A 288,358-nucleotide genomic window follows, 5' to 3' on the forward strand; every position below is an offset into this window, starting at 1 on the left:
GGCGATGCAGTCCGTACAAGAACAAAGAAATTTTAAAGAGGAGGAGTTAAAGGAAGAGAAAAGTGATTCAGATGAACATGGAGAACAAGAGATATTGCCAAAAGACATTAAAGGAACTAAAACTATGACACTGATGACAGAGTTAATAAATAAAAGAGAAAACCCTTCCAGGATTAAACAACAGAAGAAGAAATTCTACAAGAAGAAATTTCAAAAAAGAGAACAGAAGAGGGTGGGGGAGAAGATGGGTGACTGGCAGATGGAAATAAAAAGGAAAGATCGGGAAAATTTAGAAAAGGGAAAGCTAAGTAAAACCAAGAGAAATGACAAGGCCAAGAGATTTAGAGACAAGGGTTAGATATAATATAAAAGGGGAATGCCACATGGGAATGTATTTGGGTACTTTTTATTAGGAATTTAGAATGGGGAGATTTGAAATTCAAAATGTATTGGGAATTACCCTAAGAGTATTATATAACTATATATGAGAAAAGTGAAGATGAATTAAGAGATGTTAAGAGGGTTTTATTATTATTAATCCGTTCTTTTATATATATATCCTAAATGAAATAGAAATTATAATTGTCTAAACAAAGGATATGAGAAAATAAAAAATGTGGATCATGTTGGAATTTTATAATGAGAATATTATATTATAATTAAAGTAGGGGAATGAAACTCTATTTAAATTATAAGGGTAAAATTTGGCTATGTGGAAATAAATGGTTATATGAATAGTGTTGGAATAAATATAAGATATATTGTTGATTGAGGAATATACCATGTGGAATGTATTTAATGTATTTAAATTAAATACATTAATATATATATATAAAATTTTAGCGGGTTTTTATATGTATGGAATTCAGCTTTGTTCGGGTATTTTCCCACGTCATTATAGTTGTGCTTTTAAACTTGTAGAGACGTTTCAGCAGAATCTCATCTGCCATCATCAGGCTTGTGTATTGTGTTCGTCTGTGAGTGACTATATAGTTTATTATATGTTGGTCTTGAGTTAATTAATGAAGATAATAATGTATAAGGCAAAATAAAATAGGTGTTAAGCTAAAAATAGAAATAATAGGGGATAAAGAATTGGAAATATATGTGAAGAAATGACTTTGATATTGAATTAATGAATTGAAATATGAAATGGAAATTTATTTAAAGTTTAGTGGAGTGGATAATAATTTGATGTGTTATTAAATAAGAAATTTGGAAGTGTAAGTATGACTATGTATAAATGTTGTAATCTGGAATTATGTTGCTCACGTGAAGAGATGTATAAAATATAATAATAAAAAACTAAAAAAATAATAATAAAAAGCTAATAAAAAATGAAATATGACAAAATTCTGGAAAGCAGATGTATGGTTATAGAGATGATGGCAGTACAAGAGCAGAGGTGCTATTCAGCTGGTTCGCACCTACCCGGGCGAACCGGTAGCAAGAATTTGGCATGGGTCGCCGAACCTGTAGCAACATCTAGCTGGCCACGCCCCCAACCTGGTCGCCCAGTTTCTGCTCACTCTCTTGCCCCGCCCACCCAATGCTCACTGCCCCAGTTTAAAGAACTGCTCCCCCACCCTAGCCATGCATTTTCAAGCAGCCACTTGAAAACACATGACTGTGGGCAGAGCAGCAGTCCGTTAACCTGCAAAACTGTTCCAAGGTTGGATTCTTCGTGGACACTAGAAGTACCACTTCCCCTTGTGAGTAAAGTGCCTGGAGCAAGAGGGAAAGAATGCTGGGGGAGGGGGGGAATCCAGCCATGGGGAAGTTTGCAGGAGCTTCCAATGCAAGTCCGTTTACCTGCAGAACTTTTCTAATGCTGGATTCACTTCCCCTTGTGAGTAAAGTGCCTGGAGTGAGAGGGAATGAAGGCTGACGTGTGTGTGTGTGTGTGTGAGAGAGAGAGAGAGAGAGAGAGAGAGAGAGAGAGAGAAAAGAAAGAAAGAAAAAGAAAGAAAGAGGAAGGGAGAGAAAGAAAGAGGAAGAAAGAAAGAAAAAGAAATAGGGAGAGAGAGAGTGTGGTGTGTGAGAGAGAGAAAAAAAAGGAAGGGAGAGAAAGACAGAAAGAGACAAAGAGAAAGAAAGAAAAAGAAATAGGAAGGGAGAGAGAGAGAGACAGAAAAAACTCTGTGCTATTATTTTTAATTGTTCCATTATTTATCATGTGTTAATATTTTACACTGTCCCTACACCTAGAGTGATTCTACCGCCTTTCTTTTGCCCAGAGCTACCACATATTTTTCAGGGTTTACATGCATTCAATGTCTATAGTCCAGAGCATAAATACATACGTGCTTAACAGAGTTGAAAGGGACTTTGAGGTCTTCTAGTCCAAGCCCCTGCTCAGGCAGGAAAACTGAGGATGCCAAACTCTGAGTAGATGTCCTGGGAAAGGTGTCAGAATAACGCTTAGAAGGGACTTTTTGGGGAACCCTATACTGTTTCAGAGAAATGGCTGTCCAGTCTTTTAAAAATTTCCAGTGATTGATCACCTAGAACTTCTGGAGACAAGCAGGTCCATTGGTTAATTGTTCTCACTGTCAGAAAGTTTCTCCTTAGTTTTAGGTTGCTTCTCTCTTTGTTCAGTTTCCATCCATTGCTTCTTGTTTGCCTCCTGGTGCTTTGGAAAATACATTCCCCACCTTTCTTTGTGGCAGCCCCTTAAAAGCCTGTTGCCTATATCACACTCTTGAGTAAAGCATGTGAGCCATTTCCTTCTTTCAGTGGTCCATGAAAGTACATCTATAATATGCAGATAATAAAGTCAAAAAAGGTGAACAACATTTTTACCGAACTATAGATAAGTTGAGGCTGGGTGACAAGGAATGGCTGGGAGGGGAGGGGCCAGGTGAGGCACCCCTTGATGTGAGTGACATTGAGTTGCCATGCCCACCCGGTCACATGACCACCAAGCCACGCCCATCAAATAAGCCATGCCCACAGAACCAGTAGTAAAAAAATTTGAATTCGACCACTGTACAAGAGGTACTACATTGGTTAGAATTGATTTGGTTCTGACGGCTATTGAATATAATCCAGAAAAGAGTGATTAGATAGCCTAAAATGATTTGGGTAGTTTTTGTACTATTAAAGGCTCATCTGTATCTGAGTAGATGAAGTCCACAAAGTATTTGAGGGTGAAACTCACAGAATAATTTCTGAAAAGGAAAACCACTTTGGAATCTAAGAATGAGGATGTGTCAGAAGACCAAGAGTTTATGTCTGATGGTTGTAAAGTAGTTCCACACTAATTCATTGCCTGTGAGATATAGAAAATTTCCACTAACTTAATGTAAATTCTTTTCTTAAATTTAGTTAAATAGAGAATTCCTAGTGGAGTATAAATATGTTAACATATCACATATGTTAAGCAAAGAGACTTGAACCTGGGAAGGTGAAACTGAAATTGCTTTTTAATGTCTGTTAAATTAATTTTTTAAAAGTATGAATAAATAAAGTTTTGACTCCTTTGTTTTCTTGGGAGGGTGCTCCCTTTTCAGAGCAGGGATTCCTTTACTTTCCTTGCCCCTGCCCTGGGATTTCTTTGACACAACTTTATCTTTTTCCCTCCTCTGGGCTTTTTAAAAAACTAACCTCCACTCTCTCTCTGTCTCTCACACACACACAGAGGTTGGATCTTTCTTTCCTCCTCGCCCATACACCCACAAATGACTTAGAGTTGGACACGCCCACCCAGTCATGTGACCAAGTCATGCCCAGCCAGTTATGTGATCACCAACCCATGCCTAGCCAGCAAGCCACACCCACCCAGTCACATGACCATCAAGCCACACCCACAAATTAAGCCATGCCCACAAAACCGGTTGTTAAGAAATTTGAATCCCACCCCTACTCCAAACCCACTTAACTATGGTGAAAACACATCAAGTGAATTCTATGCCAGATCAAGTATGGACCGGATCAAAAAGACTCATATTGAATACTACGGCTCCTGGATATTCAGCAAAAAGCATGCTCAGCTCCCTCTGCTAGGCAACCAAGGCATGGAGTTGATAGGCAATTGGAAGATAAATGTAAAAAGAGTAATATTTGAACAAAAGAAAAAAAAATCAATTGCAGAAACTAATTATTGATCTGAGCCAACAAAATATGGATTTCAAAGGCACATGTTCAAGATTTGAAATGAGAATCACCTGGATATGGAAATCAATGAACAAAGACTTATAACCAGAGGCATAAGTTATTTTGAAGCACAAGCTTCTCCAATGCAGAATTACAAGAAATTGCAAGCAGAACATTGCAAAATCAAGGCTCAAATGTAATTGATAATGAAGATATCTTCGAAGTGGAGGACAAGAAGGCGGAGCCTCCTCGCCGACGGATGGTAGATCGCAACTCTCTGGAGCTATCGTTCATGCTGTTTCGTCGGAGAGCCCCAATCATTCTGATTAGGGCTGAAACTGCCTTGGAGGGGCAGCGGAGTAAGAGGAAGCAGCAAGCCTGATTGTGGGGAGCCGCATCTCCTCCTGGGCTTGGTTTTTTCCTCCTCAAGACTCAACCACAGTGGTGGTCCAAAATGGCCATCCCAAGAGGATGACTCAGTTCGACTAAGATTTGTGCAGGAGGGAAGAAAGAGGTGGATAACATCTGAACTGGGACAACTGGGCAATATAACTAAACAAAAGTACCCCCGGATTAAGGTAACATAGAATTTTTAAGAAGAGAAAAGTGAGCAGCGAAATTACAAAGGGACAGAGAAAAAAAAAAAATATTTTGATAGCTAAATGGGGCTTCAAACCAGGAAAGGAAGAAGCTGGAATTAAAGATTTAATGAAATTGGACTAAAATAATTTGGGGAATAAACAAGGTAAAACTAAAGCTGGACTTAAAATTGTCAAAGAATAATAATAACAAAGTTTACAAATTGGAGACTGGATTGTGTTGGAATACTGAGGGTTAGAAAAACCTTAAATAAAAAAAAAATAGGGGAAAAGGTGAGGACTTTGTATAATGGAGAGTGTCACCTTTTGATAAAAATTTGGTTCAAATAAAAGGAAAAGCATCCTGTGTTTGAATGAACTGGTGTGATATAACATTACAGAAATATTGAAACAAAGTAAGAATTTTAGAAGGTGAAAGCAGAACCAGAATAAAGGAAAAAGCAAGGAAAGATTGTGGGACTGATTGATGTTTTTGGTATAAACCCTGGACTGGAATAACTGAGAACTTTAAAAAAACTGAAAGAAGAAAGAAGGAAAGTAAAAGTGGTTTCTTTTTGTGGACTTTAACGATCATAAAATATAAGAATGATGATATCTCTTCGGGAATTAAAAATGGAACTTAAAAATAGAGAGAATTACTACAGGAAAGAGGTGGAATCACTTTGCTCTGTGCTAGAAAAATGGAAATGGCGATCGAAGAACAAGAAGAAAGATTCTCAGAGGAGGAGGAATCGACTCAAGGAGAAGATGTTTTAAATAGACAATTAACACAAAGAACGCTACAAAGAAGTGGGGAAAGAAGGAAGGTTTAAAAGTTGAGTTTTAAGAAAGCAATTAAAAGAGGGAATACCCCTGTGAAGTCAGGAAAGACAGGAAGATTCAGCAGAAAAGGAAAGGAAGATATTAAGAAAGAGAGGGATATAATTTGGAATGAGAAAAGATATGGGGAAAAGAGGGGAGGAGAAGCAGCAAGAAACAGACATATGAAAGAAAGAAATACAGAAACAGTAAAAAGGTTGAAAGGAAATTGTTTCTTTACAACTAAAAGAAGGAATACTTGTGAAGTCAGGAAAGACAGAAAGACTCAGCAGAAAAGGGGAAAGGAAGATATTAAAGAGAGGGATACAAACTGGAATGAGAAAAGATATGGGGAAAAGAGGGGGAGGAGAAGCAGTAAGAAACAGGCATGCAAAAGAAAGAAACACAGAACTAGTAAATGTTGAAAAGAAATTGCTTTTTCAGAGATAATGGTTGATGAATTAAAAAGGGGATTCCACAGGGTGACAAGGGGTAATAAGAATATTTCTGCAATTAAAAATATTTAGAAAATAGGGTAATATAGAAACCAATAACTCTTATTAAAGGGGGAATATGCTGTGGAATCCAATTGAAAGATGTAATGATTAATGGTTTATTGGGAATTAAGATGAGGAATAAAAGTATATTCTAATCATTAAGGTATCACACTCAAAATAGTAAAAGAGGGGAAACTTGATATTTGTTCTTTTTTTCTTTTTGTGTGGGTGTGTTAAAATTTGTATTAGTTTAGAATTCACAAAAAAAATGTGTAATGGAAAGGGAATATGACAGACTAAAGAACCAGCTAAATTAATAAGTTTAATATAGATTATTAAAAGCAAGGAGAGACATTGGTAACTTCATTATTACTACTATTAGGCAACATATATTGTTTATTTTTATTTTTAAAATAAATATTAAGGATTATGTTTGAAATAATTGAAATGAAATAAAAGATGTTTAGATTGAGATTAATGAAAGAACTTAGAATTAAACTTTATTATTATTATTATTATTATTATTATTATTATTATTATGCAAACACATATTGTTTATCTTTATGTTTAAAAACAAATTCTAAAGGATTATATTTGAAATAATTGAAATAAAACAAAATCAATTGAGATTAATGAAAGAGGCCAGAATTAATGTGTTTGTTTCTCTCCTTACTGAAAATTTGGAATGGAAAAGGCAATAATAGAATTAAGTATGTATATATCAATGTATAATTGCTGTCATATTTGTATGTAAAGATGATGACCTGGAAATATGTTGTCCACTAAAAAGAGATTTTTGTTTTTAATGTGAAAACCTGAATAAAGTTTCTTTAAAAAAATATTTTAGAAGTGGAGCAACAAGTAGTGAAAAGAAGGAAGAAAATCAGAGAAGTGGATGAGGAACAAGAAGCAAGAGCTGGGTTAGATCTTGAAGAACCAACTGCTAGATATGTATTTAGATGAGAAGATTAAGACTCAGATAGAAAACATGGAAACAATTTGATTGACAAAACTCAATCAAGCTAGTGAGAGAAGTTTGGCTAAATCTTTGAAGAATGTGAAAGAGGCTATCCAGACTACTCCAGCAGAAACATTAGCTCCAACAAACCAGCTAATGTATGCAGCAGTTTATGTTATTAATGAAGAATTGGGCTTGAAATTTGGAAAGAATAAAGCAATGAAGAAAAGAAAGTCAAAGCAGAAAATCTGCCTGAAGTTTAAAAATAAAAAAATTGATTGGATTTAAATAATTTTAAAAAATGCAAGGTGAGGAAACCTGAAGAATAAACAAATCAAAATTAGCCTGACAACAAGATATGACCTGGAAAACAAGGACATTGCATTGTGGTTGAAGAGCTGAAACAAAGTTGTAGCTATTGCAGAGAAAATAAAACCATATGATAACCAAAAAAGTACAGTTTCAGAAAAATTTGCAATTTTGAGCAAACTAGTATAATTTGTATAAGACCCTTGAAAGTGTACATGGTGCTATCACAAGTGAAAACCCTGACACAGAAATATCCTGAAATTTTGGAACAAACTGTGATAAAACAACAGAAAGCACAATGAGAATGCAAAGTGGATCAAATAGATTGAACTAGAGTGGAAGATATTCATATAACAAAATAAATGGTGCAAAAACAGGCAAGGAAGATCAAAAATTGGAGTGGCCCCTGGTTTAGATGAGCTGCATGGCTTCTGGCTGAAACCACTAACAAGTTTTCATGCAAGATTAGCAAACCAGACGAATCAGGTTCTAGAAACATCAGAAGGTTAAAAATGGCTAACACCTGGGAGAACGTTTTTTATTCAAAAGGATGTAGAAAAAGGAAATAAACCTGAAAATAACTACTTTTTGCTGCAGCTAATCAAGAGGAGTGAGGCTTTCCCATTGGGAGTAGCTGACTGATCTTCTTTGTGCCTGCCTCTTTTCAGGCCTATGTGCTCTCAGACCTGGAGGAGGTAGTTTGTCTTTATCTCCACTGATCAGTTGCAGCTGTGTGCCCTCTCCACTAACCCAGGCATGGAACATCCTCCTGGAGTCCCACGGACCAGATTTTTTGGGGGGTATCAGCAGTGGAACAGACAAATCAACCAAGGGATGTGCACATCATCAGCCTTCTCCCAGGACAGCCTTCTCTCAGGACCATATCCCTTCAAGACTACAAGGTACTGGAAGTGCCATCTTTGGAAACAAGAGTCCACAATATGTTTGTTAGGATATGTGCAGAGTAACCCTTGTATCAAAAGGATATGCACATAGAAAACAGTTTATGAAAACAGTTATGAAGAAATATACAGCTATGCAGAGTTGAACAAATTGTATTAATGTTTACTTGAAGAAATAGCACAGTCCAATAAACAGTCCATATCATACACGTTTTTAACAGTTCAGAAATATCCAGTTATAAAGTCTTACATCTAGTTATAAAGTCTTCTTACCAGTTTCATGTCTTTTACAGCAGACAAATATCAAACCATAATACAACAAATAACTTTCAATATCAACAGAATATCAAAATAAACAGGATTAGCCATTATTGGTCCGTAGTCAGTATCAGTATCAATATCAAGAGAGATCATCAGTGAAAAAGAGAAAAAGAATTAAACCATGATTCATAGCTCCCTCTTATGGCAACTTGTAGCATAATTAACCAACCAGAACACAGCATAATACATTACAGTATTTTTCCTTAAAGCTATAAATATATATATTTCTAGTTTATATATTGTCAACCCAACTATGTTATTTACATAAACATAACAGTGTTCCACTTTGTATTGTCTGTCCCTGGACTAATATCAGCAAGCCAGTAATTCCACAGACCAGTGAGGACTGCATGACTGAGGAAAGACTGATAAAAGACTGGATGCACTCAAAAGTGGGCAGAAAATAGATGGAGGTGGGGCCAATCAGAAGTGGTATTTGCCAGTTCTCCAAACTACTCAAAATTTTTGCTACCGGTTCTCCAGAACTGGTCAGAACCTGCTGAATATCATCTCTGACCTGCTACTAGAAAATATAGGACAAATGTGCAAAGTTGGCATCAAATATAACAATGTGAAATCCTATGAAATTTTCAGATAAAATAAAGTAAAATAGAATAAAAAATACTTTAAATCTCAAGCATTGCATATACAGGTAATCTCCAAGTTACCAGTGTTCATTTAGCGCCCATTCAAAGTTATGAGATAAGCGCTCCCAGTGTTTATGAGCAAGTCCCAGAATTACAAATATTGCAGCACCATGTCAATTGTTCACCCTTATGAATGACTGCAGAGGTCTGCAACATTTGCCTTATTTTCCTGCTCCCCATAATTCCTTCCCCCTCCCATTCTGCCATGCTGGACTCACTTACCTTGCAAATAATGGTGTCTTCTGCCATGGTTTCTGTTGTGTCCCTGACAGTTTCTGTTATGTCTTTGGAACTGGTTGGAGTCCCCAACCAGGTCCGCTGTTTGAGCGGGAGCACCAGCCGCTCCCATTGGTTGGCTCCGTTTGACAGTCGGCTATAAAAGCCAGCTGTCGAGCAGAAGCCAGCGTTCGTTAATAAGCCCTCCGGGCTGCCAGCCCAGCCAGGGCAGCCGTGGCAACCTGTTATGCTTCAATAAAGAGATGTTAGCTTTCAGCTCCGTGTCTGCCTCGTGTGTCCTTCCGACTCACATAACACTGGCGACAAGGTGGGATCGCACAAAAGAAGAGGCAACCGGACTGAATCAGCTGAGCTTTAGTCACTGAGAGCGAAGCCACGTAGCGCTGAAGCCGCAGCCGCCCACGCTCACAGAGCGCGAAATCCAAAAGCCTCTGTATCTTTGAGCTGTAGTCGCTAGAGCGAAGTCACGGGCGCCCGGCCGCAGCCGGCGCTCACAAGAGCGCGAATTCAAAAGCCTCCTCAGCCGAGGAGACTGACACTGCCAGACAGGCGCAGCCGCAAAATGCTCTTCTCAGAGCGCGATTTTTAAAGTCACAACTACTGAGGTGACAGGCACTGCCGCTGGCACTCATGGGGAGCACGAAGCTCAGAGCCTCCATTGCCGAGGAAGCAAACGCCCGCCAGGCACTGCCGCTAGGCGCTACCGAGAGCACGACGCTCAAAGCCTCCGTTGCTGAGGAGAACGCCCGCCAGGCACTGCCGCTGGCACTACCGAGAGCACGACGCTCAAAGCCCCTCCGCTGCCGAGAGAGAAATGCCCCCGCCAGGCACTGCCGCTGGCACTACTGAAAGCGCGAAGTTCAAAGCCTCCCTCGCTGTGGAGACGGATGTCACCCACAGGCGCCACTGCCGCCATTTCCAAAGCCGCCGAGACGAGCCGGTCTACCTGTCAAACCTCGAGGAGCCGATCTATCTGCTGAAGGCAGAGACGAGCCGGTCTACCTCCTGAAGAGCCGATCTATCTGCTGAAGGCAGAGACGAGCCGGTCTACCTCCTGAAGAGCCGATCTATCCGCTGAAGGCAGAGACGAGCCGGTCTGCACTCCTGAAGAGCCGATCTATCTGCTGAAGGCAGAGACGAGCTGGTCTACCCTGAGAGCCAATCTATCTGCTGAAGGCAGAGACGAGCCGGTCTACCCCCTGAGAGCCGATCTATCTGCTGAAGGCAGAGACGAGCCGGTCTACCCCAGCGAGCCTGATCTACCTAACAGCCGTCGACAACGATCCCCAGCCAAAAGGGCCTGGTCTACCTGTCAAACCCAGCGAGCCCGATCTACCTAACAGCCGTCGACAACGATCCCCAGCCAAAAGGGCCTGGTCTACCTGTCAAATCCAGAGAGCCCGATCTACCTAGCAACTGAAAAGGGCCCGGTCCACCTGTCAAATCCAGAGAGCCCGATCTACCTAGCAGCCGAAAAGGGCCCGGTCTACCTGTCAGACCCCTGAGAGGCCAATCCACCCAGCAGCCATCGACAATCCCAGTCAAAAGGACCCGGTCTACCTGTCAGACCCCAAGAGCCTGGTCAACCCTGCCGAGGGTTCCCTGCAGGACCGAGCTGCCTCGCCGACGACGAGAGATCCCTGCAGGGCCGGGTCTACCCCGACGACGACGAGAGATCCCTGCGGGGCCCGACCTACTCAGCCAATGCATAGAGCCGGTCAACCAACAAAACGCACGGACTCCCGACCGAACAGCCTGGTCTACCCGTCAAACCCCGAGAGCCTGGTCTACCCCGTCAAGAGTTCCCTGCAGGACCCAATCTACCTCGAGAGCCTGGTCTACCCCGTCAAGAGCTCCCTGCAGGTTCCGGTCTACCCCGTCAAGAGTTCCCTGCAGGGCCCAATCTACCATGCCGACGTTGAGAGCTCCATGCAGGGCCCGGCCTGCCGAGCCAACGCCGAACGTTCCCTGAAAGGCCCCGGATCAACTCAGGAGACACTGAGCACTCCTCAGCCGGGCCCGGTCTACCGGCAAAGGACTCTACCCCAGCTGGGGATTCCCTGGGACTGGGGGTCTATTTGCGGGTCTACCATATCCCTAGCCAGGGGGAAGGGGTGTGTCCCTGCCTAACTACAGCCCCCAGTCTGGGTCCGCACTATCCCCTGGGACTAGGAGCCTATTTGCAGGTCTGCCATGTCCCTAGCTAGGGGGAAGGGGTGTTGTGTCCCTGACAACTACAGTTCCCAGTCTGGTCTGCCATGTCCCTAGCTAGGGGGAAGGGGTGTTGTGTCCCTGACAGTTTCTGTTATGTCTTTGGAACTGGTTGGAGTCCCCAACCAGGTCCGCTATTTGAGCGGGAGCACCAGCCGCTCCCATTGTTTGGCTCCGCTTGACAGTCGGCTATAAAAGCCGGCTGTCGAGCAGAGCCAGCGTTCGCTGTCGCCCTCCGGGCTGCCAGCCCAGCCAGGGCAGCCGCGGCAACCTGTTATGCTTCAATAAAGAGATGTTAGCTTTCAGCTCCGTGTCTGCCTCGTGTGTCCTTCCGACTACATAACAGTTTCTTTCCCTATGAGGGAGAGGAGAGTTGATGGAAACTCCTGGGTGCCATAATATCACACGAGTCCTGGCATCTATACCCTTTTGCAGAAACTGGGTTCCTGAACACTCACAAGAGTGGAAAGTTCCATTCTGGCTGTGAAAAGTGTTTGCAATGCCTTTCTCCTGCTCCTCCCACTCAACTCCTTTCTGCCTCACTGAAACACTTTTCACCTGGAAAAGTGAAAAGCCATCTGCTCTGTTTTTAAGACTTACTCTCACTCTCTCCACATCCCATTTCTCAATCCAAATCTTTCTGGATGCTCTCTTCCCTTGCAATCCACTCTCACTACCTTCTGCAATCCACCCTCACCGCCTTCTAGCCACCTCCTTTGAGACCTTCAGTCTCTCTCCATCCAAACCTCTTCACTTGCCTGCTGATCATAGAACTTTCTCTCCTCTTGTGCTGCTAAAGTTATGGCTCCTGGGATTTAACTTCGGTCCGATGCTACACTTTGCCAATCTTCTCCTTCCCAGTCTGGCAAGTGTCACAACTTCTGGTCAGCCATATTAGTATGACTGACACTTTCACCTAGGATTTGTGAGGTTCCCCTTCATTCCAGTGGGTGGTCGCCTACCACCATGAAGTTCCCTGAGCTTCCTTTCTTTATCGCGTCTCCCTCCAAGAGATCATGACCCTCAAATCAGGTTCCTAATGCAAAAGATCGAATCCAAGAGATGAAGTCTGATCTGTCTTCCCCAAATCACTGCCACATCACTGCCAGAGTTCTGGTTCATTAAATTTTGTTTAATTTCCGAAGTAACCCTACTTTTATGTATACCCAGTGATTGTGGATTTCCCTTTTTTCTCATGCTTGTAATATTCATTTCTAGAAGGAATGATTATATGATACCAGCTCAGTGCATGTTAACCTGTTTCTAAAATAACAACCAATGAAATAAAACAAATTTAGAAAACCTATAGTGCATCCAATATCACAAATTTTGTATCAGTGAATGTTAGGTGGGGAGAGAGGATGACGTTATTGTTGGCTCCTTATCTCCTCCATATAGAATAATTCAGAATTACCAATTATAATGAAGTCAAATGAGTCACCATAGGCTGTCTTCATTCTAAATGGATAAGGAAACAGAATAATTCTATTTAGCTAAAATAACTTGGCATCTGAGATCCTTAAACAAGTTATTGTTAACCTTCCTAACTCAGAAGGAACTGAACTGACAACTCCCCTAAAATGTTAAAAAGGGCCTTGCTTGTATGTGCTTTTCGTTTTGGGGATATAGTCAAAGCTGTCTTACTTTCCATCGTGTTAAATAAAAGATTGACACAAATGAGATCAGGGCACTCAAAATTCTGTCTATATTATGCACATCCAAGGATTCTTTCACAAACAATGGAAAGTACTATTTTTTAATATCTTTGTTCTATAATTACTTCTTTAATTGTATTAATCTTTTGCTGAATAATCTAAAAATGACTTAGGGGGAAAACAGCCAATTAGCAAGTTGTGGAGTCACAATTAGAAAGGAAGGAAATGGACAGTGAAGTGCCTTAATGTGAAATGAGAGGTTGATAAATCAAAAGAAACTGAATTTGATGGGAGATATTTCAACCTAATGCTGTAAATACTTTGCTTTCTTCATTACACAGTTCAGTCCCCTTTATTTGAAAAATAATGATTTACAGTGGTGAATAAATCATGATAAGAAATCTAATAAAAACTGAAATTGTTCTGTAAATGTTCTGTAAATGATAAAATAACAGATTTTTAAAACTATTAGATGTAGACATGAGCAGTATAAAGTGATTAAAATGAAGTTTGTAATGATAGGATTTCTTGACATTGATATAAATGAATAAAATGAGAATCATAATATATAAAACAAAATGGAGTTTGTATTGCTTCTAAAATGCTTAGCATAAAATGTTTCTAATTAGAAAAATTATAAGCTGTCTGTGTAACATTTTTTGGGTTTTGTTTTTATTATGCTTTTTCACATTTACATAGCTCATTCTCATCTTCAACACTGTGGCATCTTTGTTGCATATATAAATCTCCATACGTTTATATTCTTTTATATATATTTATATATTTTTTTCTTATCTCTACTTATCTCTACTATTTTTATTCCTACTATTCAACCATTCGTATCAATTATCCCATACTGCATAGTACTCTGGCTCTTTGCCATTTAGCTCTGGGATGAGTTTGTCCATCTCAGCACATTCTAATATCTTTTGGATTACTAATTCCTCCAGCAGTATGCTATCTCACTTCCAACATTGTGTGAATGCAATCCTCATCACATTTCCCCTTAATTATTCCTAAAAGAAACAGTTCAGGTTTGAAGTCTATTTGACATTTTGTTATTTCTTGCAACCAACTCTGTATTTTGACCCAATGTATTTTGGCTTTGGGGCATAGCCACCACATGTGGAAGAAGGTACCCTGGCTCTGTTTACATTTCCAATATCTTGGATTCATATTGGGATACAGCTTTGCCAATCTCATTGGTACCGAATGCCAATGGTAAAACATCTTATAAAGATTCTCTTATATGCTGCGGACCTTGTTAATGTATAATTCTTATTCCATAGTTTCCCCCAGTCTTCTAATTCTATGTTGTGTCCAACATTTTTTGCCCATACTATCATGGACCCTTTTACTATGTCCTCTTCCACATCAAACCTTAGTAAGTAATTACATATTCTTGTTATAAATTTCTCCTCTGGACCTACTAAAATCTTATCTAATTGTTGTAACTCAATACTGAATCCATATTTTTCTGTGTCTTTTTTATATCTCGCTTGCAGCTGAAGGTATGGCCACCAATCTATAATTATTCCTTGCTCTTTCAATTAGCAATAGTCCTCTAAAGCGGTTTACAGAGTCAGCATATTACCCCCAACAATCTGGGTCCTCATTTTACCCACTTCAGAAGGATGGAAGGCTGAGTCAACCTTGAGCCTGGTGGGATTCGATCTGCCAAATTGCAGTAAGAGTAGCTTGCAGTACTGCACACTAACCACTGTGCCACTGAGGCTCCTATTCCTGATTAGTTTTTTAATTTCCCCCAATTATCTAATATTTCATTATACCTAACCATTTTGCCTAAATCTAACATATAGGGTAGATCATTGTTAAGTAGGGTCCGTGAATAAAGAGGCAGGATGTGGCAAGAGCAGGTAAAAAGTCTTTATTGTGCAGTTTAAAATAAAAGCCACTCAGCCGTGGCAGGCGCCAGCTTTTGTAGCTGGCGCTGTCCAAAGCTTCAGCCATTGACGGGACTTTATTTCTTCCACCAGCGGCTGAGCCAATGAGTGGAGTCTGCTAGTCGACCCTACTCTATGGCCATATTTGGTAATACTTAACACCCCTCCCCTCCTAGTTAGTGTCCCTCTAATCAGCACTTGCGTATCTCACGTAAACATGTAGGTAGGCGGGGCTTCGAGGGGTGCGACTGGACCTGTGCACCTCACTTGTTCCTAGGATGGCAGCCCGAGCGGACGGGTCGACCGCTGCTCTGGTCCCTGCCTGTGGAACCATCTCAAAGTCATCTTGTGGCACAGCAGGAACTGTTGAGCCTGAGGCCTCAGAAGTACACCGCAGGACTTCCTCTTCGAAAGGTAAGTGTTCCCATGTCCTGTCTGGGTTTGAGGTTAGGCAGTTAGTTCTCTTGTTGAGTTCTGTAGGTAGGACCTCAGCCAGGGACCATTCTGCTGAAGCATGTCGGGTGTCTGGCTGGTTGTCTGTGATAGGGACCTGGCCTCTGATCTGGTCAATGTGCCTCTCCCACAGTTTCCGTTCTGTTTCTACTCGGTACAATCGGGACCCAGTGATCTTTGTGATCCTGGCTGGTATCCAGATGGGTCCCCCTGTATAATTGTGAGCGTAGACTGGGTCCCCTATGGTGAAGTGCCTGCACTTCCCCATGGAATCTATGGGTGTCTCGGTGCTGTAGTTAGGGTGGACCCTGTCTAGTGTTGATCATTGTCTTCGGTCCATCAATAGCTCTGCAGAGCTGTGATGTGTCACTGCATGGGGTGTGATGTGTTGGGTCAAAAGCATTTTGTCGATCCTTCCTTGCCAGTACCCTTGGTCCATCAATTTGATTGTTTCTTTGGCTGTTTGGACCATTCTTTCCGCTTGTCCGTTTGTCACCAGGTGTGCAGGTGTGGACAGTGTGTGTCTGATCCCTACCCAGCTAGGAACCCTTCGAACAGCTGCAAGGTGAACTATGGCCCATTGTCGGAGACAAGGATTTCCGGAAGCCCATGGGTGGAGAATAGTCATTGCAGGGTTCTTATGGTGGCCTCTGATGTGGTGGACTTCATTAGTATTACTTCCAAACACTTAGAATATGTGTCGACGACTATAAGGAAGGTTTGTCCTTGGCAGGACCCAGCGAAGTCGACGTGTACCCACACCCACGGAGCTGTGCGTGTCTCCCATTTTCTGGGGCTCACTGCCGAGGGGGCTGGTCTGGTTTTTTGACATGGGGTGCAGACGGTAACCCAGGTTTCTATCTCCTTGTCTAGCCCCAGCCACCACACATAGCTTCTCGCCAGGGCTTTCATTTGGACTATCCCTGGGTGGCTTTCATGTAGTAGTGTCAGTATTCTATTCCTTACTGGGAGAAGGATGATGACTTTCTCCCCCCAGAGTATGCAGCCTTTAAGCACTGACAGCTCAGCTTGTCTGTTGTTATATGGTTTGAATTCATCCCCTTCTATCGCTTCTGACCATCCCCTCCACACCCAGTTTGAAATCCGCGCCATTGTTTTGTCACAGGCTGTGAGTCCTGTGAACTCTGAGGATGTCATCAGTCCAGGCTGTAGCTCCTCTATCAGTAGTACTGTGGTGGATGGTGCCAGGTTTTTGGCCAGGTCTGGAAGGGGGCAGCAGCTCAGGGCATCTGCATGGGAGATGTCTTTTCCTGGCTGGTGGATTAGGCAATAGCTGCATGCGGCCAGGAACACAGTCCATCTTAACATCCTGGGTGATAGGATGTTTGGTGTGGGTCTCTCAAGGGTGCCCAGCAAGGGTTTGTGGTCGGTAATCAAGTCAAATTGTCTTCCGTATAGGTATTCATGGAAGCACTCCTGTGACTGCCGCAAGCGCTTCCTTGTCAGTTTGGCTATAGTTCCTTTGGGTTTTTGATAATGTCTTTGTTATGGGGGCTTCTTTCCCGTTGGGCAGTCGGTGGCTGAGGACTGCTCCAATTCCATGGGGGAATGTGAGTGTGATTGGTAGCATCTCGCTGTATTGCATGAGAACGCTGCTGGATGTATTTTATTTTCTTAAAAGTGTTGGCCTTGAGGAATGGCCAGGTGACATTTATTCCTCTTTAATTTCAGTCCGGCTTCTTGGAATCTCCCCAGTACTGCCCTCAGGCACTCTAGCAGTTGTTCTCTGTTTTTGGCCAAAATTATTACATCGTTGAAATATGGTATTACCCCAGGATGTTGTGCAATAGCCTTTCCATAATGCTCTGGAACAGGCTGAGGGTGATGCTTACTCCGAACTGCAGCCGCTTGCATTTAAAAGTGCCTCGGTGAATGACAATTGTCTGTGGTTCAGTGGTTGTCTCATTGATGGGCAGTTGCTGATAGGCCTGGGCCAGATCTAACTTGACGAATATAGTCCCTTGGCCCAGGGAGTGTAGGAGGTGCTGCACAACTGGCACGGGATAGGTGCTTTGTTGGAGGGCTTTATTCAGGGTCATCTTGTAATCAGCACAATTTCTGACTGACACATCTGGTTTAACTGGGATGATGATTGGGGTCTCCCATTTGACATGGTCAACTGGCTCAAGGACCCCTTGGGCAATTAATTTATCTAACTGTTTCTTGACTTTGGGCCAGACAGCAAACGGGACTCGCTGTGGCTTGAGTCAGATGGGGCTGTTTTGGGGTCTCAATTAAATGATATTGGGGTCCCCGTGTATTTATCCAGTTTGTCTTTGAAGATGTCACTGCATTCCTGTTCCAGTTCTGCGAGGTCTGCTGCCAGGCATGTGGTGGTGGTCTCTGCTGCATGAATGCCAGTGATGTGGATTTGAAGTGGCTTTAACCATTCTCTTCCTACTAGACTTGGCAGGTTCTGGTCTACTATGGTGAGTGGTAGGTTTCCTTGGAAACATCTGTATTCTATGTGGGCTATCTTCCTGCCCAGGATGGGTATGCAACAGCCCTGGTAATTTTTTAGTATGATCATCTGTGGATCCAGATGGTTGCGCCACTGTTTGGGTTGTAGTCATTTTAGGGTGTCCCATGAAATTATGGATATGTAGGACCCTGAGTCTACTTCCATCTGGCATGGCTTGCCCTAGATGGATACTGTGGCCATTATTTTGTTGGCCTCATAGGCATCGGTTTGCCTCACCTGGGTCTGGGCATAGCCGATGGATGGGAAATGTGCTTCTTCATCTCTGGTGACATCTCTCCTTTTGAATTTCCTGCCAGGGGTCTTCTGCCCCCTCCCCCTTGGTGGGCATTTTGTCTTGCTGGGGAGGACACTCATCTGTTTTGCTTGTTGGTCAGTTGGCTGGCTCGGCATACCTCTGCGATGTGGCCTCTGTGGTCACATCTCCGACAGATAGTCCTTGAAACAACATGCCGAACAATGCTTTTTTATGGGATGTAGGGAAAACTAGCCAGAAATATTTTCACAGACACCTAATCAGAGACTCATTATTAACTAATTGGAAGAAAATATGGAAAAAAACACTATTTAAAAATATCAATTTGGATTTCAACAATGGAGGCGATGATTCACCCAAATAATCTGGATATCACTAAAATGATTAAATATAAGGATCTATTGGATACGCAAGGAAATTTGAAATCACGGCAAGAACTTCAAGAGTGGGGACTAAAAATTGATCAGTGGGCATATCTTCAAATTCAAAGTAGATATAAACAGGACAAGAAAGAATTTGGAATTAACAATAAACTCCAGCAATTAGATAAAATTTTATTAGGATCAGGCAAAAAAAAATAACAAAATTTTATAATTATTTATTAGAAGTAGAATTAGAAGAAGAAATTGTAAAAGGAAACATGATAGCCTGGAGTAGGAATATAGGACGTAGCATCACCATAACAGAATGGGAAAAGATCTGGGGTAGAAATAATAAAATTACAAAATCAGTAGCATACAAAAAAAATGCCTATAAAATGTTTTATAGATGGCACCTTCCTCCTTCGAGATTAGCGAAGATGCACCCCAGTATGAGTCCGAATTGCTGGAAATGCAAATAAAAGAGGGAACTTTTTTCCATATGTGGTGGTCCTGTACAGAAGCTCAAAAATATTGGCAGAAAATTAGAAATTGGCTGGAAGAAATGACAAGAGAACAGATCGAATTCAAACCAGAGTCCTTTCTGTTAGGGATCTTTGATAAACAAATATAAAAAAAAGTGAAATAATAATAATACACATTTTGACAGCGGGCCAGATTGGCTTTTGCACAATGTTGGAAGCAGCTTCATGTTTCATCAGAGGAGACGATCATTAAAAAAATTTCAAGTTGTGCAGAAATGGACAAATTAATTTTGGAATTAAAAAATAAAGACACTTCAATATATTATAACAGCTGGAAATGCTGGTACAAATGGATAGACCAAAGATAGACTTCACACTAAAAGGCAAAAGAGGATAGGATAAATCCATGGTAGTGATACACAGATATATGTAAAGATTAGGTGTGTGTATATGGCATAAAATAAGGATAAAAAAGAGGTCTTACAAACTGTTGAAGATGAGAATGTTTTTAATTGTTTTCTATTTTTTTTCTTTCTATTTTTCTTCTTCTCCCTTTCTTCTTTTTCTCTTTTTCATTTATGTATGTATTGTTGGTTTGTTTTAATTGGAAAACCAATAAAAAAAATTTTTTAAAAAAAGAAACAGCATGCCAAACGGTGGTGGTTTCCTCCACACACCCCGCACTGTTTAGTCCCTTGCTTCCCTTCTGGATTACCAGGCTTCACCTTGTGCACCTCTCCATCATCTTCCTTGGTTGCTTCTGAGGCTGAGTCATTTCAGTTGGTGTGGTGGTTGATCTGGGTAGCATGTACTATTCCGGCCCCTTTGATTTGCACTGCAGAGTTATCCAAAGACTCCACGGCATGAGCCTCATGGATGGCTTCCTTGAAGGATACGTCTGCCCAAGACAAGAGTATTTTTGGGAGGGTTAGATCCTTCATTCCCAGGATGATTCAATCGTGGATCGTTGCCTCGGTGTCTGGAAACTTGCAGTTCTTGTATATTTTCCGAAGGGCAGCCACGAACATGTTTATCGTCTCCCCCTCCCTCTGGCTTCGTGTGTAAAATTTGTGTTGGCTTGCCAGGTAGGAGGGAGATGGATTGAAGTGTTCTTTGAGGGCCCAGTGGAGTTCATCCCAGGATACGCGGCACAAGTCATTTGTCACAAGGGCATCTGCCATCTCGTAGAGTTCGGAATCGCAGTAAGTCAGGAACAGGGCTTTCTTCATTGCATCGGGGGCTGCTTGGAGTCCATTTATCTCTAGATGAAGGTCAAATCAGCTCATATAAGAGGACCATTTTTCCTTCACTGGGTTGTAGGAGATGAACATCGGCTGGTGTGTCATGTTGGACGGCGGGGTCGTGATCGTCGGTGGGGTCATGATTGTTGCAGTGGCCAGGGAGTATAAATCCCCTGAGGTATCCTTTGTTCTCTCTTCAGCTCAGAATAACCAGTGTTAAGTGGGGTCTGCAGATAAAGAGGCAGGTCACAGCAGGAGCAGGTAAAATGTCTTAATTGTGCAGTTTAAAATAAAAGCTGCTCAGCTGTGGCAGGTGCCAGCTTTTGTAGCTGGTGCTGTCCAAAGCTTCAGACACTGACAGGACTTATTTCTCCCACCAGTGGCTGGGCCAATGAATGGAGTCTGCTAGTTGACTCCACTCTATGGTCATATTTGGTAATCATCGCTTCCATGGTGGATAGCCAGCCAGATATTTTCATATAGTGTTTTTTCCTGATCTTTTCCTAGATCTGTTGTCTGTGTAACATTTAACAGAAAAACCATGTGACAGGTACAGAGCTAAAATGTTAAACTACAAACAAGCAAGATGCCAGTAGGAAACCATAACCAAGGACAAAAAGAGCAAAAACTGTGAAAAAAGGAGAGGGGAGAGATTTAAACAGGGAAATGGGAGTGGGGATATAGAGCTAAGCTTAAAGCTACTTTTGGGGGCTTCAGGGAGAGAGATAAGCTGCATGATTTAAACAGGAAAAAGGGGAGGGAGAGGGGATGAGTTTGTGTGTCTAAGATAAAACACTGTTGTATGCTTTGATCTATGTTCACTTTGCTGGGCCTGTTTTTGCAAATACGATAATAAAAATATTTGCTATTTTCAAGTTATTGTCTCAAGTAGTTCCATATGTGACACTGAGCTGTTTACCAAACATGAAATCTAATACATTTCAACATAAGTATGCAGAGGAATGGATGAGTATATCAAGAATTATGAAATTGTGTTGTAAATGTTTTTCGAAAATGGCTGGCAGGTGAGGTGAAAATTTTGCAGTGATAATTATCTGCTCCCTTCTATTCTGCTGATTCCCCCACCCCACTTTGGATAGATGTGTATATTTAAAAACAATCTGGTTCCGTAGTATCAAGCTACTTAACCTAAGCATTGACATGTGAACTAAACTTGAGAATTAACAATAAGAAACACTTTTCTTGATTGGTTTAATTGATTGCCTAGTTTCAATGATATAATAAGGATTTTGTTTCTTTTTCAATCATATCTGATTCTAGGAGACTGCCTGGACAAATCCCTGCAGTTTTCTCATCAAGGTTTTTCAAAAGTGGTCATCCTCCATTGCTTTCTTTCTAGAACTGAGAGAATGTGACTGATTTAAGATCACTCAGTTGACTTTGTTCCTAAGGCAGAAATAAAACTTGTGATCTCCTGGTTTCTAAGCCTGATGCCTCAATGACTAGAGCAAACTGGCTTTAGTTTATCTAGTCTAATAATAAGGATATTCCATTCCTTTTCAGAGTCATTTAAAAATGCTGCTTATGATTTTGCAGAAGTTGCCAAGGCAACTACCAAAAGTCATATTATCTTCATCTATCTTTTCTTCCTTTTCCAGATTACTTGCCCAAATAGGGAGAAGGGACAAAATAAACTACTACCTTCTCTTAACTGAAGTCTCTATAGTTATTAGATAGAACTATGACCCCAAAATGTAATGAAGTATGCCTCTGATGTATAGTTATTACAAAAATATCATTGAGTACTGTGGTTGGAGTCTATCAGATTTTAGTAAATCATCCTAAATTTCTGGCATAAGAGACCAAGAGAGCCGCAAATTCAGAAAGTAGGAGTGAAGGTGTACTTCTGAACATAGCATTTCTCAGCTGTATGCAGAAGCAAGTTATATAGAGAAAAAGAGGAATATAACTAACTCTAATTAAAAAAAGAAAAAGTTGAAGATAACAAAATAAATGTGGTTGAAATCATTGGAACTGAACCTCAGAGGGAAAAACTTCTACTAGCACCTAGTTCAAGTAACAATGTTCAAGAAAACACACATTCAGACTCAAGTGTAACTGGTTTTAAGAAGAGATTGGATGCCATTTGTCTAAAATGGTATAGGGCCTCCTGTTTGAGCAGGGCATTGATCTAAATCAGAGGTCTTCAAACTTGACACCTTTAAGACTGGATGACTTCAACTCCCAGAATTCCTCCTCCAGTCATGTTAGCTCAGGAATTCTGAGAGCTGAAGTCCACAAGTCTTAAACTTGCCAAGTTTGAAGACTCTTGATCTAGATCCCTGACAGACCCCTTTTCTAACTGTTTTCTGTTATTCATATTCTAAAGGAGATTACAATGCTAAGAAAGAAATCCTCACAAGATAGGTTGAAAAATACTTATCCTTGGTTCTCTGGCTGTCCCCTGAACTTCTCAGAAGGGTGGGGTGATAAGAGGTCTCTCTTTAGCTGATCTAACTATTAAGGACTTTGAAAAGTAGAAATAGTAATACGATTAGTTTGTCCATCTCATAAAATTTTCAATACAAAAATTTTGTATTGAAAATTTTATAAGATAGACAAACTAATTATATGACTATTTTATGATTAATATTGATATGTCAATTATGATTATTATTATGATTAATGTTGTATCTCTGCTTAAAACTGACTGTGTCCAGACAACACATTTTTCAGATATGGAATTTTTTATTTGTATTTAAAATGTATATAAAAACAAAAAGTAGAGAAAAAATAGGATCTGTCATAAAATGCACTGCAAACAGCCTATAATTTGAATATTCTTCACCAGTACATTTATTGTAATCTGGCTGCTATTACTTACCAGGAATTTTAGAAAGCAAACATGTTCTACAGTTTAAAATAAGACTTGGCAAGAATGTTGGATATTCAATGTGTAGCATCCATTGTCAGGATATTTTCATTATGTAAACTTCAACCTCTCCGAACCTACAGATTTCAAGAAGCAATGGAGTGTAGACAGTTAAGGATTTATCTTTATCATTTAACATTCTCTTCAGTCTTTACCCATAAATGCTAATCTCAGGTTACTTCCTTCCAACAAGGTCAAAATTTGCAAAAAGATGGATCTAATATCCTGATTGATACCACTACCTCATCATATGCAGTAATATTCATGCATGTACAGGAAAGGTGGGCTTCAATGGAGTTATTATTACTGTTATTGTCATTATTATCTGTCTGTAGACTCTGATGCCTTCTTCTATCTTTGTTCCCAAGCACATATCCACAGAACACCTGCTTTCTGATTATTCCTCTGGCAGAATATAGTTATATACAATTGTGTGAGGTGTTTTCTTTTTCTTTTTTTTTAAACAAATTTTATTAATTTTCAAAGAGAGTACACAAACAAAACATAAGACATAAGAACATAAAACATCTTTTCTAACAACTACTTAACAAAACAAATAAGACATCTCATTTAAGTACAATATAGTTCTAAATTATCACGTTTCCACACACAATTTAATATGCATCTTATATATTCAACTTCATATCTTATTACTGTTATGTAACAGTAATAAGGTGTTTTCTTAAATATATCTTTATTCTGTTATGGTTATAAAATCTACTCAAGGCAGTTTTCTGCTTTGAAGAATGCTAATATGCACACATAAATGTTTTCTTTCTAATCATTAAATAGATATTTGTTGATGTAGTATCAATTATGATACTCATCTTCTTACAAAATAATGAGGTCAATCATGGAGTTTAGAATATAAATAAATATGAATATACTGCTACAGGTAGATTTTGAGTCAATTGAACTTTGAAAGATGGATCAACCAGGGACTTTTCACAAATGCTTTATATCTGAGTCTTTTCCAGAAACATGTGGCAGACATAGAATTGTGTCAGAATTTACGATGGAAAACTATAGGGGGCTTTATTCATTTAAAGTGTTTGTTCTCCCTTTAGCTCAGCTGTCATTTTAATAGGAGCTCTCATCTGGATCCAGAATGTTGTCATTATGAAAGGAAATTAATGGGAAATGGATGGTTATGACAGCTGTTATTTTAAAAAAATGCAATTGGCAACCATTTTGCCAATTAATCTATCAAAACAGAAACCATCTATAAATAAACAATCAGAAACAAGCTTTTTAATATTCTCTCTGTTTTGCCATTTGTTTTTTAGGGAAAGAGAAAGGAAAGGAAGGGAAAGGAAACTTAGTTGGGTTGTAAAAGGACATTTGCACCTGTAATTAATATTAAAATTGTCACTACAGCTAACCTACCACAAGTATAGTATTTATTAGTATCATTATTTGTAGTCCTCACTCTATGTAACACTATAGAGAGTTACTTAAGCAGATACAGTGGCAGCAAGAAACAGCTGCAAGCTGTTTTAATAGAACTTAAGATAAGAGGTCCATAAAAGGAGCAAAATAGTTGAGCTACAATCTTTTGAATCCATCTCATGGTCTTCAGTGAAATTAAAAAATTTCCCAGGGAAACTGAAATTAAAAAATTTCCCAGGGAAGCAGGAGGCCCAGAAATTCTGGAAGTTGCTTTCTCAATAAATCTGAAAATGGCAATTTGAAGTAGTGCTGTAATGACGAGGCAGTCGAAGTGTTTGATCATGATCAAATGAATCATGATGAACTTTATTGGAGTCTAGTCTTGCATTTATACACATTTTTAGTAATCCTCTAACATTGGTTAACTTTGGTTGTAGCTCAACTTTTGTTACTGTTTAGCATAGTAATTAACACAATTAATTATCTCTAGTTAAAGTCTAACATATGTTTACTTCCTCTCTCTAATCCTTTGCATTAGTGATTTTGTTTGCCTGAGTTGTATTTGCTTGATAAACATTCATTACCTAAGGTTTGCCATCAGATAGGAACATTCCTGCAATTACAACTCTACATATCCTCGTTTTTTATTTTAAATGGAGGATTCGAAGATTTATGAATGTATCTCAATTGTAGAGGTTTAAGAGAGAGGAAAGCAGGACAAAACAATGCGAATAAATTTAGAATACATTGAATAAAACAACAGCTTCTGGTGGCAGGACAGGGCGAATGGAGGTGAAGAAGACTGTTGCAGTCTTTGAACACCTTTTCTGGCACCAGGAGCAATCCCCCAGGGATACACGAACCCTGGAGAGGTTCGTGTCAATGTGGAGAACCTCGAGTGGTAGAGTGGGGAAGGCAACCCCCTGACAGCGAAGAGGGAAGCTCCCGAGCCCGGTGCAGAAGAGTAAGCTGTCATTCTATGGCGGCTTCAAGTCCGGTCTGCCACTTGGGTGAATAAACAAAGCAGTGACAGCCTGCGAGGTCGAGAGTAACAGGAACAGAGAAATGATTTATAACTTGGAACCTTTGAAGACTGAAGATAGCAGAATGACAGAAGAATGACAGTGTAAATTCTTCTCTCCTGGTTGTGATTAGCACCTTACAGAAGTCGGGCGGAAAGCGGCCAGAAAAGCAGTTGGTAAAATGAAAGGACTATAATGGAGAGCGGAAAAGCCTAAGCACAAAAGTGAAAGCGCAGATTTTACCCTGTGAAAGGGAAGCTCTGGGGAAAGAGGGAGATTGTTAAAACCAGGAGATCGGAGCTCTGGAATTGGTGAGGGGCTTCATCTGATTTTTGGACCTTTCTTTTTGACTTTACTTGAGAAAAGGGAGGCGACGGAGGTGAAAGAATACTGGCATTGATCGAGTCTGATGAATCCTCAAATCTGAGCACAACACGACTATCACATCTATTTAATATTGTGGAGAAGACAAACTGAGCATTATATTGAACTTTAGAAGATTTGTTTGTTGATTTAAAAGTTGGAAAGCAAAGAAAGAAGAAGAAGCAAGAGGAAGAAGGCAGAGACAAACAGAAGGCTGGGAAAGACGGTTTTGGGACTGCAGATTAGTCAGCACATTACACCATTTGCTGATTGGAATGCTGAAAAGAATCCTCTAGCTGGAAGATGGACTTTTAGCTCACCCAACTTGCTTCCTTTATTACGTGGTACTACTTAATATTACTAGTTTGGCACTACTTTCTCCTTAAGATGACTTCCTTGCTTTTTGTTTGTTGATTCTCTGAAGCTGTGGTAATCTCTCTCCTACCCTTTCTCTTATTGTTTTGCCCCCTGCCTCCCTATAGTATCTCCTAAATAGCTTACATAATTCTACTTATTTGGGGGGGAAAGAGGGGGTATACTATTATTATAGAGTTAAGAGATTACTGTTGTAAGTATTAATAGTAAAGAGGATAAACTCTGTTGATATAAAACTATTTATAAATTATTTAGACTATTTAAGACAGTTTAGATTAATTCCTTAAAGTGTTAATTGATGTACTATTGCTGACCAATTTTCTTATTACATAGACTAGAATACTGTAGTAGATATCTATTTATGATATAGGGGAAAAGACTGTAGAGTGAGATATTAAATTGAAATACGTGAATAGACTTTCAAATACAAGACCCAAACACTGAATGGTGATTTGGGATAATATATCTAAAATTGTGCATCAACAAAAACAAATACTTAGAGAGATGACATCCACGACAACTTTGGCCTTAAAAACAGGAAGGAAGGCTACCCGACCCTATCGACTACATTGACACCACCCCACCAACAACTCAAAAACTATTGAGTAGTCCTTAACAGGAAAAGCAGCCTAATGTCCCCAACATTAATATACAAACTTCCTTATTATCCTTGCAGGAAGCTATATCTAAAATGCAAGAAATGATGATTAAAAATCACAATGAAACTAGAGCAGATATAAGCGAATTGAAAGATGAGATGGGGAAATTGAAGGCTGAAATGAAAGCAGATATATTGAAGGTGGAGGGTAAGATAGGGTCTCTACAGCAGGCCATGGAGAAAAATGAAGTGAAAATAAAAGCAAAAAATGAAGAATTGGAACATTTGATGGCAGAAATATTGTCTAAATGGTTAGGAAAAGAAAAAGATGACCTAATTAAAGAGTTTGATGAGGTATATAGGGTTAGCACAAGCTACGCCAGACGCAACAACTGCCCAAGAGAAATCCATATCGGCTTCTCTAGGAGATGTCTGAGAGATTTAATTTTGAAAATGTCTAGGGAGGAAACGATATCATATAAAGGCAGAGAAATTACAATTTTAAAACAAATTCCAAAGAAAGTGAGGATGATAAGACAAGATTATAAATTTCTAGCTAATGATTTAAATAAAAAAGGAATCCAATTTAAATGGTTAATCCCAGAAGGGATGTTAATTACGTGGAAAGAGAGGAAAATCAAAATAGAATCGATAGAACAGGTCCAAGACTTTTATCAACAGCTCACGGATATGGATGGTCAATCCACTAAAGAAGAACTTAAAAGGAGACCACAGGAGGACCGATATTGTCGCAGAACCCAAAAGGAATGACTTTCTCCAATTTCAGGAAGTGATAAACCACAACCTGGGAGAGAAGAGCAAATCCCACAACAACAACAAGAAGAGAATCGAATCATTACTAAGCAAAAATCTAAGCAGACGTAGATAAATGGTGGAGGGGAAGAAGTTGCTCTCCATCAATATAAATGGATTAAATTCAATATCAAAAAGAAAAAGGATATTTTCAAAACTTATTCGACATAACGCAGATATAATATGTCTTCAAGAAACACATATTTCGAAAAATGATGAAAGACATCTAATTTGTCCAAAATTAGGGAAACTTTTTACGGCACCGGCTGATAAACACAAGAAAAAGGAATTGCAATTTACATAAAACAAGATGTAAAGGCAGAATTAACCTGGTCGGATCGAAGGAAGAACTCTGGTTATACAAGTTTGGATAAACCACATCACATTTTTACTTGTAGCAATCTATGCCCCAAATGAAGACCAAGGGAAATTTTTTAAACACCTCCATCAAAAAATAGTAGGCTTTGAAAAAAGGAACATTTGCTTGATTGGTGATTTTAACTCCATTGCAGATTACCAAAAAGACCATAGTAATATGGGAAAAAACAAGAAGGGGAAAAGGGAACTTTCTAGGGCATGTAAGGAAATGATGAAAGAGTTAAATTTAAAAGATTTATGGAGGGAACAGAACCTGGAAGAGAAACAATTTACATACTATTCCAATCCACATAAGACTTGGACTAGAATAGATATGGCTTGGATGGATTTGGATTTGGCTAATGAAATTAAAGAAATTAAAATCCTACCAAATGAATGGGCTGACCACAACCCAATACAGCTAATTTGGAGAGACAGGAGAGGAATAAAAAAAAGATGGACACTAAATACCCAAATAGTAAATGAAGAAGAGTATATCAATAAGCTGAAAGAGGAGCTAAACTATTTCCTAAAAGATAATAATAATGAAACAACTTCAAAACAGAATATTTGGGATACTATGAAAGCAATTATAAGAGGTACAACAATTTCCTATAATGCTATGAGAAACAAGAGAACTTATGCCCGACAAAACGTATTACAACAACAAATCAAAGACTTAGAAATACAATTGCAAAAAACCCCTAAGATCCAAGGAATACAAAACCAGTTAATATAAGCTGAATTTAATTGAACAAGATAAAATAGAAGTTAGTTTGAGAAGGTCCAAACAAAATTATTTTGAACACGCTAATAAACCAGGAAGATGGCTATCTTATAAACTTAAAAAAGAAAAAGAAAAGAGACTGATACACCAACTAATAGATGAGAAAGGCATACCATAACATGAGATTGAGAGGAAAAAAGATATTATATTAAACTATTTCCAAAGATTATATAAAAAAGAAGAAATCAATGAAGACAAAATAAGAACTTATCTGGAGAATACGAATGATAAAACAATAGGGGAAGGAGAGAAAGAATTATTAAATAAGGATATTACATGGTCTGAGTTGAAATCTGCAATGGAGAACCAAAGTAATAATAAATCCCCTGGTCCAGATGGGATTCCAGTAGAATTGTACAAAGCTACAATAGAGTTAGTAGGGCCACTGATGCTGGAAGTGTTTAATGAAGTACTTTTGGGAGCCAAAATGCCAGACTCATGGAGGGGGGCGTTGATTTCGTTAATTCCGAAGGAGGACGTAGATGCCAGATATATCAACAATTATAGACCAATTTCACTTTTAAACGCTGATTATAAATTATTTACCTCAATTATAGCGAATAGAGTAAAACAAGTTTTAAATTTATACATTCATGAAGATCAAAATGGTTTCCTTCCGTCCCGCCAAATCAAAAATAATCTAAGAACCATTATTGACGTCTTAGAATATTATGAAGTGCATCCAGAGAAACAATTTGCACTCATGTTTTTAGATGCTGAGAAAGCATTTGATAATCTACATTGGAACTTTTTAATACAAAAAATCTATAACATGAGTCTGGGCACTAAATTCAAGAACATTATCACAACAATTTACAACACCCAACAGGCCAACATACTAATTAATGGTGAACAAACAGGCCCATTAAACATTGAAAAGGGCGTCAGACACGGTTGCCCCCTCTCACCCCTCCTATTTATACTTGCTTTAGAATCACTGTTAACGCAGATAAGACAAAACTCTGAAATCCAAAGAGTAAGGGTCAAAGAAGAGGAGTATAAACTACAGGCTTTCGCAGACGATATGGTTTTCTTCCTAGATGAACCCATGGAAAAAGGACATAACCTAATAAAAGAACTAGAACAATTTGGTTCAGTAGCAGGATTAAAGATCAATAGAAATAAGACAAAATTAATGACTAAAAATCTAACAGAGAATCAGAGGAAAGAATTAGAAAAAACCATAGGGATACAGGCAACAAAAAAGGTCAAATATTTAGGCATATGGTTAAGACCACATAGTAAATCGCTCAAAGAGAATAATTATGATAAACTATTACAGCAAATTAAGAAAGACCTAGAATCCTGGAATAAGCTGCAGCTTTCTCTACTGGGCAGGATTGCCACGATCAAAATGAACATCCTACCAAAATTTCTTTACTTATTCCAGACAATCCCAATTAAATTACCAAAAAAATTTTTTGAAGATATAAATAAGGTAACACTTAAATTTATTTGGCAAGGAAAAAAAGCTAGAATCAATATTAAGGCTTTACAAGATGCAAAAAGTAGAGGGGGGTTAGCGCTCCCAAATTGGGAATTATATTATTGGGCAGCCAACTTATTATGTTTAAAAGACTGGGTTAATTTACTCAATAAAAGAACCTTAGCCTTAGAAGGGCACGATCTTCAGAGAGGTTGGCATGCATTTCTATGGGAAGTGGGGAAAACTAAACAGTCGTATTTTCATAGACACCTTATTAGAGATTCATTATTAACTAATTGGAAAAAAATATGCAAAAAACATTATTTAAAAATTCCGATTTGGCTTTCAACAATGGAGGCAATGGTTCATCCCAACAATTTGGATATAACCAAAACAACTAAATATAAAGATTTATTAGACCCTCTAGGAAAATTAAGAACTCGACAGGATTTACAGGAACAGGGTTTTAAAATTGACCAGTGGTTATATATACAAATCCATAGCAGATACAAACAAGATATCAAAGAGTTTGGAATCTATAGCAAATTACAACACTTAGATAAAATCTTATTAGGATCAAATAAAAAGAATATTTCCAAATTTTATAAATATTTATTGGAGGTAGAATTAGAGCAAGAGATAGTGAAAGGGAACATGATAACGTGGAGTAGGAATATTGGAAGAAGCATTACATTAACAGAATGGGAAAAGATCTGGAACAGAAACATCAAGATTATGAAATCGGTGGCGTACAAAGAAAATATGTATAAAATGTTATATAGATGGCACTTACCCTCTTCGAGGTTGGCGAAGATGAACCCTAACATGAGCTCAAGGTGTTGGAAATGCAAAAGCACTGAAGGAACATTTTTCCACATGTGGTGGTCTTGTAAAACTACCCAAAAATTTTGGCAAAAAATCAGAAAATGGTTGGAGGAGATAACTAAAGAACAAATAGACTATAAACCAGAGTTCTTCCTGTTAGGGATCTCCGATAGATATTTATCCAAAAACAAAATATGTAATAATCCATATTCTAACTGCAGCTAGATTAGCGTTTGCTCAATGTTGGAAATCACCTCATACACCTTCAGAGCAAATGGTTATTCAGAAAATTTGTGAGTGTGCTGAAATGGATAAACTAACGATAGCGTTAAAAAACAAAGAGTCCTCAACATTTTACGACAACTGGGACTCATGGTGTAATTGGCTTACACAGAGACAAATTATGTAAATGATAAAGAGTAACGTAAACATAATGGAAAAGAGGAGTAGATTGGATATGACGAAGAGAAATGATCCTTACAGACTGTCACAAAAAGATATCGTTCGTTTTTAATTCTACTTTCTACCATATTCTCCCTCCCCTTCCCTTCCCCTCTCTCCCTCTATATCTTTTCTCTTCCCCACAACCGGCCTTTATCCGGTGTGTTAGGCCGGCTGTTTTCTTTCTTTCCCCCTAGCCATTTTCTTTCTATTTTGTAAATGTATTGTCGATGTGTTTTTAAATTGTAAATTCAATAAAATCTATTTTTTTAAAAAAGAATAAAACAATAATTAGTACAATAATAATAATAATAGCATAAAAGAAAAATTGTCTGAACCAAGACCAATCAGGGAGCCAATTGGTTAACCACTCAAAAGTTGAATATTGAGCATGGATATTATTTTGAATGTATGATTGTAAATTGGCAAGCTCATCCTCAATAGTTTTATTCAAAGAATGAAAAATTCTGAGGATGAACATTGGTAGCATAGTTATAAAAAAAGAACCACATTAAAAATAGGAAAATTATCAGGATACATATCAGGAGCTATATTAAATCCATACAAAGCAGAATTAAAGGTACCTGACAACCAATAGTAGTTAGAACAATAACTATAATTCCCTAGTTTTTTTAATATGTGCTGAGTAGCATCATAATCAGACCAATTATGAAGCCAAGTGTGTTTAGCGTGACAACAGAAACACAGACCCCTTGTAAATTGACTAACTTTCAAGTAACGCCAACGGACAGAATTCAATTACATAGTGGGAGTGTGCCAGGAGTGTGAAATAGATTGTAGTTGTGAGAAAATAAATGTAGAAGACATGATCAAGTTAGGGGTAAAAGAAATTTGACCAAATGCCATTGGGGGCTCATAGTATAAAGTAATATTTGTGCCATGGGTCATAAACATATATTAGGCATGACAAACCCACAAATTAGGGTTAAGATGAACCACAGAAATGTCATTTTGAGCAGAAACACCATTAACCATAAACAAGAAAATACAAAGTAAAATAGTAACAGAATTAGCAGTAATAATAGCAAAAACAGCAGCAACAAGATTTTCAGGAGTCTGAGGTAATGAGGCCTGTTGCAGTTGTTGTTGAGCTTGATATGTAGTAGATTTAACCTGTCCCCAAGTGATGGGTTGCGGGCGCTTCAACCTTGGAAGCCGGACTTCTGTGTTCAGATGAAGATTGAAATCCAGAATCGGATTGTGAAGGCCCTGATGCCATGCCATGATATGGATGAACACAGCATGCTGGAACCCACACTACTTGTCCAGTAGAAGGATCTTCCATGGCAGTGTAACCACAACCCCAGGTGATCAATGGTGTAGGGCCTTTCCAAGTTGGATCTGGAGTTTGGCTATACTTTACCAAAGGCTAAAGATTCAGTAGTTCGAAAATGCAAATTAACAGGTGAGTCTGCAAGAGAATCTAAAAAGGTTAAATAATTCCAAGTATATAATGCTACAGCAATGAGATTTTGAATCTTTCGCAGATGGTAAGGGCCAGACTCAGTTTGTAATTGTTTTTGAAGCAATGCCTTAAAAGTACGATGAGCTCGCTCAACTATAGCTTGACCCTGAGAGTTGTAAGGAATTCCGTGTACTAAAGTAATATTCCATTTCTGACAAAAGGTTTGAAATTCCTTACTAATATAGCTGGGCCATTATCAGTTTTCAACTTAGAAAGCCGACCCATTACAGTAAAAGAGGATAGGCAATGAGAAATAACATCCTTTAAGGATTCATCTGCCTTCCAATTTCCTTCAGTCAAGGCATTACTAAAGGGAGTATGACTTCAAATGTGTTCTACATACAAGGAATACAAGCAAGTTTCCAAACTATTCTTTAAAGATAAAAACAAGGATAACAAATTCTTATCCAAAGAGAGAGCACAATAAGAAAAGAGAAGAGATTGCATAGCTAAATACACATATTAAGTATCAACAATCAAGTTAATAGGTTGGTCATTGAACAATTGTAAAGCCAAAATCACAGCAGCCAGCTCAGCACGTTGAGCTGAAGTCTGTGTGGCAGTAAATTTAGAATACCATTGTTGTTGAATCTGCCAGACAACCACACCCCTTGTAGGTGAGCCATCAGTAAAGACTGTAAGAGCTTTAGAAATAGGATTTCACACAAAAATGGAAGAAAAGGCCGGATTTAAAGTAGTAATAACCACTATTCTAGGATCCTTGGGTAAAGAATACAATAAGTTTCCCACATATTGAGAAAAGCCTATCTGATATGATTCTGAAATCATCACCAAATGCTCATGTTCAACTTTTGTATGAGTGAAAGCTATGCTAATGAGATCCTGTCCTGTAAGATGTAAGACTCTTTTACGACCTTTGATAATCAAATCCTCTAATTTTGATTTGATAAGGATAAATGTTTCTAGGCAGAGTAGCAGACAAATTAATCCATTCATGAATGTTGACTGCTTGTGGAGAGGCATTAAAATAAAGACATCCTGTGGGTAAGGGTGCAGTAGGAAGAATAGCTAAACAAAGTCCTATTGTTAAGGATGTTATCCTGTCCACATATCGATGCTTAAACTTATTCAATATTTCTTGAAGGCATGTTCTTTGAAGATCAGTTAATACAACTAGATCTCCTGGTGCTTGTGCCCCCTTCAAAGACTGAAATAAAGGCAACATATCACCAGTTGTAATGTAGAAGAATGAGCACGCCCAATTAATAATGCCAAGTAATTTTTGCCATTGTACTAAGGTATATGATTTCTGTACTTGAAATTCAGGAAGAATTGGAATGGAGCAATTATGCAACATTCTATGTCCTAAGTAGGTATAAGGATCTACCTTTTGAATTTTGTCTGAGGCTATCTACAATCCTTGTTGTGCCACAATATCCATTAACTCTTTTAACAATTTATATTCATCAAAATCTGGGGCTGCTATCAATATATCATCCATATAATGATAGACTAAATAGGAAGGAAATTTATTCCTAAAGGGTTGAAGAGCATTATCCACAAAATATTGACAAAGTGTAGGGGAATTAAGCATTCCCTGAGGCAACACTCACCAATGATATTGTTTTGTGGGCAAGTGATTGTTAAAAATTTCTCTTAAATCATGAAGGAAATGCCATTTCCCATTTTTCTTTTTTATAACAAAAACAGGAGTATTCCAAAGACTAGTAGAAAGTTCTATATGACCCGCAGCCAATTGTTCTTGAACCAATTGTTGTAAAGCAACAAGTTTTTCCCTTGATAATGGTCATTGTTCCACCCAAACCAGCGTAGAACAGAGCCATTTAAGAAGAAGAGTCCTCATCAAGAATCAAATGAGCATTGAGAAGAGAAAGGATATCACAGCCCCAAATATTAGTATGAATATCTAGAATGTATGGTTGTAGGAAAAAAGAACTTACCAGCAGATGTTGTAACATTAATTTCTTGAACATTCTGCCAAGCAGCTGTAGAACCTCCTATTCCCACAATGAAGAAACTGTCATTTTTGCCACTGTACTGGCCATTGTAAAGAGGAGATGACAGTAACATCTGCTCCAGTATCCAATAACCCTTGAAATGGTTGTTTGTTTAGGAAGAGAGAGGAGTTCAGCTGATGAAGTAAGCCTACAGATAAAAAAGTTGATCCAAATCCTGCATCCACACGATTACCTATACCAGGATATGGATTTTGAAACAATTGAACAACAGAAGAATTACAAGGAACAACTTGAGGAAGATTCACCCAAATCTGAATCATGAGGATACCAGTGTAATCTGAATCTATTACACCAGGCACAACAAAACAGCCCTTTTTGTGTGCAGAAGAACGAGGCAAAATTAAGCCAACTAATCCTGAAGGAAGAAAACCTTTAAATTGAGATGGAACTATTTTAACTTCTAAAGGAAATTTAAACTGAATTTCCTCTTGAGTGATTAAATTGATCCCAGTGCTACTGGCTGTGGCTGGGGAGGAGTGAGAGAGACTGCTGGAGGAGTCAAGTAGTATTTGCTTCCAATCTTCAGGAATCTTTGTATAACCATTTTTTATTCCTTCTACAAGTCCTCTTGTAAAATTTCCACTAATCCCATAGTCTGTACCTACCTTTTTAAACTCTCCTAAGATCTGATAAGGCAGACCCTCCCATTCTACTACTTGCAGTCCAAACTGTGGCCCCTGACCAGGATGATATTGTACTGGACAAACAGACACTAATTCTGCAAGTTCTGTTCCTGAGACAGGCATCATTTTCACAATTCTCAACCATTTTCTGAAAAGAAGACTGAACAATAGAGTCAGGAAGCTTTTGCCCTGTATCTGCAGAAGTTGAGTGAATTGAAGACATATATTCAGGTGAAGAAGGAGGATAAGTGACAACATTAGTATAAGGTGAAGGTGGAAGTGTTAAAAGAGAAAGTTCATTGTGACCAAATTTTTCAATTGCATGCCTACATAAATGCCACACCTGCAAAACTTCTATTTCTGCTCTAGGTTCAGTATGCAATGTTTTCCCTATATGTTCTCAATCAGTTAATTTTAAAGACCTCTCTTTTGGATACCATAAGCACTGAGCTGCAATCTCCTGGACCAGCCTTAAGAGATTTTTCTCTGGTACCTCAGTATTTTTTTTTTCAACGAATAGCCTAATTCATCTACATGCTTCCTTTGTTCCTCAGAAAGCGAAGACCCCATACTTACAGAAACCAAAAATGGTTGAAGAAACCACAAAGGGTTGAAGGTGCACCAAATCCTTGCTGGACCAAGTAAGAGGGTCCCTGTTCATGCGCCACTTGTAATGACGAGGCAGTCGAGGTGTTTGATCATGATCAAATGAATCATGATGAACTTTATTGGAGTCTAGTCTTGCATTTATACACATTTTTAGTAATCCTCTAACATTGGTTAACTTTGGTTGTAGCTCAACTTTTGTTACTGTTTAGCATAGTAATTAACACAATTAATTATCTCTAGTTAAAGTCTAACATATGTTTACTTCCTCTCTCTAATCCTTTGCATTAGTGGTTTTGTTTGCCTGAGTTGTATTTGCTTGATAAACATTCATTACTTGAGGTTTGCCATCAGATAGGAACATTCCTGCAATTACAACTCTACAAAGTAGATTGCCCTAAATGCCTTCATATAAAATAATGTTTTCAAAAGAGGACATATAATTCATTACCAAGGAACAATATGGAACAATTGGTAAGGGGTGAGGACAGCACATATGTGACCCTTCCTTTAAGTGATTTTTCTGAACCCCATATGAATGACTTTCAGTTACTTTGACAGCTGTTACCATTGGATCTATTTTTTTTATTCTTTTTGTTGCATGTATTAATCTCCCTGTATTACTTACTGTGATGCTATCAACATATTTTGAGATCTTTGTTTATTGTTTATTTTTGGATATGTAGAGAAGATGCATTGATATTATTTGGATTACCTTTTTTTCTCCCAAAGGATTACATTGTGGAAGAACATATTCCCTACACATCCAAAAATAAACAATGAGAAGGCCAAACACCTTCCTAGGAAAGATCAACCCCTCTTACAAGCACCTTATCTCTCTTGCACATTCATATAGATCAGGAATGTCAAACTCGTGGTCCATGGGCTGCATGCATCATGTCCTGGCCATGCCCACCCTGGTTTAGAGAAGTGGGGGGAGTTGCAATATATCACATGACAACAAAGTGATGCCACTAGTTTGACTCACCTGATATAGATAGTAACATTAATTTAATCTTTACTAAATTTGATGGAATTTTTGATTCATAAGGTACAGAATATAAAGTGTATAATTTCTCAAATAGTTATGAAATAGTAAATAGTAAAGCACTATGGAAAAAGGCTTATATACCTGGCTTCTGATTCAATTTTGTTTGAAGATAGTTCTGCAGATATGGTGGGGCCTCCTTCCAAGGAAGAAATTATGTGTTTAAAGTGATATTTTCTGTGAGCTCTTACTGTTCATTGAACTACACATGTAGTGGACAAAAAAAGCAAGGTCTCAGGTTGGGAACCCGAACAAGAAAGGAATGTCAGATAGATAGACAGACAGACAATGTTATTTCAATATACATCTGAATTAATCAAAATAGAATGCAAAGATAAATTGGAAATCTATAGCTCCAATAAAAGAAACAAAAAGGTGACAAAGAAACTCTAGGAAAAATGTAGCTTGTGACTCTTGTGAACTCACTGAAACAACCAGGAAGCTTTTCACCTGTTTTAGTGCTCCTCTTATTTCTGAGCAGTCAGATTGAGATTACCCCTGAGTAAACAGCTCAGGTATTTCAAACCAGATGTTTTACAACTTAATCCTTTCAGCTACGTTCACTGATGCACATTCCAGTGGCAAAGTCAATGGTTTTCTATGGAATACAACTTATTGTCCTGTGGCTATATTACATCAACTGGAAGCCAAACAATATGTAAGCTCTCTTTCTATAAAGGATAATCCAAAGCAGCTATACTTCTAAAATATACAGCAAAGGTTTAGCTCTACTTTCAGGTTTCATAGCTTTTCCTGTTTTTTTGACTACCAAAATTAACTTTCACTGCATATCCTCAGTCTATGTCTGAATCTCTGCTTTAAACAGATTTTGTAAAGTAAATCTCAGCAGTGAGGCTTTAACATGATCCCTTCCTATGAAGGGTGAATGTGAACTGGGCTGGAAATTCAATAGATGTGGATCAGATTGGCTATTAGTAAACACCACTGGTACATCTTCAGTTAAAAGATTGAATAAATTGGGCTTGTTAACTCATGAAACAGACATTCTAAGAACCCAATTTTAAAAGAGTGCCAAAGGTCAGGCCAAAGTCTTCAGGAAACATTATTTTGGATATATTAGACTTTATGCTTAAAGTGGATATGAAATAGAATTCAAACTGTCAATCCTAACCCATCACAAAATGCAAGGGCCTGGAAACTTAAAATCTACAGATAGATCATACAGTACTAGTTTTTAATTCAATACAAGTGCAGTATACAATGGAGAAACATTTTAATAAGATCTAGCAAATATAAGGTTCAAAAATCTGGACAACCTATAGGTAGCAACAAGGGCTCGTCTTTTTGCAGCTATATAAAGTTCTATTCAACTTTTGAATTTCAAACTAGATAGCTGTAATTTCAACCAAATGGTTATTAGTTATTACCTATAAAGTACTATATGGCATGAGTCCAGGTCTCCCGCTTGGGTGAGAGGTTGGACTAGATGACCTACAAGGTCCCTTTCAACTCTGATTATCTGTTAGCTGTTATCAAGTTACTTTAGGAGTTGCTTCATCCCTATGGAAAGACCTATCCCTCCTGTCAATCAATTCTGGCTGGTGGGGTCCAGGGAAGAGCCTTCTCTGTTGTCACTCCTAGTCTTTCAAGTATCTCCCCCCACCCCAGACTGAGGTCAGCTCCAACCTGAATAGAAGAGAAGGAAATGGAGAAGATCACAAAATACAAAATCTGCAAATAGAAAGAGAGAGACAGAGGCAAAAGAAAGCAAAGATAGTACCAACAGTCATAGGCACCTTGGATGCAAACACAAAATAACTAGAGCACCATTCACATTGCCATCATCAGTCAATTGCAAAAGGTAGCTTTACTCAGAACAGCTTACATCCTGTGATGATGTAACCCTAACCCTAACTTTTAACATTATAAAACATCAAGATTTGCTTATCTAAGGTCCCTGGGAAGAATTTGATGGGCAGACAAAAATGTCAAATCCAGTCTGAACTGAAGAACCATAATAATAAAACACTAGTCTTACTTTATTATCTGTGCCTGCATTGTGTTAAAATCTTTACTTTTTTCCAAACTTCCTATAATTTCCAATCTCATAACCATTTTGTTTCTATTAGTAAGAACTAAGTCCAGTATAGATGACTCTTTAATTCTGTTGCATTGTGGGAAAAGAGATTCGAGCCCCAGTTGACTTTTTTCCTTTTTATTTTCTTTCTAGTAATCGCATGTGGATTTTTTATAGCTGGCTGCTCACAGCTCGTGGCCAATGACGGCTCTTCAAATCTCCCACCAGCATGGACCAACCTATCCTAGGTAAGTATGCAAATATATAACAAATTCATTTCTCCACCTTTTGGAAGATAAAGTTGTCAATTAGCACTGATGGTGTTACCTGGTTGGGGTAATGAAATGTCTGCAAGAAAATAACCAAACTTAGAGAGCACCAAAGATCCCTTATTTCAACCCTGAGCTACAAATATTTTTCTTTATTGTTTAGTCCCCATTTAGTACAGTGGTGTTTTCTCTGTACATTTCAGTTAGCTGATTTGCAAAAAGTTTATTTATTTTCTCAACTTGGTTAGGTGACCATACTTATAGCGATGTTGCTTCCTACATCCAATATTTACCCAAATACTTTCCAGATGGCTTCCATCCTTGGTATTGTGTATTTCTGTAGAGATACAGTGGTTCTTTACATTCATTGCAATACTTTCCCCTCTTTTGTGAGGTCTATTTCTTTTGAATAATTTCCAGTTTATAAATTGGAACCCATGTTCCAATCATGGGTTTCACCCCACTAAGTTTCAGTAATAGCTACAATATCATACCTGTCTTCATGTATTGGACCTCAAATTCTCCCTGTTTATTGTCCATACTTTGAGCATTAGTGTATTTGAGGTCTTTATGGCTGATACTATGTTTTCTTCCTATATTTTCTATTATATATCCAAGTGCCCCTTCCTTCTCACCATCCATTCCTCATTGTTGTCTTGGTATTCACGTTTTGGCTCCAGTCCTAAACCCTTCTCCAGTCTTAATTTTAAAAACCCTTTGATGAGTCATGCCAGCTGTTTTGCAAACACATTCTTCTCAATCTTTGTGAAGTGCAGTCCATTGCTTGTTGGAAGCCCTTCATGTAGGTAATATAAACCATGGTCCAGAATTCCAAAGTCTTCTTGACAGGATCATCTCTTGAATCAATGGTTTATCTCTGAAATCTTCTGTTCTCTCACTGGGTGTTGACTTTATATCAGAAATACTGATGAAAACACAGGCTGTGGTCCTAACTCTTTTGCCTTCTTGTTAGCTGGTCTGTTTCTTTTTTGCTGTATTGTTCATCCCAATATGAAAGAGGAGAAAGGGAGAGGAGAAGAGGAGAAAAATAATCAGTGAGTTTGATTATTTTGGTAAGCTTCTCTGTCACATTGTTGATCTTTTCACATAGGAGACAACATATCTTGCTTGATATGTTGTCCAATCTATGAATTGCTGATTTTTTTCCCCTGAGAAATGAGTTCCCAATCACTACCACACGACTTTCTCTTTTTGAGCAATACAGCAGACACACTTTGTGACAGTATGAGCTATTTTTCTTCCTGTCACTGGAACACTTGAAGCCGTAACTCCAAGTTTCTGTTTTTTTCCAAGGGAATTATATGAAATTGATTGTTCAACTCCATTGACAGGGACATTCTTCTTGGTTGTTGTTGTTGTTTTTGCTTCTGAGAATCATGCTGCTATCAGTCTTCCTCTAAGACTTCATTTTTTCTTGTGGTTGCTTCTTCCCTGCTGTGTTTAATTTGAATACAGACTTCTGTCTTTCTGAGCCATTCCTCATTTTCATGGATGGGACATGCCTCTAGATCTTTCATTTTCTCCTCTAGCAATCTGAGGTACAATTTGAGTCCTCCATGGGCAGGAGTACAAAGATTGCAGGTCATCATAGCGTTAGCCTCTTTCTCATGGATTTGTTACTCTTCAGGATGTGTGAAAATGCAAATAGAAATTCTCTTGTAGACTTCCTTCTCTACACTTTTAGTTGTAAGATATTTTTTAGCTTCTTTTAGTCTGCCAGAAACCTCAGATGTTAAGCAGATGCTTCCAATGATTCCTGTACAGATGCTCCCAGTGACTCATCCTCTTCCTCTTTCCTTCCATTTTTTTCAGCATTAGGGACTTATCCAGAAAACTAAGTATGGACACTGTGTCTGTAATATGATTATCTGAGCCTTTGTTCTTCTAGCTTCACATGATATTCTTAGGAGTTGTTTTCAACACCAAAATCTAAACTATTCAATTTTCCTTTTACTGATTTTTTTTCAAAATCCAACTTTCATTTACTCACAGTGTCCCAGAGAAAAGTATAGTTTGCATAACTCTGATATCTGTATGGATAGACACATTCCAGCACCCAATAGCTTTCCCATGGCATTCACGGCTACTCTCCTAAGTGCTAGTTTGCAGCATATTTCCTGGCTGCTGGTTCCTTTATTTTGGATAGTTGATCCCAAAAGGCAAAAGCTACCCATTACTTGAATAGCTTCTTTGCCAATTCTAGCACTGGTTGCTGCACTTGCTATCATAATTTGTCATTCATTCCTTAAAGGAATATCTTGTAGACACATGCCATGGTTAGATAGTACAGTAAACATGATGGAAAATATTGGGTACTCAAATTAATAAAATTATGAACAGGGTCACAGGTATAAAATATTAACTTTTGTAGTGTAATTAGTATATAATTTTATTCAAGAGAGAAGAACCTGTTATAAAAATAATCCAATAAAACAGGAACACAGACAAACCACAAGCAATAAATCTTACTTTGAGATCAGAGGTTTATTTCATGAGCAATTTGGAACATGAAAAGCCATCATAACATAACAACATTTCAGTAAGATAGTACTTACTAACAACCCATTGTAATGAGATCTATAGACAGTAGCTAATTCCAGAAAGGATAGCTACTATCAGTGGCCCTGATTTGAGATTTATCCCCTTCTTTTATCCCCTTCTTCTCCTGAAGCCCATCCAGTGGTATGTAATCTTACTGGATGTACTTTCCTTTCTTTCATACTGCCCATCAATTAATACCCACTTGTAGGTACAACTCGCTTACCATCTGCTACTTTCAATTTCCCTTTTTCTCAATGTCCCAGACATTCATGATCCAAAATAGCTCTACTTTTGATTGTCCGGCAAATATGTGCTTTTTGCAGAAATAGCAGATAGCAAATATATTGCTGTGCCTGCAAAAATCAGCTCAGGAGATTGCAAATATTTCACCATCTTTGCAAAATCATCTCAGCCATATAATAAATTTAATTTAAGGCCGTCAATTAAGTAGAGGCCTATACTAATTTTAAAGCCTAGTTGCCCTTTTCTCACAGTCACAACTTTTTGTCCTTATAGGACAACACTACGTTGATAAAAACTAAGGCATATGCTGAAGCTTATAATCATTATGTGTGTTCAATGTGCATCCTTCAGTGTTTCTGTTGAAATACCTTGACCAGTACCCAGTCACCAGGCACTAAGGAATGACAAGGGTGGAGAGTCTCTTTGGGAAGAACAGCCACAACCTGTAAATGACAGGACTTAGGGGTGACAATGAGAGCACAACAATAGTCTAGTATGATACTATCCAAAACATGGATATCAGCCAACTGATCCATGGATGGAGGAGAAGCAGGCATCCACATGAGGCATCTCATTATTATTTCATGAGGGGAGAGACCTGTAGTTTTTTGAGGGTGTCATTCTCATAGACATCAAAGCTAGTGGAAGACAATCAGGCTATTTCAGGTTAGTTTCCTCACATATTTTTTTAATTATATGATTTGCAAAGTGAGTACTGCTATCACTTCCTAAATAGATAGGGATACCAAATTGGGGGGAGGGGGAATGTCCTTAAGAAGGTCAATATTATGTAGCTGGCAGACAATACAGGTAGAGGGAAAGTGTTTAGCCAGAACATCAACTCCAGGAGCAAAATATTTTGTTGCTGTTGATAGCAGAAGACACTCCCTCCTGGCCAACATGGACAGGCCCATGTTGGAGATGAACAAGATAGGGAAAAGGGAGCATGGGCAAACAGGGTGGCCATCCAAGTGATCCCCCTGTGGAATCAACAGTACTGTACAGTAACAGTTTCACCATACACGGTATTCAGAGGCAGGAGCAGAGGCATATAATGACAGCAACTTGGGAGGGCTACTGCAGCGCATCCAAAGGTCTCTGACACATTCAGCATTTACGATGGGAAGGAGATCCTTGATTTAATTTTTAAACATGTGCCCTCTATTCCCCTTATCAACTGCATCAAATGTATACCACATGCTATTATCCTTTGATTAAAATGTACAACTTTCTCAGGTAACAGAAGCATAATAGTATCTGTCATGCCCTGGTGAAAACTGACTCTGAGGGAGAGGAAGAACAGCCAACAGGAAGTGGAAGTGTGGCTCCAGAGGTTGTGGAGTAGGCTGGGGTAGGGCAGAGGCCGGCTGAGCAGTCAAAGGAAGACCCAGGCCCATTCCTTATCCATCATAGGGCACTCAGGGAGGAGAGGATAAAGGAGAGACATGGTCTTCTCGGGAGGAGAGGGCCTTGATCCTCTTCATGGGCTGCAGGTATGACAAATGAATAAGAGTTTAGACCTGCATACTAGCAAACAAAGCGTGTAGGTTTATAATTCCTCTCTGAGTTTGGCATCCTTCTCAGTGTGTGTTATCTGTGCACATCATCCAGCCTTTATCTTGCCTGGTTTGTGTTGCTATTTTCCTTCTTCGTATAACTGTTTGTGTGGGAGTTTTTTTGTCTTCTTTCAAAGATATTCTTCCTCTTTTTTTTGTAAAGCCCAGATTCCTTCAGTCGTATTTTACACAAGTTGAATTTGCAGCTGCTGTTTCTTTCCTCTTTTTTGTTTCTTTTAAACATTCTCCAAATACCCCCCTACACACACACAGACAAGACCTCCTCTTCATTGAGTCATATTCACAGCAAAGTCTATTAGAACAGTTCACAATGTAATATGTTTCCTGACAAAGATTGTGGGCTCACAGCTTGTAAATAAATTAGAAAGCAATTAAATCTTCTGTGTCAATTAAAAAAAATTTTTTTACACTGAAAGTTCCAAAGTCTGGCAAAAGGTGTCAAAATCTGGCTTGGTGACATCTAGGATGTCTTTACCAAATCATAGACATAACCATTCTGGACAGGGAGCCCCCCATCACAAAGTAAGAACATCCAACAGTAAATGGCAGTGGAGGCCTAGGCCAGCCCAGGAGTCAGGACTCAACCAGGGCTTGTGGCAGTAGTGGCAGCAAGGGCAGTGGTGGCAGCAGTAGCACAGTGGAGTCAGGACTCAATGGGGCTGGCGGCAGCAGCAGCATGTAGGCGACTGGGGCTTGCAGAGCCTCACTCACCTAGGCAGATCATGGTGGAAGGCAGACAGTGATGGCTGGCAGGTGGGTGAAGGAAGACTGCAGGCAGCAATGGCGCATGGCCGAGATAGGAGGGTTGGGGTGGGAGGGGTTAGAATGCAGTCAGCTTGTCATGCATGTGCGCAATGTTGCACATGCGCAATAAGTATTGACTGGGCAGGGAGCGGAAAAGTGGGTGGAGAGGGATGGGGCCAGCCAGGGGCCCATTTTACCAGTTGTCTGTACTATGGGGAACCATAATAACGGGTTCTATAGAACAGGACCAAACCGGTAGAATCCCACCCCTGAGCAGAGGCTATACTAACTTTAAAGCCTGGTTGCCCTTTTCTCACAAACCTGAGTAAGAAGAACTAATTCAGGCACAATTCAAAAAGATATGGATAAAGTTAAAATGGAAGATCATGTATATAGTATTTTGTGAATCATAGTGAGAAAAGTATAATAAGAATAAACCACATCCCCTTTATTTAGAGATGAATTGCCATTAGGAGATTTTCAGTTGCCATATAAACATTATCTCATAGACCAAAGGAAAACTAGCCCATACTGAATGTAAAAATTAAGGTATATCATTTTTTATAGCCAAACTAAAAAAAGGCCTGGTCCTGAATATTGTATGATTTGCAAATCTGATTATTTGGTTAGAGAGGGAAAAATTAGTCATCGATTCTGTCTCCCTTGTAACTGGCAAAGATAAGAGAAGCTCTTCCCCATCTTAAGATGCTGAACTGCACATTTCAAGGTTTAAACATTTCAGAACATTTCAATACTCACTCTGACTCTCACTTGCTGAGATGCTTTAAGCTTGCTGTCAAAATGGCAATTCATTTTCCAACCTAAAGACAGCAGTGAAGGGCAAAGCTGATGCAGGCTGGTAGTAGCTGGATCAGAGAGATATAGCTTTTATGTCGAAACAGGGCTTTGGACTAAGAAGTTTGGTTTAGAACAACTTTCGCAGAATACAACAGAAGGGCTAAATGAAGCAGTTAATGCACTTGTCTGAGCCCTCTGCCCTTGGTTTCAAAGGAGATCTTCTTCCTTTATTGTCAAGCATGTCACATGTCAGCATAGAAAAAGCCAAAGAATATTAGTACTAAAAAAAATCCTTATCAACCAAGTTAGCTCAAAAAATGGGGGAGAAATACTGCAGGGGCTAAATGCGTGTGTGGCGAGGGGGGACACTTTGATTCTGTATGGGCTACCATTTTTATATTTTATATTGTTGTGACCAAAGCATTTTATTCCCTTAGTAAGCAAGAGAAGAAAAATATAAAGGTGCCTTGCTTAAACTCTTCCCCTTCTTTTTGGGATGGGGATGAAAGAGAAATAAACATTTCCCACTAAAACTCTTTTATAGTGAATGAGAAAATATCAGCTTGAAATCACAATGGCATTACCAGCAATAATAGCAATAGGCAAAGGTTTTCAGGCAATGGATCTCCTTCCTGTACACAGTAGTGAAAGCTGTATATCACGTATTTAGGCCTTCTGTCAAGGAATCACGGTAAGCTATATTACTCACACTGCATCTTCTAATGCCTCCATAAACCAGGGGAGTAGGTAAAGGGGTGTGTGTGTGTGCAAAGAAGTTAAGCATTTCAAAGAGAACCAGAATAAAACTAGCATGACAAAATTCTCCCTCATGGTCCAATATTGTACAGTATATATAGGATTACACTTTGTTTTCCTATAACCCATTTACAGACTAGTGTGCTGCTCCACCATTAACTCTTTCACATAGTGCCACAATACATATAAAAAGAGGGAATGCTTGCATTGTGTTATTGTATCACTACTTTATCACTTTGATAACCTGAACTGCTCAACCCGCTGCAGATATGACTCCTGCTATGGTATAATTTTTAAAAACCAGTTCTTGCAGTTAATTTATATTTTGATGTTAGCTCCAAATGCTAATTTAGTGACTTGATAATTAGCTATTTACTTATATACAATGCCATCTATTTGAAAATATCACAATTTAGGATACGTAATGTTTTTAGACCTATCTTGCTTATTTGAAAGCTTTTCTAACATGCTACATGGAAATACAAAATTCATATTGCAGCATGTGATTGAAAATATAAGGTCAAAAGGGAAATCAGTTGAAGCTGCATTTCCATCACATTTATTATTAACATTTTGATATGCCAACTGTAAGATTAATCGTATCAAGATGTCAAAATAGGACAAATTTGCATTTGGGTGAGATTAACCACAACTATTTAAATGCCTTAAGTCAAAATGCTGGCTTTTATCCCCAGGAAACAAATATTCTCCAGAAAAAAAAGCTTTAGAATGAAGCTTCTTGAAAAATGTCTAATGGCCATTGCTAAAATGCTTAATTCCATGGCCTATTGGTACAAGCATCCTGTGTAGCCACTATATATCCACATTATCATCAACCAGACATCTGAATATCTTGAACATCTGTGAAGGCTTCTGCAATTTGGTTGCTTCATCTCTGCAGAGAAAAGATAATATATTTACTTGGTTCCTAACAGTTATGCCCTATCTTTCTTTCAAGAGTTTAGGTCAATTTACATAGGGAGATCTCTTGATCTTTACAACATTTAGGTTGGAAATAGGTTGGACTAAGAGAATAGGACTAATCAGCTATAGTCATCCAATGAGATTCCATGGCTGGAGTCGGACATTTGCCAGGGTTAATAGCAGTAACTATGAGAGGGATCTTGGAGTCTTAGTGGACAACCAGCTAAATATGAGCCAGCAGTGTGCAGAGCTAGCCAAAAAACCAATGTAATCATAAGTTGCATTAACAGAGGGATACAATCAAGATCAAGCAAAGTACTAATACCACTTTATAAACTAAAGCCTTGGTAAGACCACTCCTAGAGTACTGCATCCAGTTTTGGTCACCACACTATAAAAGATGTTGAGATTCTAGAAAAAGTGCAGAGGAGAGTAACCAGGATGATGGAGACTAAAACAAGTGAAGAGAAAGACCAGGATAGACATGATAGCAGTGTTCCAATATATTTTTTTAAAATAAAGTTTTATTGAGTTTTAACAAAACAAATAAAACATCTTATTTGAGCACAGCATTGTTCCGGGTTATCACATTTCCATACAGACACAATTTCATATGCATATTTATCTTATGTATTCAACTTCATATCTTATTACTCTTTTTCCAACTTCTCACTATTTCTCCCTTTACTTCTCTAAATTTTCTTTTATGGTTATCTCATTTTTTTTCTTATTCAATTGTATTTCTTTTACCTAAATTTCTATATCTTTTTATTCATTGTACTTATACTTTCTTCTGTCTTATTTACAATTTCATATGTTCTCTTCCAACATTCTTAAGAAGCAAAATTTAGCCAGCTGAGGAGGAAAGATGTGGCTTTCCTCAACCCAGCTGGGATCTCCCCCCTCTTCACCACCTCTACGGGGTGGCCTAGCCCCGAAGCCAGCTGGCTCGGAGTGCTCCAGTGGCAAGCCCAGGAAGAAACCGTGCACAATCTCGGATTCCTGTCTGCCGCTGAAGCCCTGCAAACCGGAAGTCTCCCAAAATGTTTTCTATGATATGCACACATAACACATAATTATTTTTTCTCTGTAAGAAAATAATAAATAAAATGATGTTTACAGTAATAAATGAATCTATTTTAAAAAATCAAACAGAAAACAAAATAGAAGAAAAAATAAAGAAAATGTTTTATGTTAAATAATAACTTAAACTTTGACTGCACAGAAATTATTTTAGTGGGATTTCTCATCTGCAGAAAGTAAATTCATATGTGGATAATATAAACATGTTTTCAAATATTATAAAGTGAGTGTGTTACATTCGTCCATTAGAATAAGATGATTTTTGTAGTTGCCAAAGTTTTATGGACTTCAATAGGCTCCAAATGTTCAGAACATAATTTGACATTGTATTCCTGACAGTGAGAATGATTAATTAATGGAGCAGCTTGCCTCCTGGAGTTATGGGTGTTCCATCTTTGGAGGTTTTCAAGAAAAGTTTGGACAACTATTTGTCTGAGATGGTATAAAGGCCTTGGGTAGGGGGTTGGACTAGGTGACCTTCCAGTCCTAAAAGTATAAGAAATATTCACATCTTTCACATTATTTCATTTCTCAGCAGCTTACTTACTATCTTATGTGCATTAAAATCAGTAATAGTATCAACCTATAGAAGACCCCCAAAATATCAACAAGAATCCCAAAATACTGCATTTTCAATAATGTTTGAAATGCAACATTTATTATACATCCTCTTTGGTTCACTGTATACATTGCAATTTTATATTGGGAAAAATAGATTTAATAACCCATATTTTCCAATTTAGCACTGAGCAGTAGGAATTTGAGAACTCTTAAAATAAGAAATTCTTACTAATACCTAACTTGAATAATTTTTTTCTGATGTTTCAACTTTGGACTACAGACTACAGTTTGGACTACAGAGAACATAGCCACTTACTCTCTATATCACAGCCCTTTAGAAGTGTAGGTATCTAACTTACTATTAATCTCAAATTTCATATGCTTAAAAGAATTACAGAGAGGAGGTGAGGTTAATAATACTGCATCATCCACATCCACAGATTTTTTTCATTTTTTTCTGCAAGTTAACTTTTTAAGGTCATTGATTTTAGCAGCAAAATGTGAGAGCTCCAAAAATCTTTGATGAGGGCATTTAGCATTGTTTTTTAACCAATTTTAATGACCGACATTCTAAGTATCAGAATGTGCTCGCTTACTGGAAATTCTTTTAGTCACTTTTTAAAGTAACTGGAATGTGTTATGAATGCTCCACACCGCCACAATTATCATTTTTGCTGTTTAGCTTTATAATATAGAGGAATTTTAAAAGGGCATTAAATGAGTACCACAGAAAATTGTTTTTTCTCCTTAAATTTATACCATGAATATTAATAAGCACTAGATTTAATAATGACTTATTAAAAATATTATTTATAGAATTAATGCAGCTTATTGATGTTCATGACTGTTAATAAGTCTCCCTTGTAACTCATGGAAAATGTTTTCTTATAAGAATGTATTTGATTTTAGAAAAAAAATGACAAATCTAGCAATGCTTTCTTCTATTACCTTCAGCTTTTTACTTAAAGAAAAATATTTCTATAGGGCTGAACGTTAGTTTTTTTAAACAAACTTTATTAATTCTACAATTAAAATAGACAACACATATACAAATGTAGAAAAGAAGAAAAGAAACAGAGTTGAGAAGTAAGAGAGGGAAGAGAGAAAAAGAAAAAAGAAGAGTAGAAGAAAAATCAAAAAGTGATTAAAAACAATTTCATCTTCAACAGTTTGTGGGTCATTATTTCTATCCTTATTTTATGCCATATTTACAAGTAATCCTTAATGCGAATATATAATTACTGCTACAATTATAGCTTATCCTCTTTTACAATATTATGGTAGCCTATCTTTTATCTAACCATTCATACCAGCAGTTCCAGCTCTCATAGTACATTGATGTTTCTTTCTCTTTTAATGCTAGGGTTAATTTATCCATTCTGCACAATTTAGTATTTTTTGAATAACCATTTCCTCTGGTGGAGTATGAGGCTATTTCTAACATTGTGCAAAGGCCAATCTAGCTGCCGTCAATATATGCAATATTATATACTTCACTTTTTTTGGAAATAGTTTATTAAAGATCCCTAATAGGAAGAACTCTGGTTTGAATTCAATCTGTTCTGTCATCATTTCCTCCAGCCATGTGTTAATTTTCTGCCAGTATCTTTGTGCTTCTGTACAGGACCACCACATGTGGAAATATGTTCCCTCCTTTTTTTTGCATTTCCAGCAGTTCAGACTCATATTGGGGTGCATCTTCGCCAATCTCGAGGGGGGGCGAGATAACACCTATAAAACATTTTGTAAGCATTTTACTTGTATGATGCCGATTTTGTGATTTTATTATTTCTATTCCAGATCCTCTCCCATTCTGTTAAGGTGATACTATGTCCTATGTTCCTACTCAAGGCTATCATGTTTCCTTTAATTATTTCTTCCTCTAATTCTGTCTCTAATAGATAATTATAAAATTTTGTTATTTTTTTTTGTCTGGGCCTAAGAGAATTTTGTCCAATTGCTGAGGTTTATTATAAATTCCAAATTCTTTCTTGTCCTGCCTAAATCTGTTTTGAACTTGAAGGTATGCCCAACAGTCAATTTGTAATCCTTGATCTTGGAAGTCCTGCCATGATTTCAAATTTCCTTGCAAATCCAATAAATCCTTATATTTAATCATCTTGGTAATATCCAAATTATTAGAGTGTATCATCGCCTCCATAGTTAAGATCCAGATCGGGATCTTTAAATAATATTTTTCCTTACTTTCTTCCAATTGGTCAGGAGGGCATCTCTAATTAGGTGTCTGTGAAAATATTTCTGACTAGTTTTCCCTATGTCCCATAAAAAGGCATGCCACCCCCTCTGTAAATCATGACCTTCTAGGACTAGAATTCTCTTGTTAGTTAAGTTCACCCATTTTTTCAACCATACTAAGGAGGCTGCACTATGATACAACTCCCAGTTTGGAAGAGCCATCCCTCCCCTGCTTTTCATATCCTGCATTGCCTTTAAATTTATTCTTGGTTTTTTCCCTTGCCAGATAAATTTTGAAATTATCCTATTGAGTTCCACAAATTATTTTTTATGAATTTTGATTGGTATCGTCTGAAATATATGGAGGAATTTTGGAAGAATAGTCATTTTAATGGCAGCAATCCTACCTAATAAAGGTAGAGGCAGTGGTAGCACCCACCCATCCATGGACAGGGAGGCAAGGCAATGGCCTGTGTCACATCCTCCTCTGAGCTGAGCCCTGCTGAGTGAGCGCCTCTACCCAATGCCCGTGCCGCTGCAGCATTTGCAGCTGCCAGTACATTTGGAGATTTGTGGGGATAGGGACGGGCTGGGCGAGGGGTGGAAAGGACGGGTGGCTTCAGGCTCTCTCCACCAGACATGCCGGCCAGGGAAGCAGTGCTGCCGTCACCTCCCCTCCCTGTCTGCGGATGTGTGGGCGCTATCACTGCCTTGGGCAGCCGCTCCCGGTGGCCCCTTCGGGTTGGGTTGGAGGGACTTGGGAAGCCAAGCTTGGGTCGGCCTGGCTCTTTTGCTTGGCAGGCAGGCATGCACCCGCGGCTCGCTTTCCTGGCTCTGCCCAGCCCGCCCAGCTCCGGTGCGGCCCTGGCAGGATGAGCAGAGGGCCTGGCGGGGAGGCACTCACTGCCTTGGCCAGAGCTCCACCGCCAGGCAGGAGGGCCCACCTGTCAGCTATGCTGGGCGCCCCAGGCAAAGCTCTTCATGCTCTGCACAGCGCCAGGCAGGGATGGCAGCTGGGCACTTCTCCCAGAGTGGGCCGATCCTGTGCTGTGGCCCCAGGAGATTCACCTCCCCATGTGGGGTTGGTGTCCTCTTGGGCAGGGGAGGCTTTGTTGTACTGGTAGTAGGTTGTCATTTTTAAAAGAATAGGCTTTGCCTTCAACGATGTCCAGGAAGGCGGCGACAGGAGCGCCAGAAGCTGAGTGTCTCCACCAGGCTCCAGTTACAGGGAGGAGCCCTGGCTGGCTCCATGTGTCTGCGCCAAATGCCGCATGGCTGCGCCAAATGCCACGGCATGGCTCCAAACGCCACCGCAGCACGGGGAGAAGGGAAAGCAATGGTGGCGGAAGGTCTCCCGATACGAAGTGCCCCACCGATGCCGAGGTGAACATCCAAGCCATCGCCACCCGCCTGCCTGAGGATGCAAGGGGGGGAATTAAATCACCCCAAAAAAGACGGCCTAGCCGTTTTTTCAGGGCTCAAAAACAATAAGACCCAGCCTTATTATATGAGAAACACAGTAGTATGATTTGATTGTTTATTATACCCTATGACTATTATTAAGTGTTGTACTTGATGATTCTTGATTCTTGACAAATGTATTTTTTCTTTAATGTACACTGAATACATTTGCACCAAGACAAATTCTTTGTGTGTCCAATCACACTTTGCCAATAAAGAATTCTAATGGAGGAAGTGTGCTACAACTTGTCAAAACTTGTACAACCACAGAAACATTTAAACTTGTTAGTTTTCTGCCTAAGTCTATCAGATAATCAGACTATAGAATTGATTAAAAGTCTGTGTTAAGTTTGGGTAATGAGAGGCTGAACCAGAGCATGAGTGCAACAAATACTTTATTATAACAATAAAGGACTGACCGTGCTTGCCAAGCCTGGAACTGGCTCGCAGCGATCAGCAACTGAGTTGGACCCCGCAGCCTGCTTTTATAGCTGGCTGCTGGGGAGAACTCAACCAATGAGCGAGGGGAAAACGCCCGCAATGTGAACGGACCTGAGTGGGAACTCCTAGAGTTCAAGGACATAACACCCTTCCCCCAGATGCGAACACGCATAGTCTTTGAGGTAGGCAGGAGGTTTATGCTGGCGCCCAGAATGGCGCAACTCTGGAGGGTTGTCTGTCAGTTCAGAGTCTGTGGGGGAAGGCAGTATCGGTAGGGAGTCACTAACGCGCCCCTCGGTTCGGGTTGGCTCGGGACTCGTAGGGCTGGTCACTGGGGACGTGCTCCCGTTGACTGGTTCGGACTGGTCAGCCATCTGGGTGTCGCTGTCCATGTTCGGATTCCCTGGATCGGCCGCTGGTGTAAGCAGGTCACCGGAACTGGTGCTGATGTGGGGTTGATGCTGTGGCCTCGCCCCGGTTTGTACTTCAGAGTCACTGCTGACGAGGGTGCTGTGACGCCTTCGCAGTTGGTCCAGGTGCCTTCTCCATACTCGGCCGTCCTCCAGTCTGACCCGATATGACCTGGGTCCGGTGATGGCCACGATCTCGCCCGGGATCCACAGAGGGTCTCCAGCGAAGTTCCTCGCGAATACGGGTTCCTGTAAGATAAAATGTCTAACCCCGATGTGGAAGCGAGGGAGAGTCAGGGCAGTAATGTGGGTGAAGTCTGTCCAATACAGTCCTTAGGCGTCTGCCCATTAGGAGCTCAGCTGGGGACTTGTTAGTGACTGAGCACGGAGTTGAGTGCTGGCTCATCAGGAAAGCGAGAGTTTGTGGTGCCAGTCATCCTTGCTGAACCTAGCTAGGGCTTCTTTAGTGGTCCTAACGGCTCTTTCAGCCAATCCGTTACTGGCAGGATGAAATGGGGCCGTGAAGATGTGGCGGATGCCCAGGTTGGCAGCGAAATGGCTGAACTCGGCTGATGCGAACTGTGGGCCATTGTCGGAAACAATGGAGTCAGGCAGCCCGTGTGTTACAAACAGGCGAGTTAATACCTTGGTAATCGCTAGCGTGGTGGTCGTGGATAGTTGTGCCACGTCAATCCATTTTGAGTAGGAGTCCACGACCACTAGGAACATTTTCCCGTGCAATGGGCCGGCTAGGTCGATGTGAATTCTGGACCACGGAGCGCTGGCGCTTTCCACTTAGTAGGGGTGGCAATAGGAGGAGCTGGACGGGATTCCTGGCAGGGATTGCAGGAGCTTACCCATCTGATGATGTCCTCGTCGAGGCCCGGCCACCATACGTAGCTGCGTGCTAGTGCCTTCATTCTGACGATGCCAGGGTGCCCTCGTGCAAGCGCCTTCAGAACTTCGGGTGCACGCAGTGAGGTCGGGATGACCACTCGAGTTCCCCACAGCAGACAGCCCTGCAAACTGGATAATTCCTGCAGGCGGGTCTTGAAAGGTGTAAATTTGTTTTCAACATCACCGCCCGGCCACCCCCTCCTCACCCAGTCCAGTACCTGGGCGATCGTTGTGTCAGTCTTGGATTGTTGGCCGCAATGTCAAGGGCAGTGATGGGGAGGTCCAATTGGGTGACCTCAAAGATAGCGTGGACCGGAGCAGGGTCTTCAGCTGGAGCCGGCAAGGGGCAGCGGCTGAGAGCGTCTGTGTGGGACAATGTTTTACCTGGGCGGTGTATGAGTCTATACGAGTATGCCACTAGGAAAAGGGTCCATCTCGTCATTCTAGGAGAGAGAACTTGAGGGGTCTGTTTGTCCCCAGCTAGTAGACCCAGGAGAGGCTTATGATCCGTGACCAGCTCGAAAAAGTGGCCAAAGAGAAATTCGTGAAATTTCTTCACTGCTGCAACAGCTGCTAGAGCTTCCTTATTTATCTGGCTATAATTGCGCTCTGTCGCAGAGAGCGTCCTGGAGAAAAAAAGCGATGGGAGCCTCGGAGCCATTGGGGAGCCTGTGGCTTAATACTGCCCCAATTCCAAAGGGGATGCGTCTGCTGCTAGCACTAATGGAAGGTTGGGTCGAACTGAATAAGGACCGCCTCTGACGTGAGTAGTGATTTGTGGCGCGAAAGAGGAGTCTTCCTTGTGACCCCAGTGCCAAGGCGACTTTTTATCCAACAGTCTGTGCAGGGGTTCTGCCACTGATGCTTTATGGGGCAGGAAGGACGCGTAAAAGTTCAATAGCCCCAAGAAGGCCTGCAGCTCAGTTTTGGAGGTTGGAGTGGGTGCCTCGTGAATTGCCTTAACCTTGGACTCCAGGGGTGAATGCCTGAGGCGTCAATTTTATAACCCAGAAAGTCCACCTGTCTAGTGGCAATGGAACATTTTTCTTTTTTAATTTGAGGCCATGCTGTCTGAACCTCTCTAACACTGCTCGAACTCTCTGGAAGAGTTGGGGTCTGTCCCTGGCCGAGACTAAGATGTCGTCAGTAGGGTACTACACCAGGAGGCCCTGCAAAATCCGCTCCATGAGGGATTGAAAAATGCCTGGGGCAACACTTACGCCAAATTGGAGACGCTTGCACCGAAAAGCACCCCTGTGGGTGACAATGGTCTGGAGTTCCGCTGTTTGGCTGTCAACAGGGAACTGTTGATACGCTTGAGACATGTCCAATTTGGCAAAATGCTGCCAGGTTCAAAAGTGTGTAATAAATGCTGAATGACGGGCACTGGGTAAGCGCTAACTTGTAAAAACTTATTAATTGTGGTCTTGTAGTCCGAGCAAATTCTCAGGCTACTGTCTTTTTGAGGGGTGTGACAATGGGCGTCTCCCATTTGGCGAAATCTGTTGGCTCAATGACCCCTTGTTTTAATAATTTATCCAATTCTGCATCTAGTTTTGGCGAATAGCGAATGGGACTCTTCGCGGTTTTAGCCTGATTGGGACTGCCTGGGGGTCGACTGAGAATGAGATAGGGTACCGTTATAACACCCCAGCTCATCGCTGAATACATCTGAGTAATCAACGAATAAGGAGTCAGTGTCAGAGGTTGAGACAGCATGGACTCCTGTTAGCCCTAGGCCGAGATGGGGAAACCAATCGAGCCCCAAGAGTGTGGGGAGATTGCCGTTAACTACCACTAGAGGTAGGTGACCTTTGAAAGCTTTAAAATTGACATGGAACTTGCCTCTGCCGATTACAGGAATGACCTTCCCCTGGTAGTCCTTCAGGCTAAACTGGCACTTCTGGAGCCGGCTTGTTGATAGACTGGGCTGTAGCCTCTTGAGGGTGCTCACGAGATAATTGAGAGCGCTGACCCTGTGTCAACCTCCATGCGACACGGTTTACCTTCTAACAAAACGGAGAGAGAGATTTTACTAATGGTATGACAAGTGTGCTTGGCATGGTGGTGAAGTGCGACAGTTCAATACTTGCCTCTGAGGTCCAGAATGTGAGAAGGGAGGGTGCCTTTGTGCGAGTTTTGAGAGGCTTGACAGACTCTCGCGATATGCCCCCTTTGTGGCAGATGTTGCAGGTGGCTCCTTTGAATTTGCAGGCGGCCCTCGGATGAGATCCACCACAGGATAGGCACAGGGTGATGTGCTTGGGTGGACTGATGTTTTCTTGCTTGGCTCCTACCTGCGGATGCCTGGCGTTGGTGAGACGGTGGATTTCGGTTTCATCACTAGGGGCTTCCTCTACTACCACCTCCTCGGAGTGGACTGGAACTGTCGTTAGCTTGGAAGTTGGACCATGGATTTCGGTGGCTGAGTGTGCTGCCAGTTCTGCTGCCAGGGCCTCCTCGGCGGCTTGTGCTGAGGTTGAGGTCCTTCTTAGCGAGTAGGCGCCTTTGGAGGTGGAGATCCTTGACCCGCAGACTAGTTGATCGAGGAGCATGTCCTCCAGGTAGGTTCCAAACCCACAATGGAGTGCTGAGGTCCTGAGGCGGCCATGTACTGGTTGATGGTCTCTTTGTCTGATTGCTTCCTCATGCGGAAGGTGAATCGCCTGGCAATCTGTGAAGGTCTGGGAGAATAGTGGTTAGTAAGGATTTCTAACAGTTCAGACCATGGAACGTTTTTTAACTCACGTGGAGCCACGAGTGCTGTGGCAGTGTCAAAAACGATGGCTCCACAGTAGATCAGGAAATATGATTTTTTCCGGTGTTCCCCTGCATCAGCCAGCCCAATTGCGTCGATGTAATGGTTAAAGCGGTTCTTGTATGACTCCCACTTCTCCTCATCGGTTTGAACGCTGGGAAGACTGGATTGGAATTCATAGTGAAGAAATCGGTTGTACAATCTTTGGAAAAAAATCTCTCTGGGGCAGCAGCAGTAGGTTTCTAGTGCTTGTGGCAGGCATGTGATTTCAGCTCTGGAGAGGCTTTTTCACAATCCTCTCTCTCTCTCTGGGCTAACACGTGGTTAGGCTGCCAGCCGTTGGCAGCGTTTTGAAATTTGCACCTGCGTGGGCGTCAGTGACTTGCTTTACAGCACCGCGCTGTACTTTTTAGGTTTGAAATTCAAATGACAGCCGTTTGAATTTCGCGCCTAAAGCAACGAGCGGCTGCGGCTCGCAGTGCTTCACTTTTCCTGTAGCTAGGCTAACAAGTGGCTACAGACGCTTCTCACTTTCGTTGCTGGCTGACCGCTTTCTCTGGCTGCGGATCAGCGTTCGCTTCTCGTTGCTTGCTGACCGCTTTCTCTGTCGGCGGATCAGCGTTCGCTCTCGTTGCTTGCTGACCGCTCTCTCTGGCTGCGGATCAGCGTTGCTCTTATCGCCGGCCGATCGCTCCCTCTGGCTGCGGATTGGCGGCTAGTGACTCAGCGGTTGCATTGTGCTTCTGGTAGCCATCCCATCCTCGTCGCCAGTGTTAAGTTTGGGTAATGAGAGGCTGAACCAGAGCATGAGTGCAACAAATACTTTATTATAACAATAAAGGACTGACCGTGCTTGCCAAGCCTGGAACTGGCTCACAGCGATCAGCAACTGGTTGGACCCCGCAGCCTGCTTTTATAGCTGGCTGCTGGGGAGAACCAACCAATGAGCGAGGGGAAAAACGCCCCCGCAATGTGAACGGACCTGAGTGGGAACTCCTAGAGTTCCAAGGACATAACAGTCTGCGCCACAAAATCAGACAAAACTCCTTAGGTCTCTATCCACAATAGCACTCAACTGATAGATACTTCGTTCTGGTCTCTTTTTTTCAAACAAGAATAGTCTTCATAAATACATGAATGCAAAGAGTGCTTTGTCTCTGTATGTTTCAGTGCTGAACAAATTTATAGGTTAACTTATTGTTGTACCTCCATCTTTCCAAATGTGTCAGGCCATATCTCCATAGGCATCTATATCACTTTCCCTTAAAAGCTAAGAACAATGCAGAATAATATGCCAGATGAGGAATAGATGATGTGACAGATTATAGAGACCATTAAATTCTCCTCTAGTATCTCTGATCTTTTAGTAAAATCGTGAGAGAAAACATAGTACTCAGCATATTTTTTTAAAAAATGCAAGAGAGAAAGAGAAATAAAATTAGCAATTCACAAGATTCAATGCTCACTCTTAAGGCTATTAACATAATATTTTATGTGAACTCAATCAGTTCGTTTCCTTTTAAAAGACCATTATAGAACATTAATAATGATTTCTGGCACTGAGCCAACGCAATTGTCTCATTTTCAAATTCCAGAATCTAGCACATACAAATGTTGATTGAAAAGAACATGAGAAAAAAGTAGAAATTATTAGTTACAGTCTAATAATTTGTTGATTATTTCTTGATAATAAACTTTCCATTTAGCACTACATCCCAGAACTAATTTAAACAAAATTTACATAATTCATATGGAATTATAAATTTCAACTTACCCATGAAAGAAACATTGTGAAATATATGTTTGCTTGTTTTCAGGTAAATTCATTTATAATCTATTACACATTCACACATGAAATAAAATAGGTGCATTAAAATAATGTTGAATACACAGTCTTAAATATATATATTAAAGTACACAGAGAAAACAGAACATAAAAACAAAACAAAATTACTTCCCTGAATTAAATTCTGGGAAGCTCTCTAAAAAAATAGGAACTGGGTAGACAATTAGAAAGTATAAGAGCTGTAAGAATATCTGGAGGACATAATTAGGGAAGATTAACATAGATAAACAGTACTTAAACAAACCCAAGGATGCTCTCTTGTTCCTGGAAAGTCTTCTAATATTAAAAAAAAACAACTGTTAGAAATGAAACTAGCAGAACAATGTCATACAATTCTCATTTGTTATATATGAGAACAGGCTCAATTATTTCAAAAGTTAATTAGTATTACATTTCTTCAAGTATATTTATTGTATTTTCTCCCCAAAATCTGGAGTTGAACTAGTATGTGATCACCTGAACAGTTTATTTGGTAAATTATTTAGAAACTCTTCTTCCCATTGGCTAGCCAAATACTAATGAATAAACACTGAAATACAGTCTATGGCAAATATTTTTTTTATTCCTGAATGATCAAGGGAAGTGCCAATCTAAAAATACACAAAGCTCTCTTTGTAGAACCACCAATATCTATTATATTTTATTTATTTTTATTTATTTGTCAAGCAAGTATTAGATAGCAGGTATAAGTATAAACATGATTGAATACATGAAATGGATACGAATAAAAAGAAACATTAGGACAGGGACGGTAGGCACATTGGTGCACTTATGTACACCCTCTACAGACCTCTAAGGAAAGGGGTTAGGTCAACAGTAGAAGTTTTTGGGGTTTATGGAAGAAACCACAGTCAGGTAGTGTATTCCAGACATTGACCACTCTGTTGCTGAAGTCGTATTTCCTGCAATTAAGTTTGTTGCGGTTTACCTTGAGTTTGTATCTCTTGTATTATAGCTCTTGTATTGTTGTGGTTGAAGCTGAAGTATTCATTGATGGGTAGGACATTGCAATAGACAATTTTATGTACTACACTTAAGTCAGAAAGTCGTGAAATATCTCTGGACTTTCTTGACTGTATTAATATCCAATATGTAGTGCAGGTTCCAGACTGATGAGTTGTATTCAAGTATCTAGCAAATGTTTTGTATGCTCTAGTTAGTAGTGAGATATTACCAGAGAAAAGGCTACACAGGATTAGGTTAATACCCCTTAATGCCTTTTTAGCTATGTAGTTACAGTGGGCTCTAGCACCTAGATCATTAGAGATGAGTACTCCAAGGTCCTTGACATAGTGTGGGTCATCAACAAGGTCTTGACTTTTATTTTCTGTGTTGTTGGTTCTTTTTGCCAATATGTAAGGCAGAGCATTTGTTTATACCTTATTAGAAAAAAATCAGGAAAAGTTGTCATGTTTTGTTTTGGTTTTTGGGTGGGTGATTTTTGTGTTGTTTTTTTTTTTGAGGCAGGAAGCAGACTCAATTCTTTCTTAATGGCCCCAGCAGATATTTTGTGCCCATTAAGAAAGATTGGACAGAAATCAGCTCCAGTCTTCCTGCCCCCAAGCAGAAACTGAAAAGGCCACCTTTTAGAACTGCAGATTTGGTAATCCATTCAAGACAGGATATTTTGAAACTGCCTGCAGCAAAGTCTGAACAAAGGCAGAATGGTGGGATTAGCCCTCTAATTCAAGATCCAAAACAGGAGGAAAACTATTAAGACACAATAGGAATTGCCCAACCCTTTCAGAACACAAGCCCCTTCATTGCACCATCCCCAAGCAGTCCAAACTTCAACCAAACTTGGGAGCTCAGATGAACACCTAAGATTTGCATTTCCTCTTTTGCCTATAGAGCCAGCTAAGATCCTTACAAAACCCCTACATGAGCCCATAGAAATCTGGCAATAGACAACTGAATACATGTTCTTTCATGGGAACAGGAAGCTTAAGTGCATAGCCCAAAGAAGGTATTAAACCCTACCGTGTCAACATCATGTCAGCTGCACCAGAACCATAAACGCTGGTGGTTCTGTTCATCATTAAACTATCTTTCTGATCAGCCTCCATGTTTCCAGTGTCTTCCTCCCAGGTTGGACCTGAACCAGATGGATATTTCTTCCAACAACACCTTCATATATTTATATACTTAATATGAACATGCACCCACAAATTAAATAAGTACTGTCTGAAATGAAGTCCAAATTAAGACATCTTGTGTTCTCTCTCTCTCTCTCTCTCTCTCTCTCTCTCTCTCTCTCTCTCTCTCTCTCTCTCTGTGTGTGTGTGTGTGTGTGTGTGTGTGTATGTGTACATATACACACTCATAGACACACACACAAACATACCTTTTTATTTTTCTTCATGCACCTATTCAAATGTCCATGCATATGGTCCAAAAGAAAATCTCTGAAAGTCTCAGCAAAGCAAGAACCAAGGTCTTACAGCTTCACTGGAATGAAGCAGTTTAGTCCAGCTGTCTCTATGAAACTGGGGTGCAGAATGAGGAAATGTTTCTAGGGATAGTAATCCATTTTTAAAAAAATATTTTTAACAAATATTTTTGAGGTTTTACATCTAGGTATTCATATTAAAATACAAAGAATATAGAAAAGGACAAATATTGAGATAGAAATCCCAAAGGTGCTTTTTCAGGAGGCAGCTGGATTTTTTTGTGTGTGAAGATGTTTTGCTTGTCATCCAAGTAGCTTCTTCAGTTCTGACAGGATAGTGGGAAATGGAAGTATTTATATTCCTTGCAGACAGCTGGTCATTTGCATCCTTCAAGAGGGTCATTGAGGCACTGGGAGGTTATATTTCCCACTATCCTGACAGAGCTCAAGAAGCTTTTTGGATGAGAAGCAAAACGTTTTCAAAGAAAATAAAAGTCCAGTTGCCTCCTGAAAAAGCACTTTTGGGGCAACCATGACTGAGAATCTCTAGAGATATTGGGATAGAAAGAAAAAGAGAAAGTACAAGATAATACAAAAATATGACTGTTTAAGTTAAAAAGTGGTAAGAAAAATAAATTGCACCCTTCCTTCCTATCCATTTATAACTCCAGCCTTAAGCTACCATTCAAGTATTTGTGCTTTATATCTAACTTCAGTCATCATTGCTAGTTTCTTATTGGAGTCCTAAAATTGCATTCTACATACATGCATGCAGACTTTGCAGAATCAATTCATTATTTGCTACTTTAATGAAAGACATTTCTACATAGGCCTTTGCACCTGCTTAGAATTAGCTGAAGCCTGATCTGATTTCATGTCATCAATTAAGTTCAGAAGTCCTGATTTATTTCTGACCCAACAGTGAAATGAATGAATTTCTTTATTATGGTAAATGACCAGAAAATGTCTAACAATTCTGGTTTGAAAATGCAATATAGATGGCCTTTTTGTTTGCCTTGTATGGATTATTGGTGAACAATTTTTCTACTCTCTGGTACAATTATCTCCCCTTCCAACCTCTATTTCCCAGTATCATTTTGGTGAAAAAAATGGCACTTTGGAAGCTTAAGGGATGCTTCTCATAGCAACTACTCACTAGCTTTGAGCCTCACTACAATACTGTAAAGCACATAAAGAACACTTCTCCTTTAGGTGGAAATGATTTTTTGCTACTCCAGGACCAGAAAGCAGCACAGATTGAGCACTGAATTATTTGAATGTTACTATTGCTCAGCTAGAAGGACCATTCTCAACAGTTCAAGATGGTGAACAAAGGTCATCTTTAAACTGTTAATGGAATTTTGGAAAATGATGGAATAAAGAAGTCCTTCGTTTAAAAAGAAGAAGATAGCTAAGTAAATAGGGGAATGTACTGCAAGGATGAGATGTTTAAAGGGGAAAATAATGTACCAACCATCTATTTAAAAACCTAGATTTAATATTGTAGCCTGACCCAAAAGACTCTTGATTATTTAAATTAAGATGCATAATTAAAACCATTAAAATGGGACAACTAAACCCTGCAGTCTGTTATTTAAAAAAAAACCCAAAGATAATAAAAAATAACAGAAGTTCACAAATGCACAAGGGCCATAACTGCGATCAAAGCTTTTCCAAAACACCATTGGAAAATCATTCAATTCAACTTAAACCTTCAATAGATTTTGTGCTTTGTAGTATCCACCAAGGAATTTAGTTTTGGTAAATGATCTATATAGTATTAAAAACTCTTATCATAACCATTACTTGGATGGGTGATATCAAGGTACCTTAAATGACATAACCTACAAAATATGTCAAAATGACCTTTCACTCCCAAAGGAATGAAATTTGAGAAAGTTGTGCCAGGCTTTATTTCAGCATTTAAAGGTTGCTGTGGCTTGCCGCTAACTTCAGGCAGCTGCTTTTATACTCAGCTGTCAAACAGAATCAGCAATCAGGGATGTTCCTGGCTCAAAGAACAGAGTGGAATGAAGACTTCAGCAGAATGCTACAGTTCTTTCCCCTGATTAGTATGTAGTTCTCAAGATAGGTGTGGCATTGCCTGATTCGCCCAGATCTTCTCAGTTCAGCCGGAGCAGTTGAAGGGAGAGGACCTGCTGTAGGACTGGAGGTTTCCACTGTGGGCGACACTGGAACTTTGCCTGGGAGTGCATCAGAAGACAGCAAGAAGTCTTCTAAAGACAGGCCTGCCTCGGCTTCCAGTGATGTCTCCCTTGCTGACAGACCAAAGGCCATGATCATCTGCGGCTTTGGTCTGTGGTCTCCTGTCAGAGGGCCCTGATCATTCTGATCTGGGGCTGGAGCCACCCTGTAGGGGTGGTGAAGAAAGAGGAGACCGCCAGCTCAAGGAGAGCCGCATCTCTCCTCCTTGACTTGGCAAACACTCCTCTCTGAAGATGGCTGTAGCAGTGGTCAATATGGCCACCCTGAAGAGGAAGAGCTAACCGGATAAGATTGTGCAGGAGTGGTGAAGAAGAAGATGGCAAGGAAACCAGGATAATTCTGTGCAACATTTAAATATAAGGTACCCCAGACTTAAAATTATAAGAATTTTTTAAGAAACACAATTAAAGTGGCAGACATAGAAAATGAAGAAAAAATGTTTTTGACAGCTGAGAGTGTCTTTGAACCGTAACAGGAAGAAGCTGGAAGAAGACATCTGTTTAAACTGGATAAATATACTTTTGACACTAAACAGCCATAACTAAAGCTAAATTTGGACATGTCAAAGGAAAAATAATTGATACTTGGATTTATTGGAATTTTGAATAGTAATTGATACTTGGATTTATTGGAATGCTGAAGTTTAAAAAGCCTTAAATAAAGAAAAAGTGAAGAAAAAAGGGTGAAATTTGAACATAAAGAGAGTGCCATCTAGTGGCCAAAGAACTTATTTATGATTTTTTTGAAAACCTGTTTTTCTTGAGAATTTGACTTGATACAAAGTAAGTGAAATCTTGATACAATAAAATAGAGAGCCTGGAAAGTGAAAGTGGAATTTTGAACATTAAAACAAAGAAAGAAGCAAGAAGAAATTATCTTGGGATTGTTTGATGATTTTGGTATAAACTTAAACTTATGGATGTTGGACTATTTGGTGAATCTGAAAAACGTAAAGATAAATTAACAAAAGCTGATCATTGGAAATAAACTTTACAGACATCAGTTGAATTAAACTACTGGACAGAAGTGTTTAAAAATGGCAGAATCTCTTTTGGAACTAAAAATGGAACTTAGAAATGTAAAAGAAACACTACAAGAAAGAGGCAAAATGTTTTGGTTTGCTTTAAAATTTTTGGAAATAGCAATTCTAGAATATGAAGAACAACGAGGAGTGCCAGAAGAGGAGGAGCTGCTTAAAGAAGAGACCATTTTTAATAAACAATCAGAACATATTAAAGCAAAGGGGGAAAAGAGTGGGAATTAAAAACTTGAGATTCAAGGAGGTAACTAAAAAGGGGAATATCTTAAACCAAACATTGTAAAAAGAAACAGCAGAAAAGTAAATTGTGGAAGGAAGCTTTAAAGAGGGAGGGGGATAAAAACTGGAAGATGAAAAGAAGGGGGAAAATGAAGGGAAAAGGATGGGATAAGAAACAGGACAAGGAAACAAAGAAATATGGAAATTGAATAAAAATGAAAAGAAATTGTTTATCTAAAAGACATAGATATTAATGGTTAAATAAGAATTAAGAAAGGGGATTCTGCAAAGTGATGAGGTGTAGTATAAATGTATTAGAAGTTATACACTATTTAGAAAATAGGGAAATATAGATTATTAAATGTTGGCTTTTTGTTAAACTATATATAGAGGTAAATGGAATAAATGTGAAAAGTAAAATTATGATAAGTTTATTAACTCTGTTTAATGAATGTATAGAATATAGTTGAAATGAATTATGAGGATTGTTGCAATGAGATTAATATCAGTGTTTATGATAAATTGAATAGATTAATTGTCCTTTTTGAAATTATAAATAACTTTTATGTAATTGAAGGGGAAAGTACCATGTGGCATCTGACCTAAAAGGTATATATGTTATGTAGTTGTTAGGAGATTATTATTATTAATGTTTTAGGAAATAATTAAAAGTTGAATGAATATTAGGATTTAAAGGAGAGTTAATTAAAAATATATATAATTTATAGGGATGGCACATTCAAATTAGTAATTGTGGGGGGGAAATCTTTTTGAAATGTTTGAATTGAATTAGAATTTGTGAAATGATGAAATAAGAATATGCAATGAAATTGCAAACCTGACAGAAAAAAGTATAATAATATAATGAATATTAAGGTTTAAGCTGGAGGAAAGTATTTGGAAAATAATAATAATAATGGAAAGTATATAAAATATTGGTAAGATATGAAACTAAATGTGAAAGATGAGTGTGTAATGATGGTCATGTTTGTACGGAAGTGTGAAAACCTGGAATCATGCTGTTCACTAAAAAGAGATGTTTTTAAAATGTAAAAAAATGAAATAAAATTTTATTTTTTTAAAATAAAATAAACATAGGCCTGCTTCAAGACGCCACTTGTCGGGATGCAGCTCCAGTTCATGTTCATTGCTCTCTAGTGCATCCACATCATTTTTTCCGGCCTCGGCTTCTTCCAGGGTTGGAACTGTACAGGACTCTAATGACTTCTCAGTTGGTCAACATGCTATTGCCAAATTCTCCCACTGGCCAATCTTATTCTATAAGATTTTGGGCCTGTAACTCCTTCTATCTACTCCGGTAGTCATAAAGGGTTTCCCGCATAATTCCTAGTGTAGACCGAGTCGTTTAAGCTAAAAGTTCTAATTTTACTGCTTGAATCTAATGGCCCTCTGGGGTGTATGCTGGGTGTAAATGGTCAAGGTTAGTCGTCAATTGCTTGTCCATTAGTAGTTCTGCTGGTGATAGGTTAGTTGCAGAACCGGGGGTAGTGTGCTGCATTAGAAGATATTGAGCAACCCTGCTAGGCCAATCCCCCTCAGTTATTCTCTCCTTAAAGCCTCTTTGGATGATCTAACAGCTCGTTCAGCCAAGCCATTCGAAGCTGGGTGGAATGGAGAGATAAGGGCATGTCTGATTCCCCTTTAGGCTGGAAACAGTTCAAAGGGGCTGGACGTGAACTGGGGACCATTATCAGATACCAGGTATCTGGGTACCCATAAGTCCCAAAAATATTGTCTAGGACCCTAGTCACAACTTCTGTTGTTGTAGACCAGTGGTTCCCAAAGTGGGTGGTACCACCCCTGGGTGGTGGTGGGATGCCTTAGGGGGATGCTAAGTGGTGGCAGGGGGGCACTGGAGGTGGGCAGCAGGGCACAATTCAGGGGTGAGAAAAACTCCCACCACTGCCGCGTTCAAGGAGAGGCCCCACAGGATCACCCCATTGATTTACACACTCCGGTGCAAGGAGCTCAATGGGATAAACCTGCAGGGCCTTGCCCTGAATGCAGCATTGGGAAAGGAGAGCAAACCAGAGTGGCTTTGTTCAAACATCCCACCACTGCTGCGTTTGGGGTGAGGCCCTGCAGGATCACCCCATTGACTTGCACACTCCAGTGCAAAGGGCTCAATGGAATGATCCTATGGGGCCTCGCCCCGAATGCAACATTGGGAAAGGAGAGCAAAGCCAGAGTGGTTTTGCTCTCCTTTTCAAACATCCCACCGCAGCCACATTCGGGGCGAGGCCCTGCAGGTCCACCCCATTGAGCCCCTTGTACTGGAGGCACCTGCCCAAGCAAGTCCAAATGGAGTGGTGCACGAAGTCAATGGGGTGATAGAGGAAAAGTGAGAAGGAAGAAGAGAAAGAGAAAAGAGAAAGATAGAAAAAGGGACAAAGAAAGAGGAGAGGATCGAAGGAAAGAACAGAAAGAAAAAGAAATAAAGAAGGAGGGAGGGAGGGAGGAGAAAAATAATGAGATAGCTCCAGCAGGGTTAGAAGGGAGAGTGTGTGTGTGTGTGTGTGTGTTCTCCTTGTAATTTACCAATACATTTTGGTTTTGCCTTCTTCAGAATTGGCACTGTAATACACTGGAGAAAAGTAATTTTTTAGGGTGGAGGTCTGGTCCAATGGATCCTGTTTAAAGCCTCAACAAAATGGGAGAGCTTCCTGATAGTCTTGGCCATGTTTCATCCACAAAACCTTTAATTAATAGAAGCCAAAGATGTTTCAATGTGCTGGCAAAGATGCTGGCAAAGATGTTTCAGTGTGGAAAGGGCTCTCTAAACTAGGCCTCATTTCAATCTGATGCATCAGGTCTCTCCCTCTCCCTCTCTCCCCTTCCCCCCCGTCCCTCCATCCCCCATCTTTCTTTGTCCTTTTTTCTTTCTTTCTTTCCCCTTTCTCTTTCTTTTCTTCCTTCTCTCTTTCTCTCTTCCTTTTCTCTCTCTCTCTTTCCTTCTCCCAGGCTCACTCATTGATTTGGTGCACCGCTATGCTCAGACTTGCTTGGGCAGGTCCCTCCAGTGCAGTGGGCTCAATGGGGTGGACCTGCGGGGCTGGCACCTAGAACGCGGCAGTGCCGGCATATTTAAATAGAGCAAAGCCAGAGGTAATTTTTGCTGCAAAGAATCACAAAAGCTTCTGGGCTGTCCATAAGAAGGGACACACATGTCAATGCAATTCAGCAACATAAAATAAAGAAATACAAATAAAACAAATCAAGAAGAATCGTCAAAGCATTTCTGATTAGATTTTATTCACTACTAGAATCTAATCAGAGATGCTTTGCCGATTCTAGTCCAATGACCTGCTCCAGCAGGGTTGGAAGGGAGTATGTGTCTATGTGTGTGCATGGCTGTCAAAACTCCAAAAACAGGTCAAGTAGTTCTGGGGAGGCCAGTTATAAATTAGACCACTTGCTAAGCAACTGGCTATTAAGTGAGGACCACTTGTACTTGGTTTACCAGTCACCAAACCATGCACATGACCAGCAAGCCACGCCTACCCAGTCATGTTACCAGCAAGCCACACCCTCAAATTAGGCCACACCCACAGAAAGTTGAATCCCACCCCTGGGTAAATAGCTTAGAAAAGGACACACTTAGAAAAGGAATCAACCCAAACTAAGAATGTTCTCCCTTGGAAAGGGCCTGTCAAATCAATATGGATATGAGACCAAGGGGTTTTAGTATTCTCCCACTCTCCTGGTGTGGCAGCAGGAGGCACTGGTCTTGAAAATTGACAGGCCTGACACCCCTGTACTTTCTTGGAAACTGCCTCATCTAACCCAGGCCCCCATACATAACTCTGGGCTAGATCCTTCATCCTGGTTATTCCAGGATGTCCTTCATGCAACCCATCCAGAATACAAGGCCTCAGTTGGTAAGAGATGACTATCCTGCTTTCCCATTGGAGGCACCCTTGTTGCATGCTCAGTTCCAATTGGTGTGCTGTAAAGGAACAGAATTCTACTGCTAAAGGCCCTCTAGGCCGCCCCCTTCGTACCCAGTCTAATACTGCACATTGTTGAGGTAATTCCCCGTTAGGAGAATGAGCGCACACCGGGAGATGTAGTGAGAGTGGTGAAGAATAACATACAACCAGCACACAAATGCACTGTATAGTAAAATGTAGGTTTTTACTTCCAATAAACATTTAAGCAAACAGTCCAAGTCATACACGGTTAAAGCAGTCAGTTTTTAGTCCAGGGATAATCCAAATCAAAGTCCAGTATCATAAACAGTTCAGTAAATAGACTCACATCAAATCCAAGAATAATGACGATCAGCAGCAGTCAATAGGGAAATGCAGGAATGGCAACACTCTCAGCAACAACAGAACAGAACAATCCAGGTTTCTGGCTCCATCTTATGGCCATTTGAGGAACCACACCCAATTACAATTTTAGCATTCCCTTAAAGGAACAGTATTAAAATGTCTATCCTGGTTTATATATTTCCAACCTAACTGTTAGGTGACTTACATTCCTAATACACATAACTGTTTGTCTTTGGCTGTAAACTGACCAATGTCAGCAGCAGTTAGTGACGATTACAGTTCTTCAATGAGGAAAATAGAAGTTGTTGGGGCTGGAACAGGTAAAGGACATCTTCTTAGTGCATCAGCGTGAGCTAGGTTCTTGCCAGGCCTGTAAATAAGGGTGTAACTATAGGCAGCCAAAAATAGAGTCCATCTGATCATACATGGGGATAGGATTGGTGGGCTTTGTTGGTTTCCAGCTAAAATGCCCAGCAAAATTTGGTGATCTGTAACCAGTTCAAAATGATGGCTGTAAAGTTATTCATGAAACTTTTTAACAGAAGCTACAACAGCCAAAGCCTCTTAATCAATTTGGCTATAGTTTCTCTATGTTTGCGACAGGGTGCGAGAGAAAAAAGCTGTAGGAGCCTCTTGGCCATTGGGAAGCTTATGGCCTAGAACAGCACCTATCCCAAAAAGTGAAGCATCACAAACTAAAATTAAAGGGAGAGTTTTGTTGAATTGAATCAAAACTTTCTGCGATGTCAATAAAGATTTAACAGCTTCAAAAGAGGATTGTTCCTTAGTGCCCCATTTCCCGGAAATCTTGGCATCCAAAGTCTAGGCAAAGGTTCTGCTATAGGAGCTTTATGGGGCAAAAATGAGCTGTAAAAGTTCAGTAGCCCCCAAAATGCTTGTAATTCTGTTTTGGTAGTAGGAGAAGGGGATACTTGAATGGCTCTCACTTTAGATTCGATTGGGTGAATGCCAGTAGAATCAATGTGGTATCCCAAAAAGTCAATTTGATCAGTAGCAATTTTGCACTTTTTTGTTGAGTTTAAGACCTGTATTTTTGAAACAAGTTAATATTCTTTCAATCAAATTAAATGGTCCTTGGTATTGTCAGTTGCAATAAGAATGTCATCAAAATAGGGGATGATGCCTGGTATATTGTATAATAAATGTTCCATTATGGATTGAAAAATGCCTTACGCCAAATTGGAAGTGCTTGCATTTAAAAGGCACCTCTGTGGGTTATTATAGTCTGAGCTTCTGCTGTTTGGTTGTCTACAGGGAACTGTTGGTATGCCTGGGTCATATCTAATTTTACAAAGATGGAACTTTTGCCCAATGAATGAAGCAATTGTTGTATGATGGGCACTGGGTAGGTGTTGGGCTGGAGCCCCTTATTAATTGTGGATTTGCAAATCCTGATTGAGCCATCCTGCTTTAAAGGAATGACTACTGGGGTCTCCCCCTTGCAAAATCTACAGGTTCACTCCTTGTACAATAAGCTTGTCCAACTGAGCATCTACTTTAAGATATTCTGTGTGGTTTGAATCTGATTGGAGCCATCTGGGGATCCAAGTTTATTGAGATGGGTGTGCCTTTATAGCAGCCAAGTTTGTCATCAAAAACCTCAGCAGAGGCAGAAAGTAGTTGGTCTAATTCTTGTTGGTGACTGAATTAATCCTAGTCACCTGTAAGCCCAGAGACGCAAACCAATCAAGTCCGAACAAACTTGGTAAACACCCATCCACTATAATAAGAGGGAGTTTTCCTTTGAAGTGTTCAAATTGGATGTTATATTTGCCTGTTCCAATGACTGGGATGGCTTGACCTTGGTAGTCTCACAGTGACAGCTTTCAAGGTGTCAGTTGTTTTCTGGTGATGTCAGGAACAAGGCATCTGAGGGTAACAGATAACAGATAATCAGAGTTGGAAGGGACCTTGTCACTCATCTAGTCCAACCCCCACCCAAGCAGGAGACCCTACACCATTTCTGACAAATGGCAGTCCAATCTCTTCTTTAAAGTCTCAACTGATGGTGCTCCCACAACTTCTGAGGGCAAACTTTGGTTGATTGTTCTTACTATCAGAAAGACTTAGACTTAGACCCATTAAGGACAACTTGTTGAGTATGGTTTGCCAGCAGTTGTGAATCCATCTAGTGGTGGTATTATCTATTTCACCTTTTTCTAGCTTACTAAGAAGTAAGGTTGTGGTTGAATGCCTTGCTGAAATCTAAATATATTATGTCCACAGTATTTTGCTGGTCTACTAATTTAGTCACTGTGTTGAAGAATGAAATAAGATTGGTTTGGCATGATCTGTTCTTAACAAACCCGTGCTGACTCCTAGTTATTACTTTACTTGTTTCTAGATGTTGGCAGATCTGTTTTTTTATTATCTTTTTCAGTATCTTCCTGGGTATTGATGCTAGTTTGATTGGTCTATAGTTTCCTGGGTCTGTTTTTTTTCCTTTTGTGAAGATGGGAACCACATCAGCTCTTTTCCAGTCCTCTGGTAGTTCCCTGGTGCTCCAGGATTTTTGAAAGATATGGTGCAATGGTTCTGAGATGACCTCTGCCAGCTCCTTTAAACTCTGGGATGTAATCCATTAGAGCCCGGTGATTTGTTTTCATCAAGATCAGACAGGTGTTCTCATACTATTTTTTTGCTTATTTTAATTTTTGTTTCTGGTCTGTCTTTTACAGTTATGTTTTTGGTGGGTTGAGCTATAGTTTCTTTTTGCGTGAAAACGGATGCAAAGAATGAGTTAAGCAGTTCTGCTTTCTCTCTGTTGCCTGTAACTTCCTTGCCATCTTCTCTCTTTAGTGGACTGACTGTTTCCTTGATTTTTTTTCTTGCTATATGTTGGAAGAAACTTTTTTTATTATCTTTGACTTTTGTTGCAAGTCTTTGTTCGTTCTGAGCCTTTGCTATCCTGACTTTGTCTTTGCAGATTCTGGCTATCTGCTGATATTCTGCCTTAGCTGCATGTCCTTCTTTCCATTTTTTGTACTTGTCCTTTTTATTCTTTCAATTTGCCAGAGAGATCTTTGTGCAGCCGTGCTGGTTTCTTCTTGGATTTCTTGTTTTTCTTTCTCAGTGGTATTGTGCTGGTCTGGGCTTCTATGATCATACTTTTTACAGTTTCCCAAGATTCTTGAGTTGTTTTCCCCTTCAGGATTTTCATCCATGGAATCTTTCCCAAGTTATTGAAATCAGCTCTTTTAAAATCCAAGAGTCTGGTGTTATTATGTTCTGTTGCTTGTGTTTGTGTTATGTTGAATTCTAGTACGACATGGTCACTCTCACCCAAGGTTCCTGCAGTTTCAACTCCCTCTATCACTTCTTCTCTGTTTGTAAGAATTAAGTCCAGTATGGCTGTCTCTCTAGTTTCACCCTCTACCTTTTGGACAACAAAGTTGTCAGCTAGGTTGTTTAGGAATTTATTTGATTTCTCACTTGGTGCAGAATTAGTTTTCCAATTGATATCAGGATAATTGAAGTGTCCCATTATTATTGTTGTGTGTTTCCTGCATATGTTTGTTAGTTGGCTGGCAAAAAGGACATCTGTATTTTCTGCTTGACTGGGTGGCCTATAATATACACCTATGGCCATGTCATTCTTTTTTTCTTTTATATTGACCCATATGCATTCTAGGAGGTTTTCATCTTTGGTTTCATGCATTTCTGTAGCAATATAGTGGTCCTTTACATTCAGTGCAACTCCACCTCCTCTTTTATGGGGTCTGGTTTTTTTGAATAGTTTGTGTCCTTCTACCAGTATGTTCCAGTCATGAGTCTCATCCCACCAAGTTTCTGTTATTCCAACTATAGTTTCTGCTATTCCAACTATATGTTGGTGTTCCATGATAGGATGGAAAGGGAAGAGCCAGTATCCACCTAGGTGGCCCTTCCTCTGACATTTGAGGCAGATGATGTTTATGAAGCGGCAGGTTGCTCTTGTATGGTTGCCTCCACAGCTCAGACAGATGATCTGTGGTGAGGTGAACTTTTTTCTGTTATGTTATTTCTTCTTTGGATCAGCTGTGGACTTTTAGACAGTAGACGTCTTCTTCTTCTTCTTCTTCTTCTTCTTCTTCTTCTTCTTCTTCTTCTTCTTCTTCTTCTTCTTCTTCTTCTTCTTCTTCTTCTTCTTCTTCTTCTTCTTCTTCTTCTTCTTCTTCTTCTTCTTCTTCTTCTTCTTCTTCTTTGTAAAACTCTGTGTTGATGGCTTCTTCTTAGTGAATGGCTGTGCTGGTTCTTCTGCTCGGGTAGCTGCTGGAGCCTTGAATTTCTGCCATGGAAAGCAATGACATTTCTGTGGCTTGAGCCTCTCCAATGGCTGCTTTTAGATTAAAGTCAGCTTTGGCTAGGAGATGCCTCTATAAGCAGAGGTCTCTAATGTCACAGACTAGCTGATCTAAAAGCATGACATCCAGGTCCCAGAAACCACAGTGAAGGGCAGCTGATCTGAGGCAGCCATGTACTCACTCATGGTTTCTCCCTCATCCCAGCTTCTTCTGAAAGCATGCTGGTGGGCTATGCTGGACAGTTTCGGTGCATAGTGGTTGTTCAAGACTTCTTGTAGTTCTTCCCATGTCATGGCTTTGACAGTCTGTGGAGCTAGTAGGGTAGTGGCGCTCTACAGAAGCTGAGGAAATATGCCTTTGTTGGCAGAATCTCTGTGAGGTTGTCAGCATCCATCACACATTCGAATCAGGTGACGTATGACATCCAGGTCTCAGTCATCGAGTGGAAAGATGGAAACGTTGGTGGTGCTGCCATTTGAATTGTTTAGTGACTTCAGTTTAGTGACTTTAGCTCAGTGAATTCAGCTCTCATTGCCTCAGTAAATGCCTCACTGTGCTGATCCCATCTTTGTCACCAGTTTGTACCAGTGTGCAGGAATAAGAGGCAAGAGTAATGGCTAACAGGCTTTATTTCAGCATTTATAGGTTGCCATGGCTTGCCGCTAACTTCAGACAGCCAACTGTCAGGGCAACAACTGATTCCATTTGACAGCTCCTTTTATACTCAGCTGTCAAATGGAATCAGCCAACCAGGGATGCTCCTGGCTCCTGCTCAAAGAGTGGACCGGAGTGAAGACTTCAGCAGAATGCTACAAAATATATAAAATGATGGGTGAATTGATAGAACCATTAATGCTAGAAGTGTACAATGATGTATTGATGGAAGCAAAATTACCGAACTCTTGGAGGGAGGCATATATCTCTTTAATACCAAAAGAGGGTACAGACAACAAACAAATCCAAAATTATAGACCAATATCATTATTGAATGTCAATTATAAAATATTTACAACTATAGTAGCAGAAGGATTGAAAAATTATTAAATGAATCTATACACCCAGACCAAAATGAATTCCTCCCAACAAGACAAATCAGGAACAACACAAGAATAGTAATAAATATAATACTATAAGGCTCCATCCAGAAATGCAAGCAGCACTTGTTTTTCTGGATGCACAAAAGGCAATCTTAATTGGCAGTTCATGACATAACAAATTAAAAATATGAATTTAGGAGACAAATTCAAGAAAATGATAGAGGCGATATATTCCACCCAAAAGGCAAGTATATTATTAAATTGGGAGAACACAGAGACTTTTAAAATAATGAAAGGGATAAGGCAAAGTTGTCCATTCTCACCTCTGTTTTTTATCCTGATACTAGAAATTTTGTTAATTTGAATCAGACAGAATCCAGATATGAAAGGAACTAGAATTTTTTTTAAAAATATAAATTTCAAGCTTTTGCAGATGACTTGGTATTCTTCATAGAAGACCCATTGGAGACAGAAAATACTTTAATTCGAGAGTTAGAAAAATATGGAGAAATATCAGGTCTTAAAATTAATAGAGAAAAGACTAAAATGTTAACTAAGAATTTAATGGAAAAACAGAAAAGAGAATTAGAAAGGGTAATGGGACTCCAAATTACAAAGAAAGTCAAATACTTAGGAATATGGCTAACTGCAAGATGTTCAATGCTAAAAGAAATTATATGAACTTGTTGCAACAAATAAAGAAAGATTTGGAATTATGGGGAAATTACAATTATTATTAGGGAGAGTTGCCGTGATTAAAATGAATATTTTACCCAAATTATTATACTTATTTCAAACAATCCCCACAAAATTAGATAATTTTTTAGAATAGAATAGAATAGAATAGAATAGAATAGAATAGAATAGAATACTTTATTGGCCAAGTGTGATTGGACACACAAGGAATTTGTCTTGGTGTAAATATTCTCAGGATACATAAAAGAAAAGATACATTTGTTAAGAATCAAGAATCATAACGTACAACACTTAATGATAGTCATAGGATACAATCAGCAATCAAATCATACTAGGAAACAGTCAATATAGATTTTTTTTAATGGAACTGAACAAAATTACGTTAAAATTTATATGGTTAGGAAAGAAAGCCTGAATAAAATTAATAGTTTACAGGACAGTAGAAGTAGAGGTGACTTTGGACTCCTAGAATGGGAACTCTATTATAATGTGGCAGCATTGATATGGATCAAGGAATGGGTCAGTCTGAGTAATAAAAGGATTTTAACTCTGGAGTATCGTGATTTACAGATGGGATGGCACACCTTTCTATAGGAAAAGAAAAGAAAGAAGCAAACATATTTTTATAGACATTATATGAGAGATTCATTGATACAGATTTGGAACAAGATTAGGAGAAAACATTATATGAAAATACCAGCCTGGTTATCCACCATGGAAGTGACGATATACCCCAACAAATTGGATTTAGGCAAAATGGTCAGATACAAAGAAATATTAGTTAATCAGGGAAAATTAAAAACAAATCAGGAATTAAAAGAACAGGGTATAATCATAGACTGGTGGCCATATCTTCAGTTATAAACCAGATATAAAAAAGATGTAAAAGAATTTAGAATTCATACTGAGCTGCACAATTAGATAAAATTTTAGAAGGCCCCAAAGAAAAATTCATAACAAGGATGTATAATTGCTTATTAAAAGTTGCTTTGGAAGAGGAAGTAGTAAAAGCCTGTATGATAGCATGGGCAAAAAATATTGCACATAATACAGACTTAGTAGGTTGGGGTGAAAAATTGGAACAAAAATTATACATTAACAAGATCAGTGGTTTATAAAGAAAATATGTATAAGATGTTTTATCGTTGGCATTTGCCACCAATGAGATTGGCTAAAATGTACCCAAACATGAATCTGAAATGCTGGAAATGCAAACAGAACCAAGGTACCTTCTATCATATGTGGTGGTCATGCCCGGAAGCCCAAAAATACTAGACTAAAATATGGAGTTGGATACAAGAAATAGTGAAAGATCAGATAGAGTTTAAACCAGAATTGTTCTTGTTGGGAATAATTACAGGGAAATATAGGAAAAATATATTAAATATATTTTACTATATATATTGATAATAACAAGGATAGCATTTGCACAATGCTGGAAACAAAATAATATGCCCTCGAGGAATTAGTAATTCAAAAAAGTTTAGATTCTGCTGAAATGGATAAACTGACATTAAAATTAAAAGATAAAGAAGAGTTGGAGTATTACAAAATTTGGGACAATTGGTATAAATAGAAATAAGGATAACGGCAGGGGTGGGATTCTACTGGTTCTATCTGATTCTATAGAACCCCTTGTTAACTTTCTAAGCAGTTTGGAGAACCTGTAGTTAGAAGCAATCTGCTTTTGTTTTTTTGCACCCTTATTACATTCTTGGCAGACAGCCTAGACTTCCTGTCTCTGGAGCTTCTGAAGCTTGGCTTTCTTTTAAAGGGGAAGGGTTGTTTTAAGATTTTTACACTGCTGTTGGGAGGGAATACTTCCAGAGGTGGGAATCCATTTTTTTAACAACCGGTTCTGTGGGCGCGGCTTAGTTGGTAGGCGTGGCTTGGTGGTCATGTGACTGAGTGGACGTAGCTTGGTCATGTTATTGGCTGGGCGTGGCCAATTCAATATCACTCACATTGAAGCACGTATCTCTTTGCCTGGCCTCTCATGACTGTGGGGATGCTGCAACAGTCGTAAGTGTGAAACATGGTCATAAGTCACTTTTTTCAGTGCCATTGTAACTGTGAATGGTCACTCCACACAAGCAAAGTACCAGCAAAGGAGGGGAAAAAAACTCCAGAAAAGTTCCAGAGACAGGAAGTCTAGTCCTATTACAAGAGTGTAATAAGGGTTAACGGAGAGGCAGTTTCTATAAGCAACACCAGAATGTTTCCTTCCTACCTTCCTTACAGGATTAGGCCAGTAATTTCTTCTAACAACTCTCTGAACTGCTTAGAATGTTAACAACCGGTTCTAGCAAATAGGTGCGAACCTGTAGAATTCCACCCCTGAATACTTCCCTGGACAATCAGCACTTTGAAGAAATAATTGAATAATGAAGCAAAGCTTCTAGTGACAGGGAACCAAGATGAGTGACATTCAGCAAGGCTTCTTGGCTAGCTAGAAAAATTGAAATTGAAACATGAGTTTACATATTCTTTCTGAGTTTTGGTCTAAAACAGTTTTTGGGTGAAGGTTAATTCTGTGCTTGGTGAAGTTTAATTCTGTGTTTATTGATGGGATAATTTTCTCTATTCAGCTCCAACAAGGAACAGCTACTGTTGTGATTAAATTATTTGTATTGTGTTTGAATTTTTTCCTGCCTCATGGTTTCTTTTTCTATCTGGGAAGGGGGTCTTCCTCACTGCTTTAGTACTATCTGGGACTGTCCTTTTGGAGTATACTTCCAAGAGGCAGGATGCAAGCTTGGCACTAATTTTTTTATTGCCTTTCTAGGGGCATGTGACCTTTCCTTAAATCTGGATGATTTCCTTAGGATATCTTGTGAGGTTAGTGAGACCAGCTTTAAGTGATGCAAATGGATCTAAGGATTGCTTTTCCTGGGTATGCTTTTCCTGGAGAGCTTAAATGACCTCTCTGCTAAAGGGTTTCACTTTATGAGCAAGAGTTGGATGCTTGATAGTTATCACTGCATTTTAACTATTTTCATTCCTCAAGTGCTCTGGCACCCTGCCTGATCTGTAACTCTGGCTTGCAGGTATTTTTAATCTAATGATTGGTATTTAGGGCAGCTTTTTGTATTTTTGTACAGGTAATTCTTGACTTACAACAGTTCATTTAGTGACCATTCAAAGTTACAATGGCACTGAAAAAAGTGACTTATGGCCATTTTTCACACTTATGACTGTTGCAGCATCCCCACTGTCATGAGAGGCCAGGCAAGGAGAAGCACCCCTTGACATGAGTGATGTCGAGCTGGCCATGCCCACTCAGTCACATGACCACCAAGCCATACCCACCAACTAGACCACGCCCAGAGAACCGGTTGTTTAAAAAACTGAATCCCACCCCGGATAATGGAGATAAGAAAATTATAGATAAAGGTATATGAATGTATATGAACGTATATAAATATAGATATTTTTATGAGATTGGTTTATATAATAATGATGGCACAGTACTGTTAATATTAAGGTTAAGATGTGTAAAAGGTGAAAAAAAAACATTAAAAATTATTGGAAAAAAAATCAGAATAACTTGCCTCCAGAAGTTGTGGGTGCTTCAATATAGGAAGGTTTTCAGAAGATATTGTACAACTATTGGCCTGAGATTCCTTCCAGGTTGGATCTCTCCTTGATTAGTTTCCATCCATTGCTTCTTGTTCTTCCTTCAATTACTTTGAAGAACAGGTTGACCCATTCTTCTCTGTGGCAAACCCATGGATATTGGAACGCTATAATCATGTCACAGGTAGTCCTTTTTTTCCATTAAACTAGACATACCAATTCCTAAAACTATATTCTTCATATATTTTACAATCCAGCCCCCTTACTATCTTTTTGTTCTTCAATGCTTTCTTTCTAGAGTCTCAACATATTTTTATATCATTGTGACCACTCAGAGGTGAGCTGCTGCTGGTTCACATCAGTTCTTGCAAACCAGTAGTTAAGATTAGCTGCAATTCAACAACCTGGTAAATCCCACCACTGGCTGACCCACCCCCACCTGTTTTGGGCCTGTTTTGAGGCCATTTTCAAACATTTTCTGGGCCATTTTCAAGCCATTTTCTGGGCTATTTTCAGGATGGTTTTTGGACCATTTTTAGGCTGGTTTTAGGCCATTTTCAGGCTGTTTTTCAAAATGCTTTCAAACAAGTTTGGGGACATTTTTGGCCCGTAAAAGGCCCAAGATGGCCTGAAAATGCCCCGCAAAACATCCTGAAAAAACAGTCCTGAAAACAACCAAGAATGTTCTGTTTTGGGGCCATTTTCAGGCCATTTTTGAGGCATTTTCAGGCTTTTGGCCTGAAAATGGCCTGAAAGCAGCCCCCCAAAAGACTTGAAAATGGTCCTAAAAACAGACCATTTGGGGGGCAATTTCAGGCCATTTTCCAGACCATTTTAGGCCATTTTTGGGGTGTTTCAGGCCAGGCCATTTTGGGGGCCAAAACCATCCTGAAAATGGCTTGAAAAACACCCTGAAAAACAGTCCCAAAAATGCCCCCCAAAACAGCCTGAAACCAGCTCACAAAATGGCCTGAGAATGTCCCCAAAATGGCCTGAAAACAGCCAAAAACAGGCCAAGAAACAGGCTGAAAAATTGGCGGGGGCAGGGCCAGTCAATGATGGGATTAGCCCCAACCAGCTAAATCCTACTTCTTCCTCGTTTTTTGAATATATGTTTTATTTTTATTCATAAACATTTTGAATATAGTGTATTGTCAGGGTGCTGTTGAATATAGTGTATTGTTATAAATGATATGATTTACAAAATATCAATATATACTGTTTTTTGGGCTATTTTCAGGCCATTTGGGGGCCATTTTGGGGTCATCTTCAGGCCATTTTGGGCCATTTTCTGGGCCAAAAGAGGCTTGAAAAACTCCCTGAAAACACCTGAAAAATGCCCTGAAAACCTGGCAACCTGAAAACAGCCCACAAAATGGCCTGAGTGTATTGTCATAAATGATATGATTTACAAAAAAGCAAATAAAAAAACAATCAGAAATATCAATATATACTAGTAACAATAATGATAGTATAACAAAATAATTTTGACTGAATTTCTTTATATTAACTTATTTATCGTTCTAATTATTATATCAATATGTTTATAATTGTCAACCCTCTTTGTATTTAATTCTTACATAACAATAATCTTCTTTCATCTAATTTCTACCTCTTATCTCTAACCACTCATAAAATTTATTCCATGGTAAGTAATATTCTGTGTCTTCTTTATCCTTTATTTTTAATGTCAATCTATTCATCTCTGCACAATCTATTATTTTCTGAATTACATCCTCATCTGGTGGGGTGTTCTCATTTTTCCAATATTGTACAAACACAATCCTTGCAGCTGTGAGTACATGCAAAATTAAATATACTGCCCCATTATCATATCCTTCTGGCATTATACCCAACAAAAATATTTCTGGTTTCAAATCTATGTGTTGCTTAATCATCTTTTCCAACCATGTATGTATTTTCATCCAATATTTTCTTGCTTTCATGCAGGTCCACCACATATGATAATAAGTACCCAGGGTCTGATTACACTTCCAACATTTGGTGGACATGTTGCTAAACATTTTGGCCAATCTTGCCAATGGCAGGTGCTACCTATAAAACATTTTATAAAGATTTTCCTTATATGGAGTAGCCATAGTCTGTATATAGCTCCTACCTCACAATTTTTGCCAATTGTGTAGTTCTATACTATAATCAAAAAAAAATTGCCCATACAATCATTGTTTCTTTGACTTATTCCTCTTCCATTTTATAACTTAATAATTATATATTTAATCAGTTTTTCATCTGTCCCCATTAGTATTTTATCAACTACTGTTGGTTCTGTATAGAAACCCCATATTTTTACATCTTTCTCATATCTTGTTTGTATTTGCAAATGTGGCCACCAGGCTAAACCTACCTCTTCCTTTGAGGCGAGTGGCCGGGAGATGGGGCTGGGTGTGATAAATGACCTGGGTGGTCATATGACAGGGTCATGCCTACCCAGCCAGAGAACCAGTTGTTAAAAACTCCATACCCACCACTGCCTAAACTGGTTGCAATATTCCAAATATGCTCTTACCAAGCCATTATAAAGTGGTATAATACTTCACGTCATCTTGATTTTACCCCTTAATTAATGCAGCTTAGGGTTGTAAGTTGGCTTTTTTGGCAGCTATACCACATTGCTGGACCATACTTAAGTGATTGTCCATTAGGATTCCAAGATCCCTCTTGCAGCTACTACTATTGAGTCAGGTATTATTTATTTATTTATTTATTTATATTTTTGCCAATTGCTTACAAGATAATAGGTATATGTAAAAACATAGTTATGAATACACAGATACATATAAGAAAAATAAAAAAATAAAAGAAACAATAGGACAGAGACTGTAGGCATATTGGTGCACTTATGCATGCCCCCTACAGACCTCTTAGGAAAGGGGTGAGGTCAATATTAGACAGTCTAAGGTTAAAGTTTTTGGGGTTTGGGGAAGAAACCATAGAGTCAGGTAGAGTATTCCAGACATTGATCACTCTGTTGCTGAAGTCATATTTCCTGCAATCAAAATTAGTGCGATAAACCTTGAGTTTGTATCTGTTGTGTGCTCTTGTGTTGTTATGGTTGAAGCTGAAGTATTCATTGACAGGTAGGACATTGCAATGTATGATTTTATATACTATACTTAGATCGGACCGAAGGCGGCATAGTTCTAGCTTTTCTAGGTCTAGGATTTCAAGTCTGGTGGCATAAGGTATTCTGCAATGAATAGAGGAGTGGAGAACTCTTCTTGTGAAATATTTCTGGACTTTCTGAATTATGTTAATATCAGATACGTAATGTGGGTTTCAGACTGATGAGCTGTATTCAAGTATTGGTCTAGCAAATGTTTTGTATACTCTAGTTAGTAGTGTAATATTACCAGAGAAAAAGCTACGTAAGTTTAGTTAATAACTCTTAACACCTTTTTGACTATGTAGTTACGTGGGCTCTAGCACTTAGATCATTTGAGATGAATACTCCAAGATCCTTGACAGAGTTTGGATCATCAACAAGGTCTTGACTATTCAGCTTGTATTTTATTTTCTCATTTTTTGCCAATATGTAGGACAGAGCATTTATTTGTTGAGATTTGAAGTTGCCATTTGTTTGACCATTTTGATACATAGTCAAGGTCTTTTTGAAGGGTAGCAGTATTGTCTGTGGTGTTGAATAGCTTTACATCATCAGCAAAGAGAATGCAGTTGCTCTTGATATGATCACAGAGGTCATTTATGTAGAGTATGAAAAGAGTTGGTCCTAGAACACTGCCTTGGGGGACACCACTGTTGACAGGTACAGAATTTGATAGGACGCTCCCAATTTTGACCATTTGTTGTCTGTTTGACAGGAATGCTTCTATCCAGTTATACAGGTGTCCAGAGATACCATAAGATTTTAGTTTTCGAAGTAGTTTGTCATGTACCACTGAATCAAAGGCTTTACAGAGGTCTATGTAGATTGCGTCTATTGCTTTGCCCTGATCGAATTGTGTAGTCCGTATGTTTTTGCAATGTAAGAGTTGTAGATTACATGATATTTTTTTTCCTGAAACCAAATTGTTTATCAGAGAGTAGGTTGTTTGTTTCTAAGTGGAGGATGATGGATTGGTTAATAATTGATTCCATGACGTTACAGGTGACACAGCATAAAGAGATTGGTCTGTAATTTTCTTTTCTTTTTTAAACAAATTTTATTGATTTTACAAAACAATACACAAACAAACAAAACATAAAGTATAATGACATAAGAAATCTTTTTCTAAAAAAAACCAATACAACATCTTATTTAAAGACAGAATTATTCCAAGTTATCACATTTCCAAACAAACACAATTTAATATATATATTTACCTTATCTATTCATCTTCATATCTTATCCCGAACTTCTCTTTATTACTTCCTTTCCTTCTATTTATTCAAATTATATCTCTTTAACTTTAGATTGTATACATTTTTTATATATCCATCAGTCTTATACATTTTCATTATTCTCTTCCAATACAAAAACAAACAAGACATAAAACATAAAAACATAAAACATCTTTTCTGAAAGTTGCTTGATCCCGGGTTAAAACTCATCGTACAGACACCACTTCAAAAATCATGTTCCTTTTATATATCATTCCATATCTTATTACCGTTTTCCATTTTCTATATAGCTTCTTCCTTTTTTTAACTCTCTTAGTTTTATTCTACTTATCTCAGTTCAAGTCATAATACTTATCATTCTTTGTCTGTTCTCAACTATCCATTCATTTTTTCTCTTTAAACAAAACCTCTCCTGTACACTAATTGGAGTATGACACCTTTAACTCTTTCCCCTAACCTAATAATACTTAATATCACACATAACTTGTATTGGGATTCTGTTTAGCACATCCTAAAGTCACACAATATATTATATAGAGAGAAAAAGAAAAAAGAAAGAACAACAATAACAAAAAACAAATTTATAAATATATAATATAGCTAGTACCCTGTCAAAACCATTTTAATCATACCTATTAATACTCATTTATATCTTAAACATTTTATTCTAAAAATGCCTATAATAACACAATCTTATGTACCTTACAGAATCCCTTTTTCAATTAGATTTACCCATTGTCTCTAAATAAATTTTGTTTCTTTAAATCTTGCTTCCCATCGTTGAGACTTCTCACCCTTCCTTTCTCCCTTGCTTATTCTTTTCCTTACCCTTTTTACCCCTTTGTCTCTCCACCTCCCTTTTCTTCTTCTGCTTTCCCCCTTCCTGTTGTTTTCTAACCTTATATCCACCTTTCAACTCATTTTTATCTTTTTGGTTGTTTTTTTAGGTTTTAAATCCCTTTTTCCTTTCCTCTTTCTTCTTCTCCCCCAATAGGATCACATGTTCATCAAAAATAGTTTCTTCTTTGTCCCAATTATCCTGCTGCGCAATCAATTCTCCATAGGAACGCACCGCCATTTCTAGAGATTGAAAAGAATGTCCAAAGTATCTTTCCAGTCTTGTTCTTCCTTTTATATTTTGGATATTCAGTTTTAGATTCATCCAAGGATGATGCCATTATAAAGAGGAAAAAATTTTCCCAAAACAACCACCGAGTGTTTTTAAACAAAGAAAATTTTTTTCCCAAAAGATCCAAAGTCACCAAACAATCCAGATAGACTATTTCTTTTAGCACTTTTTCCCTTCTTCCATTTCTTTTTCTGGGGTTGCTATTAAATCACAAAATTCCAATTAAAATATGTCTTTTTGAAGTCTTATTAATTTTCAAATAGCTCTTTAAAATTCTAGGCAGTCTGCTCCTTATTTTCAACTTCTACTTCAATTTTTTTCCTCTCCCTTCCCACTCACAGCAAAAGAAAAAAATTTCTTTAAATATTTAGAAATCCATATCCCTTTGGCATTAGCATAGTCTTTAGCATTTAGCATACCTTCAATGCGGGTTTTCCGATTTCTCAGAGCTGTTCCATTTGGAAGGAGAGTGAAAAGAAAAAAAGTTTTCCCTTTAATATCCATTCGCTGCTTACTCAGTCTGGGAACAATGTGTCTTTAGTAGGTGTTAAATACCAGGATACTTTCACTATTCCTTTGTCCCGGTCAGCAAAATCACTTTCACTTCTTCACAAGCTCCTCCAGCACTTTCTTTTTCCGGCTGAGCTCTTCTATGTGGTGGCCATTACAGACCACCGGTCAGCTGCCTTTGGAGAGGGAGATTTAGCCGGCTAGGGAAGAGAGATGCGATGTCTCTCGTCCCTGCCAGAACCCCCCAGTCTTCACCACCTTCTACAAAGGTGGCTTAGCCCCGAAGCCAAATGGCTCGGGGCACTCAGGCAGTGAACACAGGCAGAGACCGCGCACAGTCACGGATTCCTGCCTGCACCGAAGCACCACAAGCCGGAAGGTCTTTTTGAAGGATAGCAATATTGTCTGTGGTGTTGAATAGCTTTACATCATCAGCGAAGAGAATACAGTTGCTCTTGATATGATCACAGAGGTCATTTATGTAGAGTATGAAGAGAGTTGGTCCTAGAACACTGCCTTGGGGGACAGATACAGAATTTAATAAGATGCTCCCAATTTTGACCATTTGTTGTCTGTTTGACAGGAATGCTTCTATCCAGTTATGCAGTTGTCCAGAGATACCATGAGATTTTAGTTTTAGGAATAGTTTGTCATGTACCACTGAATCAAAGGCTTTACAGAAGTCTATGTAGATTGCATCTATTGCTTTGCCCCGATTGAGTTGTGTAGTCCGTATGTTTCTGCAGTGTAAGAGTTGCAGATTACAGGATAGTTTTTTCCTGAAACCAAATTGTTTATCAGAGAGTAGGTTGTTTGTCTCTAAGTGGAGGATAATGGATTGGTTAATCATTGATTCCATGACTTTACAGGTAACACAGCATAAAGAGATTGGTCTGTAATTTTCAACTAGGCTGGGGTCTCCCTTTTTGAAGATGGGGATGACCATGGCTTGTGACCATAGGTTTTGCAAGGAGCTGGTCCTGAAAGATTTTTCAAAGATTATGCTTAGAGGTTTGGCTATGCCAATGGATAGCTTTTTTAAGAAGTTCCATCTGGTCCAATAGATAGAGATGGCTTTAGATTGCATAGTGCTTTTTCAATATTGTCTTCTGTAAAATTGATATGTATTAGATCATTGTAGTTGTCTGTGGTTCAACTAGGAAATACTGGGCATGATCCAGTGCTGTTTACAAATACTGAGCCAAAGAGGTTGGCTTTAATAGTGTCGTTGTTGCAGTCTTTACCATTAGGTCCTTTCAGGGGTGGGATGGACCTTGAGTCTTTTAGTTTGTTGTTTACAAAATTGTAGAAAGCGCGGGTGGAATTGGTGCATAGAGGTTTTTTTCTTGTTTAATGTGATAATTGGTGCATTCAGTTTTTATCTGGTGGCATAGATTTTTGTATCGGCTTTTGAAGTTGGCAACGTGACCAGATTTGTTTTTCCGCCAAAGTGATTTCTTTTTGGATTGAAGCTTTCTTATTGTTATGGGTAATTTGTTTTTTCTGGTTTTGGGAGTTGTTAATGGTATATATAGTTTGTTGACTCTTTTGACTTCAAATAAAAATATGTTGTAATGGTCTTCTACAATATTGCATCCAGAGAATAGAAATTGTCAATCAAGGGATGAGAGATCGTTGTTTATAAGATCATAGTTGCCTTTTTTGAAGTTATAATTGGTGATTCCATGTTATGATGATTTTTGTGTGGACGTATGTTGAGACAAAAGTCAATTATGTTTTGGTCACTGTTGGAAAAGGGTTCTTTAATTTGTATTCTGTAAATTGAATTCAAACTATTGCAGGAGATGAGATCGAGGCAGTTGTTAAGTCTAGTGTTATTGGTTACTAGTTGTTCTAATCCCAGATTTGTTACTGCATTGTAGAAGGTTGCATGTGTGGGTTCAGTTGTACATTCATTAAGGGTCCAGTTAATATGAGGTAGATTGAAGTCACCAAGAAAGATAAAAGCATGTGGGCAGGATGCTGCCCATGTTAGTAGTGTATTTAGCTTATTTGCATGTTCGATGTCATAATCAGGGGCTCTGTAACATAGTAAGAAATGAAATGTGATATTTAATGACAGTTCACAGATGATGATCTCAGGGAGAACAAGCTCCTGGGTAACCTGGATGTTTTTTAAATGTAGGGACTTTTTATAGAAGATAGCAACACCACCTCCTCTATGGATTTCATGACCTGATCGGTTAACATGATAGTCTCTTACTGTGGTAATGGAGTCAGGGAGAAATGCATTGAGCCATGTTTCACAGACAAATATAATGTTGAGTTTAGCCATATTTAGTAAGAGGAGAAATTCAGGTTTTTTTTTTTACAAGGCTTCTTGCATTGAGTAGCTTGCATTTAAGGCCAGTTGTGATTGTAATAGAGGTAGTTAGGGGTGTGTGTGCCTAGTTTTGAGTGATGTTGGATAGGATGGGGTGGGGTTGGATGCAGAGTTGTGGGTTGTGTGACTTTCTTTTGATGCAATCAGCTCTGTAGTCAATGTATAGGTCCTTTTCTCCATTATCTAGATGGTTTTTGAGTTCTGTGCAGAGTTCACAGGAGCGGATTTTTTTCAGTATGCATAAGTCTGGTCTTGAGCGAAGTTTTTTGTGGTTGGGATTTCTTCTATATCTGTGCATATGGTTTTTCTAGCCTAAATGTAGAACCTAACTTTTCTCACCATTTAATTTTATTTTGCTAGATAGGACTCATTCTTCAAGTTTGTCGAGATCTTTCTGTATTGGGCTACTCTACTCCACATAGATGCAGTTTCCTTAAGGACTACACATTGAATGCAATTGGTCAGCCAGTTATAAATTGATGCTGTCTAACCAACATTTTTTAATCTTATCAAGTAGTAGGTTGTGGTCTATTTTATCAAATGCCTTACTGATGTCTAATTAAATTATATTCACAGCATTTCTCTAGTCCACAAATTTTGTCACAAAGTCAAAGAATGAAATAAGATTTATCTGACATGATCTGTTTTTGAAAAACCCATGTTGGCTTCTATTACAACTTTGTTTGCTTCTAGGTGTTCACTCCTTGATTATTTTTTTCTAGAATATTCTCACATATTGATATCAGATTGATAGATCTATAATTTTCTGGATCCATTTTTTTTGGAAGATGAGAACTACATCAGCCCTTTTCTGGTAGTTCCCTGGTGCTCCATGAACTTTGCAAGATATGGTTCAGTGGTTCTGAATAATAGAATAACAGAGTGACCTTGGGGATCTTCTAGTTCAATCCCCTTCTCAAGCAGAAGATCCCATACCTTTCCAGATAAGCAGCAGTACAATCTCTTCCTAATAGCTTCCAGTGATGGAGCACCCACAACTTCTGAAGGCAAGCCATTCCACTGATTAATTGTTCCAGTGTTAGGAAATTCCTCCTTAGTTCTAGGTTGCTTCTCTCCTTGATTCTAGGATCATGTTTGCCAGTTCTTTCAAACCTTGGGGTCCTGGTGATTTGAACTTGTCTAGAATGGATAAGGGTGCTCTTATAATTTTCTTGCCTATTTTGACTTGTATTCCAAATCTGTCTTTTGTGGTATTTTTGATAAGCTGTACTTTTTTTTCCTTTTTGTGTAAAGACAGATGCAAAAAATGAGTTAAGCAGTTCTGCTTTCTTCCAGTTGCTCATCACCTTCTTGCCGTTTTCTCCCATGGACCAATCACTTCCTTGACTTTTTTCTTGTTTACTTGTTTAAATAAGCTTTTTTGTTATTTTTTTATTTTTATTACAAGCCATAGTTTGCTTTGAGCCATAACTTTCTTGACTTCACATTTGCAGGCTCATGCTATTTGCTCATATTCTGCCTTAGTTATATCCACCTTTTCCCATTTTTTATACCTATCCATTTGTCATTCAGTTTATCAAAAGTTCTTTGTGCAGCCACATTGGTTTCTTGTTGGATCTCTTATTTTTCTTCTTTATTGGGATTGTGCTAGACTAGGCTTTTATAATCTTAGTTTTCAAAGTTTCTCAAGCTTCTTGGGCTGTTTTCCCCTTAAGGATTCTCATCCATGGAATCCTTCCCAAGTTCTCTCTAAGTTTATTGAAATCAGCTCTCTTAAAGTCCATGACTAGTTTGTTCTATTCCTTGTGCTTGCATAATGTTGAATTCTAATATTGCAATACTCCCCCCACAAGGTTCCTGTAACTTCAGTGCTTTCTAATGTTTCATCTCTATTAATAAGAATTAAATCCAGTACCCTTCTCCACTTTTTGGAAGAGAAAGTTGTCTACTAAGGTTAGTCAGGAATCTGTTTGATCTTCCACTAGGTTACCTTGTCTCCAAGTTGATATCAGGGTAGTTAAAGTCCTCCATTACTATTATCATTGTACTTCCAGTGGTGGGATTCAGCAAGTTCGCACCACTTTGGGAGAACTAGTTGTTAAGTTTCTGAGCAGTTTGGTGAACTAGTTGTTGGAAGAAATCATTAGGGCAGAGAACCAGTTCACTGTGTACCTCCTTGTACCTTAATTAGCTGACTAGGAAAAAGTTCATCTCTTTCCTCTGTTTGTTTTGATGGCCTGAAGTATACACCTGTAGCAATGTCATTCTTTTTTCCTTTTATATTGACTTTAATGTATTCAAGATGGTTTTCATCATTGTTCTGCTCTTCTTCTGTACATATGTAGTTATTTCATATAGAGAGAGCAATTCCACCTCCTCTTTTATTAGGTCTGTCTCTTTTAAACAATTTAAATCCTTTTAGCTCTATATGCAAATGCATCCAGTGACTCCACTTCCAGGTGCCTACATTCTTCCACTGGATTTTGTCTCAGTCCTCTTGAACTCACAATGAGCTGCTCTTCCCAGCAATCTTTTGTGCTATACAAATGCAACCAGTGACTCATCAATGCATTATATGAGTACTTTCTTTTCTTAGGAAATATCTTGCTATATAACTTTCCATTCCACTAAGAGAATCAAGATCACTTTCAATAATATCTTCTTTGTAGTTGCATATTTCTCAGTGTTGTATGATTTTTTCCTATCCTACCAATGTTAGAATATTTCTAAACACTCTGTAATAGAACAGTGACTTAGCCATAGGCTAGAGACATCTGTAAGTCTATTTCATTTTAAGGCAATCATTTAAATGGGCAGCATCTGGTTTTGCTTAATTACACTTGGGGAGGCTTTGAAAAGCTTTGTATTTGAACAACAGAGTTCTAGCAGATAACTTTCTGAATATTAACCATGTAACTTCTGCGGAAATATGTTTTTTTCCTAAAGGATAAGAAAGGGAGAAGAAAGGAATCCTGAATATAATAACATATTAGGAGAAAATGTATGTAAGACCAGGAAGAAATTTTCAAAAATTGGAATGGAATTTATCTATGCAATGACAAAAAACATCCCCAATCAACAGTTTTTGTAAAAAAAAATCAGAAAATTCATGTGTAATGGTTAAATATTTTGAGGATGGTAAGAAATAGTGAGTTCTTCAAATAATTTCAAGAACAGAATCCAGCAAATGCTTGTAATTTAGCCATCTTAATGGAGATTTCTATTCTAATCTAATATCTTGATGGGCATTGGTTGAAATTTAATAGCAACCAGTTCAATCCAGATGTTTCTTTCCTGCAACTGGAGAAGGATCAAGGGAGGTCAGTAACATTTGCACTGGAACTCTCATCTACAAAGGCAAGTGTTTAAATCTTAGGTGTTTGGGATCAAAAGATAGAATTACATTGCATTTCTTGAGTTGTACTTCCTTCAGTCTAGGAATGAAATTAATTTCAACAAAGACTTTCCAAAATGTTTTGTTAATTCCTATTGTGAAATAAATCTACAATGGAAAAATTCCATTAAATGACACACAGAAAAGGACAATTTATGACCTCCTGCTTATTTTTCAAATTGGTAAAACTTAATCCCAATTATCTGGCAATGTAAGAAAATAAACGGATAAGTAACCACATTATCATAGTTGGCACTATAAAATAATTTTAATTAGGTTTGCAAGCAATTTACACTTTTTCTGAAAGTCAGTTATATGTATGCAAGTGATACTTATTTGTTTTATTTAGATAAGAGGAATCCATCTCCCGTTCCAAATTAATCAAGCCATTGTTTGGATTTTAGGTCTGTGCCAAGGATTATTGTGACCTCAGAAAGCTATCATAGATCAAATTATCCAATGGAAACCAATGAAGAAGCCAGACATGTTTTCCTCCCTAGCAATTACTACTTTTAGTCAGAGGTCAAAATTGGTCAGCAACACCAAAAACACTACAGACTATGGGAACAAAACAGGAATAGACAAAGAAGAGGAAATATTTCATTCTATTACTTCCCTTTCTACCTCTCCACTTGGTTTCCTGAAATCTATTCCATAAATGTGCATAGCTCTTTACTAGGAACTGTTTGCCTTTTCTCATCCTTCTTGTTCAGTACATTATTTGTCATTTCTTTGGGGGAAAGATATAAAGATGTGATTAAGAGCTAAAGCTAAACCTACTGTACTTTAGGGATGCTGCCAGTCTATAAGACTAGCAAGCTGTCCCTTTCTTGATAGAATCCTCAGAAAGTAATTGTGGAAAAAAGGGCAGAATCAAAATATTTAGGCCCTGCCTTTTCTTAAGGCTAAGCTCATATACAAAATGTAATGAAAAGTGAAGGGCAAGAGAAGCTGAGGACAAACATGAAAAATAACAAAAATGGAAGAATTAATATATCTCTTCAGAGATGCATGGGAGGTTAGTTAATTATCTGCTTGGTGTTTTGAAGCCTCTGCAGGCATAGGCATACAACACTTAACACCAGTGAACAATCAGGCCCATTAGAGTGCTTGTTGTGCTAGAATAATTGCCTTCCTTGGGTATATTGTCAGCCAGTGATCATAAGGCCAAGTGCATTTTGTTACCTGATAAGTATGATAATGATTCAATGAGGCATGCCCTGTAGAGTCTTACTGCAATTATATAATCTATTGTTAGAAGCCTGGGGAAACGGGGGAAAGTGATACATTTAACAGGCTGTACAAGTTGAAGAAGTTATTCCTGCTGCTAGGATAGTTTACTAGCCAATCAGATTGCTCAAGTACTATATGAATAGTTACGCTCATGCAGCTTACCATTATGTTGGAAGAGCACAGAAAACAACTATGCTGGCTACCTGTTGGAAATGCTGGAGTATGAAATGTCAAAACACTTACTAAAATTTTTTTTTATAAAAACAAAAGAGAATAATGTGCAAGCCTACAGAGTGCCACAACCCTAACATAGTTATAAGATTGGAGTAATTGTCTCTCGTCTTCATGCTGAAAATGAAACAAAATTGGATTTTGAAAAAAATGAGACTGATATTAGCGACTGTAATGGATCCTGGGAGGAATAGAATAGAAATAGAAATAAATAGGAATAGGAATAGGAATAGGAATAGGAATAAGAATAGAATAGAATAGAATAGAATAGAATAGAATAGAATAGAATAGAATAGAATAGAATAGAATAGAATAGAATAGAATAGAATAGAATAGAATTCTTTATTGGCCAAGTGTGATTGGACACATAAGGAATTTGTCTTTGGTGCATATGCTCTCAGTGTACATAAAAGAAAAAAATACATTCATCAAGAATCATAAGATACAATACTTAGTAATAGTCTTAGGCTACTAATAAGCAATCAAATCATAAGGTAAAGTTAAAGGTTTCCCTCACACATATGTGCTAGTCATTTTTGGCTCTAGTGGGCTGTGCTCATCTCCGTTACAAAGCCAGCACTGTCCGAAGACGTCTCCCTAGTCATATGGTTGGCATGACTAAATGCCAAAGGCACACAGAACACTGTTACATCCCCATCAAAGATGGTCCCTATTTTTCTACTTGCATTTTTACATGCTTTCAAATTGCTAGGTTGGCAGAAGCTGGGACAAATAATGGGAATTCACTCTGTTACGTGGCGCTAGGGATTCAAACTGCCGAACTGCCGACTTTTCTGATCAACAAGCTCAGCGTTTTAGCCACTGAGCCACCATGTCCCTAATCAAAGTATACTAGCAAACAAATAAACAATATAAATTGTAAAGATACAAGCAACATGGTTATAAGATGGAAGAGATAGGTACTAGGAAGAATGAGAAGAATAATAGTAATACAGCCTTAGTAAATAAGTTGACAGTGTTGTGGGAACTAATTGTTTAGCAGAGTGATGGAAATCAGGAAAAAACTGCTCTTGTATCTAGTTGTTCTAATGTGCCCTATAGAGTCATTCTGAGGGTAGAAGTTGGAACAATTTATGTCCAGGATGTGAGGGGTCTGTAAATATTTTCACAGTCCTCTTTTTGACTCATCCAGCATACAAGTTCTCAATGGAAGGCAGGTTGGTAGCAATCGTTGTTGTTTTTTCTGCAGTTCTAATTATCCATTGAAATCTGTGTCTGTCTTGTTTGGTTGTAGAGCAAAACCAGACTATTATAGAGGTGCAGATGAGAAGACTCAATAATTCCTCTGTAGAATTGAATCAGCAGTTCTCTGGGCAGTTTGAGCTTTCTGAGTTGGCACAAAAAGAACATTCTTTGTTGTGCTTTTCTGATGATGTTTTTGATGTTAGATGTCCATTTTAAGTCTTGAGATATGATAGAACCCAGAAACTTGAAGGTCTCTACTGATGATACTGTGTTGTCTAGTATTGTAAAAGGTGGGTTTTGTAAAAGAATGGGAGGGTTTCTTCTAAAGTCCACCACCATTTCTACAGTTTTGAGTGTATTTAGTGCAAGATTGTTATGGTTGCACTACAAGGCTAGTTGTTCAACCTCCCATCTGTATGTAGATTCATCGTCTCAAATGAGACCAATCACTGTTGTATCATCTGCAAACTTCAATACTTTAGCAGAAGAATCTTTTGAGATGCAGTCATTGGTATAGAGAGAGAAGAGAAGTGAGAGAGCACACAGCCCTGAGGGGCTCCTGATGCGGGTATCTGATGCGATTTTGCCTAGCTTCACCTTCTGCTTCCTGTCTGTTTCCTTAAGAAGCTTATGCTAGAAGAATATATGGAATGATGGTATTGAATGCTGAGCTGAAGTCTACAAAGAAGACCCTTGCACAGGTCTTCGGAGATTCAAGATGTTGTAGAATGTAGTGCAGAATCGTATCGACAGCATCAACTGTTGATCTATTTGCTCAGTAGGCAAATTGCAAGGAGTCTAACAGCGGATCTGTGATGGTTTTCAGGGCCAGCACTACCTTTTCAAATGTCTTCATAACTACAGATGTTAGAGCAACCAGTCTGAAATCATTCAGTTCATTGATGGAAAGTTTCTTTGGCACTGGGATAATATTAGAGCATTTGAAGCAAGAAGGAACATACCAAATCTCTCGTGATTTATTAAAGATGTGGGTGAAGATGCAGGCCAGTTGGTCAGCACAAGCTTTTAAGTAAGAAATAGTTATCATCTGGGCCTGGTGCTTTTCCTGGCTTTTGTCTGTGAAATAGACCTTGCACCTCATTCTCTGTAATCACCAAAGGTGGTGGGCCCAATGGGATGAGGTAGGTTGTAGGAGGCTTGGCTGTTGTTGGTGTGTCTGAGATGGGGATTATGGTTGTTAGGGATATACCCTAGCAAGATCTGCACAGGGCAGGCAGGCAGGCAGGCAAAATATGTGAGATAAGTGTTGTGTAGCTTACACCCAGTAAACCATACACAGTGCCAATTAAATTAGTTTTATTCCAGCAATGGTTTAAGCATAGTCAAAAACAGTCCATATGTCATACACTTATTTCAGTCCGTCCAGGGATTATCAAGTTGCAAAATTCCAATGTCAGAAATGAGAGGTTGGTACACTTACAAAATAACAGTCCGGTAATTTATCTCCTCGCAGTAGAGAGAGATATGCAACAAACTCAGAAACTCCTGTCTTCCGTTGCGACTCCAGTAATTGCCAGCAAAGCGTCAGGGAATTGTCAGCTTCTCGTCATCCCTCTTATGGTGTTTTCACACCACACCCAAAATACATGCTTTGCATTTAAAGTAACACACACTTTAAACTAAGAATCATAGCTTATATATTATTTTATCTTACCCAAACTAGTTAGGTGACCAATGTTATACCTAACAATGGTGATGGGTGGTAGTAGTTTTCTCTCAAACTGCTACAGTAAAACACATTCAGGTCATCTGCCAGTTGTTGATTTCTTTCAGCATGGCAAGGAGGTTTGCTATAACCAGTGATATTTTTAAGAGTTTTCCACATGTTTGCTGGTTCATTTGTTGACAACTGATTCCTTAGCTTTTCCATGTAGTTTCTTTTTGTTGCTCTGATTTCCCTTGTTAATATATTTCTGGCCTGATTGTACAGTATTCTATCACCTTTTCTGTAGGCTTCCTCTTTGGTACGATATAGCTGCTTAAGTTTAGCTGTGAACCAAGGTTAATTGTTACTGTATATTCTCAAGTTTCTGGTTGGCACACATAGGTCTTCACAAAAACTGACATATTATGTTACAGTATTTGTGTGTATATCCAAGTCTGCAGGGGTATCTTCAAAATTCAAACACATTCCAATCAGTGCAGTCAAGGCAAGCCTGTAGCTTTAGCTTTGCCTCCTCAGTCCAAGTCATCACTGATTTAATTGTTGGTTTCATGGTTTTAAGTCTTTGTTTCTAAGCAGATACAAGATGAATCATACAATGATCAGAGTGCCCCACAGCTGCTCATGGTAAAGACTAGTAAGCATCTTTTAATATTGTGTAGCAATGGTCTAAAGTATTATTGCCTCTAGTGAGACAATTGACATGCTGAAAATATTTTGGTAGCTGTTTCCTTAAGTTTGCTTTATTGAAATCTCATAAAATAATTTGAAATGAATCTGGGTATTTAACTTCAGCCCCATAATCTGGTCAGCGAGAGTTCATAATGCATTGTTTACACAAGCTTGTGGAAGAACATACACAGCAATTAGGGGAAATGAAGAGAACTCTCGTGGAGAATAGAATGGTTTGCAACTGATAATTAATGTCTCTAAGTCCACATCACAGAATTTCTTTAGTGTAGTTATATCTCTGGACAGCAACTGTTAATATATAAACATAAGCCTCCTTCCTTCTTTTTACCTGATGTTTCTACAATTCTGTCTGCTCTTTGTAACTGAAAACCTGGGATAAGCAGACTACTATCATCAATTGACTCATTTAGCCAGGTTTCAGTGAAGCAGAGTTGTAAAAATCAGAATTGTAGCTATTTAAAAGAAGTATTTCATCTATCTTATTAGCGTGTGAACATAAATTAGTCAGAAAGAGTGAAGGGAGAGGGGGTTTTATGCCACTTTTCCTTAGTCTATTCAAAATTCCCACTTGCTTACCCCTTTTTCACCTACAGCATCTCCATTTGTTTTGTTTTTTATCCATTGTTCAGAGGAAGTTGCTTCTTCCAGTGTTGGAAACTCTTCTGCATTTGTAAAGACAGGGGGGTGAAGTCACAGAAAGCTGTCCATCAAAGAAACATTGCTTGATGCTTAGTAGTTGGTCTCTTGAGAAAGAAATCCGTAGAGAATCACAGAGAATAATAAAAAAAACAGAAAAGCTATCAGAGATCATTTCATCAAGGCTGCCTTCAGTGGCACCAGCTTGGCAATCATCTTGGCAATTCTAGAGCTAAAAATATATTTTAACTCTAAATAATCAGTGAAAACTAAAAGATAATATATGTTCTGACCTAGGCTTCATTAGAAAGCAATCTTAATCCCAGCAAAACCTCTTTTATTTCCACAGCTGTGAATTACGTTCATTTACAAGGCCTCGCATTCAGGGGAAGGTTGATAAACACCAGGGGTGGGAATCAAATTTTTAACAACTGGTTCTGTGCGCATGACTTAGGTGGTGGACATGGCTTGGTGGTCATGTTATTGGTTGGGTGTGGCCAACTCAACATCACTCACATTGAGGCACTCATCTCCTCACCTGGCCTCTCGTGACTGTGGGGATGCTGCAACAGTCAAAGTGTGAAAAATGGTCATAAGTCACTTTTTCAGTGCCATTGTAATTTTGAATAGTCACTCCCCACAAGCAAAGTACCAACAAAGGAGGGGGAAAAAACTCCAGAGAAGTTCCAGAGAACTTCCAGGAAGTCTAATCCTGCCAAGAATGTAATAAGGGTTAATGGAGAGGCAGTTCCTGTAAGCAACACCAGAATGTTTCCTTCCTGCCTTCCTTACAGGATTAAGTCAGTAATTTCTTCTAACAACTGGTTCTCCAAACTGCTTAGAATGTTAACAACTGGTTCTAGTGAATAGATGCAAACTGGTAGAATCCCACCCCTGATAAACACCCACCTTATCACACTTGGAATGAGGCCAGAGAATTAATTGCCAGATGCAGGGCAAAGCCAAAGTTGACACAGAGTCTAACAGGATTTTTTTTTCTTTTGTGTTCTGAGCAAACAAACTAATATATCTAATAGAGTCTGGAGCCAGAAACAACTGAGCTTTCCCTAAGTCTGCTTGCCTCTCGATGTCCTCTACCCTTTGTTGCAGGATTTGTCTTGCTAGGTTGTAATCCAACTTAAACATTGAGGCTGGGGAGAAGCCTAGATTGGCAAAGTTGAACTTGACAGCTTTGATTCATGATGAGGAGAATTTGTCTTGGAAGATTAATGGAGCAAGGCCTTGTGGGAAGAAATTAAGCTTTAGCCAAAGATTTAAAGAAGCTATACAGATTCTTGCTTCGACTTTTATCAATCCTGTCTCTTGCTGCAAAAGTTCATTTGAGACACAAAATGGCATCTGGAGAATTGCTCAAATAAATTTGGATTGAACTATTTCCTATGGTGGGAAACACAAAGCTGAGAGTCCAAACATAAAGAAGCTGTACTAGTGACTGGCCAGAAATATCTTAATAGCAGCATGAACATAGTATCCTCCCTTTGTGTGGAAAAATTTGAGAATGGGATTTGCCAGAGGCTGCATATTCCCCATGTGCTTTTTTTTTTTTGAGCCAATGGCATGAATGACCACTCCTAGGTACTTAAAGGTGACTACTTGCCCTACTACTTGACCATTAAGATACCATGTAACTCAGGGTTGAAATGAAAAGTTCTTGGTGCTCTCTGAGTTGTTTGTTTGGTTTTTTGCAGATGTTTCATTAGCAAACTAGGTAACATCTTCTGTGCTAGTGAGGTGTGCCGTTTGTTAGTGTTTGGGGATAAATCCCTGAGCTGAGTGCACAGCAGCAGTCAAGCCAGGCAGCCAAATGAGAGAGAGGCTGGGCCCAGGAGTATACACACACTTGAGACAAATACACTGTTTGTGGTTTAAATAGGTATTTAATTCATACAGAGATTAAGAATGGTCATTCAGTCCATATGTCAGTATCCAGTTTATCAATCCAGTTATCAAGTTCATTTACAGTAAATACAATGTCCTTATCTGCTTGTAATCTTCTCTCTATGATACCTTTCTCACCAAGACAATGCTGAATCCTCAGCTCACTAGGCAAACAGTCCTTGTGTTCAGGTGAAATGGTATCTGGCACAGTAGCCTCCAAGGTAAGTAGATAGACCAACACAGTAGGCAGCAGACCAGGAACAGTAACCAGGTGCATGCAGAAGCCGGACTCAGACAGTTGCATCCAGAAGCCGGGCTCATACAGTTGCATCCAGAAGCCGTGACTCAAGCAGTTGCATCCAGAAGCCGGGGCTATTACGTTTCCTCCTACCTATATGGCTGCCTGCAACCGCACCCACAATGACATTGCAGTTTCTTGTGCTTAAAGCTACATAGCACTTAATTCTAGGTTTACATATTTATTCGACCAAACCAGTTGGAGTATCCATATACCCAACATTCTCCCCTTTTGGGTGATATAAATATGTAATGCCTTTACATTCTAAACCCATATTTTCCACAACTCTGTAGATGCTTAATGGCACCTTGGGCTTTAGTAAAATGATCAGCTACATTGTCCTCCGACATACAGTATTCCAGCTGTATCAATTTACTCTGTACAGATTCTCTTACATTAAGATACCTCAAATCTGTATGTTTACTTCTTGTTTTAGCTGCAATATTAGTGGCCATTTGAATTGCTGCCTGATTATCTTCATGTACAACTATAGGGTAATTTACAGTTATACCCATATCCTTCAACATTTGTTTGTACATAATCAACTCAGTACACAATAAAGATAAACAGGAGAATTCTGCCTCCATAGTAGACAAACTTATATGCTGTTGCCTTATTGACTTCCAGCCTATTAATGTCTTACCCAGCATTATGGCTGTTCCTGAAGTCGACTTTCTAGTATCTCTTTCTGCTGCAAAACTAGCATCTGCATAAGCACTCAATATGAGATCACCTTCTGGTTCTAAATACAGTGCATGGTGTAATGTTCCTTTAAGATATCTTAGGATTCTTTTCAATGCTATCCAGTGACATTGAAGCGGGTCATTATTGTGTCGAGCCAGCTGATTAATACTAAAAGCAATATCTGGCCTTGACCAATTGCTAATATATGATAAGCTACCAATCAAAGATTGATACAGTTCCTTATCACTTTTGGGACTTTGTGTATCCATTTTGCAAATATCCTGACTCATTGGAGTCTTTGCAGGCTTACAAAGTTCCATTTTATAATCCATTAGCAATTTAGATATCTTATCTTCTTGAGATATCTTAAACCCTTTCTGTGTTCTCAGTATATTCAAACCTAGATATCTCTTTATCTCACCTAATTGCTTGATTTTTACTTTCTTGGCTAATGATGATATTATTTCATTTGCTTCATCATTAGTCTTAGTTATCAGAGCAATATCATCAGTAAACAACAATAATAATGATATCTTCCCATTCTTTTCTCTTTTAAATAGACATGGGTCAGCTAAACCAGCTTTAAATCCTATATTGGTCAGTTCCTTCACAATATACTGGTTCCATTCATAGCCCGATTGTTTAAGACCATAAAGGCTCTTCTTTAATAACCAACAATCATTATCATTATTATTGTCTCCTTTAAATCCATTAGGCCTTTTCATATAAACAGTATGTCTTAGTGGAGCATGCAAGTAAGCAGTTTCCACATCTAAATGGTTAACTATATATTGCTTGCTTGCTGCCCACACTAATGCTGCCCTTAAAGTTGCTGCTTTAAGACTAGGTGCAAATACTTCATCATAGTCTTTTGCACTTTGTCTAAAGCCTTGGGCTACTAACCTTGCCTTATGGATTGTGTTTCCATCTTTATCTGTTTTTATTTTAAAAATCCATTTGCAGCCAATGGGTTTTTCATTACTAGGTAATCTCACGTTTTCATATACCTTCATATCCTTCAAAGATTTCAATTCTTTATTAATTGCTGCATACCACTTTTCTTTCTCTTTAGAAGGATACCTTTTTATCTCATCCACAGTAGATGGAACTCTATTTACCTGGCACACTGTGTTAGCCTGGTATCTATCAGGCGGTCTAGATACACGTGTAGTCCTTCTGGGTATTACTGGGCTTGGTTGAGTTACTACCGGTTCCTCATCTTCAGCTATTTCTTCCTTTAGGGGCTCTAATTCTTCCTGTACTTCTTGCTTTACATTATTCTTAAAGTTACAGGGATACTTTATGGGATTTCTGTAGGATTCAATAACCACCTCTTTATTGTTATCCTGCTCTAACTTATCCCATCCTACGTGCTCTAGAAATTGGGCATTGGCACTACATAACACTTTAGATGTGCCTTTCTCCCAAAATCTATATGCCCTATGGTTAGCTTGGTAACCAACGAAGAAAAATTGTTTAGCTCTATGTTGCCCTTTACGCCTGAGTTGTGTAGGGATATGCACCCATGCTGGTGCACCAAATGTGTGCAGGTAACTCAGATCAGGCTTCCTGCCATGCCACATGGTGAATGGTATTTCACCAGTGGTTGAGTTAACCACATTATTTAATAAATGATTAGCACACATTGTTGCCTCCCCCCACAAAGAATCAGGTAATCCAGAATCAGTTAACATAGTACGGGTCATCGCCTGCAATGTTTGGCCTCGCCTTTCTATATATGCATTGTGCTGTGGTCTGTATGGTGCAGATGTCTTATGAGCTATGCCAGCTGCCTTTAACCTATTCTGGAATTTGCTGTTAACAAACTCCGTGCCATTATCTGTCACCAAGGTTATCAGTTGCCGTTTGCTTTTCCTTTCAGCAAACCTTAGCCAGTTGAAGAAATGTTGATATGTTTCAGTTTTGCTTTTCATTAGGTAGCAAAACCCATATCTAGAGTAATGGTCCATAATGCTCAGTATATATCGAGCACCCCCCCATACTGGGTTTCTTTGGACCTATAATGTCTGCAAATACTACTTCTAAAGGTTCTTTAGTTTTGAAACCATTTAGCCTATTTGCAGGCATTATTTTACTCTTATCTTCACAACAGACATTACAACGCAAATACTTATCACAGGGCTTTAACCTTATCCCTTCAGATAACTCTACTGTACGTTTTAGCATTTTAAAATTTACATGCCCCAAACGCCTATGCAATAAATGGATACATTCATCATGAGGCTTGGTATTATTAAATACAGTCTGTGCCTCCCCTTTCTTACTATCATGTAAGACATACAATGCTCCATTTAAAGCTGCAGTTACCTTTTTGTTATCCCTTTCCAGTGTGCACTTATTATTCTTAATATCACAATTGCTAAACATGGCCAGTTCAAAGGATTTCTTTGGCTTCTTTAAATTCTGGCGTTTTCCTTTTCTGCAGAATCTTGCCAAATGTCCTCTGCCTCCACAATTAAAACACTTTTTAATTGTGTATGCCGTTGAAGATAACTTCTCTTCTTCCGGGTGCTTTCGTTTACACAGCTGGTTTCTCTCAGGCTTTGAAGATAATTTCTCTTCGTTATGTTTATCTTCCCTCAGCTGTTCACGTTCACTCCTTCTCCTGGCTTCCTCTAATAGCCGGCCAGTTATCTCAGTTACTGATAAACTGTCTTTAGGCAATACTTCCAATGCAGTCACAAAATCATCATAGCTTCGATCCAAAGAAGACAATATGATGTATACTTGTTGCAACTCATTAAATATAAGCTCTCTTTCTTGCAGTTGTTGAAAAATGCTTTTCATACAGTTTAAATGAGTTAACATGTCTCCATTCATCTCAAGATGTGTTCTAAACAGCTTCCGTGTAAGATTGATATGAGCTCCTACACTGTCTCGAACATAAATCCTTTTAAGATTATCCCAGCAGTCTGCAGCATTTTCCACTCCTCGGATATGAATGAGTTGCTGGTCAGACAGGGTGAGACCTATGATGCACAAAGCCTGTTCATTCTTTCTTTCATAGTCCTGTATCAGTTTATAATCCTCTTCATCATTGGGATTTAAGTTTGATACATCTGGTGGGTTTGTAATTATGTCCCACAAACCTTCTCTTCGTAGAAGTAAACTACACTTCATTGACCATGAAACATAGTTTGTTCCATCTAGTCTGGCTATCATGGACAGACTTGGCAAATTTACTTGTGCCATTGCTCTGCAGAAAAATAACTATTTAACAAACAGTTTGTCTTTACAGCAATGTGTAACTCTTGACCAAAACTCTCACTGGTATATCCTGGTTAGCTAGACTGTGCACACTGCTGGGCCCATAACCAATGTTAGTGTTTGGGGATAAACCCCTGAGCTGAGTGCACAGCAGCAGTCAAGCCAGGCAGCCAAATGAGAGAGAGGCTGGGCCCAGGAGTATACACACACTTGAGACAAATACACTGTTTGTGGTTTAAATAGGTATTTAATTCATACAGAGATTAAGAATGGTCATTCAGTCCATATGTCAGTATCCAGTTTATCAATCCAGTTATCAAGTCCATTTACAGTAAATACAATGTCCTTATCTGCTTGTAATCTTCTCTCTATGATACCTTTCTCACCAAGACAATGCTGAATCCTCAGCTCACTAGGCAAACAGTCCTTGTGTTCAGGTGAAATGGTATCTGGCACAGTAGCCTCCAAGGTAAGTAGATAGACCAACACAGTAGGCAGCAGACCAGGAACAGTAACCAGGTGCATGCAGAAGCCGGACTCAGACAGTTGCATCCAGAAGCCGGGCTCATACAGTTGCATCCAGAAGCCGTGACTCAAGCAGTTGCATCCAGAAGCCGGGGCTATTACGTTTCCCCTCCTACCTATATGGCTGCCTGCAACCGCACCCACAATGACATTGCAGTTTCTTGTGCTTAAAGCTACATAGCACTTAATTCTAGGTTTACATATTTATTCGACCAAACCAGTTGGAGTATCCATATACCCAACACCGTTTGCTCTCAGTTTATAGATGTTAGTATAGATGAGAATGAGATCATGGCCTGCTTTGATGACACACCCTTGTTCACATCCATAGATCTGGAATTAGTCAAAGAATTTATGACCACAATGCTGCACAGCATGCCTGAGTAATCTACAACATAAAATGGAATGATTGCAACAACTACTACATAGGACAAGAAGGCAAAAGACTGGCAGAACATATGCGTGAACAACAATTAGAAGTCAGAACACATGATGATGAAAACTTTTTAATTTCATACCATATGGACAGATTTAACAATAGTTTTAATTGGGAAACTGACTATCATAGACCAAACCAAATCCAAAAACTCCAGGAAATTTCTAGAAGACTGGCAGTCCAACAAATTTGCCATCAATAGACCCATGGACATAAACAATATCTATAGATTATGCAAAAGAGACAACAAGCCAAAAAGGAAACAAAAAGACCTAAGCACCTCTCCACCAGCAATTAGCATCCAGATGAGCATACATTAACTCCAAGATTAACATCAGATCAATAATCAAGTAGACAACGCCCCAATCAAGAAACAACCAAATAAGCCAACAATAAAAAGCTAATGAAAGAACATCTAAGACCACCCCTACCAACACTGACCTGACAAATCATTAGAATATAAACACTGAGCAAACCCCACTCCTTACTAACACTGATATTGTCTACTTTGGGTAATGAAACACCTGCAAGAAAACCATCAAGCTCAAAGAGCAGCAAGGACCCCCTTGTATAATTTGTGATCTGTTCATGGTATGTATAGTGATTATTTCCCTGTTTTGCCAGTACAAACCTTCCAATATCCTGCATTCATTGCCAAAAGAAAATTTCATAGCAGATGTCTGTTTAACAATCTAAATCTCATTAGGGCTGTAAAGGAGCCAACCACTAATAGTAAAGGAATTTAAAGTATTCGGTACTCCTGCCAATTCCTTTAGGAACGGAATGCGACATGTGGACTAAGAAGGCTCTCTCACCTTAAATAGGAAACATAACTTCCTACAAACGATCGTGCATGATTTTTTAGATGAAACCTGAACCTCCTCAAAGTCTTTCTGGATAATCAGTGTCTTAAAAGGAAAGTTCATATAAAATGCCTGGGGTATTGCATACGCAAGTTCTTTCAAAATATGGCAGATGATAGAAGTCTATAGCACCCACATTTGGCCATGGAATCCAATAATTCATAATTTGCTCTAGAAGTGGCCTTTCTTAAAGATTGCATCAGATTCAATAACAGGTACTTTTCAGGTTGAAAAGTAATTTTACTTTCAGCCAACCAATTTAGGGATATGTTTTTACCCAATATCTGTTTGAACACTAATGTGTGGGATTTTCTGTTTAAAATTTTTCTTTGCTTAGGAGGCCATTGAGAGTAAATGTTAGGAGAAAACCCCATGTTGTGAAATAACTTTGAACAGAAATTGATCCATGAATTGGGCTGGACCATATATATCTGTTCTGTGAAGGTTATTTTGTAAAGTTAGCAAAGCATATATACAAAGGGGAAATGAATATGAAAGTTTAAACCCAAGTCTGTCTTCATAGACTTGATTTATTCATTAATGAAACATCATGCATGATGGATGAGAGATTTGTGCCTCCTAAAAAAATACCCAACAAATTAAAACAAATACAGGAAATGTCATCAAAGTAGCATTGTCATCCTAATTTATTTTTAAGCTAAATTACAAATAAACCCTTTCATGTTGGAGCTAGAAGGAATTCCATTTATCTAAAAGAGTCAGCAGTGAAGATTCAGATACCATTTTCTCCATATTTCATCTCAAACCTATCCACTTGGAAGATCAAGACAGTCCAGGATTGTCCTAGGAATTCTAATTTCTGATTCTTGCAGTAGTTTATTTATTTTTTATTTTATTTTATTTTGTTTGTCAATTGCTTACAAGAAATAGGTATAAGGATAAACATAGTTATGAATACAGGAAATGAATACATATAAGAAAAATAAAAGAAACAATAGGACAGGGATGGTAGGCACGTTGGTGCACTTATGCACACCCCATACAGACCTGTTAGGAAAGGGGTAAGGTCAATAGTAGAAAGTCTAAAGTTAAAGTTTTGGGGGTTTGGGGAAGAAACCACAGAATCAGGTAGAGTATTCCAGACATTGACCACTCTGTTGCTGATTGTATTTCCTGCAATCAAGCTTGGTGCAGTTAACCTTGAGTTTGTATCTATTGTGTGCTCTTGTGTTGTTATGGTTGAAGCTGAAGTATTCATTGACAGGTAGGACATTGCAATGTATGATATTATATACTATATTTAGATTATTTAGATATATTTAGACTGAAGACGGCATAGTTCTAGGTTTTCTAGCTCTAGAATTTCAAGTCTGGTGGCATAAGGTATTCTGCAATGAGTTAGAGGAGTGGAGAACTCTTCTTGTGAAATATTTCTGGACTTTCTCAACTGTGTTAATATCACATACATAATGTGGGTTCCAGACTGATGAGCTGTATTCAAGTATTGGTCTAGCAAATGTTTTGTATGCCCTAGTTAGTGTAATATTACTAGAGAAAAAGCTATGTAGGATTAGGTTAACAACTCTTAATGCCTTTTTGGCTATGTAGCTACAGTGGGCTCTAGCACTTAGATATTAAAGATGAGTATTCCAAGGTGGAATGGAGTTTGGATCATCAACAAGATCTTGACTATTCTGCTTGTATTTTATTTTCTGATGGGTTTTTTTGCCAATATGTAAGAGAGAGCATTTATTTGTTGAGATTTGAAGTTGCCATTGGTTTGACCATTCTGATACATAGTCAAGGTCTTTTTGAAGGATAGCAATATTGTCTGTGGTGTTGAATAGCTTTACATCATCAGCGAAGAGAATGCAGTTGCTCTTGATATGATCACAGAGGTCATTTATGTAGAATATGAAGAGAGTTGGTCCTAGAACACTGCCTTGGGGGACACCATTGTTGACAGATACAGAATTTAATAAGATGCTCCCAATTTTGACCATTTGTTGTCTGTTTGACAGGAATGCTTCTATCCAGTTATGCAGTTGTCCAGAGATACCATGAGATTTTAGTTTTAGGAATAGTTTGTCATGTACCACTGAATCAAAGGCTTTACAGAAGTCTATGTAGATTGCGTCTATTGCTTTGCCCCGATTGAGTTGTGTAGTCCATATGTTTCTGCAGTGTAAGAGTTGCAGATTACAGGATAGTTTTTTCCTGAAACCAAATTGTTTATCAGAGAGTAGGTTGTTTGTCTCTAAGTGGAGGATAATGGATTGGTTAATCATTGATTCCATGACTTTACAGGTAACGCAGCATAAAGAGATTGGTCTGTAATTTTCAACTAGGCTGGGGTCTCCCTTTTTGAAGATGGGGATGACCATGGCTTGTGACCATAGTTTTGGCAAGGAGCTGGTCCTGAAAGATTTTTCAAAGATTATGCTTAGAGGTTCGGCTATGCCAATGGATAGCTTTTTTAAGAAGTAGGCACATATTCCATCTGGTCCAATAGATAGAGATGGCTTTAGATTGCATAGTGCTTTTTCAACATTGTCTTCTGTAAAATTGATATGTATTAGATCATTGTAGTTGTCTGTGGTTCGACTAGGAAATACTGGGCATGATCCAGTGCTGTTTACAAATACCAAAGAATGTTTTAAAGAGGTTGGCTTTAATTCTGTCGTCGTTGCAGTCTTTACCATTAGGTCCTTTCAGGGGTGGGATGGATCTTGAGTCTTTTAGTTGGTTGTTTACAAAATTGTAGAAAGTGCGGGTGGAATTTGTGTGTAGAAGGTTTTCCTCTTTTTTAATGTGATAATTAGTGCATTCAGTTTTTACCTGGTGGCATAGATTTTTGTATTGGCTTTTGAAGTTGGCAACGTGACCAGATTTGTTTTTTTGCCAAAGTGATCTCTTTTTGGACTGAAGCTTCCTTATTGTTATGGGTAATCTGTTTTTCAGGTTTTGGGAGTTGTTATTGGTACATATAGTTTGATGACTCTTTTGACTTCAAGTAAAAATATTTTGTAATGGTCTTCAACAGTGTTGCATCCAGTGAATAGAAATTGCCAATCAAGAGATGAGAGATTGTTGTCTATAAGATCATAGTTGCCTTTTTTGAAGTTATAATCACATTGTTGTGATGATTTTTATGCAAACATATGTTGAGACAAAAGTCAATCATGTTGGTTAGTTAGAAATAACTAGCCATCTTCTTTTGATTCTCTAAATATCTGTTTTCAGCTTATCAGATGATTACAATTACAGACACCATAGTGACTACCGATTCAAATAAATGGATTCTAGGAAATGCTCACTTTTGTGAGTAGTGCAAATAGTATTAGTCATGGGGTAGAATATTAAAATCATTATTACTATTCATTGTATTAGGATTGTGTGATAACCACTGAACCCTAATACTGATCAGATGTTTGGCAATCCTATTTGCCTTTAAGGAGAATGTTCTACAAAAAGGAAGAATTTTTTCAATTATAAAGTAATATTGTGATTTTAATCGTAGCAATAATCTTTCCTAAAAGCTTTAGCTTCTCAAAACCATCAATGTCTTTTCTTCATCTACTTTTTAAAAAATCTTAAAAGTTTGCATTTTTATTACTTTTTGATCTTTGTCTTCCTTTTCAGCCACTGCATCTGCATTCATTTGTAGTTCTGGAAACAATGAATTGCTTGCCTCTGTAAAAGATTTCTAGAGCCCATCCTATTTCTTATAAAGATGGGTATCAATTAACTGCCATAGTGAAGATCAAATAAAAAAAAGCATTTAGCTGTTTTAAAGAGGCAGTGCTTTTGAAATATTGGATACTAATGGTGTATAGAATTTTTTTATTTGACCCTCAGAACTATTCAGTTACTAATTACTATTCAGAAAAAGCTTTCAAAATATGAAAGTGGTATTAAACAATCTTTATAAACTTTCACAAAACCAATAAAAAGACACTTTTTAACATTTGCATTTATAATTCCTTTCTGTAATGTTTTTCATATAATATTTAGTTATTTAAAGAGTTGATTCAGGAGAAGCCCTTTTTGTCATCAGCGGAGAGGCAGCCATTTAAGCTGCTGAAGCTGGGACAGCTTCAGAACGGAAGAGATTGGAAAAAAGTGTGTCAGTTTGGTGAGATGAATTTCTACTTTTTTTTTTTTTTTGAAAGAACACCCTAAAAGACTGAAAGTGAAATTAAAAGTGAAGATAAAAGTGGTTAAGCAGCGAGATTAAGAAAGTTTAAATTAAAGTGTTTTTTTTTCCTTTTTATTGGAACTTGGAATTTGGCAAAGCTTCTCAATTTCAAACTGGACTGGGCTTTTTAAATTTTTTATGTTCTTTTTTTTAAAGTTTTATTGTTTTTTAAAAACAAACATAGACAAACAAAACATAAAAACATCAAGCCATCTTCCATATATATACATACAGTGAGTCGGTTGGTTTACAAATTGTTTTGTACTTCCACTTCGTAGTCTTCAATTACAATTACATTGTATATATTCTCATATTGTCAATCAAATATTCCTAAAAAGATTAATATCATTATTAATCAATCATTTGACTATACTATTATTCATTCATGTTTTACAAGATAATCCATATTTTATTTAATTTGTTTTGTGGCAGTTTATTTTATCATCTCAGATCCATCCTACAATCATTTTGTAGTAAAATAAAATAAAAGTAAAAGTAAAATACATTTTTATATATTCATTATGTTCTAAAAATCTACATATTTCATTATCATGTTTTATTGTCTAACCACCAATAGAATAGATCCCAAATTTTATAAAATTGTTTATCATCTTGTTCTCTGATTTCAAATGTCAATCTACTCATTTCAGCACATTCCAATATTTTCTTAATAATTTCCTCCTGTGACGGTATTTTCTCATTTTTTCAATTTTTGGCAAATACAATCCTAGCCGCTGTTAATACATTTACAATCAGGTATTTCAATTCTTTATTATATATTTCAGGTAAAATTCCCAATCAAAATATCTCTGGTTTCAAGTCTATATGCTTTTTTGTCATTTTTTCCAACCATGTGTGGATTTTAGTCCAATATTTTTTGGCATCCGCACAAGTCCACTACATATGGTAATATGAGCCAGGTACTTGATGACATTTTCAACATTTTTCAGATTTGTTCTTGAACGTTCTTGCTATTCTTATTGGGGGGAAATGCCACCTGTAAAACATCTTATCCAAATTTTCTTTATATGCTGTTGACAATGTCATTTTATAATTTTGAGACCACAATTTTTGCCATTTCTCTAGATCAATCCCATATCTGAAATTCTTCCCCCAAGCAATCATAGTTTCTTTAACTGGTTCTTCTTCTAGTTTAATTTCTAATAAATATCCATACAATTTTTTAATCACCTTTTCATCAGTACCTGTCAAAATCTTATCTAAATCAGTCAGTTTATCATAGGAACCTTCTGTTTTAGAATCTTTGTCATACCTTGAATGTATTTGTGCATATGAAAACCAATTCATCTTTATACTCAGTTCTTCTAATTTTTACATAGATTTAAGTTCACCCTTTTCATTCAATATTTCACCATATCTAACTGTTTGTTCCTTTTTATATATTATAGGATAGGAAAAAGCTTCAATAGTCAATAGCGAGACTGGAATTTTCAAATAACATTGCCTTTTAATCTTCTCCCAGTTTAACCACAGAGACTCCTGTATATAATGTCTTCTAAAATACCCCTGTGTTTTAGTTCCTTTATACTGTAAAAAAAAGCATGCCACCTCAACAACAGATCATGTCCTTCTAATGTCAACAATCTAGCATTTCTTAATGTTATCCATTCCTTAACCCACATCAAATTTGTAGCTTGGTAGTACAACTCCCAATTAGGCAAACCAAATCCTCCTCTTATTCTAGCATCTTGCAAAAGTTTTAATTTTATTCTCACTTTCTTACCTTGCCATATATATTTCAACACAGTTTTATTTAAATCTTCAAAATAATCTTTTCCAAGCCTAATTGGAATTGTTTGGAACAATTATAAAATTCTGGGTAATATATTCATCTTGACTGTTGATATTCTCCCTGTTAATGACAGTTGTAAATTTTCCCATTTCATCAAATCTAGTGCTATCTGCTGCTTAAGTTTAATATAGTTATTCTCTTTTAGTGTACTACATCTTGCTGTCAAATATATCCCCAAGTACTTGATCTTATTCGTGACCTGGATTTTTAATACATCTGCCAGTTCTTCCTTTTGTCTTGATAACATATTCTTTGTCAAAATCTTTGTTTTGTCTTTATTTATTTTCAAACCAGCCACCTTTCCGTATGTCTCTAACTTTTCTATCAATTTTGATGCTGTTTCTAAAGGGTCTTCTAAAATGAAAACCAGATCATTCGCAATGCTTGTGGCTTAAATTCTTCCTTTTTGATTTTCATTCCTTTTATATTCTTTTCATCTCTAATATTTCTGTTTAACACTTCCAAAGTTAACACAAACAACAAAGGTGATAGTGGGCACCCTTGTCTTGTTCCTTTTCTTATATCAATAGAGTCTGTTAATTCTCCCTCTATCATTACCTTTGCTGTTTGCTTATGATATATAGCTTCTATTGCTTGGATGAATTTTTTACCAAAGCCCATTTGTTCCAGCTGTAATAACATGAATCGCCAATTCACATTGTCAATGCCTTCTGTGCATCTAGGAATACCAAAGTCATTTGTTTTTCAGGGTGTGCCTCGTAGTATTCCAAAGTGTCCAATAATTACTCTCATATTGTCTTTAATTTGTCTCTTTGGCAGAAATCCATTTTGGTCAGAATGAATAAAATTATTTAGGTATTTTTTAAGTCTTTCTGCCAATATTGAAGCAAAAATTTTATAATCTGCATTTAGCAGGGAAATAGGTCTGTAATTCTTGATTTGTAATGCGTCAGCCTCTTCTTTTGGGATAAGTGTAATATAAGCTTCTGACCATGATTTAGGTATCATCTTCTTTGACATAACTTCATTCATAACTTCTAGCAATGGAAGATTCAACGATTCTTGTAGTGTTTTATAAAATTCCGCTGGAAGTCCATCTGGGCCTGGTGCCTTTCCATTGTTTTGCTTCTTAAGTGCTTCAGTTAACTCCATCATCGTTATATTGCTTTCTAACATTATTTCAATCTCTTTAGGTATCTGGGGTAGGTTAGCATTCTGTAAGTACTGTTTAACTCTTTCATCATCAATATTCTCTTGTGTATATAGTTTCCCATAATAATCTCGTATAATTTCCTTCTTCTCTTTACTTCCATAGCAAATTTGGCGTTGATCATCTATTAATTGAATATTTTCCTTGATTCTTTCTCCTTTCTCAGTTTATATGCTAACCATCTACCTGGTTTATTTGCATCTTCAAAATAGTTCTGTTTTGTGCCTCTGATTTTCTGTGCTATTTCTTCTTTTTTCCATTAATCCCATTTTATGTTTAATTATATCCATTTTTAACTTAATGTCCTTTTTCTGTGGCATTTTCTATAACTCTTTTTCTAGTTCTTTATACTCATCCCCTAATGTTTTAGAGGCTAGTCTTTTCGTGATATTTCTTTTCCTTGTATGGTCTATTATCAAACCTCTGGCATATGCCTTCATTGTAATCCAATTAAAAAGTCTCAGGTATGAAAAAGTAAAGGAAGCCACACAAAAAAAGGAAGGAAGCCACAAAAAAAAAAAAAAAAAACCAATATGGAGGGTAGATAAAAAATGCAGGAGAGGGAAGGAAAAGAAAAAGCCTACTCCCTTTTAAAAAAAGAAGGAAAACATTAATACTAAGACTTTTCCTTTAAAATAAAATGCAAAAGTAAAAATTAGGCTCCAAAAGCAAAAAGAAAGACAAAAGCAGGTTCCAAAAGTCCAAAGATCCAAATAACTATTACAAATAATAAGCTGATAAGAAGGGGGTGTGAGGAATAGCCCAACTTAAAAAAGAGAAAAAGAACACACTGCATCTATTTAGTTATCCAAGGCTTTTGTTAAATTTTATAGCTCTCTTTTCTAGAATCTTATCATCTTTTTTCTGTATACTTCAACACCAGACTCCAGCTACTGATAGAAACCCAGAAGAGCACCTGCAATAATACTCTCCCATGCTCTTCCCTCTATCTTATCAGACAGGCTCAAAGTCATTGAAAAGAAGTAGGAATTCTCTCTCAGCTTTATCTGGTTCAAAGAGAAAAAAGAGAAGCAATATTTCTAAGCCTCCAGTTGGCAGTGTTACAAAGTTTCCTGTTTTCACTTTCCCCCTCCTTTTCCAAACAGATTATTATAAAAAAGTTAATTAAAAAGGAAAAAGGGTTTAGAAAAAAAAGGCTAAAAGGGGATCTCTAGCCTAAAATATTGTAAAGACAAAGAGAAGAAACAAAAATGAAAAATAAGAGAAAAAAAGACCAGTCCAGTTCAAAGTAAAAAATCGTATACAAAGAGTCCAGCAAAAAAAAGAAAAAATTAATTTGACTTCCCGTTTAAAATTGCCACTTAATTACTTCTGTCTGAAAATTTACAGATTCTTTCTTTTCCTCAGGGTGTCCTTTTAAGTCTTAAAGTAAAGAAGAACTTCTCACCAAACCGGCACACTTTCTCTTTCTATCCTCTTCTGTTTTGGAGCTGTCCCAACTTCAGCAGCTTTAATGGCTGCCTCTTTGCTGCTGGCAAAAAGAGCTTCTCCTGGATCTACCAGGGACTTTGCAGTATCCCTGGGATCTACAGGATGCACTCTTTACATCCACCATCTCTTCGGGGTGGTTTAGATCCGTTTGGACCATCCAGGAGCAAAGATATCGGCAGTGATCTCAGACCTCCAAGATCGCATACCGTATCATTGCGACGCCAGGTCCGCCTTCCTAAGCACCCTAAAAGTCTGAAAGTGAAATTAAAAGTGAAGATAAAAGTGGTTAAGCAGCGAGATTAACCAAGTATAAATTAAAGGTTTTTTTTTCCTTTTTATTGGAACTTGGAATTTGACAAAGCTTCTCAATTTCAAACTGGACTGGGCTTTTTTAATTTTTTATGTTCTTTAATAACCTTCTTGAAAGTCTGTTTTAATTAAGACTTCTATGTTATTTGAGATGTACTTTTTTACTTTTTTTAAAAGGATCTTGTTTCTCTTTTTTTCTCTCTTTTTTATTGCTAAGTACTACAAAATGAGTAGAAAGACAACAGCTCCAGTTTCTTCAATACCAACTGCTTCCTCTTCACCATCTGGAGGACAACGATCAATACAGATGATGTTACAACAGGAGAAGGAAGTGACACTATAGATGATTATTCAAGGAATCCAAAAAATTGAAAAGAGGATGGAGAATATTGAGCAAAGAACTGAAAAGACCGATGAGAAAGTTGAGAATATTTAACAGTTGATGATGAAATATGAGGACAGATTTGAAAAAATTGAAGAACAAGACATACAAAGAGATAAGAAAATTGGAGATATTGATACCCGTTTGAGTGAAGTTGAAAAGGGCAGGAGCGGTCCACTGGGATGGGAAATTGATTGGTCTGAATTCTATCTGAGATTCCATAATATAGAAGAAGAAAATGGTGGAAATCTTGCAGAAATAATGATAGAAATACTGGCAGAAGCATGAGAGATAACTAAAGAGAAGATGATGGATGGGATGGATGAAGTGCTTCATGTCTATAGAAGATATGCAATGAGAAATAAGTTACCAAGATCAGATTTACTAAGGAAACTATTAAACACAGATACTGCAAGTGACAAGAGAGAAAACATTAAAGTACAAAGATAAAGAAATTGTGGTGCTGAAACAGGTATCAAAAAGAGTAAGAGAGATGAGAAGAGAATACTTATTCTTGACCAAAGAGTTACTTAAAAGAGGAGTAAACTACAGATGGTTGGTACCAGAAGATCTCTTGTTCACCTGGCAGGAACAAAGACACAGAATTGATACAATTGAAAAAGCAGAGCTATTCTATCTAGAATATTTTAGAGGAAAGGAGGAAGATACAAGAAAAGAGTCGCTAATTGAGTTTCAAGAGGAGTGTATAGCAGTAATTGAAAAAAGGAAGGTGCAGTAGGTGGTGCACCCAGAGAGCAATGAGAAATAAGATCTACTAGAGTAACAAAACCCTCTTACAAAGTCTAATATGGATGAAAGAAAATTGGTTACGATTAACATAAATGGACTTAACTTAGCTACTAAAAGAAGAAAAGTATTTCATAAATTAGAGAAATTAAAGTTTGAAATAATTTGCCTACAAGAAGTACATATTAAAAAACAACATGAATATATATTGAAGCAAAAAAAATTAGGGAAATTATTCACGTCATTGAAGCAATGTAAAAAAAGAGGTGTGGTTTTATATACTAGAGATACAATTCCGACAGAACCAATCTATACAGACGATGATAGAAGGAATTTTTATGGTGGAAATAATGGACAATAGTGTAAAAACACTTTTAATAGCACTTTATGCTCCAAATGATAATCAAGAAGAATTCTACAGAAAATTACATATGAAAATAATTGAACTGGACTATGTTAATATCTGTATGATGGGAGATTTCAAAGGAATAATTAATAAGCAATTGGATTATAAAACACAGAAATCAACAAAGAAAATTAGAAAGACATTACCAAAATCCGTTTTTCGAGGAAACAAATTTAAAGATGTATATAGAGAGAGAAATGTGGAAAACAAGCAATATACTTTTTATTCAAATAGACATGCATTATGGTCTAGAATAGATATGATATGGATGTCAGCAGAATTACTTTCTGATATACGAGAAATTGAAATAGAAACAAGTACTTGGGAAGACCATAATCCAATGACAGTTACTTGGAAAGGACAAAAGAGGAGATCTAGATGGACTTAAATAATAAAGATATTAAAGGAAAAAGACTTTAAACAGAAAATTGAGAGAGAATTGGTTTTCTTTTTTAAAGAAAATAAAAAAGAGGATACATCTTTACAGAATCTCTGGGACACGATGAAGGCCTACACAAGCAGTTTGATAATAGAATACATGAAGAAAATTAATATAAAACAGAAAAGGATTTTCAAAATACTGGAAGATGACTATAAGAGACTGGAAAAAGAATTACAGAAATTTCCACAAAAAAAGACATTAAAATTAAAATGGGCATAACTAAGCATAAAATGGGACTAATGGAAAAAGAGGAATTAGCACACAAAAAATAAAAATGCTAAACAGAATTACATTGAAGATGCAAACAAACCAGGCAGACGGTTAGCTTATAAACTGAGAAAGGAAAGAGAATCAAGAAGGATTAGCCAATTCATAAATGAAGAAGGACAGGTTTGCTATGGAAGTAAGGAGAAGAAAAAAATTATACAAGACTATTATGGAAAACTGTATTATCAAGAGAATATTCAAGAAGAAGAAAATTAAGCAACATTTACAGAAAGCAAAATTACCACAGATACCCAAAGACATTGAAACAATTTTAGAATGGAACATAATGATGATGGAATTAACAGAAGCCTTAAAAAAATAAAATGTTGGAAAAGCACCAGGTCCAGATGGATTGCCAGGGGAATTTTATAAGAGTTTTCAGGAAATACTTAATTTTCAACTATTAGAAGTCATGTACAAAGTTATGTCAAATAAAAGAATACCTAAAACATGGTCAGAAGCATATATTACACTTATACAGAAGGAAGACATAGACCCACAGCAAGTTAAAAACTATAGACCTATTTCCCTATTAAACTGAAGACTATAAAATTTTTGCTTCAATTCTGGCAGAAAGATTGAAAAGATATTTAAATAACTTTATTCATGCTGATCAAAATGGATTTCTGCCAAAGAGAAAAATTAAAGATAATATGAGAATAATTCTGGATACTTTGGAATATTATGAGGCACACCCTGAAAAGCAAATGCCCTTGATGTTTCTAGATGCTCAAAAAGCCTTTGACAACGTGAGTTGGTGATTTATGTTATTGCAACTGGTACAAAAGGGCTTTGGTAAAAAAAAATTATTCAAGCCATTGAAAAGATATATCATAAACAAACTGCAAAGGTTATGATAAATGGAGATTTAACAGAATTTATAGATATAAGAAAAGGGACTAGACAAGGTTGTCCACTGTCACCTCTGCTGTTTGTGTTAACATTGGACTATTAGAGAAGAAAAAGAAATAAAAGGAATGAAAATTAAAAAGGAAGAGTATAAATTGCAAGCCTTTGCAGATGACCTGGTATTTATATTAGAGGACCCATTGGAAACAGCACCCAAATTAATAGAAAAGATAGAAGAGTATGAAAAAGTAGCAGGTTTGAAAATAAATAAGGATAAAACAAAGATATTAACAAAGAACATGTTAGCAAGACGAAAGAAGGAGTTGGAGGAAGTTTTAGAAATCCAGGTCACAAATAAGGTTAAGTATTTAGGGATATATATTACACCAAGATGTAGTACATTGAAGGAGGATAATTATCTTAAACTCAAACAACAGATTGCGACAGACGTGGCAAAATGGGAAAATTTACAATTATAATTGATTGGGAGAATATCTACAATTAAGATGAATGTATTGCCTAGAATTTTATACTTATTCCAGACAATTCCAATTAGGTTACGGAAAGAGTTTCATGAAGACTTAAATAAAACTATGTTGAAATACATCTGGCAGGGCAAGAAAGCGAGAATAAAACTTAACTGCTACAAGATGCAAGAATAAGGGGAGGGTTCGCTTTGCCCAACTGGGAATTATATTATAAGGCGACAAATCTGATGTGGGTAAAGGAATGAATAACATTAAGGAACAGTAGATTATTGACTTTAGAAGGACATGACTTGCTGTTGGGATGGCATGCTTTCCTCTGGTATAAGGAAACTAAAACACAGGGATATTTTAGACATTACATTTGAGAGGCACTATTTTTGAATTGGGAGAAGACAAAAAAGCAATATTATTTAAAGATTCCATTATGGATATCTACCATTGAAGCTTTTTCTTATCCAATAATATAAAAAAAGGAATAAACAGATATGGTGAGATATTGAATGAAAAGGGTGAACTTAAATCTGTGCAAGCATTGGAAGAAAAAGGTATAAAAATGAATTGGTTTTCATATTTGCAAATACCATCTAGATTTGATAAAGATGTTAAAGAAGGTATTTATGATAAGTTGACTGATTTAGATAAAATCTTGATAGGTACTTGTTAGGAATATAAGTCACCTAACAGGTATTTGGGTTAGAAATTTATAAACCAGGATAAACATTTTAAAAATGTATCGTTAAAAAAATGCAAAACTGTAATTAGGTGTGGTTTCTCAAACAGCCACAAGATGGAGCCAGAAACCTGGGTTGTTTAGTCTTAGTCTCAGAAGAGAGTGTGAGCGTATCTCTGTTTCCTTCTGTTGGAAAATATCCATTTCTTCTAATTGAGTGATATTACTGGTTTTGATCTAAGTTTGTTACTGAACTGTTTTTGACACTGGACTTTGATATTGGAATTATCCCTGAAATGAACACTGACTGATTTAACTGTGAATGACTTTGGATTGCTTGTTTGGACTTTGTTTAACATTTCTGGAAGCAAAAACCTACATTTACTGTACAGTATATCTGTGTGCTGTGTGTGTATTATTTAAACACTTCTCTCAAATACGTCTCCCTGTATGCGCTAATTCTCCTAACAGGGAATTGCCTCAACACTGGTTATGGGCCCAGACCATACCAGGCTCAGATAACTGAGAGTTAGTGTGAATGCACAGTACTGTAAAGAGACAGCTGTTTACTGTTTAATTGTGGGTTACTATCCTGGTAAAGATGTCACAAGTCACTTCAACAAGTCTATCACTGATAACCCGTTTGGATGGAACAAACTATGTTTCCTGGTCTATGAAGTGCAGTCTACTTCTGCGTAGAGAAGGCCTATGGAATGTAGTTCAAGACCCACCAGATATAAATGCTTGGGATCCAGAAAATGAGGACAATGCCAAGAAGATTGCTGACTTTAAATAGAACAAACAAGCTCTTTGTATAATTGGACTAACACTGAGTGACCAGCAGCTAGTCCATATTCGTGGAGAAGAGTCTGCTGCTAGGTGTTGGGAGAATTTGAAGAGGATTTATGTTTGTGACAGTGTAGGTGCACACATACATCTTACACATATAGAGCGTGTCTTCTGAAAGGTGGAGATATGTTAGCTCATTTGAACTTCATGAAAAGAACTTTTCAAGAGCTACATGAAAAGGAACTAATATTTTCAGAACTGCATCAAGTTTACATCATTCTTTCCTCATTGGATGAAAGTTATGATGATTATGTATCTTCACTGGAAGTCCTGACCAGAGATAAATTGACATTTACTGACATAACTGTCAGTAAATGTTAGAAGAAGCAAGAAGACAGCTGGATAGGGACCAACTGAGGAAGGAACAACCACAAGAAGAGAATTTGTGTTCAACTGCCTATACTGTTAGGAAATGTTTTTCTTGTGGGGCTTGGGAACATATAGCTAGATTCTGTAAGAAAAGAAAAGGACAAAATACTAGTAAACACCAGAAGGCCAAGAAGAATGTTAGTTTAGCTATGTCTAGCAATTCAACTGTAAAACATGATTTGTGGGTTGTTGATAGTGGAGCATCACAGTGCATTACTAAAGATAGAAAAAGATTTATAAAGATGTCCATGAGTAAACAACATATATCATTGGCAAATGGATGGAAGATTAAAGCATCAGGTGAAGGTATTGTATATTGTTCTTGTATTAATGAACATTTACCTATGTTATATGTGCCTAAACTAAAATTTAATTTATTATCAGTAAGGGCTTTAGTTAATCTTGATTATGTAGTTACCTTTAGGGGAGATAAATGTATAATAGAGAAAGAGGGTAAAAGTGTTACTGCCACTTTAAAGAATGAGTTATATGTGATACATGATGACCAGTTGCAGATGGCTAACTCAGTTTATAACAATGTTAAGCCACATGATGAATGTATACATTTACTGCATAGACTAGGGCACATTAATTTCAAAATGCTCAAACAAACTGTTGAATTGTCAGAGGGAGTAAAATTGAAACCCTGTAGCAAGTATTTAAACTGTATTGCCTGTAGCCAAGAAAAAGGTAAGGTTACTCCTGCAAACAGACTTAATGGGTTTAAGACAAAAGAACCTTTAGAGGTTGTGTTTGCTGACATAATTGGTCCTAAGAAACCAAGTTTAGGAGGTGCCTGTTATATTTTGAGTATTATGGACCATTATTCATGATACGGTTTCTGCTATCTTATGAAAACAAAACAGAAACATTCCAACGTTTCTTTAACTGGCTAAGGTTTGCTGAGAGAAAAATGAAAAGTAAAGTAATTACTTTACTTACTGATAATGGGACTGAGTTTGTTAACAAGAGATTCCAAACTATGGTAAAATTGGCTGGTGTTGAGCATAAACGATCTGCACCTTACAGACCACAACATAACTTGTTTATAGAATGAAGAGGGCAAACATTACAAGCTATGGCTCGCACTATGTTATCTGATTCAGGTTTACCTGAAACACTGTGGGGTGAAGCCATAATGTGTAGCAACCATGTTTTAAACAATGTAGTAAATACAACAACTGGAGAATTACCATTCACTCATTGGCATGGCAGAAAGCCAAATTTAAGTTACCTACACACATTTGGAGCTCCAGCATGGGTGCATATTCCCTCACAAGTAAGACTGAAAGGGCAACATAGAGCTAAGAAGTTATTTTTTGTGGGGACTTCCAGTTTGTGGCGCTTCGGTGCAGGCAGGAATCCGCGACTGTGCACAGTCCCTGCCTGTGTTCACTACCTGAGTGCCCCGAGCCATTTGGCTTCAGGGCTAAGCCACCTTTGTAAAAGGTGGTGAAGACTGGGGGGTTCTGGCAGGGACGAGAGACATCGCATCTCTCTTCCCTAGCCGGCTAAATCTCCCTCTCCAAAGGCAGCTGAGCGGCGGTCTGTAATGGCCGCCACATAGAAGAGCTCAACCGGAAAAAGAAAGTGCTGGAGGAGCTTGTGAAGAAGTGAAAGTGATTTTGCTGACCGGGACAAAGGAACAGTGAAAGTATCCTGGTATTTAACACCTATTAAAGACACATTGTTCCCAGACTGAGTAAGCAGCGAATGGATATTAGAGGGAAAACTTTTTTTCTTTTCACTCTCCTTCCAAACGGAGCAGCTTTGAGAGAAATCGGAAAACCTGCATTGAAGGTATGCTAAATACTAAAGACTATGCTAATGCCAAAGGGATATGGATTTCTAAATATTTAAAGAAAAAAATTTCTTTTGCTGTGAGTGGGAAGGGAGAGGAAAAAAATTGAAGTAGAAGTTGAAAATAAGGAGCAGACTGCCTAGAATTTTAAAGAGCCATTTGAACATTAATAAGACTTCAAAAAGATATATTTTAATTGGAATTTTGTGATTTAATAGCAACCCCAGAAAAAGAAATGGAAGAAGGGAAAAAGTGCTAAAAGAAATAGTCTATCTGGATTGTTTGGTGACTTTGGATCTTTTGGGAAATTTTTTTTTCTTTGTTTAAAAACACTCGGGTGGTTGTTTTGGGAAAAAAATTTTCCTCTTTATAATGGCATCATCCTTGGATGAATCTAAAACTGAATATCCAAAATATAAAAAGGAAGAACAAGACTGGGAAGATACTTTGGACATTCTTTTTCAATCTCTAGAAATGGCGGTGCATTCCTATGGAGAATTGATTGTGCAGCAGGATAATTGGGACAAAGAAGAAACCGTCTTTGATGAACATGTGATCCTATTGGGGGAGAAGAAGAAAGAGGAAAAGGAAAAAGGGATTTTAAAACCTAAAAAAACAACCAAAAAAGATAAAGATGAGTTGAAAGGTGGATATAAGGTTAGAAAACAACAGGAAGGGGGAAAGCAGAAGAAGAAAAGGGAGGTGGAGAGACAAAGGGGTAAAAAGGGTAAGGAAAAGAATAAGCAAGGGAGAAAGGAAGGGGTGAGAAGTCTCAACGATGGGAAGCAAGATTTAAAGAAACAAAATTTATTTAGAGACAATGGGTAAATCTAATTGAAAAAGGGATTCTGTAAGGTACATAAGATTGTGTTATTATAGGCATTTTTAGAATAAAATGTTTAAGATATAAATGAGTATTAATAGGTATGATTAAAATGGTTTTGACGGGTACTAGCTATATTATATATTTATAAATTTGTTTTTTTTGTTATTGTTGTTCTTTCTTTCTTTTTTCTTTTTCTCTCTATATAATATATTGTGTAACTTTAGGATGTGCTAAACAGAATCCCAATACAAGTTATGTGTGATATTAAGTATTATTAGGTTAGGGGAAAGAGTTAAAGGTGTCATACTCCAATTAGTGTACAGGAGAGGTTTTGTTTAAAGAGAAAAAATGAATGGATAGTTGAGAACAGACAAAGAATGATAAGTATTATGACTTGAACTGAGATGAGATAAGTAGAATAAAACTAAGAGAGTTAAAAAAAGGAAGAAGCTGTATAGAAAATGGAAAACGGTAATAAGATATGGAATGATATATAAAAGGAACATGATTTTTGAAGTGGTGTCTGTACGATGAGTTTTAACCCGGGATCAAGCAACTTTCAGAAAAGATGTTTTATGTTTTTATGTTTTATGTCTTGTTTGTTTTTGTATTGGAAGAGAATAATGAAAATGTATAAGACAGATGGATATAAAAAGTGTATACAATTTAAACTTTTTAAAGAGATATAAGTTGAATAAATAGAAGGAAAGGAAGTAATAAAGAGAAGTTCGGGATAAGATATGAAAATGAACAGATAAGGTAAATATATATACTAAATTGTGTTTGTTTGGAAATGTGATAACTTGGAATAATTCTGTCTTTAAATAAGATGTTGTATTGGTTTTTTTAGAAAAAGATTTCTTATGTCATTATATTTTATGTTTTATTTGTTTGTGTATTGTTTTGTAAAATCAATAAAATTTGTTTTAAAAAAAGAAGTTATTTTTTGTGGATTATGAGGCCAACCATAGATCATTTAGATTTTGGGATCAAGGCACAGCTCATGTTTATTGTAGTGCTAGTGCAAAATTTCTTGAGCACATTGGATGGGATAAACTGGAACAGGAATCCAGCAATGGTATTATTACTGACACCCAAATAGTCCCTAAAGATAAAATCAGTAAACCCCAAATAGACATTAAAGAGGAAGAACAGGAGGAAGTAGTAGAACAGGCAGAGGAGGACGTAGAAGAACAGGACCAGGTGGCACAGGAGAGTCTACCAGTAATCCCAGTATTACCAAGAGGTTCAACCCGAGTAACATGATTACCTGATAGATATCAGACTAGTGTTGTATGCCAAGTAAATACAGTTCCAAGTAATTATAGTGAATCGAAACTGTATCCTGCTAAGGATCAGGCTGTTTGCAGAAAGCAATGGATAAGGAACTGGACTCATTAAAAAAAGATGGAGGTATATGAAAATGTTAAGTTACCACTAGGTAAACATGCCATAGGATGTAAATGGATTTATAAACTGAAGACAGGCGTGGATGGGACTGTTACCCATAAAGTCAGGTTAGTAGCACAAGGGTTTAATCAGACAGCAAATGACTATGATGGGGTGTTTGTACCTAGTCTGAAGGCTACTACATTAAGGGCGGCATTAGTGTGGGCAGCTAAAGAGAAATATATTGTAAATCATTTGGATGTAGAGACAGCATATCTGCATGCACCATTGCAACACACTATATATTTAAAGAAACCTTTAGGTCTCAAAAATGGTAATACTGATAAAACAACTGATTGCTGGAGGTTGAAAAAGAGTCTTTACAGTTTGAAGCAAACAGGATATGAGTGGAACCAATGTATAGTTAAAGAATTAACTAAAATAGGTTTTGTAACTGGCATGGCTGATCCATGTTTGTTTAAAAGAGAAAGTAATGGTATGATTTTATTGTTGCTATTGTTTACTGATGACATAGCATTAATCACCAAAACTGAACAAGAAGCTACTGAGATAATTTCACTATTGGAAAAGAAATTTAAGAGTTAGGAGAAATCAAACAATATCTTGGTTTAAAGATAGATAGAACTAGGGGAGGATACAAGATCTCACAGGCAGATAAAATTAACCAATTACTAAAAAGTTTTAAAATGGAACTTTGTAAGCCGGCTAAAACACCAATGAGCCAGGAGTTTAGCCATAGTGATGTTCAAAGTCTTGTTTCTGATAAGAATATTTATCAGTCCTTGATTGGTAGTTTATCTTATCTCAGTAATTGGTCAAGGCCAGATATCACATACAGTGTTAATCAATTAGCGAGATTTAACACTGAGCCAAATGAAAGGCACTGGCAAGCTGCTAAATGTGTGTTAAGATAACTGAAACAAACAATGCATTATGCATTGTATTTGGAGCCTAAAGATGAACTGAATTTGACTGCATATGCTGATGCAAGTTTTACTACAGACATAAATACACGAAAATCTACATCGGGTACTGCTGTATTATTTGGGAAAGCATTAATTGGATGGAGGTCTATTAGAAAGAAACATCTAAGTTTGTCAACAATGGAGGCTGAATTCTCATGTTTGTCTTTATTATGTACAGATTTAGTTTTGTATAGGCAACTACTAATTGACATGGGAATTGATGTAACAGATTCTATTGTTGTTTATGAAGATAACCAATCAGCAATATAGTTGGCTTCAAATATTGCTGTTAAGACAAAAACAAAACACACAGATTTAAGATATTGAAATGTGAGACAATGTGTGCAAAGTAAGATGATTAAGCTAGAATACTGTATGTCAGAAAACAATATAGCAGATCATTTTACATAGGCCCAAGGCTCTACAAAGCATAAGGCTAGCTGTGGAGATTATGGACTTAGAATGTAAGGTTGTATATATTATCTTACCCAAAAGGGGAGAATGTTAGGAATATAAGTCACTTAACAGGTATTTGGGTCAGAAATTTATAAACCAGGATAAACATTTTAAAAATGTATCGTTAAAAAAATGCAAAACTGTAATTAAGTGTGGTTTCTCAAATGGCCATAAGATGGAGCCAGAAACCTGGGTTGTTTAGTCTTAGTCTCAGAAGAGAGTGTGAGTGTATCTCTGTTTCCTTCTGTTGGAAAGTATTGCCCTTCCTCCATTTCTTCTAATTGACTGCTATTACTGGATTTGATGTAAGTTTGTTACTGAACTGTTTTTGACACTGGACTTTGATATTGGAATTATCCCTGAAATGAACACTGACTGATTTAACTGTGAATGACTTCGAAATGCTTGTTTGGACTTTGCTTACCGTTTCTGGAAGTAAAAACCTACATTTACTGTACAGTGTATCTGTGTGCTGTGTATGTATTATTCAAAAACTTCTCTCAAATACGTCTCCCTGTATGCGCTCATTCTCCTAACAGGGAATTACTTCAACAGTACTGATGAAAATGTAATTAAAATTACTAGAATTTAAATTGGAGGAGGAACAAGTTAAAGAAACAATGATTGCTTGAGGGAAAATTTTTGGATATGGGATTGATTTAGAGAAATTGCAAAAATTACGGTCTCAAAATTATAAAATGACAATGTCAACTCCTTACAAAGAAAATTTGTATAAGATGTTTTACAGGTGGCACTTACCCCCAACGAGAATTGTGAGAATGTTTAAGGATAAATCGGATAAATGTTGGAAATGTCATCAGATACCTGGTTTGTATTATCATATATGGTGGATATGCTTGGATGCAAAAAGATATTGGACTAAAATCCACACATGGTTGGAAAAAATAATAAAACAACATACAGACTTTAAGCCAGAGATATTTTTATTGGGAATTATACTGGAAATGTACAATAAAGAATTGAAATATTTGATTGTAAATGTTTTGACAGCGGCTAAGATTGTATTTGCAAAGAATTGAAAAAATGAAAAAAAAACCTATGCAGGAGGAAGTTATTAAGAAAATTATGGACTGTGCTGAAATGAATAAATTGACATTTGAAATTAGAGAGCAAGAAGAGAAACGATTTTACATGATATGGGATTTGTTTTACCAATGGTTGGATAAAAAGACATGGTAATGTAATAGACTAGGAAATCTTGTAATAGAAGTTTAATAGATAGATATAAAAAATAATACAAATATATATAACCTTTGGATGAAAGTGTAATACAAATTTTATTATAAAATTTAGAACATCTTGTATAAATGGAGTAGTTTAGTCATGAATGATTAACAACTGATAAATATATAACCATATATTAGATTGACAATGTGAGAATTTATATAAATTGTGAGTGATGACTACGAATAATAACACAAAAGATTTGTAACCAACTGATACACTGTATTTATATAAAATGGAGGATGGTTTTATGTTTTTTATGTTTTGTTTGTACATATTTGTCTTAAAAAATAAAAATATTTTTTTAAAAAGAGTTGATTCAACAGTTCAGTCAAAATAGTTGCATTATACTTTAAAGCAGTGATTGCCAACTGGTGGGCCATGAAAAAAATATGGTGGTCTGCAGAAAAACGCCCCCCGAAAGCAATCGCTGAAGTGGTGTGGGAAACTTTGGCTGTGTTCTCGAGAAACAAGAGTAACTCTGGCTGCTTCTCTTCACTAACAGGTGGCCAAGCTATCTGCAAAATCATCTCTCTTGAGGAGTGTTCAACAGTTTGGTTGGAGGGGGAGCCTCTTTTGGTTCCCCTGCGGGCTCTGCGAGGTGGACAATGGGAAAGCGGTGCTTGGGAGGAGTATGTTATGATATGTACAGAATAACCCTTGAGTAACAAGGATATGCACATGGAAACGTTTATGAGAATACTTATGAATAATTATCCAGCCACACACAGATACACAAAATTGAGTTAAAGTTTACTTTAAGAAATAGCACAGTCCAATAAACAGTCCAGGTCATATATGTTTAACAGTCCAAAGAATATCCAATTACAAAATCTTCTTGCCGGTTGTCTTTTTCATTTACAGTAAACAAAGATATCCAAATATAAGCATAGCTTAGATAGCAACAGAATGTCAGAGATACAGAATGTCAGAGAGAACAAGCCATGATCTCTATTTCCCTCTTATGGCAATCTGCAATACAATCAACCAATTGGAACATAGTACAAATCAATATGGTAACTTTGTCTTGAAGCTACAAGCATACATTGTTGGTTTATATATTGCCAACACAACTAATTGGTGGACAGATTCCTAACATCTCCCCTTTGGGTAGGTCAATATATAATACATTACATCTTTAAACCATAATTTGCACAACATTCTTTATGCTTAATTGCACCTTGAGCTTTCGTGAAATGATCTGCAATATTATGTTCAGTCATGCAGTATTCTAACTGAATTAATTTATTTGAACACACTGTCTAACATTCAAATATCTTAAATCAGTATGTTTAGACCTTGTTTTAACAGCTAAATTAGTAGCCACACTAATTGCAGATTGATTGTCTTCATAAACAATAAACAGATCATGTACAGTAATTCCAATATCCTTCAACAATTGTTTATAATATATCAATTCTGTACACATTAAAGATAAACAAGAGAATTCCACTTCTATAGTGGATAAACTAATACGTTGTTGCCTAATAGACTTCCATTCTATTAAAGCATTACTCAACATTACCACTATACCTGATATTGACTTACAAGTCATTATATCAGTAGCAAAACTTGGATCAGCATATGCAGTTAACACTAATTCATTACTTGGTTCTAAATATAATGAATAATTGATTGTGTGTTTTAAATACCTAATTATTCGCTTAGCTGCTTGCCAATGCTTTTCATTTGGTTCAATGTTATACCTAGTCAATTGGTTTACACAGTAAGATATATCTGGTCTAGACCAATTACTCAGATATGATAGACTACTGATTAAGGATTGATATATTTCCTTATTAAACATAGGACTTTTGATATCACTATGTGTAAATTGCTTACTCACTGGTGTCTTAGCAGATTTACAATGCTCCATGTTATAGCATTTTAATAATTTGCTAATCTTCTATGCTTGCAAAATTTTAAAACCTTTGTTTATTTTCACTATATCAAGACCCAAATAATGCTTAATTTCTCCTAAATTTCTAATCCTGAACTTTTTCTGTAATCTATAAATATTATAATTTGCTTCTTGTTCAGTTTTAGTTATAATTGCTATGTCATTCATAAATAACAGAAATAGAGGAATTAAGCCATCTTTTTCTCTTAGAATAAACAAGGATCAGCTATACCAGCTTCAAAACCTATTGAAACTAATTCCTTTACAATACATTTATAACCGGATTGCTTTAGACCACGAAGACTTTTCTTTAATTTCCAATAATCAGTTTTTCCATCATCCTTTAAACCTAATGGCTTTTTCATATAGATGGTATGTTGTAAAGGTGCATGTATATATGCAGTTTCAACATCTACATGGTTTATTTTACATTTATTCTTAGCTGCCGAAACTAATGCTGCTCTCAATGTATTTGCTCTCAGACTAGGTGTAAACACTTCATCATAGGTGTAAACACTTCGTCACCTTATCTGACTGAGCAAATCCTTGAGCAACTAATCTTGCTTTATGGGTAATAGTCCCATCCATACCAGTCCTTATCTTATACACCCATTTGCAACTTATTGCACGCTCACCTGGTGGTAACTTTACATCCTCATACACCTCTAAATCCTTTAACGGTTTTAACTCCCTATTCATAGCTTCCTGCCAAGCTACCTGATCATTTGTAGGATATAGTTTTATTTCATTGATATTAGAAGGTTCTGTATTAACCTGACATACAATGCTTGCTTGAAATCTGTCAGGTGGACATCTTTCCCTAGTTGACCTCCTAGGCAACTCAGTACATGTTGTTGGCATGTCCTCTTCCTTTACCTCCCCTATCAAATCTTCATTTTCTACAGTCATAGAGGGTTCTTCTATTGATGATTCCTCCATTGAGGATTCCTCCACTATCTTATCATCAATATTATTATCATTAGAATTATTGGTAAACAATGGAGTCTCAACAACAACACTATCCTGTACCTTATAATATTCCAGTTCAAGCTTTCTCCAGCCAACATGCTCCAGAAATTTAGCACTTGAACTGCAATATACATTAGTAGTACCTGGCTCCCAAAATCTAAATGATATATGATTAGCTTCATAACCTACAAAATATAATGTTCTGCTCTATGTTGTCCCTTTTGCCTTACTTGCATGGGAATATGAACCCATAATGGGGTTCCAAATGTATGTAAATAACTGAGATCTGGCTTTTTTCCATTCCAATGAGTAAATGGTAATTCACCAGTCATTGAATTCACTATGTTATTCGAAACATGGTTAGTACACATTATTGCTTCACCCCAAAGTTTCTCTGATAAACCAGAATCTGAAATCATAGTCCTAGCCATAGTCTGTAATGTTTGTCCTCTACGTTCAATATATGAGTTATGTTGTGGTCTTTCAGGAGCAGAACGCTTATGTTCAATGCCAGCTTTCTGTAACATGGCTTCAAATTATCTATTGGTAAATTCAGTACCATTATCTCTTACTAAGTTAATAACTTTCTGTTTCTTTTTCCTTTCAGCAAATTTTAGCCAGTTTACAAAATGCTGGTATGTTTCTTTCTTTGTTTTAATTAAATAACAGAAACCATATCTGGAAAAATGATCAATTATGCTTAATATGTAACAAGCTCCACCTAAACTAGGTTTTTTAGGTCCAATAATATCAGCAAAAATAACCTCTAATGGTCCACTGTTTTGAATCCATTTACTCTATTTGCAGGAGTTACCTTGCTTTTTTCTTGATTGCAAGCATTGCAATTTAAATACTTTGTACAAGGTTTTAATTTTATACCATTAGATAACTCAACAGTTTTCTTTAGCATTTTGAAATTAAAATGTCCCATACATCTATGGAGCAGATGAATACATTCATCATGAGACTTTTTATTCTCATAAACTGAGTTAGCATTAATTAATGGATTATCATGTATAATAAACAAACCATTATCTAATCTTGCAGTAACTGTTTTACCCTGTTTTTCAATTAAACATTTATCTCCCTGAAAGTTTACAACAAATCCTTCTTTTACCATTGTTCTTACAGATAGCAAGTTAAATATCATTCTAGGTACATATAACATCAGTAAATGTTCATTAATACATGAACAATATGCAGTATCTTCTCCAGATGCTCTCAATTTCCATCCATTAGCTAATGATACATGCTGTTTACTCTTTCTCATGTTAACAAACCTCTCCTTAGTTTTAGTTATACACTGCGATGCTCCACTGTCAACTACCCATATATCATGGCTTACAGTTGTAGTTGTACTTGATATGGCTAAACTAATATCTTTATAAGCTCTCTGTATATAAATAGCATTCTGTTTCTTACCCTTTTTACAGTATCTTGCTATATGACCTTAAGCCCCACAAGAAAAACATTTCCTAACAATAGAGGCAGTTGAAGACAGTTTTTCTTCCTGTGGTTGTCTTTCTCTCAGTTGATTTCTATCTTGCCTTCTTTCTGACTCTTCTAATAGTCTTCCAGTTATGCCAGTCAATGTAAGTTCATCTCTGTTTAAAACTTCCAGTGGAGACACATAATCATCCTAAGTTTCATCCAAAGAAGAAAGAATGATGTAAACCTGATGCAACTCCAAGAAAATCAATTCCGTTTTTTGTAGCTCTTGTAAAGTCCTTTTCATAAACTCCAAATGAGCTAACATACCACCATCTTTTATAAGACGGGCTCTAAACCGTTTACATGTAAGATGTATGTGTGCACCCACGCTATCTCAAACATAAATCCTCTTCAAAATGTCCCAACACCTAGCAGAAGATTCTTCATCATGAATATGGACTAACTGCTGATCACTCAGTGTCACTCCAATTATACTAAGAGCCTTTTCATTATCCCAGTTAAAGTCAGCTATTTTCTTTTTATCTTCATCATTCAATGGGTCCCAAGCTGTTACATACAGTGGATAATTAACTACAGTCCATAATCCATCTTTATGCAGAAGCAGGATGCACTTTATAAACCAGGAAACATAGTATGTTCCATCCAACTGGGTTATCTTGGATATACTGGTTGACTGTTCTTGTGCCAAAGGTAGTTTAACAATAAACCACAACCAGCTGGCTGAATATGAAATTGTATATTCACACTGATTCTCAATATCTCTCTGGGCCCATAACCAATGTTATGATATGAGTAACAATGATATGCACATGGAAACATATGGTGGCCTGCAGAAAAACGCCCCCCAAAAGCAATCGCTGAAGTGGTGTGGGAAACTTTGGCTGTGCTCTCGAGAGACAAGAGTAACTCTGGCTGCTTCTCTTCATTAACAGGTGGCCAAGCTATCTGCAAAATCATCTCTCTTGAGGAGTGTTCAACAGTTTGGTTGGAGGGGGAGCCTCTTTTGGTTCCTCTGCGGGCTCTGCGAGGTGGACAATGGGAAAGCGGTGCTTGGGAGGAGTATGTTATATGTACAGAATAACCCTTGAGTAACAAGGATATGCACATGGAAACGTTTATGAGAATACTTATGAATAATTATCCAGCCACACACAGATACACAAAATTGAGTTAAAGTTTACTTTAAGAAATAGCACAGTCCAATAAACAGTCCAGGTCATATATGTTTAACAGTCCAAAGAATAACCAATTACAAAATCTTCTTGCCGGTTGTCTTTATCATTTACAGTAAACAAAGATATCCAAATATAAGCATAGCTTAGATAGCAACAGAATGTCAGAGATACAGAATGTCAGAGAGAACAAGCCATGATCTCTATCTCCCTCTTATGGCAATCTGCAATACAATCAACCAATCGGAACATAGTACAAATCAATATGGTAACTTTGTCTTGAAGCTACAAGCATACATTGTTGGTTTATATATTGCCAACACAACTAATTGGTGGACAGATTCCTAACAGAGTGGATAGGCCACTGCCAGGCTCTGGGTTTCTCTCCCGCCAATGGTGCAGCCATCACACGGGGAGGAAATGGTGCCCAACTCACCATCCAGGGCAGGAGAAGCAAGGAGCAACAGAAGCAGTGGTGCAAAGTTGGAGGCTGTTGGAGGAAAGAAACTCTTTTCTTGGGTGGGGTGTGGGGGATGAAGTATCAGCCTCCCTCCCTTTCTTTGTCTGCCTCCAGGTGAGGCTGGAAGAGCCCTGGCATTGCATGTAGCTTCTCCTCAGCCACAGATCTAAGCTTCCTCAAACCTCCCCCTGGGATCTTTTTCTTTTGTTTTTTTAAATTATTTTTTTAAAGAAAAATAACAAATAAAACCATCATCCAATTCTACAGTGCGTCAGTTGGATACATATATCTTTTGTGCACAATGATATTATCATACATTACTTATTCAATTATATTTATAGCCATTCTAATCAACATTTTATATCATATTGTTTGGTTATTATATTATCATTAACATTCTAGTTGTTATCTTTCAAAAATATAATACATCCTTACTAAGTTATATTCATTCTCTTATTCTTTCAAAATCAAACTATTATAAGATGTTATTGCTATTACCACATATTTCAATTTCTTATTCTTCTGTCTAACGATTCATAGAATGAATTCCAAATCTTATAATACTCTTTTTCTTCTTGTTCTTTGATTGCCATTGTTAATCTACGCATTTCCGCACATTCCATTATTTTCTTAATTGTTTCTCCTCTGTCGGAATTTTCTCATTTTTCCAATTTTGTGCAAATACAATTCTAGCTGCTGTTAATACATTGATAATCATATATGTTATCTCTCTGTTATAACTTTCAGGCAATATTCCCAATAAAAATATCTCTGATTTCAAATCTATTTGTTGTTTTATCATTTTTTCCAACCACATGTGTATTCTAGTCCAATATCTTTTAGCATCAATACATGTCCACCATATATGGTAATAAGAGCCAGGTGACATTTCCTATACTTCGCTGATTTATCTTTGAACATTTTTGCTATTCTTGCTGGTGGTAGATGCCAACATCTAATACAAATTCTCTTTATAGGCCGTTGACATGGTTAATTTATAATTTCTAGTCCATAGTTTCTGCCATTTATCCAGATCTATCCCATATCTAAAAAAATTTCCCCCATGCAATCATTGTATCTTTAACTTGCTCTTCTTCTAGTTTCACTCCTAGTAAATAACCATATAATTTTTTAATCATTTTCTCTTCAGTGCCTGTTAAAATTTTATCTAATTCAGTTAGATTTTTATAAAACCCAGCAATCTTAGTATCTTTTTCATACCTTGAATGTATTTACAAATATGAATACCAATCTAAATTTATCCCTTATTCTTCTAATTCTTGATTTGTTTTGAGTTTACCCTTTTCATTTAAAACTTCCTCATATCTAATAATATGTTTCATTTAACAAAACATTTGGATATGCAAATGCCTCTATTGTTGATAACCAGATTGGTATTTTCATGTAATGATATTCCCTTATTTTCTCCAATACTCTTAATAAAGCGTCCCTGACATAATGTCTCCTAAAATATCCATGTGCCCTACTTTCTGTTTGGAAGGTGGAGGTGGAGGAGGGATGGAAGCAGCCCGGCCCTCCTTCCCTCCCTCAACTCCAGGCAGCCACACCTGGCAAAGGAGGGAGATGTTTCCTCTGACTTGGGGGAGATATGAAAATGACAGGAGACCAGATGGGGAGGGTTCTGCTTTTCTTCCATTTAAGGGAGAGCCAGTTCCTCCCATCCAGACCTTCCCAGCCTCGAAGCACCATGTGGCTTCTTTTGAATCCCAGCAATATTAAATCCTCCCTCTTTTCCCCAAAGGATGAGAGAGGCACCTCCTTTCCCTTCGCTCTGCCCCACAGTTCTCAACCTGTGGGGGCAAACCACAGAACAGCACCCACTTGCCCCCGCCCCCCTTCATTTATCCAGAGCTGCCTCCCTCCCCAGATGGGCTGTCCCATATTCCAGAACTGTAATAGTCACAGGACTGACCCTTTGGAGCAGCTGCTCCAGGTTACAGCTCTGGAATATGGGACTAGCTTTCCCACCACCATCAGTCTGCCTGTCTTCATTTTCCTTCACTCAGATTGACCAAGCTTCTTGAGAGAAGGAACACAAAAGAGGTTCCTGGAAGTCTGTGTGCCTGGAGCAGGTGTTTTCTCTTGGGCCTCCTGCCTGGAGGCCAAAAGAAAGTGCCTGGTCCAGACACACAACGCCCCTGGTTCAAGCTAGGTTGATGTCCCCCTGTGTAGATCCAGCAGACAAAATCAGAAAAAGGAGAGAAATACTTAGTTGCCAAGGTACACCAGAGTGGGAGGCCAGCGGACTCAGAGCTTCTTCCCCATCTTCCTAGGAGCATGGGATTTGACTGGATCCTGAGATCCCTTGCAGTTTGTTCTGCTGCTGGAGGATGGGCTGCATCCTCCAGCAGCAGAACAAATATGATGTTTTTAAAAATTAATATGATTTTTTAATTAGTTCTTAAAAATTAATATGAATTTTTTAAAATATTCATAATAGTGGTCCACAGGATTTAAAATTATAAATTTGGTGGTCCCTGAGGTCCAAAAGGTTGGAGACCCCTGCTTTAAAGAATTCTTAATGTTCTGCTTAATCGTTTCTCTCTGTATATCTTCTTGAAATTGTCTCTTCTCCCTGTGCCAGTAAAATAAAGTGGAGGGAGAGAACCAATTGTTGCTAATGTGGGATCAGGCCAATATCAAAAGAAAGATTAAACTTTGCCACTCTAGACACAAATAGGATCTGTATTAGCCCCTCCCCCATACATAATGAACCAGAAAGAATTTCACAGTTCATCTTTTAAAATTTAAGATGGTGATGTTGAATTCCAAACTCTTAAATCATGTGTCAGCAATCTTTTCCAGTCTCTGACATTGTGGTATTCTCTCATATGGATAGCCAAGTTCTCATTCCAAAGTTGTTAAACTATCAGAAAATGTTGATGTTTTGGATAAGGTGTGTGTCAATGAACGAATCTTTTATGAGTAAGAGGGGAAGCCACATCTTTAAAGTATAAAAATAAAACAAATCTATTTCCCACATTCAAATTCTTTTTTTTTTGCAAAGTTTGATTGAGATTTATTATAATGTAAAATACAATGAAAATAAAGATTAAGGGGGGAAAAGGGAGTGCAGGGTTAAAAAAAAAGAAAGAGAAGAAAAATGGTGTTTATTTCTGACTCTTCTCAATACAGTGAAATACTAAAATATTATGATTTCAATTTTTACTTTACCTACATTATTATTAAATCTTCAAAATAAATTTATTTTTCTACTTAAAAATAAAAACTGGAAGCAATATAAAATAAGACCAAATAAAAACTTCCTTTAAAACAATTTACCTTTATCATCTTACCCAAATATTTTTCTTTTTTTTCCTCTTGTTGAAAGTGATATACATTCTATTTATACTTTTTAATCTGTCTAAACCATCATCAGTTATATTAACTAAAATCATTATACTCTTTAGTCTTAAAGGAGAAAGTCTTTAATATTCATTTTAAGATTCTAAACATTTCTTTAAAAAGTTCATCTTTTAGTGTAGATCGATTACTTTTAATACATCATTTATCATATTACTTTTAACATGCATACTTTCAAATTCATTTTCTTTTTTTTATATATATATAAATTTTATTGAATTTACAATTAAAAAATAACATAACAACATTACATATGCAACAGAGAGAGAAAAAGAAGAAAGAAAGAAGAGAAAGAGAGAAAAAAAAAACGCTCGGTCTTGCGGGACCGAAAAAGGAGAAAAAGAAGTATAAAAAGAGAGAAAAAAACAAAGAGACGGAAGAAAAAAGAAAATACGTTAAAACCAGACAGATATTCTTTTTGACAGTCTGCAAGATCCAATTCTACCTTACTTTAAATATACACATCTTATCACTATTTATGCTTAAATTACCCAATATTCATTGAACAGTTTATCTCTGATATAACCAATTATACCACGCATTCCAATTATCAAATGCTGAAGACTCTTTATTTTTAAGAGCTATGGTTAAATTGTCCATTTCTGCGCAGTCACATATTTTCTGAATGACCAATTGATGATCTGTAGGTAAACAGGATGATTTCCAGCACTGGGCAAATGCTAATCTGGCCGCGGTTAGAATATGAATTATTATATATTTCGCGTCTTTTTAGGAAAATGTTTATCAGAGATCCCTAGTAGGAAGAACTCTGGTTTGTATTCGATTTGTTCTTTGGTTATCTCCTCCAGCCATTTTCTAATTTTTTTGCCAGTATTTCTGGGCTTCTTTACAGTCCACCACATATGAAAGTAGGTTCCCTCTATGTTTTTACATTTCCAACATTTTGGACTAGAGTTTGGGTTTATTTTCGCTAACCTCGAAGGGGATAAGTGCCATCTATATAACATTTGCCACATATTTTTTCTTTGTATGCCGTAGATTTACGTAATCTTAATGATTCTATTCCAGATCTTTTCCCATTCTGTTAATGTAATGCTTCTTCCAATATTCCTACTCCACATTATCATGTTCCCTTCACTATCTCTTTGCTCTAATTCTTACCTCCAATAAACATTTATAAAAATTTAGAGATATTCTTTTTATTTGATCCTAATAAGATTTTATCTAAGTGTTGTAATTTGCTAGTAGATTCCAAACTTTCTTTGATATCTTGTTTGTATCTACTATGGATTTGTATGTATATAACCACTGATCAATTTAAATCCCTGTTCCTGTAAGTCCTGTCGAGTTCTTAATTTTCCTAAAGGGTCAATAAATCTTTATATTTAGTCATTTTTGTTATATCCAGAATTGTTGGGATGAACCATTGCCTCCATTGTTAAAAGTTAAATCGGAATTTTTAAATAATGTTTTAACATATTTTTTTCCAATTAGTTAATAGTGAATCTCCTAATAAGATGTCTATGAAAGTACGCCTGTTTAGTTTTCCCCACATCCCATAGAAATGCGTGCCATCCTCTCTGAAGGTCATGCCCTTCCAAGACTAGAGTTCTTTTGTTCAAAGTAAATTGACCCAGTCTTTTAACCATAATAAATTGGCTGCTGAATAATATAATTCCCAGTTTGGAAGCTAGCCCACCTCTACTTTTTGCATCTTGTAAGGCTTAATACTGGTTCTAGCTTTTTTTTCCCTTGCCAAATAAATTTAAGAGTTACCTTATTTATATCATCAAAAAAATTTTGGTAATTTTATTGGGATTGTCTGGAATAAGTAAAGGAGTTTTGGTAAGATGTTCATTTTGATTGTGGCAATCCTGCCCAGTAGAGAAGCTGCAACTTATTCCAAGATTCTAGATCTTTCTTAATTTGCTGTAACAGTTTATCATAATTATTCTCTTTGAGTGATTTACTATGTGGTGTTAACCATATGCCTAAATATTTGACCTTTTTGTTGCCTGTATCCCCTTGGTTTTTTCTAATTCTTTCCTCTGGTTCTCTGTTAGATTTTTAGTCAGTAATTCCGTCTTATTTCCTGTTAATCTTTTTAATCCTGCTACTGAGCCATATTGTTCTAGTTCTTTTATTAGATTATGTCCTTTTTCCATGGGATCCTCTAGGAACATACTTTTTCCTTTGCTGATACTTTCTTAAAGGGGAAGTGTTGTTTTAAGCTTTTTACACTGCTGTTGGGAAGAAATACTCCCGTTGGAGTTAGCACTTTGAAGAAATAATTGAATAATGAAGCAGAGCTGCCAGAAAGAAGCTTTTAATGACAAGGAATCAAGATGAGTGACATTCAGCAAGGCTTCTTGGCTAGCTAAAAAGATTGACATTCAAACATGAGTTTACATACCCTTTTTGAGTTTTGATCTAAAACTGGTGACCATTCAAAGTTACAATGGCACTGAAAAAAGTGACTTATGACCATTTTTCACACTTAGGACCATGCAGCATCCCCACTGTCATGAGAGACCAGGCGAGGAGCAGTGCCCCTTGAGTGACATCAAGTTGGCCATGCCTACCCAGTCACATGACTAGCAAGCCGTGCCCACCAACTAAGCCATGCCCACAGAACCAATTGTTAAAAAAATTGAATCCCACCTCTGAAAACCACCCATTTTCAAACCCACTTTCTAAGCACAAAACTGCTTGGGAATTTTTCTTTAATTACATATATCAAACAAATAGAAAATTCTTTCTAATTCTGTTTAACTTATTAAATTTAAATCATTCCCTCCAACTTCTCATAAAATGAAATATTTTTCTTCTTCTTTAGGATGTCTATTATAAAAACTTTTCTTTTTCTCAAGAGTTTCTCCAATATGATTTTTAAAACAAATATGTCAACATTATCAATTTCCATTTCCATTTTGAGATCCCAAATATGTTCCCTTGAGAACTGTAGATTTATTTGCAACTGTTTTCTTTTAATTGAGCGGGGACTTGTAATTAAACCATCTTCACAATATGCACTGTTGGTTTCAGATTATTTATCAAAATTAGAGTTAAGTCCATTTCATTGTCAAATACTTGTGCGATAGTCACAGTGATTTGATAACTTTGATTTTATACTAATTTCTTCCCCAATTACTTGAGTAATTTGTTCATCTTGTTTCTCTTTTGTGACATCTTTGGAACATAGTTGATCTATAAAGTGAATTGTTTTGTTTAACTACTCCTCTAAAATATTTTTTTGCAATTTCTGCCTGCTTAAATGCCTTCTATACCTTGTATGTTGCTTCATCTTCTATTCTTTATCTCCCTCTTGTGGTCATTTTTTTTTTAATTTTTGTATTCATTACTAATAAAACTTGACCTCAATTACTTATTAAATGTAATAACTGAAATGAGCTGATCAGGTGATGCAGGGTATTCAGAGTTTTAGTAATTGTACCTAGCTATTTCTGGTAAGCCAGCTGTGCCAATATTCACCAATTGCTTGCTTATTTTGCATGTAAAACATAAAGATGGACTTATAGTTTCTAATTGGAAAATGGAAATGAAATAATGTTTAAGAACATCTGCTAAATATATCAGTGAGACTTATTTATTATGGTATACTTAAAAGATTCCTCTCCCTGGCTCTAGGGACGAACAAAAACTTAAAAATCAAACTAAATTCAACATGGACTGACACAATGCAAGGACCTTTTTCTGCATGTCTAAACTCAAATTCTTCCAGCTTAGCTATTGTTACTTATTTATTTGCTTTAAAAAACAACAACTAAAAATACCTGAAGAAATCAATATATTGAGTTAGAAAATAGTCAGGCAAGCTGCAAACATTTCAATTATAGAAGTTACTAACAACTACAATAAATACCTGAAAGTCAACTATATGTGTTCTTCCTGGCTATAATTTTCTTGCCAATAAGCAAAATCTTGGACCTTATTTTTGCAGTTGTTATCTATCTTTTAAAAAGTTACTGATGGAAACTCCTCCTCTCCCTTCTCCTGTTGAGATCAAACTTTAAACTGCCAAAACAAAGCCATTTTCTTGAGTTTGTCATTGACCAAAAATAAGTCATTATCAGTACATGCTTCTGGTAGTAGCTGACATACTGGTAGTACGAAACTTGTCTCAGCCCACACAGATCCAACCAATTTCATTTTTACAACTACAAATTGCTAAGCTGCTGTCCTGCATAATTCTATGCCAGGATTAAAAATTGTCTCATCGTCAATCTTAATTTACTGACAACTCTTTTAGAATCCACTACCATCACTTATGTCTGCATTTCTCTTAGATTTGCTTTTCCTAATGCAAAGATGTATTAAAAAGAATAGATTCAGAAAACCACAGACCAATCAACCTGACATCACTACCTGGGAATATCATGGAAAACAAGAACAAAAAACAAATCCTGGAACAACAAACAAAGTTATAATCAGAAGTCAGTATGGATTCATCAAAAATAGATTATGCAGAGCCAATCTCATTTCATTATTTGACAAAGTGACTAAATTAGTGGACCAGCAAAATGCTGTGGAGATAGCATATTTGAATTTCAGTCAAATATTTGACAAACTAGACCACAACGTACTTCTTGGTAAACTAAAAAAATGTGGGTAAGACAGCATCAGCATCAGTATCAGATGGATTTGTAACCAGCTGACAAACTGCACTCAATATGTTGTCTTTAATGGTACTACATTTACATGGAGTAAGCAGTAGAGTAGCACAAGGTTCTGTCTTATGGTCAGTATTCTTCAATATATTCATAAACAAATTAGATGAAGTAATAGAAGGGGAACTCATCGAATCTGCAAATAATACTAATCTGGCAGGAATAGAGAATACCCCAAATGATAGACTTGAACACCCGGCATTATCCAACAAAATGAGATTTAATGTAGAGAGATTTAAGTAAGGTTTTACACTTAGGCAAGAAAAACCAAGTATTAGGTGAAAGCTTTCTGAAAAGCAGTAATTGTGAGAGGGACCTTGAAGTCCTAGTGGACAATCACTTAAATATGAACCAGCAGTGTGTGACAGCAACCAAAAAGCTAATGCAATCCTTGAGAAAATTACATCCCATACAATTGCCCCTGCTACAAAGCCAATCTTGGTATTACAATACAGATTACCTGACAGTTGAATGAATATGGTCTATGAATCCCCCACAAACCTAAACTGTATTATTCATTTCTTTTTGTCAAATCTTCTAAGTGTTAATATCCTTTTAGAGGGAATGCCAAGATTTAGCTAAGGTATGCTCAGCAGTACTGTAAACCCTGATCTGTTTTTAATGGCCATGACAGATTATATGCTGTCTCCTTCCTCCACCCCGCACCCCCACCTTAGCTTGTGAAACCCAATAAATCAAGTGACTTTGTATTTACCTCTGGAGTTAGAGTATTTTGCTTTTATGTCTGCCTCCCATGTCATCTAAATTCACCACTTCCTTTTTTGTTTTCTTGAGTAAAGCAATAGTTTAGTAACTCCCTAGTTTCCTTGTGCTGGAACTTATTAGTATCCCATTTCACTCTTTCACTGAAGCCTGATACCAAGTGCTGAAATAAACTATTTTCTTGAGATTTCCTGCTGCATCTATTTCCTTTTTTAAGCTCTTAGAAGGCTTTCCACCATGTTGTGATGTGCCTCTTTAATCACTGTTTTTTTTTCTTCTTTTTATTTGTATGGACCACAAGCCCCTTTTTTACTCCTCTTCAAATCACTAAATGAACAAATGCCTAATTATATTCTTCTAGGTCAAAATTAAGAGTCAAAAATTGGAGTGTTTTTTCCTTCTTTTCAATTTGCAAACAATGCTTACTTTGTAAAACTTACTCCCAAATGTGAAGCTTCCTTTTCATCTCATTTCTTTTTATGTCATATTTATATGAACAGAGTTCAGTTAATATTGTGGAAAGGGAACTTCATGAGGACAGTGGTGATACCCAAGCAGGAAAAGCCCAAAGGGAACATCAGGCCAGTCATAAAACAAACTTGCATAGGAAAAGAGATTTAATAAAAGGTATTGGAAGAAGCCCCCTAGACAAAAGCCAAGTAATTAAGAAAGCTAGGGAAACAAGAAAAAGAAATCCCTTACAAACAAAAGGTCATGCCAAATCAGCAAAACAAATAGACAAAAGACACATAAAAAAAGACAAATAAATTCCATAGCAGACAGGAGATTGCCACCAAACAAATATAAGAAAACATTAGGATGAAACTGATAATCCAATCAAACCACCCCGCAGAGTTTACCCTCTGGCGGAAATGAAGACAACCCCCTGATAGGATTTAAAACATTAAGAAATACAAACACAAGCACTCACACACAAAAGGAGAAAAGGTATAAAAATCAGGAGTCTATTACACAAAGATGGCTAGCCCCAGGAACGCAGACTTCTTGCTATCTCTTGTCTTCCTGAAGAATAAACCAGCTTCCAAGCAGTTGCCTGTGTCCCTGATACTGGAGCACTCCCAGCAGGAAAACCGAATCCTTAGAAGAAAGGCATTTTCAGCCTTTCAACAATATCTTAGTAAATTATAGTACAGAAGCATGTTCAAATAATGATGGTAGGACTCAACCTACTATTTAAAAAACACAGCTTATCTGCAAGAATGTTTGGAATCTTTAGTGGATCTCTTAACAAATAACTTGCATGATAATGATAGGATTCAAAAAGATGTTTACTTTGGGTACAAATGAAACAAAGAAACAAATGTTGCAACAATCCACATTATGAGGAACCCCATCAATATATCCAATGTTCATTATAATATTGGAATTTTCCAGAATTATTTACTACTACTATTGTACTATACTATATTGCTAAAATATATTTACAGTTGTGGTGCATCCAAAAAATGAAGAAAATATAAATCATTTAAAACATCTGCATCTATTAATGGAAACCACTGCCTCCATATTTTCAGACTTCAACTGATATAGTATTCTATTCACAGCTCCTTAAAGGGGGAAGGTGGATTAACAGCTTTACAGACCCCTTCGTAGAAACTACTCAGGCACACCATTATTTATTTATTGTTTATGATTAGATAAATGCCAGCGGTATTTGAAAAGGTACATCGAATTGATCTGAGATTGTTTTGGCGTGTTAGAGCTCTTTAGCAAGCAAGATGTTGCCCCATACATGCAGGCGTGCTTGTAATTTCTTTTCACTTTTAATTGGTGGGGGGTTTTAGGACTTTTTGTGCTTTTAGTGTTGTCATTCTCACTTTACTCTCATCCCTGATTGGCAGCTTTCGGGTTCCTATTTCTAGTGCTTACATTATGCATTATTTGAACTCTTATCCTAGCCCTCCCTAGGATAATTCAGGGTTATAGATACAGAGAAAATATCTACTTGCTAAATTGTTAGGAAGAGGCTTTTAAACTCAACAGGAGAATGATGGCATGGTGCTAGAGTAGCTACATGTTTAGTAGCTACAATACTCAGATGTTATTTTGCAAGTGAGCAGATCAACCCCGTGAATATTGGGAGGGAAATTAATGATTCATTTTATTTTATTTTAACATTGAAGAGAAGGTGATTTTGTTACTTTGGATATTTCAAAAGCTTGCAATAACTCACAAACTAAATGATTTTTTTGTTGTTGTTGCTTTGTTCTCTTTCTGAGCAGCTGAAAGGAAACACTGATTAGTCCAAAGTGTTCCTTGTCTATTTTCCATATTTTGAAATTGGAAGAAGTAAAGAATATTAAGTTCAGCCTCAAGTGTTTGCTCAGATTGAAGAACTGAATCTGTGATATAGATATGGCCATTTAGCACCACATTTTATCCAATAAAAATAATTTTCCATTTTAAAATCAAAGAAAAGAGATATACCATTGGTTTCAATACAATATTAAGAAAACAAATCTAACTGATCCATAGAAGGTAACTTATCCTGACTTTCAGAGATACTGTTATGACACAGGTAGTCAGGGCAAGCCAGGCCTCAAGAGAGTTCTTTATTTTTCTCAGCAAATATTCCAGCCAACAGCCCTCCAATAAGCAATAAAGCTCCATTTCCATGCTACCCTGAAGGCAGCTTCCCTCAGTCTCCCAAGCATACAAAACCCCAATAATACAAAGAAAGTCCACAGAGTAGAAGCATGCTCAAAGGGCAAGAACCAAAGTTCCAAGTCCAATTCACAAGGCAGAGTCCAAACAAGAATAACCATTTTGGTCTCTATGGATACAAATTGCAAAATTATATTTGAGCAATAATTGTATTTCCAACCAAAATATTTAAGAAGTGTGGATATACTTGCAAATTTGCAGCACTCTTCTTCAAGCAAAGTTGTGAAAAAGTCAAGAGTAGGAAGGTAAAAACAAAGGGTTCAAGGAGTGAACTAGGATTTATGACTGTGAGGTTTGCAATTTATTTATATACATAATATTAAATGGCTTATGTATTTTCCAAGGTTCTAATTATTACTGATTTTTCATACTTCAGCCACATTTTCTCATGCTGGAAGAAATAATTACAAAGAATACAACCAAACAATAAAATAAAGTGTTTTGTGAGAAAGCTATAGTCTAAATTTTACAGGCAGGAGGCAAATAGAACAGAATGATTATCAAGAATAAAGTTGCACTTCCTATGACTACTGCTTAGTGTACATAGGCATTTAACTTTTCCCTAGCTTTGTAGGTGAGGTAATGAAAAGAAATTTTAGGATGCTTCAGTCAAAAGTAATGAGCAACTGGTGGGACAGGAGATGGCTTAATCCTTTTCCCTTGAGCTATTTTTCAATTGTAAAATATAGAATAGTGTTGGAAGAAATATCCTTCTGGGTTCAGTTCCAAGAGGGGAAGAAAGACACTGGAAACATGGTGACTGCTTGGAAAGATAGTTTAATGTTGGACAGGATCACATGCCTTGGGTGAAGAAAGAAAGGCAGTGATGCTAAATGTCCCTTGGTTTTATACCCTCTGTTGCTATTTGGATTTGAGCTTGTATTTTGATTGGTTTTCAGACTCCCATGGGGCCATGCAGGGGCAACTCTGTAGGCTGTCCTGAGTCCCAGACTTGGTTGAGCCTTGCTGGATGATGATGTAATGAAAGGGCTTTGGGCAATTCCTATTATAGCTCTATCTGGAGTAGATCTTTGTTATGTAAAATAGACAGGCCCAGGCCAGAGTTATGGTCCATTAGCAAAGGTGTGGGGGGCTGAGTTTCTGCCTCTTTGAGTTTCTACTTTTCTTTTTAGGGAAAATATTCTGCCTTTTTAGTATATCCTAAAATATTTCATTTTCCTAGGAGAGGGGTAGGTTTTAACTTCCAACAATAGTAAAATAGTATGAATATGTGTGAGAAATGGAGAAAAATGGAAAATGATGATAAGAATTGTTCCACAATGAATTATTTCTTCTGTGTATACACATTACTTTTCTTTGAGAAGCTGCATTTTAATCTCATGCTATTTATTTTAAAAGACAGGACAGTGTCTCTTATAAATATATAATTTATCAAAGAAAATCACTAAACTTTTGGGACTGATACTTTTGGAATGTATAGGATGCATTTCCGATTCTGTTTTGACAGAATCATATCTGAGAAAGTTTGCTCTTTTGCAATTGTTGCCATACAGAACATAACAAACACAAGCTTATTAGAATGCTACATTCCATTCTATTATTCTATCATTGGAGGGGTGGATTTTTACTTCCAACACAACCATAAAAAGGTATAGAAATATTTACATAAATATTTACATAGGTAAAATTTAATTGGTGAAATCAGCATTTTGAATTGCACTTGGAAATGAATTGAAAAAGTGCAAGAGGGATAAAGTTATAGCAATGATGGGATAGTATTGAACATCTGCCGACAAACAGGATGTTGCTTTCCAGACCAGTTGTAGAATGCATTAGTGGAGCCTAGTAGAAAGAAGGCAAGAATCACAGCAATAAGCTCATTCACTCCAAGTAGGGCTGTAATATGAGCTGAAGCAGGCTAAAAGTTGGCTTCCTGTTCCTACTGCTTACACTGTGCCCCACCCCAAGGCATGTGTTCACACTCTCAAGCAGAAGATTTTTTTTTTTAATGTAAGAGGACATCATATAGGACAGAAATCTGGGTGGAGGGGGGAGAGTAATGGACACAATTTTTATGACACATTTGCTTTCAAGACACAATCCTAGGACCTAGGTCTAGATATTGTTAACATAACCATTAATGAAATTTAAAGATAAAGTGTGGGTTTTAAACGGGGGTGGGATTCAAATTTTTTAACAACTGGTTTTGTGGGCATGGCTTAGTTGGTAAGCGTGACTCGGTGTTCATGTGACTGGGTGGACGTGGTTTGGTCATGTTATTGGCTGGGTGTGGTCAATTCAATATCACTCACATTAAGGCACGCATCTCTTTGTCTGGCCTCTCATGACTGTAGGGATGCTGCAACAGTCGTAAGTGTGAAAAATGGTCATGTCACTTTTTTCAGTGCCATTGTAACTTTGAATGGTCACTCCACACAAGCAAAGTACCAGCAAAGGAGGGGAAAAGAACTCCACATACGTTCCTGAGACAGGAAGTCTAGTCCTGCCAAGAATGTAATAAGGGTTCATGGAGAGGCAGTTTCTGTAAGCAACACCAGGCTGTTTCCTTCCTGCCTTCCTTACAGGATTAGGCCAGTAATTTCTTCTAACAACGGTTCTCCGAACTGCTTAGAATGTTAACAATTGGTTCTAGCGAATACTGGTAGAATCCCACCCCTGGTTTTAAAAAAGAATTTCTCAAAACAATTCACAACATAGAAAAATAGTTTCAGTTGAATGACAGGGAAAATATCCTAAAATAAATAATAATTCTAGAAAGGAATTATAATTAAGCTATAATCTATTCACAGCAATGCAAAATTGCAACCTCTACCACTTTTAATATTTTAAAGCTTCTGTGTAAAAATGGAAGAAAGTTATGGCCTCTTTAAGGGACACACTAATAAATATAGTAAACCCCTTAAAGCATTTTCCACTGCTTTTCACTGAATTTCTAAAAATATTTAGAGATACTGAAATAATTTGGCCTTAATCCATGTTAGCACCTTGATTTTTACTTATATTCATGTCTTCTGGACTTGTCAAATATTTTTCAAGTTAATAGTAATTTGTTTTATAAATTATCATAATATAGGGCTGCATTGTTCTAATATGCATTCTGGGCATAATCCAAAGTTCTTAAAGCAAGAGCCAATTTATCTAGAATTTTTTATTTGGGTTTGAGACTTTTTTGTTTCTTTTCTCTGAAAGTTTCATCAGCTTCTTTCTCCACTTGCCCAAAGCTATCACAGCCCATTCTAGTTCCCTGGTGCCACTTCAGGGATGTGCAAAGCTTTTTGGAGTTGCTTCCCACGGCTCTTGAATTGGATCCTAGGTGAGCCACAGATTGCCTCATTGTTACTGTAATGTTGCAGAGCATAATTTGCCAATCCCTTAGAAATATTCTAAAGAAAATCTCTGACTTATCTACACAGGTGTCTCGGGCAGCAACCTGGCTAAATGTAACAATGGCTAATAGAGAAAGAAAAATCCATACTAAAAAGAGTAACAGAAGGGACAGGCCACCTGACTTTTATTGCCAGAATTTTATTGTAAAATGATAATTCGGTTAAGAAAAATGGAATCTAAGCATATTTGAAATCCTACTTTCTATGGTTAAATGAAGGGGTTTGCTTTTGTTTTTACAGATAATAATTGTGATCTCCATTGTATTTCAAATATTCCTACTGCATTTTGAAAGGAAGAGAAGATTGGAAGCATTTGCTAGATTAAAATATGACTTCTTTACTAACAAATGTGTGATAAATTTATGTTGAATAACATGACTAGTAATATTACCTACAATATTACACAGATGAACTGCATATTGATATCAGAATGGTCATTCACTTCCCTTTGCTTCATCTTATGGGCGTCATAGTAAGGTTTCTAAGACATTTCTATTGATTAGAAAGGATCCGTTTCTTTCTTTAAAGTTATATGAAAATAAACACTTTGAGATCTGAACTCATGTTTGCTGATTTCATAGATATTTCTATTCTGGGGGACGGGGATAAGTATGGAGTATTTTCAGGGATGTCTTTTTACTTCCCAGTCTAAGGCCAGAAGCAAGACAGGATGGAAGCTGCTAGAGAATATCAGAACTGAAGACCAGTTTACAATATGAGTGCTACACAATGACAACACAACATAGTATTTAGAATTTTTTTAAATTAAAATAGCTTGCCAAATGATTGGAATGTTGTTTCCACTCATTTTATTTTAATGGAAAATGTGTTTTGCTTCAATACTTCTCTGTATATTCAGTTATACTATTCCACTTACTACTTCTACAATTTGCAACTTTTAAAAATCATTTTTCTACAACTAAGGGCATCGATTGTTTTAAAACAATTTCATTAAAACCAGAATATAGACCATTTGTGGGTGACCAGTTCAAAGTATCTCTGGTGGATACTAATTCTAGTTATTGATGCTATAGTATAATATCTTTGATTGGACATTCTTTCTATAATTTCTACTTAATTAATACATCATGGTTAACAGACAAAACATTACTAATGATGGGCTTACTAATTTTAATACAAAGCATTGACAAAAATATAGAAAAAGGTATAATGAGAATAAAATCTTATTTTTACAATGAGATCCACTGAATCCCATCTTGCTTAATATTATTTGAAAGCATAAAAATCAGTTGTTGAAATTACCATCCAGTTCAATAACCCAAGATCTGCATCATAACTAATTGAAAAAAAGTCTTTATTAAACCAGAACTAGAGTCTTGCCCAAGGGGCAAAAGCAAAGCCAAAACTTTAGAAGATTGAGCAACTCAGTCTATCACCAGCAACAATTATTTATGCTTGTCATAAATATATGCAAAAATGTATGATTAACGAATAAGATTTTGTTGGCTGCTTTTCAACAAAGTGTCATGCTTGAGCATAATAAAAAGAAAACAAACCATACCTAACACATATCCTGTTTTACTCTATGGAATTTACTTCCATACACAGTAAATATGCACAGGATATCAGCCCACATTTCACTGTGTATCATGAGTGTCAAACTCATCGCATCACGTTGCCATCACATGACATTTCATGACATTTTGCCCATTTACGGAGCTGGGATGGGCATGGCCTACACTGGTGCATCCAGCCCGCAGGCTGCCAATTTGTCACCACTGCATTGTATGAAACTTACTCTAGAAAACTGCAAACAAAATGCATTATTTACTTCATTACTGGTAAGAAATTTCACCAATAAACAGGGATTAATTTGAAATAGGCATCTATATGTTTACATTTTTAGTAAACTTTGGCATAAATTCAGTGTTGGAAGTTAAAACCTACCCCTCTCCTAGGAAAATGAAATATTTTAAGATATACTAAAAATGCAGAATATTTCCCCTAAAAGAGAAATAGAAACTCAGAGAGACAGAAACTCAGCGTCCCTACTTTTGCTAATGGGGCCTGGGACAGTCTACTCTTCATAACAAAGGTCTACCTCCTTCAGGCAGACCCATAATAGGAATCCCAAAGCCCTTTCATGACATCTTCATCCAGCAACGCTCAACCAAGCCTGGGACTCAGGATAGCCTACAGAGTTGCCCCTGCATGGCCCCATGGGAATCTGACAACCAACCAGAATACAAGCTCAAATTCAAATTCAACAGAGGACATAAAACCCAGGGACTCTCCGTATCTCTTCCCTTTTTCTCCAGGAGCTCCAAGGTATCTGATCCTGTGCACCATTAAACCATCTTTCCAAACAGCCTCTATGTTTCCAGTGTCTTTTTCCCCAGTTGGAACTGAGCCCAGAAGGATATTTTCTTCCAACATCAGCAATGTTTAAATTTTCAGTAATAAAATCATTAAACAATCTTTACTTTTGAAACTACTTGTCTCTCAAGTATGTGCTGTCAGGAATGTAATTTTATCTTTTGTTTTAATACTGAAATATTAGTTTCCCCATACAAATTCTCTTCCTTTTCCCTTCTGGGCCCTTTTCTAGCTATATAGCCTATAATGGATTTCTTTGCTCCTGGGAACTAAGGAATTTGACCTTTAAGCAACATATCACTAAGTAAAAAATACGTTCTGATCACAGTTAAGTTGAGCTAACAATAAAGGTGTCTGGGGACTACTTTGAACATTGTTCCTCTGACTTGCTGTAACATAACAATGATCAATGATTTTGGTGAGGTTTTTGTTCAAGTGTATAAGATTTCATGGTTAAAAAAAAGCACAAGAGAATTAAAGAAAAAACAGTTGTCCTGGGTACTGAAAAACAAGCCCTTACTTTCTTGTTGAGAAAAGTGCTAACATTTTAACTGAGTTTCTAGAGATAAGAAAGACCTTCCTTTTAGCATTTTGAATATGTAAATGATCAGTAAATTTGGAAAAGGATACAGAATGCTTATCATCTTAAAGAAGTGCAATGAAATACAGTACTGGTAGGACCCAAGCAGAATACTTCTAAATCAAGCACAGGACATATGCTGTTTCTCCATACATTGCAGTTAGGTCTGGCACTCTAGGAAATCCTGCACTTTTCTGAACAATACTAGCAGCTGGAATCTAAGAAAAAACATATTGCTGCTCTTTCTTCTGTTTATCATTGGAGAGGGATTAAATTATTTAAGAACAACTTGAAGACAGATATATTGGGTCTCCCATGGATTTGTGGTTGAAGCCTAGGTTGAAGCCTTTGAAAGTTTGGCTTTCAAGGATCTAGAAACTCCCATAATTCATATCCAACCTTTTCAATTCCTGAAATTCCAATGTTGGAGAAGAAATAACAGGAAGAAGGAAAGAGATAAATCCAAAATTAGATTTCCTGTGATTAGATTTTTTGTGATACCAGCCTAACAACCATGGGATTACAATGTAAATCAATGAAATAGTTTTAACAATCAGATTTCTTTCAATAATTAGTAATTTTATTAATTAGTATCTCTAAGTAGTATTTCTGCAAATTCTGGAATTAAGATGATTTATTCAGAACAAAAGTTCAAAATGTATAGTGTGAAATGTAAAATTTTCCAACTCCCTTATTATAATGAATAATTCATGTGCCAAGTGATTTCTGTTTGCCAACATAAATACCATACTTTTTGCACTATAAAACACTCAGACCGTAAGACACACCTAACTTTTGGGGAGGAAAACAAGAAAAAAAACCTACCTCTGCCTCCTAGCATCTATCAATCTTCATCTGGCTAGCATCCTGGCAGTAAACAGCAAGCAGCCTGGTCAGCTTCAGCACATTTAGCAGGAACAGCTGATTGAATGTTGGATCAGCCTCCTGGAATACTGCCAATCAGCTGTTCCAAGTTGCAGGGATCGGCATGACCCATCGCTGCCATCTCCACACACCCGTTTGTGGCCTCCGCATGCCCCATTTTTGGCCTCCACATGCCCATTTTTTATCTCCACGCATCTCGTTTTAGCCCGTTCCAGGCAGCAGGGATTGCCGCTGCCACCAATCGCTGCTACCATTTGGTGGTGGTGAACAGCGGCAGTGATCAGCAGCAATTGGCAGCACAATGGTGGCAGCAATCCCTGCCACCTGGGTGCATGGAAGCTGAAAATGGGGCACGTGGAGGCCAAAAGTGGGGTGTGTGGGGGTTGAAAATGGCCAAAGAGTGGGGGCCAGTAGGTAGGTGGGGCTTTGGCAACATTTGCTCTATAAGACACACAGACATTTCCACCCACTATTTTTTTTTGGGGGGGGGGAGTAATTTATGGCGTGAAAAACACGGTATATCTTAGGGAATGGAAGGATTCTCCTGTCACTGCCACTGTCTTGTCAGAACTGAAGAAGCTTTTTGGATGAGAAGCAAAACACCTTCAAAGAAAAAACAAGAAAGTCCAATTGCCTCCTGCAAAAGCACCTTTGGGACAACCATGACCTGGATGACTCTACAGACTCTACAGAGGCTCTAGATATATGATGGCGAACCAGTGGCACACGTGCCAGAGGTGGCATGCAGAGCTCTCTCTCTGGGCACACGAGCCATTGCTCCAGCTCAACTTTGCCATGCATGCACCTGGCCAGCTGGTCTTTGGGTCTCTGCCACACATGTGCGGGAGTGGGGCACATGCAGAGATCATGTGTGCATGCACAGGGCGTGGCAGAGCATCAAAAATAGTTCGTCTAGCAGTAGTGATTCTTTGGCTGAGCAGCTAAATCAATTCTTCAGCCATTTTGAGGTGGAAACAGGAACAACCATCATTCCAGCATCACTGATTGTATACCACTAACATCTACCATCGATAGACAATCATTCTACTGCAGATTTCTGATGTGAGATGTACTTTCCAGAATATTAACACTGTGAGAAGCGTTAATAAAGTATCCTTTTTATGACTCAAATCTTATGTTGAAAGATAGATTATGTCCTTGAAGTAAGGGAGTGCAGTACCAGACTCCAGTTACTTTTTTGGAACGTCTTTGAAGCGCTGGGAATTATCACACTTTTTGGAATGTCTTTGAAATGCCAGATACCGGGTAAGAAAGTGTTTGTTATGTGCTGAGTACCAAAAAGATAATAAAATGTAACTTGTATCCTGAAAGATGTATTGTAAATCAAGCTATTTGTATACGGGGAGGGGGAAGAGAGGTGTAGTTTTAAGGTATAAGAGTAGAGCAAAAGCTATGCTTTTTGTTCCTCCCAGCTGCCAAGGGTGGAACCCATCTGCAGATGTATATCCAATAAAGCCTTTTTCCTTGGATCAACTTTGAATCCTGGTGGTTGTTCTTTAGCTACAATCTCACAATTTGGGGGCTCGTCCGGGATCCTCGATGGTGGTCAACTGGAAAGCGGGGACCAGGTAAGAGAGTGGCCACAACCTCCCATTGAGAGGCACCTCTCCCCGAATTCGGTCAGACTCCCGAGGTGACTTTGAATCCAGACGGTCCTTGGAAAAAGAACTGAGATGAAATGCCAGCTGAGAGTTTGTGAAATCGATCTGAGTTGGGGACGCCCACACATCCTTTGACTGCGGAGAGTCCAGGAGTGATCAGATCAGGTAAACTTTGTTCCTTTCATTTGTAGCCCAAAAGAGAAAGATCTTTAAACTCCCAGGGGGAATCCAGCGCCTGCTGGAGGATTGGGACTAGGAGACTGGAAGAAAGAGGTCCTTAAACTCTCTGGGAGAATCCAGCGCTTGCTGGAGGACTGGGACTGGTGAGTCAAGGCTCTGGGAGCCTGAAAGAATAGAGATGGGAAAGGGACAAAGCGAGGGTCTTGGAGACCTGGAAGAAGCCTGTCTGGGACAGGGAAGATTTGACAATGGCAGAAAACCTATTCCGGTAGATTCGACCCTGGGACAACTACTTAAGCAGTGGTTCTCCTGAATCTGAAGGAATTCACCAGACGTCTCGAAAAGAAAAACATGATTTATCTTTGTCAAGATAGATGGCCAAAATATCCTCTGATTGATCCTAAATTTCCATATCACTGGAGTCCTGAGGGGGAAACCAGTACCTATTGGATGACCAAATTGCGAGACTATATTCTCCAACACAAAATGACTACCCAAATTGCATACATAGAGGTATGGTTTCATGTGAAATTTGCAACAAAAGGGCAATGAAAGTGAGACGGATGATTGGCTTCAGAGTCCGCCGCCCTCAAATCCTAACTTGAATAATGTACCAGCCAATGTTCCAGCGGCCCTGCCATTGCCGGCGCCACAACCCTCTCCTCAGCCGCCTTATCCGCGGCTGAGAAAAGAAGTGGAACAGTTGAGAAGAGATGTTCAAATTTTCCCTTCAGCCAAAAACCTGAAGTGGATGCATTTCCTCTTAGGGAAGTCCCTAATGGGATCAATGCTGCAGGCAATCCGGTGACAGTCTTTGTGGCTGTCCCCATAAAACCAGCCGAGTTGCGAGAATTGAAGAAGACTCTTCCAAAGCTTCATGAAAATGCTCATGAGGTGGCCGAACAGTTAGAGCTATGGTTGGGTCCGAATGATTACACTTATCAGGAGCTGATGTACATTTTGGAATCTCATCCAGACCTCAGCCTGGAGAGCGTGGAATTAAAGAGTGAATGGGCAACAAGGGGCAGTGGCAGGAGATCAAAAATTCCCCATAGAAAATTCAGAAAATGGATAATTGGGGAGCTGTGGGAATGGTTGATCTCCTGAAAGCAGCCCAACAAGTTTTTGTGAACAGAGACACTGTAAAAACCAGACAGAAATCACAATGATGGTTGCAGCTGTACAGGCTGCAAGAAAGAGCAAGTAAAGAAAAGTGGGAATTTTGGGAAGGGTCCAATTGGAGAAAGAAGAGAGAATTTTGGGGATACAATCAGGGAGGTTTCTGAGGTAGAGGAAGAGGTTCCAGAGGAAGAGGCATGGGAATGAGACAGCCTGGAATGGATAGGAGTTGCTTCAAGTGTGGGAAGGAAGGTCACTTTCTTGCGGCGAGTGTCCTACCAACCGAGAAGAGCGGAGTTATGCATTGTATGATGATTAGGGCTGTTTCAGCTCCTTTAAGAGGACCTGCGGGGAGCCATTGGTAAACATTTTAGTGGGTCCTAACCATCAGGAGTGGCTGTTCCTGATAGACACTGGCGCAAGCCGGACTTCTGTGTGTGACCCGGTAGAGGGTGCACATAGATCAAGGAAAGTGATAAAAGTAGTTGGGGTGAGTGGAAAATCACAGGATGTGGTGTGTTTGAACAAATTAGACTGGAAATGAATGAAGTGGTGACTGAAGCTGAAGTGTTGTATATTCCTGATTCTGGAGTAAATTTGCTGGGGAGAGATTTGTTGCCTGTGTTCAGTATCCAGCTGTGGGATACCGGGAAGGGAATAAGGATGATTAGTTAATGATTTGAGGAGGATTTCCTGATCCCTATACTATCTTGGGACGAATTCCTCCCAAAGACAAATGGTTTACTGTGATAGATCTGAAGGATGCCTTCTGGGCATGCCCCCTTGAGGAGGGAAGTAGAGACCTGTTTGCATTTGAATGGGATGATCCTGAGACTGGGAGAAAACAGCAACTAAGGTGGACAGTACTTCCCCAGGGCTATACTGAGAGCCCTTTGTTGTTTGGACAGGCTTTGGAAGAAAAGTTAGTGTCTTTTGAGAAAGGGAAAGGGATCATGTTGATTCAGTATGTGGATGACTTGTTGTTGACTGGGGAGAAAGAGAAAGAGGTTAGAGCAGCATCTGTGGCTTTGTTAAATTGGCTGAAAGAGCAAGGATTGACAGTTTCAAGGGAAAAGATCCAGTTTGTGGAAAGGAAGGTGAAATATTTGGGGCATTAAGTCAAAAGCCCTTGGATTGTTGGGGTATTGCAGAGTCTGGGTGGACCAGTACACTGTGCTAGCTCAATTCCTGCACAGGAAGCTGGTAGGAAAAGGAGAAAGTATAGAATGGTTAGAGGGAGATGATGAAAAATGGGAAGGTTTAAAGAAGGCACTGTCATCCGCACCGGTTTTGGCTTTGCCCAATTTAGAGCTCCCATTTCATCTGTATGTGTCAGCAGCCCAGGGAACGGCACTAGGAGTGTTGGCGCAGAAGAGGGGGGCGGGGCAATACCAGCCCATCGCCTTTCTGAGCAAAACTCTGGAGCCGGTGGTGAGAGGATGGCCGGTGTGTGCAGGCTGTGGCTGCTACAGCTATGTTGGTGGTAGAGAGCAAGAAGTTAACCTTTGGGTGGGGGGCTTGTGGTGCATTCTCCTCATCAGGTCACTTCTGTGCTAAGTCAGTTGGCAACAACTTGGATGACAGAGGGGCGGATTCTCAAATATGAGACCATTTTGAGAACCAGCCCTGATGTAGTGATTGGGACAGACAGGAATTTGAATCCAGCAGAATTCCTAGAAGGGAGAAGACAGGAGTGGGAAGCTGAGGATCATGATTGTTTGTTGCAAGTAGATTTGATGACAAAGGTGAGGGAGGATCTGGAAGACACTCCTTTGAAAGATGGGGAAAGGTGGTTTGTGGATGGATCAAGCAGGGTTGAGGAAGGAAAAAGGAAGTCAGGATTTGCAGTCGTGACAGTAGAAGGGGAGGTCATAGAAAAGGGCTCTCTTCCTTCCTCATGGTCTGTGCAGAAGTGCGAGTTGTTTGCTCTGAAAAGGGCCTTAGAGTTGGCTGAAGGAATTGATGTGACAATCTGGACTGATTCCAAATACGCCTGGGGTGTGGTCCAAACCTTTGGTAAGATCTGGCAGGAGAGGGGCTTTATCAAGGCTGATGGGAAACAAGTTGAACAATTACAGCTTGTGGAACAGGCCTTGGAGGCCCTGCAACTGCCATATCAAGTGGCAATAGTGCATGTGAATGCTCATCAGAAAGGGAACACCCCAGAGGTAGTTGGGAACAGGTGGGCAGACTAGTGGGCTGGCCTTTCCAGAGAGCACAGATTGATTTCACTGAATTACCAGAGGAAGGGGGGTGGAAATATTTACTTGTGATTAAAGATCATCTGACAGGGTGGGTGGAGGCCTATCTGACTAGGAGAGCCACAGCACCCACAGTAACCAAGATCCTGTTAGAACAGATCATTCCTCGTTATGGGATGATGGAAGCTATTGATTCTGACAGGGGGACACATTTTACACAAAAAGTGTTACAGTCTGTGATGGGAGCTGTAGGGGTGAAATGGGATTTACACACCCCGTGGCACCCAGAATCCAGTTCTAAAGTGGAGAGGGGGAATGCGGAATTGAAGAAACATTTGACAAAATTACAATTGGAAAATGGGTTACCATGGACAAAGAATTTATCCTTGGCACTACTCAGAATCAGAACATGTCCAAGGAAAGACACTGGGGTCTCTCCATTTGAGATGCTAATGGGGTGACCCTACTTGGCAAAAATAGGGAATCCAGTTCCTGAATTCAAAGATTTGTTCTTGAGAAAATATTTGCAGACACTGTCCAGGTCTTTGCTTTCTCTTCATAAACAGGGATTGTTGGCGCAACGACCACCTCTTGCTGGCAGCCAACATCCCCATGAAGTTGGAGACTGGATCCTGATAAAAACTTGGAAGAGCGAGAAGCTGCAGCCCAGCTGGGAAGGCCCGTGCCAGGTGCTGTTGACAACTGAATCTGCAGTTCACACTCAAGAAGGAGTCTGGACGCATTACAGCAGAGTCAAGAGGGCACCGGAACCTGAGAAACCTTGGAAGGCCATTCCAGTGGACGGTCAGCCATTGAAGTAAACTCTGAAGCGGTAACATACAGCTGATTTGCCTAGTGACTATTTACCTACTCATGAGCAGGATAGGAGGAGAGACTGAGATAAAGACAAAAGCTAAGACTGAGGGACAATGTGATCAATGCATAAAAACAACAAAAACAGGGACACGAGTGACAAAGACTCTAATTTTCCATACTCAACTGAGTTGCAGGAAAAGAGACTCCGGGACTTGTATCTACAATGGGACATCTTACTCCATTTGTAAGGATGGAGGGAGTGTCAAATGTTATGACCCGAATGGTCCCACACATAGGTACTATAAAGATTCAGGCAGGGAACAAGGTAATGGTGAACCATGACTTCTATAACCCCAACGTGTCACAGTCAGTAACCTTTGATGCCTGCGAGGCAATGGATGAGGGAGATAATGGGTGTGGGTCTTTGAGTTGTAGTAGAAATAATCACAAATGAAACTATATTGACTATGACACATTTAGCTAAAGAAAGTGCACGCTCAAGAACATATATAATGCAAAATCGCTTGGCTCTGGACTATTTGCTTGCTAAGGAGGGAGGAGTATGTGGGAAATTTAATCTAACAAACTGCTGCATCGAAATTGATGAGAGTGGAAAGGTGATCCAGGAGATAGCAGACCGAATGGTAAAAGTAGCCCATGTACCGGTCCAGACTTGGGAAGGATTCAATATGGGGAACCTGTTTGGATCCTGGTTTCCTAAGCTCCCAGGGTTACAAGCCATAGTAGCACTCATTGATATCATTGCAGCGGGATGTGTAATACTACCATGTGTTCTTCCTATATTCATCCGCATTCATAGCACTCTCTCCCTGATAGCCAAAAGGCAGGTTGTTGAACAAATGATGGTGTTAAGACAACAATATGACCCATTGGAGAACCTGGAGGAATCTCCTGAAGAAGGATGGAAGGCAGCAGACTTATTATTAACTGAGTTTGAGTCAAGGATGGAACGAGAACAGGGGGGATATTGTGAGAAGCGTTAATAAAGTATCCTTTTTATGACTCAAATCTCATGTTGAAAGATAGATTATGTCCTTGAAGTAAGGGAGTGCAGTACCAGACTCCAGTTACTTTTTTGGAACGTCTTTGAAGCGCTGGGAATTATCACACTTTTTGGAATGTCTTTGAAATGCCAGATACCGGGTAAGAAAGTGTTTGTTATGTGCTGAGTACCAAAAAGATAATAAAATGTAACTTGTATCCTGAAAGATGTATTGTAAATCAAGCCATTTGTATACGGGGGAGGGGGAAGAGAGGTGTAGTTTTAAGGTATAAGAGTAGAGCAAAAGCTATGCTTTTTGTTCCTCCCAGCTGCCAAGGGTGGAACCCATCTGCAGATGTATATCCAATAAAGCCTTTTTCCTTGGATCAACTTTGAATCCTGATGGTTGTTCTTTAGCTACAATCTCACAACACCTAGAAGGCAGCTGGTCCAGATGGAATTATGGGATGAATTGTTAGAGACTGGACTGCAGAGTTAGCTGGAGTGTTCCCAGATATTTTCAATCTATTCCTGTCACAGTGCTCTACCCCTACCTGCCTGAGGACATCCATTATAGTGCCAGTCCCTAAGCAGACAGTAGTGTTATCTCTCAATGATAATAGACCAGTAGCTTTAACATCTGTTGTCATGAAATGTTTTGAAAGACTAGTGTTGAACTACATTAAGGCTAATCTTCCATCTACTTTGGACCCATACCAATGGGTAACAGATCAACTAGTGATGCTGAGTCTATTGTTTTTTTTATTAACAAATTTTATTCAGTTTTTCACATTAAAAACAAAAATCTCTTTTTAGTGGACAACATATTTCCGGGTCATCACCTTTACATACAAATATGACAGCAATTATACATTCATATATGCATACTTAATTCTATTATTACCTTTTCCATTCCAAATTTTCAGTAAGGAGAGAAACAAACACATTAATTCTAGCCTCTTTCATTAATCTCAATCGAAACTTCTTTTTGTTTCATTTCAATTATTTCAAATATAATCCTTTAATATTTATTTTAAAAATAAAGATAAACAATATGTGTTTGCCTAATAATAATAATAATGATAATAATTAAAAAGTTACCAATGTCTCTCCTTGCTTTTAATAGTCTATATTAACTTATTAATTTAGTTGGTTCTTTAGTCTGTCATATTCCCTTTCCATTATACATTCTTTTTATAAATTCTAGATTAATACAAATTTTAACACTAAAAAAAAAAACAAGTATAGGTTTTCCCCCTTTTACTGCTTTGAGTGTGACACCTCAATGATTAAAATATGCCTTTATTCCCTCTTGATTCCCAATAAACCATTATTTTTAACAAGTTACAATAATAATCATTACATCTTTTCGTTTGGATTCCGCAGCATATTTTCCCCCTTGATTTTTAATAAGATTATCAGTATCTATATTACCTTATTTTCTAAATATTTCTAATTGCAGAAATATTCTTATTACCCCTTATTACCTGTGCAGAATCCCCCTTTTAATTCACCAGCCATTATCTCTAAAAAAAAACAATTTCTTTTCAACATATTACTCTTTCCGTATTTCTTTATTTCATGCACCTGTTTCTTACTGCTCCTCTTCCCCCTTTTTTCCCCATATCTTTTCTCATTCCAGTTTATATCCCTCTCTTTCTTAATATCTTCCTTCCCCCTTTTCTGCTGGGTCTTTCTGCCTTGACTGACTTCAGTCAAGGTATTCCCCCTTTTGATTGCCTTCTTAAATCTCAACTTTTTAACCTTCCTTCTTTCCCCACTTCTTTGTAGTGTTCTTTATGTTAATTGTCTATTTAAAATGTCTTCTCCTTGAGTCAACTCCTCCTCCTCTGAAGCTCTTTCTTCTTGTTCTTCAATCGCCATTTCCATTTTTTCTAACACAGAGCAAAGTGATTTGCCTCTTTCCTGTAGTAATTCTCTCGTACTTTTAAGTTCCATTTTTAATTCCCAAAGAGATATCATCATTACACACTCTTATATTTTATGATCGTTAAAGTCCACAAAAAAAAAACACTTTTACTTTCCTTCTTTCTTCTTTCAATTTTCTAGTTCTCAATTATTCCAGCCCAGAATCTATACCAAAAACATCAATCAATCCCACAGCCAGTCTTTCCTTGCTTTTTTCTTTATTCTGGTTCTGCTTTCACTTTCTAAGATTCTTACTTTGTTTCAATATTTCTTTAATATTATATCCACACAAGTTCATTCAGAAACAGGATGCTTTCCCTTTTGTTTGAGCTCGAGTTTTTGTCAAAAGGTGGCACTCTCCATTATACAAAGTCTTCACCTTTTCCCCCTATTTTTTTATTTAGGGTTTTTCGAACCTCAATATTCCAGCACAATCCAGTCTCCAATTTGTAAACTTTATTATTATTATTTTTTGACAATCTTAAGTCCAGCTTTATTTTATGCCTGTTTATTCCCAAAATATTTTAGTCCAATTTAGTTAAATCTTTAGTTCCGACTTCTTCCTTTCCCAGTTCGAAGCCCTGCTTACCTGTCAAAAATATTTTCTTTTTTTTTTCCTGTCCCTTTATAATTTGCCGCTCACTTTTCTGTTCTTAAAAATTCCATGTTAATCCCATGGTACTTTTGTTTAATTGTATTGCCCAGTTGTCCCGGTTCAGATGTTATCCACCTCTTTCTTCCCTCCTGCACAAATCTTAATCCAGCTGAGTCCTCCTCTTCGGAGTGGCCATTTTAAATCACCACTGCAGTTGTCTTTGGGGAGGGGGAAAGACCAGCTCCCCTCAACCTGGCTTGCAGCTTCCCCTTACTCTGTCGCCCCTCCAAGACAGCTTCAGCCCCTAATCATAATGATCGGGGCTCTCCAACGAAAGAGCATGGACTATAGCCGCAGAGAGTCATGATCTACAGTCCGTCAGCGAGGAGGCTCCGCCTTCTTCCATACTGAGTCTATTGTTGTCCATACTGTATTGAATCATTTGAAACAACAATGAACTTATGCAAGGCTGTTATTTGAGGATTATAGTTCTGCCTTTAACACCATTCTACCCAACAGGTTTTTTCTTAAAATGTCCAATTTGTGTATAAATCAGAAGATTTCTTTGTGGATAAAGGATTTTCTGACAGATAGGCCACAGTCAGTAAGGATGGGATCTCACCATTCTTCTACTCTGATACTAAACACAGGAACCCCCGGGTTGTGTGCTAAGCCCCTTTCCTTTATTCTTTGTACACACATGACTGCACCCCATTGTATAACATCAACACAATTATTAAACTTGTGGATGACACAACAGAATAAAAACAATGAGTCTGCTTATAGAAAGAAAGTACGAGGGCTGACACTGTGCTGTAAAGAAAATAATTTTACTTAACACCAAAAAAAACCTAAGGAACTTATAATTAATTGACTTCAGGAGGAAGAGAGATGTACATTTGCCATTGTACATAAATGATGAGGAGGTGGAAAGGGTTGGTAGTTTTAAATTTCTTTTTTAAAAAAAGAAAGAAAGAAACTTTATTAATTTTACCATTAAAAACAACACATCTACAAATTATATACAGGAGAAAAAAAAACAGGCCTTGACAGAGGCCAGAAAAGAAAGAAAGGAAAAAGAGTGGGAGAAGAGAAGCGAGGATAGAGGGGGGGGGAGGTAGGACAGGGAAGACAGTTAAGATAAAACCATGTCTTTTGTGATGGTCTGTAAGATTCTTTCTTCTTCAAATGTGCTGTAGGCAGTACTTTTTGATTTCTCTACTTGGGTTGCCCTTGGCTAAGATTCTCTTCGGAGTGATCTATCTTTGATTTAGCCAATTATACCAAGGATTCCAATTGTTGTAGTAGGTTGAGGATTCTTTATTTTTTAATAATTGGGTTAATTTGTCCATTTCAGTGCACTCTAGAATTTTCTGGATAATCATCCGTTCAGTGGGGGTGGAAGGTAGTTTCCAGCACTGAGTGAACGCCAGTCTGGCCGCAGTTAGAATATGAATTATCATATACTTCAATTTTTTTGATAATTGTTTATCAAAGATTCCTAGAAGGAAGAACTCTGGTTTGTATTCAATTTGTTCATTAGTTATCTCCTCCAGCCAATACCTAATTTTTTGCCAATATTTCTGAGTTTCCTTGCATAACCACCACATATGGAAGAAGGTACCTTCTATGTTTTGGCATTTCCAGCATTTGGGACTCGTGTTGGTGTGCATTTTCGCCAACATCGAAGGGGGCAGGTGCCATCTGTAGAACATTTTGTATGAATTTTCTTTATAAGCTGCTGATTTTGTGATCTTGTTGTTCCTATTCCAAATCCTTTCCCATTCTGATAGCATGATACTCCGTCCCACATTCCTGCTCCAAGCTATCATATTTCCTTTGACAATCTCTTGTTCTAGTTCTGTTTCCAATAACTGTTTGTAAAATTTAGATTTTTTTTTTTTTGGTCCTAATAAAATTTTGTCTAAGATCTGCAATTTGTTGTAGATTCCAAATTCCTTGATGTCTTGTTTGTATCTACTGTGAATTTGAAGGTACACCCACTGATCAATTGTAAATCCTCGCTCTTGTAATTCTTGTTGTGTTTTCAGTTTTCCTTGTGGGTCTAATAAATCTTCATATTTAATCATTTTAGTTATATCCAAATTATTAGGGTGTACTATTGCTTCCATTGGAGATAGCCAAATCGGTATTTTTAGATAGTGTTTTTTACGTACTTTTTTCCAATTGGTTAATAGAGAGTCCCTGATAAGATGCCTCTGGAAATATGATTGCCTGGGATTCCCAGCTTCCCACAGAAAGGCATGCCACCCTTTCTGCATATCATGGCCTTCTAGTATTAGGGTTCTTCTATTGGTTAGATTCACCCATTCCTTTAGCCATAGTAAGGTAGCTGCTGTATGGTATATTTCCCAATTTGGGAGGGCTAGTCCTCCTCTGCTTTTCAGGTCTTGTAAAGCTTTTACGTTGATCCTAGCTTTTTTTCCCTGCCAAATGAATTTTAGTGTTATCTTATTTAATTCTATAAAAAAAAATTATTTAATTTGATTGGGATTGTCTGGAATAAATATAGAAATTTTGGAAGTATGTTCATCTTGATCGAAGCAATCCTGCCCAGTAAGGAAAGCTGCACCTTACTCCAGGAATCTAAATCTTTCTTAGCTTGTTGGGGTAATTTATCATAATTGTTTTCTTTAAGTGATTTGCCTTGTGGAGTTAGCCATATTCCTAGGTATTTGATTTTTTTTGTCAGCTGTATTCCCATCGATACCTCTAGCTCTTTATTCTGATCTCCTGTTAAGTTTTTGGTCATTAGTTTCATTTTTTTCCTGTTAATTTTCAGTCCTGCAACTTCTCCCAATTGTTCTAGTTCTTCTAATAAGTTATATCCTCCAAAAAGAAAACCATATCATCAGCGAAGGCTTGTATTTTATACTCTTCTGATTTAATCCTCAAATTCTAGAATTTTGCCTGATGCATGTCAAAAGTGATTCTAGGGCGAATATGAAGAGCAGAGGGGAAAGAGGGCAACCCTGTCTAACCCCTTTTTCTATTTTTATTGGGCCAGTTTGTTGCCCATTTATTAGAATATTTGCTTGTTGGGTATTGTAAATTGTAGTTATAATGTTTTCAAATCTGGTGCCGAGGTTCATGTTATAAATTTTTTGTATTAAGAAATGCCAATTTAGATTGTCAAATGCTTTTTCAGCATCTAAAAACATAAATGCAAATTGTTTCTCCGGATGGGCTTCGTAGAATTCTAAATTGTCTATCACTGTTCTTAAGTTATTCTTAATTTGTCGAAATGGGAGAAATCCATTTTAGTCTTCGTGGATATGTAGGATCTGTTTTAATCTATTAGCTATAATGGAAGAGAATAGTTTGTAATCTGCGTTCAGGAGCGAAATTGGTCTGTAATTATTGATAAATCTATGGTCTAAATCCTCCTTCGGGATCAGCAAAATTAAGGCTCTCCTCCACGAATCCAGCATCCTAGCTGTTAAGAGTACCTCGTTAAATACTTCCAACATCAGTGGTCCAATTTGTTCCATGATTGTTTTATATAGTTCTGCTGGTATCCCATCTGGTCCTGGTGATTTATTGTTACTTTGCTTCTCTATTGTTGACTTCAATTTGGACCATGTAATATTTTTGTTTAATAATTCTATCTCTTCCTCTCCAATTGCTTTGTCATTCACTTCCTCTAGGTACTTCCTTATTTTATCCTTGCTGACTTCTTCCTTTTTATATAATTTTCCAAAGTAGTTATGGGTGATCTCTTTTTTCCTCTCTATCTCATGTTGCAAATTGCCCATCTCATCCATTCGTTGGTGTATCAGTCTTTTTTCTTTCGCTTTTTTAAGTTTATGGGCTAACCATCTCCCTGGTTTATTTGCATGCGTAAAATAGATTTGTTTGGTCATTTTCAGGTTTATCTCCAATTTTTCTTGTTCGAGTAGATTCAGTTTGTGTTTGATTGTTATTAACTGGTTTTTTGTTCTTTGGTTTTTGGGATTCTTTTGTAGTTGGGTTTCTAAGTCTTTAATTTCTTGTTGTAAGTTGCTTTGTTAAGCATACTTTCTTTTATTTCTCATAGCATTATAAGAAATCGTTGTTCCTCTTATAATTGCCTTCATTGTATCCCGTATATTTTGTTTCGAGGTTATTTCATTATTGTTTTCCTTTAAGAAAAAGTTGAGTTCTTCTTTCAGCTTGTTAATGTATTCTTCTTCATTTATTAAATGAGTATTTAGTGTCCATCTTTTCTTTGGTTTTCTTCTGCCTCTCCAAATTATTTGAATTGGGTTGTGGTCGGCCCATTCATTTGGTAAAATTTCGCTATCTTTGACTTCATCTACTAATTCACCATTCATCCAGGCCATGTCTATTCTTGTCCATATTTTATGTGGGTTAGAATAATAAGTAAATTGTTTTTCTTCTGGGTTTAATTTTCTCTAGATATCTACTAGGTTCAGTTCATTCATCATATCCTTACATGACTTCAGAAATTCTCTTTTTCCTTTTTTGTTCTTACTCACATTACTATGATCTTTTCGATAGTCAGCAATAGAGTTAAAATCGCCTATCATACAAATGTTGCCTTTTTCGAAGCCTATTATTTTTTGGTGGAGATCTTTAAAAAATTTACCTTGTTCATCATTTGGGGCATAGATTACTACCAGTAGAAATGTAATACAATTAATCGAAATTTGTACAACCAGAGTTCTTCCTTCAGGGTCCACCCAATTAGCTCCGCTTTTAAGTCGTCTCTCACATATATTGTAATACCTTTCTTTTTGTGCTTATCTGCTGGTGCTGTGAATAGCTTCCCAAGTTTCAGGCAAACTAAAAATCTTTCCTCATTTTTCCTAATATGTGTTTCTTGTAAGCAAATTATATCGACATTTTGTTTAATTAGTTTAGTTAGAATCCTTTTCCTTTTGGATCTTAAGTTTAGACCATTTATGTTAATGGAAAGAAGTTTCCTTCCTTCCTCCATTTACCTAGATCTGTTTCGCTTTTTGTCTTGTAATTATACAGCTCTCTTCTTGTGGTTGGTATAGGGTTGTTTCTTCTCTTTCCTGTTGTGAGTTGTCTTTCCCTTGGATTTGAGCGGGTCTTTCTTCTTTGTTCCTATGGTGATTACGGTCTTCCTGCAAATTCCTTTGGGTTTCCTCCCTAGAGTGTTGATCCTCTGTAGTTGTTAGCTGTTCAAAGAGGTCTTGTGCCTGTTCTATAGAGTCTATTTTAATTTTTCTTCCCTTCCATGATATTAACATCCCTTCCGGGATTAGCCATTTGAATGAGATTTCTTTTTTGTTTAAGTAATTGGCTAAAAATTTATAATCTTGCCTTATGGCCCTCACTTTTCTTGGAATTTGCTTAAGAATTGTGATCTCTTTGCCCTTATATGTTATTCTCTCATCTCTAGCCAGTCTAAGTATTAGGTCTCTCATGCATCTTCTTGAAAAACGGATATGGATCTCCCTCGGGCAGTTGTGATGCCTTGCATAACTGGTATTCACCCTATAGACTTCATCAAATTCCTTGAGTAAGTCATCTTTCTCTTTCTCTAGTAGTTCAGCCAATAGACCTGCCATTAATTGCTCTAGTTCTTCATTCTTGGATTCCTCCATGTTCTGGAACCTTAGGTATGCCGCTGCTCTGTCCATTTCTAGTTGGACCAAGGAGTCTTCCATTTCTCTGTTTACATTTTTGAAGTCTTCCTCTGCCCGCTCTAGGTTCTTCTCTGCTCGTTCTGTCCTCATCTCTATTTCTTTTATCTTTATTTCACTTCTTTCCATAGCCAATTGCATTGTCCCAACCTTATCTTCCACTTTCTGTATGTCTGCTTTCATCTCCGCTTTTAGTTTACCCATTTCTTCCTTTAGTTTGCTAATGTCCGCTCTAGTCTCATTGTGGTTCTTAATCATAATCTCCTGCATTTTGGACATTGATTCTTGCAGGGATAGTAATGTCGCTTGTAAATTAGCATTGGTAATGGTCAGTTGTTTTTCTCCTATCAGGGTTTCTTCTATAGTTTTCTGAGTTGTTGGGGAGGCTGATGCCAAAGTTGTCATCAAGGTCAGAGTGTTCTTCCTTCCCGTTTTCAGGGCCATAGTTGTTGTGGAGGTCATCTCTAGTAAGATTTGTTTTTGCAATTGGACTATGTTAATTATGTTGTCCCAAATCACCATTCGGCATTATTACCCCTTGAGTGTGGTTGCAGGTCTGTTTACTGAGATTACACCACCAGGTTATTTTAATTCTCTTTCTTCAGCCCAATTTGTTGTTTGGGCAGTTTAAATTCCAATATTATAGAATGTTATCCAATACTATTTACTATTCTCTGTGATAGGTTTATATACCAAAATTAAATATATTTAACGACTGATAAATCAATATCGTATCAAATCCAACTCATTTAAAGCTTTCAAACAACTCTAGAATTTCTCACTTTATATATATCTTTATCCTATGTTGTATATTGATATTGAAAGTTCCAGTTAATCTAAGTCAACCATATTTAACAGTCCTTAAGGTTATTAGATATTCAAAGCACTCTAATCCGTTAATACTTAAGCAATATACCTGTTTTAAATAAACCAATGTTTAAATTTATAATTATTATAGAGAGAAAGGAAAGACTAAAAGAAGGAAGAAAGGATGTGGAAGGAAGAGAGTGTTCTTTGGTTTCAGGGAATCAGTAGACAAAAGTCTGTGGGATTAGTGCCAAGGGGGAAATCAAGTCAGAATTGAGGCTAGCGTTTTTGCCTTATAGTCTTTCTCCCTGGGCGTACCGAAAGGGGGAGAGGAGAGAAGTGCTGACTAATTGCTGTCAGCGATCAGTCTTTACCAGGCTTCCGTTAGTCTCTTTCTTTCTTCTTCTTCCCTCTTCTTCTTCCCCCCGACAGCAATTATCAGTCCACTGTCACTTAGAACGTCCACCTTGAATCAGTCACATTAGAAATCTGTCTTGTAGGCAACATTGCAAAAAGACAGTAGACCTTTCGCGCAAAAATCAGAGCGTCGCTATCTCACTTTCTACGCCACACTCCTTCTTCTAGTCTTCTCAGGTTTCAGCCCCAAATGGTAACCCACTCACAAGTCTCTTGAGTTCCCCGTGGTCTTCTTCTCTCCCCGACGTTCTCCTTCCCGACACTATAATCCTCACTTTCATTTTAAGAGTCGAGCCTTTCCATCCGCGTTTGTCCCCCTTTCACTTTTTGAACCGCTTTTCTAGCCACTTTTCCCCGGCTTCTGACAACTGTTACTCACATTAAAGAAGGGGGAATCAGACACCAATCTCTGTCACAACTTTTGTAGTCCTTCTGCCCTTTTCTGCTCCGATCTTACAAACTGTCACTTTTCTCTTTTCACTGTTGCCTTCTGGCAGAAGACACAGAACAATTAAAACTCAGACCACACATTTTCTAAATGGTTTTTATCCCAGAGCTATAATTGCACTTAGCAATGAACCTAAGGACAACCATCAGTGAGCTGTTGGACAGTATTACTTGGTCTGTTGTGTGAATGCTTGTGTGTTTTTAGGAAATGGGGAATTTTGGTGGGTAAGGAGGTGTTTGGGGATTGTCATGTGTGTGTGCATGTTGAGTCTGGTCTCTTGGTGTTATGTGAATTTCATTGTATGTATACTGTGTATATATGTACAATGACAATAAAGAATTCAATTCAATTCAAGAAGCTTAAGAAAATTTGAAAAGTGAGATTATAAAAGCCCACTCTAGCACAATACCAATGAAAAAGAAAAACAGCTCTCAAAAGAAACCAGCATGGCTGCATAAAGAACTCTGACAACTTGAAAGACAAAGAGGACAAGTATAATAAGTGGAAAAGGGGGCAAATAACTAAGACAGAATAGCAGCAAATAGCCCGAGCCTATAAAGATGAAGTGAGGAAAGATAAGGCTTACAATGAACAAAGGCTTGTGACAAAAGTTAAAAAATAACCCCCCAAAAAGCTTCTTCCAACATGTTAAAAACAAGAAAAACGTCAAGGAAACAAGAGCTCCATTGCTGGGAGAAAGTGACAAGAAGGTGACAAGCAACAGGGAGAAAGCAGAACTACTTAACTCATTTTTTGCATCTGTCTTTACACAAATAGTCCAACCTATCAAAGCGCACCAAAGTACCTACTGTCCCTGTCCTATTGTTTCTTTTATTTTTCTTATATGTATCCATGTATTCATATCTATGTTTTTACTTATACCTATTATCTTGTAAGCAATTGACAAACCGAATAAAGTAAATAAAAATAAATAAACATTGGGAGGTGGGGCTGATGTTGCAACGAGATGACGGGCAATTCAGGAGCTCCTGGATAGCCATTGAAATCTCCACAGCTGGACGGTCTGTTTGGACCCAAACTATCCTGAAGAGATGGTGGGAGAGGAGAGCACATCCTGCTGATTCCAGGGACACTGCAAAGTACCTGGTTGATCCAGGAAAAGCTCTCTAATCTGGCTGTGGAGGAAAGCAGTCATTGAAAGATGATGGGAGGTTGGGACAGCTCCAGAACAGAAGAAGAGGCAGAAAAGAAGTGCGTCAGCTTTGGGTGAGTTTTTTTTAAAAAAATCTGGTTAAGAATGAAAGAGCACCCTAAGGGCAAAAAGATTTTAAGAAGATAGAAGACAAAGAGAAAAGAAGCGGCGAAATTGAGCTTACTTTAAACTGTCAAAAACAATTAAGACTATTTTACTGTACTTTAACAAGTAATTAATTTTTAAACTGGACTGGACTTTATAACATTTATCTTAAATATAGATTTTGGAATATTTTTTTCTCTTTATTTTCTCTCTTAAAAGGGAATTTTTGCTAGAAACGTTTTTGGCTACAATATAACAAGGTAGTGAAAGTAAAGCAAAGCAACACTGCCTCCTAGAGGCTGTTTGAAATTATTTTTTGAAGAGATTGAAAGAATAAATTTGTAAGAAAACTTTTTTAGTCACAAGCTGTTTACATTCAGAGAAGTTAGAGAGCTGAGCACTGAACAATAATTGTTTAAACAGGTGTTCTTCTTGCAAAACAACTTAAACACTGGAAATTGAAGTGAAAAGAGAAAAGACTACTGTAACCTTGAGTTATATTTTGTTGATATTTTGATTGTGATGCCTTGGACATTGCAAGGTTGGATGTTTTTTAACTTATTTTTAAATTAAAATTGATTTTTTTTTCCCCAGTGGCTGGTATTTACTCTGGGCCTTTTTGCTTTTTCTAAACCATTTTTCTTTTTGCTTTAGCCTTATTGTTGGAATAAAATCTTTTTTTTCCTTTTCTCCTTTTTTCCCCTTTAATGCTACTTGTGGGCTATCCTATTTTATATATTACTATTATTGTTGTTCTTTCTTCTTTTTCTTGCATCATTCCTATGAGGATCTTATATTTTTAAACATTTTGCTTTTATATTTCATAAATAAAAAAAAATCTGTCTATTTTTATTTTTTCTTGTTCCTTGGGATGAAGAACTTGTTTTTTTATTTTTCTTTCTTTTTCTTTTTTTCTTTTTATTTTTTTCTTTTTCTTTTTTTCTTCCTTTATAATTGGATTAAGGTAAGAACCTGAAGAAAATTGGTCCTGGTGTTGTTGGCAGATACTTTCTGACAAGGATTACAACTAACTAGAGAAGAGGAAGAGTGCTACTACAGTTTCATTGATTCCTACCTCCTCCTCTCTAAGTCCAGCTGGTCAGCGGTTAATTCACATTATGTTACAGCAGGAAAAAAGAAAGAAAGGGAGAAGGAGAAGGAAAAGGAGATTTCAATGCAAGAATTAAAAATGATAATGCAAGCAATGCAAGAACAAGGGAGTCATATGGAAGATAAAATGAGAAAAATGGAAGAGAGAACGGGGAAAATGGATGAGAAAATGGAGAATATACAACAAATGATGATGAAGAATGAAGAAAGGTTCCAAAAAATAGAAGAGAAGATCAGACAGAGAGAAAAAATAGGAGAAATAGATTATAGGCTGATAGTGGTTGAGCAAGACAAGGGAAAGAAAATGATCACCTGGGAGATGAGCCAATTTCTACTTAAGATTTCAAAATATTGAGGAAGACAAAGAGAAAACCTTGCAGAAATAATGATAGAAGTATTGGTAGGAGCTCTAGAGATACCAAAAGAAAAAATGATGGATGGAATTGATGAAGTGTTCTGAGTGTATACAAGATATGCTGTGAGAAACTAACAGATGACCTGAATGTGTTTTACTGCAAGTTTGAAAGGAAACTACAGCAACTTACAGTATCTCCACAAACCCCCATCTCAAACACACCAACAACAGCCAAGACTCCAACTGGCCCCAACCCATTGGGTTCACAACCTCTGGTGATCACAGAAAAAGAAGTGCAAGATCTATTTCATAGACAAAAGCCAGGAAAAGCACCAGGGCCAGACAAGATAACTCCATCTTGCTTAAAAGTCTGTGCTGACCAATTGGCCCCCATCTTCACCCGAATCTTCAATAGATCACTAGAGCTGTGCTATGTTCCTTCTTCCTTCGAATGCTTCACTATCATCCCAGTGGCAAAGAAGCCTTCCATCAAGGAACTGAATGACTACAGACCATTATTACCTTATGCCACCAGACTTGAAATTCTAGACCTAGCAAACTTAGAACTATGCTGCCTTCAGTCTGATCTAAGTATAGTATATAAAATCATACACTGCAATGTCCTACCTGTCAATGAATACTTCAGCTTCAACCATAACAACACAAGAGCACATAATAGATACAAACTCAAGGTAAACCGCATCAAACTTGATTCAGCAACAGAGTGGTCAATGTCTGGAATACTCTACTGACTCTGTGGTTTCTTCCCCAAACCCCAAAAACTTTAATCTTAGACTATCTACTATTGACCTCACCCCTTTCCTAAGGGGTGAGGTCCTGTAGGGGGCATGCATAAGCACACCAAGATACCATCCCTGTCCTATTGTGTCTTTTTATTTTTCTTATATGTATCCATTTCATGTATTCATAATTATGTTTATACTTATACCTATTATCTTGTAAGCGATTGACAAATCAAATAAATAAATAAAAATAAAAACCAGTTGCTCTAACATCTGTAGTTATGAAAATCTTTGAAAGGCTAGTGCTGTCTCACCTGAAAACCATCATGGATCTGCTGTTAGATCCCATGCAGTTTGTATACCAAGCAAATAGATTGACAGAAGATGCTGTTAATATGGCTCTGCATAACATCCTGCAATGCCTTGAATCTCCAAATACTTACACAAGGGTCCTCTTTATAGACTTTATAGCATTCAATATCATCATTCCAGACATTTTTCTAACTAAATTAAACCAACTAGTGGTACCTGAACACACTTGTAAGAGGATCATAAGCTTCCTAACAGACAGGAAGCAGCAAGTATCACATCTGATACCTGTACAATTAGCACAGCCCCCCCCAGACTGTGTGCTTTGTCCACTTCTCTTCTCTCTATATGCCAATGACTACATCTCAAATGATTAAAATACTGAAGTTTGCAGATGACACAACAGTGATTGGTCTTATTTGAGACAATAACAAATACACATACAGACAGGAGGTTGTACAACTTGCCTTGTGGTGTAACTGGAACAATCTGGAACTGAACACACTCAAAACTATAGAAATGGTGGTAGACTTTAGAAGAAACCCTCCCATACTACCACCTCTTACAATACTAGACAACATGGTATCAACAGTAGAGACATTCAAATTTCTAGGTTCTATTATATCACATGAACTAAGATGGATACCTAACATCAAAAATGTCATCAAAAAAGCACAACAAAGAATGTTCTTTCTGCACCAACTCAAAAAGCTCAAACTGCCCAAGGAGCTGCTGATACAGTTCTACAGAGGAATTATTGAGTCTATTGTCTGCACCTCTATAACTGTCTGGTTTGGTTCTGCAACCCAACAGGACAGACACAGACTTCAGAGTATAATTAAGACTGCAGAAAAAACAATTACTACCAACCTGCCTTCAATCAACGACCTGTATACTGCACAAGTCAAAAAGAGGGCTGGGAAATATTTACAGACCCCTCACATCCTGGTCATAAATTGTTTCAACTCCTTCCCTCAAAATGATGCTATAGAGCACCACACACCAGAACCACTACACACAAGAACAGTTTTTCCCCGAAAGCCATCACTCTGCTAAGCAAATAATTCCCTCAACATTGTTCAACACTACTATTACTATTAATCTTCTCATCACTGCTTATCACTCATCCTCTCCCACCTGTGACTATATGACTGTAACTTTGTCGCTTGCATCCTTACAATTTATATTGACTATTTCCTAGTATAATTTGATTGCTTATTGGACCCTACGACTATCATTAAGTGTTGTACCTTAAGATTCTTGAGTCTTGACGAATGTGTCGTTTCTTTTATTTATACTGAGAGCATTTGTACCAAGAAAAATTTCTTGTGTGTCCAATCACACTTGGTCAATAAAGAATTCTATTCTATTCTAAAAAGCAAACTACCCAGAGAAGTCCATTTGAGATTTACTAAAAAAGCAATTAAAACAGAAATACTACAGAAAGCAAGAGATGACCCATTGAAATATAAAGGAAAGACTATCATAGTCCGAGAAGTACCAAGTACCAAGAAAAGTGAGAGATCTGAGAAGAAAGTATCAGTTCTTGACAAAAAAATTAATTAAGAAGGGAGTGAATTATAGATGGCTGATTCCAGAAGGTTTAATGTTTATTTGGCAAGAAGAAAGACATAAATTGGATTCAACAGAGAAAGCATAATTATTCTATGATGAATATTTTAGAGGGAAAGAAGAAGAGAAAATAAGAGATGAGGAAATAGTTAAACTTTGAGAGGAGATGGTTGAAGAAAGAGAAAAAGAGAAAAGAGACAAAAGGACATGAGAAGAAGGAGCAATAGGTGGAAGGGTGGAACTAAAGAAGCAAGAGAGCAAAGAACAACAAGAGCAATAAACTCTACATATAAAGTGTAAACAATGGAAGAAAAGAAATTGATTACAATAAATATAAATGGACTGAATTCGGCCATCAAAAGGAAAAAAAACATTTCATAAATTAGAAAAATTAAAATTAGATATAATCTGCTTGCAAGAAGTTCATATTAAAAAAAAACATGCCCAAGTATTGGACTGTCCCAAAATTGGGAATTTATATACCTCATAAAATAAAAGAGGAGTAGTCCTATATATCAAGAATACAATAAAAGCCAAATTAATTTTTATGGATGAAAAAGTAAGAATAATAATGGTGGAAATAAGTGACAATAATTTAAAGATGCTTTTAATAGCAATTTATGCACCAAATGAAAACCAAGAAGAATTCTGTAAAAAATTGCATAAGAAAATAATAGAACTGGAACATGACAATATATGTGTTCTTGGAGATTTTAATGCTATAGTGGATTGGACTACAAAACACAGAAAGTTAATTAAAAAATAGAAAGACATTGCTGAAATCCTTTTTTAAGATGGTAGAGGAATTAAGTATTTGGGATCTTTGGAGAGAAATGAACACTAAGAACAGACAACATACATTTTACTCTAACAGGCATTTATGATGGTCAAGAATAGATATGATTTGGATGTCAATGGAACTAATCTCTAACATACAAGAAGTAAATATAGAAAGAAGTACTTGGGCAGACCACAACCCAATATGGGTCAAAGGGCAGGGACAAAATAAAAGATCAAGATGGACTTTGAACAATTCAATTTTGAAGGAAAAAGATTTTATACAAAATATGGAAAAAAACTGATTTTTTTCTTTAGAGAAAATAATAAGGACAAAATGTATGGGACATTATGAAGGCCTATATCAGAGGTCTGATTATAACTTATATGAGAAGAAGGAATATTTTAAAAAGACAAATACAACAAATATTAAAGGAGAATTACAAGAAACTGGAGAAAGAACTACAAAGATATCCACAAAAAAGGATATTAAAAGTCAAATGGAAATAGTTAAGCACAAAATGGGGTTGATGGAAAAGAATAATTGGCACAAAAAATCAGGAGAGCTAAACAGAACTTTTTTGAAAATGCAAACAAACCAGGTAGATGGCTAGCATATAAATTGAAAAAGGAGAGAGAAATGAAAAGGATAATACAATTAACAGATTAATGTGGAATGGTTTGTTATGGAAATGAAGAAAAAAGAAAGAAATAGTACAGAAGTACCATGAGAAATTATATGATCAAGAGAATACTGAAGAAGGAAAAGTTAAACAATATTTGCAAAAAGCAGAACTACCCCAAATATCCAAGGAAACTAAAAAATGTTAGAAGGGAAAATAACAAGGATGGAACTGACAGAGGCAATAAATAGACAAAATACTGGAAAAGCACCGGGCCCAGATGGGCTATCAGCGGAACTTTATAAGACTTCGCAAGAATCTCTAAGCAGTACAATGCTTGAAGTAATGAATGAGGTTTTGACAAAAACTAAAGCATCAAATTCATGGACAGAGGTTTATATTACTCTTATACCAAAAGAAGATGCTGATTTACAATAGATAAAAAATTATAGACCTATATCCCTGCTGAATGCAGATTACAAAATATTTGCCTCAATAATGGCAAAAAAATTTAGAAGATATTTGAACCACTTTATACACACTGATCAAAATGGATTTTTGTCTAGGAGGCAAATAAAAGGCAACATGAGAATAATATTGAATATATTGGAATACTATGAAGCACATCCACAGAAGCAAATGGACTTGATGTTTTTAGATGTGCAAAAAGCTTTTGATAATGTAAATTGGCAATTTATGTTATTGCAAATGGAAGAGATGGGTTTTGGAGAAAGATTTATCAAAACATTTGAGGCAATATATTATAAATAATCAGCAAAAGTAATGATAAATGGAGATTTGACATAATATTAATATTAAAAAAGGAACAAGGCAAGGATGTCCTCTATCACCATTGTTATTTGTACTGACTGTGGAAGTATTAAACAGAAATATTAGGAAAGATAAAGAAATAAAGGAAATGAACATAAAAAAGGATGAATATAAGTTGCAGGCATTTGCAGATGATCTGGCCTTTATATTAGAAGAACCATTGGAAACAGCTTCTAAATTGATATAAAAGATGGAAGAATATGGACAGCTCACTGGATTAAAAATAAAGAAAGAAAAAAACTAAGATTTTAGTTAAGAATATAAAGGAAAAACAAAGGAAAGTATTGATGGACGAATTGAATATCCAGATCACAAATAAAGAGAAATATTTGGGAATACAATTGACAGCAAGATGTGGAACACTAAGGAAGATATTTATTATAAATTAAAACAACAGATTGCAACAGATTTGGAAAAATGGAAAAATTTACAATTATCTCTAATAAGGAGAATATCTACAATTAAAATGAATATACTAACAAGGATGTTATATTTGTTTCAGACGATTCCAATAAAACTAGGGAAAGAATACTTTAGGACTTAAATAAAATGATGTTGAAATATATATGGCAGTGAAAGAAGATAAGAATTAAATGCTAGAATAAGAGGAGGTTTTGGATTACCCAATTGGAATTTGTATTATCAGGCAGTAATACTGATGTGGATGAAAGAATGGATTGTTTTGAGAAATACTAGACTGTTAACATTGGAAAGCCATGATTTGCAGTTGGGGTGGCATGCATTTTTATGGTACAGGGAAAGTAAAGCGTATAGGGAAAGTAAAGTGCATGGATATTTTCAGAGACATTATATTCAAGATGCCTTTTTATCAACCTAGGAGAAAATAAGGAGAAAACAACATTATTCGAAAATATTAATCTGGTTATCAACAATAGAGGCATTTTTGTATCCAAATGTTTTTAAAACGTTTTAGATTTACTCTTAGAGATAACTTAAAATTAAAATTTTAGTGATAGTATAATAATGAAAGTTGATTAATACAATATGAATGTAAAGTTAAGAAGAAAAGATTATAGATATTGTGCACAGGATATATATACCAAACTGACACACTGTACAATTGAAAGAAGATTTTATTTGTTGTTTGTATGTTTTTTTATAAAAACTAAAAAACTTTTATTAACAAAAAAACAGTACCACAAAAAACAGATTAGGAATACAAGTTAAAATAGGGAAGAAAATGGTAAGTGAAATCCTGTCTACCCTAGATGAGTTCAAATCACCAGGATTGGGTGGATTACACCGCAAGGTTCTGAAGGAATTGTCACAATGAAATCTCAGAACCACTGAACTATATTTTTCAAAGATTCTGGAGCACCAGGGAAGTGCCAGTGGACTGGAAAAAAGCTGATGTAGTTCCCATCTTCAAAAAAGGGGAAAAAATAGATCCAGGAAACTACAATCCTATCAACCTGACCTCAATACCAGGGAAAATTCTGAAAAAGATAGTCAAGCAACAAATGAGTGAACACCTAGAAGCAAACAAAGTAATAACCAAAGATTTATTAAAAACAGATCATGCCAGACTAATCTTATTGCATTCTTTGACAAAGTGACAAAATTAGTTAACCAGAGGAATGCTGTTGAGATAATTTACTTGGACTTCAGTAAGGCATTTGATAAAGTAGACCATAACCTACTACTAGGTAAAGTAGAAAAATGTGAGTTAGACAGCATCACCACCAGATGGATTCATAACTGGCTGATCAACCATACTCCACTAAGTGTAGTCCTTAATGGACTGCATCTACATGGAGGGAAGTATGCAGTGGAGTACCCCAAGGCTCTGTTTAGGCCCAGTATTCTTCAACATCTTCATTAATGACTTGGACAACGGATAGATCAAATTTGCAGAAGCTGGCAGGAATAGCCAACACTCCAGAAGATAGGCTTAAGATACAGAAGGATCTTGACATTGGGCACTATCTAACAAAATGAAATTCAATCGTGAAAAAAGTAAGGTTCTACATTTAGACAAGAAGAATCAAATGCACAAGTACAGTATATGTGGTATCTTGCTCAATAGTAGTAATTTTGGGAGGGATCTCGGAGTCTTAGTGGACAACCATTTACATATGAGCCAGCAGTGTGCAGCAGCTGCCAAAAAAGCAACACAGTTCTAGGCTGCATAAACAGAAGGATAGAATCAAGATCACTTGCAGTGTTGATATCCCTTTATAATGCCTTGGTAAGGCCACACTTGGAATACTTGCATTCAGTTTTGGTCACCACAATGTAAAAAAGATGTTGACACACTAGAAAGGATGCAGAGAAGAGCAACAAAGATGATTAGAGGACTGGAGGCTAAAACATGAAGAACAGTTGCAGGAACTGGGTGTCTAGTCTAATGAAAAGAAGGACTAGGGGAGACATGATAGCAGTATTCCAGTATTTCAGGGCCTGTCACAAAGAAGAGGGAGTCAAGCTATCCTCCAAAGCACTTGAGGGCAGGACAAGAAGCAATGGGTGGAAACTAATCAAGGAGAGAAGCAACTTAGAACTAAGGAGAAATTTCCTGACAGAACAATTAATCAGTGAAACAACTTGCCTCCAAAGTTGTGAATGCTCCAACACTGGAAGTTTTTAAAAAGATGTTGGATCACCATTTGTCTGAAGTGGTGTAAGGTTTCCTGCCTAAGCAAGGAACTAGAAGACCTCCAAGGTATATTCCAACTCTGTTATTCTATTTTATGTATTTTCTGTTAAATATTGCCATCTTGCAGAACCTAAGAAATGTGCTTTATTTGCTGTGACCCTCTAATCTCTATGCAACATTTCCCCCTCCCCAAGATATACAGTGGCACACACTCTTTTGGAGTTCCCAAAAGCCTTTACATCTGGATTTGTTTCTAATCTTGTGGTTAATATGTTGCAAAAGGCCACTGAGTCATGTTTTATCATGGCTGATTTTAGCTGGGCTTTTTTGTTTTACCTATGTTTTTAATTGTTTTAAGTTTATATTAAATTTTATAAATTACCCAGAGTCTTTTGGACTGGGCAACCATAACAAATTCAGTGAAATAAATGAATAAGTCACAACCATTAGATTGTTAAGTATGATGCCAAGTAAAAATTATTCTAGAAAATATTGGAGTCGAACAAGCCAGTAAGAAAGGATGTTTTAAAAATAACTGCTTGTTGTGCATATAAAGTATATATGTGCTTTGATATATTATCTATATACATAAAAATTCAATTTATGAGTATACATAAATCTGTAATAGAGGAATACAAATAATAGGAACAATTTTCTTGGAAAAGAGGGATGGATGTGTATAGCAATAAAGGAAATATTCAAACACAGGGCCTGATAGCCTACAGAATTCTTTACAAGCTCTTCTCAGAATGTTCCTTCTAGGATTTTCTTACAGTCAAGCATTCATGAGCATTGAATAGGATCAGTAAATATGATCCTCCAAAATCAAAAGAACTCCAAAATCAAGAGAAAGTTCTAACAGATGGAAATTGCAAGTATGTACAACAAAATAAGTTGTACTATGCAGACCATGCTCAGAAATATATTTAAGTAACAAGACTATGGTAGCTGTTAAAACAATATAGATGATCTTGAGAACTAATGCACATGTGATTGAGCACATTGTACTAATGGGATAACCTTACAAAAATGTTACTGTGCTCTATCCTAGTCCAGAGGTTCCCTCTAATCCAATTTTGATTTTTTTTCTTATGGAAATGAATCTCTTTTGGAAATATGTTTTTTTTTTTAAATCTGATACCCCATTGTCCTTCCATGTCTATTGCCCTGAATATCTACAGGATTCAATAAAGCAAAACTTTCCTTATATTAAAACATAATTTTACCTTAAAACAAGTACTTAAAAAAGTTATCTAATCGCTGATCTTTTGACAAGAGGATACCTATTTCATTATATTGTGGTATTAGCACTCTCTGGTGGACAAAGTGCATCACAGCAGATAGTCAATACTATACTGATGCTTTCTTGACTGGAGCAAATTCAAGCAAATCAATGCAACATTTTTTAAAATTAAAAGCTATTGTCAGTTCTGCCATCTTTGGCTTGATGCCTTGCTGGCATCCTGCCATCAGAAGCTAGCGGGGAGGGGACATGGAGTACAAATGGGCAGTAAACATGTATGGGGTTGTGATGGGAAATAGGGAGGGAGGATGACAGTTTGATGAAGACCAGGGAAGCATGAACCAGTTTGTGCCAATGCACAATGCCATTCACCCTGAGAATGGAATGTGGATTGCCCCAAACCAGTGGTGGGATTCGAAAATTTTTTCCTACCAGTTCTGTGGGCATGGCTTGGTGGGCATGGCTAAGTGGTCAAGTGACTGGGTGGGCATGGCCAATTTAGTAGTCCATTTTGCCAATTTAGCAGTCCATTAAACAATACACAGCAGCCCCCTTTTCTATGCTTTTTAATACTGCATGAAGTATTGCTCTAGGGGTTTTTTTTACTAAGGGGGAGAGGTTAGCAATGCCTGGGGATTTCTGGGAATTTCTCCTCTGTGTTAGAGGCACCAAACTAAGCAAGATGATATAAGGTCTCTTGCTGCAGCAGGGGGTTGGACTAGATGACCTTTGAGGTCCCTTTGAGCCCTGAATTGCTGTGCTGTTTCAAAGCATCCTCTGAAGCTGCATCTAGTGCCAGGGTTTGTGCTTCTTCCTTCCTCTCCTTTTTCTCTCCCTCCCTCACTCTATCCATCTGTCCGTCCATCTGTCCATCTGTCCATCCATCCATCCATATTTCATTCACTTTACCTTCCCTCTTTCTCAATTCCCTCCATCTTTCTTTCTCTTTCTTTTTCTTTCTCCCATCCCTTCCTCCCTCTTTCTTTCTTTCTTTCTTTCTCCTCTCCCTCCCTCCCTTTTTCTTTCTTTCTCTTTCTTTTTCCCTTCCCTTCCTTCCTCTTTTTTCTCTTTCGCTCTCCCCTCCCTCCCTCTTTCTTTTTCTTTCTTTCTTTCCTTCCTTCCTTCTTTCTTTCTACTTCCCCTTCCTCCTACTTTCTTTCTCTTCCTTTCTCCTTTCCTCCCTTTCTTTCTCCCATCCCTCCCTCTTTCTTTTCTTTTCTTTCTTTCTTTCTTTCTTTCTTTCTTTCTTTCTTTCTTTCTTTCTTTCTTTCTTTCTTTCTTGTCTCTCCCTTCTCTCTCTCTCTCTCTCTCTCTCTCTCTCTCCCTTCTCTCTCTCTCTCTCTTTCTCTCCCTTCCTGCTTCCTTCTCTCCTTCTTAGGCTAGGAAACTCACCCAAAACAAAAACTCCTTTGGATGAAACTGGCCATTGCCATACATATGCACTCAAACTTCTGTGATGGTAAGTGCAAACTAACAAAAGCTCTCTCTTTTTTTTTTTTTTTTGCAATGCTTGTTTTTCTCAGTCCCAAGCCTCTCCTTCGTCACAGCGCTGGGCTGCAAGGGGTGAGACCTTAGGCATGCATGCTATCAAAGAGGATCGTGGGTGCTGCGCTCAATAGGGAAATGAGAAAGGGAGCTGCTGGCAGGCAAAGAGAAAGAGCGGCTTCCTTCTCTCATGCTGGCTGCCCCCCCCCCCATTAAAGAGGAACCTGGCTCAATAGGGAAATGAGAAAGGGAGCTGTCACCATGGGGGAAAGTCGAACGGATGGCAAAAAGAAAGAGACACACCAAACACAAATGAGACCAACCTAGCACAGACATGCTTTTCTGACAGCTCAGCTGAGGCCACCAAATGCAAATGAGTCTAAGTCCAATAAACAGCTATTCTACTTACCTCTGCTGAGATGCATCAGACATGTGATTCACACATGCACAAATGAGACTAAGACCAACTTACAACTGTTTTTTAGCTCAGCTGAGGCACAGCAATCCATTCTGCCATGTGAATCAGCTGAGCTAATAAACAACACAATGTAGGAGAGGTGCAAGGTAAGAGAGGGGATGGGTGGGCAAGGCCAATCAAAATGTTCTCTACCAGTTCTATGAACCACTTAAAATTTTCCCTAGAGATTCACCCGAACTGGTCCTAACTCCCTGAATACTATCCCTGCCCCAAACATTTCAGCAATTTTTAAAACACATATGTGACACTTAATTGGCTAAAGACAAACTGGTCATGCGAGGGGAGTTGGGATGAAAGGAACCTTTATGCAGGAAACTTAGTTCTGCCTGACTTTCCTGCAACCAGCAACTTTTAGTAAAATAATATATCACTTCACTCAAATGGAGTCAAGGGTCTTTCCTAAGGGACTTAATTGGGCAGGTCTGACAGCTTTTAAAATGGAGCTGATAAATGGTAAATAGAGACTGTAATTAATGTCTTTATTTTAGTACTGCTGTTTACTCTGACACTAACTACATCTATTACTTAGTAGTTTGTATTACTTTTCAGTCAGCAAACCCAAATAATTTTGCTGCTTGAAAGATAATGTGGACTGAAAAAATAGTAGGGATGGGATTCTACTGGTATGGACCAGTTATACAAAACCGGTTGTTACAATTCTACCCAGTTCAGAGAACTGGCAAATCGCACCACTGGCTGGCCCTGGCCCTCCTCACCCGCCCCACTCCTTACCTGGCATGCACAACATCCAACTTGCCTGTGTTGTTCCTTCGCCTAATTTTTTAGTAAGTTGCTATTTTTCCTCCCCACCCCCCCAACAATCAGCTGTTCCAACTATCAGCTATGGCAGGCAATTTAGATTAGCTAGAAAGCAGGAAATTGTTGGATTTCTTGTTTTCTAGCTAATCTAAATCATTATTGTCCTGCTTTGACTTCACCTCGAGAGGCTTACCTGAGGTCCAGTAAGAGATGGTATTCAGAGGGTTGTGGGGGGGAGAGAAGTGGACTAAGAGCAGATCTGAACCTTCCTTAGGACTGAAGCTTCTATTTTTCAGTGCAGACTCAGGCAGCAGATTGTAGAATGGTAGATCTGTGAGTGAATCTGTGATTCTGCAAGCAACTCAATCTGCTGCCTGCTTTGCCTGATTTTGAGTAAAAGTTGCTCTTTTTTAATTAAAAAATTCAATATTTACATAAATACTTACAATATTTACATACAAGTCACACCCAAACAGTCACATGACCAGCAAGTCACACCCAGTCAGCAAACCATACCCACCCAGTCACATGACCAGCAAGCCACACCCAAAAATTAGGCCATGTCCACAGAACTGTTTGTTAAGAAATTTGAATCCCTCCCATGAAAAATAGAATAATATCTATACAGTTTTGTCTATTATTTGTTTGTTTGTTTATATTTATTTTAATATTCCATCCTTATTTATTTTAAAAGTAACTCAAGGGGACAAACATACCTAATACTTCTGTGGGGGAGGGTTGGGCTGAGAGAGTGACTTGTCCAAGTCAATCAGCTGGTCTTCATGCCTGAGGCAAGACTGGAACTCACTGTCTCCTTTCTAGGGCAGCATCTTAACCTGCCAGCTCATAAAACATTTCTATGCCTGTTTTATAGTTGCCAACAGAAAGGGGAAGGAGTTTGAAAGAGAAGTGCAGCAGTTTGGAATCAAAAGTGCATTCCATTCAATTTTTTCAGAGATTGTAACTAGGCGACTGAAATTTCTGCCATGCAAAAATCTAATTGGAGAACATGATTGATGACTCTTGGCTCAAGACCATTATGACCTACTTGTGATGATATATTAATAATATTAATATATGTTATATATTATATTAATTACTTCCTATTTTTCTTTTGTTATTATATTTGGAGGAACTATTATGTATTGTTCTGTTAGATGATAAATTCAGTGTATACATGGTATTAATCTAAATATTGATTCTCTGAATCAGCAAACATCTTTAGCATATTTCAAATGTCATTACATATTTTACCTTATAAGGCTGGGAGGCCATGAAATAAATCACAGGTGTCAAACACGCTGCATCGCATTGTCATCATGTGACATTTCATGACTTTTCTCCATTTGCAGAGCTGGATGGGCATGGCCTGAGTGTGACACATCCAGCCCATGGGCTGCCAGTTTGACACCCCTGATGTAAATGTTAACAAAGTAAGTGATGGCTTGTGCTGCTGTCATAGGTATCTTTTCCTTATCTTAATTTTTTGGGGGGAAATTAATTAGATTTCAGGTTGATATAAAATTAGTCACTTTGGCTTCCAATTGGCTGAAGGTAAGTCTTCTTCAAATTTCCTTTAACTCAAGGTGATATCATGAATGAATTCATGGAGTTTTCTTGGTGATAGTATGGAAGTGTTTCACCATCAGCTTTTTTCTGAATCTTTTTTTTTTACTTTCCAGTCTATTCCATAGCCCTGTAGTCCTACTTTTTCCTATTATTCTAACTGAGCTTCTATAATCAGAAAATGTCAAGAAGAGGCATTTTCTTGCTAAGGCACAATTTAGCCAGACTATTATATTGCTCAAAGGTTCCCCAAAATTTCTTTCCACTCTATATTATACTTGTCAAATCTTCTCTGATGCATTTCCCTTCATCTTCTTTTCAAGTAATGTGACATCAAGTTATTATGATAATTGAGCCCCATCTTGAGATATAGAATGTCATAGAAAAGTGAGCCAGTTGATTATTTTTCAACATGGCCTTTTTTCCAGATGTTAAAATCATGATTGTATAATAAAAAATTGATTCTTTCTCATTCTCTTTCTATGGGGAAAAAAACAAAACAAAAAAACAAAAAACTGGACAATATAAAATGTTAAGTACCTTTCAGCATTCCTTATGCTGATTAGATTCCAGAACGAAAGGAGAAAATGGAATGTATTCAACTATTTATTCCATTCAGGACCAGCATTCACACATAATGTAAAAATTATAGGAGGAGAGAATTATTTTATTTTGCAATGAATTTGTTTATGAGCAGAATATCTATATCATGGCTGATTCCTGGAAGTTCTTCTAAGTCTTCTGTTACAGTACCCAAAAATGGAAACTAAAGACTAATGACATAATTTTCAACCCAAAGTAACTTATTTAAATTAAGAAACAGTAATCTAAAAGGAATCAACTATTTTTCTTTCCCCTAAAATCTGTTGACTTCTCCTTAGAAGGACTTGCTTCTTATTCTAAAAATATTGTGGTCTGATTTTGTGAATGAGAGTTCTGTATCTTCCATTGGGGAAACAATATGTCCAGTGCTTAGCAAAGAAGGGGTCAAGCTATTTTCCTGTAGGCCAGACAAGGAATAATGGATGGAAACTGAACAAGGAGAGATTTAACCTGGAAACAAGGAGAAACTTTCTGACAGTGAGAACAATCAACCAATGGAACAGCTTGCCCTCGGAAGTTGTGGGAGCGCCATCACTTGAGACTTTCAAGAAGAGGTTGGACTGCCATTTGTCAGAAATGGTCTAGGGTCTCCTGCTTGGGCTGGGGGTTGGACTAGATGACCTACAAGGTCCCTTCCAACTCTGATTATCTGTATCTGTATCTGAATATTTGCATTAGATATTGCACTTACAATATATCAGAAGCAACACAATTCCATTGTTCTATATATATATTTATTTATTCTTAAATTTTCACGGGTACTTACATGTATGGCATTCAGCTTTGTTCGGGTATTTTCCCATGTCATTGTAGTTGTGCTTTTAAAGTTGTAGCAACGTTTCGGCAGAATCTCATCTTCCATCATCAGGCTTCTGCATAGTGTTCATCTATACAGAAGCCTGATGATGGCAGGTGAGATTCTGTCGAAACGTCATACAACTTTAAAAGCACAACTACAATGACGTGGGAAAATACCCCAACAAAGCTGGAATGCCATACATGTAAGTACCTGCGAAACTTAAGAATATATATATATAGTATAATTGGACTCTTTACTCTCATTTGATAATGTTCTAAATTTGATTTATTTTTTATTATACTTCATCTGGAAAAACTTAAATTTAAAAGCAGATTCTTTTTGCTTTCCCCCAGTGTTTTCAGAGTTCTGTACCATGAATTAATGCAGTCATTGATGGGTGGGAAGGAAAAGTAGCTAAAGAATGGCTGAAGAACAGGAATGTTGGAAAGGTGCCAAGACTTGAATCACCCTCTTCAGTCTGGTACTGTTAAGAATTAAGTGCCAAGAAAGCAATCTGAATGAAATAAGTAAAAATGATAACATTCAGTAAGCAAATCTGCCCTGTAGACTTTTAAACCTTTGAGATTATACTTGGATCACTTTCAGACCTGCCATACATCTAATTTCAAGCTGAAAATATTATTTCAGGCAAAGATTGAGAATATTCTTTTTAACTTAATACAGTATGTTGCTTTAGAACAAAAAGGTTTTAAAACCAATTTACAAGTTCCATACACAAAAGTGATTGTCCCCATCCCTCACCTCCATTTGTGCTTATTTGGTTTACAGATTTACCTGTTACATTTCCAAATGTTGTATGACATTTTTGCTCCCATAATTCAGTCTTGACATAAGCTGAAATCATAATAAACACATGACCAGTCTATAAAATATTCCCAATTTGCTCACTTGGAAGCACTTTTTATATACCTATAGCAATTTATAGTTGAATGTTAAATTACTAATGCAAGTGGTGATCATCACACAATTATTAAGAGCTGAGAGAGAGGATCTAGAAGTTCCCAGTTCTGACATCAGCTGAAGCTTAGATTTTTCAAAGGAATCTAAGACAATTGAACGTGACTGCCTATCATGCCTAATTCACCCTGGGTCTGACCCACCACAGGCATTCATACTCTGCTGGTCCTCTCCAGCATTCCTCTCCTGCTACTGATCCACTGGTCCTCTTCCCCCACCCCCTCATCCCTAATGATTTGCAGAGGGATGCTTGTCCCTGGCCATTTGGCTGTGGGACATTTAACCTTGCATCTTGGCAGCCAATCTACACATCAAGGGGTGAATGGCCTGGGGCACAAGGAAGGCAGGGGATGTGGTGGTTGCTTTGCTGGTGGTTATTTGGTGTGTGTGCAAGACAAGAGGAAAAAAGCAGCTTATGCAGGCAGTAGAGGGCATGGGCTTCCCCTTTCCATGCTCAAGATCCAGTGGGGGTGTGGGGGGTGGGATCCAACCTAAGTAATTTTCCAAGCTATTTAGGTTGTTTTTTCTCTTTCAGATTTTAATCCATTTAATCCTTCCCAAACTCTACATTTGTTGAAATCATCTGTCTTAATTCTAATACTAATTTGACTTTGTTTGATTGTTGTGTCTGCATTATCTTGAGTTCCAATGTGACATGGACACTCTCCTCCAAAGTTTCTACTATTTCAATTCCTTCTATCATTTCATCTCTTTTGGTAAGAATTATCGATAAATTCATTATGGCTGACCCTCTAGTTTCCTTCTCCACCTTTTGGGAGACAAAAGATCTGCTAGGTTTGTCAGGAACCTGTTTGAACACTCACTAGATGCAGAGTTTGTTTCCTGGTTGATGTTAGGATAGTTAAAGTCTCTCATTACTAATGTAGTGTGCTTCCTGAATTCCTTAGCTAACTGATTAGCAAAAAGTTAATCTGCTTCCTCTGCTTGATTGGGTGGCCTGTAACATACAACCTTATACCTAGTGGTGGGCTGCCACTGGTTCAGGCTGGTTCTAATGAACCAGTAGTTCCAATGAACAGCTGGCCCCATCCATCCACCCCTGCCCCTTCCTGTCCTATATTTCCCTGTTTTTTACCTCAGCTGATTCTCATGGCACAGCAGATTGCTGTGCTTCAGCTGTTTTAGTCAACAGCGCTGACATAGACGGTAAGTTTTTAAGTTTAAAATGGGCAGTTTTTTTAATGTTGCATGCGCACGCAAACCACACGATCACCAAACCAGTTGTTAGACTGGTTGCAATCCACTGCTGCTTATACCTAAATGTTTTAGCCATAGCTTTTGGAGTATCTAATCTACATTGCTGATTATGTGAATTGCCCAGAAATAAAAATAATACAAATCCTGGATATAAGTAACATGTATAATTGAGATAAACCATAAAACATCTAGTAGGAAATAAATAATTATTAATAACAGCATTGATTTCCTATGCATATTTCCATTGCATTCTCTCGTAAATCACCCAACATCTTGAATCATTCTTTTCACTTTGAAGCTCCAAGCCACGTGGTCCTGTTCACCATTAAATCATCTTTCCAAACAGCCTCCATGTTTCCAGTGTCTTTTCCCCCACTTGGAACTGAACCCAGAAGGATATTTCTTTCAACAATATCTTCTTGAAATACATTGTAACTTGAAAGTAGAGGAAGAGATTAGGCTTGATGGTACCTCTCAAATTATGTGAGTATTAAATTGATTGGAATTTCCAAGTAAGGCTAGATTTTATAACAAGTATCCTCCACATGTTTATCATCAGCTGGTGTGCAGTTGTTTAGTTTCTGTTTAAAATGTCTATTGGAAATGAATTACCCAGAAGGTGTCTGGCAAATATTATCCATTGAATATGAAGTGATGTAGTCGACATTAATGTTGTGATGATCAAATTTGGTTTTGGCTGCTATGTTAATGAAAATGCTATAATAAAGTGTGGCTGAGACAACTATTCAGTAATATCTGGGTTTTCACAATATTAACAGTTACAAAATTGATTTGGTGCTGTTGCTACAATTGAAGGTGTGAAATTTAACTCATTTTGTTTTACATAAACTGTGAGACTGCATGCATATGAACTCCATCTGAAAATCCTGGTGGTTCAAACAATGGTAACTTCCATGGTTTATTTTTGTGTCTTAAAGAAAGGAGTAGAGATAGGAGGAAAGGAGTACAACTATTTCTGAACTTAAAGATAATGTTTTCACTCTATGTTTGGAATAGGCAGAAATATTTCATTGCTTCTCTCTTTCAGGCCCTTTTCATTGTTTGAGCAACTTGTTTTTTGCAATGTGCTAAACTGTGATTTGTTTAACAATTGCAAATTTACAGAGTAGTGATAATCCTCAACTTATAACCATTCATTTAGTTACTGTTCGAAGATACAACAGCACTCAAAAAAAGTGATTTATGACCATTTTTCATACTTACAACCCTTGCAGCCTCCCCAAGGTCAGGTGATCAGACTCTGCTTGGCAACTGGCTCATATTTATGATGTTTGCAGTGTCTCAGGGTTATGCGATCATCTTTTGCAAACTTCTGACAAGCAAGATCAATGGGGAAGTCAGATTCTGAAGGAGCTGGCAGATGTTACCTCAGAACCATCATATCGTATCTTTAAAAAACCCTGGAGCACCAAGGAAATACCTGAGGACTGGAAAAGGGCAGATACGGTTCCCACCTTCAAATAAGGTGAGGGGAACAGACCAGGAAACTACAGTGTCTCAGGGTTATGCGATCATCTTTTGCAAACTTCTGACAAGCAAATAAACAAATAAAGTTATAACTAGAAACCAGCACAGGTTTGCTAAAAACAGATCATGCCAAAGAAATCTTATTTCATTCTTTGACAAAGTGACTAAATTAGTAGACCAGTGAAATGTTGCAGACACCATCTATTTAGACTTCAGCAAGACATTTGACAAAGTAGACCACAACCTACTTCTTGATAAGCTAGAAAAATGTAGGATAGACAGCATCACCACCAGATAGATTTGTAACTGGCTGACAAACCATACTCAGTGAGTAGTCCATGTACATCTACATGGAGAGAAGTAAATAGTGGGGTACCACAAGGCTCCATCTTAGGCCCAGTACTTTTCAGCATCTTCATAAATGACTTAGATGAGGGAATAGAATGGTAAATCATCAATTTTGCAGATGACACTAAGCTGGCAGGAATAGCCAACACCCCAGAAGACAAGCTCTGGATCCAAAAAGATCTTGACAGACTTGAACAAAATGAAATTTAATGGTTTAAATTTGAAATTTAATAAAAGTTAAGGTTTTTCACCTGGGCAGGAGAAAGTACAGATTCACCTGGGCAGGAGAAAGTACAGATTAAGCAAAATCTGGCTCAAAAATAGTAACTGTTAGAGGGACCTAGGAGTCTTGGGTTGCAGGATTTGGATTTGGCTAGGACTAGGGAGGACATGATAGCAATACTCCAGTGTTTGAGAGGCTGCCACAAAGACTGACTATCACTATCAGTAAGTGTTGTATCTTATGATTCTTGATGAATATATTTTATTTTTTTTCTTTATGTACACTCAAAGCATACCACCAGAGGTGGTATTCAGCCAGTTTGCCCTGGTTTGGGAGAACTGGTAGCAAGAATTTGGCATGTGTCACTGAACCGGTAGCGATTTCTGGCTGGCCATGCCCTGAACCAGTTGCCCGGTTGCCTGATTGTCATTGCTCTCTTCCTTGCTCTGCCCAGCTGCCCTCTTGCCGCTCACTTGCCCTGGACGCATGCTCGATGCTTGCTCTGCCCATCCCAAGTCCATCCCTATAAAAACGCTTCACCATGTGGACCGATCACTTGTGCATGCTAGTCTGCTCTGCGGCTTGCCTGACTAAGCTGACTTGAGTCTACTCTTCCACTGTATCTGCATTGGACCTGCCTCCTCCTACCTACAGGACCAGGTAAGCACTGACTCCCTAGCCCCCATGGCCTGGCCCTGGGCTTCTGAAACCGAGGGTGCTCCTTCCCACCATCCAGCCTTGGCCCCAGGTTTCTGAAACCCTCCAGCAGCCAGGTCCTATAGGCCACAGCCTGGAGCAACTCCCCAAGCCGCCATGATCCCTTGTGGGGTAGCTGTTACCTGTTGTAGCTGCTCGCCCCTGCTGCTGGGCTTTGAAATGCCCCTGGAGTTCCTTGGCAGCCACAGCCTCAATCCATGGCCTGGCATAGCTCCCCAAGCTGCCACGGGTCCCTTGTGGGGCGGCCGCTACCCATTGCAGCTGCCCACTCCCACCCCTGAGCTTCAAAATGCCCTTGGATCTCCTTGCCAGCTACAGCCTCAATCCGAGCCTGGCGTAGCTCCCCAAGCCACTGTGGGTCCCTTGTGGGGTGGCTGCTACCTGTTGCTTTGTGAGATTGTCATTGTGTGTGTATGTAAGTTCTTTTAAATTAAGTTGTTTGAAATGTTATGTGCCTATAAATTAATTAAAGCTATATTTTTAGATTTTTCCAGCTGTATCTGCTTTGTGAGAGTAAATGTGATAGTTGTTCTTTTCAGTTGTGTAGTTTTGTGGGTCTGCTTCCAATCCAGTCATGTTACAGTGTGACTTTTTTTCAGTTGTGCAGTTATAACAACATGTCCTAGCATTTTGTGAGGTTGATGCTTGAAGCAGGCAGGGAACAATTTATGTGAAATCCAGTTGCTTTTATGAGACAAGCAACTTTACTTTCTGAGAAAATTATTAACTTGTTTTGGGGTATAAAACTTTGCAATTAGTAAAGCTGCTGTTAACATGTTGAGATTTCTGTAGCTGAGCCTGCTTGATGGGTTTCAAGTGTTCATGATTGCCCTGCTTTTGTTCTTGCCTGGGTCTTTTGTCTTTCTTATCATGGTGGTTAATTCTGCTAGGAAAGACAGGGGACTTCCAGGTGAGTTATCTTAATAATGACTGTACTTAAGTGTTGCTTTTTGTTGTGGTGCTTTTTTGCCTGGGGGTTTCTTAAAGGCAGAAGGGCTGAGATTTCTGGTGTGAGGTTTTTGATCCTTGGGGGAACAATCATGCATCCAAGGTTTTTATTGCAGTGACTTTATCTGGGGATTAAGTAAAAAAACTGGTTTTTATCTGCAGTATTTTTTGGGGTGGAGGGGTGGAGGGGGTGTATGCTCCCAAAGTTATCTACGCATTAACAATGATCAAATACTAATAATATTTGCTTATCTTTTTACTGAACTTTCCTTATATAATTGGTGTTTTTTTATACTTTTACATTTCTAACTTCTGTTTCTGTTAGCCATTGATAAAAGAAATCCTATGTTTAAAAGTATTCTAACCCTTCTCCTTGACTGTAAATTTGTAATTGTTAATTTATTCATTTCTGCACATTCTAACATTTTTTATTCATTTTCATATCTTTATGTTTCCACTGTTGTGCAAACACAATTCTAGCAGCTGCTAACATGTGTAAAATTAAATATGAATTCTGCCCAACAAAATATTTCTGGTTTTAAATCCATGTTACTTTACTATTGTTTCTAACCATGACACCACTAACAGGCTACTTGCCTTGTACTGACCTAAGTACTGAACCTAATTCATATACTCAGTGAACTGACTGAGGAATAAATTTCAGAAAAAGAAATCAGTATTGCTCTATGTGTTAAGTATGGTCGGTGGGTTCCATTGAGACACGAGGCTCGAGTAGTGAACAACAGCTCTTTATTAAGGAGGCAGATTCTGAGACAACCAGCCTAGCCGTGGCAGTCCTTTATATAGAGCTGGCTGCGGCCAGGCAGCCTATGACAGTTGTTTAAGCTTGCTGCGCTTGGTTTTACCCAATCACGGCAAACCCCATACGAACCAATCAGGAATGCGTATATCGTCCAATCACGGCCCGGCTCTTTCGGACCAATAGGAATGCAGTTCTACGAGCCTGCTAGTATGGAACACCCCTCCCCTCTTGGTTCCGTCCAAGGGGCGGGGTAACGTAGTCACGCAAGTAGGTGGGTCTTCATACTGCCTACTTGACTTGCGCTGTTCATAATGTCTCTGGTCGTCATCAGGTTCGGACGGGCTCCGTGTTGCTCTCAAGCTTCTCAATGGAACCGCCTGGAAAGGTGAGCCGGGCCTATAGCTGCGACTCCCACCTGGTGACTCCAGGTTGGTTGAGTCATTCACTCTGCTGCTCCCGCCTGGGCTCTCTGGGCTGGTGGAGCTTGTCTGGCTGCTGCTTCCAGGCGAAGTACCCGTCTGCCACGGTTCTCTGTTGGTTGGTAAGTATTGTTGGTTTGGTGTTTGGTCTTTATTTAATGTCTGTCGGGGTGTTCTGCTTGCGTAGGTGTCAGTTCTTTTTCAGAGTTTGGGGTTTCCCCCCCCCCCTCTGATTTCTTGGGTAGGGTCTGGAAGCGCCAGCCTGGACCTAAGCTGGTCAATATATTTCCAACACCTACCATCAGTAGTTTCAAGGCAGTAGGAGCGCGATGCCGTGATTTGGATAATTTTTGCAGGGAGCCATAGTGGGTCCCCTGTAAAGTTTTTGGCAAAGACAGTGTCACCTATTTGAAGGTGCGGTGCTTGCTGCTGGAACCGAGGGGTTTCTCAGTGGTGTAAGCAGGGTGCAGGCGATCTAAAGGTGACCGGAGTCTTCTGCCCATCAGCAATTCTGCTGGGCTCTTGTTTGTTGTGCTGTTTGGTGTGATGTGTTGTAAGAGGAGCATTTTGGTGACTTTTTCATGGATGTTGCCATGCTCCATCCTTTGAAGAGTTTTTTTTGTAAATTGGACCATGCGTTTAGCTCTGCCGTTCGCCGCTGGGTGAGCTGGCGAGGTCAAGGTGTGTCGGATGCCATGATCTGCCAAGTATTGTTCAAACACCAATGTGGTAAACTGGGGGCCATTGTCAGATACTATCACATCTGGCAGACCATGCATGGCGAAAAGTTTATTTAATTTTTTGATGACAGCTTCCATCGATTTCATTTTGCTTACTTCGAGCCAGTTTGAATAAGCATCAACAGTTATTAAGAAGGTATGTCCCTTGGTTGGCCCCGTGAAGTCAATATGGATGCGTGACCAAGGGCCTCTGGGTGTCTCCCATTCTAAAGGTGGGGCTTTGGGGGGGAGCCGAGCGAGTCTCTTGGCATCTGTTACAAGCAGCGACCCAGGTTACAATTTGTTTGTCCATGCCTGGCCACCAAGTGTAGCTCCTGGCCAGGGCTTTCATACGTACAATGCCTGGGTGCCCCTCGTGTAGCAACTCTAAAACTTTTTTCTGTAATGTTTCTGGTATTACCACCCGGTCTCCCCACAAAACGCAACCCCTTTGTGAGAAGAGTTCAGTTTGTCGGTTTTTAAATGGCTTAAAGAGTTCCTTTTGTTCGCTGTCAGGCGAGCTCCTCTCCACCCAGCTGAGAACTCGCACCAAGCGTTTGTCCTTCCTTGTTTCGTGGGCAATGTCTTGTGTGGTTAATGGTGGCATGGGCAACATTTAATTTGCAAGATTGGTAACATGGTTGCTGGGTCATCTTGCACGTCTGGCAAGGGGGAGCGACTTAAAGCATCGGCGTGTGAGATACTCTTGCCTGGGCAATGTATTAATTGGTAATTATAAGCAGCAAGAAATTCAGACCATCTTGTCATTCTAGGTGATAGGATGTGTGGAGTGGATTTGTTACCTGCCAAAATGCCAAGCAGGGTTTTATGGTCTGTAATAATCAAAAATGTCCTACCATAAATGTATTTGTGGAATCTTTTTACTGCTGAAACGATGGCGAGGGCTTCTTTGTCCAGCTGGCTGTAGTTCCTCTCCGGCTTGGACAGGGTTCTGGAAAAAAATGCAACAGGAGCCTCTGTTTCATTTGGCAAGGTATGGCTTAAAATTGCGCCAACAGCAAAGGGAGATGCATCGCAAGTGACAGTCAGTGGTAGGGTTTCGTTGTATTGCATGAGGACTGCGTCTGAAGTCAAGAGGTTTTTTATTTGCTGGAAAGCGTGTTCCTCTCGCAGTCCCCAAATCCAGGAAGCCTTTTTGTCGAGGAGTCTATGCAAGGGTTCTGCAACAGTCGCTTTCTGGGGTAGGAAAATGTTATAGAAATTAATAAGTCCAAGGAATGCTTGGAGGTCCATTTTGTTTTTTGGTCTGGGGGCTTCTTTGATGGCTTTTAGTTTTTTGTCGGTGGGGTGAATTCCCTTTTTGTCAAGGAAGTATCCGAGGAATTCAATCCTTTCAGTACATAATTGACACTTTTCTTTTTTAACCTTGAGGCCGGAGTCTTTAAATTTTTGAAGGACTGCTCTGAGTAGTTTTTCCAATTGTTTCTTATTGGGGGCTGCTACTAAAACATCATCAAAATAGGGTACGACTCCTTTAATTCCATGCAGCAGTCTTTCCATTAAGCTCTGGAAAAACCCCGGTGCGACGCTGACTCCAAATTGGAGTCGGTTGCATTTAAATGCCCCTCGATGTGACACGATAGTTTGAGCCTCAGCGGTTTCAGCATCAACCGGCAGTTGTTGATAGGCTTGTGCCAGGTTGAGCTTTGCAAAGATTCTGCCACCCCCCAGTGAGTGTAGGAGATGCTGGACAACTGGCACGGGGTAGGCACTTTGCTGCAAAGCATGGTTGAGGGTGGCCTTGTAGTCTCCACAAATTCTCAGGGAGCCATCTGGTTTGATGGGGGTGAAATTAGTGTTTCCCATCGGGCATGGTCGATGGGTTCTAATATGCCTTGCGCTATGAGCTTATTTAATTGCTCATCTATTTTCAACTTGAGTGCAAATGGCACTCGGCATGGTTTGAGGCGGATGGGAGCAATGTCAGGGCTAATATTAAAGGAGATTGGGGACCCCTTGTACTTGCCTAGGGTGTCATCGAAGGCCTCTTGGAAGTCTCGTACGAGCGTTGCTTCCCAGTCTTTGTCATCTGTGTGGTTGATGCCTGCCATCTCAATCCCCAGGGGTGCGAGCCATTGCAAACCGAATAGGCTGGGGCGGTCCTTATCAATGATTGTGAGTGGTAGGATGCTGGTATGGTTTTTAAAAGAAATCTTGAAGTGTCCTGTACCAGCGACTGGGATGCGGTTCCCTTGATAGTCTCTTAAAATCAGTTTCTGGTCATTTAGTTCTTTGCGGCATATGGTGGGTATCAGGCATTTTATGGTCTGCCAAGATACCATAGAAAGGTAGGAGCCACTACTTCCATGGTGCATGGATGGTTCTCGATGGCGACCTCAACACGTATCTTCCGTGCATCTATTGGTGAAGCGTGGCTGATGGTTCTTCCCTTCTTGGTGCATCTGTGAACTTCTTAGTTTGGCTATCCCGGTTCCATCTGTTGTCAGTCGGGCGGTCCCGGTTTTTGGAGGGGGTGCCATCTAGCCTTCTCGGGCTGTTTCCTTGACACCGGGGACTGAAGTCTCTTTTGTTGCGGCATACTTTGGCGATATGCCCACGTTTCTCGCAAAAATGGCAAACAGCGTCCAGGAATTTGCATTCGGAACGCGGGTGATTTCCTCCACAGCCGGCACACTGGTACCTCGACTTACGACCACGCCGGTCTTGCCATTCACGATCTGACTGAAGTCTGTGAATTTCTTCCTCTTCACTGTCAGAAGGGGATTCGATGTCGCCATGGTGGGTGGAGGCTGCTGTTGCAGTGGTCGTCTCACTGGTTGAATGGCGGTCAGTTCCATTTGAACGCCGCATTTGCGCTGCTGACTTTCGGGTGGCTTCGGCTGCAGTGGCTTCAGCTAAGGCGTCAGTGAGGGAGATGTCCCCTTTGGCCATTAATCTGCTTTGAAGCGTCTGGTCTTTCAGGCTGAGGACGACCCAGTCACGCATGGCCTCGTTCAGGTTAGCGAATCTGCATAGACCCCCTAGGTTCCTCAGGTTGGCTACGAACTCACTGATGCTCTCACCCTCGTGCTGGTCTCGCTGATAGAAATCGTGCCTTCGGATGAGCGTCAGTACCGCTGGGGCGTAGTGGTTCCGGAGGATGGGACCCAATCCATCGTCTTGACATCTGCGGGCTTCGCTAATGCCTTGGCCATTTTAAAGACAGCGGACCCACAATGCATTAAGAAGACTGCTCACTTCTTGCTGCCGGTAGCTTCTTTTAAGTTATTGGAGTCAAAGAATATTTGGAAGCGATCGATGTAGGACTCCCAGTCCTCGCTGGTTGGGTTGAATGGTGCAGGTAGTGCGGTGCTGCTGGCCATTTTGCTGGTCGTCTTAGCGCTGTTTGCCACGTGCTAATCAACCTTGTTGTCTCAGAATCCCTTCCTCGTCGCCAGTGTTAAGTATGGTCGGTGGGTCCCATTGAGACACGAGGCTCGAGTAGGGAACAACAGCTCTTTATTAAGGAGGCAGATTTTGAGACAACCAGCCTAGCCGTGGCAGCCCTTAATATAGAGCTGACCGCGGCCAGGCAGCCTATGACAGTTGTTTAAACTTGCCACGCTTGGTTTTACCCAATTGCGGCAAACCCCATATGAACCAATCAGGAATGCGTATATCATCCAATCACGGCCCGGCTCTTCCAGACCAATAGGAATGCAGGTCTATGAGCCTGCTAGTATGGAACACTATGAATGTACTTATGAAATTCATTCTTATTGATCTAACTTCTTAGATGATGTTGGAAGAATTATCATTCTGGGTTCAGTTCCAAATGGGGAAGAAAGACACTGGAAACATGGTGACTGCTTGGAAAGATGTTTTAATGGTGGACAGGATCACATACCTTGGAGCTCTTGGGCTGAGCAATGCTGAGAGTCCCTTGGTTTTATGCCCTCTGTTGGGATTTAAATTATGAGCTTGTATTCTGATCGGTTGTCAGACTCCTATGGGGCCATGCAGGGGCAACTCTGTAGGCTGTCTTGAGTCCCAGACTTGGTTGAGCCTTGCTGGATGATGATGTGATGAAAGGGCTTTGGGCAATTCCTTTTATAGCTCTACCTGGAGTAGATCTTTGTTATGTAAAATAGACTGGCCTAGGCCAGAGTAATTAGCAAATGTGGGGGGAGGGGTCCATTAGCAAAGGTGGGGAGAGGGTGAGTTTCTGCCTCTCTGAGTTTCTACTTTTCTTTTTAGGAGAAATATTCTGCCTTTTTAGTATATCCTAAAATATTTCATTTTCCTAGGAGTGGGGTGGGTTTTAACTTCCAACAATGAAAAACTGTATCTTTCTTGTTTGTTGGACCCCATCCTGATAAGACTGTACATTGTTGGGTGAAAAAAGAGATCCCTTCTGTTACCTTAGTGCACAGCTTACAGCCACAATCAAAGCACAATATTGTTTTATGTCTTTTGCAGTAGTAGCTGATAGGCAAGGATGAAAAGACAACAGAGTTTGACCACTTTCTTTGCCAAGAAACCAAGAATGGAACAATCAGAATCAGATATAACAGATCCACAACCATCAGGGTCACAAGCACCACTGCCAGCACTTGAACATGGAGAAAGCAGCAAGTCAATCTCTGAAAGTCTTCCTGATCTGAGACTGCTGGACATTGCAGCAATATAGAAGTTTTCAAGAGAAATATGAGGGACTGGAAGTTTCAAAGAAAAAAATTAGGTTGCAAATATTGCGCAAAATATGACTTTGCAGTAGAGAAAGGTATTCATGTGTTCAAGGAGTGGAAACATTTCAAGATTGAGGCAGCAGGGACTACTAAAGAAGTTCAGCAAGCTTCTCTGAGGAAAAAAATAAAAGAACATTTTACATCCAAAGCTCATGCCATTTGCAGTGTTAACTTAAAACAAGGGGAGCAGGATGTTATAATGAAATCAGTAGATAAGATGTCTGACAAATATTTATCTACTACTTGTAGAGTATTTTTGCCAGTTTATAGTCTGCATAAAAGTGTAAACCATTTTCAGGCATAGAAGGACAGATAGAATTGCAAACTGTAATGGAGTTGGAGTAGGATTGCATTGATGGTCAACTGCAATGAAAATAGTTGATTTCATTGCAAAAGAAATTAAAACCAAAATGTTTACTAGCATTATTGAACAGAACCTGAAAATATGTTTAATTATTGACAAAGCCTCAACGCTATCATGTAAATCATTTGTTATAGTTTTCATAAAAATTGAGGATTCAGATAACTCACCAACAATTTTTGTTGAGCTTGTTGAATTGGAAAAACAAGATGCAGAGACAATATGTTCTTCAGTTTTAGAAAGTTTACATAATGTTGGATTTACTACAGACTATCTGCAAAAAAATAATAATAGCATTTTGCTCTGATGGTGCTGGTGTTATGCTTGAAAGAAAATCTGGAGTGAGCACTAGAATAGCAAAAGATTTTCCTAACACATAATATGGCCCTGCTTAAACCATTGCCTCCAATTTATTTTAGATGATTCCATCAAGCAACTGAATCATTTCAAAATATTTCTTGACAAGATACATAGTATTTTCCATAAATCCTGTAAGAGCCAAAATGAACTGTTTGAAATATCTGAACAACTTGGAGTTGAAATTGTAAAGTAAAGAGTTTTGGGACCAAGATGGGCTGCCTGTGGTTTAAGGTCAACCCTAGCTGTATGGCGTACTTAACCAGTGCTACATCAGTACTTTCATGCAAATGAAAAATACTCCGATATAGCTGCCTTTCTTGAAAACATATATTTTTAAAATGATTTGCATTAATGATCGATATTCTCAATGAAATATCTCTTCTGTCAAATGCACTGCAAGGAAGAAATACCGACATCATAAAGGCCAAAAAAATGGTACTGAGATCAATTAAAGCATTTGAAATGCTCAGACAGAGAAAGGGTCCCTATGAAAAAAGGTTGATGGATTACTTCAGAAACCTTCAAAAATATAAAATTGTGCAAAATCATTGATTTGTTGGACTTTCTCGGGAAAGACTTTTGGAAAGCATCATAATAAACTTGAAGAAAAGACTAATGGACTGTCAACATTTAAAAACAGATAGCCAATTGCAAGACACCACAAATGTTCTAGGACCAACTCTCTTCATACTCTACATAAATGACCTCTGTGATCATATTAAGAGCAACTGCGTTCTTTTCGCTGATGATGTAAAGCTATTCAACACCACAGACAATACTGCTACCCTTCAAAAAGACCTTGACTATGTATCAGAATGTTCAAACAAATGGCAACTTCAAATCTCAACAAATAAATGCTCTGCCCTACATATTGGCAAAAAAAAATCAGAAAATAAAATACAGGCTGAATAGTCAAGACCTTGTTGATGATCCAAACTCTGTCAAGGATCTTGGAGTACTCATCTCTAATGATCTGAGTGCTAGAGCCCACTGTAACTACATAGCCAAAGAGGCGTTAAGAGTTGTTAACCTAATCTTATGTAGCTTTTTCTCTGGCAATATTACACTAATAACTAGAGCATACAAAACATTTGCTAGACCAATACTCGAATACAGCTCATCAGTCTGGAACCCACATTACGTATCTGATATTAACACAGTTGAGAAAGTCCAGAAATAGTTCACAAGAAGAGTTCTCCACTCCTCTACTCATTGCAGAATACCTTATGCCACCAGACTTGAAATTCTAGATCTAGAAAACCTAGAACTGCGCCGCCTTCAGTCTGATCTAAGTATAGTATATAAAATCATACATTGCAATGTCTTACCTGTCAATGAATACTTCAGCTTCAACCATAACAACACAAGAGCAAACAATAGATACAAACTCAAGGTTAATCGCACCAAACTTGATTGCAGGAAATATGACTTCTGCAACAGAGTGGTCAATGTTTGGAATACTTTACCTGACTCTGTGGTTTCTTCCCCAAACCCCAAAAACTTTAACCTTAGACTGTCTACTATTGACCTCACCCCTTTCCTAAGAGGCCTCTAGGGGGCATGCATAAGCGCACCAATGTGCCTACTGTCCCTGTCCTATTGTTGTTGTTGTTTTATTTATATGTATCCATGTATTCATAACTATGTTTTTACTTATACCTATTATCTTGTAAGCAATTGACAAAATAATAAATAAATAAATAAAACTGTTGTGGAGCAGCGGAGATACAAGGCTGAGCCGGAGCGTTCATTTAAAAGGTGCTTTATTCGGGTGAATAAGGGGTTGCCGCGTCTGCCAGGCTAACTCGGCAGATCAGCTGGCGGCAACAGATGATGCCGTTTGACAGCTCCTTTTATAGTTGGCTGTCAAACGGCATCAGCCAATGGGAGCGGTCGGTGCTCCCGCTTGAACTGCGGACCTGGTTGGGAACTCCAGCCAGTTCTATAGACACAACACTCCTTTCCCCCGGCCAGGAGCATGCGTAGTCCCGCAAATAGGCTGGTCGTCTATGATGGCGGCAGGACCGTCGGAGTTCAGGAAAGTCTCTGGCTGGAGCGAAGTCCTCGGCCCCTGGGAGCATCTCAGAGACTGCAGGAGAGCGGGTTTGGTCTGCGAGGCCCTGCGGTGGATCAGGTAGGCCTCACCATTCGGTTCGTTTCTGGCATGTTGTTCGGCCGGGGCGGTAGACCGGCTCGCTCGGTTGTAAGTCTAAAGTCCTTCGTCGGTAGACTGGGCCCGGTAGAGAGTTCTCGGTGTCTCTCGGGTAGATCGGGCCCGGCGGTGAGCTTTCGGCATCATCCGAGTAGATCGGGCCCTGCAGGGAGCTCTCGGCATCGGCGGGGTAGATCGGGCCCTGCAGGGAACTCTCGGCTGGGTAGATCGGTCCCGGCAGGGAGCCTTCAGTGCTGGCTGGTTGGGCTGAGTAAACCAGCCCCTTGGCAGTTGTCGGGTAGGCTGGATCATTGGTGCTTGCTGGGTAGATCGGGTCGCTTGGCTGGATGCGGGAGCCATCGGTTGTGCCTCTCCACCTTCTCCTCAGCTGGTCCACGTGCCTGCGCCACAAGCGTCCGTCTTCTAGGAGGACTCTGTAGGATCTTGGCCCTGCAACTGACACAACCTGTCCAGGTACCCACAGCGGGTCCCCTGCATAATTCCTGGCATATACCAGGTCATGCAGGGCAAAGTCCCTGACCAAGCTGTCAGATCCCAAGGGGGTGTCTGGGCAGTAATGGGGATGTAGCCTGTCCAAGGTGGTCCTAAGACGCCTCCCCATTAATAGTTCAGCAGGAGATTTATTTGTAGAGGTGCAAGGGGTTGTATGCTGGCTTAGAAGATAACGTGACAGTTTGGAGTGCCAGTTTTCCTGGCCAAACCTAGCAAGTGCCTCTTTTACTGACCTGACTGCCCTTTCAGCCATCCCATTGCTAGCTGGGTGAAAAGGGGCTGTGAGAATGTGTCTGATACCTAAGTTGGCAGCAAACATACTAAACTCACAAGATGTGAACTGCGGGCCATTGTCAGACACCAGTGTGTCAGGGAGGCCATGGGTAACAAGCAAACGGGTCAGAGCCTTAACAATTGCTTGAGTGGTTGTTGAAGGAAGTAGGGCCAAGTCTATCCATTTGGAACACGAGTCTACTAAAACCAAGAAGGTCCTTCCATGTACTGGTCCAGCCAGGTCGATGTGCAGGCGAGACCAAAGTCCCCCAGCACTTTCCCACCTGGTAGGAGTGGCTGCTGGTGGGGCAGGCCTGGTAGTTTGGCATGGTTGGCACGAGCTTACCCAGCTGGAGATTTGGGCATCCATGCCTGGCCACCAAACGTAGCTGCGGGCCAGGGCCTTCATCCTTACGATGCCCGGGTGGCCTTCGTGAAGGACCTTTAGGATGGGTACATGGAGAGTGGCTGGGATGACCACCCTTGTCCCCCACAACAGACAACCCTATAGGCTTGACAATTCTTGCTTGCGAATTTTGAAAGGAGTGAAATCAGAAGTGTATTGTGTTTCAGGCCACCCCCTTCCCACCCAGTCCAGAACCTGGGCAATTACCCTGTCTTTTTTTGAGTGCGTTGCAATGTCTTCAGCTGTAACAGGCAATTTAAGTTCATTTACTTCAAAAATGGCATGAATGGGTGCTGGGTCTTCGACTGGAACTGGCAGGGGGCAGTGACTAAGGGCATCTGCGTGACTCAAGTTTTTTCCAGGGCGATGCACTACTTTAAATGAATATGTGGCCAGGAACAGAATCCACCTGGTCATCCTAGGTGATAGTACCTGTGGGGTTTGCTTGTCCCCTGACAAAAGTCCTAGAAGAGGTTTATGGTCAGTTATGAGTTCAAAGTGGTGCCCAAATAGAAATTCATGAAACTTTTTTACTACAGCTACTGCAGCCAAGGCCTCCTTATCAATTTGGCTGTAGTTTCTTTCTGCAGCAGAGAAAGTCCTAGAGAAAAAGGCAATTGGTGCCTCAGAACCATTTGGGAGCCTGTGGCTCAGAACTGCCCCAATACCAAAAGGGGATGCATCAGCAGCCAGGACTAGGGGGAGTTGTTGATTAAATTGGATTAAAACTGCATCAGATGTTAGTAAGGATTTGACTGATTTGAAAGCGTGGGCTTCCCTGGGTCCCCAATGCCAGGGGGATTCTTTGTCTAACAGTCTGTGTAAGGGCTCTGCAATGGATGCCTTATGAGGAAGAAATGAAGCGTAAAAGTTCAGCAGCCCCAGAAAGGCTTGGAGTTCCGTCTTGTTGGTTGGTGTGGGTGCCTCGTGGATAGCCCTGACTTTGGATTCAATTGGGTGAATACCAGAGGCATCAATCCTGTACCCTAGAAAGTCCACTTGCTTAGTGGCGATGGTGCACTTCTCCCTTTTGAGTTTGAGGCCATGCTGCCTGAACCTGTCTAGGACTGCCCTAACCCTTTGCATGAGCTGAGGCTTATTAGCTGCTGAAACCAAAATGTCATCAAAGTAAGGGACTACCCCTGGAAGCCCTTGGAGGATCCTTTCCATGAGGGACTGAAAAATACCTGGGGCTACACTAACACCAAATTGGAGGTGTTTGCATTTGAATGCTCCCCTATGGGTGACTATGGTTTGCAGCTCAGCTGTCTGATTATCAACAGGGAACTGTTGGTATGCCTGGGACATATCCAATTTGGAAAAATGGTGCCAGGTTCGAAAGTGTGTAATAGGTGTTGGATCACAGGGACAGGGTATGCGCTGACCTGCAGAAAGCAATTGAGGGTGGTCTTGTAATCAGCGCAGATTCTCACGCTGCCATCTTTTTTGAGTGGGGTAACTATGGGGGTCTCCCATTTGGCAAAATCTGTTGGCTCTAATACCCCTTGCTTTAATAACTTGTCTAATTCTAAATCCAATTTTGGGCGGATGGCAAAGGGTACCCTGCGCGGCTTGAGGCGAAGGGGAATTGCCTGGGGGTCCACTGTGAACGAAATGGGGGTGCCAGAATAGCAACCCAATTCATTGCTAAAGACATCAGAATAGTCTGTGAATAGGGTGTCTACTTCAGAGGTTGAGACAGCATGGATTCCAGTTATACTAAGGCCAAGGGAAGGGAACCAATCTAGTCCCAGCAGACTGGGGAGGGCACCATTAACAACCACTAAAGGCAAACGGCCTTTAAAACTTTGGAACTGAACTAAAAACTTGCCTTTCCCGAGGACAGGGATGTTCTTGCCCTGGTAGTCCCGAAGGGTCAGGTGGCATTTCTGGAGCTTCTTTTTTGAAATTCTGGGGTGAATCTTCTTCAGGGTCTCCCAGGAGATGATTGAAAGTGCAGATCCCATGTCCACCTCCATTCTGCAAGGTTTACCTTCTAGAAAAACAAAAATACTTATTTTGTTACAGGTTTTAGAAGTGTAGTCTGCATGGTAGCAAGTATAGCAATCTTCCACTTGCCTTTGGAAATTAGCAGTAGGTTGAGGTCTCTGAGGGAAGGTTCTCCCTGCTTGGCAGATTCTAGCTAGGTGGCTTTCCTCTGACAGTTTAGACAAGTAGCATTCCTGAACCTGCAGGATGCTCTAAGGTGGGAACCCCCACAGCTCAGGCAAATGGGAGATTGCTTGGGGGTGAAGTTGTTCCTTTGCCCTGCTCCTTCCTGTGGGGGCTTTTGTTGCCTAAGGTGGTTTATGTCTGTTGTGCCTATGGGGTCCTCTTCTAGGGAAACTTCCTCAGAGTGGATAGTGGAGCTGCCTGACCTGATAGGAGTTCCTTGAATCTCAGCTGCTGATTGAGCAGAGAGCTCAGCAGCTTGGGCTTCTTCAATAGCTATGGTCAGGGTTAAGTCTTTTTTGGCTGGCAAGCGTCTTTGAAGCCGAAGGTCCCTGACCCCACAGACAATCTGATCCAAGAGCATGTCTTCTAGGTAGTCTCTGAACCCACACTGTAAGGCAGCTGATCTCAGGGCTGCCATGTACTCACTAATTGACTCCCCTTCAGCCGGCCTTCTGGTTCTGAAGGCATGCCTCCTAGCTATCTGGGAGGATTTGGGTGAGTAGTGGTTGGAAAGAATCTCTTGGAGCTCTTCCCAAGGAATGGTTCTTACAGAGTGAGGGGCAACTAGTGCTGTAGCGGTGTCAAAAACCACAGCCCCACAGTAACTGGGGAAGAAGGATTTTTTCCTATGTTCTGCAGCGTCTGTGAGGTCGATAGCATCCAGGAAGGAGATAAAACGGTTTTTGTATGACTCCCACATTTCTTCGGCTGGCTTGAAGGGTGGGAATGTCAGGTTGGTATTCATCTTGAGGCGGCAGTGCCTGTCACCTCAGCTGCTGCGGCTTTGAAAATCGCGCTCTTAGAAGAGCGTTTTGCAGCTGCGCCTGTCAGGCGGCGTCTGTCTCCTCGGCTGAGGAGGCTTTAAATTTTGCGCTCTTGGTGAGTGTTGGCGGCTGTGGCTTCAGCGCTCGGTGGCTTCGCTCTTTTTTAGTGACCAGCTCAGCGATCAAACGTCTGGTAGCCTCTTATTGTATCCCGCCCTCGTCGCCAGTGTTGTGGAGCGGCGGAGATACGAGGCTGAGCCGGAGCGTTCGTTTAAAAGGTGCTTTATTTGGGTGAATAAAGGGTTGCCGCGTCTGCCAGGCTAACTCGGCAGATCAGCTGGCGGCAACAGCTGATGCCGTTTGACAGCTCCTTTTATAGTCAGCTGTCAAACGGCATCAGCCAATGGGAGCAGTCGGCGCTCCCACTCGAACTGCGGACCTGGTTGGGAACTCCAGCCAGTTCTATAGACACAACAAAAACCACAAATAAATTACGATTTCTCCATTTTTTGGAGCCAGATTACTGGAATATTGAAGAAGTCGTTGTTCCATGGCCAGAAGCTGAAGAACAATTGCTTATCTTTAATGAAGTCTTTAATTATGAAATTAATATCAACGATTATAGAGATTTGATAGAAAATGTTTTAAAAGATTCAAAGAATCATGCAATTCCTGACAGTATTAAAAAGGCTAAAGATATTGTCAGAATAATTGCTTTAAATTCAGCAGAAGCGGAAAGGGGTTTCTCAAAAATGAACCTCATATGTTCAGAACAGAGAAGTTGCCTAACTGCTTCTAACATAACCAACCTGATGACCATTAGTGTGATTGGCCTACCTCTAAAAGAATGGGACCCTCTTCCTACTGTCAAAAAATGTTTACGAGCACACCATCACACAGGCGATCATCCGAGAGTGAAAACTAAGAAAAGTGCAAGCGAGTAGGGCACCAATGAAAGAACATTGTGGAAACATCTCAAAGTTAAAGACAAATAACATTTTTATGTAAATACTTGTGAGTACTTCCTTCATTGTTTGTGAGTACTTGTTTTATTCTTATTTAAATAGTAAGGGCATGAAATTAAAAACTTAACAAAATATCTTCTTTCTGCAGGTCATTCATTAGGGCAAAGAAGTCAGTGACATTGAAGACACACAGCACTTTTATCATTCTTAGGTAAGTTCTTGTGTGTACCTCCTTTATTGTTTGTGTGTACTTGTATTATTCCTACTTAAGTAATAAGTGCACAAAAAAATAAATCACCTTTTTGTATATCTTCTTTTTGTAGGTCATTCATTAAGGGCAGGGGTCCCTAAACTTGGTAATTTTAAGACTTGTGGGCTCTGGGAATTGAAGTCCACAAGTCTTAAAGTTGTGAAATTTGGGGACCTCTGCATTAGGGCAAAGAAGTCTGTGATATTGAAGACACAAAGCACTTTTATCATTCTTATGTAAGTACTTGTGTGTACCTCCTTCATTGTTTGTATGTACTTGTTTTATTCTTATTTAAGTAGTAAATGCACAAAATAATAAACTATCTTTTTGTATATCTTCTTTTTGTAGGTCATTAGGTCAAAGAATTCAGTGACATCAAGTTAGCCATGCCCAGCCAGTCACATGACTGATAAGCCACACCCACCAAATAAGCCACACCGACCCAGTCATATTACCCTTAAACCACACCCACAAAATAAGTCATGCCCACAGAACTGGTAGTAAAAAAAATTGAATCCCACCACTGATATGCACTAAAGAGAAATTCCTTGTGTGTCCAATCACTCTTGGCCAATAAAGAATTCTCTTCTCTTCTAAGAGGAGGTGGTCAATTGATTTTACAAAGCACCGAAGGGCAGGACAAGAAACAATGGATAGAAACTTATCAAGGAGAGAAACAACCTGGAATTAAGGAGAAACTTCCTAACAGCAAAGACTTAGGGGAACAGCTTGCCTTCAGATGTTGTGGGTGCTTCATCATTGGAGTGTTTTAAGAGACTGGACTTGTCTGAAATGGTATAGGGTCTCCTGCTTGAGCAGGGGGCTGGATTAGAAGACCTCCAAAGTCCCTTCCAGCTCTATTTTGATTTTGAAATTACCTAATATGCATTTGATTAGAAAATGGGTATGTTTTATACTTTAAATCTCCAGGTTCTACATGTACATCCCATATGTATACAATTTCTGTGAAAAATTCTTTTACACTTCTATCTATTTAACTTTTCAACAAAAATTAAAATATAAAAATGAAATTCTTTAGTACAACTAAAATCTTATTTTTAAAATGCATTAGAAAATGAGAGGATAGTAAGAAGGTAATTCTGAAACTCCTCCATGTGCAAATTAACATAGAGTATATTTGTGAATCAATAGTGATAAATGGAACTAATTACCATAATTTGGAATTATGTTTGTCAAAATTATATATCCCAACAGATATTTTAAGATTTCCTTAAAAAAACAGATTAGCAGGGCAAAATATTGTAAACAAATATGAAAAGCCTCCTGGTTCCCATGTTCCAAATTTTAATGATCTCTTTACTTTTTGATTGCTTCCTTCTAGAAAAAAAAAAAAAAACAGGGGGGAGTACTTTTAAAAAGTAAATCCTTGGGTTTATGTAATTTTACATTTCTACCATAGATTAAGCAATAGGGGCAGAGGCTGTTGGAGTCACCACTGTGAATACTGTACTCACTGTACTGTAAAGGTGGGAGGGGAAAGTCTGCCTGTTCTGATCAGGAAAAACTTGGAGAGGGATCAGGAAGAAGACTCTCTTTGTGAGCTGGCTGCAGGAGCTCTGGGAAGGAGTCAGCCTGAGCTCCTGTTAACAGACTGCCCAAAAGAAATCCAGTTGCATAAAGAATGGAACCGGCTACAGCTCTAAGGAGGGATGGTTTATCGGATGGATCCCTCAGATAGGCTCTAGGAAATATGGCAACTGTTCCTGCCACAGAAACATAGGGAAGTGGCACTGATTGCACTACACCATGAGCTTTGACATTTGGAACCAGAGTGGACCTTCAGGTTAGTGAGAGATTTATTGTATGGCCTTGAATGAGGGCAGAATTCAAGGACTATGGTCGGTCCTACCTGCGCTGTATCCAACAAAAGACCCTATCCCCCAGAACTGCCCCAATGGGTCACCTACAAAGTCAAGAGCACATGGAACTAGTTTATATTGATTTCCTGTACCTGGAACCTGATACCAATGAACAAGGGAATGTACTGATAGTAACCAATCACTTCACCGCTATGCATAGACTTTCCCAATAAGAATCAGCGGGCTGCCACAGTAGCCAAGGTAGTGATAATGAAGATCTTCAATCACTATGGATTACCTCAGCACATACAATATGATCAAGGCAGAGACTTCAAGAGCAGGGTCATCAGCAATTACTTGATCTGCTGGGAATTTTTCCCTAAGCGCCCATCATATCCGCGAAAAAGGGGTTGATCGTGTTATTTTTAACCCGTCCTGTTTTGTTTTGGTTGTTAGGTCATAGGGAGAAAAAAAATCTTTTTTTATTTTTTTTTTATTTTTTTTCTTAATAAAAATTAATAATTAATATTATAATATAATTTTTTTGGAATGGATTTTTTTTTTTTTTTATATAAAAAATATTTTTTTTTCTTTTTTTTTTTTTTTTTTTTAAGAGTCAATATTTTTCCCCCAAATTTTCTTTTCCTTTACTGACCTCAGAAGGATGGAAGGCTGAGTCAGCCTTGAGCCAGTGAGAATCAAACTGCCAAACTATTGGCAGTCAGCAGTCAGCAAAAATAGCCTGCAATACTGCCTTTTAACTACTGTGCCACCACAGCTCTAATGTTTGGAAGGGAGGCCCAGCTGTTGGTGGATTGTGGTGGACTGACAATTGAAAAATGGGAGACGCAGGGAAGACGTCTGAGCAATTGCCAGCCCCGAGAGCACTCGGGTAGCAGTATTTATTAAGAAAAATGCAAATACAAAATCAAAACAATGACTTCAACATTAGCTCAGCAGCATTATCTAGCTAGGCCTCAGCGAAGGTGATAAAGTTCCCGTGAGAATATCCAGGCACCAAAGGTCTCATGGGAATGGCTCGGCTAGGTACTGTGAACTCCCACGCACATTCCTGGTCTCTGAGCTTTGCAGACCATAACAGGATCAAACTCTCATCATAAAGACACTACTGCCCTCATGAGGAGCGTTTGTGATACCCCCAGATCTTACAAAGCTGTACAAGAACTTGCAGAATATGATGGATATATTACCACATTCCCTCCTTTTTTATTTATTCAAAGATAGGGGGTGTTTCAGTGGCATAATACACAGTTCCCTCGCAACTTGGTTTCGTACACTTAAGGCTGAGGCACACATTTGAAATAGATTAGGAATACATTGAATACAGCAACATAACATAATAAGTGTAATAACAATTATTACAACTAATTGAAGCAATAAACGTAACCATGAGCTGTCAGGAAGCCAATCCCATAGCAAAGCCCAAAGTGACTTATTGAAGCCATCTTTTCCTGCTTCGTGTTCAGCTATGCGGTCTTCCATATCATGAACAGTTCTTGTAATGTTAGGCTCATAATTATGTATAAAAATACAACAATGTGAATGAATTAAAGCACAAACTCCTCCTCTAGCAGCTAACATTATATCTAAAGCATAACGATTTTGTAAAGTAACTTGGTGAATTTCAGACACTTCTTCATTTAACATCTTAATATTCTTAACAGTATCATAAAACATAGCAACAGTAAAATTATTTAAAATATGAATATCTCTATAGTTCATAGCTATTCCAAAAGGTGGGTACATGCATACAAAGCTAACAATTAGTTACATTTAAACTCTTTGCTGCAATCCGAACGTCCTTGATGTAGGAATTTTCCTTCCTTAAATTATCACCAAGGTCTCTAGTTTCTGAGATAATAGCAGCTCTCCGCCTCCGTATTAGAGTCCGTGGAGGCATAAGACGAATGGAAAAAGAAGTTGTGTAAAGTAACTTAGGCAACTCCAATTGACACCAATATTGTCCATAGTCTGAAACAGAAACATTAAACAGGATCAGAGTTGTAGCACAGGCTGAAGATATAATATCCTTATCAGGTCCCGAGTAAAGAATGTCTTGACCCTTATGCCAGGACCAATATGCTGGAAAAATCAAAAGATGCCGCTGTTTGCAGATTAATTTAGTCCGATTCCCCAAAGGAACCTGCTGCATACAAGTTGATAATCTCAGATAAGCAGTCATCTTTTCCCAGCTTTCACAGCGCCACGCCTGGACTGCCGGCATCAAGAGAATCAGGAACCACGGAAACGCCATCCTGAGAATCAGGAACCTCAGGAACGGAATCAGGAACCACAGGAACGCCATCCTGAGAATCAGGAACCTCCCTCACTGGCACCTGCGAAGGCGCTTGTGAATGATCAGGCCGGATACATCGACCAGGAACCCAACGAATTTGACCAAGATGTTCTACTGCTGCATAACCACGTCCCCACGTAATCAGCTCAGCGGGAACCCATGCCGGATCCGGAAGGAATCGCACCAACACTCGAGGCCTCACTGCATCTGTAGAAGGGGAAGAAAAATGCCTGCTGGCCGCGCCAGGGGGTTACCGGACAAATTTAAAAATTTAAAGTATACAAAGCAAGATTTAAATGATCTTGAATTGCCGGAAGCCCCAGGAGCTTCCCTCCTTTTTATTTAATTTAGCTAACATGTTCTTGAGCGTGCCATTATAACGCTCCACAATAGCTTGTCCTGTGGAATTGTATGGAATTCCCAAATTTATGTTCCACGGACCACTGTTTGCAAAACTGATCAAAGACTGTGCTCCGATAAGCCGCACCATTGTCTGTTTTTAAAGTTTGAGGCGTACCAGCAACTGAAAATGTCTTAATGCAATGATTGATGACATGTTTAACCGCTTCACCTCTTTGAGGAGTAGCCATTAGAAATCCTGAATAAGTATCCACAGTCACATGTATATACTTCCAAGGTGCAAATGATGGATATTGAGTAACATCCATTTGCCAAATCATTGAGGGTTTCAACCCCCTGGGGTTGACTCCCATAGGAATAGCTGTGCCTTGCTTTGAACAAGTTGGACATTGTTGAATTATGGCAGCAGCTTCTGCAGCAGTAAGCTTGAATTGATGTGCCAACGCTTTAGCATTTTGATGAAAATAACTATGGCTGTCCCATGGCTGGACAGTGAGAACTGAAGTTACAGCACTGTCAGCTTTGGCATTGCCTTGTGATAAAATTCCAGGTAAATTACTATGGCTACGGATATGGGCAACAAAACACACATTCACACGCTGCTCCAAACATCCTTGCAACAACAAAAGCAAACGTAGAATATTAGGTGATATTCCAGGAGACAAATAAGAACCTGCTACAAAGGGTAACAAATTATATACATACAAAGAATCCACTATTAGATTAAAATCCTGATTTTGAAAATTTTGAAAAGCCAAAACCACAGCAGCAAGTTCTGCCTGTTGGGCAGACTTCTGCTCTGATGTCACTTTTGTATGCCAAATTCCAGATTTATCTTTCCAAACACAAGCACCAAAAACTTTCCCTCCATCAGTAAAGACTGTAGGAGCATCTGATATAGGCTGATTTACAAAAAGATTTGCTAAATTAATTCTAACTGATTTATACAAAGATAACCTAGGATCAGCTGGAGGATGACAAGAAAACTTCCCTGGCCAAGAATCTACCAAAACTTGTAAAAACTCACTATTGCAAATCATTTGTTCCCAGGTGGCTAAAGCAAAAGGAACATAACATGTTACTGGTTCCATACCAGCAATAGCCTTGCAGCGCTGACGAGCACGATTAAAAATATCAGCAAGCTGTTCTGTGATACAATTTATGGATTTCGATGGTGTATGAGACAAATGAATCCATTCCAGAATCCTTAAAGCTGTTTTTTCTTTTACCTGAACTATCAATGCAGTAACTCTACGTTCTGAGATTAAAATCACTGATAATGGACAATCTGGCAAACATCTATCTGTCCACCTACGACTCAAAGCTTGCTCAATTAATGACAAAATTCCCTTCTGTTCTTTATTCAGGGTTATAATGTCAGATGCTTGCTTAGCACTAGCCAAAGCTTGAAACAAAGGACTTAATTGAAGAGTAGTTAAACCCAAATACGGTCTGATCCAATTTATATGACCCAAAAATTGTTGTAGACCTACCAAAGTTAAAGGATCAGGAAGAACAAATTCCAACTTCAGAGGTGTAATGTGACTCAAGAATAATTTATGACCTAGATAGGCAAAAGGATATTCCTTTTGCAATTTCTCAGGGCTGACTATCAACCCTTTCTCCTTCAGTATAGCAGTTAAAAGAAGGACAGCAGAATCCATTGCAGCATCAGAAATATTAGCAGCTATCAAAATATCATCCATGTAATGATAAACCTTCCAATCCGGGAATTTATTCGGAAAGGTTGCAAAACCCAATCTACAAACATTTGACACATGGTAGGACTATTTAACATTCCCTGTGGAAGGACAGTCCATGCATATCGCTTAGCGGGCTGCCCCTGATTTATACTCAAGATAGTAAAAGCAAACAAATCTACATCTTCAGGGTGCAGAGGAATGGAAAAGAAAGCATCTTGCAAATCTAACACTCTTATATTCCATCCATCAGGTATTAAATTAGGATTAGGTGTCCCACACTGCAGTGGGCCCATTGGCTTTAAAATTGAATTTATCCCTCTCAAATCATGAAGAAATCTGAATTTCCCAGATTTCTTCTTGATAACAAAGACTGGAGAATTATAAGGACTAGTGGTAGGCACTATATGTCCCTTTTCCAATTGTTGTTGAACCAATTCATGTAAATGAACTAATTTCTCACTAGTCAAAGGCCATTGATCTATCCACACTGGCTCCTGCTGGAGTAACTGTAATTTTAATAACTCCACAGGTGGGTGTTCAGTCATCATGAATGACAACTGTTGTATCAAACTGTTGCATCAAATCTCTGCCCCACAAGTTAACGTGAAGGCGCAAAACAATCGGTTGGAAATGTGCAATAGCACTTCCCTGCTTTGTTTTGGCAGAAAGAATCCTCCTACTAACCCGTGCGTCTTGAAGTCCTCCGACTCCTCGAACAGACGGTGTAGGATCTGTCGGCCACTCCCTAGGCCACTCACTTTCGCTAATCACCGAAACATCTGCTCCAGTGTCCAGCAATCCAATAAACTGTCTGCCTTCAACCAAAAGAATTAATTTTGGTTTCTGATCAGCCTTGACATTTTGCATGATGGAAAACACACTAGACTCACTAAACATATCTGTAGATCCAAATCCACCCTGGCGAATTCTATCTGACTCCCCAAAGACAGATATGGCAAAACTAAAAGCTGTGCAAAACAATCCCCTTTTTCAAAGATTGAGGAACAGGTGAATGAACTTGAATTTTGATCTGACCCTCATAATCCGAATTAATAACCCCAGGAACCACAAACAATTTACGCTTATGAGCTGATGATCTAGGAAGAAGAAGACCCACAGAGGCCGGAGGCAACGGTCCATAGAAATCCGTTGACCCTAAACAAACTACATGTGGATATCCTAATTCCAAATCCTCAGCTAATGGAAGATCAATTCCTGCTGAACCTTTTGTAGCTGGTGACCATATTTGATCCCTACCTCTTTCTGGTGGCTCCAACCCTTCGGACATTACTTCACTCTTTAGAGTAGGGAGAATGCCCCGATCCCTGCTTCCTAGTTTTTTCCCTCAGAATGAAGTCTGCACTGATTTGCCCAATGGTATCCTTTCTTACATTTCGGGCACACTGATTTAGGACGAGCACCCTGTCCCAATAATCTCTTTTTTTGCTGACTTTGACCCCCCCCAGGAGCCCGACATTGCGCTTTAAAATGTCCAGGCTTCCCGCAATTGAAACAAGTGCCTTTATTATTTCCTGCCTGGAGAGCCAGAGCTAAAGTCTCCATGTTAAAAGTCTGACTCCCCACCTTTCTACATGCGTTTATCAAATCCGCTATCTCTCTCTCTCCGCTCGCAATAAGCGGATTTAGAATTTTTTTACAATCTGCATTTGCCTGTTCTACTGCTAACTTCAAAAGCAATTCATTCCGGGCAAATTGATTGTCAATTTGCCTTTCAATAGCCACTTTCAATCTGCTAATGAAATTTTCATAGGGTTCATTGTTTCCTTGTTTGATGTTAGTAAAGGTCTTCTCACCACCTTCGCCGTCAGGGAGGGCCCGTACGGCTTGGAAAATTAACTGTGGGAGAAGAATGAATCCCTCCTCCGGCATTCCATCTCGCTGTACTTCCACTGTTGTAAAATTACCAGATCCATAAAGCTGATCTGGAGTAACATTTGCTGTTCCCCTTTGAACTGCCAGCTGTCTCCATTTCTGATCTAACACCAAATATTGAGCTGGAGTTAGAATCATATTAAATAGAGCTCTCCAGTCAGCCGGAATCATTTTATTTCCATAGCCAACTGCTTCTAACAATGCCTGAGTGTATGGCGATCTAACACCATACTCTTTTGCTGCTTGCTTAACTTCCTTTAAAATCTTGAGAGGTAAAGGCTTCCACACTCTCTGCGGATTTAAAGCAACATCCACACCAATTTCTACTGGATTAAGTTGAATCTCCACTCCAAAATCTACCAAATCATCTCCTGATAATTCCCCTCTATTTGTTGCTTCTTGAATAGCTGCAGTAACTGCATCTACTTGAACTCTTAAAGGCAAACTCTTCTCTTCTGACAAAGTATTTTCAGTGCCTGACAGCCCTCTGGATTTATCTGGAGGTGCTGTCGGTGGCAATATACGTACCGCATTGTAAGGCGGCAAACCTTCTTCGGGGGGTGCTAGGAGCGGTTGTTCATGCGTAGCTAATGCATCCATAACCACCCTCCAGGTTAACAAAATTGAAGAAGGGGCACGAGGCTCCTCGTGCAAAAATTTCCCTATCTTTCTCCAGCACTCTACTTTAATACTACCTCCCTCTGGATAACACGGAATATGTTTCCAAACATACTGTAATAAGTCCTCAATTTCTTTCTTTCCTACTTCATGTCCTCTACTATGAACTCCAAACTTAAAACTATTCCCAGTGATTTCTCTCATTTCCCTAAAATGCTTTGTCTGAGCTTTCGAGAAATCTCCCCCCATACTCACGAAAAGAATCTGTCTCCGTCCAGCGAAGAAGATGAGGGCCCAGTCGACGTCCGCGACGATGAGTATAGGATGCGGGAAACGTATAGCTTTCAAGCTATCACGCCAAAACGTATAGCCTTCCAAACTATCACGTCGGGGTCACCACTTGTGGTGGACTGACAATTGAAAAATGGGAGACGCAGGGAAGACGTCTGAGCAATTGCCAGCCCCGAGAGCACTCGGGTAGCAGTATTTATTAAGAAAATGCAAATACAAAATCAAAACAATGACTTCAACATTAGCTCAGCAGCATTATCTAGCTAGGCCTCAGCGAAGGTGATAAAGTTCCCGTGAGAATATCCAGGCACCAAAGGTCTCATGGGAATGGCTCGGCTAGGTACTGTGAACTCCCACGCACATTCCTGGTCTCTGAGCTTTGCAGACCATAACAGGATCAAACTCTCATCATAAAGACACTACTGCCCTCATGAGGAGCGTTTGTGATACCCCCAGATCTTACAAAGCTGTACAAGAACTTGCAGAATATGATGGATATATTACCACAGTGGATATAGCATTTGGTGTTTCCTTGGATGAGACATCACTTGCTTCATACCAGGGCTACATGGACCAATTGAGAAACAATCTGCATACAAGAGGGCTCAACCCATTTCAGGGGCCCAAAAACATAGAAACGAGAGGAATTATGACCTGAAGGTGAGGATTCAGGACTGGCAATCTGGTAACTGGATGTTGTTTTGGAATATGGGCATTCCTAGAAAGCATAAACTAGTAAACTGGTGGAATTCCCAGCCTTACATCTTTTGTGAGAAACTACTTCAGCTGCCAATAAACCAGATTCTCCCAAAAGGGAATGTGGGACCACTGAAAACATGGCACTGAAATCATCTCATGCCTCTAAATAAGACAGTACGAATCTCCCAGTAGGCTGCATTACCACCTGCTGAACTCCATTGAGTGAGGTAGGTCCAATGATCCAAACACAGCTCTCTCCATCCTTGCCAGAGAAGGAGGAACACAGTGATGAGGAATTGAATTGTATGAGCTGGTTGTGACCATCTGAGCTCATAGAGACGCCCACTCACATCTGACACAAATATTGGACCAGGGGCACTTAGACCAGAAGCTCCCAAGTATGTGCCTCATGCACAAGGAAAAAATCCTTGGGAAACCATAGGAGAGGCCAGTGAGCATTTCTTGCAACAGCCAGAATCAGAGAATGAGCCACTAGTCACAGACACCCCTGAACATACTGAACTCCAGAGGAAGACCCATGCATTCTGGCAGAGCCTAAAGAAACAAGATAAAAAAGGGTGATACATCTTCTGCAGAGACTGATGTATGATAGTCAGAGCCACAATACAGAGAGGTAGTATTCAGTGCTAGAAAGACCTCAGAAATCCTTCAATTCAATGAAAAAACAAGGAAGGAGATGTCTGGTCCATCCTCTGACACACCCAAAGACTGTTGGTAGGAAGTGCTATAGGATTAGCATCACCTCACTGGTGATGCTAATGTATGTATAGAGAGGTTGGAGCAGCAGCTCTCCAGCCAGCAATTTAAATGGAGCTCAGCACCAGTTAATTAGGTGACCACTGGCAGCTGGCAGCCAGGATGAGGACATAATGAGAGATAGAATGGGGGACATTGAGACTCCAAGCAAGTGGCTGATAGAGGGGAAGAACCTAATTGGATCCTACAAGAACCTCATTGCCTAGAGAAAGAGACAGAGGGATCCAGAATCTAGCGACCCTTTCAGGAGTAGCGCTACACTTTAGATGATTTTTATATTATTATTTAAATATTTCATTTGGCTTTACTTTATAAAGAATTTGGAATGACTAGCTAGTTAAAAATACAATTTACTTTAAAAAATAAATATATTCACAAAATGTGTGGTATATTTATTAAGTTACTGTACAAGTAAGGGGATGACCCACACAAATTTGTTATGCATAAATTTAAAGCTGCAGTCAATGAAAAGGCTAAGAATTGAATTTTAGCTCAACTAAATAATAAATTGAAGGGATGTGTAAAATGGTCCTCTGTGGCCAAAGTTTTCTAAAATACAGATAATACCACTGTCATTATAGTGTAGACTAGAAATGTCAACACTGTAAATTCTTGTAAAATTCAGTATTTTAATTGTTCCTTTTCTAAAGCTTTTTTCTTAACTTTATGCACTTTTATTAATCATAATCTTATTGTCTGTCTATTGGCATTCATGAGCAAATCAGTAAACAAGAATATTCCACTTTCAGAAGAAGGAATTCACCAAGTATTTAGTTAAATTATGCCCAAGAGATCTTATCCTTTTTTATCTACGTAATACATAAATGTTCTAATATAATTTTTATTTATATCATAAACTTTGCTGAAGCAATACATATTTTAAGCTTTACATACTAAAATATTCAATGTTCAATTTTTCAGTGTTCAGTGAACTTCACAGCAAAGTAATCCTTGACCCTTCCAGTCCCTTCCAATGATAAGTCAATAGGCCCACCAAATGTGAGTGAATGATCTCTGAGGATTTCTCTTTTGCATACTGTGTGACAGTGAATGATGTGTTGCAATTTTCGTTGTTGTTCAAAGAATGAGATTTAAATGCATTTGAGAAATTTCCATCTGTTCCTCCTTGTGCCACAGGCAATACTTTACTACATGAGAAAGTGCCTCCAGGCGATTTAAAAGCTGTGAGTTTCCAAGCTTTATAGAAATCCCTAGTTCTTTCTTTTTACATCTTCAACAGCTGCTTATAGGAGTTGAAGCAGTGAAGTATGACCCTCATGTCTCGATAGAATTATCAAGGCCTTTAATAAAGATCTCTTCTGGCTTTATATTGTTGAAAAGAATTATTGAAACACAATGGAACTCAAAAAATGGTCTAGAATGACACATCCCCAAATGATGGTGTACAGAAAAGTAATAGATACAAGTGAGGTTGTGGTAGTAATCTAGTTAATACAAAATCTGAATTTTCCCTTCTACACAAGTACCAGACACTGAAGGAGAACAAGGTAAGAATGAAAAGGAACAGAAAAAATCATGGTACAAAAATGCCATTGTACTACTACTACTACTACTACTACTACTACTACTACTATTATTATTATTATTATTATTATTATTATTAAAATGTTTTTCAGGAAAACAGAAAAATAAGATACAAAATGGTTAGGTTTGGCAAAGCAGATGTACTAATTATTGCTTGGATTATAGCCTTTGTACATTTCACCTCATTTTCCTAAGGATGACCTTTTTAGGGATCATCAATGTGTGGGAAATCCATGTTAAATTCTACTGTCAAGACATCACATACATAGATTCAACTTAATGCAAGGTTATAGTCACCTTTTCTGCTTCCCTCAGCAGTTACATAAGACCTTGACTGTTTCTCTGCCTTCAGAAGAGCATCCAAGTAAAAGCTCTTTTGCCAAACATTTAATGATTAATTGGTTTTTGTATTGGTTGAATTGGTTAATTTTTGCACTGGTTTAATGTTTTTTCTATATTCTGGATTTTAATTGTTTGCTGCCTTGATCACACAATTGCTATAAATTAAAGACGTTAAATTGATTTATAAAAGATTTTTCCCTGCAATTCTTCATTTACTTCTTGCTGATCCTCAACAGTCCCTCCCACATTCCAACTATTAGCCAAAGAATATATTAAATAAAGTCTTGGGAACCTATTCCATGCCAATATTCAAATTCATATTCACTGCCTTCCATGGAAGTTTCTTTTCATTGCATACAGTTTCAGATACTATACAGTAAGTGACTTATGGATGCAAATGTGAAACAAATTAAATGATCCTTTTCAGACAATCCATGAGAACATTTTATCACCAGAATGATATTGTTACCAAAGTGAGTTGTGAGAGTTACCAAAGTGAGTTGTGAGAGTGGCTTCTTATGTACCTTGATCAACTTCAGAAATCCTGCAGGAAATTGGGAAAAACTTAAAATCAATGAATTTGCTCTTGTCTAAAAATGGGATGAAAGTAAACAGATGTTTAAATGTATAATGCATGTGGCTAAAACTACAAAAGTGTCTTGTCAACTTTCTGAAATTTATTTAGAGGTTGAGAGACTTCTATTATTATTAATTAATGTCCCTGGGGTTTTCATGCAGCTGAAGCCAAAATTTAAAGCAAGAATGTGATTATTTTATCCACTTTGCTCCATGCTATCCCCACATCCTAGTTTGGATGGCATATACAGTAGGAGCATTCTGATTTTATCATTTTAGCTACATAAAGTGAATGAAAAATGCTTGCATACTTGTCAAAAAAGTTGAGCTTACTTTTGCTTCAACTTCTGCATTCATTTCATCACAATGTTTCACAGTAATACTAACAAATGAAGTCATTTTATTACAATCAGCATTTTTTTACATTTAAAAACATTTTAATAACTTTCAAGTGAAAAATGGATATTTTTTTTGTAAACAATTTTATTGGTTTTTAAAGACAAACAAAACAAACAAAACATAAAAACATCCAGCTTTCTTTCATAAATGTACAAGCAGTGTCAGTTGGTTTACTAATTTTTTGTGCATCCATTTTGTAGTCTCAATTACAGTTACATCACATAATAACTCATATTATCAATCAAAGATTAAATACCCTAGTATCACTATTAAACAATCATTTGACTATAATTTTATTCATTCATACTTTGCGAGATAACTATAATTTACTTAGTTTATTTTATAACAATTCATATAATCCTACCCGATCTATCCTAAAAACATTTTATAGATATGATATCAAAAAATATATATATGTCTTTATATATTTGTTATTTTCTGAAATTCTAAATATTCTATTATTGTATAAAATTATCTAACCATTGATAGAAAAGGTCCCAAATTTTATAAAATTGTTTATCCTCTTGTTCTCTAATTTCAAATGTCAATCTACTGATTTCAGCACATTCCAATATTTTCTTAATGATTTCTTCCTGCGATGGTATTTTCTCATTTTTCCAATTTTTAGCAAATACAATCCTAGCCACTGTTAATACATTTACAATCAGGTATTTCAATTCTTTACTGTATCAGGTAAAATTCCCAATAAAAAAATCTCTGGTTTCAAGTCTATATGTTTCTTTGTCATTTTTTCCAACCACATGCGAATTTTAGTCCAGTATTTTCTAGCATCCTCACAGGTCCACCACATATGGTAATATGAGCCAGGTATCTGATGATATTTCCAGCATTTTTCAGATTTATTCTTGAACATTCTTGCTATTCTTGTCGGGGGGAGGTGCCACCTGTAAAACATCTTATACAAATTTTCTTTATATGCTGTTGACATTGTCATTTTATAATTTTGAGACCACAAAAATGCTTGTATACTTGTCAAAGAAGTTGAGCTTACTTCTGCTTCAACTTCTGCATTCATTTCATCACAATGCTTCACAGTAATACTAACAAATGAAGTCATTTTATTACAATCAGCGTTTTTTTACATTTAAAAACATTTTAATAACTTTCAAGTGAAAAATGGATTTATGCTATATTAAAACACTAAGGACAAACTATGGAAGCACACATTAAATGTAGCAAGCCCTTGGATATTTGTGATATGATCTCAAAGGAATCACTTCCCAATATAAACAAAACAGAGACTCAGTTAAGTTATTAAACAGAGACTGAACAATCAATGAAGTATAATAACCAGTTAACTGGAATTTTATGCGGAGAAGGATGCAAGACAAAATTGGAAAACAGTATATTTTTCACATAGGACATTAAACATTAACTGATAGCAGATTAACAGAATTGGAAGGGACCTTGTACGTCATCTAGTCCAATCCTTCACCCAAGTAGGAGATTCTACACCATTTCTGACAAATGGCATTCTAGTCTCTACTTGAAATCTCAGTGATGAAGCTCCCGCAGCATCTAAAGGCAAGCTGTTCCGTTGGTTGATTGTTCTCACTGTCAGAAAAATTTCTCCTTATTTCTAGATTGACACTCTCCTTGTTCAGTTTCCATCCATTATTCCTTGTCTAGCCTTCAAATGATTTGAAAAACAGTTTGACAACCCCCTTCCACTCTGACTTCCCCTCAAATATTGAAACACTGCTATCATGTTTTTTCCCCAAACCCCAAAATTTTAACCTTAGACTGTCTACTATTGACCTCACCCCTTTCCTAAGAGGTCTGTAGGGGCGTGCATAAGCGCACCAATGTGCCTACTGTCCCTGTCCTATTGTTTCTTTTATATATTTTTTATTTTTCTTATATGTACCCATGTATTCATAACTATGTTTTTACTTATACCTATTATCTTGTAAGCAATTGACAAATAAAAATAAAATAAAAAATATCACCCCGGTCTTCTCGTCACTAATCTAGCCATGCCAAGTACTTGCAACCATTCATTGTATGTTTTAGCCTAATCATCTTGGTTGCCCTTCTCTGCACTCTTTCTAGACTGAGTCTCAATAACTTTTTTATAATGTGGAGATCAAAATTGGATGCAATATTCTAAAAATTGGATGCAGTGTTCTTTATATACTTTATAGAGTGGTATTAGTACTCACTTGATCTTGATTGAATTCCTCAATCAATGCAATTTAGGACTGCACTGAATTAGTGTGCTTAAATTATATCTGGGAATTGCTTACAGTCCAGTGCCATACAAATGGAATAAATAAATATATGGAATACCAAAGTGCATCTTTGAGACACCTATGATCTGGATGACCGAAAATCTCCATAGATGGAATAAATATGGAATAAATACAGATGGAGTACATAAACATTTAGTTACAGTTTGAATTTTTTTCACTCTATTTTTAATTAATTGCCTCAATTTTCTACAAAAATGCCAGTTGAACTGGCAAGAAATAATCTCCTGGATAGGCACAACCAGCTTAAGGTATATTATTAAATTTGTTTTCTGTTGTTAATCCACAGTCATGTTGTCTGAAATAACATTCTTTCTTTAAAAAAATTGTTTCAAAAATTACCAAAAACTTCACTAACATTTAATAGTTTTACCATTTAGTAGAACAAGCAACTATAAATCACTCTCTTCATATATCAAAATATGAACTTTTTTTAAAAAAATGAAAAACCAGATTTAGAATATTTGCACAAAATATTACCTAGCAGTGAGAAATTATTATAAACATATATAATTATTAAAAAATGATTATATCTTATAAACATCTATCAACAAAAAATATATTACTGACAGCTGTATAATAAATGGTATAATAAAAGTATAGGTTGGACAAAATAAACACAAAAGAAATTGGCAAGAGAATGAAATATCCCACATAATTTCTCAGTTCATTAAAGAACATCCTTTGGTCCCTTGCCAGCATAACAGTACAAAAACATTCACTTCTGATCAATGCTAGTTTTGCAAACTATGGTTTTATTTTTCAGACAAGGTTTGTGAAAAACCCAGATACTGATGTACCCCACAGAACCTCCACAAATATCTGAGTTTGGACTCTATGCCAAAACATTTAAATAGGACACTTTATAACTTTTGGTCTTCAGTGGCCCAAACTTAAAGCTGTTTTGCACAATGGTTTGTGGTGTTCAAACTATACAAGGTTTTATAAATCAACATGGATTTTATAGCAAGGTGGATTAATGCTACATAATCTTGTATTAAGCTCATTGACATCAGAAATGGAAGATATTGGGCTATTATATCCAAAAAACATAGTTAAGAGACTGCTTTAATTGATCTCAGCGTCTCGCAAAAAATGTGAATTTTGTTCTTTCTGACCATGTTATTAATAACATCTGTAGAAGCCAGCTGTTGTTTTTCAATCCATCTTTTGTAGAATCAGTTCAGCATTGTCCCTGATGAAAGCAAGTCCATGACTTGGGGACCCTCCTGATCCCAGACTGGAAGCCAAGAAGGTTTTTATTTGGCAGTTGCACTAGCTGTTGCCTTATTTGAAGGATCTTACAATAATAAAGACTAGATACATCATCACCAGTCCTGTTTTGCATAGAAATGCCTTTAAAAATCATTTGCAAATTGCAGTTTGTACATGCACATTGCCCTGCATCAGGGGTGGGATTCTTCCAGTTCAGAACAGTTCTATAGAACCGGTTGTTATGATTCTGTGCAGTTCTGAGAACCAGCAAATTGCACCACTGGCTGGCTCCACCCTGCCCCACCCACCCCACCCCGCCGAGTCATTCCTTAGCTTACATGCACTTTATCCAACTTGCCTGCATTGTGCCTTCACCTTAATTTTTGGTAAGTTGCTATTTTTCCTTTTATTTTTCCCGATGATCAGCTGTTCCTACTGTGCCACACAATTTAGATTAGCTAGAAAGCAGGAAATGCTAATTTAAAATGCTGTTGTACTGCTTCGCTTTCACCTAGGAAGCTTCCCTGAAGGGTGGTATTCAGGGGGTTGGAGAAGGAAAGAGAAGTGGCCTGACAGTAGAGCTGAACCTTCATTAGGACTGAAGCTTCAATTTTTCATTGCAGACTCAGGCAGCAGGTTGCAGAAAGATAGATCTCTAAGTGACTCTGTGATTCTGCAAGCAACTCAATCAGCTGCCTGATTTTGGATAAAAGTTGCTGTTTTATTTTATTAAAAATTCAATATTTACATATATGGTATGTTGTGGGTTAATTTTGTGAGTTTGCTTGCAAGCAAATTTTATGTGACAGACTCAGGTAGCAGATTGCAGAAAGGTAGATCTGTGAGTGACTCTGTTCTGTGAGCAACTCAATCTGCCTGTCTGCTTTGCCAGATTTTGGATAAAAGTTGTTCTTTTTTAATAAAAAATTCAATATTTACGTAAATATTTACATACAAGCCATGCCCATCCAGTCACATGGTCAACAAGCCATGCCCACCCAGTCACACGACTACCAAGCCACACCCAGAAATTAGGCCATGCCCACGGAACCTGTTGTTAAGAAATTTGAATCCTACCCCTGCCCTGCATGATAATAGGTGTTAGATACCATGAATTATGTTGTATTGTAGCTCCTTCATATACTGGGACAGCATAGCACTGAAATAACATTGATCACACTTGATGATGACCTTTGGAAGGTTTGTGAAACAGGTTTAATAAATGAAATATCCATGTTCATTATGTTTTCTAGACATTCATCAACATTGAAAGTTAGTTCAGAAGAAAACAGCATTGTTTAGAGTCATGGGGTAATCATAGGGCTGTGAGCATGAGGATACTGCATCTTGTACTTCAAAATATTATGTTATGAATATGCTTAGCAATCTTTATAAGAGTTCTACAATGCTAGCAAGTCTAGCATTTTGGGAAGCTGGTGGAATTACAGAATTGTTTTCACTGCCAAGGGCAAGGTGAGGTGAAGCTCTCTTACTGTAGAGTGTTTGCCACATCACATTATGGACAATTGGGGGATTTCTCTGGTCCACATACAACAGTTGATCTATTTATCTTACATTACTAAGTTGGTGCTATTAACATATTGACATATTCATTTCTATTTATATTCATGTTTACAGCATAATTTCCTTTCATATTCTTTTTCTATAACTATTTTATCCACTATATTTCGTTATCTTTAATCTAAATGTCTTCCATCTTTAATCCTATACAATATAGGACTTTTTGTTCCGACCTCTTTTCCTCAATTCCAACTACTTGTACATTTTGTTCCAGACTTCATAGTATTCTGTCTCATCCTTATCTTTAATCTCTAATGTTAGTCTGTCCACCTCTGCACAGACCATTTTTTTTTTTATTATTTCACTTTCGTTGGGGATATTTCCAATCTTCCAATTTTGGGCATAAAATTGCTCTAGAATTGCTCTTAATCAGTCTTTTTGATATGGTAGCTTGAATAGCACTTCCAGTGATGCTTTATACATTCAGTTTAATTTTTTCCTTCTGAACTCACGATCATTTATAAGTGTCTTTTTTCCCTTTATATGTCTGAAGTTGTCCTTCTATTAGCTTTAATTGGAAAGATATCTTTTGTTCCGCAGAGTAGTCTTGAACTAAGCACTGAGCTCCCTAGGTTTAAATTTCTGTGGTCACAAGAGTTCAATTTTCTGATAGCTAAAAGAAAAGTGATACATAGATTATACATAGATCATTGATAGATACAGGATAGATAGATAGATAGATAGATAGATAGATAGATAGATAGATAGATAGATAGATAGATAGATGGATAGATATGCAATTGTGTGTCTCTATGTAAAAACCTGCAGCTTAGAATTAAAGTTCAAAAGGTAGCATGTATAACTACAGATCAAATATGTGCTGAAAAAAGTTTCTTTTTTACTATTATTATTTTTTCTTCAGTGTACAAGATGTAAATATATAATTTGTATTCAATTTATTATGAATTACATTTAATTTTACTTTTAAAGTAAAGTACAAGATTATTTATTCATTTATTTGTTTATGTGATTACCCAACGCACAGAAATGACTCTGGATAGCTTACATTTGCTCAGAAAAAAACATAGCCATCATGTATCCCATTCAAAACCTTTCATTTCTGGATGGGCTCATCCCAGGTTGTTGCCCAGATAAACTAGGTTCTCAGAGTCTTATGGAAAGTTAACATGATCATGGTCATCCATATTTCAGGGAAATATTATTCCATATACAGATGACATACTATCCAAATCCTACTAGTGGACATTGTTTCATAGAAGGGACCTTAAGCGCGCCAACTCTACTGGAATAATTGAGAACTGATGGTACTGCATATACAGAAATTTGTTGCTGAGCAATAAAGAGCTTTTATAAGTGATAGAAAGATGACCCAGAAGCCGCTAGGGAACCACTGCAATACATACAATGTTCTGCAATGTTCTTATATACAATGTTCTGCTATTTTGATGTTACAAATCCAAACTATGATATATCTATACTACGCAAACCACTATGTTCTGAATTGATTTCTACTTCTAGATGATTTTAAGGTCACCCTTATATGCAATGTTCTGCTATAGCTTAATTAGGAGGAGACCAAGAGTAAATGTGAGCAGGGCATCTTAATTCAGAACTGATTGTAACTGATGCTCTAGATGAATGTCAGAAATACTCCTGGCCAAGGCTGCCACCAATCTTTCCAGCAAGAGCTCAGAGTCCGAGAGAAGCCCCAATATGCACATCCATTCTGTACTTTGGAGTGCAATCCCATTCAGAAAACAATGGAGAGTTTCCAAAACCTGGGGCCTCTGAAACCTACAGACACTTGTCTTGTTTATGTTGGGCTACACCCCATTCTTTCCTATCCAGTTCCCTCAGATCCTCTGGCTAGGAAAGAGTCTTGATGGTATTGTTTCTTCAGTCTAGAAGGGAGATATACAACTGGATACCATTAGCATGTTGATGATACTTATATCTGTACCAACTTCACTAATGATTTCAGATAGATGTTAAATAAGTTTGAGGTGAATTATATTCATGGGGTCAAATCAATCTCCCACTGATTGAATCCAATAAAACATCCTTCCAGTCCAAAACATAAAGCAAATCTAGAATCCCATTGTCACCTTGTGGGAGCTGGGAAGCATGTCTTTTCCCTTACCTATAAAATACTCATTGCCCTGAAGTGCAGCAACCCTATTCCTTCCTATCCTTGTAAAAGCATTAAAGACTTGGTTTTCCTGCCAAGTACTGGGAAGAGTTTGAATGAATATGTCAGAGTTTGTAGCTATCCAGCCAGTACACAAGTAAATAAATTAGCAGAATTAATTTATAGAAGAAACTTGTTTATATACAATAATATAAAACACGATACGTATATACAATACCCATGCAGTTCTTGCAATGTGGTAGCAAGTACAAGAAGCAGAAACAATCAGAACAATCAGAACCACCAGTATTCAGAATCACAAAAGCTCTATATTTATACATACCAGTCACCAGTCACTGTTATGGCTCATAACAGGTGCTGTTTCTTAGTCACTGTTCTATCGCCAGGACAAAGCAGACTCGAATACCGGAGTTGAAATCAGCTCTTTATTAGCAACCAGTAACTTCAACTGAAGTCGAGCCGCGGCAGCCCTTTTTACAGTGACTGCTCGCGGCTCGCAACCAATGGCATGTGTTTAAACTTCCCGCCGCTTATTGCGGCCAACCGGAACCTGTTGTTCTTAACCAATCATTACGCTGTGTTAACTAACAAATAAGAATGTAGTATTAGAAGTCTATATTTGAATACACTACAGTCACTGAACAGTTTCCATTGGCTGACTTGTTATATCTATCCCAGCTCATAATTTCTTATATACTGACAGAATCTCATGTGGACGTTTAACTTGGTGGAACTTTTTGTTTCTAATGTTAAAACCATTCTAGTTATATCACAAGCAGATAAATATCATACCCGATGCTAATTGAGAAATGGCGTGGAAATTGGAATGCATACATTTCTCCCCATATGGATATTCTATAGGCTAAATTATAAGATTTCAACATTTCAAATATTCCTCAAAATCTAAAACATTTGTCTAGACTTTATGTACCAGAATATGCAGTCCAGATGTACAAATAAGTTCCTAGAAACTGGTGCTAATCGTAAGCTGCGTGCTCAAAGTCCTTCTGTTCATTTAACTGATGATGATGATGCTTTCTAATGTTATGTATACATCTTTTCAGAACTGAGTCAGAGTACAAAGAATCATATTTTATGTGAATTTTATAGCACCTGTAAAATGCTGTAAAACAGCAGTCCTATTTTATGTGAAAAGAAACACTATAAATTCTTACAACCCTCTCGAAGTTATGCTTTCTTTTCACCACTTCCAAGCTTCTAAAATTGATGAAATTTGTGAAGTCAAGCAATATTGAATCCATTTTGTTTCCCATTGGATCAATTCTCTGTCCCTTTTCTCCTGCAATATCTAGTGCACAATTCAGTCAGCCCAGCCCAGGAAATCCTGCAACATTTGGAATTTTAGACCTAATTTTGCATATCATAGACACTTGTTAGAAGTGGGGCATGTCTACACAACAATGTAGCTGCTATGTTGGACATGACCAATAACACACACACGCCCAATTTACCAGAAGGTGAATTGAAGAGGATGTTCAACTTTAGCTCCCAAGTGCCCTTTTTTGCTGTAATGCATATGTTTAGCAGTAACAGTTGTATATAATTAGTCCTATTTGTAAGAAAGCTATATTTTTAAAATGTCTCAAGGAAATATCCCTTCCTCTTTCACAAGTACAGAGGCAAAGGCTTACAGGATACAAAATTCACAATAAACATCCAAGAGATGGCTTTGCAAATGTAAATATTTGAAGAAAAGAACCCAGTAAATTACCTTTGCATGCTGTACTTGTTTTCTGATTATAAATCAAAAGCAGGTGCTGATGTAATTGAATGAGATTCCTACACATAATGCTACTTCTTTGGGCTCATAGCCTATTGAAAAGTAGCGTGTGCAACATGGGATTTAATTTATTATTGTGAATGTTTTTGCAAGAAAGGGACATTTTGACAATAGCAACTATTTTAAGCTGAGAAACATGGCACACTTCAGTCTACGATGCATAATGTTTTCCATATCTAAGGATTCTTTATTCTGAATAGTTTCATACATTAAGTTGCTTTCTTAATCTCTCCAGTAGATTCTGTATCTAACAGAAAGATGCATAGCTTTTCTGAATAGCTGCATTCTGTATTTTCTTTTGAAAGAGTCAACCAGGCATGGAGAAAAGAGAGATTGAGGATTGCCTGAGCCTTTACTTTTCTAGGATTCTTCTACTGTATAAAGCATTTGGATTTCATTTGTGTGAAACTGTTTGCAATTGCATAAAAGAGTTTATATAAGGAAGAGGCTGGTTGTCTTAAACAATAGAAAGCTTTTGCAGTTATTGCTGAGTTTTAAAGAGCAATCTCATGCATCCTGTTAGAAAAGAAACATGGCACTGATTTTATTTAGATTAGAAAAACAAAAACAAAATCGTAAGCAGTAGTTTAAGCAAATTATTAGTACAAAAAAGTAGACTACATTGTATTTTACCATTATCCCAACATAGAGTGGAAAGAACTCTTCATAATCCATCAGTTCCTGCTCTTTAGAAACCATCAGCTTTATTGTACTCAAGATTTAAGGATCTACTCTTCAGGTCTGCTTAGCATTCTTAGTGCTTTATGTCACATCTGGTGGGAAGTAAATTTACCAATATAATCTAATCTTTCACTACTCGGCCAAAAGTAAAAGGTGGATTGCCTGCTATAATCATAATTTTGACAGAGTTTCAATAGTGTTAAATTTGAAATCAGTCTTTACTTTTGTGGTGAGAACTTTCACTTTCTACAGCCAGTTTAATTAAATTACAACCACATTAAATAAAACTCCTAGAAACTATTGCATAAAATATAATTATAGCCTTGAATATAGAATATAGCACCTTATTGTGTATATTATTGCAATGTGCAAATAGGAGTAACAATTTAAATGATCTATTGCAACGATTATTTGAAACTTCAGATTCAAAAGTCAAATTACTCCAAAGGGAATATACTGAAGAAACATGTTTTATACCATCCAAATATTTTGATAAAGAAATTGTCCAATTTTTCTAATGAGTAGCTAACTTAAGATAAAGTTAAATGCCATGCCAAAAAATGTTCTTATAATTTAAACCTATGACCATAAAAACCAAAAGGCTTTATTAAACTTTATTATAGGCCATTTAGTTCAAGAAAAGTGCTTTGAGCAGAAAAAAGCCTCTTTACTCTCTCTTCATTGACCTTACAAAGGCACTTGACACTGTAAACAGGGATCAGGTATTATGAATGCCCAAGGAAATTCATGAAGTTGATTCAGCTACTCCAGAACAAAATTACAGGACAGGTTTTTTACAACAATAATACGTCAGCTATATTTGCCATTTCCAAGGAGAAAAAGAAGTTGGATATAAGCCCCATTCCTATTCAACTTGTTCTTCATTTGCATGTTATCACATATTGTCCATGGTCTGAAGAAAAGATTATACTTTGGGTACCAATTGTACAGCTCTCTTTTTGAGGTGCCTCAATGCATTATTCAAGAAATTCTCCTGGGTGGTGGCTGTGCACTCCTAGCATAATGACAACGATCTACAATTGTTGCTGAATAAATTCTCAAATGTCACTATGTTCTTTGGCTTGACTGAAGTACTTTACCAGTCCATGCCAAACACCAAGCCCATAGAAACAAAAATCATTGTTGATGACATCCAGCTGACAAATTGTAAATAGTTTCAAATACTTGGGAACCATCATCTTAAGCAATGGGTCTTTGGCCAAAGATGATACCAGGATCAGCATACTAAGGACAGATGCATACTAGAGTGCTCAATCAACATCACATCCACAAATGAAAGTCTCACAAATGTAGACTCTAAAAGTCTATAGAACTGTGGTTATCCTTTCTCTCCTGCATGAATGTAAAATGCTAGACTGAAGGCACATCAAACAACTGAAGAAATTTCCCATATGCATTCTCTGCTCCATCCTTAGTAATTCATTGGAAAGAACATGTCTCCAATTTGGAAGTCTTAGATTATGCAGAATCCACCATATTGAGTCCCTATGTCAATATCTTGAGAGAGAAGGCATGCAGGGGAAGACAATGGAAATTTTTCATGAAGCTTTGCAATAGCCAGCTTGGACTTTGCTTATCTCTTCAAAGTCATTTCATTTGGCTTTGGAATGCAAAAGGCAGAGATGATGTGCTTAACTCAGAGACTTTCCCAAAACATCTTCTGGCTGATGATTTATATCAATTTGATTCTTCGTGCAGTTTTGCTCTAGATCTTGTCTGATTTCTGCTATATCCTATTCTTTCCTGGTAAAAGTACCTTTTCCTAAAATCCATAGAGCCAAGGGTTTTTCTTTCCTAGGAGTTGAATGGAGGCAGCCCTGCTATTAGGCAAGATCTGTTTTAACAGTCAACCCAGAGACAGCAGTCTACCATCACCTAATGTCCAGCAATGGAAGTGAGCTAGAGGAAACCAGAGCTACAACCAGCTCTCCCCCAGACTTCACTGTGCTTGAGATGAGGCAAATGGTGAGAGGAGCTGGATCTTGGTGAGAAACCTGTCAAGCTCAGATAGTCTCTAGGCATGGGGAAAGGGAAGGTATCCCTTTTGATGAAAGCCTGGAGGATGCCATGCTGAACCAGGCCCTGTTCTTGATAAAGAGGTGATGGAGAGCCCAGCAAACTCTCACACAGATGACTACTCACGCTTCCTGGGTCATCCCAAGCCAAGCTGTGGATGGAGCTACTATGATGATGGTCATACCTGGTCCACCTAGACTGGTGTCACGCCCTTGGTAGAGTCAGATTCTGAGGGAGCGGAGGAACAGCTGACAGCGTTGCAGCTGGGGAGAGTAGTATATAAGAGAGACGATTACAACACAGTGTTGCCAGAAGCAAAGTGTGTTTTATTTTGGGCTGAAGTTACTTGGTTGGTGTCCTTCCAACAGACTGTGCCTTGTTATCTCCTTGAATTTGGTAATTACTTATTCTGGTCTGTTGTGGAAATTTCATCATTTAGTTTGTTTTTTTATTTTACCTTTATCTGCTCATTAAGTTAGGAATGTATTGCTTTCTTTTGAAGACTATTTTTGAGTACATTTTATCTCTGAGAATTATTGAACAGTGGGGCCAAGTTGGAGGCATTAAAGGACATTTATTTACATTTTGGATTTTGTTACATTTAAATTACACTCCAGGTCATCACAACTGGTGCCAGTGCAAGTGATGCCACCACAGCAGCAGCTGCTGTATAAGTCCCACTGTCTGCAGAGGGTGCGTCTCGGAAGTGTCAAGCCCCAAAGGCCCCAACCTTGGAGGAGAGATATGGGGGAGACCCTGAGCAACTGGGGTTCTTCCTAGTGCAAGTCTAGAACTGTATGCAGGAGTATGGGGCTGAACTGGGGACAGAGGCAGCCCAAATAAGATGGCTCTGAAAGGTGCAGCTGCCAAGTAGATAGTCTACCTCCACAATGACAATGACTCTCAGTTGCAGAAATATGGCCACTTCATGGCAGCACCAATGGTTTGAGAACCCAATGGCAGAATGCAAAGTTCAGACCTGGATGAAGATGATCACCCAAAGGCACAGGTGCGTGGCCACATATATTCAGGAATTCTGAGAGTTACTATGCCAGCTAACCAGATGGCCTGAAGACATCCTGATTGACTGCTTCAAATATGGCCTCAGCAATGATGTCTACCACACCTGAATTTCCTGTGAGGCCCCATGCACCCTACAACACTGGTATGTATGGGCAGAAGAGGTGGAGATTGATCTCACCCAGGATTGACACCCTGGAGCAAATCCTCCCTTCTTAAGCATAAAGAAGCCCCAAGATCAGCAAAAAGTGACTTGAGACTTAGACCAAGGTCCATGGCATGCTTTGAGTGTGGGAAGTAGGGGCACCAAGCTGCAGAATGCCAATCCATCAAGCCCCAATTCAAACTGCAACAACTCCGGTGAAGAAGGTAGAGAAGCCAGCTCCAAGAACCCAGGAGACAGCACTGAATGGTATAGAGGTCATAGAGTTCATGCCTCCTGGATTTGATGGGCTTGGAGCTCTGACCAGCTTAGGTGAGAGTGAAAGTGAGACAGTGACATCCCCATGGCAAGTCAGCACATGATCCCCATAACCATTCTCGTGGAACTAGTGTTTCTCTCCTCAGGGACCCATGGGAGGATGTTGGCTTTATTAGGCTCAAGCTAAACTAGGTTAGCCCTGAGGTCATCAAAAATCTGGACCTGAAACTCAAATGGCTAAGAGTGCCCATAGCACTTTGCCAGCTGGATGTGACCATAGCATGGGGGAGGGGAGCTCATTTTATAACTGAGCCAGTGGAGATGAGAATAGGGAAGGCAAAGTGACTCTGAGTTTCATAGCTGAACCAGTGATAGAGAGGCCTCTCCTACTTGGACTGTCTTTGCTCAAGAAATAGAACTTTTACGTGAATTGGAGGAGACAGCTTTTAAAGATTCATCAGAAAGGGGCCAATAAAGAGGAAAAGATTCCAAAGCTCAGGGGCAGAAAAGCCAAATAACAAAGGGAGTTGGGAGAAGCAACACAGGAGTACCTGATAAATGAGTCCAAATCCTGAAAGAGTATTGAAATCTATAGGATGTGCATGGCAAGAAGGGCTCCAACATTTCCCCCCCTCATTACCCCACAGACTGACAACCTTCCTGGGTTAGACTCGCAAAGCCTAAACTTTACTCAATGATTCCACATTTGTGCCTTCATAGACAAAATCCTAAAATATGGGTTTATTCAACTGGCAAGACCACAAGTAGCAGCCCTGGTTTTGTTCCAGGAAAATAAAGATGGGACTGTTCATTTATGCATTGACTATAGAGGGCTAAATATGGTGTGCATAAGGGGTGGGATTCTACAGTTTGGACTTGTTTTATAGAAGTACCGTTGTTATGATTCTGTGCAGTTTGGAGAACTGGCAAATTATACCACTGGCTGGCCCCACCCCTCTATGCCCACCCCTCCCCTCCCAGTCAATCATTATCATGCATGCGCAACATCGCGCGCATGCCTGAAGTTGCTGACTGCATTCACCCAGTCACTCCTTAAGGTTTTTTTTTCCTCCCAACAATCAGCTGTTCCACTGATCAGCTGTGCTGGGATGCCCCTCGCTGTCTTATTGCTTCACCCAGGAGGCTTCCCTGATGCTGTGTGCCCCCCCACTCCATTTTTTGCCTTCCTGGGCCTCAGGAAAACTTCCTGGGAGCAAAAATGCCTCCCCAAGGAGGCTTCCCTAAGGCCCAGAAGGCCCAAAAATGGAGCATGGGGGGTGCACGGTGTTGAGGTAATTCCCCGTTAGGAGAATGAGCGCATACAGGGAGATGTATTTCTGAGAAGTGTTTGAATAATACACACACAGCACACAGATACACTGTACAGTAAATGTAGGTTTTTACTTCCAGAAAGGTTTAAGCAAAGTTCAAAATAAGCAGTCCAAAGTCATTTACAGGTAAAATCAGTCAGTTTTCAGTCCAGGGATAATCCAATAACAAAGTCCAGTGTCAAAAACAGTTCAGTATCACACTTACATCAAATCCAAGAAGGAGTCAATTAGAAGGAACAGCAATACTCTCCAACAGAACGAAAACAGAGACTCACACACTCACTGAGACTCTTTTGAGAGTAAGACTAGGACAACCCAGGTTTCTGGCTCCATCTTATGGCCGTTTGAGAAACCACACTCAATTACACCTTTAGGATTCTCTTAAAGAGACAGTATTAAAATGTCTATCCTGGTTTATATATTGTCCAACCCAAATAGCTGTTAGGTGACTTATATTCCTAACACATGGGCCCCTGCACTCCATTTTTTTGCCTTTCTGGGCCTCAGGGAAGCCTTCTGGGAGCAAAGGCACCCCCCCCCAGGAGGCTTCCCTGAAGCTCAGAAGGCCCAAAAATAGAGTACCGGGGGGCTGTATTGCAAGAAGTTGCAGCTTCCTACAATAACACCAGTGGAACTGCAAAAAAGTGTGCTACTTGGAACATCATACATTTTAAGAAGATACCTACTATACTGGCAGCATCCTTTATCAACCATTAGCACCAGTCACTGGTATTTGTGATACATTTTTAAATGTTTAGTTGAATGAGTTTCATGTTTAATGAATAAAAAATAATAATACAGTGATAATAAACTACTACAAGGAGATGTCAGCAATTTGAAATATTTGAAAGAAGGAAAACTAAAGAAGGAAAAGCTGAAAAATAGTTTATGCAAAAAATACAACCTCAAGGAAAAAACAACGGAATTCATGGAAGAACTAAACAGCATGTAATAGCAACAGCAAAGAAAATAGAAAGATATGAATAACAAATAAAACAATATCGTGAAAATGTCCCATTTCAGAAGAAACCAACACCTCTTTGACCAGTCATTTGATGAAAATTGAGTCCAAACTAATGTTTACCCATGTAAAGAAAAAACTTTGAAATTTTGGAAAGATCTGTGAGAAAACCCAGTGGAACACAATAAAACTGCCTCCTGGAGTAAGGATGTTAAAAAAACATGCAACACGAAACAAAATGGAGAATACTGTAATAACAATCGACATGATTGCGAAACAAGTAAAGAAGGTCAAGAACTGGAGCACACCTGGCCTGGACAAACTGCATGGATATTGGCTAAAACACCTGACCAGCTTCCATCACTGCATACATATAGCACAGCTGCAGTTATAACTGAATACCTGGGTTGCAAAATCAACAGAGAAGAAAAAAAACTAGTCAGTGCACTACAAAAATGGAAGATTAGATTGGAAAATAAGATTAGCAAGTTGAGATAAAATGCAAGCAAGCTAGGACAGATGAAAAAAAAGAAGCTGAAGAACAAGAAGACCAAAGAATACCTAATCAAGAAATATCAATTAGAATCAAGGAAGATCAAGGAAGCACTAGAAATAATAAAGCAGCAAATAACAGCAATAGCCAAGAACAACAGGCCGCACCAACAGGCTGAAGAACAGTTTCTACCCGAGGACTTCTGAACGAAAAAAAACTTCATGTCAACATAGTATGATAGACTTGTAGGGCAGGTCATTGTGCAACAAGGTCACATAGTGTAATAAGATTGGGACTGGGTTAGGGACTTCTGTCCTCAATATGAGTTGTGTTGGGGGGAGAGTGCATGAAGGGAGGCTCAGCCAATCTCATTGTACACATGTTGTACTCTGACAATAAAGGTAATAATAATAATAAGATTAGCAGATATGAAGCTTGAATTGCAAATTATAGGCAGAACCTCCAATTTTTTGCATGGACAGCACTTGAAAAATATTGCAGGAAAATGTGATAACAACATGGGCATGACTTAAGATGGGAACCATCAAGAAAGAAACAGAAGGTTTAATACTTGCTGCTCAAGAACAGGCACTACAAACATTAGAATGACATTTCAATTGGAATCTATGGGACATGATAGTGCCCTATAGCGGTGTTTTGTGGGTAGAAGTTGAAACAATTTATGTTCTGGATGTGAGATATTTTAGATATTTTCAAAGCCCTATTTTGACTCCTGAAGTATACAGGTCCTTGATGGAATGCAGGTTGGTAGCAATTGTTTTTGCTGCAGTTTTAATCATCCGTTGAAGTCTGTGTCTGTCTTGTTTGGTTGCAGAGCCAAACCAGACAGTTATAGAGGTGCAGATAACAGACGCAATAATTCCTCTGTACAACTGTATCAGCAGCTCCTTGGGCAAGCTGAGCTTTCTGTCTTCGCGCAGAAAAAACATTCTTTGTTGTGCTTTTTTAATTACATTTTTGATGTTTGTTCATTTTAAGTCCGGAGATATTATAGAACTTAGAAACTTGAATATCTCTACTGTTTTTACTATGTTGTCTAGTATTATAAGAGGTGGTAGTTTGGAGGACAGTATAGGAGGGTTTCTCCTGAAATCTACCATCATTGCTAAAGTTTTGAGTGTGTTTAATTCAAGATTGTTCCGTATGCACCACAAGGCTAGTTCTTCAACCTCCCATCTGTACATAGATTCATCATCTCGAATGAGACCAATCACTTTTCATAATTTGCAAACTTCAGAACTTTAACTGAGGGATCTTCTGAGATGCAATCATTGGTGTATAGATTGAAGTGGAGGGAACACACAGGGCGGGGGGGGGGCTCTGTGCTAATTGTACAAATATCTGGTGTGATTTTATCTAGCTTCACCTGCTGCTTCCTATCTGTTAGAAAGCTTATGATCCACTTACAAGTGTGGTCAAGCACAACTGATATTATAACAACAACAACAAATCAACAGCAGCAACAACAACAACAACAACAATAACAACAATAATAATAATATGATAGCAATAACCACCTCCAATTTCAATCCAATCGAAACAAGAAACTGCAGTGAATCAATCATTACCTGACAAGGAAGAAACAGTGCAATTCTGGACACAGATATGGGATAATCCCAAAAAATACAACACGAATGCAGCTTGGTTTAAAGAGGTGGATAAGAATTTTTTAAAAGTTGAAATGAAAGAACTAGTAATAACAACAGAAATGGTAGACAAAAGAGCAAAGAAGATCAAGAATTGGTCAGCTCCAGGTGAAGATGAACTGCATGGTTTTTGGTTGAAACATCTAACTGGTTTATTCCCACTCATTGCCAAGCAGTTTAACAACATAATACAAGGAGGTGAAATTGAAGAGTGGCTAACATCTGGCAAAATCTACCTGATAATGAAAGGTCCAGGAAAAAGGGTAGCACCAGGCAATTACAGGCCAATTACCTGCTTACCAACAATTTTCAAATTGTTAACTGGTGTGGTAGCTGATGCAGTGCAACAGCATCTAACTAAAAACAATCTTTTTCCACCTGAGCAGAAAGGAAACTGTCCCAATAGCAGAGGAACAAAATATCAACTCCTAATTGACAACTGATTTTGGAAAACTGCAAGAAAAAGAAGACCAACCTGAATGTAGCCTGGATTGTGTCAGATCCGTGTATCTGTCATTTCTTCAGTGCAAGAAGAAAAGGGAGGGGAGACTGATAAAGAAACCCTTTCTTGATGTAACCTGATTATATTTAATCTTATATTGAATTTGTATAACCCACACTTGATACAATGGAGGGAGGAAACCCAGATGGCAGGAACCTATCATTTCTGAGAGGCACTGCCAGGAGATGAGAAGACCATAAAAATTCCACAGTGAGATGTGTCCGGGGAATCTCTGGAAAAGTTCATTCTAAAAAGGGGATGGGGGGAAATTAGATATGCCCCAAGAAACTGTGAAAAACATTGTTTCTACAGAAGGGGGGGGGAATTAACATACTGGCTTTTGTTTCACAAAATACACATCGAGATAAGGGGAGGGGTTCTAAACTCCTTTATCTATCCCTGTATGCCTGAGGGACCTTAGACACTGCTTTGAACTCCTGCATGAATTGTCTCATCTCAGTAAAGGATTTCTTTTGATACATTTGGTTTTCAGAAGTTCATTCTTTGAATGGGAAAATTGTTGGGAAAAAGTTCTGTAGCCTGACAAAGGCATTTGATTCTGCCACATGACTGGATAATCAAGTGTCTAGAAATAACAGAAGTCAATAAAAACATCAGAAGCTTTGTGCAAAGATCAATGGCACAATGGAAGACACAGTTGCAGGTCAATGATGAGAGACTTGGAGAATATCAAGAGAGGAATATTTCAAGGAGATTCACTATCACCACTTCTATTTGTTATTGCATTGTTTCCTCTGTCAACAATACTGAATAACTCAGGCCATGGCTAACAAACATCAAAAACATCTGCCAGACTATCCCACCTCCTTTACATCGATGATCTGAAGTTGTATGGAAAACACCATCTGAAATAGAATCACTGCTCAACACTGTTCGTATATGTAGCCAAAATATTGCAATGGAGTTTGGATTGGACAAATGTGCCACACTCACTATCAAACAAGGAAAAATAGAGAAAACTGAAGGAATCAAGAAGCCCCCACGAAAATAACATTAAGTGTCTGGATGAAGATAATTACTAATTCCAGTAGCTGGGTATCTTTCAAACTGACAACATCAAGCACACTGAAGTCAAGAAAAAAAAATAGAGGTGAATATATCAAGAGAATGAAAAAGATCTTAAAGTCCAAACTCAATGGAGGAAATACCATCAAGGCAATCAACACCTGGGCAATACCAGTCATTAGATATACAGCTGGAATACTGAACTGGACTCAAACAGAATTAAAAGCAGTAAATAGGAAGACCAGAAAAATAATGACAATGAATCATGCCCTTCATCCTTGCAGCGACATTGACAGACTCTACCTACCAAGACAAATAGATGGGTGTGAAATATTGCAAGTACATCAGATAGTTGAAGAAGAAAAAAGGGCTTTGGAAGAATATCTGAAGGACAATGAAGAAGATGCATTGAAGTTAATATGCCAGGAAGGCTTGCTGACTACCAGAGAGATCAAACTGGCCTACAAGAAAGACCAAATGAAGAACAGAATGGAGGCATGGGAGGACAAAGCACTACATGGCCAGTACATTTTTTAAAAAAAGCAGGAAAGCAGATAGTAACAAGACCTGGCATTGGTTAAGAACAGGAAAGTTAAAGAAAGAGACTGAGGGATTAATTCTAGCTGTGCAAAATCAAGCCCTAAGGACAAATGTATACAAATCTAGACTTGAGAAAACAGGAACAGACAGTAAATCAGATGTGGTATTCACCCAGATCGCACCAGTTCAGCAGAACCAGTAGCGGTGATTTAGCGTGCGTCGCTAAACCAGTAGTAACTTCTGGCTGGCCATGCCCATGACCTGGTTGCCTGGTCACCACTCACTTGCCCCATCCACCCAATGCTCATTCACGCCATTCACCCGCCCGCCGCTCACCCCACCCAGTCACTCCTCCCCTCCTATGTGGCACACTGGGTCTTTGTGGCTTACCTTTCTATCCTGAATTTCTGGTGCCAGAGGCCCAACCTATCAGCCCTGATCTGCCTGCTAACAGGTAAGCCTGTGAGTCACACTGATCCCTTCCCCACCTTGCTGGGCCTCACCACCACCACTTGGGACCTTACTGGGCCTCCCCCTGCTGCCTGAGGCCTTGCCAGACCTCCCTCTGCCACTCAGGGCCTTGCCAGGCCTCCCCCTGCAGCTCGAGGCCTTGCCAGCTTCCCCCACTGCTCGGGGCCTTACTGGGACTTTTTCTGCTTCTCGGGGCTTTGCTGGGCCTTCCCCTGCCACCTGGGGCCTTACCAGGACTCCTCCTGCCACTTAGGGCATTGCCAGGCCTTGCCCATCATTCGGGGCCTTGCCGTGCCTCCCCCCACTGCTCAGGGCCTTGCTGGGCCTCCCTCTGCCACCTGGGGCCTTGCTGGGCCTCCTTGCACCTGCTCATCCAAGCTTCCGGGTGTTGCCATACAGTCTTTTATTCCAATTGTAGCTATGCCCTCGGTACTCGCATCCACTGGAGCCCTGCACTGTGGTTCCCCTTGCTCCAATCAGCAGCCTCTGCTCGCTGGTGGTCTGACAGGAGGAGGCCAAGGTGGGGTGCCGTTTCCGGGTCAGTCCAGCCAACGAATGGGCAAGCAGGCAACTCCCAGTGTAATGCAGTGATGATGGTGGGTGGAGCTTGCCACAGCTGTTTGCTTTCTTTGCTGCGCTGGGGTTGAGAGAGGCGGCGGAGGTGCCCCGAAAAGGAGGCAGGACATCCTGGGACTGCTTCCTGGAGCCCCACCCCCTCCTCCCCACAGCCCGACCCCCGCCATGGTGCTCTGAAAGGGAGAGCGGATGGACGTTCCAGGGCTGCTGCTTTCTTTGTTCTCCCACCGCCCGTTGCCCTGGAGCTCACTGGATCAGTTCTTCCCAGACCAGGTATGTGTGTGTCACTAGAGAGAGTTTGGGATGTGTGCGTGCATGTGTGTGTGTGTGTGTGTGTGTGTGTGAGTGAGTGAGATAGAGAGAAGGAGGGAGGGAGGGAGGGAGGAAAGGAGGAAGGAAGGGCAAGAAAGAAAGAGCAAGAAAAAAAGAGCAAGAAAGAAAGAGCAAGCAAGAAAGAGCATGAATGAAAGAGCATGAAAGAAAGAAAGAGCAAGAAAGAAAGAGGAAGGGAGAGAAAGAAGGAAAGATGAAGAAAGAAAAGAGATAGTGTGTAATATATGTGTATGTGAGAGAGAGAGGAAGAGAGAGAAAGAAAGAAAAAGAAAGAAAGAAAGAAAGAAAGAAAGAAAGAAAGAAAGAAAGAAAGAAAGAAAGAAAGAAAGAAAGAAAGAAAAAAAGAAAGAAAGAAAGAAAGAAAGAAAGAGGAAGGAAGGGAGAGGAAGAGAGGAAACTCTGTGCTATTATTTTTAATTGATCCATTATTTATCATATATTAATGTTTTACAATGTCTGTTCTATCTTTTAATTGCTGGCTGAATATAAAGACAGACAGACATACTCTACAAAGACTTCCATACAAAGTTTCTTTATTGGGTCACAAGGCATCCTCAAATATAACTCACAGTTATGTCGAGATCCATCTAATGTCCAATTGTTTGCATAGTTGACTTCATAGTGTAAAAGCATAGTGATCTTTCATCCCATAACACTGGAACAAAGGGTGAGACATCAGCACGCTGCTGGGGGACAAGCAGGAGTAAAGGAAACTCCCCCAACCCAACCAAGGGTCAATTCAGTGACCAATCAGATTACAGATATGACCACATGACATGAACTAAATTTCCCACGATGCATTAACTACATTTACCATGAGGCATTCCCTTAAGGGGACAGTTCCCAATTCTAACTTAACTATCTCAATTCCCAATTACCTATATACTGTCTGGACAGCACACTGTTTCTACACCTAGTGTGATTTTACTGCCTTTCTTTTGCCCAGGTATTTTTCAGGGTTTACATGTCCAGAGTATAAATACATGTGTGTTTAACAGAGTTGACAGGTACTATGGAGGTCTTCTAGTCCAACCCCCTGCTCAGGCAGGAAAACTGAGGATGCCAAACTCTGAGTAGAGGTCCTGGGAAAGGTGTCAGTATAACAGAATAACACTTAGAAGGGACCTTGGGGTGAACTCTATACCATTTCAGAGAAATGGCTGTCCAGTCTTTTCTTTAAAAACTTCCAGTGATTGAGCACATAGAACTTCTGGAGACAAGCATGCCCACTGGTTAATTGTTCTGCCAGGAAGTTTCTCCTTAGTTTTAGGTTGCTTCTCTCTTTATTCAGTTTCCATTCATTGCTTCTTGTTTGCCTTCTGGTGCTTTGGAAAATACATTGCCTCCCTCCCCCCCTTTTCTTTCTGGCAGCCCTTTAAAAGCCTGTTGCCTATCACACTCTTGGGCAAAGCATATGAGCTATTTCCTCCTTTCAGTGGTCCATGAAAGTACATCTATAGTATGTAGATAATAAAGTCAAAAAAGGTGAACATTTTTACAGAACTATATATAAGTTGAGGCTGGGTGTGACAAGGAATGGCTGGGAGGGGAAGGGCCAGGTGAGGCACCCCTTGACGTGAGTGACATTGAATTGGTCATGCCCACACAGTCACATGCCCACCCAGTCATATGACCATCAAGCCACATCCATCCAGTCATGGGACCACCAAGCCACACTCACCAAGCCACACCCACCAAATAAGCCACGTCCACAAAACCAGTAGTAAGTGCCACCTTTACAAAGGAGGTGCAAAGTGCCACCACTGCAGTAAGTGCCACCTTTGCAAAGGAGCTGAAGAAACAGTGGACCACCTGGTAAGCTGCTGCAAGAAGATTGCACAAAATGACTACAAGCAGCAGCATGACAAAGTAGCAACAATGGTGCATTGGAAGATCTGCAAGAAATATCATTTGCCTGTAAGCAAGAACTGATGGGACCGTAGAATAGAAACAGTCATCGAAAATGAAAAAGTTAAATTGCTCTGGGACTTCCGAATCCAGATAGACAGGCACCTGCCACATAACACCCTGGACTTAATAGTTATTGATAAGAAAGACAAAAAAGTCTGAATAGTGGATATGGCAGTACCTAGAGACAGCAGAATAGAACTGGAGAAGATAACAAAGTACAAAGACCTACCAATAGAAATAAAACAATTATAGCAAAGGCAAGCAAGGGTAGTACCAAATGAACCAGCAAAAATGTGGAAAACTCTTAAAAACATCACTGGCTTCAGCAAACCTCCTTCCAAGGCAGAAGGAAATCAACAACTAGCAGATGACCTGATGTGTTTTACTGCAAGTTTGAAAAGAAACTATAGCCACCTATCTCCACAACCCACATCTCAAATACACCAACAACAGCTAAGCCTGCTACAACTGGCCCCAATCCTTTGGGCTCACAACCTCTAGTGATCACAGAAAAAGAAGTGCAAGATCTATTACACAGACAAAAGCTAGGAAAAGCACCAGGGCCATACAAGATAACTCCTTCTTGCTTAAAAGTCTGTGCTGACCAATTCACCCGAATGTTCAATAGATCACTAGAGATGTGCTATGTTCCTTCTTGCTTCAAACGTTCTACCATCATCCCCAAAGAAGCCCTCCATCAAGGAACTGAATGACTACAGACCAGTTGCTCTAACATCTGTAGTTATGAAAATCTTTGAAAGGCTTGTGCTGTTGCACCTGAAAACCATCACGTATCTGCTGTTAGATCCCATGCAGTTTGCATACCGAGCAAATAGATTGACAGATGATGCTGTTAACATGGCTCTGCATTACATCCTACAACACCTTGAATCTCCAAATACCTATTCAGGGATCCTCTTTGTAGACTTCAGTTCAGCATTCAATACCATCATTCCAGACACTCTTCTAAGTAAATTAAACCAACTAGCGGTACCTGAACACACTTGTAAGTGGATCATAAGCTTCCTAACAGACAGGAAGCAGCAGGTGAAACTAGGCAGAATCACATCTGATACCTATACAATCAGCACAGGGACCCCCCAAGGCTGTGTGCAATCTCCACTTCTCTTCTCCCTATATACCAATGACTGCATCTCAAACAATCCATCTGTTAAAATACTGAAGTTTGCTGATGACACAACAGTGATTGGTCTCATCCGAGACAACGATGAATCTGCATACAGACAGGAGGTTATACAACTTGCCTTATGGTGTAACCGGAACAATCTGGAACTGAACACACTCAAAACCATAGAAATGATGGTAGACTTTAGAAGAAACCCTCCCATACTACCACCTCTTACAATACTAGACAACACAGTATCAACAGTAGAGACCTTCAAATTTCAAGGTTTTACTATATCACATGACCTAAAATGGACACCTTACATCAAAAATGTCATCAAAAAAGCACAACAAGGAATGTTCTTTCTGCGCCAACTCAGAAAGCTCAAACTGCCCAAGGAGCTGCTGATACAGTTCTACAGAGGAATTATTGAGTCTGTTATCTGCATCTCTATAACTGTCTGGTTTGGTTCTGCAACCCAACAGGACAGACACAGACTTCAGAGGATAATTTGGACTGCAGAAAAAACAATTACTACCCACCTGCCTTCAATCGAGGACCTATATACTGTACAAGTCAAAAAGAGGGCTGTGAAAATATTTACAAACCCCTCACATCCCGGACATAAACTGTTTCAACTCCTTCCCTCAAAACGACGCTATAGAGCACTGCACACCAGAACAACTAGACACAAGAACAATTTTTCCCAAAAGCCATCACTCTGCTAAACAAATAATTCCCTCAATACTGTTCAACTATTTACAAAGTGTGCCCTAATATTACTGTTAATCTTCTCATCGCTCCTTATCACCCATCCCCTCACACTTGTGATTGTAGGAGTGTAAGTTTGTCGCTTGTATCCTTATGATTTATATTGACTGTTTCCTAGTATGATTTGATTGTTGATTGTACCCTATCACTATCATTTAGTGTTGTACATGATGATTCTTGATTCTTAACGAATGTATCATTTCTTTATGTATACTGAGAGTATTTACACCAAGACAAATTCCTTGTGTGTCCAATCACACGTGGCCAATAAAAGTATTCTATAAAACTATTCTATTCTAATAGGCTGGAGCACCAACTGGAGCACCACTTGAACACCATTGGCATTGACAAATTTGCCATTAGACAATTGCAGAAGGCAGCTTTATTGGAACAGCGTCCATCCTGCGGCGATATCTGTAACACCATCAAACATCCAGATTTGCCTATCCCAGGTCCTTGGTAAGGGCTCGATGGGTAGACAGAAATGCCAAACCCAGTCTGAACATCTGGCTGATTGTGCAATTATTAAAAACAATAAAAATATGTTTACAGGCAATGAAATTCAAAGTAAGATTTCATAAAGGAGGAAAAAAAACTTAATCTTCTGCCTTATTTTAATAAATGGCTCCCTCTGCTGGATTTTGATTTAATTTCACTTGTTGAAAAATATTAATTGTTAAAGTGGACTGTTTAAATTTGACACAATGCATGTGTAGGGAAAATTCTGACAAGATTTGCCATTGAATAAATCATAGCATTCCAAAATCATCTTGAATACATCACAAATTTAGATGCGCATTTGGATTTTTTGCAACATTTGATAACATTTAAAAATGCTTTAATATGAATAGGCCATACAATGAATAATTAGGAAGAGCATGCATTGAATGATTTGAAGAGCAAGAAAGTAAAGAGAAATATCTTAATTCATACTGATTTCAGCAGAAATATATATATAACTAATTAAGATTTGACACAGCCCATACTATTATTTCATAAACATTTCTGTTTAATATTTTGTAACATCAAAATATTAGACCAATAGCTGGCTCTATAAATGCACTTTTTTTTTTCAATGACCAGTTTGGAATCCTCAAATCTAAATAAGAAGTTGGTGTGTCTATCTGAAATGTTAGAAGATCCAAAAAAGTAGTACCACTATTTCATGAAATCTTAAACATGAGAAACTTAAACAGTGAAAAACTTGGGAGATTTGTTAATTGCATGGTTTTGTTGCTGTTCAGTTGTTAAATCATGTCCAACTCTTCTCAATCCCATGGACATCAGGCTCCTCCACTGTCTCTGAGAATTTTCCCAAATTCATGTTCAATTGTACATTTTGTTTGTTTGTTTATATGCTTCCTATTTCTCTGTTGCAGTTTATAAAATGATAAAAAAATATAATATAGAACTATTAAAATTATGAAAAATTAAATAAGGACTTAAAACCAAGAAGATATCTGACACAGGACTGGGGATCTTCTCTTTAATACATCAGCCATGTCCAGTATACAGCACCCCTATTGGGGGGCCCAAGCTGTAGAGACATATTTTAAGGCTCTTCTGGAAGACCAGGAATTGACTTCACCTCTGGTAAGAGAATTTTCCAAAAGGGGGAGGAGGGCACAGGAGAAAAAGTTCTTCTCTTGATTCTACCAGCCAAACTTTATTTTTGCTGATGGGATCCACAAAAGGCCTCTTCCATTGGAGCAAGTGGGATAGGCCACTCCCATTGGGCAAAATAGTCCTGTACCTACCTATCCTGTGCCTTAAAGAGCTTTAAAGTAAATATTAACACCTTGAAATGGACCTAGAGCCTGACTGGCAACCAGTGCAGGTTGCCCAATAGCTGCCAGGGCTCCAACAAATCCACCCCCATTCAAATCATAAGTCTCTAACTGCATCTCTCAGAGTAAAAAAAAAACTAGCCCACCCGATCCATTCGAACAAGTAGATGGCTGACCAGGAACACAATAGCAATGTTACATGTGCCAGTCTAGAAGCTTCCAGAATTGTCTTCACTGCTGCATTCTGTACCAGTTAACAAACAATAACAATAATGTTTCCTAGTATGATTTGATTGCTTATTCAATAGGGGTGTTCTACCAGTTCAGTCCAGTTCGGGCAAACTAATAGTAAAAAATGTTACCATTCGGCCGAACTGTCGTAAAAAAACAGCTACCAGTTGAGCCGAATCGGTATTTATTTATTTATTTTCCTCCCAACAATCAGCTGTTCCAATGATCAGCTGTGCCAAGATCCCCCTTGCTGTCTTACTGCTTCACCCAGGAGGCTTCCCTGAGGTGCAGGAGGCAAAAAAAAAAAAAATGGAGCGCGGGGGGTGGCTGCTGCATGGGCACACCCATACTCTGTTCTTTGCTTCCTAGGCCTCAGGGAAGCCTCCTGGGAACAAAAATGGCCTCCCAGAAGGCTTCCCTGAGGCCCAGGAGGCAAAAAAATGGAGCATGAAGGAGGGCTACTACAAAAAGAAAAGAAGAAGCCATGCCCACCCAGTCATATGGCCATGCCCACTTAGCCATGCCCACATAACTGGTAGTAAAAATATTTGCATCCCTGTGACTCTTATTAAGTGTTGTACTTTATGATTCTTTATGATTCTTTATCTTTTCTTTTATGTACACGAGAGCATATGCACCAAGACAAATTTCTTGTGTGTCACAATCACACATAAAGAATTCTATTTTATCTATCTTTCTAGTTGTAGCTTCCAAATACTCTTCAAGGATAACCCATGTAAAACACATTGCAGCTATCCAAGAAGAGATTATCAAAGTATAAGTGTCTGCATACATGGTCTCACAATCCAGGAAAGAATGCAACTGGCACACAAGAAATTATGGAAGGGCTATAAAAATTATACATGTACATGCATGCATATACTGTATTGGAAATCAGCTCTAATAGTTTCTAGAGCCAGTCTGACCTAGCAGCTAAGATACCAAGCAAGAAAACAGAAGATCATGAGTTCAATTACTACCCTAGCCATGAAAGTCAACTGGGTGACCTTGGGCCAGTCACTCTGTCTCAGTCCAACTCACCTCAAAGGGCTATGGTTGGAGGAAAAATAGGAGGAGAGAGGTGCATTGCGTATATTCATGCTTTGAGGTATTTGAAAAAATAATAAATAGTATAATCAAACATACGAACATACATACATACCTTGAACAATCATTTAGATCCTTGGACAAGAGAGTAGGAACTACTGACAACATATTTCTACAGCTATAGTGAAACTTCAAAATTTATCTTTCTTTGTGATATAAACCAAAGCTACTTTAGTTATCAGCCTTGATTTGTATTTTTGCTTAATATATTTCATGCAACCCCATGGTTTTAATTAGTCCAATTATAAAAGTGAAAAAGTTTCCAAGAATTTATAGGAAATGAAATCTATTAGCTATATCAAAATGTCTATTATCCAGTTTAGGTTACACACCGTTAAAGGTTATCAGTATTTCTTTATTCTTCTTTTGCTTGGTCCTTTGAAGAATATTTAGTTGAAACCAGGGGTGTCAAACTCAAGGTCCAGGGGCCTGATCTGGCTTGTGGGATGCTTAGATCTGGCCCACAGGGCTGCCCTGGAAACAGTAAAAGCCTGGCCTGCAGAGGTGGTATTCAGCAGGTTCTGACCATTTCTGGAGAACCAGAAGTGGAAATTTTGAGTAATTTGGAGAACCAGCAAATACCTCTGACTGGAGATTTTGCAGTATCCTTCCATTGCCACGCCCACCAAGCCATGCCCATAGAACCAGTTGTCAGGCTCTACATCTTACCAGCATCTCGGACCTTGACATTACAGTTCTGCCTTGGAACTGTGAATCCGTTATCTTCATTTCAAGCCTGGCATTACAGCTTGGCAGCCGATCCAGACCAGCAGAGAAGGGAGCGAGGGCTGTGGCTGATATTTCACAGCCTCAGTTGTCAGCTTCGGAGTGTGGGAGGGCTGCAGCCTTGGAGCTCAGATAATACAGACAAATGCCTCTTTGAACTGTGGAACTGTTTGGCTTCAGTGCATTTGAGGCAAATTGATAATTGTTATTTGGGATACTAATGGGAGGCAGGGTGGAGGGAGGAACATAATATTAGCTTAGGCGTGGTATAAGTAGGCACGGGGTGGGGGCGTGGATAATTAGGTAATGGGTGGATTAGGGTGGGGTGGATTCTAGGTAATATATATCAAACCCTGCTCCAGTTAATAGCATGTCCCCCCGAGGCAGCGTTCTTGGACCCACACTCTTTAGACTCTATATAAGTCACCTTATAAGCAACTGTGTCCTCTTTGCGGATGATGTAAAACTATTCAACACCACCGACAATGCTACTGCTCTTCTAAGTGATCTTGATTATGTGTCTGAATGGTCAAACAATTGGCAACTCCAAATCTCAACCAACAAATGCTCTGTCCTACACATTGGTAAAAAAAATCAGCAAACCAAATATAAACTAGATGGATATGACCTCGGTGATGACCCTCACTCTGTCAAGGACCTTGGAGTATTCATATCTAATGACCTAAGTGCTAGAGCTCACTGTAGCAGCATTGCCAAAAAGGCAATAAGAGTTGTAAATCTAATCATACAAAGCTTCTCCTCTGGAAATATTGAATTGCTAACTAGGGCATACAAAACCTTTGCTAGACCAATACTTGAATGCAGCTCATCTGTCTGGAATCTGCACTGTATATCAGACATTAATACAATTGAGGGAGTCCAGAAGTATGTCACGAGAAGAGTACTACACTCCTCTGCTCATAACAGAATACCCTTTATCACCAGACTTGAAATTTTGGATTTGGATAATCTTGAACTATGCCGCCTACAGTTGAACTTAAGCATAGTACACAAAATTATCTGCTACAATGTCCTATCAGTCAGTGACTACTTCAGCTTCAACTGCAACAATTCAAGAATACAAGAATACAATACAACAATACAAGAGCACACAACAGATACAAACTCAAACTCACTCCAAACTTGATTGTAGAAAGTACGACTTCAGCAACAGAATGGTCAATGCCTGGAATGCACTACCTGACTCTGTAGTTACTTCCTCAAACCCCCACTCCTTTAACCTCAAACTATCCACTATTGACTTCACCCCATTCCTATGAGGTCTGTAAGGGGCATGCATAAGTGCACCATCGTGCCTCCCGTCCCTGTCCTATTGTCCCCATTTAATCATACCTATTTTCTGTATTCTTACTCATGTTTATACTTATACCTATTATTTTGTAAGCAATTGACAAATCAAATCAAATAAATAAATAAATAAATAAATAAATAAATAATTGGGCAGGGGTGGATAAAACAATGTTGGGAGCTAACTGTTTTCAACGCTGACTTTTCACGGTTATCCGTTGTTGAAGTTTTTAGCCACAATTGGGAATACAGCAATAAACTCTACAATTGCAACACTACTACAAGTGTGCGTAGCCTGGTTTATTGATTAAAAGATCCAGTTCTTGGCAGAATGCGACAAAAACTCAGCGTTGAAAACAGTAGACTCCCAACATTGCAAGGGGAACCCATTGCAAAGAAGACGAGTGATAGAGAGTGAAAACCCAGTTGAGCATCCCATATCTGAACAAAAAGATTGTGAAACAGAAGAGGTGGCTGGTGATGATCCAATAGTAAGTATGCCTATACGTCCATTCATAATGCCTATCACTCTATGGAATAGATGAACAAATCAAGGGATTAAATTGGATGCTGTGGCTAATAGTATTTTAATGGTAGTAAAAACATTTGAATCCCACTGCTGCGGTGCCTTTACCAGTGAAAATGGAGCTCAGGAGGGCCACATGCTGGCAGAGGGCTGCAGGAGGCCATTGCAGCTGAAAACAAAGCATGCAAGGGCCACAGGTGGCCCTCCAGTGCTCAGTTTTTGCTGGCAGAGATTTATAGGAGGCTGTTGCAGCCAAAAACAGAGTTTGGGAGCATGTTTTCGCTGGTAGAGTGCTTGGGCCACCATAGGCGCCCCAACATGAGTGAAGTCACCATGCCTACCCCAGCCCCCCAAGGTCAAACACAATCCTGGTGCAGGCCTCAATGAAATCTATTTTGAAACCCCTCATTTGAACTGAAGACTGAGTTGATAGTGGATTTCTTAAAATATTGCAACTTAAGATGTATGTTCTTAAGCTACTTCTGTAGGAATTAAGGATGAGCATTATATCTACTTGCTGTACAGGACCAAGTTATCTTATAGTTATCTCTCTTTGATTTTATATCTTTGTCAGGCAAGAGTCACAAGAGGTCTTCTAAAATGTAATAAATTCTGTACACAAACACCAGAATTTGCTACAAGTGGGTCATCATAATATTAAAAAGAATGTCCTTTCTCATATCTCCTACTTCAGGTGTATTCCCAGGGCAAGGTGGCAAGAGGCTGTTTGGGAAAGAGATAATGGTACTCCTCACTTCAGAGTGCACTGGTGCTATTTTATGGCTTTTTTGGTACAAAGCAAAACTATTTTTATTCTCCTAGGACGTTAATATTAATATGTTAATGTTGCGTGTGCATGTGGAATAGAAGCTAAGCAGTTTTCATTGATGAACCAATGCAAGTACCACAGTGGCTCTGTCATGCCCAATCAATAAAGAGATGTGTGAAACACATCACAGAGGCAGCAAGTAGAGTGTTTACACATGAGAAGTGTGATGGTTATATCAGAGGTCAAGAAGTAAGTTGAGCTGCACGTGCATGTGTCGACCACTCATGCAATTCAGTTCCCCTCTCTGCCTCTGCCAGGCTGCCAAGCCATAAAGGTTGGGGACCAGTGGTATATATTTCCTAATAATAGAAAAGAAATGTAAACAGCACCATATGAGATACCATAGGATAACTCAGGTCCTCTGAGTTCCTAGGAAGAGAGTTGGGCTCTCTAACTAAATATATATTTCTTGGAAAACAGTATAAAAATGAGTATTTCCTTCAAGTATAATTCCCTTATTATCTCTCATCTTTCTTGCTTTCTCGTCTTGCTTCTTCAGCACAAGATTTACAGTTTAATAAACAACTTATTTATACATTAATTATTGCACTTTACCATTTATTCAATAAATGAACCTTAGTGCTTTTAGAATAAAACAGTTTGAAAAGGGAACAATAAGTGTGCTAAATTATATACAACTGGCACAAACAGATTAGAATAGTCATAAAACTTGAGAAGTCACAAATACTGATTATTTGGCAAAAGACTTGTTGAATTCTCATGATTTACTGTATAGCACTCTTGAAATGGTGAGATTTACTACTTCAAAAAGTCTAGTTATAATAATGTTATACTATGATTAAGACTTGGATTTAAGATTTCAAAGTATACCCAAAAGGAAATAAATATCAAAATTAAGTTATGTAATTTTGGGGAAAATTTAGAAATCATAACATATATTAAGAATGTATGGGGGGTGGGGGCTATGTCCTGAGGGCTATGTTTTCCATCACCCTGGAGCTGAAGCGGGGGCAGGGAGCTGCAGGGAGCTGCTTTGTCTTTAAAACATGTTTCTCCTTTTCTTCATCACATTCATAACATTTCCTAGAATATTTCATTCTTCTAGGAGAGGAGTGAGTGCTAACTTTCTACAGTAATACTTTTTTTAAAAAGTAATTGGATCAAATTTGAGTTCTGGTAATTTCTTGGACACAGCTATGCAGTTTTTTGGGGAGGAACTGGTAAATAAGTGGCTAATCTTGTCACCTTCTAAATATTTTTGATTTCCCAGTTTGGAATATATTCTGATCCATTTATTACTCTTAGGTTCATCAAAAGATCTTTCATAAAAAGCAATATGTTCTATCATGTTTGTGTGAACATAAATAGAATCTTCTCTGTGATCAGAAACCCTAATACAATATGAAGACTTTTAGAATCCAAACTTAAATGAATGTTCCTAGCAGACCAATTAGATCATGATTAATTGCTACACCAACTCAAGGACATCCAACTACTGCCTTAAAATGCTGTGGATAGTGGGAAAATGTTTATATGTTTATCTTGGATACAGCATATGATATACCACAGTTGCTGGCCTTCACCAGGGTCTTCAATTGTTTATTTTCCTAAATCTGGCTTCTATCCCTCTGCTGTTTCTTTTTATTTATTTATTTATTAAATTTTATTGGTTTTTAAAAACAAACATAAACAAACAAAATATAAAAACATCAAGCTATCTTCCATAAGTGTACATACAGTGTTCCGGTTGGTTTACAAATTGTTTTGTGCTTCCATTTCGTAGTCTTCAATTACAGTTACATTACATATAATCTCATATTGTCAATCAAAAATTAAATAACTTAGTATCATTATTAATCAATCATTTGACTATACTTTTATTCATTCATGTTTTACAAGATAACCATAATTTACTTAATTTATTTTATAACAGTTCATATTATCATCCCAAATCTATCCTAAAATCATTTTGTAGTTATAATAAGAAAGAAGTAAATCTTTATATATTTATTATTTTCTAAAAATCTACATATTTCATTACTGTACTTTGTTGTCTAACCATTGATAGAAAAGATCCCAAATTTTATAAAATTGTTTATCCCCTTGTTCTCTAATTTCAAATGTCAATCTACTCATTTCAGCACATTCTAATATTTTCTTAATGATTTCCTCCTGTGATGGTATTTTCTCATTTTTCCAGTTTTTAGCAAATACAATCCTAGCCACTGTTAATACATTTACAATCAGGTATTTCAAGTCTTTACTATATATTTCAGGTAAAATTCCCAATAAAAATATCTCTGGTTTCAAGTGTATATGTTTTTTCAACATTTTTTCCAACCACATGTGGATTTTAGTCCAGTATTGTTTAGCATCCGCACAAGTCCACCACATATGGTAATATGAGCCAGGTGTCTGATGACATTTCCAACATTTTTCGGATTTATTCTTGAACATTCTTGCTATTCTTGTCAGGGGAAATGCCACCTGTAAAACATCTTATATAAATTTTCTTAATACGCTGTTGACATTGTCATTTTATAATTTTGAGACCACAATTTTTGACATTTCCCTAAATCAATCCCATATCCAAAATTCTTCCCCCAAACATAGTTTCTTTAACTTGTTCTTCTTCTAGTTTAATTTCTAATAGATATCCATACAATATTTTAATCACCTTTTCATCAGTACCTGTCAAAATCTTATCTAAAATCAGTCAGTTTATCATAGAAACCTTCTGTTTTAGAATCTTTATCATACCTTGAATGTATTTGCGCATATGAAAACCAATTCATCTTTATACCTTGTTCCTCTAGTTTTTGTATAGATTTAAGTTCACCCCTTTCATTCAGTATTTCACCATATCTAACTGTTTGTTCCTTTTTGTATATTATAGGGTACGAGAATGCTTCAATAGTCGATAACCAGACTGGAATTTTTAAATAACGTTGTCTTTTAATCTTCTCCCAGTTTAACCACAGAGACTCCCGTATATAATGTCTTCTAAAATACCCCTGTGTTTTAGTTCCTTTGTACCATAAAAAAGCATGTCACCCCAACAACAAATCATGTCCTTCTAATGTCAACGATCTAGCATTTCTTAATGTTATCCATTCCTTAACCCACATCAGATTTGTAGCTTGGTAGTACAATTCCCAATTAGGCAAACCAAATCCTCCTCTAATTCTAGCATCTTGCAAAAAATTTAACTTTATTCTCGCTTTCTTACCTTGCCATATATATTTCAATACAATTTTATTTAAATCTTCAAAGTAGTCTTTTCCAAGCCTAATTGGAATTGTTTGAAAGAAATATAAAATTCTGGGTAATATATTCATCTTGATAGTTGAGATTCTCCCTATTAGTGAGAGTTGTAAATTTTCCCATTTTGCCAAATCTAGCGCTATCTGCTGTTTAAGTTTAATATAATTATTCTCTTTTAATGTACTACATCTTGCTGTCAAATATATCCCCAAGTACTTGATCTTATTTGTGACTAAAATTTTCAATAGGTCTGCCAGTTCTTCCTTTTGTCTTAATAGCATATTATTTGTCAAAACCTTTTTCTTATCTTTATTTATTTTCAAATCAGCCACCTTTCCATATGTCTCTACCTTTTCTATCAATTTTGATGCTGTTTCTTTTTTCTTTTTTAATAGATTTTATTGAATTTACAGTTTAAAAACACATCAACGGTACATTTACAAAATAGAAAGAAAATGGCTGGGCGGAAAGAAAGAAAACACCCGGCCTAACACACCGGATAAGGTCCGGTTGCGGGGAAGAGAAAAGATATAGAGGGAGAGAGGGGAAGGGAAGGGGAGGGAGAATAGGGTAGAAAGTACAATTAAAAACGAACGATATCTTTTTGTGACAATCTGTAAGGATCATTTCTCTTCGTCATATCCAATCTACTCCTCTTTTCCATTATGTTTAAGTTACTCTATATCATTTACATAATTTGTCTCTGTGTAAGCCAATTATACCATGAGTCCCAGTTGTCGTAAAATGTTGAGGACTCTTTGTTTTTTAATGCTATCATTAGTTTATCCATTTCAGCACACTCATAAATTTTCTGAATAACCATTTGCTCTGAAGGTGTATGAGGTGATTTCCAACATTGAGCAAACGCTAATCTAGCCGCAGTTAGAATATGGATTATTACATATTTTGTCTTTTTGGATAAATATCTATCAGAGATCCCTAACAGGAAGAACTCTGGTTTATAGTATATTTGTTCTTTAGTTATCTCCTCCAACCATTTTCTGATTTTTTGCCAAAATTTTTGGGTAGTTTTACGAGACCACCACGTGTGGAAAAATGTTCCTTCAGTGCTTTTGCATTTCCAACACCTTGAGCTCATGTTAGGGTTCATCTTCGCCAACCTCGAAGGGGGTAAGTGCCATCTATATAACATTTTATACATATTTTCTTTATGCGCCGCCGATTTCGTAATCTTGATGTTTCTATTCCAGATCTTTTCCCATTCTGTTAATGTAATGCTTCTTCCAATATTCCTACTCCACATTATCATGTTCCCTTTCACTATCTCTTGCTCTAATTCTACCTCCAATAAATATTTATAAAATTTGGAAATATTCTTTTTATTTGATCCTAATAAGATTTTATCTAAATATTGTAATTTGCTATAGATTCCAAACTCTTTGATATTTTGTTTGTATCTGATATGGATTTGTATATATAACCACAGGTCAATTTTATATCCCTGTTCCTGTAAATCCTGTCGAGTTCTTAATTTTCCTAGAGGGTCTAATAAATCTTTATATTTAATCGTTTTTGTTATATCCAAATTGTTGGGATGAACCATTGCCTCCATTGTTGAAAGCCAAATCGGAATTTTTAAATAATGTTTTTTGCATATTTTTTCCAATTAGTTAATAATGAATCTCTAATAAGGTGTCTATGAAAATACGACTGTTTAGTTTTCCCCACTTCCCATAGAAATGCGTGCCACCCTCTCTGAAGGTTGTGCCCTTCTAAGGCTAAGGTTCTTTTATTGAGTAAATTAACCCAGTCTTTTAACCATAATAAGTTGGCTGCCCAATAATATAATTCCCAATTTGGGAGCGCTAGCCCCCCTCTACTTTTTGCATCTTGTAAAGCCTTAATATTGATTCTAGCTTTTTTCCCTTGCCAAATAAATTTAAGTGTTACCTTATTTATATCTTCAAAAAAATTTTTTGGTAATTTAATTGGAATTGTCTGGAATAAGTAAAGGAATTTTGGTAGGATGTTCATTTTGATCGTGGCAATCCTGCCCAGTAGAGAAAGCTGCAGCTTATTCCAGGATTCTAGGTCTTTCTTAATTTGCTGTAATAGTTTATCGTAATTATTCTCTTTGAACAATTTACTATGTGGTGTTAACCATATGCCTAAATATTTGATCTTTTTTTGTTGCCTGTATCCCTATGGTTTTTTTCTAATTCTTTCCTCTGATTCTCTGTTAGATTTTTAGTCAGTAATTTTGTCTTATTTCTATTGATCTTTAATCCTGCTACTGAACCAAATTGTTCTAGTTCTTTTATTAGGTTATGTCCTTTTTCCATGGGTTCCTCTAGGAAGATAACCATATAATCTCTGCGAACGCCTGTAGTTTATATTCCTCTGCTTTGACCCTTACTCCTTGGATTTCAGGTTTTTGTCTTATCCTCATTAACAGTGATTCTAAAGCAAGTATAAATAGGAGGGGTGAGAAGGGGCAACCCTGTCTGATGCCCTTTTCAATGTTTAATGGGCCTGTTTGTTCACCATTAATTAGTATGTTGGCCTGTTGGGTGTTGTAAATTGTTGTGATAATGTTCTCGAATTTAGTGCCCAGACTCATTTTTGTATTAAAAAGTGCCAATGTAGATTATCAAATGCTTTCTCAGCATCTAAAAACATGAGTGCAAATTGTTTCTCTGGATGAACTTCATAATATTCTAAGACATCAATAACAGTTCTTAGATTATTTTTGATTTGGCGGGACGGAAGGAAACCATTTTGATCTTCATGAATGTATAAATTTAAAACTTGTTTTACTCTATTCGCTATAATTGAGGTAAATAATTTATAATCAGCATTTAAAAGTGAAATTGGTCTATAATTGTTGATATATCTGCATCTATGTCCTCCTTCCGGAATTAACAAAATCAACGCCCCCTCCATGAGTCTGGCATTTTTGCTGCCAAAAGTACTTCATTAAACACTTCCAGCATCAGTGGCCCTACTAACTCTATTGTAGCTTTGTACAATTCTACTGGAATCCCATCTGGATCAGGGGATTTATTATTACTTTGGTTCTCCATTGCAGATTTCAACTCAGACCATGTAATATCCTTATTTAATAATTCTTTCTCTCCTTCCCTATTGTTTTATCATTATTATTCTCCAGATAAGTTCTTATTTTGTCTTCATTGATTTCTTCCTTTTTATATAATCTTTGAAAATAGTTTAATATAATATCTTTTTCTTCTCAATCTCATATTGTGGTATGCCTTTCTCGTCTATTAGTTGGTGTATCAGTCTCTTTTCTTTTTCTTTTTTAAGTTTATAAGATAGCCATCTTCCTGGTTTATTAGCGTGTTCAAAATAATTTTTGTTTGGACCTTCTCAAACTAACTTCTATTTTATCTTGTTCAATTAAATTCAGCTTATGTTTGGCTAATATTAACTGGTTTGTATTCCTTGGCTCTTAGGGTTTTTTGTAATTGTATTTCTAAGTCTTTGATTTGTTCTTGTAATACGTTTGTTGGGCATAAGTTCTCTTGTTTCTCACAGCATTATAGGAAATCGTTGTACCTCTTATAATTGCTTTCATAGTATCCCAAATATTCTGTTTTGAAGTTGTTTCATTATTATTATCTTTTAGGAAATAGTTTAGCTCCTCTTTCAGCTTATTGATATACTCTTCTTCATTTACTATTTGGGTATTTAGTGTCCATCTTTTTTTTATTCCTCTCCTGTCTCTCCAAATTAGCTGTATTGGGTTGTGGTCAGCCCATTCATTTGGTAGATTTTAATTTCTTTTATTTCATTAGCCAAATCCAAATCCATCCAAGCCATATCTATTCTAGTCCAAATCTTATGTGGATTGGAATAGTATGTAAATTGTTTCTCTTCCAGGTTCCGTTCCTCCATAAATCTTTTAAATTTAACTCTTTCATCATTTCCTTACATGCCATAGAAAGTTCCCTTTTCCCCTTCTTGTTTTCCCATATTACTATGGTCTTTTTGGTAGTCTGCAATGGAGTTAAAATCGCCAATCAAACAAATGTTCCTTTTTTTCAAAGCCTACTATTTTTGATGGAGGTGTTTAAAAATTTCCTTGGTCTTCATTTGGGGCATAGGTGCTACAAGTAAAATGTGATGTGGTTTATCCAAACTTGTATAACCAGAGTTCTTCCTTCGGGATCGACCAGGTTAATTCTGCCTTTACATCTTGTTTTATGTAAATTGCAATTCCTTTTTTCTTGTGTTTATCAGCGGTGCCGTAAAAGTTTCCTAATTTTGGACAAATTAGATGTCTTTCATCATTTTTCGAAATATGTGTTTCTTGAAGACATATTATATCTGCGTTATGTCGAATAAGTTTTGAAAATATCCTTTTCTTTTGATATTGAATTTAATCCATTTATATTGATGGAGAGCAACTTCTTCCCCTCCACCATTTATCTACGTCTGCTTAGATTTTTGCTTAGTAATGATTCGATTCTCTTCTTGTTGTTGTTGTGGGATTTGCTCTTCTCTCCCAGGTTGTGGTTTATCACTTCCTGAAATTGGAGAAAGTCATTCCTTTTGGGTTCTGCGACAATATCGGTCCTCCTGTGGTCTCCTTTTAAGTTCTTCTTTAGTGGATTGACCATCCATATCCGTGAGCTGTTGATAAAAGTCTTGGACCTGTTCTATCGATTCTATTTTGATTTTCCTCTCTTTCCACGTAATTAACATCCCTTCTGGGATTAACCATTTAAATTGGATTCCTTTTTATTTAAATCATTAGCTAGAAATTTATAATCTTGTCTTATTGTCCTCACTTTCTTTGGAATTTGTTTTAAAATCGTAATTTCTCTGCCTTTATATGATATCGTTTCCTCCCTAGACATTTTCAAAATTAAATCTCTCAGACATCTCCTAGAAAAGCGGATATGGATTTCTCTTGGGCAGTTGTTGCGTCTGGCATAGCTTGTGCTAACCCTATATACCTCATCAAACTCTTTAATTAGGTCATCTTTTTTCTTTTCTAACCATTCAGCCAATATTTCTGCCATCAAATGTTCCAATTCTTCATTTTTGCTTCAGCCACATTCTGGAACCTTAAATACGCCATTGCTTTGTCCATCTCAAGGTGAACCAGTGAGTCTTCCATTTCTCTAAGTACATTTTTAAATTCCTCATCCATCCTTTCAAAGTTAGTCTCCATGCGTGTTGTTCTACTCTCTATATCTTTTATTTTCACTTCATTTTTCTCCATGGCCTGCTGCAGAGACCCTATCTTACCCTCCACCTTCGATATATCCGCTTTCATTTCAGCCTTCAGTTTCCCCATCTCATCTTTCAATTACGCTTATATCTGCTCTAGTTTCATTGTGATTTTTAATCATCATTTCTTGCATTTTAGATATAGCTTCCTGCAAGGATAATAAGGAAGTTTGTATATCAATGTTGGGGACATTAGGCTGCTTTTCCCTGTTAAGGACTCCTCAATAGTTTTTGAGTTGTTGGTGGGGTGGGTGTCAACGTAGTCGATAGGGTCGGGGTAGCCTTCCTTCCTGTTTTTAAGGCCATAGTTGTCGTGGATGTCATCTCTCTAAGTATTTGTTTTTGTTGATGCACAATTTTAGATATATTATCCCAAATCACCATTCAGTGTTTGGGTCTTGTATTTAAAAGTCTATTCTCGTATTTCAATTTAATATCTCGCTCCACAGTCTTTTCCCCTATATTATAAATAGATATCTACTACAGTATTCTAGTCTATGTAATAAGAAAATTGGTCAGCAATAGTACATCAATTAACACTTTAAGGAATTAATCTTAAATGTCTTAAGTAGTCTAAATAATTTATAAATAGTTTATATCAACAGAGTTTATCCCTCTTTACTATTAATACTTACAACAGTAATCTCTTAACTCTATAATAATAGTATACCCCCTCTTTCTTTTTCCCCCAAATAAGTAGAATTATGTAAGCTATTTAGGAGATACAATAGGGAGGCAGGGGGCAAAACAATAAGAGAAAGGGTAGGAGAGAGATTACCACAGCTTCAGAAAATCAACAAACAAAAACAAGGAAGTCATCTTAAGGAGAAAGTAGTGCCAAACTAGTAATATTAAGTAGTATCACGTAATAAAGGAAGCAAGTTGGGTGAGCTAAAAGTCCATCTTCCAGCTAGAGGATTCTTTTCAGCATTCCAATCAGCAAATGGTGTAATGTGCTAACTAATCTGCAGTCCCAAAACCGTCTTTCCCAGCCTTCTGTTTGTCTCTGCCTTCTTCCTCTTGCTTCTTCTTCTTTCTTTGCTTTCCAACTTTTAAATCAACATACAAATCTTCCAAAGTCCAATATAATGCTCAGTTTGTCTTCTCCACAATATTAAATAGATGTGATAGTCGTGTTGTACTCAGATCTGAGGATTCATCAGACTCGATCAATGCCAGTATTCTTTCACCTCCGTCGCCTCCCTTTTCTCAAGTAAAGTCAAAAAGAAAGGTCCGAAAATCAGATGAAGCCCCTCACAAATTCCGGACCTCCGATCTCCTGGTTTTAACAATCTCCCTCTTTCCCCAGAGCTTCCCTTTCACAGGGTAAAATCTGCGCTTTCACTTTTGTGCTTGGGCTTTTCTGCTCTCCATTATAGTCCTTTCATTTTCCCAGCCGCTTTTCTGGCCACTTTCCGCCCAACTTCTGAAGGGTGCTAATCACAACCAGGAGAGAAGATTTTACGCCGCTGTCATTCTTCTGTCATTCTGCTATCTTCAGTCTTCAAAGGTTCCAAGTTATAAACTGGTTCTCTGTTCCTGTTACTCTCGACCTCGCAGGCTGTCACTGCTTTGCTTATTCACCCAAGTGGCAGACCGGACTTGAAGCCGCCATAGAATGACAGCTTACTCTTCGGCGCCGGGCTTGGGAGCTTCCCTCTTCACTGTCGGGGGGGTTGCCTTCCCCACTCTACCGCTCGAAGTTCTCCACGTTGACACGAACCTCTCCGGGGTTCGTGTATCCCTGGGGGATCGCTCCTGGCACCAGAAAAGGTGTTCAAAGACCACAACAGTCTTCTTCACCTCCATTCGCCCTGTCCTGCCACTGGAAGCTCTTGATCTTATTTGTGACTTAAATTTTCAATAGGTCTGCCAGTTCTTCCTTTTGTCTTAATAGCATATTCTTTGTCAAAATCTTGTCTTATCTTTATTTATTTTCAAACCAGCCACCTTTCCGTATATCTCTATCTTTTCTATCAATTTTGATGCTGTTTCTAAAGGGTCTTCTAAAATGAAAACCAGATCATCTGCAAATGCTTGCAGCTTAAATTCTTCCTTTTTGATTTTCATTCCTTTTATATTCTTTTCATCTCTAATATTTCTGTTTAACACTTCCAAAGTTAACACAAACAACAAAGGTGATAATGGGCACCCTTGTCCTGTTTCTTTTCTTATATTAATAGAGTCTGACAGCTCTCCCTCTATCATTACCTTTGCCATTTGCTTATAGTATACAGCTTCTATTGCTTGGATAAATTTTCTAGCAAAACCCATCTGTTCCAACAGTAATAACATGAATTGCCAATTCACGTAGTCAAATGCCTTCTGTGCATCTAGAAATATCAGAGCCATTTGTTTTTCAGGATGTGCCTCGTAGTATTCCAAGGTGTCCAAGATTACTCTCATATTGTCTTTAATTTGTCTCTTTAGCAGAAATCCATTTTGATCAGGATGGATAAAATTATTTAAATATTTTTTAAGTCTTTCTGCCAATATTGAAGCAACGATTTTGTAATCTGCATTTAGTAAAGAAATGGGTCTATAGTTCTTAATTTGTAATGGGTCGGCCTCCTCTTTAGGAATAAGTGTAATATAGGCTTCTGACCGTGATTTAGGTATCTTCTTCTTTAACATAACTTCATTCATAACTTCTAGCAATGGAAGATTAAACGATTCTTGTAATGTTTTGTAAAATTCTGCCGGAAGTCCATCTGGGCCTGGTGCCTTTCCATTATTTTGCTTCTTGAGTGCTTCAGTTAACTCCATCATCGTTATGTTGCTTTCTAACATTTTTTCAGTCTCTTTAGACTTTAGGTATCTGAGGTAAATTAGCATTCTGTAAGTACTGCTTGACTCTTTCTTCATCAATATTCTCTTGCATATATAATTTCCCATAGAAGTCTCAAATGATTTCCTTCTTCTCTTTGCTACCTTGGCAAACTTGGCCTTGGTCATCTATTAATTGCAATATTTTCCTTGATTCTTTCTCCTTTCTCAATTTGTATGCTAACCATCTACCTGGTTTGTCTGCATCTTCAAAGTAGTTCTGTTTAGCACCTCTAATTTTCTGTGCTAATTCTTTTTTTTCTATTTGATCCATTTTGTGTTTAATTATATCCATTTTTAACTTGATGTCCTTTTTCTGTGGCATTTTCTGTAGCTCTTTTTCAAGTCTTTTATGCTCATCCTCTAGGGCCTTAGAGGCTAGCCTTTTCATAGTATTCCTTTTCCTTGTATAGTCTGTTATCAAGCCTCTAACATATGCCTTCATTGTATCCCATACATTCTGAATTGATGTATCTTCCTTTTTTTTTCTCTAAAGAAAAAGGCCAATTCTTTCTCCATCCACTGTGTGAAGTCTTTTTCCTTTAAAATAGTATTATTTAATGTCCATCTAGATTTTCTTTTTTGTCCTTTCCATTTAATTGTCATTGGATTGTGATCTGCCCAAGTACTTGTTTCAATATTTATTTCTTGAATGTTAGGTATTAATTCTGTTGACATCCATATCATATCTATTCTGGACCACGATAAGTGTCTATTTGAATAGAAGGTATATTGTTTAGTTTTAGCTGCTGTTTCTTTTTAGAATAAAGACATAGGGTATAAAAATATCTTTAAAAATGTATTCAATCGAAGATGTAGATATTTAAATAAAAGACAAGATCAGATCAGTAAACCTATTTCAATTTCCTTTCTCTCCTAATTTTTTTCTTAATCTGAAAGTTAGGTTGATGTTCACATTCAAAATTCTTGTTTAATTTGGGAACTATCACATTAGTTAGGGCATTGGGAATGGAACAAGGATGATCATTCAATTATTTAGAAATTTAGATGTTACATAAGGATTCCTTGCTGTTTTCCCAAGCCCATGGAGCTCTAGCTTCCATAGTAGCCAGAGAGAGCATTGAAAAGAATAAAGGCATGAAGTAAAAGAAAAATCTGACTAATAATATAAGGATTCAAATTAACCCTCAAAGGCATTTAATAATCACCTGTACATAGTTGGAGATGTAATTGTCTATTTGATAGGCTGTAATGCAAAACTCTATTATGAGTATTTCCTTAATTGGAAAGTGTTGTCATAACTCACATTCACCCTGTATAGAGACCATTTCTCTTACTCAGGAAACCCAAATGCTATTACACTTATATTTTTAACATTAAATATTGTAGTCTACTTAGAAAATATATGAAAAGCTATCTCTACCTTTTTGATTGCTGAAAATACTGCAATTTCAAATCATCTAAAGAATACCAGATTCTTTAATACTAAGCCATCTAATTCACTTTAGTTGTTACTTTGATGTATGCCTTTCCTTTCTCCAACACTACATGATAAAATTGCAAGTTAGAAATATTCTACTTTTTTAAAAATAGATTGCAGCAGGCATTCAATACAGACTATAAACCGCTATTTCAAGATGTTCCATGGAATTGTAGCATTTAAAATAGAAAAGTATGCTGATGTTACCCTTGGGATTGACCTCTAATCTATCTCTATGAGCAAGATGATAACTCCAAGGAAAGGATGAATTCAATTGGAGAGGGAGTCTCCTGGCATTGGAGACTAGGAATGCAGACAAGTGCTCATTTGAAGCAGAGCACATGGTAATAATATCCTGTAGAAATCTTATACAAATGATTGTTTTTCCTTATTTAACTAGTGACAACAATAAAGGGAATTTTTGAAACTTGCTTAATAATGAAGCACTAACTCTTGCAACACAAAGAAGTTCATCTCAGAACCTTATTCTGCTGACCAATATAAGTGCCCATCTCATAAATGGGAAATGTTTGAAATAGCCAAACAAGAACACTAGCAGGAAGGTAATGCTTCAAGCAGATAACTGGGAGGCAGTTAAAAGGATAAGGAGGACAACTTAATTAAATGCTAAGAGTACAAAGTTTAACTAAACCTTTGTCGAGAAGAGAAAAAGAAAAAAGAAAAGAAAAGAAAAAAGAGGAAAGGAAAGGAAAAGATGAAGTAACTCCCATAGTTCCATTCTTAAAGTGACTAAAAGAGATTAAAACACTCTATTTAGGAACATATGCATACACACTTCGTTAATAAGCAAAGTAATCAAGACTATTCCCTAACCAGCACACATTAAATAATTCTTTTTTTTCTTTTTTTGCACAAGAGTGTAAATTTCTAGACTCAAATATAATTGATTATATTTTTTTCTATACTAATGTGAACTAAAAACCCTTTTCATCAAAATAAGTGCATATGAAAAACAGTTGCCAGGAGTGTTTGTTTGTTGAGTGATCTGTTTATAACATATTCATAACTTATCTGTTTTAACATACCTGGATGGATGCAAACAGAGAATTTGGACAAGATTTACATCACAGTATTTTCCATGACAAAGCCATAATGATATTTTAACACACTTTCAGACATCTATATTCTGATTAATTACATAGTTTAAGAATACTACCTGCCTGATTTTGTGTATGTGCATGTGTATTGGTTGCTGGTGATTAATTCTGAGAAAGCTCTTTTTAAAACAGTAGAAATAATGATTATTTACAAAGGAAAGGTATTAGTCCTACTTGCTTTTTGGGCACTTTTAGACTTTTAAAAACTTTTTTCCAAAAAATGAAAATAGGATAATATTCAGCATAGTCCTGTATTCAAAATATTGAACATTAAGTACAGAAATGTACTTAAGTGGGGTTTCTTTTTTTTAATATAAATTTTATTTGGGTTTTCACAAAAACATAATACAAATAAAACATCTTTTTTTAAGAATAGCATGATCCCGGGTTATCACTTCTTCATACAGACACAAACTCAATTTCATATTCATCTTTGTGTTCTATTCCATATCTTTTTACTGTTTTAAGATTTTCTCCATAATTTTTCCCCTCCCTTGGTTTTCTCGACTTTATTTTTAATTATCTATCTAAATTCAATTATATATCTTTTTCTAAGTTTCAATGTCTTTCCAATCATTATATTTATACTTTTGTCTGTCCTGTTTCAATTTCATATTATCTTTTCTCATTGAACAAGTTTTCCCCTGTAGTTATTAATTGGAGTATGACACCTTTATATCTTTTAATTTTATCCATTCAACTCTTATTTAAACTTCAATTTATGCCTTTAAAATTATAACATTCAACATAACTTCCAATCGAATTCTGCTTGGTACATTCTTAAAATACACACTATGTTCTTAAATATATATATATATGACAATAGTAAATAAAACACTCATTCCATTCCAATTCAATTCTATCATTAATATTAGTTTGAATCTTAACATCTTTAACATTTCTTTTCAATTGAATATCATACTTCCTTGTGAACACTTATAAACTTTCCATAATTGATTCTTTTTTTTCAAATCATTAATAATTAAAATGTTCCCATCCTTTCCTAATTTCATTCTCTCATTCACTTTATTTCATTTATTTATTAACAAACATTCCACTGCATTACAATAAGTATTTTATCCATCATTTTAATCATACATTGTTTCATATTTTCTAAAATTATTTCTATTTCTAATATATCAATACTATCTTTTGTACCTTTGCAGAATCCTTTTTTCAATTAAATTTTCACCTATTATCTCTAAATAGGCTTATACTTTCAATCCTTATACCTTTTGCCTGTTTCTCTGTATTTTGTTTGTCTTTTATAACTTCTTTTCCTTTCCTTCTTCCCCCTCTTCTTCTCCCTTCCCTTTTTGCCCACTTGCCTCTCTACTTTTAATTCTCTCTTCTGTGATCCTCTCTTCTGTTGCTTCCTAATATTGTAATTATTTTTCAAACTTTTTTTTTCAAATCTTAAACTTTTCACTCTCTTTCCCCCCTTTCCTTTTTTCCCCCACATAAAATTACTTGATCATTAAAGATGGCTTCTTCTTTGTTACAACCTTCTTGTTCTACAAGCATTTCTTGTTGTTTCTCATAGTTCCAGATCTCCATTTCTAACAATTGAAATATGAAGCCAAAAGAACCTCTTCCTTCTTGTGCATCTTCTTTCTGTTTCTTAAGTTCCATTTTCAGGTCTTCTAAAAGTGATGCCATTTTAAACACTTTTAAACAACCACCCGATTGATTTTAGTCATTTAAATCCAATAGCCAAAAATTCAAAAATCACCAAGTAATCCAAATAATCCAAAGCTGATTCTTCTTGCTCCTTTTTTCTACTTGCTCTTCCTGGGGTTCTATTAATTTGTTACAAAGTTTCAGTTAAAATGTATCTTTTGGGAATTTTGTTAAAGTTTCACTGTAAGTTCCTTTTAGTTCCAAGCAGTCTCCTCCATTTTTCCAGATCCCCCCCCTTTTATTCTTTTTCTCTCCTTTCTTGCTTTTAAAGGTTTTTGAGTATCCAAAGGTCTTTGTTACCCCTTCGACATTTTATTTTCAGCTTAAATGCCTATTAATGTCAAAGTGGATTTTTGTCAATTTCTTACTTAAATCTCTTAGCTGTCAGTATAAGGAAGGGAAGGGAAAAAAAGCCAAATCCTTTCCCTTCCCTCTTCCCTTTGCTGCTTCAAAGTCTTCTTTGGGAACAATGTTATTTTTTATAGTTCAAATTCCAGGGTACCTTACATTGTTGCTTTTTCAGTTTAACCCAGTCAACCAAAACTTTCTCTTCTTATCTTCCTCCTGCACATTCTTTTCCGGTCGAATTCTTCTTTGAGGTGGCCATTTCTGACCACCACTGCAACCACCTTTGGGAAAGGGAGTAATGTCCAGCTGAGGAGGAAAGATGAGGCTATCCTTGACCCTGCGGGCAATCTCCCCCCTCTTCACCACCTCTACGAGATGGCTTAGCCCCAAATCCAGCCGGCTTGGAGCGCTCCAGCGGCGAGCACGGATCAAACTGCGCACCATTGCGGATTTCAGTCCGTCGCCAAAGAAGCTCAAACCAGAAGTCCCCTTAAAGTGGGGTTTCTATGGGATGTCAAAAAAGTAATTACTGCAGTCAAAGCCCTGCACATATTTTAGATGGGTTGTGTGTGGAAAACTACTTTTAAAAGGAGCAGGGCTTCTGTGTAATTATAACCACATTTTTTTTACAGTTTTCCCATGGATGCCATTGCTCAAAAAAGTGTCATTCTATAGTAAACATAAATAATAGTTGCCTGGATTAAAAATAAAAATTGGGAAATATAAATCTTTAGTCCAGTTTTTAATAGTTTTGAGTGCAGAGTATTCATATCTGTAATTCTATTTACAGCCCCCTGTTGAAGTCTATCTATAGGAAACCTGATTTTCTGTCATTACAAACTTGGATTTAAAAATAATATCCAAATATTCTCTTTTGTACTATTAAGAGAGTAAAAACAGAAATTACAAGACTGAAAGGAGAGAATTGCAGACTAAAGATTTTGTTATAACTTGTTTTTTTCTGTTATTTTCAACAGTACCACAAGCCAGCTGAAATCTGATGTTAGTTTATAAACTATTTGAGGAGACTAACTGAACTCCCTTTTGCCTGAGCCATTTTAACCCTGCAGCGGATGTTTTAGACTGATTACTGTCCACAACTGATAAGAAAGGAATTATATGCTGTCATCACCTCTCTCACCTTTCCAGAAAAGCTGGTTGGTACTGCTGAATGGGTTATTCCTGCTTGTCTTCCCTCCCCAGGCACTGCTCTTATGACAGCATCCAAACAAATGCTTATACAACATAAACCCAAACTGATTGATTGGCTTGCAGAGGTGGGTGATTTGTTCACTGCTTAATGGAAAAAATAAGCAAGCTGTGTCTTATGAATGTTTGGGAAAACAGACTCCTAATCCTAAATTTTATTGTTGCACAATATACAGTGATATCATGAGCAGGAAGTATAAAACTATATTTTATAGGTATAATTATTAATATTAATAGAAGCTCATTATTTTGTAAACCACAAAAGTAGGGTACATTAGAGGATCCAAAAATACCTCTATATCAGCAATGAAACATTTTTACTAGATGTAGGGGGTTATCATAAAACATAAAATAAACAATTAAACCCAGAAACGATTATTGTAGAACACTACAATAAATTTTAAAACAGTTTGAAGGAAAATAATCTTGATGATTTCTTTAAAATTATTATGTGAGATATCTATAAATAGAGCTATCATATTTTGGCTGCAATGAATCAGCAACTACAAGTTTTATTGTGCTTTGCTGCCATTTAGTGATTGTCCAGATTTCTGCAGCCTATCCTGTAGGCTGTCCTGAGTTCCAGGCTTGGTTGAGCCTTGCTGAATGATGATGCACTGAAAGGGCGTTTGAGCAATTGCTATAGCTTTACCTGGAGATCTTTGTTATGTAAAGTATTCTGGCCCAGGCCTTAATGACCCACTCATTAACAAAGGTATTAAGTAGAGAGTTACTCTATAGGTATGTCTTATCTTGATGTTAGGCAGTTGTTTTCTTATATATGTAGAAGTATTTATCTCTATAGGCATTTCTTATCTTGCTGTTGTGGAAAAAATTTCTTTTACCTTTTACTTGTTGTAAAATGATTATAACTCATGACACATGATTGTTCCATCTAAATCAATCTGAATCCATCTGTTTTCCTTCATGAAGAAAGATAAATACTGCCTGATTGGAATCTGTCTGTTGCAGGAAGGTATAAATCTTAGTTAGATTACATGACTAGAAATTTACAAGGTAATTAGAGAACTGAGAACAAAGACTTTTCCATGTATAAGAAGGACAAGACATCATTCTGTATTTTGTAGAATTTTCCTCCCATGTCCCTTAATGTCTTCCCAGATTCTTTAACTTTGATCAAAGAATAAAAATCTGCTTTATTTAATTTGCAAACCTCCATTTAAGTCTTTGTTTTGGCTCATTTTTGGCTTAAGTGTACCGCTAAATTTTACAATACTAAAACTGTATTATAAAAGCAGGTAAGAAATCAGATTGGAATATTAGGGAGGAAATATAATATTAATTTTTACCAATATTTGTATAACCCTGCTCCTTGCTAAATAGTTTAAAATATATAAATCTAAAAAAACTGTTAAAACAATTTATTACAATAATGATTTAAATTAATTTAAACTTTAATACAATTTTAGTTAATAATAATTGTCCTGTTGCCATGTCACTGAAAGTTAACAGGGAACAAACCCTGGGCTTTCAAGCACTGATGATATTACCTACTTGGATAATGAAACAAACAAATGAAACTCAGAGAGCGCCAAAGACTCCATGGATGCAAACTGATGAGAACAGTTAGGTCTAACAATGGTTTTAAATGATCCTCAGGTGCTTTTCTCTTCCAAGGTGGATAATTGCATTACCCTTAACAAGCAAATGAGAACAGAAATCAACTCCATAGGAAGTCCAAAACTAATTTTATCAAGAATAGCTAAAATAATGGAATCTTGCAAATCTGATAGTGCTGTATCTCCTCCCCTTTCTATACTCATATGAATAGGGCCTTAGTTTTTTTTCTGCTGCTCCCACAAATTTCCTGCTTATTTTGGACTTTATGTATATTTTTCCCTTCATTGTGGTAATCTTTTTTCCTTAAGGTCACCTTCTATACTATTTATACCATACTAGGGAAGTGCAGCTCCAATAATACAGGTATTGTTTCTCCAGAACTGGCTGATGTTGATCAAAAAATGAACAGCCTTTTTGTACCAATTGCGTATGTTGAGACATCTTCAAGGACATTTGCACATAAAACAAATTACTATAATTTAACTGAGAGATGAAAAGGGCAAGAATCTTCAGCACACCTGAATCAGAAAGGGTTTCCACTAACAAGCCTTTTCAAGCTGATCAGTGATTCTTCAGGAAGAAAGGAATGTGTAATATACTTACATGTGTGTGCACGTGCACACACACACATGTGCACACGCTCACATGCTGATCAAAGACGGAAGAATAGGAAGGCAAGTGGAGATGAGTTTGGAGAAAAAGCCATTAAGGAAACAGTGAACACTGAATAAAATTGAAAGAATATATGTTACTAAGTATTTTTTTTTTCAAGGAGAGGTCTCCATTCCTTTGATCTCAAAGACAAAAGCAGGAAACATTAAGCACAATCCCAATGGTTTCCCTTGGGTCTTTAAGAAAGAACAAATATATGTGAATATGGGCATCCTGAATGCTAAGAATGAGTGCACATTAGGACAGAGTCTCCATCTCAAACCTGAATCTGGTTTATAGTTTCAATACCATGATTATTCTCTTTTGATACAATAGGAAAAGATATTGCAGACTCTATTCTACTCTTCACCTGCCACCTAGTGCCAGAAGCACTTTCAGTTGGATAGTTGTCAGAATAGCAGTACCAAATACATTCAATTAGAGAGCAAAGGGTAATTGTCTTGAGAAATATGTCAGAAGCAAAACTGAGCCTTGCTTGACAGTAAAATATTTTCCATGACTCATCTTTTCTCACCATATAAACACTTGTAATTTTCCATCAAGCACAGTGTTGTAAATGTTATCTTTCTCTAAGATAATTAAATGGAATTTTACCAACAACACTTATTTCCTGATCCCATTGAGACTCTTTTAATTTAAGAGCTGGGGGATGGGCTTTCTTGTAACCTTTGGGGTCAGAGATCAGGTTTTGGAGGAAGTTCAGGACAAGGATTTGCCTAAATAAATAGACTCAAAATTCTGTTTCCGTAGGATTTTTTAGTCTGCTTCTGTTTTGCTTTTATTTCATAAGCAACAAGAAATTATGTTGAGAAAAAAGTCAATCTTTTCAGCAATCCTTTTTTTACTAATAGTACAAGGTAAGTCAATGTATTATAAGACTCAGTTTGGGATATCATTGGAATTATTAACTATGATTTTTATAGATTATTAATATTGGGTTTAAAAGATTATGCTTTGAATACTTTAAGAGTACTTTGACACAAACAGATAAAAAGAAAATTGAAATCTGCCAGAGTCTCTTGGCAAAATATATAAAATGGCTAGGCTCAGCATATTACAAAACATTATGTGCATAAAGTCAATCTCATTTGACAGTAATAGGAAAATATTATGATGTGTTTAATTTGTTCATATAAAAGCAATGTTACAATTTAGGCTAATGTGATTCCTTGATATCCTTCATTTGTTGAGTTTTTTTTCTGCTTAAGCAACTTTTATAACTTAAACTGTCGCTAAAATATTTTAAAGTTTTAATACAAACAGTGAATGTAATTCAATGAATGGAGAGAAATTGGACTACCTAGCATTTATTGGTGGTCAAAATTCTTACAAGAGAAAACAAGAATCTTACAAGCTTAGGTTTAATTACATTTATTGAAGTAGAAAATACATTTAGGTTACAGAAATCTTGTAAATTGAATACCATCTTACAGCACTCTATTTCTTTTTTTATATATATAAAGTTTTATTTGGGTTTTCACACACACAAAATACAAGTAAAACATCTTTTTTGAAAATAGCATGGTCCCGGGTTACGCTTCTTTATACAGATACAAACTCAATTTCATGCTCATTTTTGTGTTCTATTCTATATCTTATTACTATTCTGCATTTTCTATATAGTTTTTCCCCTCCTTTAATTTTCTTAATTTTATTTTGATTATCTCATCTCAATTCAAATCATTATATTTATACTTTTGTCTGTTCTGTTTCAATTTCATATTATCTTTTCTCATTAGACAAATTTTCTCCTGTAGTTACTAATTGGAGTATGACACCTTTATATCTTTTAATTTTATCCATTCAACTCTTATTTAAACTTCGATATATACCTTAAGAATATAACATTCAATATAATACATAATACATAACTTCCAATCGAATTCTGCTTGATACATTCTTATAATACACACTACATTCTTTTAAAAAAGGATTGTAAATATATGTAATCAAAACCCTCATTCCATTCCAATTCAGTTCTATGATTAATATTCATTAAAGTCTTAACTTCTTTAACATTTCTTTTCAATTAAATATCATACTTCCTTAAAGACACGTATAATCTCCATACTTAATTTTTCCCTTATTTCTCTTCACGTTTTATATTCATTTTGTTACATTTATTTATTGACAAGCATTCCACTAAGTTACAGTAACTATTTTATCAAACATTTTAATCATACATTGTTTCATATTTTCTGAAATTATTTCTATTTCTAATATAACAATACTGTCTTATGTACCTTTGCAAAATCCCTTTTTCAATTAGATTTTCACCCATTATCTCTAAATAGGCCCTGTTTCTCTATATTTTGTTTCTGTCCTTTGTAACTTCTTTTCCTTTCTTCCCTCTCTTCTTCTCCCTCCCCTTTTTACCCCCTTTTCTCTCTACTTCTAATTCTCTCTTTTGCATTTCCCTCTTCTGTTGCTTTCTGATTTTATACTTATTTTTCACTCTATTCCTTTTTTGGGTTGTTTTTCCCAATCTTAAACTTTCCATTCTCTTTCCCCCCTTTCCTCTTTTTCCCCCACCTGAGAATACTTGTTCATTAAAGATGGCTTCTTCTTTGTCCCAATCTTCTTGTCCTGCAGGCATTTCTTGTTTTTTCTCATAGTTCCAAATCTCCATTTCCAAGAACTGAAATACGAAGCCAAAGGAACCTCTCCCTTCTTGTGTATTTTCTTTGTACTTTTTAAGTTCCATTTTCAATTCTTCTAAAAGTGGACCCATTTTAAATACTTTTAAACAATCACCCGATTGATTTTAGTCATTCAAATGCAGTAACCAAGAATCCAGAGATCACCAAATAATCCAAATAGTCCCAAGCTGTTTCTTCTTTTTTTTTTTCACTTTCTCTTCCTGGGGTTTTACTATTTTGTTGCGATATTTCAGTTAGAATGTATCTTTTGGAAGTCTTGTTGAGATTTTACTGTAACTTCTTTTTCATTCCAGGCAGTCTCCTCCCTTCCAGATCCTGCCCTTTTATTCTTTTTCTCTCCTTTCCTGTTTTCAAAAGTTTTTAATTATCCAGAAATCTTTATTATCCCTTTGACTTTTTATTTTCAGCATTAAATGCCTATTAATGTCAAAGTGGATTTTTTTTCCCCAATTCCTTGCTTAAGTCTCTTAGCTGTCAGTATAGGAAGAGGAGGAGAAAAAAAAACCCAAATCCTTTCCCTTTTCTCTCTCCTTCGCTGCTTAGAAATCTTCTTTGGGAACAGTGTTATTTTTTTTAATAGCTTAAATTCCAGGATACCTTATTGGTTGCTTTTGCTGTTTGACCCGGTCAACCAAAACTTTCTCTTCTTATCTTCCTCCTGCACATTCTTTCAAGTTCTTTGTGGTGGCCATTTCTGACCACCGCTACAACCGCCTTCAGGAAAGGGAGTAATGGCCAGCTGAGGAGGAGAGATGCAGCTCTCCTCAACCCTGCAGGCAGTCTCCCCCTTCTTCACCACCTCTAGGGGTGGCTTAGCCCTGAAACCAGCTGGCTCGGGGCACTCCAGCGGCGAGCACGGATCGAAACCGTGCAGTCACGGTTTCGGTCTGTCGCTGAAGAAGCTCAAACTGGAAGAGCAGCACTCTATTTCTAAGTTCAGGGCAAGAATGCCTGTTTTTTTTTTTTTTTTTGCTAACAGTTATTCAATGGGCAGTGAAAAATTAAATTTAATTAAATGGTTAAATTTTCTTGATAAAAACAGATGAACCCACAGATATTCTTAGCTAATAACATTTTGAAAATCATGATCTATTTTCTCAGGACTGAAAAATCTAAAACAGAGGCTCTATAACTATAAATTAAAAATACGCTGATTGGTCTCAGGGTTTCTACTGAAAGAAGTAAAAACCAGACCTTTCCACTCCAAAATGATCATCTAAAAAATGTTTCATGCCTGCAACCAAGTGTTTGATATTAGTAATAGAATGATCACTTTGTACAGTATGTTCACCATTTTTAATATTCCAGAAGGATCTGTTGCACCAATCACTGAGAAATCAAGCACTGAACCAAGAGAGGTGCCAACACTTGATTCAAAGACAAAATTAAGTGAGGAACCACAACCAAGTAAGGAATCAAACTTAGAACCAAGTGAGCAACCCAGCATGCAACCAATAGAAGATCTAAGTGGGGATTCAAGTGGAGAATCCAGTGGGGGAGGAGAAATAACTGTTCAACCAAGCACAGAACCAAGTGAAGGATCCACAATAGAGACAAGTGATGTAGAAGAAGCCAAGTCAAGTACCGCACCGTCTGGGGAACCTAGCCTGGAATTCAACCTGGAACCAGGAGATTTTTCCAATATACTTCCAAGTAAAGAATCATATGAGGATAAAATTATACAAACAACCATGGTATCTCTCTTGCAACCAATAATAGGCACTGAATAAAGAGAAATGCTTTGTAAGTTAATTTGACTATAATCTTTTAGAACTGATCTATAATATTATGTTTATATGAGATTTAGAATTCTTTAAAATAATTTCTTACCTTGAAATTATATAACATTTATTCAATAACTATATTATAGTGGTATCTTGGCACTCAATTGCTTTGAAACTCATTGAATTTGGTACTCAATGCATTTTGATGTGAAAAGTTTGACTTGTGACTCAGTATATTATTCTGTACAGGAAAATTTGTTTGATACTCATCATTTTTGATACTTATTGTGTTTCCCAGAACAAATTAACAATGAGTATTGAGGTACCACTATAGTTGGGACTAAACAAAACAAATATTCTCAGTTGTATTAATACTATAGCTGAGTACCCACAGAAATTCTGCTCAATGCTTCCAATTCACAACAATAATTTGTACCAAAATACATATTAAGGAGTATGAGAAAGTCAACATGGGAATGCCACTATATAGTTAATTTAATATACTGTATAAACCAGCAAGTCTCTTACTAATTTTCAGCAGCAGGAAAAGTTAATCTTTTGGAGGAGAGGTGATCAGGCATTGCTCTCTAACTTGATATATATTTTCCTAAAAGTATGAGCTGACCTGAATGAGGCTCCTATAATTAATCCTTCTTGCTTTCAACATTGTAGATTTTGCACATATATTTCATAGCACATTAAGAGAAACTAGATTCCTGCATCCTGTGAAGGCCTGTTTACAATGTACAGGGGAGATTACCATCACCTTCCTTGACCATCAAACTCATCAACCCAATAACACTACTAAGCAATACAAATGCCAAACCATGACATACTTGTGAAGGAGCTGGTCTTTATATGATTTATTTAAATGTGGATTATAAGAGCATGTAGATTGTATGAAAAACTAGAATCCTAACTACCAGTAGATATAGGGTGAGAAGCATCTGGTTATTACATATTTGACAAATGCTCTGCTTTCTCCAAAACTCATGGTTTTGGTCAATACAAGATGGCCTGGTCACTAGACATATTTCCTTTTTTTAAAAAAAAACAAGTTTTATTCAATTTTTCCAAAAAATAAAAGGCTCTTTTCGGTGTACAACATAATTCCGGGTCACCACTTTTACATGCAAATATGACAATAATTATCTATTCATTTTCTACATTCAATTTCCTATCTTATCCATTTTTAACTTAATTCTCCAACTTTTAAATAAGAAAAGGAACAAACAAATTAATCCTGTTCACTAATATTACTTTCATTCTAAACATCTCAGTTCATTTCAATTTATTTCAAATATTTCTTAAACATTAACTTTTCTTTTAAGCGTGACCTTTTCTGTTACTCTTTTCACACTTACATCACTAATCCCATATCTTCATACTTATTACCTTTTAATTCTTTTATCTGTCAGATTTGCATATTCTTTCCATAGATTCTAGATTAATACAAGCTTTTACACACAAAATAGAACATTTTCCCCTCCCCTTTTACTCATCTTAATTCCCAATATACATTTATTTTAATTAGTTATAATAATAATCATTCCCTTAAAAAAGTACTACATAACATTGTACTTTTCAGTCATATTCCACAGTATATTTTCCCCCTTTACTCCCACAGAGTTTTATTTATAATACCAAAAAAAAAGAAGAAAAAGCAATTAATCCATTTAGCTAGCCCTGGTCACTGGTTTTGATGTCATTTTAAAACATCCTTACCATTCATTTCAATTATTTCAATACATATATAATAAACATTGACCTTTCTTGTAACAATAAGAACATGCATTCATCTACTAAAAAAAAATCAGTGCCCTTCCCTCCTCTCAATGGTCTATATTCCCCTATTTTCTAGATAACTTGCAATTGCAAATACATTATTACCCCTCATATCAGTGCAGAATCCCCTTTCTTAATTCATTAAACATTTTCCCTATGTATTCTAAATAAACAATTGTTTGATAATTTTACAATTCCCATATTTCTTTCTTTCCTGTTCCTCATTACCTCTCTTCCCTTTTATTTTCCCAATTCTTTTCTCCCTCTGATTTGTATCCCTCTCCATCTTTATATCTTCCTTCCCCCTTTTATTTTTCTGCTGTTTCTTCCTGTCTTTCCCACTTTTACAGGTATTCCCCTTTTTAATTACTTTTTGGAATCTCCTATTTTTAATCCCCCTTCTTTTCCCTCCTCTTTGTAGTGTTCTTTGTGTTGATTGTCTATTTAAGATGGTTTCTTCTTGATCTAACTCCTCCTTCTCTGAAGTTTCTTCTTCATGTTCTTCAATCGCCATTTCCATAGCTTTTAACACCGAGCAAAATGATTCACCTCTTGCATGTAGTAGTTCTTTCATATTTTTAAGCATCATTTTTAATTCCCACAGAAATATCATCGTTGCACACTCTTATATCTTATAGTTTTTAAAATCCACAAATCAGCTACTCTTTTTCTTTTTTCTTCTTCAGGCTTTCACAACTATTCACAACTATTCCAACACTGGGTTTATACAAAAGTCACCAATTAGTCCAAACATTCATCTTTTCTTACTTTTTCTTTTATTCTAGTTCAGCTTTCACTTTCTGGGGTACTTGTTTTATTGTTTCAATATTTCCTTTTCATTGTATCGAATCAAGTTCATAGAGAAACAGGAATTTTTTTCTTTATACTTTCCAGTTTACATTTTTTCCCACAAGATGGCACTCTCCATTATACAACATCCTCACCCTCCCCCCCACCCCCGTTTTATTAAGGGCTTTCCAAGCCTCAATATTCCAAAACAATCAAGTCTCCAATTTGTATATTTCCCCCTTCTTTTTAATACTCTTAAATCCAACTTTAATTTATGCCTGTTTGTTGCCCATATATTTTAATTCAAGTTATTTTTCTTGTTCCGGCTTCTTCCTCTCCCAGTTCGAAGCCCCATTCAGCTGCCAAAATTATTTTCTCTCTCTCTTTTTCCCTTCCCTTTATAATTCCACCACTTTCTTTTCTTTCTTAAAAATTCTTAACGAATCAATCCCGGGGTACCTTTTATTTAGTTCTTGTGCCAAATTGTCCTGGTTCTTATGTTGTCTGCTTCCTTCTTCACTCCTGCACAAATCTTAATCCTCCTAAGTCCTCCTCTTCAAGGTGGCCATTTTGGACCACCGCTCGGTTGTCTTTGGGGGGGGGAATGCCAAGCCCAGAGGAGGGAGATGCGGCTCCCCTAAACCTGGCTGGTGGTTCCCCTTACTCCACCGCCTAACCAAAGCAGCTTCAGCCCCTAACCATGGTGATTAGGGCTCTCCAACAAAAGAGCACGGACCGAAGCTGCGGTCTGGCAAGGAGGGCTTAACCCAGAAGTCATCACTAGACATATTTCCTGACAGTCAAAGTAAAGATATTTGTTTTCTCTTTCCTTCTCAGCAATCTTACTAACAGCAGCTTAGGGCAGCAAGCAAAATCTACCAGAATGGAAATGAATGAATGAATGAATGAATGATGAATGAATGCTTTATTGGCCAAGTGTGATTAGATACACAAGGAATTTGTCTTGGAACAAATTCTTGAAAATACACATATCTAAAACTCTTCATAAATACCTTCTTTTCTTTCAGCTAGACCTGTGTGAAATGTGATTTTTGCATTGATGTTATAACTCCTAGCCAGATAGATTTTTAAACCTAATGTTTTAAATGTTTTATATTTAATCTAGGTGATTAAACTTTTAGCATTCCAACAATGTGACATCACTTACCCAGGCAGAATTATTATACCTTTATAAATTTCAGGAAAAGCAGAAATTCTGGCCACTTAATTTTTCCCAAATTATCTTACCTATTGTGGAAAGGCTGCCTGATCTTGGTCATTTTATTATACAGATGATAAAGTTAACTGAATGAACCAGTTAATGCATCATTGCATGCCAAACTGGGAGACCATAAGTTCTAGTTATATTTTAGGCACAAACCCAAAATATTTTTAAGGAGTATGCAAAGTCAAATTAAGAAATAGTTTAATATTTATGTTTTTATTTCTAATATAGTACATATTGAAAGATATAACTCACACATATCAAAGCTCTTTGGATCCTCAAACATTTTTAAGAATGTAAAGGGGTCCTGAGACCAAAATGTTTGAAAACCACTGGCAAATATGTGTAATCAGGACTCGCCAGTATAGAAGAGCAAATACCACTTCTGAAATTGAAAACATGAATGCTATTTCGTTCTAACTAGTTATTTCATAAGAATTTCTTGGCAATGTTTTCTAATTCTGTTAATAGCACTGAATTATAATTGGGAAGGGAAAATGCTAAATAGTCAAATGTTAAATGTAATACTTAACCAATATCTATGGGAAATTTTAAAATGTAATTTTCATTGTAAAACGTAAACTTCTTTTGTGGTTTTTAGTTTTTCTTTTTCTTTAGAGTAATACAGCAACAATCTCAGTACAAAAATGTATTGACGGTTTTCTTAAGCAGCTCCTCCATGGATGGAAATAATGGAATGTTCTAGTTTGGAAAACCAGATCTAATTCTTGGGCTTCAATGAAGCAGAGATCAATTCCTGATTCTTTTTTCTCTTTGTTATTTATTAAATGATTGATATCTCAGAAAATTGCAGTTCTCTTGCATTAATTAGACTGTCTTAATCTGTTATCCCTTCTGCCTCACTTCCACATTCCCATTTGATAGCTCCTTCGTATAAGTTAACCAAAGCCTACAGAATGCATTGCAGTAAACTTAAAATAAAAATAATTATAAGCTTAGTAGCTTTCTGTGTAAATGCTACAAATCCACTGCATGTCCAAGATAGTGTTTTGAATTGACTAGTCCAATATTTTTAATAAGATGCAATTGCTAGCATGTATTCCTCAAACTTCAGCCTTTTAAATGGGCAGTGATTATGGAGACATAAGATTTGATAGAAATACTACTTGAAAGTTTCTAGAATATAACCTCTTGGATATAAGTTCCTACTGTGTACTAGGGTCAATTTGTCCTACTCTCCTCTATAGTAAGTGTGAGTAGAATTGCAATACCACTTACTTAAAAGGGGTGTTAATTAATTCTAAATAAATCAAAAGCTTCACATTGCATAAGAACCAATGTGTGCCAATTACTATATAAACATGTTAATACCAGGCACTTTTTAATTGGTAAGAAAGCAAAATTGGTTAAGAAGACTTTCAAATTATATATAAATTTAAATTTGGCATATAATTATGAATGCAAAATACAGTCATGTGAAAAAAGAACACTACACTGAAATTGTTTACTTTTTCAACATACAGGTATTTAATAATCACACAAATTGTCCTGTAATCTGTAACTCCTACACTGCAGAAACATTTGGACCACACATCTGGACCAGGGTAAAGCAATAGATGCAATTTACATAGACTTCTGCAAAGCCTTTGATTCAGTGATACATGACAAACTATTGCTGAAACTTAAGTTTTTACGGCATGTCTGCACATGTGAATAGCCACGTTCCTGTCAAACAGGCAACAAATGGTCAAAATAGGGAAGGCCCTATCAAATCCAGCACCAGTTTGTGGGAGTTCAATAACCAGTCATTTCAGGGTCCAAAGATGTCTGACCACATATGTGGCGTTTATTATTTTATACTATTTTTACAAGCAAGGAAGAGTAGATACAGTATTTGGATTGGAGAATAGATCCCACATGGGTGAAACCTCCCAACCATATTGGTACAACCTCCCAACCAATCCTTAAGACTAGTGGTGATGTTAGTAAATGAGATCATCTATAAGTCCGGGACTTTCCACCTTCACCAAGATACACCTTCACCAAGATAAGTAATGAGATCATGCAAGTAGCAAAAGAGGCCCATATAGGCATCAGACACTGCAGTTTGCTGCTAGCATCTAGTGCCATCTATAGGATCTCAGTAGCTACCACATTTCACTCTTTTTTATTTTGTTAGAGAAAGAACAATCATAAAAGGAGTTAGGGAAGGACTTATAATAATCATTGGAAGAGCACGCTTGTCGTTGTTTATACAGGGCATATATTTGACCCTTAGGCAATGTAGGAGAAGGTTTGGGATGAAAAGCTGTAATACATATATTGCAAAGAGAAGGGAGACATTGAATAAGGCAGCATCCACTAATTAAAATAGCAATAATAATAACTGCATAGTGTAAAATATTTCCCATTAAGCATGTGGGTAGCCAAGCCCAAAAACCTTCCCACCAAGATCCTTCATTATCCATTTTTAAATCTGAGGCCAAATTGTGTAAAATATTGAGCTGAAGCTGGATGTTTCATGATTCATCAGAAAGATTATAACAACACAATCTCTGAAAACTTTCACAACCCAAACGTTGACGTAGAAACAAATAATCAATAACAACAGTTTTGTAGAATAGCTTTTCTTAATTCTTACATCTTATGGTTGATTGCTGAAATATCTGAAGAAGTAGCATTGTTTTTGCTAAATTACATGCAACAGAATTAATGTCAAGATGAGCACGGGCAGCAAGTGCTGGCACACCCACCATAGACACAGCTAGTGCTACATATTCTGCTTCAGAGTCACAAGTATCATCTAGTGTGACCCCCTCATTGAGAATGATTTGAATTAGAAAGTTGTTGTTAAGAAAGCAAAACAGGAATCAACTGGCTGAGGCAGCATTGCGCTTCATTAATATTAGCAGGAATATAATTAAAAATTTCTTTACCACATGTAAAAAAACATATTTGCAGCAGCCAAACATGAGCAAAGTGAAAGGAAGTCTCTTTAAAAGCTGTGCAGTTCAAAGTAGGTGATCACAATGAGGTTTTTACTTGAAGATGTACAATTAACTATTTTTGCACAAGTTATATTTGCAGGAATGGCTACCACTGGAGTGTGCAAAGCAATCACATCAAAGGGTGGATAATAGGCAGCAAATCCCCAACTAGCTATAGTCCTATAGTTAAAACTTTCATTTATTAAATATGTGCTTAAGCCAGTGAAGTTTTGAATTACTAAAGAAGGAGTACAAACAGGAACTAAGCATGTGGAAAGCAAATTTTCCATATCATAAGCTCCAGATAAGCAAAAGGCATCATTCTGTGTGATGTTAGCCAATTGTACTCATAGGTTTTGCTTCATATGTTGTTCAAGTGTATGTTTAGGTAGAATAGCAGCCACTGATGCCAAAGGACAGCTGTGAACAATCAAACATAGGTAAATGATGGCTAAGGAATTTGCAATTAAAACCGCAAAAATGGCAGCGCATAAATTCTTGGAAGTTTGTTCTACTTGCTGATGTTGTAACACTGCCTGCGCTTTGGCAGTGAAGTTCTTCACATCTCCCCACATCACTGGACGATTGGCATGGCGGAATCGGATTGGATGCTGTGCTGTCTGTAGTGTCACCTTTGCCATCTCTGGGAGTGGATTCGGCAACTGGTTCCACGACATCCTTGGCAGGATGGACACAACGAGCGGGAACCCAGAAAGGTCCTGTAGGAGTAAGCACAGCAGCCTAGCCTCGCCCCCAAGTGATTAGAGAAACTGGCCATGTTTTATCTGGCAAGGCCCTATAATACACCAGAGGGGGAGGCAAACTTGTTTTCTGTTGAAAGTGTCTCTGATAAGCGGTCAAATTTTGAATAGAGACATTCAATTGGTTTAAGGTAAATAATACTTTTTGAACCTGTTGTGTTACCCATGACAAATTGGGGACCCTAGATGATCCCTCCTTTTTTATTTGTTTTTGGAGGCAGTCCTTAAAGGACTGGTTTGCATGTTCTACTATGGCCTGCCCCGAGGAATTATAGGGGAGACCATGAGTCAGAACAATATTCCAGGTGGTACAAAATTGCAAAAAACCTGAGGAAGAATAGGCTGGCTCATTATCAGTTTTTAAGGAAGAGGGCTTGTCCAGGGTTGTAATAGCCGAATAAAGATGTGAAATAACATGATTAGTTGTTTCCCCTCGCTGAGGTGTGGCCGAAATGGCTCCTGAGTAGGTATCAATAGATAAGTGAATATATTTCCAGGAAGCTAAAGAGGGAACATGGGGGTAACATCCATTTGCCAAAATTGATAAGAGGTAAGACCATGAGGATTAACTCCTGTGTCTCCAGAGGGGATGCCTCAGAGCATTGAGGACAAGATAAAACAATTTGTTTAGCTTGGTCAATTGGAATATGACAAGCTTGTGCTAGGCCTCTAGCATTTTGATGGAAAAAAGAGTGACTGAAGAAAGAAGCTGAAAATAAAGTAGGTAAAATATGAGCAGCAGCAGCAGCATAACTATTGCCTTCAGCAAGAGGTGCAGGAAGGGAGGAATGCTATGTATATGAGCTACATAGTAGAACTGCTTTCGATTCTGGAGCAGTTGCTGCAAAGTTAAAAACAAGGCCATGAGATTAGGATCAATCCTGGGCGTGATATAAACACCTGGAAGATTAAGAATAAGTTGACACACATAATGAGAGTCAGAAATTAAATTGAAAGGTTGCCGAGAAAAGGTTTGGAAAGCTAAAATAGCAGCAGCTAATTCTGAATGTTGAAGTTAGGATTGAACTGCAGTGTAGGACACTTTCCAGGTATCATCATCCTTGTAAGCAATCGCTCCTCTCGTTCGCCCACCATCTGCAAAAATAGTAGGAGCTTGAGGCAATGGAGAAGGAGAAGGTAATGGACAAACAGGAAAAGAAGAGGTCATTAAGCAAACAAGCCAAGGCAAATGATATGCAATACAGCCTGCATAGTCAGTTAGTGCACATTGAAGAGATAAATTATTCTGAAAATAAAATTGAAAATCAGAGTTTGGGATAGGAAGAATAATATTTATTAAATTGGTCCCATTTCTCTCGCAAGCTCGAGTTCGTCCTAAAGTTATTATTTCTGCAATAGTTTGAATAAATGGTAAGACATTTTGAGATGGGGTATGAGGTAAATAAAGCCATTCAATATGTTTTTTCTTCTAACACAGCTAACACTCCTGTAGGCAGTTTATTAGTAGGAAAGATTAAAAGAGTTAACTGACAATTTCTATGAGGAATGCGATCTACAAACTGAGTACTTAATATATTATTAATCTGCTCAACCACAGCAAGAGCACCAGGTGTAACTGTAATAAGATCTGCAGGTTGTTTTCCTTTAGTTAATAAATCAAATAATGGACTAAGTAAATGTGTAGGTAAAGAAAAATATGGACGAACCCAATTAAGGGTGCCTAACAATTGTTGCAAATTAACCAAAGAAATAACTTTAGGTAACTTTAAAAGAGGGAAAGCTGGAGCAGAATAAGATTGTAACATTTTATGGCCTAAATAAAGATAAGGAGAGTGCAGCTGCACTTTTTCTGGAGCAATCTGCAATCCATAGACACTTAGATCATTTTTTAGTTCAGAAAGCCAATTAGGTTGTATCTTTGGTGCTCCAATTAAAATACCATCCATATAATGATAGACCAAAACCAATGGATGACATTTGCGAAAAGGAGCTAATGCTGCAGCAACATAAAGCTGACATAATGTGGGACTATTTAACATTCCTTGTGGCAAAACTGTCCAATGATAACGTTTGTTAGGTTCTGAATGATTCACTGCAGGCACAGTAAATGCAAACTTTTCTTGATCAGAGGGACATAAAAGAATAGAGAAAAAACAATCCTTTAAATCAATTACCATTACTTCATAATCTTGAGGAATCAAATTAGGGTTAGGCGTCCCACACTGCAGGGGGCCATAGGTTGAGTACTTAAATTAATGGAACAAAGATCATGTAATAGACACCATTTGCCATTTTTCTTTTTTATGACAAATACAGGGGTATTCCATGGACTATTAGAAGGGACAATATGACCAGCAAGCAATTGATCACTTACTAGTTGATGGAGAGCCATTAATTTTTCATGTGACATGGGCCATTGATCAATCCATACCGGCTCTGTAACCAGCCAATTCAATGGAAGGGCAGTAGCCTCAGTCTTCCAGAGTAAGGGTGGCTCCCAATTTATAAGCAGGTCGCATCCCCAAAGACTGACATGAATATCTAATACAAAAGGACGGACCTGAATGATCAAGTCTGAATTAGGCAAATGAGCTGAAATAAATTGTGCACTTTCACGTGCAAGTTGACAATCCCCTACACCCCACACACTTGGACAGGGTTCAGTTGGCCAGGCATCAGGCCACTGCCTGGCAGAAATCACTGAAACATCCGCTCCAGTGTCTAAAATTCCTTCAAAGGGCTTACCCTGCAACAAAATGATCTGACGGGGCCGTTGAAATGTAATCAGGGTAGTGATGGCAGCTATGATGGAAGTGGCCGGGTCAGTAGAACCAAAACCTTCTTTCCCTCTCTCTTTTGGCTGTCCCCCTGCCAGGACAAAATAAAGCAAATGCAAGAGTTGAGCAGGGCTAGAGAAAATGGGCAAAATTTGAGGAAATTAGTCCACAACTGGACATAGATAATTCCAGTATAATCAGAATCTATCGCCCCTGGGATAACAAAAATACCTTTTTTACCCATGCTGGACCGGGGAAGGACAAGCCCCACACAATTTTGTGGCAGGGGGCCTGATAATTGTGATGGAACTACTTGAACCTCCCCAGGAAATTTAAAATTCACTTCCTCCTGCAGTATTAAATCAATACCAGCACTACCTCTTGTAGCAGCAGGAGTATTTTCTATTGTTGATTTATTGCCTCTGTTTGGATTGGAGCCAGAGATGGCCCTGTCAGCTATTTCCCGACCAACATTCTTTTGCCCAATGATGATCCTTCTGACACTTTGGACACTTTGCTTTTGGTCTTATTTTCAACTCTTGTCTTCCAGAATTATGACATTCCCATTTAAAATGACCAGGTTTACCACATTTGAAACACTTTCCTTTAGACTTGCCATCTTGAGACAAAGCAGCCGTAAACAAGCTGCCTTGAGATAAAGCAGCCACCAGAAAATTAGTTTGATAAGAGGCTGTTCCAACATCTTGACATGCTTTAATCATTTCTGGCAAATCAGGGTTAGTTCCCAGACCAATAATTGCCCTTCTACATTCAGAAGTAGCATTTTCCTTTGCCAGCTTCATTAATAACTCATGCTGAGCCTCAGGATTGTCTATCTGCCACAATAAAGCATCCTGTAATCTGTTAATAAAATCAGAATATGGCTCAGTAGCTTTCTGCCTGATATTAGAGAAAGCTTGATGAGGCTTGCCAGAAACTGGCACTTTTGAAAATGCTTGATAAGCACATTCTGAAGAAATCTGTAACATGGCAGCTGGTAAAACAATCTGAGCATCAACTGGAGCAAAATTGCCAGATCCATACAATTGCTCAGGAATGAATACCCCCGAATGCTGGGCATGCACAGCACATTGGTGTCTGAACTCACTGTCCCAAACCACATATTGAGCTGGAGTAAACAACATACGAAAGGTAGTTTTCCAATCTTCAGGTACTAAAATATGATTTCTCAGAGTAGCTTCTAACATTCCTTGTACTTCCCAACCCCATATCTCTAATTCCTTTTCTTAGTTTTGTTAAAATTGCATACAACAGAGGGCGATATTCTATTTGAGCTCCATTTTGATCTACTTGTCCCGTGGCATGCTCTGGACACACAGAAAGCATTTCTGCTATTTCTTCTATATCCCCCCCCTCTTTGTCTAATTGTTTACCAATATTTTCCTTATGGGGGTGTACACTGGCTGTGAAGCAGCAAAAGATTTAATCTCTTCAGAAGGAGCTGAAGGTCCAGTTGGAAATGATTTTGGGGTGACAATTTTTACCTGATCATAATCAGGAGTGGGGCTGGTAGTTAATCGTTGCCCCATTGAGACATCAGAGCTAAATTGTTCCACTGCTTGGCAGCATTGATACCATCAATGTAATATTTGAACTGGAGCCCTGGGTTCAAGATGTAAAGTATGCCCTATTTTTATCCAATCCTGTAACCTGAGTGTCCCACGCTCAGGGTACCAGGGACAAAGCTTTCCTATCTCCTCAATTAGCTTTTTTATATCAGTCTTAGGTACTTTTGCACCTGATTTATGTAACAGGAATTTAAGTTGCTGAACATGTTTCTGCTGGTGATGAGATATATTGCAGCCCAAGCTTTGATTGGTCCCGTAGGACGTGGTGCACATCTTAGGGGTATGTTCCAGATGAAGGCAAGTATGTTGGTAGCTGCATCCCCAGAGGGTAATATCCCTGTTTGGGCGCCACTTGTGGGAGTTCAATAACCAGTCATTTCAGGGTCCAAAGATGTCTGACCAAATATGTTTATTATTTTATACTATTTTTACAAGCAAGGAAGAGTAACATAGATACAGTATTTGGATTGGAGACTAGATCCCACATAGGTGAAACCTTCCAATCACATTGGTACAAACTCCCAACCAATCCTTAAGACTAATAGTTATGTTAGTAAAAGAGATCATCTATAAGTCCAGGACTTTCCACTTTCACCAAGATACACCTTCACCAAGATAAGTAATGAGATCATGCAAGTAGCAAAAGAGGCCCATATAGGCATCAGACACTGCAGTTTGCTGCTAGCATCTAGTGCCATCTATAGGATCTCAGTAGCTACTACACCAGTTAACAGTGGTGTCCCCAAAGGCAGTGTCTTAGGACCCACACTTTCTGCTTTACATCAATGACCTATGTGACAATGTTAAAAGCAGTGGCATTCTCTTCGCCGATGACGTAAAATTATTTAACACCACTGATAATACTGCTGCACTGCAAAATGACCTTCACTATGTGTCAGAATGGTCGCGCAATTGGCAACTCCAAATTTCAACTAAGAAATGCTCTATCCTACACATTGGCAAAAAAAATCAGAACACCAAATACAAGTTAGGCGGAAGCGATCTCATAGACTCACTCTGTCAAGGACCTAGGAGTACTTATCTCAAATTATCTAAGCCCCAGAGCTCACTGGAACAGCATTGCCAAAAAGGTTTAAGAATTGTTAATCTTATTTTGCGAAGCTTCTTCTCCAGCAACATCGAATTGTTAACTAAGGGCATACAAAATCTTTGGCAGACCAATTCTCGAATACAGCTCATCCGCCTGGAACCCGCACTGTATATCAGACATTAACAAAATTGAGCTGGTTCAGAGGTATTTCTTGAGAAAAGTACTCCAGTCTTCCACTCACAATAGAATTCTCTATGCCTCCAGGCTCGAAATTCTGGGCCTGGACAATCTAGAACTGTGCCTCCTGCAGTCCGACCTAAGCATAATTCACAAAATTGTCTGTCAATTTTGTCAAAACATCTTGCCTGTCAACTACTTCTTCAGCTTCAATCACAATAATACACGGGCACGAAGGAAGGCAGGGCTGATGTCGTGGTGCAATGCTGGCGATTCCAGAGCTCCTGGGAAAATCGCTGAAACCCCTGCAGCCGGACAGTTCAATTGGACCTGAACTGTCCCGGAGAGATGGCAAGTGAAGGGAGCACATCCTGTTGGTCCCAGGGACATCAGAAAGTCCCTGGTTGATCCAGGAAAGCTCCTGAAGCCCAGCAATGGAGGGAAGCAGCCATTAAAGCCGCTAAAAAGCTGTGACAATCCCGGAAAGGAAGATCGGTAGGAAAAGTGTGTCAGTTTGGGTGAGAACTTTCATTTTCCTTTTTTCTTAATTAGATCAAAATCAGAGTACCCTAAGAGGAAAGAGTGTCTAGAAGAAAGAAGACAGAAAAGTGGAAAACAGTGGCAAGTAGAACATAAGTTTAGCTGTCAAACTTTATTTGGACTATTTTATTTTTTTCCTTATTTTTTAAAGAAATTTTTTTTTATTAACTGGACTGGATTTTCAAACATTATTTAATAGATTACCGTTAATTTTTGTTGCTAAACTTAATATTTAAAATCTGGACTTTGTTTTTTTTTCTACTTTTACTTTTTAAAAGGATACTTTGCCAGAACCTATTGGATATAGTATAATTAAAGGAGAAAGTTAAGTAATACTGCCATCTAAAGGTCGCATACAGGCTGTTTAGAAGAAAAAGAAGATACAGAGAGTGAGTTCTGAAAACAGGTGCTGTTCTCACAGACTTTGTAAACAGTCACTAAATTAAACAGGAGATAAAAGATTAATGTGACCTTGGACAATATATTATTGATGTCCTTGACTCTGGCTTTTTGGCTTGCTGGATGTTATACTGAGGCTTTTTTTTCTTGATGGCTGGTGGTCATTCTTGGCCTAATTTTTTGGCTTTAGCCTCACTGTTGGAGTATCTTTTTTCTTTTGGTTCTTTTTTTTTCTCTTTTAATGTCACTCGTGGATTAATTTTTATATCATCATTGTTTTTTTTCTTCTTCTTGTATTATTTTTAAATATTGAGCTTTTTCATTTTTTCTTTTTCTCTTTGTTCTTTATATTTCTACATTTTAGTCTTTCTGGCTTTTTGGGTGAAACTGGTCTTTCTTCTTTTTTCTTAATCATTTTTTCTTTTTCTTTTTTCTTCATTTTTTTTCTTTTTCCCCTTTATAATTGGATTAAGGTAAAGAAGAGCCTGAAGAAAATTGTTCCTGGTGTAGTAAGCAGATACTTATTTACTAGGATTGCAACTAATTAGAGATGAGGAAAACAGCTGCTACAGGCTCATCAATACCTACCTCCTCCTCTCTAAGTCCAACTGTCAGCACTCAATTCACACTACGTTACAGCAGGAGAAAGAGAGAGAGAGAGAGAGAGGAAGAAGGAAGAGGAGGTCACATTACAAATGATAAAGCAAGCAATACAAGAACAAGGGAAATGCCTGGAAGATAGAATGGAAAGAATAGAAGAGAAAATGGGGAAAATGGGTAAGAAAATATAGAATATACAACAACTGATCATGAAGAATGAAGAAAGAGTTCAAAAAATAGAAGAAAAAGGAGACCAGCCAGAGAAAAAAGTTGGAGAAATTGATAACAGGCTGATAGTAGTTGAACAAGACAAGGGAAAAGGAATGCTGGCCTGGGAGATGGACAGAGCAGATTTTTATCTCAGATTTCAAAATATTGAAGAAGAAAAAGGAGAAAACCTTGCAGAATAATGATAGAAGCGTTGGCAGGAGCCTTGAAGATATCCAAAGAAAACATGATGGATGGTATAGATGAAGTGTCCCGAGTGTATACAAGATATGCTATGAAAAACAAATTACCTAGAGAAGTCCATGTAAGATTCACCAAGAAAGCAATAAAAACACAAATATTACAGAGTGCAAGGAATGACCCATTGAAATACAAAGGAAAGGAGATGATAGTTGTTAGGGATACACCCTAGCAGAATCTGCACGGCAGTCAGGTAGGCAGGCAAAAATATGTGAGATAAACATTTTTGTAGCTTACACTCAGTAAAACAGATACACTGTGCTAGTTAAATAGTTTATTCCAGTAAGAGTTTTTGCATAGTCAAAACAGTCCATATATCATTCACAAATTCAGTCCGTCTGGGGATTATACAGTAGCAAAGTCCAGTGTCGAAAAAGAGGTCAGTAAACTTACAAATATCAGTCCAGTAATATATCTCCTTGCAGTAGAGATATGAAGAAGTCAAACCTCCTTTCTTCCTTC

The 288,358-nt window shown here is 38.0% G+C and overlaps 1 long non-coding RNA gene and 1 pseudogene across 1 annotated transcript; both read left to right on the top strand.

Moving 5' to 3' along the window:
• The first annotated feature begins 153,361 nt into the window (after nt 1–153,361).
• LOC148124081 (uncharacterized) lies at nt 153,362–156,683 on the top strand. The gene is made up of 3 exons (XR_015740449.1): nt 153,362–154,532; nt 154,609–156,040; nt 156,553–156,683. It is a non-coding gene; the product is annotated as an uncharacterized LOC148124081 (long non-coding RNA).
• A 39,275-nt stretch (nt 156,684–195,958) lies between these two features.
• On the top strand, nt 195,959–196,564 carry LOC148124082 (E3 SUMO-protein ligase KIAA1586-like; annotated as a pseudogene).
• Nucleotides 196,565–288,358: the final 91,794 nt, after the last annotated feature.

This window comes from Pseudonaja textilis, chromosome Z (genome assembly GCF_049901715.1).
Source record: "Pseudonaja textilis isolate UNSWEBS1 chromosome Z, rPseTex1.2, whole genome shotgun sequence".
Classification (NCBI taxonomy): domain Eukaryota; kingdom Metazoa; phylum Chordata; class Lepidosauria; order Squamata; family Elapidae; genus Pseudonaja; species Pseudonaja textilis.